We start from the raw sequence: 287,084 nt of genomic DNA, 5'->3' as shown, positions 1-287,084 counted from the left end.
GATAATAGTAATACAGCCTTACTACAAGGGTTAATATCCTTAGGATAAGGATATTTAACTGGATAAATCCAAATAGGTCACTAAACTCTTGAAACAAGAGTGGTTTTCCATGCAGCCACTACAATGTTGTATTTTGAAGGACCAACCTGGAGTGGGGAGAAGAGCCCCCAACGGTCTCTTGCCCAACAAAGCTGGCTTCGGCGAGGGCACAGCAGACTGCCCAAACACAGGAGTTCGACCAGGGGTTGGCAGAAGGGGTGGTGGCTTGCTCAGCGTCGGAGGGAGAGCGCTCCCGCTCGGCCTGGCGTTCGGATACTCGCCGTCTTCACCTGCGGCGGCTAAAGTGTTCGCTTCTGCAACAAAACCTGGATTAGGAGGACCCAAAGTTAGCAAGGAAACAAATCGCTTAGCCAGACGTGCCACTAGCCAAGAAGTCAGCCTGGCTGCTTATTTTAATGTCCTTCTTTTTTTCAGCCAGTCCATTTACGCAGGGATAATAAGGCTTAGGAAATTTTTAAGGATGTGAGGTGGGAAAAGTCATTTTTATAAGAGTCACGGAAGTGATTTGAAGTAGTAAATTGGTAGGATTATTGGCTTTTATAATAGAAAGCAGTTAGGGAGGGTGTCTTTTTTTTTCCGCGAGTGTTACACAGGTTTTTTTTCACTTGCTCTAATTATACTTTGTAACGGCCTTGTGAAATGTGACTTATCGGACAGCAGTACAGAGGCGAAGGGGGGGGGGGGCGGTTACTCTTTTATTACGACAGCCGGATATCTGGATGGGGGGGGTGACAAATTTGGGGCTCATTGGTAGGGTGCTTCGTAGTCTCCTAAAGTGGGGAAGAGGCTCTCCAACCTGAGCCACAGTAGAATGGACTATGTTTTTGCCCTTTTTATCATTAAGAGCCATATATCTCATGCACTCAGGACAAGGTGGCATTTCTCCCAACGCCCCGCGAATAGGGATGACAAGTTCCCTACTCACCTGGAGGGGACTTTTATTTGAAAACGCAAAGAAAGGACAAACGTTAAGGAATCTGGGATAAGGACGAGCTGGGGGACAGATGCAGACCACTTCGTGGAATCCATCTTAAGTAGACACCCCACTTCCTAGAGAGAGAGCTGTTACCCACAAATAACAGGTGATCAAGCTGCAGCCCCTTCTCGAGAAAGTCTCATTTTTAACCATGTTAAGAGTTCATGCACGAAGTGTGATCCTCCCACCCCTGGTTCGAGGGAGGATGGGGCGTTTTCACACTGGGTATTTGCTTATTTGAAGGCCACCCCCCCAGAGGTTATTTTGAGATTGTGGGTGGGATTTAGAGGGTATTGTCGAGGAAGAAAGGAGGGTTGGGGGATGGGGGAAGATGAATACCTTCAAGCTTATTTCTCCTGGTCTTCAGGTAGTCACTTATTGAGTTCAATTCTTCCATATATAAATGCTTTCCCTCACTTAACAGAAAGAGGAGGTGTCTAATGCCTAGAGGCACATGGTAACTCTCATAAAGCTCCCGTTCTAGAAAGCCATCCGCCAGATCAGCTGCTTTGTGGGAAATCTCTGTGCGCTGCTGTTGTTCATGCTCAGCAAAAATTTCCTCAAACTCTTTAGCTATCAGAGCCAGGGCATCTTCCATGGGCATATTACGGTGGACTACAGAGAAGAGAGACACCTTGCTTTTTAAAAAGTCACATCCAGACAAAAAAAAAAAGAAACAAAAAGACCCCAAACACAAAACTGCCGCGTCCTTCCACCATTCAGACCACGGAGCTAAAAGCTACCTTCGGACTCAAAAAACGCCAAAACGTTTTAACTGAACGTGGTTATGCCCAAGATTCAACACAAACACGCCCGTTTCTATATGAAATGTCGTGGGGGACTCAACTTGGCGCTTGCTTTGTGTGTTGAATTAATTTTCCTAAGTGGGACTCGTTTTATAAAACCACCTCTGGAAAGAGGAATGGAGTTGAGGATGTGAGTGACATTGGAACGTTCTTTTTTAAATGCAGGAAAAATGCCTACTAAAAACGGTCTGCTTTTCCGGAAGATAAATTTTGGATGAAGTACATTTTGCTAGGTGCAGTAGCGGTGTACGGCTATGAATTCTTAAATCAATTATTTTACTGCTCTTCGGCATATTCAATCATGTCTCAAAGAGGGTAGTTTTGATGTGTTTTAATATGAGGAGAAATGGATCTAGAGAGCGCGTTTTCTGAATAGGGACCAGTCCTTAAGGTAAGCTAAACTTACTTTTGATAGTCTGATGAAGCATGATTACGGTGCATGAGGAAAGTGTTACATTAGATGGTTCAACAAGAACGCAAAATGGAGAACCATCGTTTTTAACTTCCTGGAGGGCACGTGTAAGACCTGATTCAGAAGTAAGGTATATCATTTCCACCACAAGGCCATGATCCTGCAAACGATGGCCTATGGCTGTTGAATATTCCCTTGAAGGAAAAAACAAACAAACAAAAGAAAGAAAGGAAAAAAAAAACAAAGAAGCAGGTTATTTTACAAGTAATTCAGAAAATATATTATTAGTGCCAGCGTCCTAGTAAGGGTCACTTTTTGTGCGCAGCAAGAAAGTTCACTGAAAATTTTCAGTGAGATAAGATTAACGGTGTGCTTTTCTGACAAGTCACCTGAAACAGAAGGGTCCTTGCTTTATGAAATGTAGATTTCAGCAGTCATAAAACTTCCAGGTATACAGAGAAGAACCTCAAGGTGGGCCACACATTTCCCGACTGAAATGCTTACAGAAAAATTGAGGTTAAATTTGTAGCAAAAAAGGAGAGCTGATCGGGTCATACAGTGTCCTATGTTTTAGGATTTTAGACTTTGACCTCTGCAGACAGTGATGTTCATCAATAAGGTATCCTGCAGATAGGATTTTTCAGAGTTGTTCAATGTATGACTGAGAATTCTGGAGAGTGGCAGGCTGGAAAAACCAGGTCTCTACATCTACAATTATGTATTATAGGTACAGAGGTTTGGGGCTAAACTTCCTTGATGGGAAACACAAAATTTTCCCACAATATCAAACTGACAGGTGAAGCCCTTGTTTATATGAACTTCCACATAAGTTAAGCTCACTTAATTGGACTGGATTGTAGCTACCTGGGCTTAACTCTCGCAAACACTTTGCAGTGATTGAATTGCGTAAGGATGTAGAATGTTTAAGTTGCTTCCATTTCAACAATTCCAAGGGAACCTCAGGTGTGTCTCCATGAGAAACTGCTTAGTATTTGTGAATATTTAGTTAACATACACAAATGAGATTTTTGGATATAAAGTGATCTTTAAAAGTGTGCACACGTGGAAATTATTTAATAATGGCATTTAGGCCTCTCAAAGAACAGCCCAACAGAACTCTGCTTTCTTTTCTCAGATTTGAAATAGTTTTAAAGTAAACAGATGCGAAGGAGCAAAGACTACACTGCAAAGCAATTTTTTTAAAAACGAACAACTTATTTAGATTTTATAAATGCTTTACATGTACTGGCACTTTTATAGAATTGCTTAATTCAACCAGGCTTCTATCATGGGTCATTCCATGTTCTTTCTGGACAGAAACTCAACTTTTTTGAGGCTGCAATTTTACTTTATGGAAAATTCCATAGGCATGGATGCCCAAATTTTCTAATTAGATCTAATTTATCTAATTAGATGAAACAACTTCAAGTAACTGGCAATTTTACCTATGCTTCATAGCCATTTTGTGTGCCATGTTTTAATAGGGCCTTTCTGGAATAAGAAAGGGTTTTTTTACCGTATTTTGCCAAACCCAAAGATTTATTCTCAAAACTTATTCTAGGATATGAGAATATTTTAAATAGCTGCATTACCATCTCATCCGAGGAGACGAACACATGAGACTAATTATGGACAAACATTTAGTGGTGAGGTTTATAGAACCAGAAAGAAAAAGGTGACCAAAGATTTGGGACTACACGAAAAAGTTTAGCGTGAAATGAACAATCACCGTCTTCAGTTTATTTAGCACGCTTGCTGTGACAAGAGCAAACAGATGAAAAGACAGGATTTTTTAAAATTCCCACTTTGACTGGATGGGAAACTGGAAAAAGATGACGGAAATATTTTACCAGAAAAACAATGCAGGCTTCAGGTGTCATTTTGGCAATGTAGTATCAAGGAAAAATGTAAGCAGCCCTGTAAGTGGTTCTTACAACATTGCTAACGTCACAATATGACACAATCGTTGAGAGCGATTCGTCCAAATTACAGTGACAATTCATTTAGCAAAGACGTACAAGAGCGACACTCCAATAGAGATTGCTATTTACTATTGATAATGTGCTTGATGTGTGGGAGAAGTGGAGCACGGCTTTTAGGGAATGTTTGAGAATGCAAATTAAGAAATGCTGATTAAGGTAATACTGCAAGAATGAAAGTACGTGAAACTCCCAAAAGTTCGGGGTTAAGCAAAGTTGGAGGTAGCATGTTTGCTTTCAACTGAGGTGTGTTTTTATATTGGAAAGTCTTCAAGGAAAAATAAAATTTCCTCAGAGCATTTTAGAGATTCTAAGGACTGTTGTGTGAAAATCTGCAAATTATGGGGGCCTTTTTTTCCCCAGGAACTGCGTAAGAGAAATAATAATCGTTATTTTAAGTATCAAGATGAAATGTTCAATACCGAACGCTGAATTTAATGACCCTCGGTGAATTTCATGGCATTCAAAATCAACTGAAAGGAACGGAGAGGTGATGCTGTGGCTAATTATTATAAATTCCCATAGTGCCAACATCAAAATTAAGCTTTTTCAATTGGCTTCATTTACTGATAGAGCTTAACACAAATTTTCACCTTAAAGAATGCTCACATTAAACCACTACCCACACTACTTGTTGATATTCAAGTTATATCTGGGCAAAGAAGAACAAGGGACTGCATTAAAATGTTTTTTTTAAAAAACACCAAATGATAATCCATACATATGAGCAGTTAGAATATTTCATAGGCGAAAAGGAGAGGCGGATCTTGATTTAAATGGACATGGATGGGCAGGAAAATTCACAGGTGACTGTAAGTTACTATGAGAAATAATTACCATACCCCTTTTAAAGAGATCTCCCTATTAACTAAAACATACATGTAAGAATCAGTACTAACAACCATCTTACAAGAGCTACAACTACACTAATTAAGTCATAGTCCTACTATGCCCAAGTTACAAGGGACAGACGGAAATCAAAATATTTTACCATTTTAATAGTTTCCCATTCATGGGAAACAGGAAAAAATGTAATATAGAGGATCCAAAAGAGGGTGGGAATAATGGGAGGTGAGCCTATTTCACTGCTATTTGTATTATTTTTATTCAACTCTCTAGATCAGGGGTAGGTAAACTATGGCATCTTTATGACCATGGCTGGCTCAGGAATTCTGGGAGTTGAAGTCCACAGGTTGTAAAGGTACCATAACAGATCCGCCTATGCTCTAGAGACTTATTCTGGGACAGTTCTAATAACAGGCGTTTATGAGAAATATGCGGTGGGGTAGAGGAACCTTTTCTCCATGCAAATGATGTTACATTTAGAGATATATTTCGGTTGCTTGGTCATGCAGTACAGACATCCTGGCTCTTTTGTCACTTCAGAAACAAAACAGGAAAATCTCTTAAAAAGAGTTAACCATATTGCTAAAAGTGAAATTAAATGGGGAACTGTTTGCTCAAAGTTCAGTGAAGCATCAGTAACTGCATCTTTAAAAAAAAGAAAGAAAAAGACTTACGCTTGGTCTTTGCTGATGGAAACGATGACACAGTCCGAAGCTCTTTCTCTGTTGTATTCCTTCTCTATCTGCTGGTAAAACTGCATGTACAATTTATCGCGATGAGCATCCTTGGTGTGGCTGTCATCTAAACATATAAGCAGATAATCAGATTGAGAATGGAAGAGATGGAGGGAGGGAGGGAGGGAGGGAGGGAGGGAGGGAGGGAGAGAGAGAGAGAGAGAGAGAGAGAGAGAGAGAGAGAGAGAGAGAGAGAGAGAGAGAGAGAAGATGGATGGATGGATGGATGGAAAAAATAAGAGAATGTCCTTTTTGGCCAGATATGTGCATCTATCATGGCAGATGGGGAGAAAAAAATTGGTCTGGGGGAGGCAGAAACCTCCAAGACTCAGCCAACATTTTCTGTTGTCATAATTTCTCACTATTTTGAGATGGGAAACGTACAAAAACCTCTGCAGAAGCTCTAAATGGGCTGAACTGTAATTGATTAGCAATAGGGTAGGGTAGGATAGGACAGACAGACAGATTAAAGCAGCAGCGAGGTTTAATACACAGGTTCTTTCTTCAGTTAGATATGGTAAATTCAGTATCTGGGCAGGATTCGGAACTGGATTATAGGTGTTTTGGCTGTAGTAGCAAAAACTGTTTCCCACATTGATTTAAAAAAAAAATGTTCTGTAAACAGCCAGCTTTAAGTGTCTTTGTTCTCAATGAAAAGACCAATAGAAGGGACTATATGTTTTTTCCCAAACACCATCATTCTGCTAAACAAATAATTCCCTCAACACTGTCAAACTATTCACTAAGTCTGCATTACTATTACTGATCGTTCCTATCACCTATCTCCTCCCACTTATGACTGTATGACTGTAACCTTGTTGCTGGTATCAAGCTTTATATTGACTGTTTCCCTATGACTATCATTAAGTGTTGTACCTTATGATTCTTGACGAATGTATCTTTTCTTTTATGTACTCCAAGAGCGTATGCACCAAGACAAATTCCTTGTGTGTCCAATCGCACTTGGCCAATAAAGAATTCTATAAAGTTCTATAATGAACCCAATGGGACTGAAATGCAAAACTGAAACGAAAGGAATTTGGAGGAGCAAGCACATTCTTACCGCAGCTTTAATTTCAAGTAACGCTTACCTTTCTGAAGGTACTGGTGTCTCTCGTAATTATCTTCATTCTCTGTTGATGATGGATGATACTGCTGCCCAAAAAGTTCTTCAAAGCTTTAAGCCAAAAACACACAGGAACTAGTTATCTCCCTCTTAAACAAAATATCACAACCCTCAAGTTGAACAAATGCTAAGTGTCGGTTTTGGAAGCCATTTTTTTTTTTCTTTTAGCTTCCTCTGACTGCCACATATTTTAGCCTGGGAAATTGGGATGGTTTTGTTTTTGTTTTTTGGGGTTGGAGTGGTGGAAGAATAGCCATAACAACATTCCTTGCTCTGGGAGTCAAGGACATTTGCCTGCGCTTGGATGGGAGTGACTGGGGATTGTTTCCAGTTAAGCCTGAAGGATGGATTGGACCTTGTGATGGACATGTGGGTGTTGGGACAGGGACTTGAACTTTTCTTTGGGTGGGGAAAACCACCCAAAGCTTTCAGATTTGGGTTTTCCCAGATGTGCCCACATGACATTTCTAATAAAATGGAACTTTGAGGAATCTATTGCCTTGGAGTTTTATTTCGTTGGGGGTGTTTTTTGGAACCCTGAAACTAAGAACACTGGTTTACATCAAGGAAGGCGTGGGACTGCATTGTTTTCAAGAGTACGGAATAAATTAATAATTATTTGATGCCATTCGTTATTTGCTCCATGCCGTTACTTCAGGTTATAACCAAAGTGAGCATGGAAGGGAAAAAGAGCCTTCTCACCTGTTACCATCCTCATGATCCTTCGGATAACCTTCTGGAGGAGAGTAAGAACTCTTCTGAATGGATTTGTAAGGGTTGATGCTGGAAGGAGCAAGGAATGCGTGTTAAGGATTGCCAAAAGGATTTGAGCATGAATAAACCTTTGGGCTACATCATGGCAAGACAGCCATTTTGGGGGGATTTGGAATCCACATTTTAGACCCTGCAGAATAAGATCTGAAATATCTATTATCTGGTGAAACATTGATGGGAGACATCCGAAACAGCTTTTTTTTTAAATTGTTATTGTTAATTCAGAATTAACAAAGATCTCAGCAAAGAAATTAAACAACTCCCCCCCCCCCCACACACACACTCCAATTTCAGCAAATCCCTAGAGACCTGGGATGACATGACAGCATCCAACATCACTGCATGGAAGAACTCTTTTGTTATTACAGGCCATGCTAATAGAAGAAATATGACAAATGGGGGACAAGGGCATGGTGTGAAGTGGTGGATATATTACAAGGAAAATATCTGTCATTATCTATCTATCTATCCATCCATCCATCCATCTCTTCTGTGTGTCTGTCTGTATCCATCCATCCATCTCTTCTATCTGTATCCCTCCATTCATCCATTCATCTCTTCTGTCTGCCTGTATCCATCCATCCACCCACCCACCCCTACCACCCAAGAACCTTTTATCATGCTGATAATCTGGCTTTCAATCAACCGTAGAAATGTTAACGTAATTACTTACTCCAGAAGTCGAGGAATCCACCCCGGTCTCTGCCTAGACTCAAAAAGAAAAACCAATTAATTTACATTAAAGTTAAAAGTAGTCAATGCCATTGTTAAAAATACTGATTTTTTTCTGAATGTGGACTGTATCTTAAAAAGGCTGAAGACAGAATGATCTTGGGCATTGTGAGGTACACCCATAAGTTCTCACGCTGCCAGTTGATGGACCAACTACCATTTCTGAGTGGTCTTTACGGGCAGACCCAGGCAGAACACAGAGCAATGTCTCAAATGGGAGGTGACCAAGGCATCGATGACCATGAGCAAGATCTCCCGATCAAGAAACAAGCACAATTGGTGTACACGTAACTGCGCAAGGACCAATCGAGTGCTCCTTTGTTGGAGGTCAGTTGCTAGTGAGATGTTTTGGGGTTGCTGACTTTGCCATTTGTTGTTCTTTTCTTAGCCAGAGGCTAGTTATATTCTTCTTTGTTTTGGTTACACTGTTTTTTTATATTGTTTTGATTGACAGTGAACCATCCAAAGCCATTTGGAGTTTGGTGACATCAGATCAAACAAAAAATAACACGCTATACTTGCAGAGGGTTAAGAAAGGGCTTTTCTAACCGTGTTACAGCATTAAAAGAAAAACATAAATAAGCTGGAGTGATGATGAAAATTGCAGTGTGGTTTAATTCCTTTAAACCAAACACTGAGCAGCATTTTTAAAATCTCAAAGTCGTACAACAGATAATGAAGGTTTTTGTTCTGCCAAATTTTCCCTCCTTTCAGATCAGCTAAACAATCTAATTATTCTAAACATTAAGCTTAAGCTGCTGGCTTTGGACCCACCGAGATACGGAGAGAGAAACCAATTAAAACAAAACACACACAAAAAACCTTCAAACTAGCTGGCAGATGTAGAGTCTGGAAAGATCTGTCAAGGAGCAAAGGCAGCATAAGGGTAACAGCTGCCTGGTCTTGCCTCATTTACTGTTAACTATTTCTTAGGCACAGATAAAAACTGAATTCGGTTACACTGATTAACTATGAATACGAGATGCAGCACATTAAACCCTTGAGCAAAATCTGAAGTGTGTAATGCCAACAAAGATGCAAGCACGAAACCCAAGATTGGGTTTATTACAGCCAGACACTTTTGTGGACCTAAGTACAGTTAACAGTCTCAATTCTTTACCATAAAAAAAAATCATTTGTTATACAGGTAGTCTTCAACTTATGACCACAATGGAGCCCAAAATTTATGTTGCTAAGTGAGAAATAATTTTGCCCCATTTGATGATTTCTCTTGCCGCATTTGTTAAGCGAATCACTGCAGTTGTTAAATTAGTAACACGCTTGTTAAGCGAATCTGGTTTCCTCATTGACTTTGCTTGTCAGGTCGTAAAAGTGGATCGTATGTCTCTGGGATCCTGCTGCAACAGTCGTAAATGTGAGTCAACTGTCAAATATCTAAATGTAAATCATGAGACCATGGGAATGCTGCAACGGTCATAAATGTGAAAAATGTCACTTTTTTTCCAGTACCATTGTAACTTCAAATGGTCACTAAGTGAACTGTTTTAAGTTGAGGACTACCAGTAATTGGGGTAGAAACATTCTAGATCTGACATTGTAGAGAACCTGTAGATTAACTGGTAGCACCCTCAAACAACCAGAAGATAAGATGATTTGTGTTATTTATTGCATTTATATCTCACCTGTTCTATAAAAGCTCAAGGCAACTTCTAGAAAGTCTCCTCTAACTTTATCTCAAATACAATTCTTTTGAGAACTCTTGAATTGAGTGTCACTGGTTTAAAATCAACCAGTCCGTGCCGTCGTTTCTGCAGTGTTTTGTTGCTAAAGGTTTTGTTATTGGTAAGTAACAGAACAGATACTGAAGCTTAAATACTGTGGCCACCAATTGAGAAGATTCATTAGAAAAGACTTTTGATTTTAGGAAAGATTGAAGGCAAAAGGAGAAGAGGACTGCAGAGGATGAGATGGTTAGTGTCATGGACACAATGAACATGAATTTGGACAAACTCCAGGAGATACTGGAGAATGGGGGGGGGGGGTGCTGGCTGGTGTGCCATAATCCTTAAGGTCATGAAGAGTGGGACACAACTTAGGGACTGAACAACACAGCAACACAATTCTTTGATAACTCTTGATTCAGCTGAACAGGAATCCAGATTGAAAAGCAGAAGTGTAAGCCAATTGTTGGTACCAAATTAGAAATACCAGCTTGCTTGGGAACAGCAAACCCAGAATAATTTGTTGAGATTGGCAGCCATACAAATTGAATGAATAAATAAATAAGCAGGCAAGCAAACAAGCAAACTAAGAGGATAGGTTTAGATGTGATGCATAATTTCGTTTCTTGAAAAACAAAAAACAAATATGTAACACATAAGCACACAGACAGTTTATATGTTAGGCAGGATTAGCTGAGAATTTGGGCGTGCCATTAGCCACAAATGTAGCCACTAACCATACTTAAAGGAGGAAACCAGGATACAATGCAAATTTAAAATGCTAAATTTCACACAGAATTTTCAATGATTTAGTCAAATTATATCTTATATTACTAAATGCAAGGATCCAAGTATTTAGTTTGTATCCATCAAGTATAGGTTGCAATTTTCAAATGAAAAGTTAGTTAAGAGTTAAACTTCTGAACTGAAATTTATATATTGTAGTTTCTTTTGAGAGGGGGGGAGGGAGAGAGATTTTAAAAAAAAAAACCAGAGGAAAAAGGACGTGGATCATTGTGTTTTTACCTTTTTTCAGGATCAGGTGTTTGCGCTTGATCTGTGGTTACTTTGGGCCATGAAGACATTTTAGTTTCTAAATTAGAAAAAGAAAATCTTATTTAAAATAAAAACAGTTTGAAAATACTTCCAGAAGAAAATTTACATCTGAAAACATTCAGAGAAATAAGCCAGTTACGTTTCCCGCCCCAAACTACTAATGCATTATTTAAAAAATGAAAGTTAAAAAGTGGAAAACGTTTGAGTCCCTTAAAAATGTTGCTTTGCTTCATGAAATTAACATGTTCGCTGGATACAAATACTTCAAACACTTCCCCTTAATTGCCCTTACGTTGTTATGGTAGAATGCCAAACAGCAACAGAGTATGGGGTTAAATGGACTAGTCCATAATTAACATTTTTTACAAGAAAAGATTTCCCACAGGACAGATAAGAAATCTGGTGCCTTCTATATATTTTACACTACCATTTCTACAATTCTTTGTCTGGGTCATAAAGTCTAAAACAACTGGGGGACATCAGGTAGAATTCTCCATTTCTGTTCTGCCACTTTTTTGTTTTTGTACCAGGTTATTAATTTTTGAGGGCATAATTATAAGGCTGATGTGACAGGTAAATTATATTTTTGCATTTCCCTTATGGTGTATTCCTAGCTTGATATATTTGGAAAGGTTGTTTCTCTGCTCAGAAGCCATCATATCCCTTGTGCTAAATATTCTTGGCTTTACTGTAAACCCCAAAATAGATGAATGTGCAGCAAACTTAACTTTCTTCCACCTCAGTGAATCTAGAGCGCAGATAAAGGACACCCTCCACTTTCCATCAGATCAGGAACATCACAAACTGAATGTGTTTCGCTAGAGAATTTTGCCTCAACCACATATATAATTATAGACTGCCTGTTCAACATAATTATATATAGTAGTGGAAAAGATACAATGAAATGTAAATAAAGATGACATGGTGAGAACATTTTGGATGTTTTGCAAAAACACACGAGTTGTCAGACACGTAATTCTACACGTGAAGATTCCATTAAATTGATTTATTGCTAAAAGCCTTTATAGACAAGGTTTTTCTCAGCTTCTCAACACTTGACTCTTTTCAAGCTGCTTAGAGCGTTCCTTTCCCTACAATAACCATATAATACAACCCCATCAAATATAGCAAGAAAGGCAGATTACAATGAAAATGAGGATGGGAAATCGCTACTCCTCTAGCTGAGCTTCTATCAATTTATCCTTTTCCATGGAATGACAACCTATAGCAATGCAGATTGCATCTTGAGGGATCCTGGGTGCTCTCTGAACTTGATTGTCTTCTTGCAGACATCTCATTACCCAAACTAGGTAACATCATCAGTGCTAGTAAGGAGTGGGGTTTGCTTTCAATTTATATTCTGGTGGCTTGCCCTGTCAGTATTGGTAGAGATGGTTTTAGAGGTTCTTTGGTTGAGCTGTGTCCTGTTGGCTTGTTTGGCAATTCTTTGATAGGAGTATTGTTTACTTCAATTGTTGGTCTGATGTTAATCTTGGAGTTAACCTATGCTCCTATCACCCATCTCCTCCCACTTATGACTGTATGACTGTAACCTTGTTGCTGCTATCCTTAAGATTTATACTGACTGTTTCCTAATATGATTTGATTGCTTATTTGTTCCCTATGACTATCATTAAGTGTTGTACCTTATGATTCTTGATGAATGTGTCTTTTCTTTTATGTACACCGAGAGCATGTGCACCAAGACAAGTTCCTTGTGTGTCCAATCACACTTGGCCAATAAAGAATTTTGTTCTGTTCTAGTCTCATCTGGGTGCTGATTGCTTCCCCACCAGCAATTAGCACCCAGAGGAACATAAATTAACTCCAAGGTAACATCAGACCAACAATTGAAGTAAACAATATCTGATAAATTAAGAAATACAAGAAAAAAAATTAAGCAAATACATTAATTTTCTCTCATTAATGATAAACAAAGTAAAAGAATACAAAGTTACATCTTTACAATTTATACCTATCAGTGTATATCTTAAAGATTAAAATTTGAGTTCTTTGTCCAGGATGCCTCTCTGTTGTTGCATTTATATGTAGCCTAGCTAACTCTCCCTCTCCCTCCCTCCCTCTATATATGTATATATGATGTATATGCACTCTCCATACAGTTTGAATATTGTGTTTATTGAGCGTGTGTGTGTATCGAAAGTGTATACACACATAACACATATACAGATATGCTATCTACATACATATGTATATACCTACACCCTAACATGTAAATACATATAAATATTAATCACTGTCCATCTTGGAACACATAGCAGAAAGAGGAAGCTTGAGAGAGAAAGAGAGAGATGCACACATACAGACACACGTATACAGCAAATGTTATATATATACATACACACATTCAGTAACTACAGCATACAAAGTGGAGAACTCAGACACGATTGACACATAAACACACGCACACACATTTTTTTCAATATTCCTATATGTAAACACACATGGTTGTTTTATATTCCTATAAACACACACACATACATTCTTTATATCCCTATACATAAATACGTTCTCTTTTTATATATCCCTATACATAAACACACACAAACATGTTCCTTTTTATATATCCCTATATGTAAACAGACACACACTTTTTATATATTCCTATACACACATTCTCTTTTGTATATATATTCCTATACATAAACAGTCTTTTTATATATCCCTATGCATAAACACGCATGTTCTTTTTTTAAATCTCTCCATATAAATCCATACATTTTTTATATATTCCTATAAACACACACACATTCTCTTTTGTATATATATATATCCCTATACGTAAACACACACACGTTCTTTTTATATATTCGTATAAACACACACACATTCTTTTATATATTCCTATACATAAACACACACACACACATTCGGTTTTATATATCCCTATACGTAAGCACACACAGACACAAATTATTTTTATATATTGCTATAAACACACACACACACACTCTTTTGTATATATATTCCTATACGTAAACACACACACACGTTCTTTTTATATATCCCTATACATAAACAAACACATTGTTTTATATATCCCTATGCATAAACAGACACACACCGTTCTTTTTTAAAATCTCTCTCTCCATATACACACACACAAATTCTTTTTTATATATCCCTATAAACACACACACATTCTCTTTTGTGTGTGTGTGTGTGTGTGTGTGTGTGTATATATATATACATACATACATACATACATACATACCTATACGTAAAGACACACACACACATTCTTTTATATATTCCTACACATAAACACACACAAACACATTCGGTTTTATATATCCCTATACGTAGGCACACACACATACATTATTTTTATATATTGCTATCAACACACACACACACATTCTCTTTTGTATGTATATATATATATATATATATATATATATATATATATATATATATATCCCTATACATAAACACACACAAACACATTCTCTTGTTTTAAAATCTCTCTCTCCATATAAACACACACACATTCTCTTTTGTGTACATATATATATATATATCCCTATACGTAAGCACACACACATACATTATTTTTATATATTGCTATCAACACACACACACACATTCTCTTTTGTGTATATATATATATATATATATATATATATATATATATATATATATATATATATATATATAAACACACACAAACACATTCTCTTGTTTTAAAATCTCTCTCTCCATATAAACACACACACATTCTCTTTTGTGTGTGTGTATATATATATATCCCTATACGTAAACACACAAATTCGGTCACTAAGCCCTTCTTTCTATTCTAGGCCGACTCCCTTGGCGAGGCCTGTTTCCTCTTCCCCCCCCATCCGCAGCCAGCTCGCGCCCTCCAGCCAACCGCCCCCCCCCACACTCCGGCCTTCCCTCCCAGGCGCTCCTACCTGCCCAGAGCCCACCCACCCACGCACCCCTTCCTCCCTTCGGGACCCCGGCCGCCCCTTCCTCGCCGCTCACCCGCTCGGGCTGCCCAGGCGCCCCTCCGCCCCGCGAGACAGGCCGGCCTCCTCGCTCTCCTCACGGAGCGGCTGCGACCCTGAGGAAGGGGCGGGCGGAGGGCGGGCGGTAAAGGGGGCAGCCGGTCCCGCCCACTGGGGCTCCTCCTCTTCCGGGAAGCGGCAAGTCCCGCCCCCTTGCCCCCCACCACTTCCACCCCCACCACGCCCAGCGGCCTAGCGAGGCCTAGCAGGCCCGGCGCGGTTTCCAAGGCAACGGCGGCTGGCTTTTGCCGAGGCGATAGGGATGTCGGGAATTGTAGTTCGAATTTTCCAACCTAGCTTCTTCCCTGGGAGGGGAATGACGTCACGTGGAGCCGAGAGGAATTAGGCAGCCGGTGGGGTCGTGCGTTGGGGGGGGGGGCGCGGCTGCAAAATAAATAAATAAATAAATAAATAAATAAATAAATAAATAAATAAATAAATAAATAAATAAATAAATAAATAAATAGCTAGCTAGCTAGCTAGCCCTGGGAAATTCTTAAAATTGGCAAGTAAGAAAAGCATTAAAAGTATCTTAAAGCATGTTGGGGGGGCATGGGGGGGGTCAAGAGGCTGACTCTGTAAACCGCTTAGAGAGGGCTGGAAAAGCACCATGAAGCGGTATATAAGTCTTAAGGGTTTATTGCTATTGCTATTATTAACCACCCTAGGAGCCTTTGGGGATATAGAGGACGTTCATCCTTCGTTCACTCATGTTTCAACAGGGTAGTGTTAATACATTTATGGCAGCCCGATCTCTGCACATCAGAAAAAAGATGTGGAAGGAAGGAAGGAAGGAAGGGGGGAGGGAGATGGAAAGAGGGGAGGGAGGAAGGAAGGAAGGAAGGAGGAAGGAAGGAAGGAAGGGGGGAGGGAGATGGAATGAGGGGAGGGAGGAAGGATGGAGGGAGGAAGAAGGAAGGAAGGAAGGAAGGAAGGAAGGAAGGAGATGGAAAGAGGGGAGGGAGGGAGGGAGGGAGATGGAAAGAGGGGAGAAAGGAAGGAAGGAGGGAGGAAGGAGGGAGGGAGATGGAAGGAGGGAGGGAGATGGAAAGAGGGGAGAAAGGAAGGAAGGAGGGAGGGAGATGGGAAGAGGGAGGGAGGAAGGAAGGAGGGAGGGATAGGGAAAGAGGGGAGGGAAGGAGGGAGGGAGGAAGAAAGAAAGAAAGAAAGAAAGAAGAAAGAAAGAAAGAAAGAAAGAAAGAAGAAAGAAAGAAAGAAAGAAAGAAAGAAAGAAAGAAAGAAAGAAAGAAAGAAAGAAAGAAAGAAAGAAAGAAAGAAAGAAAGAAAGAAGATTGTTAAACTGTTTCAAATGTTCCTAAAATCTTGGAGGACACGTAGAACCAAGCAGGATAGGGAGTGGGGGGAAAAGAGCGTACAAGCTGCGCGTGCGCGTTCCTCTTTGCCCTTCCTTCAGCCTCCTCCAGATTCTTGCCCACAAGGGGGTGGACCCAATGAACCAAAGGCTTGTTGATCGACGGGCGGAGTCTGGGAGAAGCCTGCCCAATGGGAAGCGCCGATGATGCGAGGGCGGCGAAGGAAGTGCTCACGTCGCGGGATAGAGCGCCGGAGGAGGGAAGCTCCCGGCTTTGCGAGGCGGTGGGCGGCCAGTCTCGGAGCGGTCTCTCCCCTTTCATCCGGAGCGATGAATTCGCTGGAACAAGCGGAAGGTAAGGCAGGGGAAGATGGGTCCGAACATCCCCGCTTCGTTCCAGGACTGGTTTGTGTCGTTATCCCACATCCTTCACCCCAAGGCTCCCCCCGCCTTCCCCAACCTGGCGCCCCCCGGATCTGCTGAACTGTCATTCTCTAATGTCTGTCTGTCTGTCTATCTATCTATCTCATCTGTCTATCTATCTGTATTATCATCTATCATTTGTCTATCATCTATCAATCATCTGTCTATCATCTGTCTGTCTATCTATCATCTGTCTATCATCTATCTATCATCTATCTGTCTATCTATCATCTGTCTATCATCTATCTGTCATCTATCATCTTTCTATCTATCTCATCTGTCTATCTGTATTATCATCTATCATCTGTCTATCATCTGTCTGTCTATCTATCATCTGTCTATCATCTATCTATCATCTATCTGTCTATCTATCATCTGTCTATCATCTATGTCATCTATCATCTTTCTATCTATCTCATCTGTCTATCTGTATTATCATCTATCATCTGTCTATCATCTGTCTATCATCTATCTGTCATCTATCATCTTTCTATCTATCTCATCTGTCTATCTATCTGTATTATCATCTATCATCTGTCTATCATCTGTCTATCATCTATCTGTCATCTATCATCTTTCTATCTATCATCTATCTATCAATCTATCTATCTCATCTGTCTATCTATCTGTATTATCATCTTTCTGTCATCTATCTATCTATCTATCTATCTATCTATCTATCTCATCTGTCTATCATCTGTTTATCATCTATCTATCTATATCTGTCTATCTATCAATCTATCTATCTCATCTGTCTATCTGTATTATCATCTTTCTGTCATCTATCTATCTATCTATCTATCTATCTATCTATCTATCTCATCTGTCTATCATCTATCATCTGTCTATCATCTTTCTATCTGTCATCTATCATCTATCTATCTCATCTGTCTATCGTTTATCATTTGTCTATCATCTGTTTATCATCTATCTATCTATATCTGTCTATCTATCTATCTATCTATCTATCTATCTATCTATCTATCTATCTATCTATCTCATCTATTATCCATCCATCTATCTATCTTTGCAATAAATTAGAGAATGACAGTTCAGCAGATATATAGGCTGTGTGCTGGCTGCAGTTCACAGAATAGAATAGAATTCTTTATTGGCCAAGTGTGATTGGACACACAAGGAATTTGTCTTTGGTGCATACGCTCTCAGTGTACATAAAAAGAAAAGATACATTTGTCAAGAATCATAAGGTACAACACTTAATTATAGTGATAGGGTACAAATAAGCAATCAGGAAACAATATAAATCGTAAGGATACAAGCAACAAAATTACAGTCATGCAGTCATAGTTGGAGGAGGTCTAGTTCATTCCCACCAACTGAGCCTGTAAGGAGAGGACAGATGAATGGCAATTATTTGGACCATTGTGGTGGTTGATAGATTAATAACAGATCCCACCACAACTACCCCACTAATCCTACTCCCTCCCTCTCCACCTTTTGGTCAGGGTTGAGCACATACGCTGAATGCTTCTGTACAGGAGACAAATTTCTTGCCTGTCTAATCACACTTGGCCAATAAAGTATTCAATTTAGGATTACTGGCACTGGATGGGGTTGTATTATGTGCCTGTGTCATCCTCATCCAATTTTACAAAAAAAAGTGTTTATTGGTACGATAGACAAAACGCAGCTAGAATGAAGAAGAAAAAAACACTGCAGAGATTTATCCAGGTAGGACCAGAAGTCAGCCCTAATTTAAAAGCACACAAATGTCCTTTGTAGCCATCACGTCGTAAAGGATTTTCTATGGTTTCAAGGTACTAAATCTAAATTCTAAATCAAGCTTTGGCTAATCCGGTTATCCCTTCTCGTTTTTAGATCTCAAGGCTTTTGAAAGAAGGCTAACTGAATACATAGCTTGTTTACAGCCGGCTACTGGACGCTGGAGAAGTAAGTGACAGGCCTGCCTCCCAATTATTAAATGCTTGATCAAATTGTTGCTATCTGTGTCTTTTAAGAAACTCATTTTGAAAAGCTAGGTGATGGAAATCTGCATTATTGAGTAAAGTATATTATAGTGACCATGCTTGCAGTTTACAATAAGGGTGATTTCCTAAATGCTGGAAGTGTGACCAAATACCAGGCACATACTACCATATGTGGTGGACATGTAGAAGAGCAAAAGGATACTGGCAAAAGATTTGAATGTGGTTGGAAGAAATGACCAGGCAGAGATTGGAACTCTAAACCAGAATTATTCCTATTAGGAATTATAGAAGAAGGTCTGAGTCAGGGGTCTCCAACCTTAAACACTCAAAGAGCCATTTGGACCCATTTCTCACAGAAAAGAAAACACCGGGAGCCACAAAACCCTTCCTGTGCCTGAGTATTTCTTGAGCGGCCACAAAACTAGCATATGTAGTTGAATTAAACGTTCTGTTTTCTTCTGAAACTTTACTTTTCTTGGATTTATGGTTGGCCTACCAGGGGTTGAAAAACTCAATAAATTGCGTGCTGGCGGGTGTTGCACATTGGCGGTTGTGACGCATAATTTGAGTGACCGGAAGCCGCAGCAGAGGGGTGAAAGAGCCACATGCGGCTCCAGAGCCGCAGGTTGCTGACCCCTGATCTAAGTAAAGGGTTAACATATTTAATATTGCATATCACAACAGCGGCGAGAATAGTTTATGCCCAACAGTGGAAGAGTGAAAAATACCTAAAGAAAGAGAAATAATACAATAAGGGTGATTTTTGCTTAACAACCACTGCAAAAAAAAAAAAAAAAAGTAGTTAAAAACCTGGATCCGGTTATGGGGTGCTTTACAAATTTCACAATTTAAGACCGTAATTGGCAGGGTCCTTTTTGATTGTTAAGTCAAGTTGTTACGGTTTGTTCCCGATGTATTGAATGTAATGACCTCATTTTTGTCCTTTTGATTTTCCTCCAGTAATTCTTATAGTGGTATCAGTCTGTACAGCCACTGGTGCTTGGAACTGGTTAATAGATCCCGAAACACAGAAGGTGGGTGAACTCCTAAGCATTTTTTTTTTTAATTTGCCCTATAGATTCATGGAAGTTATTTAGGATATTTTAGCAAGTATTGTAGGACGTCTGGAAAATTGCTACGTTTCTCCTCTAACAATATCTTAGAGAGGTGTCATTACCGTCAACGTAGCACTTTCGTTTCTCAAAATAGAATCTCCATGCTGCACAGTCTAGAACCATGACAGCGAATCTATGGCACGCGTGCCAGAAGTGGCACACAGAGCCATCCCTCCAGGCACCCCAGCCATCAACCTTTGGTCTTCTGGGTTCTGGTGCACACATGCATGCCGGCCAGCTGGTCTTTGCCTCTGCGGGAACGCCAGAAACCAGAAGAGCAGCTCCCTGGCACGCATGCACGCACCTTTTGTGGCCCGGATTGTGCGGATTGTAGCTGATTCTGACAGTGAGGAGGCTGGTGTGCTGCGCCAGCAGCCTGTGCAGCTGGCACTTGAGTCAGACAATGAGGAGGCTGGAGAAGATGTGGTGCCAGAGGCGGGGATTCAGCCAGGGCCTTCAGAACCTCCAGAAGCTCCTTTAAGTGAAGAGAACGAAGAGGAGGAGTCTCTTCTCGATGCACGGGTGTGCAGAGCTGCCAAAAGGCAGGAGTGGCTCCTCAGGAGGAGGTCTCCTCAAGAGTAAGGCTTGGGGCTAATTGGCCACTCCCTTAGCCTATTTAAGGAGGAACGCCAACTGAAGCAATTTGTAGGGAACAATTTTAGTTCATTCTCCTTCGCGTCTGGATTCTCTGCAAATTGCTTCTGGGCTTTCTGCCAACCTTAGTAAGATTGTGATTACTTAATCTTTGGAAAACCAGGTGACCAGCGCACATGTGCTTGCCGGAAACCGGAAGCTCAGCTTCCTGGCACACACATGCACGCCAGGGAACTGCTCTTCCGGTGCACTCCCCCATGCCTGCGCGCTCCTGTTTCCGTACCCGGTGCCGAAAAGATTCACCAACACTGTTCTAGAAGCATGTCTAGAACAACATCGGGGAATTGTCTATTTGTGATTACATCATAATTTGGGGTCTTTTAGATTAGATTTCAGAAGCGAAGAACTAGAATCTGTCTACCTTCAAAAAAATAATAATCTCAGATTGCTAATCCCTATACTGTAGTAGCAGAGAAAATTTAGAAATTAGGGCTTACTGCTTTTTGCTAAGAATTTGCTTAGAAGGAAATCGAAAGTGCAGGAGGGATTTTCACTTCCTTGCAGTTTGTGTGGGTTCTGCTTTTCAGTTTTGTGTTCACTCATCCAATGTAAGAGTGCTTATTTTTTAAAAAATAAATAAATAAAAATAAGTCATTTGATTCTCTCCTAGGTATCTTTTTTCACATCTCTATGGAATCATCCATTCTTCACCATTAGCTGTATCACATTAATTGGTTTATTTTTTGCTGGAATACATAAAAGAGTAGTGGCGCCCTCAATGTATCCTTTTCCAAGGGTTTTATGCAGGTACCAGGTGAATGTGTGCAATACATGGCTATTTAATACAGGTAGTCCTCTATTTACAACAGTTAAACGTTAAGTAACAATTTTAATTAGCAATTTTATGATGTTTGTGTGTCTATATTTTTCTTGACTGTACACCGCCTTGAGTCCTACGGGAGAAAGGCGATATAGAAATATAATAAATAAATAAATAAATAAATAAACTGTTTCAAAGTTAACAACAGCACTGAAAAAAATTGATTTACGACCATTTTTCAGTTACAACCTTTCCAACCTCTCCATGATCATGTGATCAAAATGCAAATGCTTGGCAACCGGTTCATACTTATGACTGTTGCTGTGTCCCAAGGTCAGGGGATCCCCTTTTGCGACCTTCTGGCAAGCAAAGTCAAAGGGGAAGCTGGGTTCGCATAACAACTGGGTTACTAGCTTATCAACTGCGGTGATTCACTTAACAGCCGAGGCGAGAAAGGTCGTAAAATGGGGCAAAGTTCACTTAACAAATGGCTCAGTTAACAACAGAAATGTTGGACACAATTGTGGTCATAAGTTGAGGACTACCTGTATGCTGTTTAGCTATATTTACAGGAGAGTAATTTAAAGTGTGAGAAGCTCTTAACTCTAGCGTAGGTTTTGTCCCAGACTAAAACTTTCCCCTCTTAAAAAGCCACAGAAAAGGAGAATAGAATAGAATAGAATAGAATAGAATAGAATAGAATAGAATAGAATAGAATAGAATAGAATAGAATAGAATAGAATAGAATAGAATTCTTTATTGGCCAAGTGTGATTGGACACACAAGGAACTTGTCTTGGTGCATACGCTCTCAGTGTACATAAAAAGACAAGATACATTCGTCAAGAATCATAAGATACAACACTTAATGATAGCCATAGGGTACAAATAAGCAATCAAATCATACTAGGAAACAATACCAATATAAATCGTAATATAGAATATAGCTTTGTGCCCTTTCTGGATATAGAAAGGCAGTAGAATCTCATTTGATTTTTATATATGCATATATATATATATAATTTGTCTCTGATGAGCATTTTTTAAAGGACAATCGAGCAGTTGGAAGGAAAATTAAATATTTGGTGAGATGTTCAGAAATATTTTTTTTCAATCAGTTTGCTAAGTGGATTAGGAAAGCAGGCCCACTGACTATGCAGAAAGCATGTTTCTTTGACGCCCTCTTCAGCATAGCCGCTCGATGTCGAACTGTTTTGGCAGAATACAACATGTCGTGCGATGATGTAAGTGACTCTGTTTTTCCTTGGATAACTACGTTGAGTTTTGACATTGGAAATGAAACTTCTGGCAGGAGGGAGGTGCTGGTTTAGTTTAGCTTACATTGTTGTCATTGCACCTCATGCAACAAAATTAAACGCCATCTTCAGGGTTCATTATACATAAAAAATAAAACAAAAGCATACATCCTTCACATTCTATACAACTGAATTAAAACTCCTGATATTGCATTAATATTGCACTATACAGTAGAATTCAATATAGTTACTGCTCTGGGATAGAAACTGTTTTTCAGCCTATTTGTCCTTGTTTTTATTATCCTGTACCATCTGCCAGATGGTAATAGTTCAAAAACAAGGGTGCCCAGGATGAGATGGATTTTTAAGAATGTTTTGAACTTTCTTAAGGCAGCGAGAGCTATAAAGCTCTTCCAAAGAGGGGAGAGGGCAATCAATGATCCTCTGGGCAATGACGTTGACCCTCTGGAGCACTGTCCTATCTGCCACTATGCAATTGGCAAACCATACACAGGCGCAGGAGATTGAAATACTCTCTATGGTGCAGTGGTAGAAGGTCGCCAGCAGTTTTTCATTCAGTTGTTGTTTCCTGAGAAGTCTCAGGTAGTATAATCTCTGCTGGGCCTTATCTTACCATTTAAGGCTGGTTGTTGTTTTTCCCCCCTCACAGACTGGAAAATTAATCTTGAAACCTCGGCTCCACGTCCAATAACCCATCGCTTCTGTGTTGAGGATCGTGGAATTACACCATTTTCTTTCTTCACTACAACGAGGCCAAAAGGGACCGAGAAACAGGTTTTGTCTTCAACCTTTGATGGAAAGCGGGTGAAACATCTGGCGTCTCCCCATCTTTTCTGCCCGAACTCTGTGTTAATCCATTTCTCCTAGGACAGTATTACCGTTTCCTCATCTCTAATGGCGAGGGGGGGGGCAAGGCAGCCCCTCCAGAAACTCGTCTGCATCGACAATACGCAAGTCATTGTAAATAGAAAAAAATGGCTACAGTGTTTGTACTGCCATTCGCCACAGCGTTGTTTTTTAAACCGGTGTGTCTGTTTGTAGATCGCGAGCCCTTTACCCTCTTCCACGTCTGCGATCCCGACTTGTTGACAGATCACATCCAGAGGTCGTCCGTGGTTTATTCGACCCATGAGTGGGTTGACACATTGCCTAATGTTTCATTGCAATTGGCTCCTCCTTTCTGACGGCAGCAACCTCAGTCGCCTGGAATTTATCAGCAGAACGTTTTAGAGTAACGTCCAGGTCGTGACTTTTGAGTTAGCTGCTTCCCGCAGTTCTGCAGAGGTGCTATACGGTGTAAAAGTTGGTTTCCTTTTTGGCTCTTCTTTGGACCCAGAGCCTCGAGTCACATTTTGCATTTTCTTGCTAATGATTATAAAATGTAAGCAGAGGCAAAACGACGGAACATCGCACACAAAATACTTGGTCAGGATCAAGAAGCTAATTTTTTTAAGTCCCTAGTTTTCCGCTTTGTGCAACCTGTGATCTGCTCTGTTATCCACAGCTTGCTGTTTTTTTTGGCTCTTCCTCTCCCGAATTGTCCTTTTTTTTTCTTTTCCTTTCTGCATAAAAAACAACAACAATGTATTGGATTTGAAATTGACGGCGGGAGAATTCCACCGTGAAATTATAGTATTGCTGGACTTGATGCAATGTTCTTTATTATTACTTGACGAAAAGAAGTGCCAGAAATGTAACTGAACCATTTTGCTGTTCTTTTTGGGTTTCGTTTTCACCCGGTGCATTGCAGGACGCCCTCAACTGACCTAACAGAATTGAAGAATTTTCTGTATTTGCAGTAGCCATTTACAAAACCTTGTCTAGCGATGACTACAAATGTGACTCCACACTAGAAGTGGAAACAGCATCATGGAAACTCATACAAGATGCTCTCAAACCATAGTGCTCGGTGTTGATCATGGTTTAATTTTAGTAGAAGTACTGGAGACATGAAGCTTCCACTCTGATGTTGGAAGTGGTCTCTTCGGTTGTATTTTTCACCAAAAATACCTGCTTAAGGAAAAGGTTTTGTACCCGCAAGGTCAGATTCTAAATTGCTTAGTGACTCTAGTGTTTCTCCATATAGGAAGTTTCTTAAAATAACTCTTTTTTTTTTTTACAAACTATTTTAATTGCCCTTGTTACACGGAAGTGTTAAAATAAAATTTAAAAATGTGGCTGTTACCCACAGTGTGACTTTTAAAATACCGACCCAGGAATTTAATTTTAAATCCGTGCGCCTTTTTAAAAAAAAACGTACAAGCTATTTTAATAAGTGCATTGCTCTTTTAAGACGCAGCTGAGACTAAAAGGATCCTCAACCATGCAAGAATTTATAGGGGAAGAAATCTCTTGGATTTAGTAATGATGCACATCGAAGTCTGATTTTTCTTCTTTTGCTCTCGGAAGTGTCTATTCCTTACATCACCGTGGTTTTTAAGCAGCTGTACATTTTTTGTAGGACTTGCCTTTTAAATAAATATTTTATTGTTTGATCTTTTTTAAAAAAATGCAAGAGTGTGTTTGTTGGAAGTAAAACCTCTGAAATCATTAACTTCTGAAAAAAATTGCAAACTATTGTGGTTTTCTGCAATAAAAAATGCTTGAAACCAAGCAGTGGTTGGGTCTCCGTAATAGTTCTACAAATAGGCATGCTGCATGAATTTATAGCAAGAAATCTTAAAAGTAGAGTGTATTGATTTATACGTTTTCCTATTTGTTGTAAAATGACTTATAATCAGGAATAACATGGTAGCATTTTGTCACCAAATATACATATATATGTGTACCCCGTTACGCGGCACTAGGGATTCGAACTACTGAACTGCCGAATTTTTGATCGGCAAGCTCAGCATCTTAGCCACTGAGCCACCGCATCCATCACACATGTATGAATATATGTATGTGTGTGTGTGTGTGTGTGTGTGTATATATATGTGTGTGTTAAAAGGAATAAATTAAAAATGAATTTATTTATTAAATAAAATAAATTAAAAGGAATTAAAAGGAATAAATATTTGACGTTTACAGGGAGGAGTCACAAAATATGGGTGTGTCTGGCTGAAGAGGTTCAAAAAAACCGAAATAGTGCTATCCCAGTCTCCCATAAGTCTCAGAATAAACAACATAAAATGTCTGACAGGCCTGAAAGTGATGATTGGCGATTTCATCCCACCATGGCCATTTAACATCTTTTATCAACATAGGAAAAACCCTGATTACAAAAATATCACATATGTGTGTGTGTGTGTATATATATATATATATGTGTGTGTGTGTGTGTGTGTGTGTGTGTGTGTATACATATATATACACATACATACATACACATACATACATACATACATACATTCTGCACCTGGGAGCTCTGTCTTAAAATCTAAGGAATCGTTGTAGTTTATCGACTTAAGGCAAAATTTGATGGGAAAGAATGAAAATTAGCAATCTAGTGGTACTAAAATAATATGTATTGGATGTACATCCGGCTGTTAAAACTTCCAATAAACGTCAGCAGCGGAAGTGGTCCCTCCATCCGTCCCCTCCCCCCCCCACCGGTCTCACGGACTAGTCTGGACCTGTCCGGACCTATTTAACCTATGAGAAAAAAGGATCCTTTCCATTAAACAGATTACTTTAGACCCCACTGCAGCTTTGTACTCTGAACAAGAGCTAAAATAACCTACCGACAAGGAGGATTTTAATAGTAACTATATGGATTATATGGGAGATGAAACTCGATCGAGATGAGATACTGGATAACTTGGACGAAAATTTGGCGGGCACCCATCTCTGTAATGGAGAAACTTTTCATCTACTTTCCCATCCTCCCTATAGAGGGGCTGCTCACCACAATCCGGTATGAAAGACATTTGTTTTATCGTTTTAGGCAAGATTAACTTGCATTTATTATCCAAGGGTTAAATATTATACAATAGAAATGTATATCTGATTCTGGGCACTTTTACCGTATGTATTTTAAGTTATGGTTGAATATAGGTGGGTCTTTAATCTTTCATGATTTCAGAAAAAAAGATCGTTGAAATGTGGAGATTTCAAAATATAATAGGTTAAAAAGAAGGCCTTCCTATTAGGTAGGCAGAAGAATTTGGCGGGATTTCTACCAAACGTAGAATGATTATTAACAAAAGGTTTGTAGCTAAAACAGCTCGAAACAGAGGAGGCTTTGATTACAGCTGATTTGTGAGTAGAAAAAAAAAATCTAAGCAGGATTTATAATTTGTGTTATAAATTGTCAACAACTGGAATGTACTGTTAATTTTAATTTTTTTAAAAAATCCAACTAAATAAGTCAAGCGACTGAGCGTGCTTTTTTCAAAGCATCTTATAGTGGTCTAGCAATGAAGGGAAATCTCTTCTCAATTTACAATTCTGAAAATAGTTTGGAAGTTAGGGGTCCCTGATGTTCTCTGAGCTTGCTTATTTTCTTGCAAAAAAATACCCAAACTAGGTAATATCATCAGTGCTACTAAGAAGTGGAGATTTGCTGTTTATATTCGAGTGGTTTGCCCTGGAATGGTCTTAGAGGTTTTTCAGTTGGGCTGTTTACTATTGGCTTCTTTTAAACAAGGAAACTCTAAACACTTCTAAATCCATTCCTTAACTAGCACTGATGATGATACCTAGTTTGTAATGAAACATCTTCAAGGAAACCACCATGCTCAGAGAGCACCAAGGACACCAAAATCTTATTCGACCTCTCTGCAAACCCCTCTCCCTTCTAGCACCTCGTTTAGTAATGAAACGTCTGCAAGAAAACAAGCTCAGAGAACACCAAGGACGCCGAAGTCTTCCTTCTCCTCCTCTCTGAAAACCCCTCTCCCTTCAAACACTGGGGATGTTACCTAGTTTGGTAATGAAATGTTTGCAAGAAAACCCACCTATTCTATTCTATTCTCTATTTATTCCAGTCTCCTATTCTATTCTATATTCTATTCTACTCTACTCTATTCCCCATCCTTCTATTCTATTCTGTTCCATATTCTATTCTATTCTCTATTTATTCCAGTCTCCTATTCTATTCTCTATTCTATTTTCTCTATTCCCCATCCTTCTATTCTATTCTATATTCTATTCTATTCTATTCTATTCTATTCTATTCTATTCTATTCTATTCTATTCTATTCTGTTCTCTATTTATTCCAGTCTCCTATTCTATTCTATTCTATTCTATTCTATTCTATTCTATTCTATTCTATTCTATTCTACTCTACTCTATTCCCCATCCTTCTATTCTATTCCATATTCTACTCTATTCTATTCTGTTTATTCCAGTCTCCTATGCTATTATCTTCTCTTCTCCTCTATTCCCCATCCTTCTATTCTATTCCTTATTCTATTCTATTCTATTCTATTCTATTCTATTCTACTCTGCTCTATTCTCATTCCCTCCTCCTCTATTCTATTCTATTCTATTCTATTCTATTCTATTCTATTCTATTCCATTCCATTCCATTCCATTCCATTCCACTCCACTCCTATTCTGCCTTCTATTCTATTCTATTCTATTCTATTCTATTCTACTCTGCTCTATTCTCATTCCCTCCTCCTCTATTCTATTCTATTCTTATTCTATTCTATTCTATTCTATTCTTCTATTCTATTCTTCTATTCTATTCTATTCCATTCCATTCCATTCCATTCCATTCCATTCCATTCCACTCCACTCCTATTCTGCCTTCTATTCTATTCTATTCTATTCTTCTATTCTATTCTATTCTATTCTATTCTATTCTATTCTATTCTATTCTATTCTATTCTTCTATTCTATTCTCTATTTATTCCAGTCTCCTATTCTATTCTATTCTACTCTGCTCTATTCTCCATCCTTCTATTCTATTCCATATTCTATTCTATTCTCTATTTATTCCAGTCTCCTATTCTGTTCTATTCTATTCTATTCTATTCTATTCTATTCTATTCTATTCTATTCTATTCTATTCTATTCTATTCTGTTCTCTATTTATTCCAGTCTCCTATTCTATTCTATTCTATTCTATTCTATTCTATTCTATTCTACTCTACTCTATTCCCCATCCTTCTATTCTATTCCATATTCTACTCTATTCTATTCTCTGTTTATTCCAGTCTCCTATGCTATTATCTTCTCTTCTCCTCTATTCCCCATCCTTCTATTCTATTCCTTATTCTATTCTATTCTATTCTATTCTATTCTATTCTACTCTGCTCTATTCTCATTCCCTCCTCCTCTATTCTATTGTATTCTATTCTATTCTATTCTATTCTATTCTATTCTATTCCATTCCATTCCATTCCACTCCACTCCTATTCTGCCTTCTATTCTATTCTATTCTATTCTATTCTACTCTGCTCTATTCTCATTCCCTCCTCCTCTATTCTATTCTATTCTTATTCTATTCTATTCTATTCTATTCTTCTATTCTATTCTTCTATTCTATTCTATTCCATTCCATTCCATTCCATTCCACTCCACTCCTATTCTGCCTTCTATTCTATTCTATTCTATTCTATTCTATTCTATTCTATTCTATTCTATTCTATTCTTCTATTCTATTCTATTCTTCTATTCTATTCTATTCTATTCTATTCTATTCCTTATTCTATTCTATTCTATTCTATTCTATTCTACTCTGCTCTATTCTCATTCCCTCCTCCTCTATTCTATTCTATTCTTATTCTATTCTATTCTATTCCATTCCATTCCATTCCATTCCATTCCACTCCACTCCTATTCTGCCTTCTATTCTATTCTATTCTATTCTATCCCTATCCCTATCCCATCCCATCCCATCCCAATCTATTATTATTATTATTATTATTCCACTCTATCCTTTAGATGGCTGCGGCAACCCGGCCGCCTCTCCCAGCCCGGGGGAGAAAAACAATCATGCAATGCGGGGGGGGGGGGGGGAAGAGCTCCGTAGAGACCCCGGCCCCTCCCACCCCCTCCCTCCCACCCCTTTCCTCAAGCCACGCCCCCTTCCTTCTCCGCCTGCATCCGGGGCGGGGGCGGGTGGGGGGGGAGCGGCGCCTGCGCCCCAGCCGCGCACGTGGGGCGGTGAGGGCGGGGGGGGGGAAGGCCGGCTGGGCAGCCCTCGGCGGGTCTCTTCCGTGGAGGATCGCTCCGTTGGGCTGCCATGGGCAAGGCCAAGGCCCGTCGCTTTCGCCCGCCGCCTTTCGCTCCGGACGGCAGCCTGAGCGAGCAAGCGGCCGAAGGAGCCGAAGAAGCGGGAGGAGGAGAGGAAAACTCTCCGGCCGCCGAGCTGCTGGAGAAGGCAAGGCAGAGGGACGCGCCGTGGGGAAAGCCACGTTTTTTTGTTTTTTTTTTTACTACTACCGGTTCTGTGGCCGTGGCTTGGTGGGTGTAGCAGGGGAAAGGAGGCTGCAAAATCCCCATTCCCACCCCACCACTCCAGGGGGAGGATGCTGTAAAATCTCCATTCCCATCCCACTCCAGGGGAAGGAGGCTGCAAAATCCCCATTCCCATCCCACTCCAGGGGAAGGATACTGCAAAATCCCCATTCCCACCCCACTCCTGGGGGAAGGGTATTGTAAAATCTCCATTCCCACCCCACTCCTGGGGGAAGGGTATTGTAAAATCTCCATTTCCACTCCACTCCAGGGGAAGGTTATTGCAACATCCCCATTCCCACCCCACTCCAGGGGAAGGATACTGCAACATCCCCATCCCCCCCCCACTCCTGGGGGAAGGATATTGTAAAATCTCCATTCCCACCCCACTCTGGGGCCAGCCAGGGGTGGTATTTGCCGGTTCTCCGAACTACTCAAATTTTCTGCTACCGGTTCTCCAGAACCTGTCAGAACTTGCTGGATTTCACCCTATGGGAATGTGCCTCCCGCACAATGAATGGGGAGTAACCGTAACGGAGTTGGAAGGGACCTTGGAGGTCATCTAGTCCAACTCCCTGCTTACGCAGGAGACCTTGTACTAGGGATTCGAACCGCCGACCGTTCTGATCGACAAGCTCTCAGCATCTTAGCCACTGAGCCACCTGGGGCGGAGATGGGGGATGCCTCCAGAAATCACGGGCTGGACTAGAAGACCTCCAAGGTCCCTTTTAGCTCTGTTCTATGCTAATCTAACCTGGGGAAGGGCCTGGCATCGGGGAGAGAGGAGGAGGAGATGGGGGAAGCCGGGCTTACCTCCAGAAATCACAGCCTCTCCATCACCGGAGGTTTTTTAAAGAAGAGACTGGACAGTCGCTTGTCTGAGATGTGGAATAAGGTTCTCCTGCTGGAGAAGGGGGCTGGACTAGAAGACCTCCAGGGTCCCTTCCTTCCAGCTCCATGTGGGGGAAGGGTCAGGCATCAGGGGGAGAGAGAGAGGAGGGGGCTGCAGTAACAGAGGGGTAGAATCAAGATCAGGTGAAGTGTTAATAGCACTTTTTGTCATGCTTTGGTAAGGCCACACTTGGAATAGAACATCATCATCAGTGCTGGAAGGGAGCGTCTGTTAGGTTAACCCAATCAGGATCATCATGCTAGCGCTGGTGATGTTACCTAGTTGGGTTTTTAAATGTCTGCAAGAAAACCACCAAGTTCAGAGAGCATCAAGGATCCCAAATTACCAAGTCCATTTTGAATATTCCTGGAAAACCTTTCAGCAGGATTTAAATTGATGCACACCCCTCCTGGGCAGGTGCAGAGTGCATATTTTGTATTTGATGTTTTTTACTTCTGGCTGTTCACCGCCCTGAGTCCTTCAGGAGAAGGGCGGTATATAAATTTAAATATTAAATTAAATTAAATTAAATACCTTCCACCTCAGATCCAAACACGCGCAAGTCAAAGCTATTTTAGAGGAGCCCCAAGGACTTCTCCTTTCAACCTTGAGCTACAAATATTTTTCCTCTATCGAGACTTAATCATTCGGTTTATTAATTCTCTGTACCGGCCTCCCTTTCTCTCTGCCTTTCTAGCTGCAGCACCCCAATGCCGATGTGCGTGAATTTGCTTGCGCCAACATTTCCAAGATGTTGCAACAGCAACAAACGATCCCAGCTTTTGTGCAACGAGACGTAGTTCGCCGGCTGGGTCCGTTGCTGCTGGATCCAAGCTTAGTGGTTCGGGAGACAGCGGCAGGAGCTCTTCGGTGAGTGATGGACGATAGAGAGAAGGTCAGAGGAAATGATGGTTTAGGGCAGTGATGGCAAACCTTTTCGGCACCGAGTGCCAGAAAGGTCGCATGGAAACATCATGTGCGTCCTTGGGGCTACTCTCTGGGAAAGCCAAGCTTTTTGGAAAGCCAAAATTTCTGCCTTTTCTTTTTGTATATATTTCTCCGGATTTGAAACTTTCAGACTTACACAGATTAGCAAGATCAAATTTATGTTTCTCATCCTGGTTTCTGGGGAGTTCTTCCCAATAAGATTTTTTTTCCCCCCCATCCAATGGTAAAAAGTTTCTCAAAACTTTTAGACATGTTTTGATTGTTTTCATCATTGCTTGTGTCGTGACTTATCCTTATCTTGAAAAGATTTAGAATGGAGTTGAGTAGAGTAGAGTAGAATAGAACAGAATAGAAATGGAATGGAATGGAATGGAATGGAATGGAATAGGAATAGAATAGAATAGAATAGAATAGAATAGAATAGAATAGAATAGAATTGAATTGAATTGAATTGAATTGAATTGAATTGAATTGAATTGAATTGAATTGAATTGAATTCTTTATTGGCCAAGTGCAATTGGACACACAAGGAATTTGTCTTTGGTGCATACACTCTCAGTGTACATAAAAAGACAAGATACATTTGTCATGAATCATAAGGTACAACATTTAATGATAGTCATAGGGAAACAGTCAATATAAATCGTAAGGATACCAGCAACAAGGTTACAGTCACATAGTCATAAGTGGAAGGAGAAGGGTGAAAGGAACGATGAGAAGATTAATAGTAATGCAGACTTAGTGAATAGTTTGACAGTGTTGAGGGAATTATTTGTTTAGCAGAGTGATGGCATTCGGGGAAAAACTGTCCTTGTGTCTAGTTGTACTGGTGTGCAATGCTCTATAGCGCCGTTTTGAGGGTAGGAGTTGAAATAATTTAAGTCCAGGATGCGAGGGGTCTGTAAATATTTTATATTTTAATATTTAAAAATTGAAATATTTAAAATTTTTATATTTATTAAAAACCAATCTAGCAAACTAATGTGGAATAAATTTGGCTTCGTTGCAGAAACCTTAGTGCCTGTGGAGGATTTGAAGTTTGCAACGATATGGTTACTAAAGACATCATGACACCTCTTGTCGCTTTATTGAAGGAGGTATGTTGTGTGTGCTTTGAAAATAATTCCGCAGAGGTGAGTTGGAGTGTACGGGAGCCTGAACACAGCCTCTCTTTAAAGGAGCGTATCTTTTTTTTTTTTTTTAATATATAATTTTTATTAATATATTCTATACACTAATACACAAATAAAATATACAATCCTGCCACCATGGTGTAATATGATTACATTGTCCATAAGTATAAAATCATTCCTTTATACATACATATTTGCCACCATATATATATATACATCATCATATATCTATTTCTGGACCCAATCGTACCATACTTTCTAACTGTTATAAAATCTGAATCTTTTTTACCATTGATCAATCTAGTTAATCTATCTGATTCCGCACACTCATTAATTTTATATATTATTTTCAAATCTATCGGTAAGTATTGATTTTTCCACTCCTGCGCATCTTTTTCTGCTACGAGGAGCGCATCTTTTTCTGCTACGAAAACAAAAAAAGGCGCATCTTTTTCTGCATCTTTTTCTGCTACGAAAAAAAAAAAGTCTTATTAAAGCAGCTGCCTCTTTTTCAGGAAAAAAAAGGAAATGACTACTTTAAAGAGATGCTGTGCTCATGTACCCACTCATTACAGAATGTGTATAAATTAAAATGAACAAAAAAATGTTTCAGAAGTTTTGAGAAACATTTGAATATTACGAGTGAAATGCTTCCCTAAAGCCAACCAGTTCAGAGCAAATAGAAGATTAGAATGGGCATATTTACCATACCACAGATCTGTGCGTACATTGAAAGATGTTCTATAATGCGTAGGTACCTGAGCACAGCTTCTCTTTAAAGCATCCATCTCCTTTTTCAGACTTCAGCGCAAAAGAGGGAGCTGCTTTAATGAGCTCGGATATTGTGCTACTTTCCACTCCAGCCTCAATTTACTGTACAGGCCTTCCTGATAAGCCTACTATCCAATAACTAGGTTTGTCCAGGCTTTGCTTTTCAAGATCCTCTTAAGATTGATTAAATTATGTTACCTGACTACTAAGCTATAATAAATCGTAGCCAGAATTTGCTGCATTCACTTGACCCTAAACTGTCAACCACAGCTGACAAACCAGAATAGTTAGGTTCAATCAACAGACGGGGGCAGAAAGAAGCAACCTCTTTTAAGTTTAAGGTGATGGATGAAATAGCATATAGTAAGTGGTATCCCAAAAGAAGAAGAATGAATGAACTAGGAAGAGATCCGTGGAAGCAGAGGTAGCACTAGCACTTAGACTTTCATACCACTTCACGTGCTTTGCAGCCCTCTCTAAGTGCTTTACAGATTCAACCTATTTCCCCCAACAATCTGGGTCCTCATTTTACCAACCTCAGAAAGAGGGAAGACTGAGTCGACTTTGAGCTGGTCAGGATCGAACTCCTGGCTGTGGGCAGAGTTCGCCTGCAGTATTGCATTCTAACCACTGCGCCACCACGGCTATTCTATGAAGGACATCTTGCATTCTTCCCATCAGGGCCATTTCAGAATGCACTGACTCTAATTTTCGTTCTTTTGTTTTGGCCTTCTCTGATCCCAACAGTGCCAGGCAGGACTTATAGAAAACAACGGTTCCTTGAAGTCAGACAAGCAGACAGAGAAGAATCAGACTGAAGACATCACTAACGAAGCTGTGAATTTGCTCTGGAATGTGTGGTCAGTAGAATCGTGAAATTTCTTGTTTTTAGGGCCAGCGGGGATGTGTGTATGTGTGTGTGTATTTGTGGTAAGAGGGGAATCCATTGACCGTGTCTTCTCCAGTTGGTGGAGTTGGCCAGGATGGATGAGCTCAGCTCTCCTTTGAAAAAAAGTGGAAACACATCCCAAATAAAACGAGTTCATTAACATTTGCAGTGTGTCACTGCACAGGTATGTTAGGGAAGGATGAACGAATCCCAGTTGGGAGAAGGTCCTCTTTTTGTGTCTTGTTTGTTAACCGTGTAAAACGTTTAGTCGGTTTCGATTGGAAATTAATCAATGCCGGGGCTGTGAATATTTCAAACATTGTTTGGAAGAAGGAAGTCTGGCTTTTCCCCTCCTCCCCCACCCTCCCCCAGGCTTCTGCTCGAAGCTTGAAAAGTGATGTGGTAGCATTAAAAAGCGTGATCTCATTAAAGCAGCTGCATCATCTTCTTTCGGACTTGAATAGACGCCGGGGTGGGGGTGGGGGTGTTGAAATCCTACCATCCTTCCCTTCATGCATATCAAAGAGATCCCCTATGCGGAATGGGACTTTTCGACTCGATCCCTTCCCCTTGCCTGTTTCGTCTCGAGGTTTTCACCTCTGAGTTATTAGTCACAAATTTTTCTCCTCGGCTGGCCCTCCGCCAGTCTTTTGCCCCAGCACAACGGTCACGGCCCCTCCCTCTCAGGCCCTTCGCCCCAGCCCATACGCCTTCCTTCCTTCCTTCCTTCCTTCCTTCCTTCCTTCCTTCCTTCCTTCCTTCCTTCCTTCCTTCCTTCCACAGCCACGAGTTTGATCCTAATGGGCTCAAGGTTGACTCAGCCTTCCTTCCTTCTGAGGTAAAATGAGGACCCAGATTGTTGGGGGCAATAGGCTGACTCTGTAAACTGCTTAGAGAGAGCTGTAAAGCGGTATATAAGTCTAAGTGCTATTGCTATCCCTCCCTCCCTCCCTCCCTCCCTCCCTCCCTTCTGTGGTACAATGGTTAGAATGCAGTATGGCAGGCTCTGCCCACAGCCAGGAGTTCAATCCTGACCTGCTCAAGGTTGACTCAGCCTTCCATCCTTCTGAGGTAAAATGAGGACCCAGATTGTTGGGGACAATAGGCCGACTCTGTAAACCGCTTAGAGAGGGCTGTAAAAGCACTGTAAAGCGGTATATAAGTCTAAGTGCTATTGCTATTGCTATCATTTTGGAACTGTGCTCAGTCATGATAACATTGAAGATTGCCATCTTTGCTATTAAAGCAATAGACCAGGGGTGTGAAACTCGATGTCATTGAGGGGGCTGCATCAGGGTTGTGTTTGACCTCGCATGGTAGGTGTTAGCCCGGTCGACGTCACTCACGTCAGGGGCGGCTGTGGTGGCCCAAGCACTTGGCCAGTAATAATGGGTTCCCAAGCTCCGTTTTCGGCTGCAACAGCCTCCTGCAACCTACCGCCAGCGGAAACGGAGCTCTGTTCCTTCGCTGTTTCCAGAGCGGCCCCCGCAGGCCAGATCTAAGCACCCCGACATGGGCCTTGAGTTTAACACCCCTGAAATAGACTCTTTAGGAGATGGACCAACTAAATCTTCCTTAATGTCTCTTATCAGTGAATGCAACAGTACAGCCGTATCAATATTCAACAAAGAAGGATGCTTAGATGTTGTTCTACAATATCTGAAGAGATTTCAAACAAATGTTGACCTGGCTATCGCTGTGGGTAAGAAAGGGCAGATATTTTCCTTTTTCTTTTTTCTTGGAGGTGCTTGTTATAGCTTTTTCCTGCTGGCACGAGGCTGTCTGTATAATTTACCAAGAGAAGGTAGATTGAAGCTGTTTGTTTGTTTTTAACCATTTAGTTGTGTCTGACTCTTGGTGATTTTATAGATGCTCTCCATGCTTCCCTGTCAAACACAGCTCCTTTCCATTGTTGGATGTTCGACTTGGTTACCAGATTTGATGTGATCAAGCCAGCTTGTTCTTTGCTTGCTCCTTCTTCTTGTTCCACTAACCCAGGGGTCGGCAACCTTAAACACTCCACAAAGGTCCTAATCGGAAGCCGTCCCCCCTCCCGTTCAGATCTGGAGCGACTGGAAGTCTGGTTCCCCCACCATAGAGTCTCCTAGCGTGGCGTCCTTTTTCCTCTACCTGTCCTAACCGAAAGCCCTATCAATTGTGGAGCCGACCGGCGACGGAGAGCCACAGCGGAGAGATAAAAGAGCCACATGCGGCTCCAGAGCCGCAGGTTGCCAACCCCTGCACTAACCATTCCCAGCATCTTTGCCTTCTCCAGTGAATTTGCAAGCATGGCCAATCGGACGTAGCCTTAGGATTTTTAGCTTCTATTTTGAAGCAGGAACGGGAAAAATGTGTTGTCTTCCGATGATTTCATTGTTTTTCATTAACTCGAATCCTGCTTTTCATCTTTTTCTCTAGGAAAAAATGTAAGTGGCAGAAGGTAGAATGAGGTAGAATGATAGTAACTTAAAGGAAACGTTTTGAGATTTACAAAAAAGTTTTTATATAATACAGGTAGTCCTCAACTTACAACAGTTCATTTAATGACCAAAGTTACAATGGCAACTGAAAAAGGTGACTGTTGACCATTTATCACACTTTTGATCGTTTCAGCATCCCAAGGTCATGTGATCAAAATTCAGAGGCCTGGCAACTGACTTGTATTTATGACGGTTGCAGTGTCCCGGGGTCATGTGATCACTTTTTGCAACCTTCTGACATCAATGGGGAAGCCAGTTTCACTTAACAGCCATGTTACTCATTTAGCACCTGCAGTGATTCACTTAACAACTGTGCCAGAAAGGTAGTTAAAGAGGGCAACACACACTTAACACATTCCTCGCTTAGCAACATATAAAGTTTGGGCTCATTTGTGGTCGTACGTTGAGGACTACCTGTTTAGCGTCAGATGACGATGGACCTGGGTATTAGTGAAAGTAAACTAAAAACAGTATCAAGTAGTTGATCATACTTTCCTGAAACAGAAGGATGGAAATCCCAAAGGTGCTTTTTCAAGAGGCAACTGGACTTCCTTGTTTTTTCTTTGAAGGCATTTCGCTTCCCATCCAAGAAGCCTCTTCAACTCTAAATGGATGGATGGGGAATGGGAGGATTGATATTCTTGGCAGACAGATGGTCCTTTGCATCCTTTTAGAGGGTGGTTGAAGCTCTTGGAGGTTAATCTGTGTCCTCAGGGTCACCTGAGTGATGCTCCTGGTTCCTGTAGTCTGCAATGTTTTCCTCTGGAAATCCATTCCTACCCCCACACCATTCAAAGAGTGTTCATCCCAAATTGTATCCTGTCAGAGCTGAAGAAGCTTCTTGGATGAGAAGCGAAACATCTTAAAAGGGGGAAAAAAAAGGAAGTCCAGTTGCCTCCAGAAAAAAAGCAGAACAATGGGACAAGCATGACCTGGATGACAGAGAATCTCTACAGAGAAAGACGGATGGGTAAAGGAAAGTTGATTTATGACTTTGCGACTTGGATGTGTGGCCTAGATTTAAACGTGCCCTCTGCCCGTACAGCGTCCTGTTTACAAACCGTGACAGAAGATAACCCAGATCTACTATCGTCTTTCGATGCACCTGCGCACCAGGTGCTGGAAATGGTCATGTTATCAACGGAGAAAGATATGGAACACATCCTTTTGCGGACATTGGTGGCAGGTAAATACTCAATATGGCCGGCTGGGGAATTCTGGGAGTTGAAGTCCACAGGTTGTGAAGTTGACATAGCTGCCCGCTCTTGCGTTACGGCAACGATGCGTCAGAATGTGGGTGTGGGTGTGGGGGGAAGACACAGCTCTATAGTTAGTGGGTGGGAGTTCCTTGCATGGATCTCAATCTAACACAGGGGTGTCAAACTCGATTCACCAGGATTGTGTTTGATGATGTGGGGCCGGGGTGGGCATGGCCAACTTGACATCACTCATGTCGGGGTTGTGCCTGTGGCCTCCTGAGCTCTGTTTTTGGCTGCAATGGCCTCCTGCAACCTCTGCCAGCAAAATTTTGGACTGCACAGAGATGAATAGATTAACTTTAATGATTAAAGAGAAAGAGGATACAGAATATTTTAAGATATGGGGGAAATTTTATGATTGGATAGAAAAGATATATATATATATATATAAAGAATTTGATAAGCAAACAGGAGGAAGTGACATTAAATATATGTATTTTGGGGGAAATATTGAAATAGAGAAATGGGATTTATTAAGGAAGGAATAAGAAGAGGAGGAGTAATAAAAAGAAGAAGAAGTCACCGAAGAAACACCAAGATGACACACGGAAGGACTGATGTCTTATGTGTTTGTTTATCTTAAAAAAAAAAAACTTTTTATAAAAAAAATAATAATAATAATAAAAAGAAACGTCGTAGCGATCAGATTTGGCTAGGCTGATCTCTACCGAATCCTTTTCGTGGCTTCAGGGGTAGCATGGAACATCAAGAGCACCGTGCCTTCGGGAAGCCAGGCGGGAACCATCAATGCCATCCTGAAGATTTTCTCAGACTGTCTAGCTGTGGATGCTGGAGAGGCGGTCGTTCGGATGAAGGAAGCCGAAACGGAAAGGTTGAAGACTTCCGTTGAAGGAAACGGAGTGAACGGAGGAAGCTCCGCACACGTAGAAGGGGATAGCATGGAAGAGGAAACTGGAGGGATCGCCCGAGGAGAGAAGGACCTGTTGGATCTACTGCCAGTAAGTGGCCGATCTGTTCTTTCAAAAGGGAGCACCAGGGGCTGATTTATAAGGATAAGACAAAATGTCAGAGTTCCAAGTAATACACCCATAGCGAACAAAACTCCGAGGCAGGTAGATTCCTCAAAGAATAGTGTTATTGGATATATCATATTGGCACAGGCTGGTGAAAACCGACTCTGAATGTTCCCGCAGTTTTCTCCCCCAATCAGTCAGTCACACAGTCCAATCACGATACCGATGCAAAAAGGTTAGCCATCACTGCCTTATATCATTACAGACAAATGATTGTCCAGTCTCCTCTTAAAAATTTCTGACGTTGGAGCATTCACAACTTCTGGAGGCAAGTTGTTCCACTGATTAATTGTTCTCACTGTCAGGAAATTTCTCCTTAGTTCTAGGCTGCTTCTCTCCTTGATGAGTTTCCATCCTTTGCTTCTTATTTATTTATTTATTTTATTTTATTTCTATACCGCCCTTCTCCTGCGGGACTCAGGGCGGTGTACAGCCGAGATAAAACATAGCATATAAAATTTAAAAAACAGTTTAAAAAACAATTAAATAATTTTGGCCCAAAATTTAAAACAACCCAATTAAAACCGAATTCAATTAAAACTGAGAGGATGGGATCAAGCCAGCCTGGCTAGATGTAATAAGTGTGTTTTAAGGGCCCGACGAAAAGTCCGGAGGTCTGATATCATGCGTATCTCAGGGGGCAGGTCATTCCAGAGGGCAGATGCTGCCACAGAGAAGGCTCTCCCCTCTGGGGGTCGCCAGCCGGCACTGTCTGGCCGATGGCATCCTGAGGAGGTCCTCTCTGTGCGAGTGAACCGGTCGGTGGGAGGCTATTGGCGGCAGAAGGCGGTCTCGCAAATACCCCGGCCCTAAGCCATGGAGTGCTTTAAAGGTGGTCACCAACACCTTGAAGCGCACCCGGAAGACCACAGGAAGCCAGTGCAGCTTGCGCAGGAGAGGTGTCCTACCTGGACACCTTCTTGTCCTACCCTCAGGTGCTTTGGAGAATAGGTTGGCTCCCTCTTCTCCGCGGCAGCCCCTCAATTATTGGAACACTGCTATCATGTCTCCCCTAGTCCTTCTTTTCATTACCCAATTCCTGCAACTGTTGCTCTAGCCTCCAGTTCCCTAATCATCTTTGTTGCTCTTCTCTGCATTCTTTGCTTCCTAGCGTAGCCAGCAGGAGTTGAAGCAAGTGAATGCGTTACTTCTGGCTCAACAAACCGCCCTGGAAATCATCGTGAACATGTGCTGCAACGAAGGTATATCTGTGGCTCTTTTCTCGGGTGAAGTAAGCTGGGTGCTTAAGTGAAGCGGGCAGTAGAAGTTGGATAAATAAATAAATCAAACAAATGCAGTTTTCCCTCAACTTGATCAGCTGTTTTAATACGCGATGCTTAAGGAGGTTATTTATGCCACAGTTTTTGTCCGGCACCCCAATCCACAGACTGTGTGGCAGTGGAGTAAGTCATAAAATGAATGGAAATGCCACGGATGGCCACCAGAAACTTTTGATCTTGGTTAAAGGCCCTGTGGAATAGTTAAAGCCCTACTAAGTGTGTACACACATGTAAACTGGGCCAGTTGAATTGTCGTGAAGCTCTTGGGTCTTTGCATGTTGTGTGAGCCAATTTCTATACACACGGCATGTAAAAGTGGGTCATTTGAATTGTGTAGCTCTTGGGTCCTTTGCATGTGAGAAATTTTGTGACCCATTTTCTATACACACATGTAAAGCTGGGTCAGTTGGAGTGGTGCTGTGCGGTGGCCTAGAGGTGGAACCCTTGCCTCACAATCCGGAGGCTGTGGGTTCGATCCTAGGTAGAGGCAGATATTTCTCTCTCTGGGCACACTGAGAAAATATCTGCTGAACAAAACTCCGCATTGGCGACAGGAAGGGCATCTGGCCATTAAAACACTCTGCTAGCTCCATTCAGTTGCCCAGACTCCGCCCCGCAAGGGATTATGGGGTCATTAAATGGAGATGATGATGATGTAAAGCTGGGTCAGTTGAACTGGTGGTGCAGCTCTTGGATCTTTGCATGTTGTGTGAACCCAGTCTGTTGGGTAGCGGATCATGCATTGTGTGAATGCTACCCAAATGGTTTTGACTTACACCTTCAGGCTTATTGCAACAATCCGTGCAAAAATAATATGTTCTCATAATGGTTGCATCTATAACCTCTGTAGCATGACAACCAAAGAAACTAGTATTTGGCTGAGAGGTTGGCATTTGAAGAATTCAAGATAGTGGCATACAACTAAAGTTGTTGCACTTCCTTTGGGATGTTGTTGACACCTGGGCTTTTATTTCCAGATGCCTCTGACGAAGAATGGGAAGAGTTATCGAGCAGCGATGAAAGCGATGCCTTTCTGGATAACAGTTTTGAAGAAGAGGGGAAGCTCCTTTCTCCACTGTGCCTTTCAGCTGAAATTCACACCGCCCTGGTCAATCAGTTCATCCCAAAGAAGGTCACCAGCTCTTCTTTGACTTCAGACGACAAACCTCTTCAGTTTCCAAAAGCGGTTTCTATTTCCCAAACCTGTGATGGCATTTACTGCATTAGGGTTCATTGAAAAGCGCACCATTGGCTGAGTTCACACCATGTGCTAAGTCTTAAAACGTGGATTACAAAGGAAGGGAGGAGGTCACATAGTACAGTAGACTTCCTTTCTCTTCTCCAGCTTGGTGCCCTTCATATACGTTGGATCAGGTGGCAGTATGCTTAGGTTTAGCATGATGGGTGAATCAGGTCATAGTGTCCCAGTGCCCCACCAAAACAAAACAAAAAAAGAAAGAAATACTTTGGGATTTGGGGTGGCAGATTGGAAAGGTATTATTGGAAAAGGTTTCTCTGCCAGATTTTGCACAAAGCGTTGCATTTTTTAAAAAGGGATGTTTTTTTACTCCTCTAATTAAGAAAGCAATTGGGGGGAGGGTTTGTCAGCAATAGCACTTAGACTTATATACCGCTTCGCAGTGCTTTACAGCCCTCTCTAAGCGGTTTACAGAGTCAGCCTGTTGCAAACCCCAACAATCTGGGTCCTTATTTTACCCACCTCGGAAGGATGGAAGGCTGAGTCAACCTTGAGCCGGTGAGAATCGAACTGCCAAACAGCTGGCAGTCAGCAGAAGTAGCCTGCTGTACTGCGTTCAAATACCAGAGGTGGTATTCAGCAGGTTCTGACCAGTTCTGGAGAACCGGTAGCGGAAATTTTGAGTAGTTTGGAAAACTGGCAAATACCACCTCTGGCTGGCCCCAGAGTGGGGTGGGAATGAAGATTTTGCAGTATCCTTCCCCTGCCACGCCCGCCAAGCCACACCACGCCCACCAAGCCATGCCCACAGAACCGGTAGTAAAAAAAATTTGGACTTCACCGCTGGGTTACTTCCACATTTTGTGGGGATGTTGTGCTCTTCTAAGAATTGGGGCCTGTGGTCCTTTTTTGAATTTTCACGATGACCCACAGCTGTTCTTTCCTTCGTGCAGATCCTGGAAAAAACTGCTTTCCCTAGCGGAGTAACTCTTGATGTCTGTATGCAACATCCGTCTTGGAAGCCTCTGATTAAAAAGTAAGTGACTTGTTTTCATTCGATTCCTTGTTACCGCCTTCTTTGGAAAACACTCTCTGTTGATCAGTCCCGGCCAGTGTTTCTCAACCTTGACAGCTTTAGGAGGGATGGACTTCAACTCCCAGAATTTGGGTTCGGCTAGTCTAAAGAAAAGAAGAATTAGGGGCGACATGAGAGCAGTATTCCAGTATTTATGGGGCTGCCCCAAAGAAGACAAGGTCAAATTATTCTCCAAAGCACCAGAGAGCAGGACAAGAAACAATGGTTGGAAACGAATCAAAGAAGCAACCTGGAATTAAGGACAGTGAGAACAATTAACCAGCTTTCCTCCAGAAATTGTGGGCGCTCCATCGCTGAATGTTTTAGAGTCTAGACACTCTCTTATTTAAAATGGTATAAGTTCTCCTGCTTGAGCAGAGGGCTGGACTAGAAGACCTCCAAAGTCCCTTCCAGCTCATTCTATTCTAAGATTCTAAGAATTCCAGCATGGCTTGCTGGGGAATTCTGGAGGTTGAAGTCCACCCTTCTTAAAGTTGCCAAGGTTGAGAAACTCTGATCTCCACTAACATTGGGACTAGAAAAAGGATGCATAACCTACGCGATTCCCCGTTCTCTCAACCCTGAAAAAGCCAGCTGATGGATTTGGGCAGCTCAACTTTCTTGGATGTTTTGTTAACCAATAAGCCAAATGGGTGGGTTGACCTCAGGCTGGCCCTCAACCAGTGGTGGGTTGTCCCCGGTTCGGACCGGTTTGCAAAAACCGATAGTACAAATTTGTAATAACTACCGGTTCTTGCTCATGCTGCCCTGGGTCTTCGGAGAGGGGCGGCATATAAATTGAATAAATAAATAAATAAATAAATGCGCAGAAACAAGGCGCGCACGTGAATGAAGCGAGCGCGCACGCGTGATCCCATTGCAAACCGGTAGTAAAGGTAAGTAGAACCCACCCCTACCCTCAACCTCAACCCTTGTCTTGACTTTTCTTTCAGGTTGAACATGATCCAGTACAGAGCGCTAACCTGCCTTCACAGCATCTTACTGGTGTCGGATGTGGATAGCCTGGGGGGTCCTTCAGCGCTTCAATCCCTCTCACAGCACCTGTCTCAGTTAATTTTTTCTCAGCCAGGTTTGCTTCAGGCTTTGATTTTTAGGCTCTTTCCAGCTTGGTAGGATTCCTTCTTCCCCGCTGCCACCGTAGCTCATTCTTCCCAATCCTTCTGCTAATTGCACTGGCTACTGGATAGCTCTACCTTTTAATTATTGGGTTTCCTGCTGTTTTGTCTTTGTAGACAAAGACAAAGTCTTTGTGGAGTAGACTTATTTATTTAAGGAAGGTGTGAGAGAACATATGTTGCAGTTGGCCTCCTGGCGTGGCATGCCAGAGGCCTTTGACTCAGAGTTGACTCTTGGTGATTGCCCGGACGAGTCTCTGTGGGTTTTGGGGCCAGCGTTTTTCAGAAATGGTGACCTCTTGATACTTTCTTGGGGCTGTCAGGAGGGACTGGTCCAAGTTACCCAGCTGGTATTCCTGCCTAAGGGAAGACTAGAATTTTTATTTATTTATTTATTTATTTATTTATTTTAAATTTATATACCGCCCTTCTCCCTGAGGACTCAGGGCGGTGTACAGCCAGAATTAAAAAACATAAAATACAAATATTAAAAAACAATTAAAATATATATAAATTTGGCCCAAAATTAAAAATACAAACCAATTAAAACATTTAAAATTTCTTCTTAAGCCAGCCCGGCTTGCTGGAAAAAGTGGGTTTTAAGGGCACGGCGGAAGGCACTAAGGTCTTGGATTCTCCTTATCTCTGGGGGGAGCTAATTCCAGAGGGTAGGTGCCCCCACAGAGAAGGCCCTCCCCCTGGGGGTCACCAGCCTACATTGATTGGCTGATGGCACCCTGAGGAGGCCCTCTCTGTGGGAGCGCACGGGACGATCATGGCCCTCCGGTTTTTAATCTGGAGCCTTAAACTTCAGCAACTTGAAGATGGCTGGACTTCAACATCCAGAATTCCTTAGTCAGCCTGGAGGCTAAGGAATTCTGGGAGCTGAACTCTACATATCTTAAGAAGTTGCTGAGGATGAAAAACACTTAAATTCCTCACTTAGCAACAGCAATCTGGGCCTCAATTGTGGTTGTAAATTCAGGATTAACTGTATAACTTGTGTTTTTGAACTCAAAGAAAATGTTATTTTCTATTTTTTTTTTTTTTTTTTTTTTATTTTTGGGCAGAATTTTCAAAGGAAGTGGAGTTTCTAGAAGCCGTCACGAGTGCGTTGCGAGCTCTTTTGCAAATGTTGGCATCCAATAATATATCTCAGGTGAGTTTTCTGGACGTGTTGGCATCTAATATCACAGTTTCCACAATGTCTTTCAAAACATGTACGGAGGAAGACCCCATGTTCGGGAGAGAAAATGCTGTCAGTGTGGCCCGATACTGGGCGAATGTCATTTCGTTTTAATCTTATTTAAAATTATTTATTTAACATACTTTTTTTGCACATGCTACATTTCTAATGGCCTGTTTTATTTGCTCAGCATTGAAGGTTTTAATGTCTGTCGCTTGAAAGTGCTTTTGACACGAAGAAAGTTTCCACAATCTGATTATAGAACATGCACATCATATGAAGTGGTTATTTTTGGGCACACATCTGCAATTTCTTGAAGATCTTTTGAGTTAAATAGGAAGGTGGTCAGATCCACTCGTTCTGAAGAGATTTAGGAAAGGAGTATGGCTTCGTCACGCAGAGGTAGGATCCGTTTGCAAGAAACAATAAACCAAAATATCTCTGGTTCAAACTTAGCTTCCCTAATGATGCCTTGTTGAATAAATCATAGCTTCATGTTGTCTGAATCCAGCACATGAAGCCATAATCTGAACTATAGGTTCTTGTTTCATAGAGGTACTAATATGAACTTTTTAAACCATGGTTTGTTGCACAAACCCTAGCATCCTAATTTGACTGTAGTCTTAAACCCTGAGCTGTGGTTTCACACATTATACCGGTGTGCAATTTACCCTAGGCCTGTCTGTATAGTGCCGAACCTGAAGTAGGACTGGGAAACAATGCCTCTGAACACAGGCAGAATATTTTTATATAAATAAAATAAATTCGTTGTTGTTTAGTCGCGAAGTCGTGTCCAACCCATTGCAACCCCATGGACAACGTTCCTCCAGGCCTTCCTGTCCTCTTCCATCCCCCGGAGTCCATTTAAGCTCACGCCGACTGCTTCAGTGACTCCATCCAGCCACCTCGTTCTCTGTCATCCCCTTCTTCTTTTGCCCTCCATCGTTCCCAGCATTAGGCTCTTCTCCAGTGTGTCCTTCCTTCTCGTTAGGTGGCCAAAGTATTTGAGTTTCCTCTTCAGGATCTGGCCTTCTAAAGAGCAGTCAGGGTTGATCTCCTCTAGGACTGATCAGTTTGATCCCCTTGCAGTCCAAGGGACTCACAGGACTCTTCTCCAGCACCAGAGTTCAAAGGCCTCAATTCTTTGGCACTCAGCCTTCCTTTATGGTCCAACTTTCACAGCCAACCATAGTTTCCCAACTATGGGAAAACCATAGCCTTGACTATATGCACTTTTGTTGGCAGGGTGATGTCTCTGCTTTTTAGTATGCTGTCTAGAGTTGTGATAGCTTTCCTCCCCAGGAGCAAATAAAAAAAATAGAAATACATAAAATAAATACAAGTAAAATATAAAGATATGGGTTGGTTCAAGGAAAGAACCAAATTAGAATTAAGGAGAAATTTCCAGACAGTGAGAACAATTAACCAGTGGAACAGCTTGCCTCCAGAAGTTGTGAATGCTCCATCATTGGATGTTTTAAAAAAGAGATTGAACTTCCATTTGTCTGCAATGGTATAGGGTCTCCTGCACAAGCAGGGGATTGGATTAAAAGGCTTTAAAAGGATCCCTTCCAACTCTGTTTTTCTCTTTTCTGTAAATATATTTTATTGCTGCTCATGCTTGTGGATGGCTTCTTAAAAGCATATGAGATAGTTTGATCACAAACCTATGCCATTTTTTCACTCAAAACGAAAATATTCCTTAAAAAACAGCTTTCCAGTACATTGGGATTGTAATTCCCAAAGTGGCTGTCATCCCATCACATCTGGAGGGCTCCAGGTTAGAGTTGGCCAAAAGGATGTTTGACTCAAAAGGTTGTGATTTCTTTTCCTTCCTCTTTTGTTAAACAGTCCATGACCCCGGAGCAGCTGATGACTCTGTGTGACACCGGAATTCAGAGCACAAACATCAGCGTCCGAATCAATGTTGTTAGCATTTTGGGAATTGCCGGGAGTGTGCTTGCCAAAGTGGAAGACACCGCTGAGACGCTCAAGGTAAAATCAGTTGCCATTTTGCTCTTAATGGGGATGTCATTTGCTTGGAAGGTAATGGATGGAAACTAATCAAGGAGAGAAGCAACCTAGATCTAAGGAGACATTTCCTGACAGTTGAGAACAATAATCGAGTGGAATGTCTTGCTTTCAGAAGTTGTGGGTGCTTCATCACTGGAGCTTTTAAAGAAGAGATTGGACAGCCATTTGTCTGAAATGGTATAGGGTTTCCTGCTTGAGCAGGGGGTTGGATTAGAAGACCTCCAAAATCTCTTCTAACTCTGTTGTTCTGTTTTTTTCCTTTGGATTCTGCATTTCTTTGTCGTTCCAGAACATCGGAAAATTCCTCCTCAATGTTGCAACGAAAGACCCTTCTCTTGTGGTGGTGGGAGAAGCCTTGGATGCCCTCTTCGATGTTTTTGCCGATGGCAAAGAAGCGGACAGGGCAGCAGAGGAAATAAAATTGCTTTACGCGCTTAAGGAATTCCAGCCCGTTTTCAAGTCACGGGTAAAAACATACAGTTTCCTAGTGAATGGGGAGAAGATGGAAAGGCTAAGATGGTTTAAGGAAGCATCTGGGTTGCACATTTAAACAGCTAACTTTTCTTGCCCGGTTGCGTTCGTTCATTGATTTCCTGAAAATCCCAACATCGGCTTTATTTTAAAAATCCCTACGTTACTAGTCCTCGTAGTTTCAGCAATGCATTTTGAAATGGGATGGCTAGACTTTTTGTCACTGACAACTTTGCTTGATATGATTTTTTTTTAATAGAAAGTTGAGGGAGGGGCTATAAAGATGTTGAAACAAGAAGGTCATGGGTATTGATTCTGTTTCATTTTATTTCCTGGGATAAGGGATTTAGATTGTCTGCCTGCCTACCTCTCTCTCTCTCTCTCTCTCTCTCTCTCTCTCTCTCTCTCTCTCTCTCTCTCTCTCTCTCTCTCTCTCTCTCTCTCTCTCTCTCATCTGTGTCTCTGTCTGTCTGTCTGTCTATCTATCTATCTATCTATCTATCTATCTATCTATCTATCTATCTATCTATCTATCTATCTATCTAGTATGTCACAGAAGTGAGTACACCCCCTCAAATTTTGTAAATATTTAAATATATTTTTTCATGTGACAACACTGAAGAAATGACACTTGGCTACAATGTAAAGTAGTGAGTATACAGCTTGTATAACAGTGTAAATGTGCTGTCCCCTTAAAATAACGCAACACACAGCCATTAATGTTTAAATTGCTGGCAACGAAAGTGAGTACACCCCTAAGTGATAATGTGATAACTTAAAATATTTACAAAACTGAGGGGTGTACTCACTTCTGTGACATACTGTATCTATCTATCTCTCTACCGACCTATATCTACCTTTCTCTCTCCCTCCCTCTCTCTCTCTCTCTCTCTCTCTTTCTCTCTCTCGTTATTGAGTTCAGCTCATTTAGAGCTTCCACATTTCTTTTTTTTTTTAAACTGCAGATGCGAAAGGAAGGCAGAGGACAGTATAACACAGAACATCTATGTGTTTTAGACAACGTGAAGCTGAATTTAAGAAGATTTATTGCCTATCAAGAGACATTGGGCAGAAAGAAAAAAGTTTTGGAATAGAAATAAGGATGGAAAGCTCTATTTTTTTTAATTTAGTTTTATCGAATGTTTTAACCATTAATTCTATAGGACTTTGTAACAACCGCTATAGTAGGAGAAAAGGGTTAAAAGTCTGCTTTTCATATTATATGTCTTATATTGAGGGGGGTGGTGGTGGAAAGAGGCAGAGAAAAGTGTGAAAATGAATTCAGCACCACACAAGGGTCAAAATTTGTCCTTAATGCGGTGAAGTGTTTTGATCTGCCATTCTTAAAAAAAGAATGAGCAAAAAATCTAAAATAAAAGATTATAATGGACGTGCCCATTTTCTTAATGTGGACAAAATAATTTGATTTCCTTGATGATATATTTCAGGGTTTTCTGTTTTTTGTTTTTTGTTTTTTTTAAAGTAAAAGTACAATGTAAAAAAACAGGATAAACATTGTTCTTGGGTGATCCCAGTTTTCTCAGTGTCCAAATATGGACACTTTTCCTACTTCTTTTTAAAAATGCTTTATAGATAACAGCCAAGTTCACATATTGTATTTTGCTGATATACATAATATATACAGAAGTATATTTCTTCATATTGTATTTTGAAATCCTTTTAGCCAAAAGCTTTTAAAATGCAAAATAACTAGATTTTCTACCAAAAGGAAACTATGTGTTGTGTTTGGATTCAGTGCTGGTGAATGATAGCAATGAAATAACTGACATAATTTATGATAATTGTACTGGATAAAGTATGATCAAACAGAGTAAATTATCAATTATGGTACCCTGGGTAAATTGACACAACTTGGGGCAGTCAAATATCTTCTTGCTTTGAACAAGCATTTTACCGTATTTTGATTAAATAGCCTTCTAGCCAAATTTGTCTGCATTCAGCCAAGAGGCTGGATTGAAGGAAGGCCAGATAATAATAAAAATAAGGAAGTCTTAATGAAGTAATTCCAGCAACGAATGAGGTTCAGGATCAAGCAGTCTCTGTACAATCAATATGGATGCTTCTATACCTCGTTTGCTGTGCGTGGGCTGTCCCACCCCGTTGAGTTTCTACCTCCCTTGTTTCTGCAACTCGAATTTACTATCATTTTGCTTTCACTGACTGAGAACTCTAACGTGAGTCATAGCCTAGGGGTACAATCCATATTTGGCAGCCAGGCAGTGAACTGATCTAATCCTAGTCTTTCCAAGTGGGTTGAACAAACTCCTCCCTTAAAACCTGGAGAGCTGGGGCCAGCCAGTTGGCCTGATTCAGCGTAATGAAGCTTTCTCAGTTGACTGTCACTAGTACAATGGCTATCGGGAAGGGTTGCAACAGGAATGAGATAATACCGTGTTTCCCCGAAAATAAGACCCTGTCTTATATTTTTTTGAACCCTGAAATAACCACAGCCTTATTTTTGGGGAGGTCTTATTTTGGGACGTATGGCACAAGATGGGACTCCTCGCTGTCTTACCTGATTTCCAGCTCCGTCTCCCTAACCCTAACCAGAGGAAATGGCAGGGACCGGCAGCTCATGCAGTTAAATATTTTCAGGGAGGGCTTATTTTAGTGCATGCGCTCAAAAGCCCGATTGGGCTTATTATCACGGGATGTCTTATTTTTGGGGAAACTGTATCAGGCGCGAAGAATCAGGACCATGCATTAAGCTCCAGTCGAATTGATTTATGGCTCATATGCACAAGAATTTAGTCAACTTTCAGCACTAAATTGGCGCTAGATAAGAATGAACGGAATTCAAGAGGACTTAGACCACTTGTGAGAAGGTAATGATTCCAGGCTGAGTCCTCTCTTGACCCTGCCTCCAGGCTCTGCCTTTCCTTCTCCTACAGGTTCCCAGAGTAAGACAATATCAGAATTGAGTTACTGAATGATTGCAACGAGTGATTCACATGATAAGGTATAGCTTGAGATGAAAGTTGCAGAATAATCCTGTTTTTAACCTACTCTAGAAAATCTGGTAAATTGAACAATCATAATAAAATATTTTGTGCTGCGAAACAATGATATGGCAGTTTGGTCCGTTGGCTAAGATGCTGGACTGGGAGTGAGGAAATGGAGTCCTGTTCCTTCCATCTGGGTATCCTTGGACCAGTTCTGTCTTAGCCCTAGGAAGGACTTCTAAAATGGCTGCCAAGAGAACCATATGGACATTTCCACTTAGTCCCCAGGTGTCACTGATTCAATGGCATCCTCTGATTTTTTTTTTCAAATCATACTTTAATATTTGATCTTCCTTCTTGTACAATACAAACATGGAATAAGTAGCTGCTTCCAAATAATCTGGGACACGGATGGAGCTTTATTGTTGCAATTACGCATTTGCTTTCCAGCTATTCAAACCAATTTTAATCATATCTCAGGAAAAGGATTATGGAGAGGTTGAAATCAGAATGGGAACAAAGGAGCTAAGAAAAACCACATAATTCTCTCCCCCCTTTCCCCCGCTTAATTTAGATTTGGGACATGCATGAGCTCTCTAAAACAACTCTTTTCAAACCAACTAGGAATCAAATGCATTGCTAAAATGTTACTGCTTTCTTTATTAGACACTGTACGGAGTAATACGATCTTTAAAGTATTACCTATATAAAGATGTTGAAAGGCACAAGTGATTGCAAAATTCTTTTCGCACATGAAAACTGGCATGTGTATGTAATACCCGTGATTACGCAGATACATTTGAGCTCTTACTTGGCGAAAAGTTGGAAAAGACTAAATGTGTACTTTAATAGATGTTCCTGCAGCCTTTTTGATTTTGGAGATACTGTCCAAGAAACGATTTGTAAATGGAAATCTTCCCTCAACGTGATTAACCACAAATGCACTACAAAATGGAAAGAAAAAGCTACATTAAATAAATCCGACATCAGGTTTTGATACTCTGGATTAGGAGGCACAATTAACATGACCTTTGAATATAAGGATAGTTTACTTTATGGTGGCTTTGATCATCCCTGGAATTTTGGCAGTGGTGTGCAGCAATTATTGGGTTAGATCGGTTGAGATTCTCAATGTTTTCAGATTTGCTTTTATTTTGTGTATGCATGGATGTACGTGCAAAAGAAGGTAGGAGACTTGAGATGAAAAAATACCTTTAATTATCTTAATTTTGAACCTTAAGCTTGGAGACAATAGTTTGAGCTACTGCATTTAATGTGGAGGAGTCATGGATGTGGGATCCTATTGGGATCCACCAACATGCCTGGAGGACATCTCCTTAATGTTTAAGAAGAAGGCATTCTGTTGCACTCTTCCCAACCACAAGGATTAGTTTGAAAAAAAAATGGAGAAAGGTTGCAGGCTTCAAAGTTAAGTGGGGTCCTTGGTATTTTTCTGAGCTTGGTTATTTCTTTGCAGACATTTCATTACCCAAGTAGGTCACATTATCAGTACTAGAAGGGAGTGTCTACTAGATTATCCAATTAAGATAATTTGCTAGCGCTGATGATGTTACCTAGTTGGGTCATGAAATGTCGGCAAGAAAAGCAAGCTCAGAGAACACCAAGGACCCGCAGTTCAACCCCAAGCTGCAAATATTCTTTTTTATTGGTATTTCCAGAGTCACACTGATTTCTAAGAATGACCTTCAATTGCAGACGGCCTCCTGAAGCATCCCGAGAATATTAAAAATGGCTGGAGTCCTGGCTTTGGTTTTTGTGTGTATGCACACCTGTTCAGAGGTAAAAAGCATAAAGATTACCTACGAAGAATCAAGTAACCACCCTTCTTTCTATGAAAGTTTGGATTTCTGTCATTTTTGCTCTTCGCCCAGAGTTAGATACTGGTAATACAATAAATTATATAATGTAATATAAATTAATAAATGAACAAACACCCCCCTCCCTATGACGGTTTAGAATAATATATATTCTTCCATTTTTGTTATTTGCCCAGAGTATGTCCTACGGGAAAAATTATTCTATAATATAAATAAATAAATGAACAAAACCTCCCTTCTATGAAGGTTTAGTACTTCTGTCATTTTTCTTCTCTTGGCCCAGTTTCATTCGGAATTGAGTGGAATATAAATTAAATAAATAGATGAATGAAAAGTTCCATATTTCTCTTTTTTTCTCTCTCTTCCTAACCATTTCTAAAATAGTGCAGGGGTGTGTGTGTGGGCACGTATTTATATCTGTTTCTCATATTTGGATTAAAATGGGATTTTGTTGTACATGGTTTTTAACTTGTGTTCGCCGCCCTGAGTCCTTCTGGAGAAGGGCAGCATATAAATACATGAAATAAATAAATAAATATCTGTATCTATCTCCACCCATATCTGTATGTATGTATATCTATATAAAGGTAATATATACACATTACCTTCATATACACACAGAAATAATGTATGGAGATCAGTGTCATTAACCAGCCATCCCCTCAGGTTCAAAAGAAAACCCTTCCTATTTTCGCCCACCCACCCCCTCACACCCCGTCCCCTCAATCTACTGGGAAAGCTCGGGGCTTCCCTGCAAAGCAGGCCTCCCTCACACCTCCCGCGGCCCAGCACCCCGAAAGGCCCTTTCGGGGTGGTGGGGGGGGCGGCCTCCCTCCAGAGACTCCGCCGCGCTCTCTCTTTCGGGCCTACGTCCGCGGAGGATCCGTCTCCATCCCGTGTTGCGAGGCAGGGAAGACCCGGCCGGGCGATTCCCTTCACGGCGTGGGCGACCGTCCTTCTCCGCCGAGGCCGCCCGGCCTTCTCCTTCTCCCTCCCACGCCTTTATTACGCGCGGCCCGGGAGGCGGCGGTGGCGGCGGCAGCGGCGGCGGCCGCCTCTTCGACAGGGCCCCGCCTCGCTCGCCTCTCGCTCCGCGCTGCTGCTTGGCCGGGAGGGGCGGCGAAGCAGCAGCAGCAGCAGCAACAGCCGCCGCAGCCGCTTCTCTCTCTGTCTCTCTGCCTCTCGCTCGCTCTTCCTCCCGCCAGGTCGCCCGGCTTCCCCGGCCGCCCGCCCGCGCGCGTGTGTCCTCCTCCTCCTCCTCCGGGCTCCTCCGCTTCGCCGCTCCCCGCAGGGCGCCGCGCTCCCGAGAAGGCCGGCGGGGCTGGGCCTGCCCGGCCCGGCGGCGGCGGCAGCGGCACTAGCGGCGGCGGCAGGCAGTAGGAGGGCGAGGAGGAGGAGCCGCCGCCGCCGCCGCCGCCGCCCCGTCGTTCTTGGGCCGGCTCGCCGTTTGATGGATCCCCGGATCGCCTGGTTCCAGCCAGAGCAGCTCGGCCCTTCGAACCGCCTGTGGATGCAGATTTGGGAGACCACGCAAGGGGTCCGCAACCTCTACTTCCAGCAGCAGCAGCAGCAGCAGAGCCAGCCGGCCGCCGCCGCCCCGGCCTCGTCTTCCTCCTCCTCGTCGTCCTCCTCTTCTTCTTCGTCCGCCTCCTCGTGCAGCAGCAGCAGCAGCAGCTCCCCGTCGACCCCCGTGGCCGCCTCCGCCGCTTCGTCCCCGCCGCCGCCGCCGCCGCCCGGCATGTCCCGCGTCCCGCGTGGCGGCGACCCGCAGCCCGACTTCCTGCCGCTGGAGAGCGCCGGCCTGCCCCACCATCACCACCACCACCATCATCATCACCAGCAGCAGCAGCGCCAGGCCTCCCCGCAGCCTCCCGCCTGGGCAGCCCGGCCCGGCGTCCAAGCGACCCCCGCTGCCCCGCAGGGCGCGGCCTCCTCCTCCTCCTCTTCTTCCTCCTCCGCTACCGCCGTGTCTTCTTCGGGAGTAGCCGCCGCGGGGCCTTCTCCGGCCGCCGCGGCCTCGGCTCCCCGTGCGGCTTCGCCCGCGGCTCCGGCGGCCTCGGCTGGTGCCGCTGCCGCCGCTGCGGCTGCTGCGGCGGCGGCGGCGGCGGCGGCCAGCAACAAGAGGAAACGGGACAACAAGGCCAGCACTTTCGGCTTCAACTGCACGCTGCTGCTGGGCCCCGCCGGGGAAAGCGGCGGGCCGGCTTTGGGGAACGGGCCTTTGGGGAGGCCGCCGGGCGGGCCTGAGGAGCCGGCCTACACCGGCACCCCGTGGAAGAAGACGAATTACAGCCCCGGCGTGGTGGGGTGAGGAAGGGGAGCCTGGGGAGGGGACGGGGGTCTTTGGGGGGTGGGCAGGGGGGAGGGGCAGGAGAAGGGGGTCTTCGGAGGAAGGAGGGGGTGGGGGGAAGGGTGCAGAGGGGGTCTTTGGAGGCAGGGCTTGGGGGGAGGACTGGAGCAGAGGGGGGCAGGAGAAGGGGGTCTTTGGAGGCAGGTGGGGAAGGGTGCAGTGGGGGTCTTTGGGGGACAGGAGAGGGGGTCTTTGGAGGCAGGGCTTGGGGGGAGGACTGGAGCAGAGGGGGGCAGGAGAAGGGGGTCTTCGGAGGAAGGAGGGGGTGGGGGGAAGGGTGCAGAGGAGGTCTTTGGGGGACAGGAGAGGGGGTCTTTGGAGGCAGGACTTGTGGGGAGGACTGGAGCAGAGGGGGGCAAGAGAAGGGGGTCTTCGGAGGAAGGAGGGGGTGGGGGGAAGGGTGCAGAGGAGGTCTTTGGGGGACAGGAGAGGGGGTCTTTGGAGGCAGGACTTGTGGGGAGGACTGGAGCAGAGGGGGGCAAGAGAAGGGGGTCTTCGGAGGAAGGAGGGGGTGGGGGGAAGGGTGAAGAGGGGGTCTTTGGGGGGCAGGAGAAGGGGGTCTTTGGAGGCAGGACTTGTGGGGAGGACTGGAGCAGAGGGGGGCAGGAGAAGGGGGTCTTCAGAGGCAGGTAGGGAAGGGAGCAGAGGGAGTCTTTGGGGGACAGGACATAGGGGACAGGAGAGGGGGGTCTTTGGAGTTAGGACTTGGAGGGGGCGAAGGGAGGAGAGGGGCTCTTGGGAATAGGACTTGGGGGGAGGAAGGAAGGACTGGGGGGTCTTCGAGGTCAGGACGTAGGGTTGGAGGAGGGAACAGAGGGGAGCTCTTTGGAGTCAGGGCTTGGGGGATTAGGAGAGGGGGGTCTTTGGAGGCATGGGTGGGGGAAGGGAATAGAGGGGGTCTTTGGGAGCAGGACTTGAGGTGGGGAGGAGAGGGGGGATCGTTTGCAGGCCTCTATAACCTCCCCTCCCCAAAGGAAACATTTGCAAAATGAGATCTATGGGGAAAGGTCGCATTTTAGTCTGCAATGGGGTGTAGTAAATGGGGAGGAGATGGGGTGGCCAGCCAAGGTTATTTATTATTGCACCTTGCCCAGAAAGTTGAGTGATCAACGTCTTTGGTGAATGGCAGCACAAAGGGGGCTTTTGAAATGTGGAAGGCAGGTTGGGATTGCCTGGGATCTGCAGGTGTTCAGGCAGGGCCAGGGGCTGCATGGGTGGGCAGGGGTGTGCCCTGGATCTGGGGGGGAGGGGGGGCGGGGTAACCCCTTGTCCTTCCGTGGAGGTTTTTCTGGCTTGTTTTGTGGTTTCAAGATTGGAAAAGGTTGAGTCCCAAGGATAGACTGAAGGAGAAACTAGAACGGGGCCTTGGATGCTAGAGTAGCCCAGATTGGACATTTTCTGGGGTTGGGGGTTGGGGTTGAGATGCCCCTTTTGCATGCATGGGGATCCGGTTCAAAACAGCAGCTTTTGGGAAGTGAGAAGAGAGGCCTGTCCATCAGCAAAGGCTTGGCCAGAATTAGTTATGGATCAGGAAGGATCTGTGTTGAATTTGTGGTATAAAGTTACTGGTTGAGGGGAGGGGGGTGTTTATTGGGAATAGGCATCTAGAGATAATTTGGGGTGGCTGTAGGTTGCCTTAGGAACCTCACCCCACTGGGCTCCAGTGTGAATTGAGTGGATGAATGAGTGGGTGACACAATGGCAAAGCACGTAATAAGGGATAATCTAAGAGTGCTTGGCTACCCCAGTCCAGAAGCACATGGTCTGAGAAAAAAGGCACACATTACCTGCCATGATGGAATGCCACACCGCCTCCCCACCCCCCTTCCAATGTTGCTTGTGCAAGGATGTTCTTTGACCTTTACACAGTTTGCATTCCTGTAACAGTATTATGTAGGTATCTTCTCGCGTCACACTATTGTGGATGCTTTGGCACTCTGCACACGGAAGAAAGGAGGAGGGGTCCTTAAGAAGCTTAAGTAGGCTCAGGTTTTTCATGGGAGGGGGAGAAACCAGGGTGTATGTGTGCATTTTGAAATTAGACAGGAACTTATTCTACAGAAGGGCACAATCAGGTTGGTGTCTTCTGATCTTACGACTCTGAAGCACCTCCCAGTGCGGTCGAAACATGTGTTTCAGTGCACAGAAGTGTGTGAGCGAGCAAAGAGGCATATTGCACACCAGATTATACCTGACAAAAGACACATGGCCTGTGGATTCAGTGGAGGTGGGATTCTTGTGCCGTAATGACCTTCTTGAGTTGGCCATTGCAAAGGTGAACTATAATATGCATTTTTTGTCTTTCTCAACAAAAATCTTTGTCACTCTTAGTGTTACATTATGCAGGATTCCAGGGCAAGGGTGTCTTTCTGAATACAAATGGACCTTTTGCAGGGTGTGGAAGGAAGTCTTCTGAACACAGCTGATGCACAACTCTTCTGTGGCAGGTTGCACTTGATTTAACAAAGGTTAAGGAGATCTTACAGTGTTTTAGATGCATAGCGTCTTTTCCTTGTTGCATTCTCATTCCTTCAGCAAATTATGCGAAGGGGTTTTTATTTTGGTCAGAAAGAAATTGTGCTGCTTGTGCATTGTCAGTTGGCATCAGTTTAACAGCATCAAAATGGGATTTTATATTGTTGTAGGGAGCGGTTTCATCATGATAAATGTCAAATTCGTCAACATTCTATTCTTTGGAGATTATCGGAGAGTTTCAAGGCAGCTTATACTTTTTATTTGTATATTTCATGTATTTCGTTTTCAGTTTTTAAAAACTGCAGTGTTCATCCTGCAATTTTTTTCCCTTATTTTATGAACAACGCATTTACCCATCCAGTGCCCATCCAGAAGCCTATTTCGCTGCATTGTGGATCAGGATACGATCCAGATAATGGAACTTCATTGTCCTTAGATTTTTCACTGGTCTGTATAAACTATTCAAGCGAAAGGATAGAATTCCACATACAGCAGAAAACCATAATGTTCGTGGGGTATTTTATTATTATATGTCATTTAAATAGGCTTCAAAATACCATTTTTTTTTAGTATGTTCCACTTCTACTGTAATCGCATAATATATCAGAAATTAGTTGGATACATTAAACTAACTTGATAATGTACTTGTTTATTTAATGCAGAAGAGTAACCCAGCCATAATGCCTTCACATTTGTGAGAACCTGGCTAATGTGGTTTACCCGTCTAACAACGGTTAAATCTTTAGCTAAGCATGATTTGTGAATGCAACAGATGGCTGTGTTTGTGCGTAGCCAGTAAGGTGAAATTTGTAACTCTGCAACTTCAGAGGATGAAATGAGGGATGATAGAATTTAATCATATTATAGTTAAGCTGCATCTGAATATGATGCTGTTCAGGGAACTAACAAAGCAGCTAAGTTTTATTTGTCAGCTACATGCTTGTGAATACAGTTGTAGCTAAAACTGGCTCCTTTTAAAGATGTCAGATCATGCCATGCCATAATCCTGTTAAATGACTAGTTTTGGCTGAAAGTGGATCCATTCACATAATTTCCCTTTCTGGCAAGGCTAGTGTTGACATTTGTGTTATACAATGATCAGTTAAATTATGAGCTGAAAGCTGGAGAGTCAATTGAACCGAATCAATAGAGATTGGAAATAAAGTAAACTTTGTTGAACAATGAGTTAGCCTTCAAGTATATTGTTAAAAAAAAGAGTGAAACGTACCTTTTAAATGATTTGGGGCATAAAAAAGCAATAACTGTATGGTTAGATTTACCTACTGGATTAAGTAATTAATGAGATTGTTTCGTTTGCTGGTTTCCTTCAGTTAGTAGTAGTGTATTACGGAGTGTCCAACCTTGGCAACTTTTAAGACTTTTGGACTTCAACTCCCAGAATTCCCCAGCCAGCTTTACACTAAGTTATACTTCTCATCTGATACAACTTCTTGTATGGATCCACCGACAGTATGTCTCCCAGATTTTTAGCATAGATTTTGTGCTGTTACCTGTCATCCTGTTTTAGTAGAGCTTGGATAACGTGTACTGTATACATCATATATCAAAATGATTTCCTACTTAATCATCAGTAGTTGATAAAAAGTTCTTGTCTCATCTTGAAACTGCAATTTGTCTAGTTAACTCAAGAAAGTGTATTTTTTCCATGGTTATAGTCGAGAGGCTTGGTTTATGTAACACGTTAAGCCAGAGGTCTTCAAACTTGGCAGCTTTAAGACTTGTGGACTTCAACTCCCAGAATTCTCCAGCCAGCATACCATAGCTGGCTGGAGAATTCTGGGAGTTGAAGTCTACAAGTCTTAAAGCTGCCAAGTTTGAAGACCTCTGCATTAAGCTATGGTTTGCTTTAATTGAATAGGCCTTAAGTACCTAGGTTTGCACTACACATTCAGCCTAAATGAGGCCACATTATGGCTTAGTTTGATGTGTGATAAGAAGTTAAGCAGCCATTAAAATATATCTTCTTCAAACACTAGAGTTACAGGGTTCTGCACTATCATGTTTAATAAGAAAGATATTTACAGCTCATATCACTTTGTAACCAATATATATAGCATTTTCATGCAGTGAAACAAGTAAGCCAGTTGTAGACACAGTGATATCACTTTTTTTTTCCCCACCCAGAACTACAAAGGCTTTTCAGCAATGTTGTTCTTGGTTCTTCCATTTGATTCTTGCATAATTGTCTAATCTCAGTTTTATGTTCCAAGGTGTTACAGATTAAATGTGCAAGGGGTTGGGAGAGCAGTGTTAATTGATTTAACACATGCACAAACTTGTAAAAATCCTAAATGGAGGCCCTGCGTTTTATACAGTTCAGTGAAGAAATTAATAAAGATATCACTTTGCAATAACTCATTCTTGCGTTATTAAGAAAATCTCCATATAGAAATAATAATCTTTTTTTTTTTTTAAAGGAACCTTTTCGGGTTATTTGTCACCATTATGGTGGTCTTTATACACGTGCAGTAAACCCAGTATTAAAGTGTGTGTGTGTATATATACACGTTGCAAGCCAGGGGGCCATTTCTTGCCTTTGAACTTGTACTTTGGTTGTTGACACCAAAAGCATCAGGAGAAATAAACATCTCAGAAATGGAAGCGGCAGTTGAAGTAAGGGAAGGAACAAAGTCTGGAATTGCAGGGGTTTGAGCTCATCTGACGTAAAAAGCAATAAGTCTAGTTACAGACGTCGTTGTGTTAAATAATACTCTTGTATCACCCCGACCACAGTTTTCTTCTGAAAGAAGACAATCCTTGGCCAAAGGTTCTAGCTAGCTTGCCTGAATCACGAAATGAAAGGTTGCATTTGACTGAATGGAAGGATACTTTATTTTCTGTAGCTCAGTTTTTATGGGCTGGTATCAGTGGTGGGTTTCTAATATTCTTACCACCAGTTTGCCCCATGTGTACGCTCGCTTCACGCACATGCGGCCGGACTTCCGCGCATGCACTGTGCTTGCTCGCGTGCCTTCCGCGATTTCCACTACTGGTTCACACGAACCGGTTTACACGAACCGGCTGAATACCACCTCTGGCTGGTATCCCGTTCTGGAAAGCAAGGCCTGCATCGCACAGTTATAGATCCTTGGTTCCATTTGTAGGCTGGATTTGAAGCTGGCGTGAAGGCTTCACGTGTTCTACAGAGCCAGTCTTTGGCAGTTGGTCAAGCCATGCCTTAATATGGGGTAGTCCTCGACATACGACCACCACTGAGTTCAAAATTTCCGTGGCTAAGCGAGACGTTTGTTAAGTGAGTATTGCCCCATTTTACATCCTTTTCTTACCACAGTCGTTAAGCGAAACACTTCAGGTGTTCAATTAGTAGCTCGGTTATGAAGGGAATCTGGCTTCCCCTTTGACTTTGCTTGTCAGAAGGTCGCAAAAGAGAATCAGATGATCTTGGGACACTGCAACCGTCATAAATATGAGTCAGTTGCTTTTGATGATGTGACCACAGGGGAAGCTGCAACGGTCGTAAGCGTGAAAAATGGTCATCGGTCACATTTTTCAATGCCATTGTAACTTTGAATGGTCACTAAATGAACTGTCGTACGTCGGGGACTACCTGTAGTAGTTGTACACCTTTTCCCTACTCTTAACATTCCTTATTGTGTGGCAATTCCTCAAATAAGATGTCACAGCTTCAACACTGTATTTTTTAAAGTAGGAAGCATGCGATTAAGAAAAGAAAAGAAGGCCACTCCCACATGGATATCTCTAACAGATGGTGTGAATTATTCTTTCACATCATGTTTCAAGAGAATATTGCAATGCCAAGGAAGTCAAATTATGTACTATTAATGTTCCATTAGTGTGTTTCAGAGAACACTTAATTTATGATTGATTTAATACCCGTGCCAGTCCCCGTTTAACAATGTTGTTTTGCTGATAAGGGAATACTTATCATAACCTTGGCCCTTGTGGGCATACAGGGAAGTACAGAATTAATAATATTTGAATCTTCTTCTGGATAGTAATTGGGGAGCTTGTTTTTTAAAAAAAATTGCTTTTCATGACATTTCCATTGAACAACTGTTATCTCTCTTGTACCTGCTTAGATTCTTCCCTTCTTGCTATAAATTGGAAGGGATATTTCATTTTGTTCCCATATCCAGTTCTTTATTATCCGAATAATTCTGTATTCAGTTCTTTGCCTACTGAATGTTCTGTCTTTAGCATAATTGAGAGGTTTGGGGATTAAAACTTCCAAAAGCATTGTGAAACTTTTAGGTATTATGTTTCTTTTCCTTTTGTTTCTGGTTTGTTACTCTCTTGATTTTTAAAAATTTGATGAACATAATTTGGTGGAGAGAAATGTGACTTTTTGGCAACCTATATTTCCCACAGTGAAAGGAGCTAGGGTTGAATTGATATACAAAACTTTTAAGTGTGTGTATGTATACGTACATACATACATACATAACCATACATACCATACATACATACATATATGAATCTTTTAGGGACGCAGTGGCTAAGACACTGAGCTTGTCGATCGAAAGGATGGCAGTTCAGCAGTTCGAATCCCTAATGCCGCATAATGGGGTGAGCTCCCGGAAAGCACATAAAAAATGCAAGTAGAAAAATAGGGACCACCTTTGGTGGGAAGGTAACAGCGTTTTGTGCACTGTGCTGGCTGGGGGATTCTGGGAATTGAAGTCCACCCATCTTCAGGCTTCCAAGGTTGAGAAACACTGCTCTACAAGTAAAGCGTGCCTTGTTTCCTTTTTGCCTGGATGGCAGGCAAACCCATCTCTGGGAAAGGCAGGATTTGGTCTCAGCCCTCCCAGACTGAAGTTCACACACCCTTCCCCGTTCGGTTGTATGGACTCCTGGTCTGTACTCAGTTTTTGACCTTGTTGTGTAAGATTACATAACTGTACAGGTGTGTTTTCTTATGCTTTTGTTATGAACATGACGGTAATTATCTTTGGGAACCTAACTGTGGCAGGTTTTAATGATCCTGAAAATAATTCCCTTCTGTTTTTCCTCCTGCCTCTAAACTTTTATAAAGAATGGAGATAACTTCTTCTAGTATTCTTGCATTTAAAAGAAGGAAAGGGAGGCAGCGCATCAGAATTCTCGCCCATCCGAGCACACGACTCCGTGTAGCAATGTGCGAATGAATTCCGTCGTCATTTATTGCCTTGATGTTCCCAGCAACTCTAGGTCATTTTACATGACATTTTTTTCAGATTAAACATTTGTCTTATTTCTCTCTCTTTTCAAAAAAACTTTGCTTGGTAAAAAATGTGAAACTACCCACTTGGCTTACCAAGCAATTCTTTTTTCTTTTTTTTTTCTCAATCCCAAGTTTTTTTAATTATATTATTTGTACATATCGATGTGTGAATGGTGTGATACCTGAGTTTCATACATTTCAATAAAAATAAACATCATGTTATTACACACAATTATTACATTTCATTTTTATTGTTTCATATTATTTGCACATATCCTTTACTTCAGTTCTAAACCTTCTTCTTACTCTTACTCTTCCATATATCTTAATATTTTGGTGTGTGTATATATATATATATATATATATATATATATATATATATATATATATATATATATATATATATATATATATATGTTTTCTCAGGTTTTCGCGGGTGTTTGTATGTAGGTCTTTGGTTATTCGGGTCTTCTCCCACGTAAAATTGGAAGTGTCTTGGCGACGTTTCGACGAAGTCTCATGCTCCTGGAAGCACGAAGCCGAGAACACCAGCCTGAAGATGACGAATGAGACTTCGTCGAAACGTCGCCAAGACACTTCCAATTTTACGTGGGAGAAGACCCGAATAACCAAAGACCCATATATATATATATATATATATATATATATATATATATATATATATATATATATATATATATATATATATATATATATATATATACATACTATAATTCCCCTCTTATTTCTATCTCTATTTTAGCTTCCCCCTCTCTCACTATAATATTCAAAGATGTGATAATATTTCTTTTCTGTTCCCTGCTATTACCACACATATTTTTCTTACAATACATTCTTTCATTTTCTAATCACCCATTATTTAATTCTAGCATGTTTTTATACTTATTTGATAATACTATTATTCAAATTCTAATTTTCCAATTAAAAACTTAATAATTCTTCATACCTCTGTTCATACTTCCCATCCTTGAAATTCTACTATTAATACACATGTTTACATTAAAATATATTCTTGCATTAACTAATCACCTGTTATTTAATTCTAGCATTTCACTATTAGCCATATTTTTATACATATTTAACTTCCACACTACAGACAAAGTAATTATCCAACTAATATAGTTCTAATATTAGTGCACATTATTAAAAATTTTTCATAAAGTCTCTTTTGCTTTACTTTCCCTTTCTTTCTCCTTTAGCCATCATCTCTTGCCAGTATCCCAATTTTTAGTCTTCAATTCTTTGAGCTGTGTTGTTTTCTAATCCTTGCATCCCCAGGGATGTAAAACGCTATTCCCAAAATTAACTTGACAGGTTCTTTGAAGGAAAAAGAACTATCAATCTGAAATTCTACAGTAATATAAAGGGGCTTATTTGGGTATTTGACTATCAAAATTATGACCAGATCATTGAAGAAATTGCTTACTCTCAAATTCCAAATACTCTTCACATGGATTGCTTGAACCATTGGGTTGCATAATCTTGGCCTTTGGTAATGCAATAAAATAATGAAGTTAAAGAGCCATTAAGGTATAACGTGCAGAATTGAATTTCATAATTAAACTTTCAGATGTTTACGTTGGAATTTGTACGTTCTATTGGTCTTAAAACACATCAATATGTCATTCTTAATTATAGATACTGAAGTGGGTACCTATATTCTTGTACATTGATATTAGGGTCCGAGATTCTTAGGAATTTAACATTATTTTATATCATCATTTGGCTGGCAAATCTTGCTGTATAAATTTGAGTGAACTCATTAACACCAATGGGACATTTTTAGCACCTATACAAGAAGTAGCTTGATTTTTCTCCCAAACTTTGCAAATGTAGCACTAGTAATAATTGTTAATATATAGTACATTACTCTGTTGCTACTGTTGCACACAGCATTAGTGATGATACAATTATTTGGGTAAGGATTGTGTTGTTATACAGTGATCAGTTATCGTCCGGAACAGATTCTTGCAGATAGATTGATTGATTAAAATTAGAACCATTACTCCAGTGTAGACTAAATGGGGGATAAGTTTCTGTTTGTGCTTAAGTTTTTTTTTTTAAGTAAATACTCAGCTTGAAGGGAATCGAATGCAAGAATTTTCTGTTAACCATTAGTTTCAGTTGGAGGGAAAAACTCATCCTTTTTACCCTAGCCAGCTGAAGAATACAACAGAGAATATATCATAACCGCTAAAAACTTAAGTTTAGTACTTGGAATTAATAGATTAGGCACAATTGTAGCTTTTTTTTTTCTCGGATTCTAAGTCACAGTTCTGTGGATTCAAGTTTTCACCCATTCACGTATTTTTAATGGCGCATTTGTAAATTAAAAAAATAATAACGAAGGGAGGAGAACCCCAGGTTTGGACTTCTGTGTGACCCTCTTCCCCCTTTAGCAAAGTTCGTTGTGTTTGGAGGCTTGCAGCACATGCTACTCGACATCCCGTTGATCATATTTCCTAATTTTATTTTTAAACACGCTTGCCCCAGTATGATCTGGGTTAGAATAAGCATCCGCCCTGTCCAAGATGAGATAGAAGAATGTACTAGGAAATGACCTCCTGTGCCAAAAAGGGGGGGAAAATGTTAATGAAGATTTTGAATCTTTTGGATACGTCCCAAGTAGACACCTTGCTTTATTTCCTAATTTTTTCTCATCCTTCAGGTTGACTTTAGACCAGGGGTCTCCAGCCTTGGCAACTTTAAGCCTGGAGGACTTCAACTCCCAGAATTCCCCTTCAATCCTGGCAGTTGAAGTCCTCCAGGCTTAAAGTTGCCAAGATTGGAGACCCCTGCCTTAGACAATTGCTGGATGCTTCTCAAGGAAATGCAAGTAAAGACGGGGCTAAACAGCCTTGCTGCCATACAGTGATCAAAAGATGGATTGAGGGAGAATAACAGGTAGTCCTTGACTTACGACCACCATTTTTTGTTCCTAAGCGAGACATTTGTTAAGCGGGTTTTGTTGCCCCATTTTACGACTTCCCTTGCCACAGTTGTTAAGTGAATCGTTGCAGTTGTTAAGTTAGCAACCCGATTGTTAAGTGAATCGGGCTTCCCCATTGGACTTTGCTTGTTTAGAAGGTCGCAAAACGGGATTGCGTGACCCCTCGGGACGCTGCCACCGTCATAAAATATGAACCAGTTGCCAAGCATCTTAAATTTTGATCACGTGACCATGGGGATGTTGTAACGGTCATTAAGTGTGAAAAACAGTCATAAGTCCCTTTGTAACTTTGAAATGGTCACTGAATGAGCTGTTGTAAATTTACCTTTACTACCCCATGTAGGTCCTTCAGATGTTGCAGAATTAGTTTCCTGACAGTTAGAACAATTAATCCGTGGAATAACTTGCCTCCAGAAGTTGTAAATGCTCCAACACTGGAAATTTTTAAGAAGAGATTGGAGAACCATTGGTCTGGAATGGTATAGGGCCGTGATGGGAGGGGTGGGGCCAGCCAGGAATGAGATTTGTGGGGTCTCCGAAATGCACAGCTAGAGGTTGTCCGGAACCCCTGCGAACCCCCAGCAGCCCACCCCTGGTCCTGACCCCTATAATTCAGTGGTTTCCTCCTTGTTTCCTACCTTACCCAAATCTGCTTATCAGAAAGCCTTATCAACGTTTGAGACGGGACATAAATCCCTTCCTTCGGCACTACGATTCCATTCTGGATGTTGAAAATCCATACATCTTAAAAGTGGGATTGGGATGGAGTTTAAACAACGGGTTTAAGGCCCGCTGAACATCACAAGAAAGACCCAGAGACCCCAACTCCTCCTCTTTCTCCCCCCCCCCACCAAACCTTGTAATCCTGTCACTGTCGAACGTATCTCAAAAAACATCACCAATGTAACCGAGGGCAGGTTGGCCTCTTTGTACAGTATGTTGCCTGCATTTATCGGAGCGGTTAATATTAACTATTAATGTCAACATGGTGTGCTGTTGGTATTCCGGAGCTTGAGAGAGAGAGAGAAAGAGAGAGAGAGCAGTGTTTTGCTGATATTGAGGATGTCATCCTTAGGTGAAAATATGTGGGTTGCCCGTTTGTGACTTCAGGGGGTTGGGTCTTCCCGTCTGCAGCCTGAAATTATGATTTGCGCCCCGTTTTAACTTCCCTGTGTCATCTGCTAAACCAGTGGTCCCCAACGATTCTGGCTTTCCGGATTGGCAGGGGTGTGGGGGAGAGGAAATGGTTCTGTGTGAGCAGCAGGCATCCACATTTGCCCCTCGCAACAGTACCCACCACTTGCTTGCGCGACTCAGTTCTGAGCGGGCTGCGGCCCAGTGTTGGGCTGTGGTCCGGGGATTGGGGACCCCTGTGCTAAACTGTCATAATCGTGAGATTATGAGGGGTCCTTGGTGCTCTCCAAACTTGGTTGTTTCCTTGCAGACCAGGAGTGGGTTCTAAATTTTTTTACTACTGGTTCTGTGGGTGTGGCTTGATGGTCATGTGCATTCTTTAGGATTTAGCAGAGGTACTGGTCTACCAGGCTTTTAACTGCTTGCAGAGCTGTACCAGTCTACCCATTTATTTTTGCGGGCACTGGTCTACTCATGTATTTTTGTAGGCACTGGTCTACTCATTTATTTTTGCAGGCACCGGTCTACTCAGGTTTTTTAGCAGGCACTGGTCTACCCATTTATTTTTTGCAGGCACCGGTCTACTCATTTGTTTTCGGAGGCACCGGTCTACCACCTAACTGCCTTTTACCACTGATCAGCTGTAGGGCGGCCCTTTGAAGCCCCGCGGCAAGAGTTTAAACAGTTTTTCCTTATAGCCCATCAGCTGGGACTCAGGAGGCAGCAATAGATTGGGGGGTGGGGCCAAATAAAAGGTAAGAATAACACGGGGGGGGCAGTTGCCGGGGGGCAGAACCGGTTCGGTGACATCATATCGTCACCGCTACCGGCTCGGCGGAACCGGGAGGAACCCACCACTGTTGCAGACGTTTCCTTACCCATTTGGGTAACATCATCAGTGCTACGTCATTGTCATCATCTAGCACTGATGATGTTGCCGAGCTGAGTAATGAAACGCCAGTGAGGAATCGTTTCAACCCTGAGCTACAAATATTTTCGTTTTATCAGCAACAAGAAAGTCCTTTGCACGTTGCCTGGGTTTGAAGCGCATTCCTCCGTGTCCTTCCTCTTAACGTATTTTTCATCGTCGATCGCTTGTATCTAAATCTGTCAGCCTTCAAGGTAGATCAGGGTCAGGAAACAGGCCCGGCAAGAAATACTAGATCTCTTGTTTTATTGATCCAGCTGATAGTCCTTGACTTAGAACCATTCGTTCAGCAACCATTCGAAGTTAACTAAAGTGACATGACCGGCCTTCACACTTAACAATCATTGTGGCATCCCTGGAATCATGTGTTCAGAATTCAACAACTTGGCAAATCGGCGTGTAATTTTTTATGCTTGTACATCCCGGGGGGTCACAGGATCGCCGTTTGTGAGCTTCGCAGCTGGCTTCTGACAGCAAAGTCAAGGGGGGGGGGGAGAGCCAGATTTGCGTAATGACAGCACGATTCACTTAACAACTAAAGTGATTCCATCACTGGGGCAAAAAGGAAGTAAAATCAGACATAACAAGTTTAAGAACCGCCTTAGTTAGCCATGGAAATTGTGATTGGAAATTGAGGACTATCTATAATACCGATTAAGGGGCGTGGTGGCTCAGTGGCTAAGACACTGAGCTTGTCGATCGAAAGGTTGGCAGTTCAGTGGTTCGAATCCCTAGTGCTGCGTAACGGGGTGAGCTCCCATTACTTGTCCCAGCTTCTGCCAACCTAGCAGTTTGAAAACACATAAAAAACGCAAGTAGAAAAATAGGGGCCACCTTTGGTGGGAAGGGAACAGCGTTCTGTGCACCTTTGGCGTTTAGTCATGCCGGCCACATGACCACGGAAATGTCTTTGGACAGCGCTGGCTCTTCGGCTTTGAAACGGAGATGAGCATTGCCCCCTAGAGTCAGGAACGACTAGCACATATGTGCGAGGGGAACCTTTACCGTTATATTTATACCAATTCCGAAAGCCTCTGACATCATTTCCCCTTCCCTTCGTCTTAGACCAAAGAGCATCAAGATGGGGCCTTCTTGAGTTTCTTCCTCACCCTTTTCCTTTTTTTTTCTTGGGCAACTTATTTCCTTCGAGCCCATCTCTCCCAATACCTCCAGCCTGCCTTCCAGCTTCTTCTCACCTCAGTTCTTCTTCTCTTCCGTTTCTGTATGGCAGAACAGATGGCCAAAGAGAACCTGGGGGTGGTAGAAGTATTAAACAGCGTCTCTTCCAGCCTGTTGTTTCTCTCCTAACTAATGTATCACGAGGCTAAGGCTGGCTTAGGGATTTCCTTCCGGGCCCTCAGAGGCATTTTTTATAGGACTTAAAAAAATCCTACATGAAGCAGTCTGATTTCCCATCGAGCTTGATTAAAATGCTTTCTGACTAAACCTTCATAAAGCCACAGATAAAACTCTTTCAAGTCTCCCTCTCCCCTTTCCTCCTCTTCTTTTAAAGACCCCGTAATCCCTTGCAGGGTGGAGTCTTGGGCAACTGAACGGAGCTGTTTACTGGCCGGATGCCCTTCCTGTCGCCAATGTGGAGTTTATATTCTCATCGTGCCCAGAGAGAGAAATATCTGCCTCTACCTAGGATCGAATTCACAGCCTCCTGATTGTGAGGCGAGACCTCCACCTATAAACCACCACACCACTCTCTCCCCTTTCCTCATTATTGTATAATTTTACTAACTCAGCCCTCCTTTTTTTTTTTTTCCCCAGCCTTCATGAAGAAATCAATGACTTCTACAAGTACATGTCTCCTCGACCCGAAGAAGAAACAATGCGGATGGAGGTGGTGAACAGGATACAAAACGTAATAAAGGAACTCTGGCCCAATGCGGATGTAAGTTTAGCAAACTCTTTAACTCAGTTGCTGAAGACGCTGGTGGTTCTTTTTCCAATGGTTGTAGACTTTAGGCAGAAACTCCACCATTCTGCAGTTTAAAAAAAAAAAGGGAAATCTGGTGTTAAAATGATGCAGTCTTTATTGTACGTTTGCATAGCTTCAGTCGGGTCTGGTCGGCATTTTCAGCCATTTTGCTTCTTCATCTCGGTCACCCTGGCCAAAGGGAACAGGTGGAGCAAATACTATTGATAAAGAGACTTCCAAGTTTCCTTGTCCAATTAATCTGCAAGGTTGATGCCCTAAACCTTGGCCACTTTAAGACTTGTGGATTTCAACTCCCAGAATTCCCCAGCCAGCCATGTCAGACAATATGATCAGCAAAAGGTTTTTTGAGTTGAGTTGGCACCTTGTGCTAAACCAGGGGTCTCCAAACCTGATAACTTTAAGACTTCAACTCCCAGAATTCCCCAGGCTGCCATGTCAAATAATACAATCAGCAAAAAGTTTTTTGAGATGAGTTTGCACCTTGTGCTAAATCAGGAGTGTCCAACTGTGGCCACTTTTAAGACTTGTGGACTTCAACTCCCAGAATTGCTGCCTGGGGAATTCTGGGAGTTGAAGTCCACAAGTCTTAAAATGGCCAAGGTTGGACACCCCCTGCCCTAATAAAACTGTTGCCAGTCTCTTTGGACTTCCAGATTTCATTTCCGGCTTGTAGATAGCGGCATTCCTGACTTGTCCTTCCCCTCAACAATTCAGTGCGTGGGAAGGGAGACCAGAAAGAAGTAAAGGGAAAGGGAACTGTAAGTCTCCCAGCGTAACCTTGAAGCAAACACATTGCTGACATTTTTTGGCTCCGGTGAGCTTTGGAGTCAGATCAGTGACCGAAATAATTTGCCAAAGGGCAACGTGTAAACCGTATAAGCAAAGTTCAGAGATCACAAAGGTCTCCTCCGCATTCAGTTGGAACCCTGCATAGCTTGGACGCTTCTGAAAAAAAAAAAAAAACCTGACGAAGGGGCTAACGAACCAAATCTAGACACTGCTATGGACGTGCTTAGTTTTTTTCTTTTCCCTCCAGCTGCCTTTGTGGCATGACTGTAAAACTGGAAGCAAATAAAAAAAAATTAAAAATAAATTACGGTCATCTGTTTACGTCTGCAAAATGTTCATTGGCAGGTTCATTGTAATTCATCTGAAAAATTAAGAGTCCTTTTTTTAAAAAAAAATAAATAAAAAACCCGGATCCAGTAAGAACGTATATGAGCTTAGCGTTTTGAAGAAAACGATAAAAGAAGCCTTGGCATTCAGCATGCTTTTCTTATAGTATTTATAGAAGCCAGCAATTGTGTCATTTCTCTGTTACTCAGGGGAATGTGCTTAGACACAAACATTCCTAGCAAGTGAGAACCGTTCTTGGCATCAGCCGGGCTTCACCATTAAGGGGACGGTGAGAGGCTTTAATTATCCTGGAATCAGGATAACGCAGCTGCCAAAGGAAGGAAGTGACTTCAGATCACTTGAGAAAGAAAATCAGCCCTTGTTGAAAAGTATGACCGGCATAGAGTTCCCCATCAACTTCCTTGAATAGACTGTGATTATTGAACCGGGGTGGCATAGTGATTAGAACACAGTCCCAAAGGTGCTTTTTCAGTCAGCAACTGGACTTTCTTGCTTCTCATCCAAGAAGCTTCTTCAGCTCTAACAGGATGGTGGGGAATGGAAGGATTTATATTCCTTGCAGACAGCTGGTCTTTTGCATCCTTTGGGTCACCCGAGTAGTGCTTTTAGCTATACAATTTGGGATGAACACCCTTTGAATAGTGTGGGAGTAGGAATGGATTCCCAGAGGAAAAATTTGCAGACTATAGGAACCAGGAGCAGCACTCAGGTGACCCTGAGGACACAGATTAACCTCCAAGTCCTTCAAGGACCCTCTAAAAAGGATGCAAAGGACCATCTGTCTGCAAGGAATATAAATCCTTCTATTCCCCACCATCCAGTCAGAGCTGAAGAAGCTTCTTGGATGAGAAGCGAAACGTCTTCAAAGAGGAAAAAAACAGAAAGTCCAGTTGCTTCCTGAAAAAAGCACCTTCGGGACAACCATTACCTGGATGACAGAGAATCTCTACAGACTGTTAGAATGCACTATTGCTGGCTAAATCTGCCCACAGCCAGAAGTTCGATTTTGACCAGCTCAAGGTTGACTCAACCTTCCATCCTTCCGAGGTGGGTAACATGAAGACCCAGATTGTTGGGGGGGGGCAAGATGCTGACTCCGTAAACCACTTAGAGAGGGCTCGGAAGCACTGTGAAGCGGTAGATAAATCTTAAGTGCTATTGCTGTCGCCTGGGTGGACTATGCAAATCTGAAAATGATTCTGAAGGGTCATCTGGAGGGTGTTTGTCCCAGGGATTCTGTCCCGGGTCCATCACAAGGGAAGAGATTAAGGAGCTTCAGACAAGTAATAGCCAGAGATTTGGCTAGGATGTGTGGAAGCTCCTGCAACGATCAAAGTTGTCTGCAAATTTAGAAAGCCCACTGCTAACAAAGCCTGACTTAGTAGGAAACAAATATCCACGAGTGGACGCAGCTGAGAAGACTGCAAACTGTCTGAATTTAAATTTAGTTTGTTCCTTGCGATTTATATTTATATTGATTGTTTCCTAGTATGATTTGGTTGCTTATTGTACCATATAACTATCATTAAGTGTTGTACCTTATGATTCTTGACGAATATATCTTGTCTTTTTATGTACACCGAGAGCATATGCACCAAAGACAAATTCCTTGTGTGTCCAATCACACTTGGCCAATAAAGAATTCTATTCTATTCTATTCTATTCTATTCTATTCTATTCTATTCTATTCTATTCTATTCTATTCTATTCTATTCTATTCTATTCTATGATTCTACTCTACTCTACTCTGCTCTATTCTATTCTCCTACAGCAAGTGGTTAATTAAGTGAAGGCATGGATAAACTTAAAACAGATAATGGCTTCATTCTCTGATTTCTCCTCCTTGTCAAAAGAAAGCCAGAAACATACATTCAGACAGCCCATTAAATGCCTGCTTGCTTATGGCTTAGCTTGATCTCTAGATTAATCCTATACATGCTGGATGATCCCCTAAAATCTGTCCGTTGAGGGCAGCAAGAGTCTGCGTTGCTGCTTATTCTTTTAATGCTTACGGTGAAAGGTTTTAATTTGTCTGTTTGGATTTTCTTCTCTCCTCCCCCCTCCCCCCAGGTGCAGATATTTGGAAGTTTTAAGACGGGTTTATATTTACCTACTAGGTTAGTAAGTTTTATTTATTGCATTTGCATTTTATCTTTCCTCCGAGCAACTCTTGAGTACAGGTAGTACTTTTACCAGTTACGAAAAAGTCACTTCATTACTTGCTCACACACTTAGGTCCTTCATGGGTCTATAAAGCAAAAGAAAACTGAAGTAACTTCTAAGTTCTTAGATCTAGAATATTAGAATTAGAATATTAGAATAGAAAAGAGCTGGAAGGGACTTTGGAGGTCTTCCAAGCCAGCCCCCTCCTCAAGCAGGAGAACCTATATTACTTAAGATAAGTGGCTGTCTAGTTTCTTCTTAAAACCTCCACTGATGGAGCACTCACAACTTCTGGTGGCAAGCTGTTCCACTGGTTAATTGTCCTCACTGTTAGGTAGTTTCTCCTTAATTCCAGGTTGCTTCTCTCTTTTGTCAGTTTCCAACCATTGTAAGATCTTAACACAATTGTGATTTCATTTAGAGGCTGTTTCACTTAATCGAGTTGCCAGTCCCACTAAATGAGGACTGTATTTGTCCCCCGTCTGCCTTCCCCCTTCGCCATTTGTTCCTCAGTTTACCTCGTTGTAACAACATCTGACTGGGACTAACTGGGAATGAGTCTTTGCGGTTTGGGAAAAGGCCTTGGCCCAGGAAGGCTTGAGATCAGTCATGTGATATACGTCTAAGATGGGGTGATGTACTAACGTTTCCGTAACTCGGAGACCAGGAAATAGCCTTCATTAAGTGCCGAAGGGTATCTGAAGTAGATGTCCCTTAGCAAGAAAGCTGGGAGTCTTTTCGTAAGAGATGGCACGCTGGTCCTTCTGCAGAAATCTTACCCATTCTGATTCCCCAAAATGCACCTGAACGAAGTATTAATCTTCTGCCATCTCGTTCCAGCGATATTGACTTAGTGGTGTTCGGAAAATGGGAGACTTTGCCACTGTGGACCCTGGAAGAAGCACTTCGGAAGCACAACGTGGCCGACAAAGGTTCAGTAAAGGTTTTAGATAAAGCCACTGTAAGTTAATTTGGTGTGTGTGTGTGTACGTGCTTTTTGTGCCTGTTAGCGTGGGGGTGATTTCCCCCAAAAAGTAACTTGTGAAACATCTCTACAATATTACAGTGGAGTCTGTACTTTGTCTAGAATGATAGAGGGCAGGGGTGGGCAAATGTGGCCCTTTTGCAACCTGTGGACTTCAACTCCCAGAATTCCTGAGACAGCTTGGCTAACTCAGGAATTCTGGGAGTTAAAGTCCACAGGTTGCAAAAGGGCCACATTTGCCCACCCCTGATATAGGGCAGTGATGGCTAACCTTTTTGGTGCCAAGTGTCCAAAGTGCAAGTGTGCATGCGAATGCGAGCACGCGTGCCCAAACCTCCTAAATGCAATATGAGCACCCCTCCCCCCATGCGTGCCCACCCCCTGCGCCCCGTTTTGGCTTCCAGGTTGGTGCAGGAAGCTTTCCAGGCCCAAAACGGGGCACAGGGGAACTGTGCGAGCCCCCACCCACCCATTTTGGGCCTGGAAAGCCTCCTGCACCAACCTGCCCCCCAACCCTCAGTGCATGCGCCCTGCCCCCCATGCATACATGGCAGAGATCCGAAGACCAGCTGGCTGGTGGGAGGCGCGTGTGCATGCACGGTGGAGCTGGGCTGGGGCTATGGCTGGCGTGCCCGCAGAGAGGGCTCTATGCGCCACCTGTGGCACATGTGCCATAGGTTTACCATCACGGATATAGGGTCTCCCACTTAATCAGGAGGTTGGACTAGAAGACCTTCAAGATCCCTACCAACTCTTATCACTCTGTTAACCTCAAGTTAATAGATCCGTATTGAACAGGGCTGCCACGATTCAAATCTTCCATCTAATAATGGACAGCTCTGTTGTTTCAGAGAATTTGCCTCAAGTCACATCTTGTGTGTAATTTATATCATTGATGGCTTTTCATCTTTTGTCTCAGTTTGTCATTTGACATGAACCGATGCAAAAGATAGAGAGAAGGTGCACATTAATTTCAATTACATCAGTAAACATGGATTCGGAGGGCCCCGTTTCCCTCTGTTAAATTAAGATTTTAACTCCTAGCTTTTTTTATTTTATTTTGAAACATCACTCTCTTTTTTTTTTCCATTGGGATAAAGAATAATTTTAAGTTCTGTGATGTTTTCCCAATTATCTGTTCGTGTTTAAAAACAGATGTTTTGAGTGTGTAATTGTATCTCATTCTCTCAGCTTCATATTAACTCTCAGCTTCATGCCACAGACAGGGTATTAAGTTTAAAATTTGTAATTCAGTTCAATTGTATAGAAGTATGTATGCATGTCCATAAAAGTCAGCTCAGTTTTCAAATTGGCTCATGGTGCAAGATTCTACTCATGATTCTAAATTGAGTTGAGAGAAGAGCTGATTCGTTCAAATTGTCCTCAGATCAAAGCTTTGGATCTAGGAGTCTGTAGCAGGGGTGAAATCTACTTACCTTCCCAACTGGTTCGGAAGTGCACATACCACGTGCGTCCCCTGATGTGCACAGACCCTCTGCGTGTGCGCAAACCCTTCTGCACATGCGCAGAGGGTAAAAAAACAAGTCACTTCCTAGTTAAAACCAGGAAGTAACGGCGACTAGGCGGGTGGGCAAAGGCTCGCACCGCCATCGCTACCGGTTCTCCGAACCACTAACCGCCATCTCTACCAGTTCAGACGAACCGGTCCGAACCGGGAGCATTTCACCCCTGGTCTGTAGAGATTCTCAGTCATCCAGGTCATGGTTGTCCCAAAGGTGCTTTTTCAGGCGGCAACTGGACTTTCTTGTTTTTTTCCTTTGAAGAGGTTTCGCTTCTCATCCAAGAAGCTTCTTCAGCTCTGACATCCATTCCCCACTCTCCTGTCAGAGCTGAAGAAGCTTCTTTGGGTGAGAAGCGAAACCTCTTCAAAGGAAAAAAACAAGACAGACCAGTTGCCTCCCGAAAAAGCACCTCTGGGACTTTGGATCTAAGCTTTGCGAGCAGAGGTCAAATCCCCAAATTCTGATTGGTTTAATTTTCAAGATGTTCTGCACCGAACTAAGACTAATTCTTTTATCAGAAAAGCTTTATTTTTATTTTTAAAAGACAAAAGATGCTGTTTTTCTCTTTCTTCAGGTTCCTATCATTAAACTGACAGACTCCTTTACTGAGGTAAAAGTGGATATCAGCTTTAATGTACAGAATGGGGTAAAGGCTGCCTATCTCATCAAAGATTTTATTAAGGTCAGTTGATGATGAAGGTAAACTTCGTTTCCCCTTGCTTATGAAATGCTCACACTGTACAGGTAGTCCTCGACTTACAACAGATCATTTAGTGACCGTTCAAAGTTAACAACGGCGTCGAAAATAGTGACTTAACGATGGCTTTTCTCAGTTACAACCTCTGCAGCATCCCCAGGATCACGTGATCAAAATTCAGAGGCTTGGCAACTGGTTCATACTTACGACCGTTTATTTATTTATTATTATTTATTAGTTCAATTTATATGCTGCCTTTCTCCGAAAACCATTGCTGTGTCCCGGGGTCACGTGATTTCCCCTTTTGCGACCTGTTGACAAGCAAAGTCAATGGGGGAAGCCAGATTCACTTAACGACCGGATTCCTGACTTATCAACTGCGATGATCGCTTAACAAGCCTGGCAAGAAAGGTCGTAAAATGGGGGCAAAACTCATTTAACAGGTTTTTTTTTAGTTAGCAGCATAAATTCTGGCCTCCATTGTGGTCATAAGTCAAGGACTACCTGCATTTATACTGTATACGGCGCATTCCCAGCAAAGCCAATCTGTGGGCAGTTCCATTCCACAACTCTTCGGTGATTGTTCTAGATCAGGTTTGGGAAGTAGGATTTAACACTTAAAATCAGTTTAAAAAATAGTATTTACTTACCTTCACTACCAGTTCGCAAATGTGAGCGTGCAGGACCTTCCGCGCGTGCTCAGAGCGTCAAAAATGGGACGTGATGGGTGGGCGGAGCCTCCTGCCATTGCCGCTAGCGGTTTGCCTGAACCAGATAGAAGCAGCTGAATACCACCACTGGCATAGAGGAAAAAAAAAAAACAAGAGGGATTGTTTGCATGTGCTCCTGCAAAGGGCACTGTGAGAATTTCAGAGAAGGGAGGGAGAAAGAAATAATTCGAAGCACACGCCTCAAGCAACGCTTGTCATTTTTCATCACATCCACTAGAGAGCATCGGAACACAACAAGTTTTAAAACGAAAATTTGGGATTATTGGTTTTTTTTTTTCTCCCTTTCCTCTTCCCCAAAGGTTGTATTTCCATATCAAAACTCCATTTCAATTTGAAAGGCGAGCAAAGTTTGGCCTTGGGTGCCGCATACCCATGATTTTAATCACGGCAGCCTCTTGTGGTTCCTGGAGCTGCAGGTGAAATATCAGAGGAATTTCACGGCAGATGGGCGGGTGGCATTTTATGAGTCAACTTGTATATAGACGTTGCCAAAGGAGGGAAAAAAAAAAAAAAAGTTGCAACGAAGTTGCCTTGTCTTATCTAATCAATTTAATACGGGAAAATATTTGCTCGAGGGCTCGATAAAAAGACTCGCATTCCTCTCCTTGATACAGTAGGAAAAAGGACTTCAAATATTAATTTTGAAATATTAAGGCTGGGTCGATGATCTCAGGATACAGGCGTGTGAAGCAGAGGTGGGTTTCAGCAGGTTCTGACCAGTTCTGGAGAACCGGTAGCGGAAATTTTGAGTAGTTCAGAGAACCGGTAGTAAAAATTCTGACTGGCCCCGCCCCCATCTATTCTCTGCCTCCCAAGTCCCAGCTGATCGGGAGGAAATGGGGATTTTACAGCATCCTTCCCCTGGATTGGGGAGGGAATGGAGATTTTACAGTATCCTTGTTGGTGCCACGCCCACCAAGTCACACCCACAGAACCGGAAGTAAAAAAATTTGAAATCTGTAGTTAACCCTGCTTTAGAATTGTACAATAAGGTTGGCTGGGGAATTCTGGGAGTTGAAGTCCACCCACCTTAAAGGGGCCGAGTTCGAGAAACCCTGTTCTAACTGGACAAAGACCAAAGAAGTAAAAAAATAATAATTCCCATCTTCTTTTTCTTTTTTGCAGAAATATCCTGTATTGCCATATTTAGTTTTAGTATTGAAACAGTTCTTATTGCAAAGGGACCTCAATGAAGTATTCACAGGTGGAATCGGATCTTATAGTCTTTTTTTAATGGCTGTCAGCTTCCTCCAGGTAAGTTAAAATTCTTTCCTGACAGTTCACGAGTTTGTGTCCTAATTGTTGCATATCCCTTACTGCTCATAATGGTACAGAATTCATTTAAAAAAAAAAAAAAAAAAGGTGGCGGAGAAAGGTGCATTGGATATCTTCGCCATCTAGAGTTATTTGTAAAAGTAATAAAGCCGGGAAACAAATAATAAATAAATAAAGATGCTTCTTCTTGTGCCCTATCCATCATCGGACGTTGGCGATCCTATTTTTATCAACAAACAAAGCTTAGCATGATGTATAAAACTCCATCATAGGGTTGTAGAATTAGAATAGAATAGAATAGAATAGAATAGAATAGAATAGAATAGAATAGAATAGAATAGAATAGAATAGAATAGAATAGAATAGAATAGAATAGAATAGAATTCTTTATTGGCCAAGTGTGATTGGACACACAAGGAATTTGTCTTTGGTGCACATGCTCTCAGTGTACATAAAAGAAAAGATATATTCACCAAGAATCATAAGGTACAACACTTAATGATAGTCATAGGGAACAAATAAGCAATCAAATCATTCTAGGAAACAGTCAGTATAAATCGTAAGGATATCAGCAACAAGGTTATAGTCATAGTCATAAGTGGGAGGAGATGGGTGATAGAATGATGAGAAGATTAATAGTAGTGCAGACTTAGTGAATAGTTTGACAGTGTTGAGGAAATTATTTGTTTAACAGAGTGATGGTGTTCAGGAAAAACTGTCCTTGTGTCTAGTTGTTCTGGTGTGCAGTGCTCTATAGCGTCGCTTTGAGGGTAGGAGTTGAAACAGTTTATGTCCAGGATGCAAGGGGTCTGTAGTTTGATGGAGTTAGGTAGAACAGCTGCTACAGATGCTGCTACTACCAGTTGAGCACGAACAGATGTTCCATCAGGAATTTTGCAGAGACAAGAGTGGAAGTGTCTGTGGAGATTCTCAGTCATGGTTGTCCCAAAAGTGCTTTTTCAAGAGGCAACTGGACTTTCTGGTTTTTCTTTGAAGACGTTTCGCTTCTCATCTAAGAAGCTTCTTCAGAGCTGAAGAAGCTTCTTAGATGAGAAGCGAAACGTCTTCAAAGAAAAATCAGAAAGTCCAGTTGCCTCCTGAAAAAAAGCACTTTTGGGATAGACTGGAAGCTTTGGAAGTTATTGGCTTGCTGTATTGAAGTTTCCTGCCTAGGAGGTGGGGAAATGATTTTTATGGCGCAGGGTTTCTTGTTCTTTGCTGGTTGAGCTTTCAATTTCATAGACCTCGTTCAGTTGTTGAATGGGATGGTCCAGAAAATTGAAAATTTTTTTTTTTTTCTCAACCCTTTTTGCTTGTTTCCACAGCTACATCCCCGGGGGGACGCCTGCACCCCCAATGCCAATTACGGCGTCCTTTTAATAGAATTTTTTGAATTATACGGCCGTCATTTCAACTACCTGAAAACGGGAATCCGAATCAAGGATGGGGGTTCTTACGTAGCCAAGGATGAAGTTCAGAAGAATATGCTAGATGGTTACAGACCGTCAATGTTGTATATTGAAGACCCACTACAACCAGGTATCGAGGGTTTTGCGTTAGGCGTGGGAAGGTTTTTGATATACGGAGTAGAAGCCCCTGAAAATACTTTGCTCCTGATTCCATCTTTCCCTGATATTTTCCTTGTGAATTGATTTATTCATGACTGATTAATATAATGGCATTCATTTGTGAGCATACTGCCAGATTAATAGGTTTAAAGACTATGTTGCAAAGATATGAGGATAGCAATAGCGCTTAGACTTATATACTGCTTCACAGTGCTTTACAGCCCTCTCTAAGCGATTTACAGAGTCAGCCAATTGCCCCCCAAAATTTGGCTCCTCATTTTACCCATCTCAGAAGGAAGAAGAGCTGAATCAACGTTGAGCCGGTGAGAATCGAACTGCCAAATTGCAGGCAGCCGGCAGTCAGAAGAAGTAGCCTGCAGTACTGCATTTTAACCACTGCGCCACCGTGGCTCATTTATGCGATAGGATATTTGACGGGTGCCCAAAGGATATGAGATAGGCAGCAAATAAATTTCATAATAAAATAAATAAGAATTAATAAAAGAATTAAAAAATAAAATAAAATGGATTAGATGAGAGGGAAGAGTAAGAAATAAGCATATACATAGGATGGTTATAATAGGATTTTTGTTTTCTCCTTCTAACTATTGCTCTTTTTTTTAAAGGCAATGATGTTGGGAGAAGCTCTTACGGCGCCATGCAAGTTAAACAGGCCTTCGATTACGCATACGTGGTTCTGAGCCATGCCGTCTCTCCGATAGCTAAATGTTATCCCAACAACGAAAGCGAAAGGTAAACATTTGGGGGGGAGGGGGGGTTGTTTCAGTCAGAGGCCTCGCTGACCTCATTTTTTTTTTCCTATCCCCGCTTTCAAATCCAGTAATCTTCCTTTTTTTCTCTCTCCCCCTTCCAAAAAAATGTCACAGTATATTAGGAAGAATAATCCGAGTTACGCAAGAAGTTGTGACGTACAGAGAATGGATATCCAAACAGTGGGGGATCCAGAATAATACAGAGACGTCGTGCAATGGTAAGAGACTTAAAAAGTTCTGGCAGCAATATTTCAGGGACATAGATGGTCCTTGAGTTACGACTGTAATGCAGCTTGCCTTTGATAGCAATAGTAATAGCACTTAGACTTATATGCCGCTTCACAGTGCTTTACAGCCCTCTCTAAGCGGTTTACAGAGTCAGCCTCTTGCCCCCAACAATCTGGGTCCTCATTTTACCCACCTCGGACGGATGGAAGACTGAGTCAACCTTGAGCCAGTCAGGATTGAGCTGCTGGCAGTGGGCAGAGCCTGCAATACAAGGAAGGAAGGAAGGAAGGAAGGAAGGAAGGAAGGAAGGAAGGAAGGAAGGAAGGAAGGAAGGGCAATAACACTTAAACTTATATACTGCTTCACAGTGCTTTACAGCTCTCTCTAAGTAGTTTACAGAGTCAGCCTCTTGCCCCCAACAATCTGGGTCCTCATTTTACCCACTTCAGAAGGCTGGAAGGCTGAATAGACTTTCTGGTACCTCCCTGAGTCTGCAATTAAAAGTCTCACGGTATTTTGATTTTTAAAACAAGCTACTGAGCCACATACATTACAGAAAGAAGCATGGAATAACAATAGCTAAATCTGCTAAATAGCTAAAAAAAAAAAAAAAAAAAAAGAGTTTGTCTGGTAGTAACCTGATGCTGGCAAATAATAAAGTGATTGTGTAATAATGTAAGAGGAATTGAAAGCCATTTGGCCTATTGCCAAGTTATTCCCAAATATTCCGAATCCAGCATTAAACTGGATTGGACATGGAGAGAGAGAGCGAGCAGTAGATTGAAAAAAAAAAAAAAAACAGCTAGATCCCAAATGGCTCAAGCAATAAAGCATTAAAGTTGAATTTATGGACCTGTTTGGAAACAGCTCCATTCATCCCTGTACGAGCCACTTCTGATGCAATCCTTCGCTGCACGAAAATTAATTCCAAGAAACGATTTCTTTTATTAAGCTTTGGCATTGTTTTCCTCCAAAGGAAGCTTTTTTAAAAAAAGAAAAAGAAAAAATAGCACTCTGCTTCACTGTGTTGTGTTGGGAATATATATGTGGACGGAAGAATAGTGATGCCCAATTCCTTCGGATTCGTGGAACCAGAAGAAAAATCACCGTTCTAAATAATGTATGAGACCCATCTAAATAAGATAGGAATGACTTCTGAGTAAGCAAATGCACAAATCAACGAAAGCCAGATGTTTTCAAACAGGTTTTATAGGCTTGACTAGAAGGATAATTCCTCGTGTAAAGGGGAAAGAAGAATGCAAAGTCCAAAGATAATTCTTCATTAACCGAGATGCAGAGATATATACCTTTCCGCATAGTTGGATATTTATGGAGAAGAGTTGCTGATTTAAACAGCAGATGTCAGGACAAATAAAACTCTCAGGTCTTAGAAGAGTCTGGCCTTTCTTAGACTTTGTTACAAAACGACCTCATTAAACTGACATTGGGGAAACATCCTCTTTACATCCAGTGGGCAAATTCCTAACTGCTGTGGCCCGCCAACAGACAGCAGAGCTAGAAGCAGATTCAGACAGTGAGGAGGTTGGGGGAGGAACGTAGGCCAGTCCTGGAGTCTGGGGAAGGCTCGGATGAGGACTCTGCGGCGGAGGCAGAGAGGGGGTCTAGGCCATCTAGTAATTCTTTGCTGCCCCCGAAGTCTCCAGAGTCTGACATCAGCGAAGCAGAAGAACAGTGTGAGCCTGTTCCCAGTGTGCGCATGCACAGAGCTGCCAGGAGACAGGGGAAGGATACTGCAAAATCTCCATTCCCACCCCACTCCAGGGGAAGAATACTGCAAAATCCCCATTCCCACCCCACTCCTGGGGGACGGATACTGCAAAATCTCCATTCCCACCCCACTCTGGGACCAGCCAGAGGTGGTATTTGCCAGTTCTCCAAACTAAAAATTTCTGCTACTGGTACAACCCCGCAGGCCTCATCTGGACCCCGGGCCTTAAGTTTGACACCCCCTGCCATAGACCCTCTTTTCCCATTATTAATAACCTTATAACAAAACCTCCTTTATTGTGAAATGGTGCTTATTCTCCGTTCCTTCTTTGGCCCTAGGTAACGGAGTGACATTAATGGCGGATAATCAACAGCTGGACAAATATAACAACAACCTTTCCGAAGAGAACCAGTCGCTAGGAAAAGCGAGAAGTAAAACGTTGGAGACGCCCAGCAAACATTCATCAAACTCTTCATCAGGCCCTTTGTCGTCGTCGTCATCCACGCTCTCCAGCTCCAGCGATGTGGTAAGTATCAAATTCAAATCGGATTACCGCACAGCCGCCTCTAAATGGTTGGAACAGGGTTTCTCACAACGTTGCCCCTTTAAAGACTTACGGACCTCGACTCTCAGCACTGAGGAATTCTGGGACTTGAAGTCCACACGTCTTAAAAGTTGCCAGATGTTGAGAACGTCTATGGAGGTTCTCAGTCATCCAGGTCATGATTGTCCCAAAGGTGCAACTAGACTTTCTGGTTTTTCTTTGAAAACATTTCACTTCTCATCCGAGAAGCTTCTTCGGGTCTGACGTGTGACATTCCCCACCATCCAGTCAGAGCTGAAGAAGCTTCTCGGATAAGAAGCGAAAAAAGCACCTTTTTTTTTTTTTGCTTTAATTTATATGCCGCCCTTCTCCAGAGACTCAGGGTGGCTTACAATGCATTAAGCAATAGCCTTCATCCTTTTGTATATTTATACAAAGTCAGCTTATTGCCCCCACAATCTGGGTCCTCATTTCACCTACCTTAGAAAGGATGGAAGGCTGAGTCAACCTTGAGCCTGGGGAGATTCGAACTTGCAGTAATTGCAAGCAGCAGTTGTTAATAACAGTGTTTAGTCCACTGTACTACAGGCTCTTAGCCTGTCACCTTTGAGACAGAGGTTGAAAAACACCGCCTAAAATAACATACAAGAGTTTAGCGAATCATAAAAAATGCAGAGCAGGTGACAGAAATATAATACACAGCGCCTGCCTGTCAGAAAGCCTGACGGGGTTGCAAATTTTGGAACTACCTCCAGGAAACCCTGTCGCGTTGTTTAGCCATCCAAATCTCTGGCGTACGGAACACAACGTATGAAGTTTATAAAACAATAGTTTAGAACAGCGGCCCCCAACTTTTTGAGCACCGGGGACTGGTTCCGTGGAGAGAGATTTTTCCATGGACCGGAGGAAGCGTGGTTTCGTGTGCTGCCTGCATCCCACGGATGAGGCTTCATTTGTTTATGCGGCCTGGTTTCTGGCATGCCACGGCGTGGTATGCATAGTGCACAGACCGGAGGTTGGGAACCCCTGGCTTAGAAGCATTCCTGGCAGTGATGGGATTCATCCAGTTCGCACCACTTCGGGAGAACCGGTTGTTAACTTTCTGAACAGTTTGGTGAACTGATTGTTGGAAGAAAAATCATTAGGGCAGAGAACCAATTGTTAAATTATTTGAATCCCACCACTGATTCCTGGGCTATAAACCTGGCCTGTCAGAAGAGAAGCGAGAAAATATCGAGCCACTTATACAAATAGTCTTCACTTAATAACTGGTCCCTTCATGACCGTTTAGAGTTACGATGCCTCCCCCAATACAAACACACACACACACACAAACTCACACATGCTATAGTCATATATCCGCATTTCAGACGTGATGCGATTTACATTGATTTGCTTAATGACCATCATGGTTTCTTAAATATCCGCCACCAAAAAGGGAAAAGAAAAAAAAAAAAGTAAAATCAGGCCCATGTCACTTGAATACCTCAGCTCATTATGACCGTCATGACTTAATTCCGGGCTCCATTACAGTCGCAAGTCAAGGAACAACCTGTGTTTCGTCAGAATTCTGGTCCCCGCATGTAGTTTTGAAATGGTTCCCGTTATGTCAAAGATGGCGTCATCCTTCTGCTCCTTCCTCCACAGGAGTCGGATGGCACCCCATGCAAAACCTCAAAACAGCTGGGCTCCTGCCAGACTTCGGCAAACAGATTGGTACCTCAGGAGATCTCCCTCGGGTCCTCTCAGCTGAGCGGCAAAATGCCAAGTAGCCAAACAGTGAACGCATCCAATGTGACAAATAAGTCCCAGGTCGGTATGGGCCCAGGTTCAAACAATCTCAGTTCCCCTTCAAGACTATCTGAAGCCCGCCCGGTGCTGTGATTTCTGTCCCTACCCTGGAAATAGGTTTAAGAGCTCTAGAAACATTAGAATATTGCGCTTAAACATAGCTTGGGATAACTTAAGTCTGCAGTCTAGGAATAATGGCGATCCCCTTCCCAATAAATAGAACTGAGCATTGGTCATTTCACTATTTTAATACCGTGTTTCCCCGAAAGTAAGACCCTGTCTTATATTTTTTTGAACCCTGAAATAAGCACTTGGCCTTATTGCCATGCACTCAAAAGCCCGATTGGGCTTATTATCAGGGGAATGTCTTATTTTGGGGGAAACAGGGTATGTCACACAGTCGGATGAACACCCTTAAATTCATTTTATTAGGTTGTTTTTAAATCCCGCCTTTATTACTTTACAAGCATCTCAAGGCAGAGAACATATTCAATACTCCTTCCTCCTCCTGTTTTCCCCACAACAACTCTGTGAGACAAGAGCCACTCTGCAGCGGGAAATGGGCAGCGTATAGATTTAATACAGTAAGTAAGTAATTTGGGCTGAAAGAGAGTGATTGCCTCCAAGTCACCCAGCCAGCTTTCATGCCTAAGGCAGGACTAGAAGTCCCAGTTTCCCGGTGGTTGGTCCATAATCACCAACTGGCTTTCATGCCTAAGGCAGGACTAGAACTTACCATCTCCTGGCTGGTCATCCAGCCAGCTTTCATGCCTACAATGCATAGGTGAAATCCACTTACCTTCGCTACCGGTTTGGGAACGGAAGCGCACGGGAGTGCACATGCGCTACATGCGGGAGCGCCTGTTCTGTGCATGCACAGAAGATTAAAAATGGGATATAATGACGTCCCGGTGGGTGGGTGGAGCTACCGCCGGCGCTACCACTTCACGCGAGCCAAATAGATCCGGCCGGATTTCACTAGTGCTACAATAGGACTAGAACTCCCAGTCTCCTAGCGATTGGTCCAAAGTCACTCAGCCAGTTTTCATGCCTAAGGCAAGACTGCAACTCGCCATCTCCTGGTGATTGGCCCAAAGTCACCCAGACGGCTTTCACGACCAAAATGGGACTAGAAACTCACACTTACCTGGTGATTGGCCCAAAGTCATCAACTGGCTTTCATACCTAAAGTAGAACCAGAACTCTCACAGGCTCCTAGTAATGGCCCAAAGTCACCCGGCCAGCTTTCATGCCTAAGGACTAGAACTTCCCATCTCCCAGTTTCGAGCTCGTACCTACACCACTGAGTCCCAGCTGCTCTCTTAATGCCATTTGCTTTTGTGATGGAGCATGTTGTGGCCCGCCGGCGGCCTGCGGAACTGGCAGCAGAGTCGGACAGTGAGGAAGTTGGGGAGGAACATGGGCCAGTCCTGGGGAAAACTCGGACGAGGGCTCTGCGTCAGAGGCAGAGAGGGAGCTAGACAGCAGTGAGGCAGAGGAACAGCTGGAGCCTGTTCACAGTGTGCGCACACACAGAGCTGCCAGAAGACAAGAACAACTAAGAAAGCAGGGCCCACTTGGGAGTAAAGCCACACCTTGGAGGTGATTGGCCCCTCCCATAGGAAACAAAAGGGGAGTGAAAGGGGAGGGGGCTTTTGCAGGAAACAATTCGTTCGGTTGTTTCAAGAGTGGAAAATTCTGTTCGTGACTCTAAGAGACTCTGTGCCAAGTTTTGCCTTGTACTGTGTTTGGAAACAAGTTACCTGGCAGCTTGCCAAGCGAGATAAGGTCTGTGTTGATAAATATTCCTTTGAAAAACTGTTTGGACAAGCCTTGCTGACTGTGGATGAAAGTAATTCACAGTCGTGTAAATAAAAGAGGTTTAGCCGGGACCAATTCCTGCTTTTTAAGGGAGCCTAGGTCAGAACAGAGCAGAAGAAGTCTCGCTGGTCTTCACCCTTTCTTTCTTTCTTTCTCTCTCTCTCTCTCTCTCTCTCTCTCTCTCTCTTTCTCTCCTTTTCTACCCCACAGCACGGATCCATGAGGCTCTTCCGCACTTCTTCCAACAAAAGCATCCAAGGTCCGGGGAATTCCAGCCACGGCACCTTGGTGACGAACAAACAGTACCAGGGCGCTAAGCCACAACAATTTTACCACGGGAAAAAAAGGAAACACAAGAGGGACGCTGCGCTTTCAGAGTTATGTAGATAGTTTTCCTATCTTGACGGTTGGACTTGTTGCCCCCCTGTGTGCAATGCTCTCTCACGCTACGAGAATTAACTTGGACAAAAACGATTTCCAAGATCCCTTCTGGAGTCTCAAGACTGTTGGAACGTTGATTAGCAACGCATTTTAGTTTTTTGGGGGGGTGGGGTTGTTTTTTTTTTTTTTTTTTCCAGCTCGCCACGAAAAACCGATCATGAAGACTGAATAACTGCAAAAAATAATAATAATAATAATAAAAAAAATAAAAAATAAAAAGCGGGTGGGAGGGAGGAAGAAGAGGACAAGGCTGCTTCTCCAGTAAGTCATATGCTACAACAGGGTTGTTTAGATATATAAAAAGCTTGAATGTAAAATAAATATATCCCGTCAGCTTTCGGGGGCTGACTTCTAGGGGTAGATTACAGTGTATTTAAAGGTTTGGTAATTAACTGAAATAAAACAAAAAAGATTTAAACAAATCAAAACAAAAAAACAAAAAAAAACCTGGGGTGGGGGGGGGTGAAACGTAATTTGAGGGCAAACCCAAACTTCAAAAAAAAAAAAGAGAGAGAGAGAGAGTGAATCCTCGCATGATAATTTAAAAAAAAAAAAATATTTTTGCAAACATCCGCCATTTTATCGTGTATGTATAGATGACCCTAGGGCAAATTTGACGATTTGTAATAGTGGATTTGTTAATATTTTTTACGTAACGTTTACCCGTTTTAAATCGTAGAACAATTTTCTTTTCCTTTCCCTTCTTCCCTCCCACCCTCCCCCCCACCCCTCCCCCGCCCCACCGATTCATTTCATTGAAAAACAACTTCGACGAAAGTACCGGAAGCTGAATCGTCGCCTGAACAACGGACAAATGTAGCGAACGATAACAGTTCGGCGTTTCGTGATGCTTTTTTTCCCCTTTCAACATTGAAATCATTTAATAGCACATTGACCTGCGTGCATAACTTGATTCTCCGAAGGCAAAAAGAAAAAAAAAAAAAGAAAAAAAATTAGAAGATGGATGCCAGAGCAAATGCTTGTTTATAAAATATACAAATACCTTCTATTGTCAACTCTGATCTTGTATTCCACTCTGGGGAAAGAAAACAAAAAAAAAACAAAAACCAGACTTTAAAACTCTTTTTTTTTTTCTTTTTTTTTTGAGGGGTGGGGTAAAATGCCATCATCACTCAGGCAATGGGGACATTCCAGGTTAGCTTTCATGGGAAATCATGGTTTGTTTGCTTTCAAAATAGGAAACCCAGTTAACTTTATTAAAGGAAGGGATACGCGTTGCTGCGTTAAGGAAAAACCTGTTGATGACGTCTGTGTTTTAAGTCTTCCTTGTAAATCCGTCTGGTGTGTTTTCCACATGCGTTGGGCTGCAGTTTTCATTACTTGCTTATGCTGGCTTGAGAGGCAATGAGAGTTGTAAATCAACAGTTGTGGGGTTTTTTTTTTTGAAAAGCACCAGATTGGGGAAAGGGTGGTGTAATTACAATTCTGGTTTGTTTTTTTATTTTTTGTTTTTGTTTATTTATTATTATTATTTTTTTGCATGCTTTTATCCTGGATTTTTAAATTTTTATTTCTTTTTTTTTTTTCCCGCAAGAAAATAAATTCCCTTCTCTTGCAGCTTTATAGCTCTCCCTTTAAAAAAAAAAAAGGAGAATCGTTAATGCAAAATGGTTGAATTGTTGTTTTCTTTTCTCTTTTAAGAACAAAAAAAAAAAAACCCTGAATGTTACCTCATTCCCTTTTTCAGAGACTTTTTAATCCACCCTTAAGAGAGAATTAAAACAGTCTTCAATAACGGGGACGGCTTCGTCTAATGCTGTCTAAAGAGGCACCAAACGGTGCTTAATTCTTCCTGAAATTCTCCCGCTTCCTAAGATGGGTTCCTAGCTCAGGCAGGCCTTGAATTTTAAGACAGGAGTGAAATTTCGTGTGGTGAATGCAGAATGGAAGGGGTTGAATTGCAGTCACTTGCTTTATCTAAAGAAGAAGAAGAAAACCAGACAAAGGAGCACTTTAATGGATAGAATGTAAAAGTGACGTTTACTGTAACTTTTTATTTTATTTTTCTTTATAAAGAAGAAAGCGTGTATTCCGAATGTAAGATTATTTGGGTGTATGCGGTCTGGAGAATGAAAACAATATCCTTTTTTTTTTTTTTTTTTAACAAATACTGGCTTTTAGATGTTTTGTTTTATAAATTGCAGACCAACCTGAACTTGGTAAGGGTGCAAAAAGCTTTTTAAGTGAATAATAATTATAATAATGCAACACGACCAAAAACTGTCATGACTGAAAAATTAATAAAATAACGCTAGATGATAAAGCATTTTGACTTCAAAATGAAGAGAAAGGGGAGGGGGAAAAACAAAATACCATAATCGTCTTAAAACCCTAGGGATTTTTTTAAAAAATTTGAAAAAAAAAGTGTTAACTTGACAAAGTTCTTAGTTATGTTTTGTTCCAAACTTTTTTTTTTTTAAATCCAAATGCCTTCCGTGAACTAGAATTTGTCACAAGGATTCACATTATGCATTAAGCATTTATGCGGAGTTAAAAAATATGTTTTATAACTGTAGGCCTACCTTTACACTCTGTTTTGGGAACAAAATTTAAATTATTTCTAATCCAGTATTATTATTATTATTATTATTATTAGCTGCCATTTTAAAATGCTGTTACGAATGTAATACACCCGTCTGTATTACTGCACCACACTGAAGGTTTTTTTATTCAATTTTTCGGGAAAAATCACCCTCTTCGTTGGAAACAGGTGCCCTGTCAGGTTGCAGAGATTGGTGTTCCAATAAGCATGTGATTATTTTAATGTGGTGATAGCGGGAAGATAATCTTGATTCCATTGGGAATCTTAGGTTTGTCTCAATTTATGGTTTTCATAAATTTTAATGGAAAAATAGCTTTTCCTGGACTGCTCAAGTTTCATTTTGTAAACAGTATCTTTCTAACAAGAAGAAGAAGAAAAAGCATGAAGGAAAAATTGAGGAATTTTACTTGCCTCAAATAACCAGCATTGGTATTCATGAAACACATGTATATCTAGCAAATCTTTATTTAAACCGAACAGTTGAACTGTTCGTCTTTTTTCAATCTGAAGTTTAAAAAAAAAAAAATCACTTTCAGTACCTTTTAATTTTTGCCTGCTCATTTTATCTTGTACACTTCATCTCTGTATTCAATTCAAATCTAATTCCTTTTTTGAGTTTCAATACTTTTTTGTGAAAAATTTTGTGAAATATATATATATAAAAATAAATGTTTCAACAACGTTTCATCATTCATGGCATCTATTTTCTGTTTCAAAGGCATGTGATTTTTTTTTTCCTTCCCACCACTTTTTATTTTACCAACCAACTCGCCAAAATGACCAAGTTAACCATTGATAGACCTAAGGTTTGGATGTTGAATAGTAGAATTTCCTATCTGTTGACTAGAAACTTGATCCATTGGGCAAAGATGTCCTAAGGGGATATCAAAAGAATATGTGCCCCTTATATTGTCTTATTGGGAATTGGGGATGAAATGAGAAACATGTTTCTGCTCCAAGTTTGAAACAAGGGAGCTCCCTCAAAATGTCCTTTTAGAATCGCTGTGAGCTTTTCTTGCAGATGTTTCATTACCAAACTAGGTAACGACCTCAGTGCCAACACTGATGATGTTACCTAGTTTGGCAATGAAACGTCTGCAAGAAAACCACCAAGCTCAGAGAGCACCAAGGATCCCTAAGTTCAACCCTGAGCTACAAATATTCTTATCTATGATGGGTGGGTTGTGTCGGCATCTTACAAGTTGAAATGCTCTGTTCCAATCTTATGAGAGAATTCTCAAGTTCCTTTGAGCTCTTTTTCTTAAAATCTGAAAATCATTTGGCACGCCGGAGCCGAGCTCATGTGCCCACTGATATGGCTCCGCGTGCCACCTGTGGCACATGTGCCATAGGTTCGCCATCACGGGCATAGAGGCGTGTGGCTTCCATTCCCTTTTTGGCAATTAATCCATTTTGCAATAGTGCAACAAATTCTAATTCGGTTTTTTAAAAAGTCCTAAAGATAGAGTTGGAATCTAAATGCACTAAAATACTTGCAATGTTTGCAATAGTGGTGAATATCTGTAGCTCAGGTTTAGGATGTGGGTGGCTCTCGGAGCTTGTGGATTGGTTTCCCAAACTTTGCCAAACTAAGTGGAGTTTAGAGGACTTGCAATGTCCTTGGCTGACCAACAGATGGTGCTGGTCCATTAAAATTACAGAAAGAACTAGAGCAGGTTTTTGCTTCAAATTAGATTTCCCTACATAAGATACATACATTCCCTACATAGATTTCCCTGGCAAGGGATCTAACATGACACAAAACACCCTACCTGTGCCAAGTAATAAGAACAGGAGACTAACTGATACCTTATTGTAACTTCCCCCCCCCCTTATGTTCAATTTTGTCCGATTCTTATAAGATTGCCTGGACGAGTTGCTGCAGTTTCCTTGGCAAGGTTTTTCAGAAGTGGTTTGCCATTGCCTCTTTCCTAGGGCTGAGAGAGGAGACTGGCTCAAGGTCACCCAGCTGGCTTTGTGCCTAAGGCAGGACTAGAACTCACAGCCTCCCGGTTTCATGGCCTTCGCTATTAGACCCAAACGGGTGCTGCTTCTTTGCTCTTCTACAATCACCATGCAAATCAACAAACACCCTGGAGAGACCGAACACCAAAAATACATCAGTACTATGCTTGTAGAATGCAGTACATAGGCAAGTTCATTTTAACTTAAAAATAATAATACATAGAGGTTACTCAGCCTCGTTCCCAAGGTAACAGCTGCAGTCCAATCACCTAATAAATAGATGGCTATATAGCCATGAACCATTTCATCCAGTGGTGGGTTTCACATATTGTTACCACTGGTTCGCCCCCCGCACGCGCCATCCGCATATGCGCCCAGTCTTCCGTGCATGTGCTTTGCTCGCGTGCGCGCCTTCCGCATATGCATCCGGCTTCAAAAATGTGGCTAAATAGGACGTCATTATGCCGGGGTGGGGTAGGCAGGCCGGGCCGACCCCACCCGCAGTCACCGCTACCAATTTGCCCGAACCGGCTAAATACCACCTCTGACTTCATCTGAAGTGTGCCCTATTTAACGAAACAGAAAGGACGATTTATTTAAGGGAGAAGAGGAGTCTGCTCATTATTTAATCTCAAGCCACCTGTGCGGATGTTGCAACGGTCATAAGTGCGAGGACTGGCTGTAAGTCACTTTTTTCCAGTGCTGTTGAAACTTCAAACGGTCACTAAATGAATGGTTGTGAGTCAAGAACTAGTGTACTGCACCATTTCGGAGCTCCAACTTTGTGTATTGTGATCAGTGTAACCACGATAACTTGTCCTTTGTGATTTATGTGTCAAGCCCGCTTTCTGCGCTGCTCGAGACTCCCAGACGCAGACCAGTAGAGCCGAGATTATGGCCTGGAGTTGCAAGTAAACCAAGGAATCCCTATGGATTTTACTCTACTAGTTGTTGCCAATTCTAGGGGGAGGTACTCATCTCTGTTGGAAGACCATTGAGCCAGCGTAGTCCAAAGACATTTCTGTAGTTATGTGACCAGCATGACATCACAAAGTGCTGTTACCTTCCCACCGAAGTGGTTCCTATTCATCTACTCGCATTTGCACGCTTTCGAGCTGCTAGGTTGTCAGGAGCGGGAGCAAGGAACGGGAGCGGGAGCAAGGAACGGGAGTTCACCTCGGGAACTGGAACCCGGGCTGCCAACTTTCTAGCCAACAAGTCAAATGTCTTAGCCACAGCACTGGGGCTAAATCAAATCAAATCAAAAAGAGCCTTGGTACTACAGTGGTTTAAAGCACCCTGTTATTAACACAGCTGCCTGCAATTTACTGCTGGTTCGAATCTCTCCAAGGCTCAAGGTTGACTCAGCCTTCCATCCTTTCTAAGGTAGGTTAAATGAGGACCCAGTTTGTGGGGGCAATAAGCTGACTTTGTATAAATATACAAAAGTATGAAGGCTATTGCTTAACGCACTGTAAGCCGCCCTGAGTCTCCGGAGAAGGGCGGCATATAAATCAAATTAAAAAAAAAAAAATCTGAGTGAACGAATCCATCCTCCTGTTTTCAGGCCTTATTTCAGCCCATTTTCGAGGCTTTTTTTGGCCCATTTTTTGGGGGAAAAAACAGGCTGAGAAAACCCTCGAAAATGGGCGGAAAAAACCCTAGAAAACAGGCTGAAAAAAGCTGAAAAAACGGGCTGGAAAAAAAAACCTCAAAAACAGGCCAAAAAAAAGCCCCCAAAATGGGCTAAAAAAAACCCTCGAAAATGGGCTGAAAAAAGCCCAGAAAACGGGTCGAAAAAAGGCTGGAAAAGGCCTGGAAAAAGGCCCCCCCAAAAAGGGGAGGCCCAAAACTTTTTTTTTTTGTTCTGTTTTCCTCTTCTAAATTTAGGTGCATCTTATTGTCCGAAAAATACGGTAAATAAAACCAGCGTGCACCTCCCTGACCATTGTCCTCTCTCCAGAAAAACGGCCAGCCTTAAATAAAAGAAGCCCCTGTCAGGTGGGCTATTTTTGTTGAGGGATGACGGACGACGTAAGAATTAGCATCCTGCCGGGAGTAACAGGTGGTCAAGCAAATAAAGGAGTCTTTGTAATATAAACAAGGGAGGGGACCTGCCTGGTGGAAGAGTCAGAGAGAGACAGTAGCCAGGCGCTTCTAATTTGATGCATTTGCACAGGAAATGAAAGGATATCGCCAAGAATAGACGGTGCTTATGCAGTTAGCCGGCCTGATAAAGCTGCTTCCTCTCTACTTAAAAGAAAAGCAGATAGATATTCATATGGAGATTGCAGGCTTGGCTTGATCAGCTGATGCGATTCTTCCTTCTCCCCAATGAGATGCTTGTGGACAACATGCAGCATTGTCAGCTGGGATGAAGATCCTCTTTTTTAAAAAAAAAAAAAAATCATTTTTTTCCCCCCTCGGTAATTGCGTATCATTCGATGTCAAGAGAGCCTCTGGGAGTTTGAGAAGCAGAGCAATGTCGGCTATGAGAATATCTGCCTTCAACCTGCACTGAATGAATCCGAAGGGCTTTTAAAATATTCTTTTCGCCCCCTAAGATTGCAGCATAATTCTAATTTTGATTTAAATGGCTCCCTATTAGCCGCTAAGAGGATCCTTAGGGATTCCTTACAGCAGTGGTGAAATCCATTTTTTTTTTTATTATTGGTTCTGTGGGCGTGGCTTGGTGGGCATGGTGTGGCTTGGTGGACGTGGCTTGGTGGGCATGGCAGGGGGATACTGCAAAAATCTCCATTCCCATCCCAGTCCAGGGGGAGGATACTGCAAAATCTCCATTCCCATCCCAGTCCAGGGGGAGGATACTGTAAAATCTCCATTCCCTCCCCACTCCAGGGGAAGGGTACTGCAAAATCTCCATTCCCTCCCCACTCCAGGGGAAGGGTACTGCAAAATTCCCATTCACTCCCCACTCTGGGGCCAGCCAGAGGTGGTATTTGCCAGTTCTCCAAACTGCTCAAAATTTCCGCTACCGGTTCTCCAGAACCTGTCAGAACCTTCGGATTTCACCCCTGCCTTACAGCCTATCCAATGCGTGCTTGCCATCCACCCACCCAGTGGCGTTGGACGCCCGATTTATTTTTTAAAAAATCATTTAATAAATGATTTCTATTGGGCCAGATCAGCGAGAATCAGAGAAGTTCAACAAGGAGGCGACCATTAATCAGAAGACTAATAAAATTAGCAAAATTAATATGGATAAGATGGGAAAACGTTAGCTCTTCAAAGAGGACAGAAAGGAAAAGAAGACAAGGGGATGCGTTTTCAAGAAAGTGACCTCTTCGCCATACATAACGCTTTAATTATAGTTTTATATCATGTGTTTGTGAGTGTGTGTGTGTGTGTGTGTGTGTCTAATATTTGGAAATCAGAAGCTTCTTTTTCTATTTTTTTTCTTTCTCTTTCTTTCTGCATTTTTGCCTTCCTTCCATCCATCCATCCATCACTCTCCAAATCCATCCATCCATCCATCCATCTTCCTTCCTTCCTTTTCCTTCCTTCTTTTCCTTCCTTTCCTTCCTCCCTCCCTCCCATCCATCCATCTTCAATCTGTCCATCCATCTTCCTTCCTTTTCCTTCCTTCTTTTCCTCCCTCCCTCCCTCCCTCCCATTCATCCATCCATCTTCAATGTCTGTCCATCCATCTTCCTTCCTTCCTTCCTTCCTTCCTTCCTTCCTTCCTTCCTTCCTTCCTTCCTTCCTTCCTTCCTCCCCCTCCCTCCCTCCCATCCATCCGTCTCCAATGTCTGTCCATCCATCTTCCTTCCTTCCTTCCTTCCTTCCTTCCTTCCTCCCCCTCCCTCCCATCCATCCGTCTCCAATGTCTGTCCATCCATCTTTCTTCCTTCCTCCCTATCTTCCTCCATCCTTCTCTCTCTCTCTCTCTCTCTCTCTCCTGCTCTTTACATTAGTTGATGTTCATTTTTATCTGTTTTTGTACAACTTTAACAACAACAAAAAGCACAGCTCCGGGCGAGGGGCACCGAAAATACCTTTCCCGCGGAGTGGAGGGGGGCAAGGGAGGAAGAGAGATGGGGGCGGCTAGAGGCGGGGCTTCCCCGAGGCCCCGCCCCCGAGGCGCACCTGTTCTGCGGGCAGCTGGCTTTTGCGCGCGTTCTCCCGGCCGGCGGCTGCGCCCGCTTAGGATCCGCGCAAAGCGGAGCGCTCCCCTCGCGGAGGCAGCGCCGCTAGAGGGCAGGGCCGGCGAGCCCGGGCCGGGGTAGGGAGGGTGGGGGGAAGGCTGGTGGCAGCGCCTTTCCGCTTTTGAGTCACTCTTCCTCGGCTGGGCTTCTTTTTTCTCTCCAGCCGAAGAAGGGGAAGGAGAAAGAGAAAGAGAAGGAGTGATAAAGAAGAAGAAGAAGGACTAGAAGGAGAAAGAGAAGGAGGAAGAGTGATAAAGAAGGAGGAGGAGGAGAAGAAAGAGCAAAAGAAGGAGGCGGAGACCTAGAAGGAGAAGGAAAAGAGGAAGGAGAAGGAGGAGAGAGAGAAGGAGTGGTAAAGAAGCAGAAGGAGGAGAAGGAGGACTAGAAGGAGAAGGAGGAAAAGAAAGGAGGAAGGAAAAGGAGAAGAAAAAAGAGAAAAGGGGGGGAAAGAAGGAGAAGAGAAGAAGGAGAAAGAGAAGAAGGGGAAAAAGGAGGAGGAAGGAAAAGGAACAGCTCCAGCAGCGGCTCTCGCCCGGACCGGCGGCGGCCAAGGTGAGGCTCCGGGACGGCTGGCCGGGCATCGCAGATGCGGGGCTGGGCAGCCTGGCAAATTCTCTGCCTGGCCCAGTAAGGGAAGGGCGTGGGCGTCCTGGCCTCTCCCTCCTTCCTTCTTTGACGACCCCAGCCCGCTTTGGCGTCCCCTCCGCTGGCGGGGAGGGTCTTCTTGGCGCGCGGGGAATGGTGGTGATGGTGGGGCGGTTTTGGGGAGGGGGTTTCACTGCCTGGGCTGTAAAACAAGGGAAAAGAGCAGGGTCCCAAGGTCGCCCACCTCCTCCTTTCCCCATGCTTTCCAGATGTGGCCTTGCTGGTTGCCAGGGGCAAGAGCGCCAGTCCTTTTGGGGAGGGGTCCTGGAGAGAGAGAGAGGTGGTCCCAGAGGTGGGACCTGCCTCTACCCTGGTCCTTGCCTAGCTGGGGAATGTGGAGGGGGGGCTGAGATGGGGGGGGCTGATGAAAGGATTTAGGGGAGCTGATGAAAGGATTAAGGGGGGTATTGACCTACGGAGATGCCCTTTGCTGAAGGCAAGAAAGGTTAACAGGTGACAGAAGGATTTGGGAAGGGAAGGGTAAGTTGTGGCTTCTTGGAACACTTTCGTCTTCCTGGAGATGTTGTGTATGTGTACACAACTTGGGTACCTGCCCAAACCAAGCTGATGACTTAAAGCAGACAAAAGTGTTATTATCGCCAACACAGGAGGTGCTGAATCTGGGGGAAAGGGTCTTGCATCTTGGAGCAGTCGAGGATGTTAGGATGGGCTTTCAGTGAAAAGAACTGCTACCGTCTTCCCGTTCGGTTCCTTGAATAAGCCAGCAATCGTAGCTTAAGAAGGGCCGTTCCCAAATTGGTGTTTTTCCAGAAACGAGTGAATTGCAGATCTTCTGAAGGTTTTATGGAGGCGGAAGACCGAAGGCTGGTGAAGTGATGGTGCACCAAAGTATTTTAAGTCACCTTGGAAAGATGGTCATAGATCATCTTGGCTTGAGTGGGTGAAAAGCCTGCTCCAAAATAAGGACGCCTGCTCTACCGTATCTGTGTGAATCCTGGAATTACATTGCAAGGGTGGGACTCGCACATTGCGTTAAACCATCATTGGTTTGATGAATTCATTGTAGTTGACCAGGATCGGGTACCACCCTAAATCAAATAAGCTTTCCGGTGTGCAACTATAGGCCAGTGCAAGCTGCCAAATACAATCCAGGCAACTGAAGCTTCCCCAAATTAATACAGGCTCAGGTTGTGCAAAACGTTCAGCCGAGATCCTTGGCAAAACAAGTTGGCATGAACACAACAATATTTTTGGGGGGGAGGGGGGTGATGGTTAAGGCAGACGTGTCTTTTGCAAGTCTTGCATCTGATTCAAAAGTTCTTCCTGGTTTACTCACATAGTCATGCACAGACACTTATCTTCACTCCAAGAGGAACTGTCATCATTCTGTGTGTGTGTGTGTGTGTGTGTGTGTGTGTATTTGTCTGGGGACAGCTTCCAAGGCAGTACCATCAGCCTTGCAAAAGACACAATTGTTTTAGCAATTTGATCAGTGGCGGTTCGTTTGCGTTAAGGCATGTTTCACAACCTTCATGTGGAATATTTGTTGCGTTCAGTGAGGGTGCTCCCTTGATCTGAAGTCTTGCAAGCCATGGTGGTTGGCTTCTTCGCACAGCATGCTAAACCCCAATTAAACCGAATTCCGGCTTAATCCGTCTTGGCTCAGCTATCTCAGAAAATGCTATGAGGCCAAAGGGAGCTCAGTTTTACTTCACTGTGTACAAACTAAAACGCCATTAGCACACTTGTGGCTTTGTGTGTCATGTTCCTTTAGACCAGGGGTAACAAACTCAAGGGCGGCAGGCTGGATCTGGCCTGTGGGGCGCTTAGATCTGGCCCGTGGGGCCGCTCTTGAAACTGCGAAGGACCGGCCCATGGTGCCTCTGCCAGCGAAAACAGAGCTCAGGAAGGCTGCGTGTGGCCTGCCCGGGCTCTGTTTTCGGCCGCGACGGCCTCCTGCAGCCCTCTGCCAGGGAAAACAGAGCCAGGTGAAGCCTCCCCGAGTGATGTCGAGCTAGCCACACACACCCCGGCCACGCCACGCTCCCCCCCTCCCAGGTCAAACACAACCCTGATGTGGCCCTCAATGAAATCGAGTTTTTCACCCCTGCTCTAGACCGCAATTCATTTATGATTCATACAGGGGTGAAATTCCCTTCCCTTCCCTACCGGTTCATAAATGCGCACGCCTTCTGCACGTGCGCAGAGGCTGAAAATCGTTGCAAAAAAAAAAAAGGGACGTCATTACATCCGTGTGGGTGGGCCGGGCTTCGCGCAGTCAGCCCTACTGTATCGCGTGATCCAGTAGGAACCGGCTGAATTTCACCTCTGGATTCATAGTACGGTATAAACCTGACATTTGTGTTAATTCAGACAGCCATGGTTGAGTTTACCCTGAATTAGTCGTTGCATGGATCTCTTTCTTTCTCCTGGTTCTAATGCCCCGAGTTCTTGCCAATATTGTTCAGCAAGGCTTCGAAAATGTGACACGTGTCAACAGAAAAGCAACCCAGTCTTAACTATTTCCAACGCGAGCTCGGGACCCAGCCGTCTACACCGCAGGGGCGTTGTGTGTTTTGCAAAAGAGGGAGCTCAATTAGCCATTGAAAACCATTTTACATGGTGCCCGAATTCAGGCATTTTCTTGCCCCGCTGTTGACACACCTTTCTCTTGGAGTGCGAGGGAGCAAATATTTTACCAAGTGACATCTATTAACCAATCTGTACTCTAATCTGCTCCTTAAATCACCCAGGTTCGTTTCCCTTTTTAAAGGCCATTTCCGTTCGGTAGAGCCGCTTCTGCCTTTTTGTAAGCTTCTCTACACAGATGTAAGACGGCGCAAAACAAACAGCAGGGAAATCGTACTTCTCTGAAATGTTTTCGTGGCTGAAGAAGTTGGGGTGGGGGGGGGGAAGTTTGGCAAGTGGAAACATTGCAAATTTTTGGTTCTGGGCAAGCAGTGCATTTCGTGGAACTGCTGCGGATGGGGACATAAATTTCCAGCATTTCGTTTTGGAGGGAGGCATTTATTGTTGGAAACCAGATTCTGTTTGCCAGAAGGAGAAGTGTCATCAAAATTGCTTCCCGATAACGTAAGTTTTGAGTTGATGACCCCGTTAGCGGATTTGAATAGGTTTGTCATTTGAAAAAGCGCATCTAAAGAAAAGCGTGTGCTTTATTTTGGGCAACGGTAAGGACCGCAGAGCAGGGACAGGTTTCAAAACCCGTCGCTACCGGTTTGCTTGTGGGCGCACGCATGCTCGCGCATTCGCGGGCCACTTCTGCACCTGCGCAGATGCATCTGGGTGGGTGGAGCCTTCCGCCACCACCGCTACCAGTTCACCCGATCCGGGGTGAACTGGTAGCAACCCACCACTGCTACAGAGGGTCCTGGATTTACGACTGGTTGCTCAGCGACCGTCTGAAATTATGACGGACTTCTCCAGGGGTATTTACGACTGGGTTGAGAAGTTCTGATGGCTGTTTTCCCCCTAATCCAGGGGTGGGCAACTGTGGCCATTTGCAACCTGTGGACTTCAACTCCCAGAATTCCTGTGACAGCCAAGCTGGCTCAGGAATTCTGGGAGTTGAAGTCCATAGGTTGTAACAGGGCCACAGTTGCCCACCCCTGCCCTAATCACATGATCCCATTTCAACTGAGGATCAGCTGACCCATTTGCAGCATCTCCGGTGGTCACATGATCACCTTTTACAATGTTGTTGGTTCAAAACTGGCATTTATTTCCAGTTTGAAGGAAATGGGTCCACGATGAATAATTAATTGATCCACTTAATGACCACTGTGTTTGCTTGGTGACTGCAGCATTCACTTAACAACCACCGCAAAAAAAGTTTAATTTTTCTTATCCTTCCTCACTTTTCTTCCCCTCTTCCTCCCCCACCGTTTTCCTATTTACTTTTGCATTTTGTATCTGATAATATTTTATAACTCAACAAAAATGTTAAGCCAGAAACAACTGCCGGGAAAAAAAAGGTTGTTAAAATCAAATCGGTCACATGGATGGCCTGCTTTTACAAGCGCTAAAGGATGAACTACACTACGGTCGTAAGTTGAGGACTACTGTATGCTTTTCAGCGCGATTTTGGATGAAAACGTCTTGCGCTTCTCTTCCTTTATTGTCATGTCACAACGTAGCTATCTTTCTGCAAAGCCGGTTCCCCGTTCTGCCCATCTAAATGCCGAGTGTCGATCATAAATCACACAAGAAAGCAGTGGTGAAATCCAAATTTTTTTACTACCAGTTCTGTGGGCGTGGCTTGGTAGGCGTGGTGTGGCTTGGTGGGTGTGGCAGGGGAAGGATACTGCAAAATCTCCATTCCCATATCACTCTTGGGGAAAAGATATTGCAAAATCTCCATTTCCACCCCACTCTGGGGCTAACCAGAGGAGGTATTTGCTAGTTATCCGAGCTACTCAAAATTTCCGCTGCCGGTTCTCCAGAACCTGTCAGAACCTGCTGGATTTCACCCCTGCAAGAAAGATTTTAATCTCAGGGCTCTGTCCATAGATCCATAATGGGATATGGCCTCTCTTGGACATGGCAGGCTCAGCTTCCTGCCTGTGTATGCCTGAGATTGTTTTCACATGGTTTTTGGGTCCCTCCTTCTCTGCAGGACCTGTGTGACTTGTAAGAAAATGAAGGATTTCCTTAAAAGATTTGCTCTCGTTCTGTAAGAACCCTTAGGGTTTGCAATGCTGCCTTTTCACGCTGGACAAATGGTGAATTATCCCCACCCGGTATGAGGAATGACAAACAACAGAGCACACAAACCGTGTGGAGAGAACATCCTACTTGCCAGGACCTGTTTCCAAATGCAGGACTTGACCTCAGCTTAGCAAATCTTGTTTCTGACGAAAAACGAAATGTGGCGCAAACAGTGTGAGTTTACAGCGTTGGTAGAGCTCTGAAGGGCATGTACAATTATGTCAAAATGACAGAGGTACTTTCCCAAACTAATTTAGAACTTGGTTGGGGAGTCCTGATGGATCCGGATCAGAGGTGGGTTTCAGAAGGTTCTGACAGTTCTGGAGAACCGGTAGCGGAAATTTTGAGTAGTTTGGAGAACCGGTAGTAAAAATTCTGACTGGCCCCACCCCCATCTATTCTCTGCCCCCCCAAGTCCCAGCTGATCAGGAGGAAATGGGGATTTTGCAGTAACCTTCCCCTGGAGTGGAGAGGGAATGGAGATTTTACAGTATCCTTCCCCTGCCACACCCACAAAGCCACACCCACCAAGCCATGCCATGCCACGCCCACCAAGTCACACCCACAGAACCGGTGGTAAAAAATTTTGAATCCCACCACTGATCTGGATCCAAAATGTTTTTCTTCTCCTATAATCTGTAAAAAAAAAAAAAACTCCACATTTTTCTGTTCTGACCCAGCCTTAGCAGAAACAAGAAACAGACTCCATGTCACGAAAAAAACCCTCTTTATTTGATTTGCCTCTTGTGAATTAATGGCATTCACCCACCGAAAAGTCCAGGCAAGAGTCCTGCAAGGAGTTAACTGCAGTAACAGACCTTATCAATTCCTTGCAACTGTGAGCTCCCAGCCGAAAGGCTGCAAATTAAGTTCTGGCAAGCAGTCTTTGTGGCATGAAGCACAATGAGCAAAATCTTCAGAAATACGAACTGTTGTCTTCTACGACAACCACTCCCTTTTCCTTCTATTTATTCCCCAGCCAGGGAGAGGCCATTCAGCATCCATGGGTGCTTTGCTTCCTGAGTCGACTCCTTGTCCTCCGTTGTTCACCTCTCCTAACTGCTCTACGCATACGCGCATCTGGAACAGGCCCCAACTGTTCTTCCTCCTCACTCATCTCAGCCTCCAAAGGCAGCTGCCTCTCCGGTGGCTGGGAAATGTCGGATGGCCCTGGCTCTATCTCTGTGTTTGATGCAGAGCATCCATCAGAGCCTTCCCCAGACTCCAGAACTGGCCCAAGTTCCTCCCCAACCTCCTCATCGTCCAAGTCTGCCGCCAGCTCCACTGGCAGCTAGCAGGCCACAACATTCTCCTCCTCCTCTCTGTTATGTCATCTCTTTATATCTGAGTTAAACGGCAAGCTAGTTATGGGATATGTCTATGGAGATTTTCAGTCATCCAGATCATACTTGTCCCAAAGGTGCTTTCTCAAGAGGCAACTGGACTTTCTGGTTTTTCTTTGAAGAAGTTTCACTTCTCATCCAAGAAGCTTCTTCAGCTCTGAAGAAGAAAAATAAGAAAGTCCAGTTGCCTCTTGAAAAAGCACCTTTGGGATAGTTATGGAACAGTTCATTTGTTGATAGGTGCAACTAATCCTGCTAAGCCAAAGCTAGACAAAACATGTTGTGCAAATCCATCTGGTTGTGGTTTATTCAACAAATAAGTTGTTTTAGTGTTTGTGAACGCAAGATTTTTGTTGTGCTTTGTACTTCTCTCTACTGCCTCTCTTATCAGTTCATTATCCTACTCAGTTTACTTCCTTGGCATGTGAATATATTATATGAGTGAATATTTAGGAATTAATTGTACCAATATGCTCAGATCTGAGGTTCACTGATAACTGGAAGATAAAAATTATAAAAATTCTGACTCAACGTTTCTCAGCCTTGACAATGGTGATAGTCCACTTGTCTTAAAGATGTTGAGGAACATTCTTTTGATTGTCCCAAAGATATTTTTTTTCAAGAGGCAACTGGACTTTCTGGGGTTTTTTTGAAGTCTTCTCATCCAAGAAGCTTCTTCAGCTGATTGGACACAGCAGCTTCATAATTCCCTCATGGAGTTACGTTTTCTATTAGAATTTAGCACTTTTTGATAACTAGACAGATTTCTCTTTTTGGTTTTTCAACGTGTTTAATTTATAAGTTTCCCCCGTTTCAGAACTCTGGCAGTGTCCTCGAAAAGAACAGAAAATGAAAACCACGGCAAGATTTGTCATGAAGACACTAATTCTGAAAAGGTTTTGATGTCTAAGGGGTTGGACTTGTGAAGACAGGAGTCTAATCAGCGTAGGATGGAAAATAAAGAGATCTTAAATGGTGAACTACATATTTGTGGGATAAATTCAAGAGTTGCTTTTTTTTTTAAAAAAAAAAAAACCCAGTAGGATATCAATCAGCTCTGAAAATAAAAAACTTACTTCCCTCCACTTTACAGCTATTTCTGTTCTGAGAAGATAGCTTTTAGTCTGAGTCAAACGAGCAACTAAATATAGCATTAAATTGGCTACTGAGGCCTGATGTGTATAGGATATGAAATCAAACCTTGTTTTGCTTGAGTCTGCGTTTGGCTTTGTTAGAACCGTTGTTGCTTTTAAATTATGGTTTACAAATTAAAGGTAAAGGTAAAGGTGCCCCTCGCACATATGTGATAGTCATTCCCGACTCTAGGGGGCGGTGCTCATCGTTTCAAAGCCAGCGCTGTCCGAAGACGTCTCCATGGTCATGTGGCCGGCATGACTCAACGCCAAAGGCGCACGGAACACTGTTCCCTTCCCACCAAAGGTGGTCCCTATTTTTCTGCTTGCGTTTTTTACGTGCTTTTGAACTGCTACGTTGGCAGAAGCTGGGACAAGTAATGGGAGCTCACCCCGTTACGCGGCACTAGGGATTTGAACTGCTGAGCTGCCGACCTTTCAATCAACAAGCTCAGCGTTTTAGCCACTGAGCCACCACATCCCAGTTTACTACCACCTCCGTGGTTTACCAGATTAACCATGTTATAAAAATCCAACTGTGTTTCCTCAACAATCGTGGTTAGACGAACCATGGCATGGTGTGATGGGTAGACATATTCAACACACAGCTTCCCATCACTGTAGATGCTAAATCGTGATTCAGAAACCACACTGCTGATTCATTGCATAAGCAACAAACCCACTACGGATATTTGTATAAACTGAAAACCCATTCCCATGTTGCATACGGCATGACTGTACCCTGTATGACTACACCAGTTGAATTTTCAATCAATTGTCCTTTCCGTCTTCCACGCTCCCTCTGATTAAGGGGGGGTGGAGCAGGGGGATTTTTTTGATGGTGTCACCCCATTTGTGAAACATCTCCAGATGTTCTGATGAATTGAGAGATGACGTTCGGTGGTGATTAAGCGGACTGTACTACAAGCTGTGGATTAAACACCGCGATGAAGGACACATCTGCGTTGTTTCCAAATCAAACACGTTATACAGGGAACCAGGTCAGGAAAGAAAGTAAGGATTCAACAAACAGAGAATGTATGAGGTCTTTAATCTGGGATAAACTCTTCTGAATTAGTACCTTGCTGTCATTTTTTTTATATATATGCGTCCCTTCTCCGGAGACTCAGGGCGGCTTACAATGCGTTAAGCAATAGCCTTCATACTTTTGTATATTTATACAAAGTCAGCTTATTGCCCCCACAATCCGGGTCCTCATTTTACCTACCTTAGAAAGGATGGAAGGCTGAGTCAACCTTGAGCCTGGTGAGATTTGAACTTGCAGTAATTGCAGGCAGCTGATGTTAATAACAGTGCTTTAGTCTGCTGCGCCACCAGGGCTCTAGTTCCATTTCCTAGTTTCCTCACTTCATCTCTTTTTCTAGGGACGATTCAATTAGTTGGACCAAACAAACCAGGATTGCTAACTAAATCATGGTTATTTGAACCAAGGGCAGGTATATATATGATGCATTCTCATTCCATGTCTGCAATGTTTAGGATTGTATGTTTGTTTTCCATCCAGGATCACAATCTTGAGATTTTATTGCAGAAATATTCGCCACTATTCCACATTTTTATTTTACTTTCTCTGGCAAGACATTTTAATTGGCTTTGGTTTGGATAGGAAATCTTGAAACGTTAGACCGGTGACGTTCCCCTGTTTGCTTCTGAGTTCCCAGCTTAATCCGCTTCTTCTGTAGCTTTTTTCATAATGCATTTACCTCATTCGCTGATTCCTGGCTTTCTTGAGCAGCTAATTATGCAGAATTTCTCAAAAGCCCATTGAAAGACGGAATAAACGATTCCAGCTGCTTCTGTTTTTATCTTTCCTTTCGGGCTGGCACTGAAATACTAGCAACTCCTTTGGAATTCAATGGGGCTTACTCAGAAGTATATTCGCAGGAATTAAAGACCCAGTTTCATGGGTGGAAACAGTATTTGGGAGGACAAAAATAAATAAAGCACAAATATTTTCAAGCCATGTTTTCCTGCAAGAGAGCGTCTCGGTTCAGGCAGTGGATGATGGATAGTACCTGTTCTTCCCAGGTCCGTGAAAGGCCTTGGATGCAAGGGTGCTACTCAGCAGGTTCTGACAGGTTCTGGAGAACCAATAGCGGAAATTATGAGTAGGTTCTGGAGAACCGGCAAATACCAGCTCTGGCTGGCCCTCCTCCATAGGTAGAATGTTCCACTGTTGATCTTGTACAATAATCAAGAAGATTTTATTATATTTAGATGGAATCTAGGTTAGCCAAAACTTCTTCCTGTCGTTTATGGTTCTACTTGTGAGTTTTGGCCACCTTCTTCCTTTCAACTTCCCTTTATGAACTTTTTATACTTTCTTTCTTGCCTCCCAAAGGTGCATCTTACTATCTTAAATAACCTACAGTCCTGGTTTGAAAGGGGGGAAAATACGGCTTGGAAAGGAAAGAGGGAAAAAAAAAAAAAGATCAATCAATTTAAGGTAACAGCTCTTTCCAGCTGTCAGGCAGATGTGTTGGCTACATCGAAGCTAGGCGTGGATCCAAACGGCAACGCGAATCGTTTCAAAAATTATTGGAATGGAGATTTGTCTCGGCTTGATCGGGTGCTGTTGGATAATGTTGTGTTAGAGCCAGTTTTGCAAAAAACCAAAAAACTTTAATGCTTGGCTTCCATGTCTTCTGTTGGGGTGGTTTCTTAAAATCCCTACCCCGTGTTCATAAGGATCTCGTGGAGCCACATGCCAAAGGCTGTTTAACTGGTTAGAATCAGAATTGGCTTAGGTCATCCACAAACTCTGGTTTATAAAGCATTTACTTGGATGGGGTGGATGGATGCAAATTCTGTGCTTCTTCTAGCTTTTGCCAGAAAAATAGTCACAGCAGAATACCAGATACAGTTGGTTTGCTTTTAGGAGCAAGAGAAGCAAAGGGACTTTCTTGCTTTGCAGCTCTTTGAGCTTGGTGGTTTTCTAGCACTGATGACGTCACCTAGTTGGGTCATGAAATGTCAGATAGCACTAAGGACCCTATATCTGAACTACAAATATTCTCTTCTATTGGGAGCTAGAGCTGCACAGATCTTCCAAGTTACACTTGCATGTGTTCCGACCTAGGCTCACTTAGTCATTACAAGACACGATTAGTCCCAAACAAAACTATTTTATTATAACAGCTGAGAATTACTTCATTCCCAGCTGAGTCCAAATTAATTCCAAAACAAGTCCTTCAGAAAGAAGTCCTTTGGGCTTATCACAAACCTTTATCTTCTTTGGCACCCTGCCAAAGGCCTTTCTTGGCAAAGCCCCACGAAGTTCAGAAACGAGATGCCAACTGGAAACAGATTTAGCAACATTGCTTTCCACAAAGAGCCCAAGAGCCTTTGCTACTCTTTTAAGCCTTATGGGAGGGGCCAATCATCTCCTGGCCTTACTCCCGAGTTGTCCCTTTTGCTTCAGCTGCTCTTGCCTTTTGGCAGCTCTTCGCATGCGTGCACTAAGAACAGGCTCCTCCTGTTCCTCTACCTCTCTGCTGTCCGACTCTGAAGGCTCCAGAGTCCGTGCATCACACCCAGATGGCCCTGACCCCATCTCTGCCATCGACGCAGACCCCTCATCCGGGCCTTCCCCAGACTCCAGGACTGGCCCATGGTCCTCCCCAGCCTCCTCACTGTCTGACTCTGCTGCCAGGTCCGCAGGCTGCTGGTGGGCCACAACAGCATGCTTCCCCCAAGCTTCCATCAAAGCAAAGTGTACCTTTGATGATCTGCGCAGCTCTAGTTACTGATAAAAGAGAATATTTGTAGTTCAGGGTTGAACTGTAGGATCCTTGGTACTCTCTGAGCTTGCAGACGTTTCATGACCCAAATTGGTGACATCATCAGCGCTAGAACCCTACTCCCTTCTAGCACTGATGATGTCACCTAGTTGGGTCATGAAACGTCTGCAAGAAAACTACCAAGCTCAGAGAGCACCAAGGACCTCACAGCTCTTCTTGTTGGTGTTGGGTTTCCTCCTACAGCATGGCAGTTTTGATCCCATATGTTGCATTTACTACACCTTATGGACAGGGGTTCTTTACAATGCAAACAGTCCCAGTTTTCTGCAAAAGTAATTTTTAGCAAGGCAGGAAGGCGTCCTAGGAAGCTTCTGTACCGGTTTGATTTGATGTATTTATTGCGGAGGTCTCTTAAATGAGAGGAAACCATGCCTTGGGTGTTATATCGGGGTCTGGGAGTTTCCTTGCTTGGTGTGGCTTTCAGTGGAGAGCCGATTCTTAATTTCCTACCTTATCACAGAATCAACATCCATTTTTCAGTATCTGGCATTGCTATTGTGGATACTGGCGTTATTAACGGAGCGAGGGAGAACCTAATTCTGGGACAGAATTGTTCTTTTAAGAGCCGCAAGTCCTTGGGTGGAGGCCAAGATAGCAGAACCGAAACTTTCTGTTTGAAAAACATGTTTTTCTACTATCCCCAAAAAAAGCTCGAGAAAATACAGGTGGCTCTTAATTGTTTATTTGATGCTTTGTTTGATTAGCAGAGGCTAAACTATGCTTGGTGTGTTTGGTTTTTTTCCTCTTCTTCCTCCACCTGCTCCTTCATAACTTGTAACTTTATAAACTTACCGGTCCAACTTATTTTATGAAAGATCGTTGCGAAATACAGAAAGTACAACAAATTCTTCCACCTTTTCAAAACTTTTCAGCAGTACGGCCGGTTTTACTGGTGGCACCTAAGTCACCTTAATAGGGATGTGGTGGCTCAGTGGCTAAGATGCTGAGCTTGTCAATCGAAAGGTCGACAGTTCAGCGGTTTGAATCCCTAGTGCCGCGTAAGGGGTGAGCTCCCGTTCCTTGTCCCAGCTTCTGCCAACCTAGCAGTTTGAAAGCACATAAAAAATGCAAGTAGAAAAATAGGGACCACTTTGGTGGGAAGGTAACAGCATTCCGTGCGCCTTTGGCATTTAGTCATGCCGGCCACATGACCACGGAGACGTCTTCAGACAGCGCTGGCTCTTTGGCTTTGAAACGGAGATGAGCACCGCCCCCTAGAGTCGGGAACGACTAGCACATATGTGCCAGGGGAACCTTTACCTTTACCTAAGTTGCCTAAGGAAGCTATGCAGGGCTCAAAAAATCCCCAAACTAGTTTAGACTTAGAAACTACAAAGAAGGAAGTGGGAAACCAAGTCTTAAGTGTTGCCGGCAAGACATTAGGACCAAATCACCAAGAATAGGGTTCCGTTGAAAGGACTTCTCTTTCAGAGATGGAGTGTCATGAGCTGGAAGTATATTAAAATCTGCTCTGATGCCCTCTTGATGTATTTAGACTACTGTTTCAAGAATCTGATGGTAGTTGATGGGCAACAGGTATGCTGGTTAAGAGTTTTGGGGCTTGGACACCTGGAGAATACAAGCTTAGGTAAATTTGGATCGTGAGCCAGAGCAATATAACGGTTAAGCTGCTGGACAAATTCAAGTCCACACTCAGCTATGGAGGGTTACTAGGAATAGAATGGACTGGACTGGACTGGACTGAAACAGAACCATGATAGAAGGGATAGTTTAGGTAGGGTAGGGTACAGTGGTGAAATCCAGCAGGTTCTGACAAGTTCTGGAGAACCGGTAGTGGAAATTTTGAGTAGTTCAGAGAACCGGCAAATACCACCTTTGGCTGGCCCCAGATTGGGGTGGGAATGGAGATTTTGCAGGATCCTTCCCCCAGGAGTGGGGTGGGAATGGAGATTTTGCAGTATCCTTCCCCTGGAGTGGGGTGGGAATGGAGATTTTGCAGTATTCTTCCCCTGGAGTGGGGCAGGAATGGAGATTTTGCAGTATCCTTCCCCTGCCATGCCCACCAAGCTACGCCCACCAAGCCACACCACACCCATCAAGCCATGCCCACAGAACCGGTAGTAAAAAAAAAAAACGAATTTCATGGGTAGGGTAGGGTAGGGTAGGGTAGGGTAGGGTAGGGTAGAGTAGAGTAGAATAGAATAGAATAGAATAGAATAGAATAGAATAGAATAGAATAGAATAGAATAGAATAGAATAGAATAGAAATTTGTGCCTTTTTTAAAAAAAAAAATAGACGAGTTAAAACAGCATTCCAGCCAATCTTTCCTCTAGTCTAAAGTCATTTCCATTCAGATTTTTTTTTTCTTTTCTTCCCAGTTAAATCCTCTTTAGGATAAAGAGTTTTCGGTCTGTGGATTAATTAGCATAATCTGCCAAAGGCAAGCCGAGGAAAATAAGTTACTAGGCAGGTGATGATGCCGTTCAAATAATGAGACTGTATCTGCCAAAGTTCGACCTTTCTCACGAGCTGCAGTTCTCTGTGTTCAAATTATTGTTCAAGGTGTTGCTTTTCAAGGGCAAAACTGTACATATGAGCTGCTGGCAGCTGTTCAAGGCCACACAGGGATCGTTTTATCTTGTCTCCAGGCTGTTCTGCAATCCATTCTGTTGCACTACAGGTAATAATCCTTGACTTAACAGTCGTAAGTCAAGTCGGATCTGATTTATCACAATTTTTACAGCGATTGTTAAATGACTTGCCTGGTTAGTGTCAGAATTCAGATTCCCGACAGGCGATTTTTGCTAGAAAGCGTTTCCTGCCTAAGCATGGGGTTGGACTAGAAGACCTCCAAGGTCCCTTCCAACTCCGTTATTTTATAAATGTTGGCTGGTCGACAAGCACAGAAAAGACAATCGTGATCCTGTGGTTTGTGTGGCTTCACATTTCAAAAATGGATCATAAATACAGGTATCCCTCGATATACAACTGTTCGTTTAGTGACCAAAGTTACAATGGCACTGAAAAAACTGACTTATGACCGTTTTTCACTCCTACGACTGTTGCAGCATCTCTATGACCATGTCAACTGATGGCAACTGATTCATATTTATGACAGTTACAGTGTCCCCGGGCTCACGCAATCCCCTTCTGCAATCTTCTGATAAGCAAAATCAATAGGATAGCCAGATCCACTTAGCAGCCATGTTCCTAACTTAACAACTGGCGTGATTCACTTAACAACGGTGGAAAAGATGCTAAATTATATGGTTTCTATTTAGAAATGACAGAAGTGGATAAGATACTCACAGGAACAGATGAACAAATACTTAAAAAATATGTATATAACCATCTATTTAGTATTGAATTAGAAGAAGAACAGGTAAAAGAAACAATGATAGCATGGGCAAAAAATTTCGGATATTCAATTGAGCTAGATAAATGGCAGCAGCTATGGGAAAAGAATTATAAATTAACAATGTCCACAGCATATAAGGAGAATCAATATAAAATGTTTTATAGATGGCATATGCCACCTGAAAAATTGGCAAAAAATATTTAAAGATAAATCTGCAAAATGTCGGAAATGTCATCAGATACCAGGATCAATATTATCATATGTGGTGGACATGTCCAAAAGCAAGAAATTATTGGATGAAAATCAAAACATGGTTAGAAGAAATAATACAACAACATATAGATTTAAAACCTGAACTGTTCCTATTGGTTCTTACCAGAGAAATTTAGGAAGGAAAAAATATATTTGATTGTACGTGTTATAACTGCAGCGAGGATAGCATTTGCACAAAAAATGGAAAGCAGAGAAAATCCCTATGGAGGGAGAAATAATTAAGAAAATATTGGATAGTGCAGAAATGAATAGATTGACTTTGACACTTGAAGAAAGAGAGGAATCGGAATATTTTAAGATATGGGGGCAATTTTATTATTGATTGGAGAAGAGAGGTATATAGAGTAATAATGTAAAGAAAGGTGGGAGAAATGGCATAATAAATGAAATGATAAATATTAAAGATATGTGAAATAATTGAGGAGTAGGGAGAAGACACAAAAGATGTACTCAGATGATACACTGATTGATTGATTATGTATTGTATGTTTGTTTATAAAAATAAAAAAAACTTTTTTGGAAAAAAACAACAACGATGGCAAGGACGTAAAATGGCACAAAGCTCACTTAACAAATGTCTCGCTTGGCAACTGAAATATTGGGCTGAATTGCGGCCTACCTGCAGTTCTGGAGAAGTTTGTTGTGACTTTGAATGGCCGCTAAATGACCAACCCTTAAGTAAAGACTACCTGTATCCATCAGTTTAATAACAGCAGTGGTGAAATCAAATTTTTAAACTACCGGTTCTGTGGGCGTGGCTTGGTGGGCGTGGTGTGGCTTAGTGGGTGTGGCTTGGTGGATGTGGCTTGGTGGGCGTGGCAGGAGAAGGAAACTGCAAAATCTCCATGCCCACCCCACTCCAGGGGAAAGACATTGCAAAATCCCCATTCCCACCCCACTCTGGGACCAGCCATAGGTGGCATTTGCCAGTTCTCCGAACTACTCAAAATTTCCGCTACCAGTTCAACAGAACCTGCTGGATATCACCCCGTAACAAACCCACCTTAAGGGGGCTGGGTGAATACAACCACCTTTTTTAGAAGAACAGACATAAGGGGTGCAAATTCATATGTGAGTGCTTGACTAAGCAGAACAGAACAGAATAGAATAACAGAGTTGGAAGGGACCTTGGAGGTCTTCTAGTCCAACCCCCTGCTTAGGCAGGAAACCCTACGCCACTTCAGACAAATGGTTATCCAACATCTTCTTAAAAACTTCCAGCGTTGAGCATCCACAACTTCTGGAGGCAAGTTGTTCCACTGATGTAGGAAATTTATTCTTAGTTCTAGCTTAGTTTACTCCTTGACTAGTTTCCATCCTTTGCTACTTGTCCTGCCCTCAGGTGCTTTGGAGAATAGCTTGACCCCCTTCTTCTTTGTGGCAACCCCTGAGATATTGCAACTCTGTTCTCATGTCACCCCTGGTCCTTCTTTTCTTTAGACATATCCAGTTCCAGCAACCATTCTTCACATGTTTGAGCCTCCAACCCCCTAATTCTCTTCGCTGCTCTTCTCTGCGCTCTTATTAGGCTTAGCATTTTCTTTTAGATCTTTTTCTTTTAGGTTTAGCATCATTTCTTCTCAAGGACACCTGTGCAAGATTTCTGCGTTGACGCATCCAGAAGGTACAGGGCGCACCGGAGCTGGTAATATATACATCGACATCCTGTTGTTGCCCTTATTGAGCTGAGAAGCATGTCCTCCCCCCCCTCTTCCTTGCCAGCTCTGTCTAAATGATTGCGGTGCACATGAAAAACCTCTCCAGTTACAGTGCAGTCTTTGTTAGGTAACCATTAAATGTACTTGAGGCAGAATGAAATTGGTTCTGCAAACTGTTGCTACGGAACTGCTGCCTGCGGTTATCGCTGTGTGCGAGGGAAGAGTTTGTGTGCTTTGCGAGCTGGAAAGCTGCTTAAATAGCGGGGCTGTTGTGAGATTTATTGTTATGTTTTTGTTTTTTTTACCCCTGTGACTCTTCTGCACAAGAGCACCGACAAATTAGTTATTTGCAACACCCCAAAAACAAAGAAAAGGTTGTCTCGGCGTGCAGATTCCTACTTTCGTAGGTTTTCTGACGTTGTTTAGTGGCAGCTACTTTGCTTGGGTTGTTTTTCATTTTTTTAAAAAAAATTAATAATATAAGATAAAAAGGTAAAGGTTCCCCTCGCACATATGTGCTAGTCGTTCCCAACTCTAGGGGGTGGTACTCATCTCTGTTTCGAAGCTGAAGAGCCAGCACTGTCTGAAGACGTCTCCGTGGTCATGTGGCCGGCATGACTAAATGCCAAAGGCGCACAGAACGCTGTTCCCTTCCCACCAAAGGTGGTCCCTATTTTTCTACCTGCATTTTTTACGTGCTTTCAAACTGCTAAGTTGGCAGAAGCTGGGACAAATCACGGGAGCTCACCCCGTTACGCGGCACTAGGGATTCGAACCGCTGAACTGCCAACCTTTCGATCGACAAGCTCATTATCTTTAGCCACTGAGCCATCGCATCCCGTCTGTAAGATACAAACATGCAAAAGAAAATAATAGGAAAGATAGGGGAGGGAAAAGGGAAGGGGAAAGTGTAGGAAAAAGGGGAAAAAGAAAGAAAAGGCATTGACTTCCGACTCCCTGTGGAGCAGTTGTATCAGATAATAGCATCCAAGGCCAACTTTTTACTTTTACATAATAGTATTAGCTAGCCATTTCTATAACAACAAACCTATCTAATCGGTAAAACCCCCCTCAAAAAAACAACAACAAAGTTTCATTTTTTCCCCACCTTGAGTATAAAGTCCAGGAGCGGTTTCCCAGCACAAAGAAAAGTTTCGGCCATTTTTATACTGCAAATTCCATTTTGCTGCGTGCCGCATGTTCAACCTTTTGGTGAAGTAGATCGTTGCTTTCCTCCTTTTAAAAATAGAGAAATAAAATCATGAACGAACGAATGGGAAGCCTCCCTTAGATAGTATTAGAAATGGGATGATGGGTAGAATTGCATGCGGTTTGACCTTGTAGCTCCTGAGGAAGTGGACAAGATCCTAGAGAATGTGAGCTCCGGAAGCTAAAAGGTTGCAAGTCAAGGATTTACCTCTATAGGTGCCTGGGGAATTCTGGGAGTTGAAGTCCATATGTGCTGAGATTAAAAAGCACCAATGTAGAACAAGGATGGTCATTTCCCCAGAGACCTGGCCTGCTGGAAGATTATAGCTGATGTCATATCAAGGATGGAGCTGGAATAATAACACTTAGACTTATATACCGCTTTACAGTGTTTTACAGCCCTGTCTAAGCGGTTTTACAGAGTCAGCATATTCTCCCCAACCATCTGGGTCCTCATTTTACCCACCTCGGAAGGATGGAAGGCTGAGTTAACCTTGAGCCTGGTGAGATTTGAACTGCCAAATTGCAGGCAGCTGGCAGGCAGCAGAAGTAGCCTGCAGTACTGCACTCTAACCACTGTGCCACCAAGGCAGACACCTGTTAGGTCTGCTTTTTAGTGTTCTGTGATGGGCCAAGGAGAAGAATTGCAAGCGGGAGTTCTTCTCCCATGGCTACTATCCCTTCCCAAGTCTCTTGAATTTCAGCAGACTGCCAAATTTGGGTGATGAATTTTGGAGAAAGAGGCAGTTTCCATTCCGAACCTTATCTCAAAAATAAATAAATAAACATGCTACTGAAAAAGTAATTTTGAGGCTAATCTTGGGGTGTTTTGGGTGTGTGTATGTGCAGGCTGTGCGTTGCTGACCTGAATGTAGAATAGCAACAGAAGATCATCTGAAGTATCTCAAGCACTCATCTATTTTCAGGAAGTCACTGGGTTTTCTTAGCCTGGAATCATCCAGCTTTAGTGGATGGACTACAACTCCCAGCCAGTACAAATCAAGGGCACCAGATTAACCTCATTTCTTCAAGAGGTAGTAAGATGACCAGCATTCCTCATCTGAAGCATTCGGATTGGGAAGATCTGATAGTGTGGACAAACTCTTCTTCATTTATAGTCTTCTAGTCTCTTATCATCCCTGGCCAGCATGACCATCTACCTGGCGAAGATGGGAAATGTAGTCCCATAAGGGCACCATAATGAGGTTGGCAGATCAACTGCTGTAATGAAAAAGCTACCTTAGCCTTAAGGACACTGGATGGAGGGGCCGTTTTAAAAAGGTCACTGGGAACTTGAAAAAGAATAATTGGGATATTGATTTGTACAGTTGCCATCAGTTGCAAGGTAGCTGTGATTTGGAAGGGGGGGGGGGGAGAAAAAAAATCTATCCATGAGCTATAATGAGGAACCTGGTTATTGTGAATTAATGGTACCGTTTGAGCACAATCCCAGCCAACACCCACGCAGTGTCGTTGCACCCTGGAGCTACCTTCTTATGAAAATCAGTGTTACGAAATTTGTTCTTGTCTGGAACAAATTGTGAAGTTAACAGGCTGAACACTGGCCTTTGAAGTGTGAAAATTGTTTCAATGAAGGTCGCCATCTTAAGGGCTGGGCTTTGAGGGAGAACTTTCCAGGTCATTCCAGAAGGTCCCTGAGCATTCTAGTTGAGCTTGAGATGGGTCCTTCTTTGTTCTGTTTGGATTTCTCCTACTCATCTTTCGCCTTTTACTTCCCTACATGGAATATTAGATTCTTTGATGTCCATTTCTCTCTCTCATCTTGAGTAGTGACTGGACAATATGGCTGTGTTCACATAACACCATGGTCATTAAATGAAACCATTTTTTGTGTATTCACAACACCAACAAATCATACACTAATCAAACTGGTTTGATTGGCAAGGCATACCAGCCTATTTTTTTAAAAAAGCACAATACTAAAACTCACTAAGGACAGTAACTGCTAGTATTTTCCTCTGCTCTGGTTGAATGTGTTTAAACATGGCCAAGTTTAAATTTAATTGGCCTTCTAAAATTTCCTGAGGGGAAAGGATTGGAAATATTTAGAGTTAAGAAGTGACATACATAATTTGCAGGAAGTGTCCCTTGGACAATCTTAAGGCTCAATCAAACTCTATAGTTTGCCTGAAGTTATTTTGAATTTCTGCATCTTCAATCTTGTGATTGAATCTTGTCAACCTCGTGGTGCGACCAGAACAATCTGGAACTGAACACACTCAAAACCATAGAAATGGTGGTGGACTTTAGGAGAAACCCTCCCATACTACCACCAATACTAGAGAACACAGTATCAACAGTAGACTTTCAAATTTCTAGGTTCTACCATATCTCAAGATCAAAAATGGACACCTAACATCAAAAATGCCATCAAAAAAGCACAACAAAGAATGTTCTTTCTGCGCCAACTCAGAAACTCAAACTGCCCAAGGAGCTGCTGATCTACAGAGGAATTATTGAGTCTGTCATCTGAACCTCTATAACTGTCTGGTTTTGCAACCCAACAAGACAGACACAGACTTCAGAGGGTAATTAGAACTGCAGAAAAAACAATGGCTACCAACCTGCCTTCCATTGAGGACCTGTATACTGCACCAGTCAAAAAGACGGCTGTGAAAATATCTACAGACCCTTCGCATCCTGGACATAAATTGTTTCAACTCCTACCCTCAAAACAATGTATAGAGCACTGCACACCAGAACAACTAGACACAAGGACAGTTTTTTCCCGAATGCCATCACTCTGCTAAACAAATAATTCCCTCAACACGTCAAAGTCTGCATTACTACTACTATTAATCTTCTCATTGTTCCCATCACCCATCTCCTCCCACTTATGACTGTATGACTGTAACCTTGTTGCTGGTATCCTTACGATTTATATTAATATGATTTGATTGCTTATTTGTTCCCTATGACTATCATTAAGTGTTGTACCTTATGATTCTTGACGAATGTATCTTTTCTTTTATGTACTCCAAGAGCATATGCACCAAAGACAGATTCCTTGTGTGTCCAATCACACTTGGCCAATAAAAAATTCTATTCTATTCTATTGTTGCTTGATAAACCTTAGCTTCTGCCCATCCAAAAGTTCGGGGAGGGGGCGGGAAACATAAGATATCAATTCTCTTCTAGAGTTGCATTTCAAATAAAGCCATAAGATGAATGATTGGTGTTTGACTTTAGTCTCCTCTGCAAAGCTTGCCTATTTTTATTTACTTAGTTTTGTATTGTGTTTATTCATCCTTTACATATTAGCAATTTCATTTTCTTCTTTAGACTAGCTAGCCCATCATCATTTTTGCACATTTCCCTGTTCTGACTGTGAAAACTTGATGTTGCATGTAGAAATTTCTTAAGATCATTTGAGCTTACTTTTCTTTCCTTGTTGGGGGTATGTAAAGAGGTGCAAAAGCAAATCTTTGGCATTTCCAGGGACTCGATACCTCTGTCCAAATTTCTGACAAATGTTTCTGCATTTGACCCTTTGTCAAAATTCACTCCTGCTCTTGAAGCTGTTGGTTCTTTGAGTGGTAAATAACAGAATAACCGAGTTGGAAGGGACCTCAGAGGCCTTCTAGTCCAGCCCCCTGCTCAAGCAGGACACCCTATGCTATTGTAGACAAATGGTTGTCCAATCTCTTCTTAAAAACTTGGAATCCCCACAACTTCTAAAAGCCAGCTGTTCCATTAATTAACTGTTTTTACTATCAGGAAATTTCGCCTTTGTTCTAGGTTGGTTCTCTCTTTTTTTCCCCCCAAGTTTTTTTTATATTTTTTTACAAACATATCAATGTGTGAAGAGTGTGGCACCTGAGTGTCATACGTTTTAGTACAAATAAAATAATTTCATCATAATTACCACATTTGACAAGCTGGTTCTCTCCTTGATTAGTTTCCACCCATTGCTTCTTGTCCTGCCCTCAGGTACTTTGGAGAATAGGTTGACCCCCTCCTCTTTGTGGCAGCCCCTCAGTAATTGGAACACTGCTTTCATGTCACCCCTAGTCCTTCTTTTCACTAGATCAGGGGTCAGCAACCTGCGGCTCTGGAGCCGCATGTGGCTCTTTCACCCCTCTGCTGCGGCTCCCTGTCACTCAAAATATGCGTCACAGCTGCCAATGTGTGACACCTGCTGGCACGCGATTTATTGAGCTTTACAACCCCCAATAGGCCAACCATAGATAAATCCAAGAAAAGAAAAGTTTCAGAAGAAAACAAAACATTTAATTCAACCATATATACTAGTTTTGTGGCCGCTCAAGAAATAGTCAGGCATGGGAAGGGTTTTGTGGCTCCCGGTGTTTTCTTTTCTGTGGGAAACGGGTCCAAATGGCTCTTTGAGGGTTTAAGGTTGCAGACCCCTGCACTAGACTGGACCCCTGCAACCGTTCTTCGTATGTTTTAGCTTCAACCCCATCTGAATCGATTGATGATAGGGATCGATGCAGAGCCAGATTGGGAACCTTATGTAAGAGATCACCGTGGGTCAAAGTCAGAATTAATCATGGCAAAGCTCTCCACTTTCTCCACTGGGAGAAAGGAAATATTTGGTGTGAAAAATGGAGTGATGTGTGGAGATGAAACTCAATGCCTGTCGAGAACTTTATTCTATCTGATATCTACAAAAGCTGGACATTCCTAGTCTCGGCAAAAGCGGAGAGAAAGGTGATTATTTCCTATGACTTCATGATTTTTGAACAATTAATTCCAAGAAAATTATAGATCACAGTTATTGACTGGCTCACACCATATGATAAATTGGAGTTGGGTAGTTGGTGATTCAGTATGCCCAAATATGCTAAGGCACAGTTTGAAGCCTCCATATTATGTACTTGTTATAACATACCGTGTTATGTGATGTGAACATTATAATCATATCCTGTTAAGCCAAGATTGAGGCTATCGCATTGCGTGAACTCGCATTGAGTATTGCAAGGAAAGAAAAGTATATTTTTGTCTCTGTGTTAAGACCTCATACAGACATAACTCGGTTAGAACAATAAGTATCGAGAACTGGATTTGCTTTCTGTTTTAGAAAAGTTAAAAATAATCGCAAACAAGCTTTCTACATATCTCCCCACTGTTTGGGGGTGAAAAACAGGCCTTCTTCGTCTTCTTCTTTTTTTTTTTTTGCATTCAAAATACAACAGAGCTTGCCTTGGTTAAAAATACTTTTGAAAACACTTCCACATAAATTATGAAAGTGAGAAGTACATTTATAAAAGAGGGTTGAAAAAAAATCTGTCTGCACAAATCTTGGATTGGATAGGAAGGCAGAATTTGTGCACTGTGGTTTGTTTGATTTTGGCTTAGTATGTAGTACCCCAGCCAGGTTGGTTGGGAAGCCATAGTTGGTTTGGTGCCACAGGCGAACCCACCTATTATGGATTGTTCCACCGATAATGCAGTGGTGAAATCCAATTTTTTTTACTACCGGTTCTGTGGGCATGGCTTGGTGGGTGTGGTGTGGCTTGGTGGGCGTGGCAGGGGAAGGATATTGCAAAATCCCCATTCCCTCCTCACTCCTGGGGGAAGGATATTGCAAAACCTCCATTCCCACCCTACTCTGGGGCCAGCCAGAGGTGGTATTTGCCGGTTCTCCGAACTGCTCAAAATTTCCACTAACAGTTCTCCAGAACCTGCTGGATTTCACCCCTGGGATAATGGTTAAAAAGTAAACACTAAACGTGGGCAAGTGCAGAGATGATTAATCAGAGGCTCCAACACCAAATAATGCTCCTGAAAATGTAGGGAGATAATATTTTGAAGATGAGGTAAAATTTCACTTCAACTAAGCTCAACTTCTGATGACTGGATTGACATGTTGAGGTGTTTTTTTTGACAGCACTAAAGAAATAATTTGCCATTATCTTCTTCCAAGATGTTATTTTGACTTCCCAGTTTGTTCTACCGCATGAGCATTTTTAAATAGTCTCCTATTCAACTGCTAACCAGTTCTGACTCTGTTTAACTTTGAAGACCAATCAAAAGGAGGTAGATATATTTTTTTTATTTGATTTATATGCCACCCTTCTCCGGAGACTCAGGGCGGCTTACAATGCGTTAAGCAATAGCCTTCATACTTTTGTATATTTTATACAAAGTCAGCTTATTGCCCCCACAAACTGGGTCCTCATTTCACCTACCTTAGAAAGGATGGAAGGCTGAGTCAACCTTGAGCCTGGTGAGATTCGAACTTACAGTAATTGCAGACAGCTGGTGTTAATCACAATGCTTTTAGTCTGCTGAGCTACCAGGCCCAGGTAGCATCCAGCTACCTGTTTAATCTAACTAAAGATAAGACACATTTTACATTTTTTTTTGCTTGCCTCACCTGTCCTGTGCCTCTTTCAGAGACCATATGTGGCCTTCCGCTCCCTTCCAGACAGTGTAATGAATGATGAATGGTTAAGGGAACTAGATATGTCTAGCCTGATGAAGAATAGGCTTAGGGTTGACCTTATAGCAGTCTTCCTGTCAAGCGCCAGGAAAATCAGGAGATCCAGACAGTTCAAATGTCTATCAAGATTTATTGTAAGCTTAAGCTCTCTACAAGAATAGCGGCCAAGGGAAATTAGCAGGAGATAAGAGTAGAAGGAATTCAAGGTGGGCTGGACTGAGATCTTTTGTGGGTGTGAAAGGACTCATGACTGATGACCCGTTTGACCCCTCCCTCGGGCTCAGCCTGGTCATCTCCTACATCTTCAATACTTGAGGACGGTCACATTCTCCAAAACCCCTGAGGGTAAGACAAGAAGCAATGGGTGGAAGCTTATCATCCAATCTGGAAGAAAGGAGAAATTTCCTGACAGGGACATATGATTAATCTTTGAGACATCTTAGGTCCCAGAGTTGTGGGTGTCCCATCGATGAAGGTTTTCAAGAAATGATCGGACAACCTTTTGTCTGGGGTGATATAAGGTCTCCTGCCTTGGGCAGGGGATTGGATTTAAAAAAAAATCCAAGGTTTATCCAACCTTATGATTTAATACAGTTTATATGATGTCTAAGACCTATCCATGGATTCTTTAAAAGGTAAAGGTAAAGGTTCCCCTCGCACATATGTGCTAGTTGTTCCGGACTCTAGGGGGCGGTGCTCATCTCCGTTTCAAAGTCAAAGAGCCAGCGCTGTCTGAAGACGTCTCCGTGGTCATGTGGCCGGCATGACTCAATGCCAAAGGCGCACAGAACGCTGTTACCTTCCCACCAAAGATGGTCCCTATTTTTCTACTTGCATTTTTTACGTGCTTTCGAACTGCTAGGTTGGCAGAAGCTGGGACAAGTCACTGGAGCTCACCCAGTTACACGGCGCTAGGGATTCAAACCGCTGAACTGCCGACCTTTCGATCGACAAGCTCAGCGTCTTAGCCACCGAGCCACCGCGTCCCTTTTTCCCTATGCTATTCTTTATCCCTGTGGATTCTTCATCCCTATGGTAATATGCTGGAGCCTCCAGGGAGGAATTGAAGAAGGCTTTTTGCCTTTCATCTCCTCAATTTGTTGCTGACGGTGAGCTGTTCGTAACTACAATGAGATATTGTATGACGATCGAGGCTTTTCATGCTGAAGGTTGGAAAGATTTTGCTTTTAATCAAATGTCAGGAGGTTTCACTAACTTAGGTTACTCCCTGTATGGGATGTTGTATTATTAACAAATGGGTTATTTTTTTTTACAAAAAAAACTGAAAATATCAAATAAATGTAATACTGTTTCTATACATTCTTATGATTTATTTAGCATCAGTTTTGAGTTGGGAGGTTTATAAATTTAAATAATAAATGTCATCTAGAAACTAGGAGATGGTGAGTTCTATCCCTCCTTAGGCATGAAAAACAGCTGAGTGACTTCGGGCCAATCACCAGGAGACTGGAAGTTCTAGTTCTGCCTTAGCTGTGAAAGTCAGCTGGGTGACTTTGGGCCAATCACTGGGAGGCCGGGAGTTCTAATTCTGCCTTAGCCATGAAAGTCAGCTGGGTGACTTTAGGCCAATCACTCTCTCTCAGCCCAACCCACCTCCCAAGGTTGTTGTTGTTGTGGGGAAGGAAGAGAAAGGAGTGTTAGGTATGTTTTCTGTCTTAAGTTATTTATAAATAAAGTTAAGATAGAAATCAATCAAACGAATAAAATCTTGGAAAAAGCTGGATTGTTTCTTTCTTTGTTTTTTTCCCTGGTAGTATTGAACAATTACCTCTCTGCCAAAGAACATGTGCTTCTCTTTTAAGCAAAGCCGGACTGGCTTATTTATTTATTTAAAAGCTCTCTCTGTCTCTCTTTTTCCTTTGCAGCTTGCATCCCAGACTCATCCTGGTCGAATTGCTTGCATGTGAAAGAGGCTTTCAACGAAGATGGCAAAATCGCAAGAGCTGGCTTTTCAGTGGCACAAATGAGAGCCGCGTCTAAAAAAAAACCATGCGGAGACCTCTCGGTGGGTAGCAGCACATGGCTTTGGAGCGAGCCGAGAAGGCGAAGGAGGAGGTGGGGCCATCTTTTCCGACTGATGCTGCGATCCGAAGGGCTTCATCCTTATAAGAAGAGATGCTAATTCAGAACTCAATGTTTTTTTTTCCCCCCTTCCCCGACTGTGGCCAACGGAGAGTGATCTGATGATAGCGATTTGAATGTGAGGAGTCCCATCCTTGCTCCTCGGGGGGGAAACAAAACCACCGTTCCACTCTCTTTTGCTTTTCGGTGTGAAGAGAGACGTTGAGAAACTGCCTGGAATTAAAATGCCAGCAAAAGGCAAATACTTTTTTAACGAAAGCGAAGGTTGCAAGTTGACGGATCCCTTATACGAGAAGTATCTGTATGCAAGCCAGCAACACCCACTGCTCTTCTTCCTGCTCTTCATTGTGGTTGCCTATTGCTCAACACTTATCGTAGTGCTCGTCTCTTATGATGTGAGTATGCGTGCTGCTCTTCTTAGTTTTGCTATTCTGAATAAGACCGGACGCTCTTAATTTCAGATGTGTATAAACCCGGGTATTAATGCAAATTCATCCATCGCTTTTTAAATGCACAGTGCTTTGCATTTTTCCAAACCGATCCTCGCCAGCAAGTTAGGGAAAAGTTGATTTTAAAAAGATACGAAATCTGTTGGAGAGAATTTGAAGAAACATGTAATATTATTGAGAAAAACTGCGAATAAGGATGTTGCGTTGAGAGAAATGTAAACACATTTTAACCTAAGCTTTAAAGAACCCCCCCTATCCAGTTCAAAGAATGATTTGGAAGCTTTCTCCTACAATTCCTACCTGTACATATTCACAGCAGCTTATATTTCTGGAGAAATCAGAATGAATCTAGAATCTGTTAAACCTGTTAAATGCTTCTCCAGGTTTTCCGTAACTTAAAAGGAATCCTAGAACTTTGATTTTAAATGTAATAGGAATGTCAGATTATGATTGCTTCCAGCAAGTGTGTAGATCTAACGTGATCATTTCGTGAAATTCTACAGTTATGTTGACCTTGTTGTTGAGGTTGAATGCAATTGATTACATGCATAAAGAGCTAGACTTATAAGAACAAACTATTAAAAGTTTCTAAGATATCAGATATCAGAAGGAAGAACTAAATGTGAGAAGACCGTCTGTTTAACACTTTCTCTGATAACAGCCATGTGTCTGAAATGGAGTAGGGTTTCATGCTTGAGTAAGAGGTTGGACCAGAAGACCTCCAGGTTTCCTTCCAACTCCGTTATTCTGATAACTGTACTTTTTGGAGTATAAAACGCACCTTTTTCTCCCCAAAAAGAGGGTGAAAATCTGGGTGCGTCTTATACTCCGAATGTAGCCCCGCCCAGCCTCTCAAATGGAGGTTTCAGAGGCTGAAAAAAGCCTCAGAAATGAAGCTTCAGAAAAAAAGCCTCCAAACAGAGCTTCAGAAAAAAAGCCTCAGAAACAGAGCTTCAGAAAAAAAAGCCTCAGTAATGAAGCTTCAGAAAAAAAGCCTCCAAACAGAACTTCAGAAAAAAAGCCTCAGAAACAGAACTTTTTTTTTTTTTTAATTTGATTTATATGCCGCCCTTCTCCGGAGACTCAGGGCGGCTTACAATGTGCTCAGCAATAGCCTTCATCCTTTTGTATATTTATACAAAGTCAGCTTATTGCCCCCACAAACTGGGTCCTCAATTTACCTACCTTAGAAAGGATGGAAGGCTGAGTCAACCTTGAGCCTTGGCGAGATTCGAACCCTGCAGTAATTGGAGGCAGCTGGTCTTAATAACCAGCCTAATAACAGGGTGCCTTAGACCACTGTACTACCAAGGCTCTTCAGAAAAAAAGGCTCTGAAAGGAAGTTTCGGAGGCTTTTTTTCTGGAGCTCTGTTTCAGTGGCTTTCAGAGGCAGAAAAAAAAGTTTTTTTCTGAAACAGAGTTTCAGAAGTTTCAGAGGCAGAAAAAAAAGCAAGACACAGAGCTCACAACCAACGAACCTGTTGCTAAAATTCATCTCTGGGAACAGCTGATTGGGGGTATTCCAGGAGGCCAATCCACCCACCAATCAGCTTTTTTCTTATTTTCCTCCCCAAAAACTAAGGTGCATCTTATACTCCGGTGCATCTTATACTCTGAAAAATATGGTACTTGTATTTCTCTACTCTGTCTCTAAAAGTCGAGGACCATAGATAAGGCATGTGCCAGATTTAAAAAATACAAACTATTTCTTTTTCCAGAATATTTTTTCTAGATATTCACCAGATCCCCCTGAGAATTCCTATTCCCGGAATTCCGAAAGGCAAAATGTTATGATCTTTTCCGTAACTCCAATTAAAAGGATCTAAGGGCAGATGGTGGGAAAGACCTCTCTAAGGGATTTAGAGAGCAATTGCTAGTCTCAATGGTCCCATAAATGGTCTAAACTAAGTTTCTTATCTGCCATTAGGAACTGGCTTCTGAGTTGGTGAATTAGTTAATTGAACTGAATTAGTAATTTAAAATTATTTTAAAATGTACAGTCTGCAGCAAAACCGCATCATGGAATTAAAACGAGGAATACGCGCTAACTTAACACAAAACCTAACTCGAAACGAACTTTGTTTTGCTTACAGAAAAACGCCGGCCAACACCTGGCTTTCGTTATCACTGTGAGCATTGCTCTCATCATCTTCATCATCATGTATGTTTTAGTTTACGTCGAATATTACTTTTGGTGCCAGCTGAAGCTCTTTGCGGCCGTCATCTGGATCAGCCTGCTGGCTATCGGATACGTGTCCATTTTCGACAATCCTACGCCGGCTGGATGGGAACAGGTATTTCTGTCCCCTAATGATGATGTCATCCTTGCTCCCGAAAGAGACTGCCTGTGCACGGCCCCCTCCCTGAACATCCCTTTCATGACCCTTATTCAGTACATCCTGATAGCATCGTTCCAGGATACATCCTAACTAGACTGTGTTGTTTCTCTGTGTCATATAAAATATGTGGGCATAGGCACAATTTTGCATTTATTTATTTATTTATTTATTTTTTAATGTGATTTATATGCCGCCCTTCTCCGAAGACTCAGGGCAATGTGCTCAGCAATAGCCTTCATCTTTTTTGTATATTTTATACAAAGTCAGCTTATTGCCCCCACAAACTGGGTCCTCATTTCACCTACCTTAGAAAGGATGGAAGGCTGAGTCAACCTTGAGCCTTGGCGAGATTCGAACCCTGCAGTAATTGCAGGCAGCTGGTTTTAATAACCAGCTTAATAACAGGGTGCCTTAAACCCCTGTACTACCTTGTTTATTTATTCCGTCATGGTTATGTAGCATATATTGGAGGTGGTGACCCTTTTGACAGCTGTAAGCAATGAAATTTCATTTTAATGTATGCCGATTAGTGTACCTTCAAAGTGACAATAAAGTTATACTGTTCTTATTCATTTAGTCAAAATGGGACAGGAAAAATAATAGCAATAGCCCTTAGACTTATATACCGCTTCACAGTGCTTTACAGCTGAGTGTCCCATGTGATCTGAGGGACAAAGCGGGGTGGGGAGATCTTATTCTTTTAAACTTACGAGATCGCCTTCTGCTACTGATAGCCTCCCACTGACCAATACGCTCCCACAGAGAGGGACTCCTCAGGGTGCCGTCGGTCAAACAATGTCGACTGGTGACCCCCAAGGGGAGAGCCTTCTCTGTGGGGGCACCTGCCCTCTGGAATGAATTGCCCCCGGAGATACAGATGATCCCTGACCTACGCGCCTTTCGCCGTGCCCTCAAGACATTATTGTTCCAACAAGCTGGGCTGGCCTAAATACTAAATTTTAACGGGTTGTTTCTGTTTTTAACATGTGGCGGCCAGATTATTTAATATATTTTAAATTGTTTTTAAATTTTATGTATATGTGTGTTTTATTGCTGGCTGTGCACCGCCCTGAGTCCCTCGGGAGAAGGACGGTATAAAAATTTAATAAATAAATAAATAAATAAAAACCATCTCTAAGTGCGGCAATAATTTAGAGCTAGTTTCACCTTTCTAAGTGCCGATATGATGTACTCATTAAAGGATCTCTTGAACCTGAACAAAGCATCAGAGTCCTGACTTCTTGGAGTTCATTAATCAGAATGATGACACTTTGTTTTTCTTCCAGGTACCATTTTTTCTGTTCATCATCTTCACAACCTACACCATGTTGCCCTTGGCTATGAGAGATGCTGTCATAGTCAGCTCCCTTTCTGCCCTCTCTCATATTATCGTCCTCAGCGTTACAGCAGCTGGAGACTCACAGAATCAACACACCTTGCTCCTTCAGGTAAGGCATCTTGGGGAAACTGAAGCTCTGGACCACAACCAAGTGTCTCCTGGAACATTTGTGGGAGGATCCTCTGATCACCATTAACCAAAACCCAGGCATGATTTCCTGCCTGTTGGAGAAAGCAGAAGTGTAAATCCTTGAAGAGGTTTCAGAAAGATTTAAGAAGCAAATTAAGAAAAAGTTGGTTTCCTCCTCCCCCATAATTTCTCAAGCAATGTTCCTTTCTGGTGGGTGGAGTGGAGGGAGGAAAGGCAATGGAACAATTCTTCTATTAAAAAGGGTATTCTAAATTGTGTAAGCATTGAGATTAGAAATGTTTTCTTCTTTAAAATTAGCTAGCTTGTTGGTCCGACATGCATTCTGTTGACTACTCATTCAAATTTCAGACAATTCTTTTCATATTCAGACTTGTTTTAACTTTAATGTATGTGGGCACGCAAAGCGTGAATCTATAGGTAAAGGTAAAGGTTCCCCTCGCACATATGTGCTAGTCGTTCCCGACTCTAGGGGGCAGTGCTCATCTCCGTTTCAAAGCCGAAGAGCCAGTGTTGTCTGAAAACGTCTCCATGGTCATGTGGCTGGCATGACTCAATGCCAAAGGCACTCAAAATGCTGTTCCCTTCCCACCAAAGGTGGTCCCTATTTTTCTACTTGAATTTTTTACGTGCTTTCGAGCTGCTAGGTTGGCAGAAGCTGGGACAAGTCATGGGAGCTCACCCCATTACGTAGCACTAGGGATTTGAACCGCTGAACTGGCGACCTTTTGATCGACAAGCTCAGCTTCTTAGCCACTGAGCCACCCTGTTTCTCTATATGTAATATATGAATCTATATATGCATGTAAATGTAGATTTTCTAGTTTTTGTTGTGTTCCAAATTGGTCATTGGATGTTCTCTCTTTCTTTGGTAAACCTGGCAGGGTTTCTTTCTTCCTTTTTTCCACAAGCATCTTAGAAGAGGTTCTGAAGTAATAAAATAACCATGGACCCAAGTCAGGCTACAAAAAGTTAGTTACCATTGAGATGGAGGCATGATTTTAGCATTTAAGCACAGCCTGTAGAAAGTTTAAACATTTGCTGGTTGAGTTGGGATGCCGATTTAATTTAGAACATAGAATAATGAGGTTGGGAGGGATCTTGGAAGTCTTGTAGTCCAACCCTTGCTCAAGCAGGAGACCTTATACAATTCTGGGCAGATGGCTGTCCAAGGAGCCTTGGTAGTACAGTGGTCTAAAGCACCCTGTTATTAAGAACAGCTGCCTGCAATTACTGCAGGTTCGAATCTCGCCAGGCTCAAGGTTGACTCAGCCTTCCATCCTTTCTAAGGTAGGTAAATTGAGGACTTAGTTGTGGGGGCAATAAGCTGACTTTGTATAAATATACAAAAAAGATGAAGGCTATTGCTTAGCGCATTGTAAGCTGCCCTGAGTCTCCGGAGAAGGGCGGCATATAAATAATAATAATAATAATAAAAAAAGCCTCCAGTGATGAAGCATCTACAACTTCTAGAGGGAAGCCGATCCACTGGTTAATTATTCTATCAGGAAATTTAGTTCTTGGTTGGAACTCTCTTTAATGATCTTCCATCCATTATTTCTTGTCCTGCCTTCAAATGCTTTGGAGAATAAGTTGACCCCCTTCTTCTCTATGATAGCCTTCATCTTAAAATTTAAGAGGAAACACAGAACTTAAATTCATCTGGAGCTTTGATTCACATCAAAACAATGTATGAGTGGTGGAGTAAAAATACAGCGTTCTTCCCAGATATTTCTCACAAGGCAGTGCTAAATTCCAGAAAGAATATTTGATTTTTTTTTTAAATGAAAAAAGTGCACACTTGAAGAAGGATAAAGGGAAATAGTCCAATGTTGTAGATGTGGAAATTATGACCCACCAAAGTATTTCTGCAGTTGTTTGGCAACCCCTGCTTGTCTAGACAATCCGTTTTTAAAAAATCCGATAAACAACTCAGCAAAACCATTAAGATCCACACCACTAAGGTGTGTGTCATGCTTTGGAGAGTGAGGTAATGTATTCCCTTCCCCCAGATAAATGCTTTGGACATGATTGAAACAACTCTTTTGTTAACACTTTGCTTCTTTCTTGGCAAATTTGCTGAATTTTGAGGAGTGGCGAATTTTCAGGCCATCTTCTCGTTTCTGAAGCACTCGCTTACTTTCAGTCAAAAAATGGGCTTGGTTTAATCCCTAGCCAGAAAAGCAAAGCAAAATAAAACCCGATTTCCTTTCCTGAGTCAATCAAACAATAATTTCAGTATGAATGAAAATATTTAGAGAGTAGGCAGTATGGAATTCCAGCATGATAAAAGACACAAAATGAAAGGAATAGAATATTTGGACTGCAGAGAAGCAGATCTAACTGGAGATCTTGGACTGTCTCTCCTGAAACTTTATTTTTTTTTTAATTACATGTGGTAACCAGGTATGTTTGTTTTGGTTCCTCAAACAGAGCAGGTATTTACAATGAGAGTTTAAAATCATGGCTTATTCTGATTGTGATAACTCTGGTTTCCTAGTTTGGCAAAAGAAGAAAATACAATGACTAAATGACTTATATGTGTGCTAGAAGCAAAAAAGTGAATAGAATAGAATAGAATAGAATAGAATAGAATAGAATAGAATAGAATAGAATAGAATAGAATAGAATAGAATAGAATAGAATAGAATAGAATAGAATAGAATAGAATAGAACAGAACAGAACAGAACAGAACAGAACCTTGGGACATCTTCTAGTCCAACCTCATGTTCAAGCAGAAGACTCTATACCATTTCAGACATAATTCTCCAATCTCTTCTTTAAAACTTCCAGTGTTGGAGCAGTCACAACTTCTGGAAGCAAGTTGTCCCACTGATTAATTGTTCTGACTTTCAGGAAATTTCTCCTTAGTTCTAGGTTGCTTCTCTGCTTAGTTAGTTTCCATCCATTGCTTCTTGTCCTGCTTTCAGGTGCTTTGGAGAATAACTTAATCAGAATAGAGCTGGGAGGGACCTTGGAGGTGTTCTACTCCAACCCCCTGCTCAAGCATGATACCTTATACCATTTCAGACAAGTGGCTGTACAATCTCTTCTTAAAGGCATCCAGTGATGGAGGACCCAAACTTCTGAAGGGAAGCTGTTCCACGGGTTAATTACTCTCATTCTTAGGAAGTTTCTCCTTAATTCCAGGTTGCTTCTCTCCTTGATTAGTTTCCATCCATTGTTTCTTGTTCTGCCTTCAGGTGCTTTGGAGAATAATTTGACCCCCTCTTCTTTGTGGCAACCCCCTCAAATACTAGCACACTGCTATCATGTCACCCCTAGACCTTCTTTTCTCTAGACTAGCCATATTTGCTTTTAATGCAAGAGTGAAGAGCTAATTCTTATATCAGTGGGTTAAGCTGAGGTTTCATTTTGAAATCTGCTATATATTTTTTTCACCTCTAATGAATGTCTGGCTGTTTTAGAAGTGGTAGGAAGGATGTGTGGTTAATTTGTACCATATGTATTCCATTGCATGGGAAATTATGTGTAGGAAACCAACCCAAAATTTAGTTGCCTCAGACACGGAAGTTTGTTGACTATGATTTATGAGGTAGCCTGTTGTAGAAACCAGCAATTTCTGGCTTACTAAAATCACAATGGTGTAGCACAATGTGTGAACTTAATCACTGTGTGAAATCACCTGGATTAACAAATGAGCCAACGTATCAGTCATGGCTTTGGCAACAAACACCTCTTGAAGTTAATCTAGTTTTGGAGAGGTTTCAGAGTTTGGAGAATGTGATTCTTTTTTCTCCTAAAGCAAAGTACAGTTACACACGTATATTTGTAAAAAAAAGACCTCATGGCTATTGTACAGTCATTCAGGGATTTAGAAAAGAAGTTGAGATCAAATAAGAAGGAAAGCAAGGAATTAAATGAGTACCTCTTCCAAGCTTCCTAGGAAATCCAGATCATCTGGAAGGGCAGGTTCAAAGCAGAGAGCTTCACATTTCTGAAGGCGGTTTCAAGATGAACCAACCAATAGGTCAGAGAGAAAGGACACAAAACCTAACAGTGACAACTCTAAAATTCCTGGAACTGCAAACTAATCTGGGGATATATGAATTCCTCAACTTAAAATAGGCTAGTTAAGTGCTGGCAAATTAACTAGTTGGTAAAAGTTTTCAGGGATGTGGTGGCTCAGTGTCTAAGATGCTGAGCTTTTTTTTTTTTTTTTTAAATTTGATTTATATGCCGCCCTTCTCCGGAGACTCAGGGCGGCTTACAATGCGTTAAGCAATAGCCTTCATCCTTTTGTATATTTTATACAAAGTCAGCTTATTGCCCCCACAAACTGGGTCCTGATTTAACCTACCTTAGAAAGGATGGAAGGCTGAGTCAACCTTGAGCCTGGTAAGATTCAAACCTGCAGAAATTGCAGGCAGCTGTGTTAATAACAGGGTGCATTAAACCACTGTACTACCAAGCTTGTCGATCGAAAGGTCGGCAGTTCAACAGTTCGAATCCCTAGTGCTGCGTAAGGGGGTGAGCTCCCGTTACTTGTCCCAGCTTCTACCAACCTAGCCGTTTGAAAGCACGTAAAAAATCCAAGTAGAAAAGTAAGGATCACCTTTGGTGGGAAGGTAACAGTGTTCCGTGCGCTTTTAGTGTTAAGTCATGCTGGCCACATGACCATGGAGACATCTTCAGACAGCGCTGGCTCTTCGGCTTAGAAACAGAGATGAGCACCACCCCCTAGAGTTGGGAATGACTAGCACATATGTGCAAGGGGAATCTTTACCTTTAGGAGTTTTCTGAAGTCCATTGGCTGGTAGGGACTCCCAAAATCTGAACATGGTCAATCTACTCAAGGATGGCCAACACTGACAGGCAGTGAAACAGCTTGAACTGAGCCCAGGTGGCCCAGTTGTTAGAATGCAGTATTGCAGGTAAACTCTGCCGACTGCCAGCAGTTCGATTCTCACCGCTTCAAGGTTGATTCAGCTTTCCATCCAAAACAAGGAACGTTCTTCTTAAAATGAGCTAGCGACTAGTCCATGTGTGACTATTATTCCCTTACATAGTTGCAGCTGTATTTTATTTCCTAAATGATAGTGAAACAGCCCAAGGCTTCAGATGGTTGTGCTGAAGGCTCTGCACCAGGGGTGTCAAACTTGATTTCATTGAGGGCCGCATCAGGGTTGTGTTTGACCTCGGGGGCCAGGTGGGTGTGACCAGCTCGATGTCACTCATGTCAGGGGCATCCCTCCCGAGCTCCGTTTTTGCTGGAGCAAATTTCTGTCGCAGTCAGAAATGGAACTCCGTTTTTGTTGGAAGAGGCACCGCAGTCCGGTCCTTTGCTGTTTCCAGGGCGAAGCATGCCATGGGCCAGATTTGGCCCACAGGCCTTGAGTTTGACACCACTGGTCTACACATACACTCTGTCTGTCTTTTGCCTTTATTTATAGTATTTTGGCCTTCACTTTCATTTGAATTTTTTTCACTGTAGACTACTGACGGGTCTTGGTGGTTGGTGGGATGAGTTTAACAAATGCATGGGATGAGTTCAGGGGTGAAATGCTCCCAGTTCGGACCGGATCGGGCGATCCGGTAGTAATTGTGGCAGGTGGTTCGGAGAACCGCTAGCGATGGTGGTGCGAGGCTCCGCCCACCCACCCACCTGGATGTCGTTACTTCCTGCTTTTAAAAGGTAAAAAAAGACTCTGATGATCACGCACCACAGCTGTCATCATCAGAGCCTTTTTAAAAACTTTTTAAAAGTATTTTTTTGCAACCTATTTGGGCGAATAGGTTGTAAAAAAACTCTTTTAAAAGGTTAAAAAAGGCTCTGGCGATCGCGCGCCACAGTTGTGATCGTCAGAGCCTTTTTTTAACCTTTTAAAAGAGTTTTTTTACAACCCATTCGAATAGATTGTAAAAAAAATGCTTTAAAAAAGTAAAAAAAAAACAAAGTTGGCCACGTCCACCCAGTCACATTACCCTCCCACACACACACACCAAGCCACGCCCACAGAACCGGTAATAACGAATTTTACATTTCACCACTGGATGAGTTTAATAAATGAATGAAGCATTTGTGGATAATTGGTTATAAAAGCAATTGAAGAAGAGATGGTAGGAGGCTTTCTCTGGAAAAATGTCTTGGGGAAGGACAAAGAAGCTTTCCTACTGCAAAATTGGAACAAGAAAGGACTCTTTGTTGAGCTGCGTTCAATTATTATCATTATTTATGGTGCAGCTTGCTTTTAGCCCAGCATTCTGTGCAGATGGGCCATTATGGCTTGTTCAGTAAGATGTGGTTAGGAAGAATCTTGCGAGCGTCGCCTGCTGCAAAAGGAGCAGATCGTAACTGTATGGGTCTCTTTCATTTACTCAGCTTGTGGCGAATGCTTTCATTTTCCTTTGTGGCAATTTGCTGGGGGCGTATCACAAGCATCAGATGCAAGACGCCTCCTGGGATCTGTATCGCTACACCTTAAAATGCATCCAAGTCCAAATGAAATTGAAAATTGAAAAAAGGCAACAGGTAAGTGGGATAGCAAACCATAAAATAAAACATGTTTTTTTCCTTGCATGGTTAATTATTAAGATGCAATTATTAACGTGCAGATAATTATTTAGTGCAGCACATCACTCGTTCCAGGTTCACTTGGTGCTCTCAGAGTTTGGTTGCTTTCTTGCAGTTGTTTCATTACCCAAAATGGGTAACCTCATCAATAGTGAATAGTCCCCTGTAGCACTGATGATATTACCTAGTTAGGTCATGAAATGCCTGCAAGAAAACAAACTCAGAGAGGAACAAGGACCTCACAGTCGTTCTCCTCCTCCTCCTCCTCCTCCTCCTCCTCCTCCTCCTCCTCCTCCTCCTCCTCCTCCTCCTCCTCCTCCTCCTCCTCCTCCCCCCCACAAACCCCAATTCCCTTCTAGCACTGATGATATTACCTAGCTGGGTAAGGAAACATCCACAAGAAAATAACCAAGCTCAGTGAGCACCAAGGAGCCCACATTTCAGCCCTGAGCTACAAAGATTCTCCTTTGTTCCAGGAGCCATTCTTGGCAGCCATTAAAATGAAAACTCAGAAATAATTGTCAGTATTATTCTAGAATAATTCCTGAATAGCCCAGGAACCTCTCTGGAAAACATGATTAGAAGCGGAGCATTTGCAAACAAATGTGTGTTTTTGCACAGATTTACAAAGCGTTCAAGTTGAATTTCTAACATACGACGGAAGCACTAAGAGAATGAAGGAACTCTGCACGGCCTAATTAATGAGCTTAATGAAGGAAGGAGCTTTGCTCTTATTAGGTTAGGTTTATTAGATGTTTTAGGTTGCTCTTGCAACCGTCTTTTCTTCCTCCTCCTTTGATGAGATCTCTTCTTGCTTTGAACAATTCAAACCTTCCTTCTTTTCTCCAAGGAAAGCTTGCTTCTGTCAATCCTGCCAGCTCACATATCCATGGGAATGAAACTTGCCATCATTGAGCGTCTAAAAGAAACCAACGATATGAAAAAGCATGATAATAATTTCCACAGCCTGTATGTGAAACGGCACCAGAACGTCAGGTAAATTTTTGGATTTCCGAGACCCGCATTTCTCTCTGGGGTCAGTATCTTAAAGAGGCCATCAAGTTCTTGAGATTTTCTTGAGGGATCACAGCTTCTTCAAGTCGGACTCGGCGTAGAGCAATCCCAGACCATAATATTTTTCTCTCTCCTTTCTTTAGCATCCTGTATGCAGACATCGTAGGATTCACCCGCTTGGCCAGTGACTGTTCTCCGAAAGAGCTAGTGGTGATGCTGAATGAACTCTTTGGAAAATTTGACCAAATTGCAAAGGTAGGTCAGTTGTGGGAATTGAAATCCCCACATCTTCAAGTTGTCGAGGTTGAGAAAACAACTGGCCTATTGTGTGAATTCTGGTTGGTAAACCAGGAACCACAAGTATAAATTATTTATTATTTTGCAGTATCACAACAAGCTTGTCCATCGTTTAATACAGGGGTCTCCAACCTTGGCAACTTTAAGACTTGTGGACTTCAACTCCCAGAATGGGAGCTGAAGTCCACAAGTCTTAAAGTTGCCAAGGTTGGAGACCCCTGGTTTAATAAGCTATCCTTTTAAAAATCACGGTGTCGCATAGTTTGGCAGTACAGGTGCCCCTCCACTTATGACCACAAAGGAGCCCAACATTGCTAAGCGAGACATCCTGGGGTATTTATGAGCTATCATAAATAGGAACCAGTTCCAAGCGCCCGAATTTTGAACACATGATCGCAGGGATGCTTCAACGGTTGTAAGTGTGAAAAACGATCATGGGTGACTTTTTTTCAGTGCCGTTGGACCTTGGAACAGTCACTAAACGAACTGTTGTAACTTGGGGACTACCTGTATAACAGTCATTGGCTACACGTGGATAGTTTTTAATTTGCCTGAGGCAGCCAGCAAGATTTTTCCACTGCTGTTGTAACTTCTCAACGAATGGCTGTAAGTGAAGGACTGCCTTGCATTCTCCGTGCTTGAACCTGTGGTGGGATTCAGCCGGTTCGCACCGGTTCAGTCGAACTGGTTGTTAAATTCCACCCCCACCCTGCTATCAAAGTGGATCCTGGGCCCTGCGCTCAGTGGTGAAATCTCAGCTGGTTTACTACCAGTTCGCTGGCCGTGGATGCACAGTGGGCGCCAAATGCACGCAGTCCATGCTCTTGCGCAGTGCGCACCAAATGCAAGCTTCATGCACACGTGCAGTGCGCACCAAAAGGAGGCTTGGGCAGGTAAGTAGAACAGCGTGCGGGGGGGGTGTGATCAGCTGTGGCGCGTGTGGGAACCTTTTAAAAAACTTTTTTAAAGCATTTTTTTACAATCCATTCGGCTGAATAGGTTGTAAAAAAATGCTTTTAAAAGTAAAAAACAAGGCTCTGACGATCGCGTGCCACAGCTGTGATCGTCGGAGCCTTTTATTTTACTTTTTAAAAGCATTTTGTTTACAATCTATTCGCCCGAATAGGTTGTAAAAAAATGCTTTTAAAAGGTTAAAAAAAAAGGCTCCGACGATCACAGCTGTGCGGAGAACCGGTAGTAAAAAAAATGCTTAAAAAGTTTTTTAAAAAAGTTCCGACAATCGCACATCGCTCACCTGATCGTTGGAACTTTTTTTTTTTTTTTTACATTTTTTACTACCAGTTCGGCGAACCGGTAGCCTTTTTACAACTGGTTCGGGCGAACTGGACCAAACCGGAAGCATTTCACCCCTGCCTGCATTGCAATGGAGAAATGGGCAATGGAGCAGCCAACATGAGGGAAGGAAAAGGCCACTTTCCTCCTTCCCTTGTGCCAGCCGCTTTGTTTCCCGTTTCTGCATTGCAGCACAGCGCCCAGGATCCACTTTCATAGCGGGGCGGGGGTGGAATTTAACAACCGGTTCGCCGAAGGTCAGGTTGGCCATTGCAGGAAGCTCATCCCACATGTGCAGCAGAGCTGGAGAACAGGGATGAGTCATGCCTCCCACGACAGTCAACCTGACCCCTGGGCGAACCGGTTGTTAAATTATTTGAATCCCACCACTGGCTTGAGACCCCAGATAAATTGCAAACAAACCCACTCTGCCCTTCCCCCTGTTATTTTTTGGAATACAGAAAAGTCTTACTTCAGATGAAGAGATGACAGCTGATCTGTTTTCTCCCTGCAGAAAAGCCTATAATTTGCACTGCTTTAGACAAATGCCGGTTAATTCATATTTGCCGTGATTGGTGACTCACGGGCTATTTTCTTTTTTGCAGGAAAATGAATGCATGAGGATAAAAATTTTGGGAGACTGTTATTACTGCGTCTCAGGCTTACCTGTGTCCTTGCCAATACATGCCAAGAATTGCGTAAAAATGGGCCTCGACATGTGTGAAGAAATAAAGTAGGTACTTTAAAAAAGTTGGTAAGTCAGGAGTGGTGATGCAGGAACAGATAATGTAGCAGTACGATAGATAATAATAGGGCCTCGTAATCCTGTGAAAGGAGGAAAATTTCTTCCTCCTATGATTGTACCAGTGCAGTTTCTATATTTATTGCTCTGTTAAATATTCACATGTAAAAACGAGGAGCTGTGCAGTTAGTTTACTCTGATTTAAACGTTCATGGATTAGAGCAGAGGTCTCTCCAACCTTGGCAACTTTAAGACTTGTGGACTTCAACTCCTAGAATTCCTCAGCCAGCACCCCTGTTCTACTCCATGGCTGGCCGAGGAATTCTGGGAATTGAAGTCCACAAGTTTTAAAGTTGCCAAGGTTGGAGACCCCTGGATTAGAGCATACGTGGGTCTCATTTTCAATGAGCTACTAGATCCAGTAGATTCATTTTTCGATCCAGCAAGTTGGCATAGCCAGCTCCCTGGAATCTGTATAGGGCTTTGCTTGCATTTCCATAGAACAGTGATGGCGAACCTATGGCACGCGTGCTGGAAGTGCCACACAGAGCCATCTCTCTGGGCATGTGAACCGTCGCCTGTTGCTCTTCCGGGTTCCAGTGCGCCAGTCAGCTGGTTTTCACGCATGCGGGAGTGCCAAAAACTGGAAGATCATCTTCCCGGCGCATGTGCGCACCGGAAACTGGAAGATCATCTTCCCGGCGCACTCATGTGCACCGGGCGGCTGCTGTTCCTGTTTCCAGCACGCACACACACACACACACACACACACATGCATGCATGTGCACACTCCCATTTTGGCACTCAGTGCCGAAAAGGTTCGCCAACACTGCCATAGAATGTGTTCAACTTTTTCTGCTACAATCCCAAGCCATCGGCAGGGTGGGTGGAGAACATGGTTTAATTGTCACCAGTAATATTTGGCAAACCATCTCCCTTCAGATGCAGACTCATTCAATTGGCTGCTGTAGTCAAACAGAATTCCTTCAGGGTCTAATGGTGTGTGGAAGTGACCTTGGGAGACGGAGTGGAGGGTAGGGAAGAGATGCTGCCTAGGGAACCATCAGATAAGAGAGGGTCGGGCCTGCAGCTGCATAACAGGCAGGGAAAGAGACTCAGAAAGAAACTTCCTTTGTTTCGCAGGTTGTAAAAGAGAAGGTGGGAGATGATTGTTTGCAAGATTTTGTTTGTGTAGCCTTATAATATAAAGTAAAAAGAGCTCATCTAGTCGTGTTTCCTGTCTGGTCTACTTGGGAAGGCTGACCACTCTCTGGTCTCCAGAACATGTATTCCTGGGTGTGATATCATAGTCAACAGCTCAGATGGGGATGTTCCACTAACTGTTGAAGTCCTGGACTGTGTTTTCTTTGACTTTGCTGTCTTTGCCTATGATTTATAGGATTAGCAAGCCAATTTGGTCTAGTGGTTAAAGCACCAGGCTAGAAAATGAGAGACCATGAGTTTTTAATCCTGCTGTAGCCATGAAGTCATTTGGTTAATCACCAGGAGACACTGGATTCTAGTCCCACCTTAGGCATGAAAGCCAACTAGGTAACTTTGCCCCAATCACTTGGAGTTGGTGAGTTCTAGTCCCTCCTTAGGCATGAAAACTGGCTGAGTGACTTTGGGCCAATCACCAGGAGATGTTGAGTTTTAGTCTCACTTTCGGCTTGAAAGCCAGCTGAGTGACTTTGGGCCAGATCCTCTTTCTCAACCCAACCCACCTCATGGAGTTATTATTGTGGGTAAAATCGGAGGAGGAATATGTGTTGGATACATTTGCTGCCTTGAGTTATTTGTAAAAAATTATAAAGGTAGGATGTAAACAAATAAACAAAATCCCAAACTTACCTCATCCTCAGCCCCACAACATTATTTCACAACAATGAGAAAATAGTCAAAAATCAGTATGATTGTTAAGTTCTAGAGATGGGACAATCAAATGACTTTCCATCTCGTCTTCCACACTGGAGTCCTTATAAATTTTTTTATTATTATTTTTGCAGGCAAGTTAAGGAAGCCACAGGGGTGGACATCAACATGCGAGTTGGCATTCATTCCGGAAACGTACTTTGTGGGGTGATCGGACTTCGGAAATGGCAGTATGATGTCTGGTCTCACGATGTCTCCTTGGCCAACCGCATGGAATCTGCAGGCATCCCTGGGTAAGCCCGTGAAATCATTCCAGTGAGTGTCATCGTGATGGCAGATAGTGGAAATGTAGAACGGTTTCAGTGGTGGGTTGCTACCGGTTCGCCCCGGATCGGGCGAATTGGTAGCGGTGGCAGGAGGCTCCGCCCATCCGCCCGGACGCTTCTGCACATGCTCAGAAGTGTCGTGTGCCCACGAGCGAACCGGTAGCAACAGGTTTTGAAACCCACGGCTGAGCGGTTGCCTAGATGAGGTTGATTTAGTTGGGTTTAGTACAAGGATGCAGAACGTTTGGGGGATAATCTGATCCTTCAGTTGGCTGGAAGATTTTACAGTGACATTAGAGCAGGAGTCAAGATGACACATTCTGAGTTCTTGGTCATGTTTGGGAAGCAAAGCACCCTTTAACTTTTTCTTCTAGTGCCAAAAATAGCCTAAATTTTGCCATCAATTTTCAGTGCCGAATTTGAGAATGGGATGTTTGGCCTCTTTCCCCTGGTTTCTGTGTGTGAGAGTGAAAGCAGGAAGCTTCTAGGAAGTCGGCTGCTTTTATTCTAATTCTTTTGTATGAAAAGTATGCAGAAAAGAACGATACTGCCCGAGTTGAGCAGCGCGGTCATGATGCGTTGGGGTCTCTAGCAGGCCGTATATTATTCGCTCTGGGGATTCTGTTGGGTGAACCTTGATGTGATTTCTAAAACAGGTTTTAATGTATGACTGTATGTTGGAGGATGCACAACTTGGTAAACAATTTAGAAAGAGCTACGTTCAATTTCCTTCCTCCCTCCTCCCTCCCTCGCTATCAAGCCCTTTCTTCCTTCCCTCCTTCCTTCTTCCTTCCTTCCTCCCTCCCTCCCTCGCTATCAAGCCCTTCCTCTCTCCTTCCCTCCCTCCCTCATTCACTCACTCACTATCAAGCCCTTCCTTCCTTCCTTCCTTCCTCCCTCCCTCTCAAGCCCTTCCTTCCTCCCTCCCTCCCTCCCTCACTATCAAGCCTTTCCTTCCTTCCTTCCTTCCTTCCTTCCTTCCTTCCTTCCTTCCTTCCTTCCTTTTTTCCTTTTTTCCTTTTCCCCTTTTTCCCTTCCTTCCTTCCTCCCTCCCTCCCTCCTTCTTCTGTTTAGTAAATTCTTAGCTTAGGTCGCCATTCACCACCTAATAAAAATCACAATTGTCTCCAAAATGTACTCAGAGTTGCTAGATTCTGGATAGTAAGATGTGTGCATTTGCTACGGAGGGCGTGGAAAGCTGCAAAAGAGATCTCGGGGATATCTTGCAACTGATGGAACTGCTTTGTAAATATTTCCCCGGATCTGCAGAATCATTTTCCAGCCTCGTTCACAGTATTTTCGCCTCTCCAAGTGGCAACAGAGGAGTTTATTTTTAGTCACTTTTATGGCACCAGATGGATTGATTATTCTTTCCGGTACATGAGCTTACCTGTTGGCTGGATACTCCTGGAAGTGCAACATCATCCTCTTTGTGTACCTGGACACCTGCTTTATAGTTGCTGTAACTCAGTGTGTGGGCTATCAGAAAGAAATGCACTTTACCTTTAGGACATAATAGCAGAATAAAGTATTTCACCCCGAGTCTTTTTCCTGGAGTTATGATTGCATATCTGCCAACATCTTGCTTGTTCAGGATGAAACCAGAGTACTGTGAAGCCAGGACACGGCCATTTAAGCGAACAAACTCTTGCCTTTAAAAACACTTCCCTGCTTACGAAAGGCGGAGAATATTTTGAAAAGACAAATGTTTGCCTACAAAAGAAATAGAAAGAACAAAATTCTGCGTCTAAGATTTTATATATACAGTATCCTAACCGGAGGGATAATTCAAAGCTATTTGTATCATCCTACATCCATTTTTATTAGGGACACGGTGGCTCAGTGGCTAAGATGCTGAGCTTGTCGATCAGAAAGGTTGGCAGTTCAGCGGTTCAAATCCCTAGTGCCGCGTAATGGGGTGAGCTCCCGTTCCTTGTCCCAGCTTCTGCCAACCAGCAGTTCGAAAGCACGTAAAAAATGCAAGTAGAAAAATAGGGACCACCTTTGGTGAGAAGGTAATAGCGTTCCGTGCGCCTTTGGCGTCGAGTCATGCCGGCCACATGACCATGGAGACTTCTTCGGACAGCGCTGCTGGCTCTTCTAGCTTTGAAAGGGAGATGAGCACCGCCCCCTAGAGTCGGGAACGACTAGCACATATGTGCGAGGGGAACCTTTACCTTTACTTTGTAACCGGAGAGATAATTCAAAGCTATTTGTATCATCCTCCTACATCCTTTTTTGCATTTCAGGGTTGGTTTTAGGAGTGAGAGAACACTAAACAGTTTTCCCTGCTACTCCGTGTTTTATTCTTGAGACTAAGTGAATGAGTGAATAAACGAATGAAGTGAATGAGTGAAGTTGACTGAATGATAGAATAACAAAATAACAGAGTTAGAAGGGACCTTGTAGGACTTCTAGGAACTATGGATTCACCTAGTTAGCGGATAAAATCTCAAATAAATGATAGCGTGATACATTGTTAGGTGTTGGAGCGAAATAAAAAAAAATATTGGCACTCTGTTTCCACCATTATCTCGATTGAGGCTGAGATCTCTTGTTAGTCTTCATTGGTTCCTCTCATCTTAACAATATATTGGGCAGTTATTGTTTTACAGAAAGGCACAAACAATCCCATAATGGCATATGCTATTTTCTTTTTGTAACATTGGAAAGTATTTTGGTGTGCGTGCGTGTGTGTATATTACTAAGTAAGCTGTACGTTGTGGTCCTTCCTGAGAACCCTCAATGCAAGCCAGCTGAGTAAACTCTTGGAGAATGGCGTAGTAGAGTGTGATACACCCAGACGTTATTTAAGCAGGGAGGAGAGGACTGAAAAGAGTGCTTTCAGCTTAAAATGGAATTAAAATTGAATGAAGCCTTCTTCCAATTGAAAATACAATGGGCCATTTGCTACCCCATCTTGCCTCTGGCACTAAGCACGTAGTAATAATCACTTTGATTGGCACCACATTCATCTCCTTCGTTGAAAGGGACCGTACTCATCAGAGCAATATTGCCAAGCGCTTTGTAGACAAACATAATGGGGGAAAGAAGCAAGAAGGGGTGTCTTTTAGCAGGTCTGAAATCCAGACTGTATTGGGGAATCGAGGGAAGGAGGAAGAAAAACAGGGACAAAAACGGATTGTTCAAAAATAAACAAGAAGAGCAAGCAAAGGCGGAATTAAGCAGGTCATCAGTTTGGAGTCATTGCGTTGCCGCAAGTCCAGCCCAGCCATGAATTCCGTTGACCTTTATCTAGCACCAATTCAACACCAAGTGTTAGTTGACTAGATTCTAGTTAAGCAACAATAAACTCTTCTGCACTTTGACTCCAATGAATGCTACTAGTTATTTGCACCTGACACTGATTCTGCTAGAGACAATGTGAGTTGGTTGCTTTTGGCAGTAGATGCTGAGGGTGGCAAAGAACAGCGGTGAGATGCTGGAGGATATTGGATGTGTATGTGTGTCCATCTGTATCAGTGGTGGGTTTCAAATTTTTTTACTACTGGTTCTGTGGGTGTGGCTTGGTGGGCGTGGCATGGCTTGGTGGGTATGGCAGGGGAAAGATACTGTAAAATCTCCATTCCCACCCCACTCCAGGGGAAGGATCCTGCAAAATCCCCATTTCCTCCCAATCAGTTGGGACTCTGGAGGCAGAGAATCAGTGGTAGGTTGCCCCCGGTTCGGACTGGTTCTATAAAACCGGTAGTAAAACCGGAGGGAGGCTCCGCCCATCAACCCCGATGTCATCAAAATGCTTCTGCGCATGCGCAGAAGAGCGCACACATGCACAAGTGAAGCAAGCGCGCGCGAGAGGCCCCGTTCCGAACCGGTAGTAAAGGTAAGTAGAATCTACCCCTGCAGAGACTAGATGGGGGCGGGGCCAGCCAGAGGTGGTATTTACCAGTTCTCCGAACTACTCAAAATTTCCGCTACGGGTTCTCCAGAACTGGTCAGAACCTGCTGAAACCCACCTCTGATCTTTTTCTGCCCTCTTTGCCCCAGAATATTTAAGAAGAATTTAGTTGTTGGCCATAGCTACTGTGAGATCCTTAGATTTGTCAATCATGCTGTGGAGACTGCTATTTTATTTAGTTTAATTGTCTAGTCATTAAACATGTTGAAGGAACTTCTCAGAAATACAGTCTTTTCCCAAACTGGCCTGATCTTTTCTTCAGATAAAAGACGCTTTCTAACGACTGTATTTTATTCAATCCTTGGTGCTGGTAATTGTGGCGTCTTTTATGTGTATTCTCGTCTCCCACGAGGGGACTCATAACGTTTCTATAGTCTTTTCTTCCCTCCTTCTAATTTCACTTTCCCAAGAAGAAGACATGAAGAGAGAGTGGCTGTCACGAGGGTGAGCAAAATTATGACACACTCCTCAGTCCTTGTTCCATTGTTATTCAGTGCCTTCCTTTGCTTCCCCCCCCCCACACACCTCTCCTCTCTTTTTGGGTTTGCATCAGGGGTGAAATCCAGCAGGTTCTAACAGGTTCTGGGGAACCGGTAGTGGAAATTTTGAGTAGTTCAGAGAACCGGCAAATACCACCTCTGGTTGGCCCCAGAGTGGGGTGGGAATAGAGATTTTGCAGGATCCTTCCCCTGCCACACCCACCAAGCCACGCCCACCAAACCAGTAGGGAAAATTTTTGGATTTCACCCCTAGTTTGCGTGAGATGCTGAAGTGTGGCTTGTTAAATAAACCAGAATTGTGCACGGTTAGAAAACAAAGCGGATCCAAATTAATAAAGCAAATTATGGTTTGTGATGTGTGTGAACCAAGCTCCCAATAAAGGAGAATATTTGTAGCTCGGAGGAGGCGGTGTTGAAATAAGATATTTAGAGGTAAATAGAGGACTCGTGGTGTCACCCAGTTTGGGTAATGAAATGCCTGCAAGAAAACAATCAGGCTCAGAGAGCACCAAGGACTTCTCGAAACCAAGCTACGTTGAGATTGAATTTACAAGAAGATTATCTTTGGGGTCTCCTTCTCCCTCCCTCCCTCCCTCCTTCCCTCCCTCCTTCGCTCTCCCTCCTTCTCTCTCCCTCCCTCCCTCTCTCTCTCTCCCTCCCTCCCTTCTTCCATCTGTCCTTCCCTCTCTCTCTCCCTCCCTCTATCTCCCTCCCTCCCTATCTTCCTCCTTCTCTCCCTCCTTCTCTCCCTCCCTCCATCCCTCTCTCTGTTTCCTTCACGCCCTCTCTCTCCCTCCCTCCCTCTCCCTCCCTCTGTCCATCCCACCATCCATCCCCCCTCTCTCTCCCTCCTTCCTTCCCTCCCTCCTTCGCTCTCCATCCTTCTCTCTCCCTCCCTCCCTCTCTGTCTCCCTCCCTTCTTCCCCCTCTCTCTCCCTCCCTTCTTCCATCTGTCCTCTCTCCCTCCCTCCCTCTCTCTCTCCCTCCCTCCCTCTCTCTGTTTCCTTCACGCCCTCTCTCTCCCTCCCTCCCTCTCCCTCCCTCTGTCCATCCCACCATCCATCCCCCTCTCTCTCTCCCTCCTTCCTTCCCTCCCTCCCTCCCTCTCTCTCTCCCTCCTTCCCTCCCTCCTTCTCTCTCTCCCTCTATCCCTCTCTCTGTTTCCTTCCCTCCCTCTCTCTCCTTCCCTCCGTCTCTCTCTCTCTCTCTCTCTCTCTCTCTCTCTCTCTCTCTCTCTCTCTCTCTCTCTCTCTCTCCAAAACAGTCGCAAACACTGCACAAAGTTCTGAGAATTGGCACGACTGGATGTTCTATCACGCTATCCAGCTGAGCTGCTCAAGAGCAAGATCCTGCCAGGGATCTTGATCTTGGCTGCCAAATGTGTAGCAGCAGAGAGCTTTCAGCCGCCACCGCCATTGTAATGGTAATCGATTCCCGGGAATGACGTTTCTGCAAACATTTCAGCCCTTTGTACACTTCTCTCTCTCTCTCTCTTTCTCCCTCTCTCTCCCCTCCCCCCCGTCCTCTTTGCAGCCGCGTGCACATCACAGAAGCAACCCTAAATCATCTTGGCAAAGCTTATGAGGTGGAAGAAGGCAATGGGCACCTCCGGGATCCCTATCTTGAAGCCATGAATATCAAGACTTATTTGGTGATTGACCCCAGGGTAAGTATTCTTTGATGCAAAACAAACAAACAAACAAGTATGAGCGCCCAGACATTTCTGGCTCTCTCATTTTGCACGTGCGGTGCTGAATCGTGGTTTAACATGATGTCCACGGTTGGTTGAGTTTGCACACATGGAAAACTAAGAACATGCAACCTGGTACAATAGCGTGGAGCGGTCTTTCTCAATATTAGCAACTCTTAAGATGTGTGGACTTCAGCTCTCAGAATTCCTCAGCCAACAGGGGTGAAATCCAGCAGGTTCTGACAGGTTCTGGAGAACCGGTAGCGGAAATTTTGAGTAGTTCAGAGAACCGGCAAATAACCACCTCTGGCTGGTCCCAGAGTGGGGAGGGAATGGAGATTTTGCAGTATCCTTCCCCTGCCACACCCACCAAGCCACGCCCACAGAACCAGTAGTAAAAAGAATTGGATTTCACCACTGAGTTGAAGTCCACACACCTTAGAGTTGCGAAAGTTGAGAAACACTGGTGTATAGGTATAGGTATAGGGAGTTAGACTAGAAGACTTTCAAGGTCCCTTCCGGCTCTATTCCGATTGACAGGGTCAAGAGTGTTGTTGCGTTACGAATTGCTGAGGAAAAACCCTAATGACACTGAGAAATCTCCAAGTGGCCTCAACAACTCTCTAAAAGGATGCAAATGACCAGTTTTCTGTAAGGAGTATAAATCCTTCTATTCCCCACCATCCAGTCAGAGCTGAAGAAGCTTCTTTCTTTCTTTCTTTCTTTCTTTCTTTCTTTCTTTCTTTCTTTCTTTCTTTCTTTCTTATTTATTTATTTATCGTATTTCTGGGCAGCTTACAACAATCGACAGTATACTAAATAGCACATTGCCCCCAACAATCTGGGTCCTCATTTTACCCATCTCAGAAGGATGGAAGGCTGAGTCAATCTTGAGCCGGTGAGATTTGATCCGCTGATCTGCTGAACTAGCAGTCAGCTGAAGTAGCTGCAGTGCTGCACTCTCACCACTGCGCCACCTCAGCTCTTCTTGGATGAGAAGCGAAACGTCTTCAAAGAAAAACCAGACAGCCTCTTGAAAAAAAGCACCTTTGGGACAACCATGGCCTGGATGACTGAGAATTCTCCATAGACGCGCAGGAGTTAATAGCACGGATAGGAGAATCTGTCCGATCTAACTCTAAGCATTTCGTACAGGAGCTGTGAAGGCAAGCTGCAAAGTTGTTGGGCAGACAACGAAGATCCTTGCTGGGAAAATAGAAAGGAAGAAAATCTAAGCCTGACCTACAGGCTGGTTGAAGAAATGATTATTGTTATCTGAAGAAGCCCACGTGGAAAGCTGAGGGACAAAAGGATCTGAAGTATCTAAAGAGAATAGAAGAAGGGCGTTGGACCTGAAGATCTCCAAGGTCCCTTCCAACACTGTTATTTTATATTCTAAGAAGACCATGTACAGTTTTGCCATGTTGATCAGTGATACAATCAAGAAATGAACTGACCAGTGAGAGTTACAGAATTATGCAACTACAGAAGGAACCTTGGAGGTCTTCTAGTCCAATCCCCCACTCAAGCAGGAGACCCTATACCAGTGATGGCTAACCTTTTTGCCATCGCGTGCCAGGAAGTGGGGGGGGGAGCCAGGACAGGAAGTGATGTTTTTTTGCTGTCCCCAGCCTCCAGAGCCTCTCTAGGAGTCTCTGGAGGCTGTGGACAGCAAAAAAGTCACTTCCTGTCCAACTGGGAGTTGGGAAATGGGCTGTTTCAAGCCTCCGGAGGGCCTCTGAGGAGGTGGGGAAGGCTGTTTTCGCCCTCCCCAGATGCATAGAGAGGATCTGGAGCCAGATGAGAAAGAAAAACGGGCCTTTCCCCCTCTCAGGCCCTCCGGAGGCAGGAAACAGCCTGTTTCCCTACTTCTGGTGGGCCCAGAACTGGCCGGCGCGCACATGCACGCCAGAGCTGAGCTGACGTGCCCACTGATATGGCTACAATTGCCACCTGTGGCACGCGTGCCATAGGTTCGCCATCACGGCCCTATACCATTTCGCACAAACGGCTTGTCCAATCTCTTCTTAAAAACCTCCAGTGTTGCAGCACCCACAACTTCTGGAGGCAAGTCGAAGTTGATGGTTGCAAACTAGGGATGAAAAAGACCAGGCTGCATTTCATTTTAGGTTTTACTAAGCAACCTAAACCTCTCTCTCTCTCTTTTTTTTTTAAACTCAGCCACATCTGAGTCTCCGTAGCATATCCATGCAAAATATAAAGCTAGGGGGGAAAATTATCAGAAACAGAAGTAGGCAGAGAGGAGTTAGATGATTCTAATCTAAAAATACCGTTGAGTTCTGTTGTCTAAATATATATATTCTTCAGCTGACACCAAGCTTGCCTTTGATCAGGTGGCCCACAATATTATTTTGCAAACCCACATCTCTCTGTTTGCTTCCTCCTTTTGTGTGTGTGTGTGTTTTGTTTTAGATCTGTATCATGTGTTGTGATTGTACCAGGCTTGGAACAGAAATGGGGAATAATGAGAGTCAGGTCAGGTAACCAAAGCCGAACTAAAGTGAAGCCTGCAACCTGGAAAGTTTTTTGTTTTTTTTAAAAAAATTTTGGTTGTGTGCCCTTGGAAAAGGAGGGGGAGAGAGAGAAAGTATTAAACATTCAGTTGCCATGAACCACCGATCCCGGGGAAACAATGGCTTTTAAATTTCGATCTCCAAGGAGCCCTTCAGGAATCCAGAACAGTTGTTCTTTAAATGTGTGTAATTAAACAGAATAGGCACTCAGACTCCCACGCTCGCTTTAAGTGCAGCTCTCTCAGCAGTTTGAGAAGAACTGATTTCAAAAAGAAAAAAAAGAAAATAAAAGCCATTGCACAGTGAATACTTCTCCTAGTTTGCTTTCCTCGGCTTACAAAAGAGGTTCGGGGGTTTCTTTTCCCCCCCCTCCCTCCTTTTCTGTTTTTTCAACCATTTCTACAGCTCTGAAAGGATTCCAAGGTCAACGGCCATCTGTTTGCCTTCGATATTCTCATTAATAAAGGATATTAGTTCTGCTTTGCAGAACATAGCGGGCCACAGGCAGTCACAGTTCCGAATGAATAACCCTTCGAAGACTACATTCTTGTAGAACAGTGCTTCCCAACCCAGGGTAAATTACCCAGAATTGGATAAAAGTGGTTTTTCTTTTGGTAACGACTACATGTATCCATTACCAATCACCATTTGTGGAGGTTAATGCTTGCTATTAACTGGTTTCTGAGGGTTTTTTTTTTTTAAGCTCTTTTAATCCTGTTTACCCATAGTAGGACTCAAAGGTGCTCCCAAGTCAGCATTTGGAGCAGCGACTAAGCCTACAGAATGTAAAATAAGACATAGAAGAGAATATCTATAGCTCAGGGTTGAACTCTGGAGCCTTTGGTGCCTTCTGAGTTTGGTTGTTGGCTTGCAGACGTTTCCCTATCCAAGTAGGTAACCTCATCAGCGCGAGAGCTCAAGCATATTTTCAACTGGGAAACTGAGCATCCTAGAGACCAAGCAAAATCCAAAAACGGTAGGGAATTCCTGGATGTTTGGCTTCCTGACAAATCAGCCAACAAGAGACGCAGAGATAAGCTGTATTTATACGCCATTCAAAAGAGACAAATTTTAAAAAGCTAAGCACGAAACCAAGAGACCAGAACACATCTTCCCCAGCAACCAATAATACCCAGATAAGCAAGGATTAATCCCAGACAAACAGTCTAGCAGAAAACAATACCTAATTAAGGAACTACGGAGGAAAAAAAACACATCCCCACCAATACCGGCTGGGCAATTTATGGCATATAAACAGAGAGTAAACCCCACACTCAACAACACTGATCATGTAACCGAGTTGGATCTTGAAATGTCTGCAAGCAAACAATCAAGTTCAGAGAGCATTATCTTCTTTTAACAACCCCATAATCCCTTGCAGAGTGGAGTAATAGAATGAATTACTCTGGGCAATTGAATGAAGCTAGCAGAATGTTTACTGGCCAGATGCCCTTCCTGTCGCCAATGTGGAGTTTTGTTCAGCAGATATATTCTCATTGTGCCCAGGGAGAGGAATATCTGCCTCTACCTAGGATTGAACTCATAGCCTCCTGATTGTGAGGTGAGAGCTCCACCTCTAGGCCACCACACCACTCCAGAGAGCACTAAAGACTCCAGAAGGTAAAATAAATAATGTGGCCAATGTAATCATTAATTTATATTCTCTCCCTTCCTCCCTCCCTCTTTCTCTAGTCAAAACAGCGTGCCACCAACAATCATTTTCCTCAATCCAGAGTGCAGGATGGCTTGAAGATGAGGGCCTCTGTCCGGATGTCACGATACTTGGAATCGTGGGGAGCAACTCGTCCCTTTTCCCACCTGAACCACCGAGAGAGTGTGAGCAGTGACACTTCTGCGCCCAGCCGCAGACGCAGGAAGGTGAATCTTTGCTGCACATTCTTCAAAATTGTCTTCCAAGCACAAGTCCTTTGATGAGATACGGAGGCATGCATGAGGTTTCTCACGGACAGGAAAACAAGGAGTTGAAAAACATCTACACAGAGACACATTCCTGTTTCGTGTCTGTGATTATGAAAGAACAAGTCCAGGTGTGAAGTGCCCAATCAAAGTGATTTATTGCTACTTATGCCTAGGCCACAGGAACCTTCTCGACTAAAGTTAGCAGCTGCTTGGAGTTAGAAAAGGGTCTGCAGAATTCAAGGGTAGCTGGATTTAGTTTGCTTATGGCTATGTTGGGTGATCCCTCCTACAGTGGCCATGTTTCCCATTTATAATGGAGATAAGATATAAATACATCATTTAATAGCAAAGAGGAAAAGAGCTGTGAAGACTGAGGATGGAGAACATCTGTTTACCCTATTTTCCCGAAAATAAGACCCAACTAGAAAATAAGGCCTAGCATGATTTTTCAAGATGCTTGTAATATAAGCCCTGCCCCCAAAATAAGCCCCAGTTAAGATAGTCAGCCAGACGGACACAATTAGTATCACATTTTCCCCAAAATAAGACCTAACCAGAAAATAAGCCCTAATGCGTCTTTTGGAGCAAAAAATAATATAAAAACCAGTCTTATTTTCAGGGAAAGATGGTAGTAGTTTTGTAGAGATTCTCCATCTCTTCTTATTTCAACTTCTGCCATATTATTTTCTTTCCATCATTTTTTATCCTTTTCAATTTTATTTTTAAATAACATCACTTTAGGCTTTATGCTTCTTCTCTGTTGCAATCACTCCAGTTGTTTGCATTCTTCTTTCATTTCCGGAAATGTGTCCCTAATTCCCTTCCCTATCATGAACAATAAAATATTCATCTTAACTTGCATTATTATCAGCATTAATAATATTCTTATATTACTTATTTTCACCTTTCCATCTGCTGTGATTTGTCACAAACAAGTTCTATTCCTTCTTTTTTGCATAAATAGTCACTTTCATGATTTCGGCCTTTCTTTTCTTTACAATTAACATTTTTTATGTTGATATCGCAATTAATAATATTGTCAAATTACTTACTATCACATTTCTATCTATTAAAATTTAATGTAGACAAACTGTATTCATTCATCTTCATATATTCACTTATAGTCCCTTTCTACCATGTCTTATTTTTTTTCCACTTCTACCGTATTATTCTTACATATTTCTTTATTATTTCATTTTCAAAGCTGTCATCTAGTTAATATCACAGTATATCCTAAAATAATTCTCTCTTACTTCCTCCTACTTCTGACGGGGACAATTATAGCAACTCCCAACCATTTATGATGCTTTTTATCTTCTGGAGAAATGAGCCTAGATCCCCTTTATTTATAGGTGCCTATAATATTTAGATTACTAAATCTATATGCATTGTTTACTTCTTCAACAAGTAAAACATTCTTCTTTATGCTTTCCCCTTGCTTAGGAGATAGCCCTGCAGCTCGCGAGTCGTCAGAGGACTTCAGAGAGGCAAGTTGCATATCTTTCTTTACTGCCTGGTCAAGACCTCGCTTTTCTTAATCCTAAAGATAAAGGTTCCCCTCGCATATGTGTTAGTCGTTCCCGACTCTAGGGGGCGGTGCTTATCTCTGTTTCAAAGCCAAAGAGTCAGCGCTTTCCGAAGACATCTCCGTGGTCATGCGGCCGGCATGACTCAACGCCAAAGGCGCACGGAACGCTGTTGCCTTCCCACCAAAGGTGGTCCCTATTTTTCTACTTGCATTTTTTACCTGCTTTCAAACTGCTAGGTTGGCAGAAGCTGGGACAAGTAATGGGAACTCACCCCGTTATGTGGCACTAGGGATTCGAACTGCTGAACTGCCGACCTTTCGATCGACAAGCTCAGCATCTTAGCCCCTGAGCCACGGCGTCTCTATTGACTTGATGAAAGGAGAGGCTTAATTTGCAGTTAGAGCTTCGGAATTCTGTGTTGGTTGGATATGTACCCCTCCCGCCTTCCCCAGGACTTAAACCAATGTTTCATCCCAACTCTGCTCCAACTGCCACCAATGAGCATAATGTCCTGATTGCCAAGAGGAAGTTGAAAAATAGAGAAAGACAATGTCACACATTTTCTCCCTTGTCTTCTCAAATTTTCCTCTATTCTTCTTTCTTGTGCTGTGCCTAGAAACCGCAGTTCTGCTGTTCTCAAAGGTGCTTTTTTTAAAAAAAAAAGAATCCGTAAAAAGAATATTAAAAAAAATTAAAAATGTGAAAATCTACGTAGGCATTCAGTTCTGCTGATGCCGAACCTAGTGTTTTTTAACTACTGCGTGTTGCCAACGTAAAAGAAAAAAAACAGCCACGTAACAGAACCATTTCGCAGGTTGCCTGATTATTGCTTTGTATGCTTTTGAGCAGCAGAAATGAGTTATATTTTAATGGGTCTTTACACTTTTCAATTGGTTCTTCCAGACTTTTAAAAGAAGGGATGCAAAACTTATTTTTCAAAATTATTTAAGGTTTCCCCGCATGGGAGGATGCAGATATCCCAGGAGAAGATGCTGTAATTTTGAGGGAAATGTTTTAATTGTTTTGCTAATTATTGGCCTGGATCTATGCGTTCCATCCAACTTTTCTTTCTCTTTCTCTATGTATCTTGTTAGTTTCGATGGAGCTAGACAACAGCACTTCTGTCCTCCTTCTGTTCTAACTTATAAGTGAGTTTTTCTTCCTCTTTTAACTTTCAGTGATTTTTCTTTTTTCTTTTCTCTGTGCTATAGCCCTGCTGATAATTCTCTTGGTAATTTTTTTCATTTCACCTCTCTCTAAAGCAGGGATGTAGAACAGTGGCAGGTTTCAATTTTTTTTCCTACTGTTCTGTGGGTGTGGCTTGGTGGGCGTGGCATGGCTTGGTGGGTGTGGCTTGGTGGGCGGCAGGGGACGGATACTGTAAAATCTCCATTCCCTCCCCAATCCAGGGGAAGGTTACTGCAAAATCTCCATTTCCTCCCAATCAGCTGGGACTTGTGAGGCAGAGAATAGATGGGGGCTGGGCCAGTCAGAATTTTTACTACCGGTTCTCCGAACTACTCAAAATTTCCACTAAAATTTCCACAAAATTTCTGAAGAACTGGTCAGAACCTGCCGAAACCCACCTCTGATGTCCAACCTTGGCAACTTTAAGTCTTGTGGACCGATGCTTGTGAAGGAAAAAAACATAATGAAAATTTGATCTTGGTTTTTTTGATTAGAAAGATTTGGTGTTATAGAAATGGCTAGTTATATATTAAGCAAAAAGTAGAGATTGGAGTGTGTTTATCTTGTACTGTGCTAGGAAGAGTTGGAAGTCAATGCCCCCCCTTTTTTTTCTCTTTCCCCTTGTATTTCACATCCCCCTTTCCCATTCAATTTCCTTCCCTTAATTTCCTATTTTCTTTTCTTTTTTTGTATTTTATACAATAAAAAATATTAAAGACTCAAGTCTTGTGGACCGACATGGCTGGCTGGGGAATTCTGGGAGTTGAAGTCCACAGATCTTAAAGTTGCCAACTGCTCTTAAAGCAGTTGACATCCCTCAAAAAGATAACAGTCACTGGATTCACAGGCAGCAAGCTAAACCATAAATCATGGTTTGTGAGCTTCTTTCCTGAGCTCCCATGTCATGCTTAGCTATTGCCAAACAAGGCAAATTATGAATTAGGATGCAAATTCAGCCCAAGAACTTTCTTTCTCAAGTATAAAGCCACAAAAATCACACAAATCCATGCAGTAATTATTCTATGTACAATTTATGGATGATCACTACAGTTTAATACAGGCTAAACTTCTGTCTCCTCACAAACTCTTTCATTTCTCATTCTCGATATCCTAGTGATCAAAATTGGATTTAAAAAAATATATATATTTCTCAAGCTTGGGAAGTTGCTTTCCAGTTAATGTCGTTTCTCTGAATGTTTGAAAGGAATCCCTATTCACGGGGTCATTTTTCCTCTGTTTGTTTTTTTAGAAATACGTCTCAGAAAGGAAGAATGGAGGAAGAAATCAACGATAAGATGATGTCGACCATCGAGGGCCTGAGTTCAGCCAAGTAAGAAAGCAGAAGTGGTCCTTTTGCAGATCGGAGAAGGAGAAGAGATTCCTTCTCCATTTTCAGTCAAAAGAAAGGGCGTGACAGAAATGTCACCTCGTCATCTCGTGGGCTTGCGTGGGCTGTCTGTAGCCGGCTCCTCTGGTACAACTTCAGTTCCTGTGATCTGTCCCCGTCCACACACACACACAAACACAGCCAGCCGAGGGTTAAGGAAACACTTTGGCACACACCCAGGTCTTTATCTCCAACTTGGCAGCGATTTACACACCGTCTGCCAAGTGCATTTATTTCCACAAAACAGAAAGATAAGATACTTAGCGTACAAAAGTCCAATCAGAATAATATTCCTCTCAGCAGTTTCCGGACGAGGCTTTATGACTATCCAAGGTTTACTTTTGTTCGTCACAAGGATCACTGGCCACCACCCTCTATTATATAGTCTCTGGGGTGTGGTCCAGTGACTCAGTTCTAATCCCTAGCACGCCTCCTGAGCTGCTGCAATCGTTTATCACGCCTTCGGAGGCGTGCGTCCAGGAATGATGTCTCTCCCTCGCTCTCATCCGAGCCACCTGTCTCCCTGCTAATCTCCTCTCCCTCGGCCGGCACCTGAGACAGTGCCAGAGGGGAGGGGCCTGGAGAGGGAGGCCTGGCTGACTCCTCTTCCTCATGCTCTGAGCTTTCTTCCTCCGATGGGACAGGCTCAGAGGGCGGGGCCACAACATCCTGCTAAAGGAAATGTTACAAAAAAACACCCTTCTTAATTCATTCTCGGGCACCCCGCAGATTAGCCTAATCCAGTCTTGGCGAACCTTTTCGGCAATTTCCGGCACATGCACGCCGGAAACAGGAACAGCAGCTGCCTGGTGCGCATACACACGCTGGGAAGATGATCTTCTGGTTTCCAGCACGCGCATGCCTACCGGCCACCGGATCTTCTGGTTTCAGGTGTGCATGCGCACGCGAAGACCAGCTAGCTGGTGCACATACATGCGCCGGAAACCAGAACAGCAGCTCATGTACGCCCCGGAAAGATGATCTTCCAGTTTCCAGCGTGTGCATGCGTACCAGCCAGCTGGTCTTCCAATTTCTGGCGCTGGCCAGGGCGCATGCATGCAGTGGAAACTGGAACAGCAGCCGCCCGGTGCACATGTGCATGACAGGAAGATGATCTTCCAGTTTCCAACACTCCTGCATGCATGGACCAGCTGGCCAGCACACCACAACCCGCAAAAGTGAGTCCACACTCAGTTTTATGACCTTTTTCTGCCACGGTTGTTAAGGTGAATCGCTGTCAGTCATTAATTGGATCATAAGGCCATGAAGCACGTCCAGTTTCCCTCATTGACATTTGCCAGCCGGGAAGGTTGAAAATACAGGTGGTCCACGACCACAATTGAGCCCAAAATTTCTGTTGCAACAAATCAGACATTTGTTAAGGGAGTTTTGCCCCATTCTGTGACCTCTCTCACCACTGTCGTTAAGTGAATCACTGCAGTGGATAAGTTAGTACCTCGGTTGTTCCGTGAATCTGGCTTCCCCATTGACTTGGCTTTTTTCGGACGTTGTGTTGTAACTTCAGACGGTCACTATGTGAATAGTCGTAAGTCAAGGACTGTGTGTGTTATTTGGGAGTCATCCCTACAAAACAACCATGATGTGACCCAGTCTAGGTTTAAAGACATCCAGTTAATCTTTAACATTGCAATTCTAAACTGGCGTCAAGTTTTCATCTAAAATTCTCTCTGTGCTAGATGCTGATTAGAAGGTTTACTGTTACAGGCTTTTAAAAGCACTTAAAGCAAAATTAAGTCTTCATTTCTCACACGATGCAGCAACTACAAAGACGCCCTAGAGGCTGGATAGTTGTAAGAAATGCATTTTGGTTCTGTAATGCAGGAACCGGTGAAAACTTCATTCAGAGTTGCTTAATCATTTAGTACCATATTCTACCTTTTATAGAATAGAATAGAATAGAATAGAATAGAATAGAATAGAATAGAATAGAATAGAATAGAATAGAATAGAATAGAATCAGAGGTGGGTTGCAGCAGGTTCTGACCAGTTCTGGAGAACCAGTTGCGGAAATTTTGAGTAGTTCGAAGAACTGGTAGTAAAAATTCTGACTGGCCTCACCCCCATCTATTCCCTGCCTCCCAAGTCCCAGCTGATGGGGAGGAAATGGGGATTTTGCAGTATCCTTCCCCCGGAGTGGGGTGGGAATGGAGATTTTACTGTATCCTTCCCATGCCACACCCACCAAGCTATGCCACACCCACCAAGCCACACCCACAGAACCGGTAGTAAAAAAATTTGAAACCCACCATAGAATAGAATAGAATAGAATAGAATAGAATAGAATAGAATAGAATAGAATAGAATAGAATAGAATTCTTTATTGGCCAAGTGTGATTGGACACACAAGGAATTTGTCTTTGGTACATATACAATATTATCTGGTTTTGACTGAAGGTCGTAAAACACAAAATATAAAGTTTTATATCCTTCCCCCTTTTTTGTTGCTCTGTGTTGTGTTTTCCTTTATTTGGTCTGAATTCTAATACTTCCGTGTCTTTTTAGTAGTCTGGTCTTCTGACAAACAAATCCTTTACTTAAAATAATGATAATTTCACACTTGAAAACAATCTCTGTTTCCTTTTCCTTCGTTCAGGCCGTGGTGCGGTCAAAAAGATGACTTTCGTGGACTGTGTGGGTTTTTGCTGTGCTTTGTCGAAACAGGACTGGAAAAAGAGGTTTGTAAGACATTGGAGGAATTTTTACGAGAGTAAAATCTTTCAGAGCTCAAAAACGGTTGAAAAGGAAGCTAACCTTAACAAATCAAAATGTAATCTTATGGTTTCCTGTTTACAGAATTTTTGGGCTGAGACAAAATCTTCCATTCCTTTAGCTTCAAGTAGGGTCCCAGAAAAGGTTATTTTCAGATTTCTTTTGAATATTACTTATGTTTTTTGAAGGAATCTGATGCCTCTTTAGTTGGTGGGATTGTATAGAGGTAATATCTCAGGGGCTGCCACAAAGAAGAGGGAGTCAAGCTATTCTCCAGAGCACCTGAAGGCAGGACAAGAAACAATGGATGGAAACTAATCAAGGAGAGAAGCAACTTAGAACTAAGGAGAAATTTCCTAACAGTGGGGACAATTAACCAGCGGAACAGCTTGCCACCAGAAGTTGTGGGTGCTCCAAAGTTGTGGAGGTTTTTAAGAAAAGACTGGACAACATTTGTCTGAAATGGTATAAGGCTTCCTGCCTGAGCAGGGGACTAAAATACCTCCAAGGTCCCTTACAATTCTGTTAATCTGTTAATCCTCGATTTACAACCACAATGGGGGCCAGAATTTCTGTTGCTGCCTAAATACATATCAGTTGCCAAGTGCCTGAATTTTAACCGTGGGGATTCTGCAATGGTCATAAGTATGAGGACATTTTTTGAATGCCATTGTAACACCCACTAAACAATTGGTTATAAATTGCGGATTACCTGTAATCCTATATGTATATATGAAAGAAGTTATATGCTAGGGCTCATTCTGTTTATTTTATTTTATTTTTCTCTGTGACAAAGTCACCCTAATAGCTGGTCTTTTATGAATGTATCGAAGTCTGTTCTGTTTCTTGTTTTACAGTATCGCACGATTCCTATTCCCAAACTGAGGGGTTATTTCGTGTGTGCTGGCATTGTTCTTCTATGCATGTTTACCGTACAGATATGCATTAAGCCACAGTAAGTGTTGTCTTTATTTTTCTTATGCCATCAATCCAGTTTGTGTCTTCTTTGAATCCAAACGATTGCATCCCATTAAATCAATTAAATTGGCAGTACTTTCTTTCCTGCAGAGATATAGAGGGTCTCTGGCTTGAGCTGGGGGTTGGACTAGAAGACCTCCAAGGTCCCTTCCAACTTTGTTATGTTATAACTCTATTATTTACACATGTTCAGAGGCTTCTCTGCAAGGAGTAGAGTAACAAGGAAATAAAAAAGCAATCCAGGCTAAGCTTTTCTTCTTAATGTGCCGGCTTTCCACATATCTTTATTATCTTAAGTACCAATAAATTTTATTGGTTTTATTTTATTAAATTTATATGCCGCCCATAGCAATAGCACTTAGACTTATATACCGCTTTACAGTGCTTTTACAGCCCTCTCTAAGGGGTTTACTGAGTCAGCCTATTGCCCCCAATAATCTGGGCCCTCATTTTACCTCAGAAGGAAGGAAGGCTGAGTCAACCTTCAGCCTGGTGAGATTTGAACTACCAAATTGCAGGCAGCCGGTGATCAGCAGAAGTAAACTTGCAGTACTGCACTCTAGCCACTGTGCCACCACGGCTCATCTCACCATCGAGCAATGCTGGGTGACTTACAATGCCATAAATAACTGTCTAAAACCGTTAAAAGGTTAAGAACATTAAAAGATTGAAAGTAAAACATTAAAATTAACTACAAAACGGATAAAAGAGAGGGTGGAGGTGATATCTTCTCCTAATCTACTAGCCTCCTTCAGCTCAAGAAGAAGGATTTAAAGGAGGAGGAGAAGGAGAAGAAAGAAAAGGAAGGAAGGAAAGAAGGAAGGAAGGAAGGAAGAAGAAAGAAAAAGAAAGAAAGAAAGAAAGAAGGAAGGAAGGAAGGAAGGAAGGAAGGAAGAGAAAGAAAGAAAGAAAGAGAAAGAAAGAAAAGGAATTTCCCACAGATCTCTTTTTTCCTCAAAGCTATGATTATATCTAATATTTCCTGCATAGTGAAAAGCTATTTAGGAGAAAAACAGCACTTGGATTGTGTGATCCTAATTAAGATTGAACATCAAACTCCGAATCTCCAGTCTCCAGCTTTGTAGTAGAGAAGAGGTTCAGACCTTTCTGGAGAATTTACAATTCCCGAATTCTTTAATCTGCTTTTGCTTCCTCGTTCTCTTACTCATCCAGTTGAAACGTCAATTTACATTGCTAATCCATGCGCGATAACCCATACGCTGAATATCAGTCAATCAATCCTCATTCTCTCTTTCAGGTCACAAAACATAGGGATCTCATTTGGGATTGTGGCAGTCATCATGGGGCTGATTTTGTGTGTCTGCTTTGCGGATGACTGTTGGGTAAGTAAAAAAAGAAAAAAGAAGGGAAGCAGTTAGAACAATTAATCAGTGGAACCACTTGCCTCCAGAAGTTGTAAGTGCTCCAACACTGGAAGTTTTTAAGAAGAGATTGGATAGCCATTTGTCTGAAGTGGTGTAGGGTTTCCTGCCTGGGCAGGGGGTTGGACTAGAAGACCTCCAAGGTCCCTTCCAACTCTGCTATTCTATTCTATTCTATTCTATTCTATTCTATTCTATTCTATTCTATTCTATTCTATTCTATTCTATTCTATTCTATTCTATTCTATTCTATTCCTTCAGAAGTGTCCAAACAAAGCTGTGGGAATTATACCTGGTTCCTTCGGCCATCTAATGGAATGGCTGTTTCCTAGGTGACCACTGATATATGTCGGATGCCTTTTGCATTTCTTGCTTACATTCAGAATAGATGACAATGCATCTGTAATTCACACCTACCCTAAGTGGTCCCTGCTACAACCTTCCTTTCCAGTAAACGAAGCGTGGGAGGTTTGCAGCTTGCAAATTAGATCCTTGGTCTTCCTAGCTTAGTGCGGCCAGAGGAATAGCAGTAACTCTTCAAGGTTGGGAGCAGAAAGATTCCTTCCCAGCTGTGGGACAATAAGACATTTTTAACTGGAGATGCTAAGGACCGATGAAGACAACTGGACTTTCTTTGGGTTTTTTTCCTTGAAGACGTCTCGCTTCTCATCCATCTTCTGACTGAATCGAAGAAGCTTCTCGGATGAGAAGCAAAACGTCTTCCAGGAAAAAAACAAAGTTTTGAAAAAGCACCTTTGGGACTCGCATAAGTCCCTTCATATAAACCGTGTGGTGCCAGCGGTCCTCATTGTCCTCAGAACCGCAAACATGTATGATGCTACGATGTAACTGCATGAAGGTCTATGAAGGTATAGGTGGTGGATTTGCCATCTTGAAACCTTTCTTCTCTGTTGGCAGAGATGCTGCGCCAAGAGATGGCCGCTAGCACGCTACTTCTGCATGCTTTCTGAGAAAGTGGAGACGATGCCATCCGTCAGGCTTCCTCTGGCCATCCTTGCCCTCGGCTCGCTGCTGATCCTTGCTGTGTTCAACCTGGTAATGCCTTCTGTTGGGAAGCATGCAGTGGCCCTGCTTATCTCCATCTGCAATCGTGGCTGATGGGAAAGCCTTATACAATAAGATGGGATGGGGATGGGATAGGATAACCTTTATTGTCACTTATATATATATATAATATTTGCTGATAAAGAAATAAAGGCTCATGTTGTAAGACTTGATTTAAATGTATAGTTCGTTTAGGTTGTGTTTTGTATGTATGTATGTTTTTGTTTCTCTATTTTTAATTAAATAAAAACATATTTAAAAAAAAGAAAAGAAAAAGAAATAAAGGGAGACTAGTATAGAACTATTTCAAGCTATTTAGCTCTATTCAGCCAGCCATACCCTTACTCGAATTTGAACTTGGGTTCGAGTAAGGTTATGGCTAGCCGATGACAGCTAAAAAGCTTGAAATAGATCTATACTAGTCTCCCTTTATTTCTTTATCAGCAAATATAAATTTGGTATAAAATGGTTTGTCGTGAATGCGACTGCTTGAGGGCTCCTGGATTGGAGCTGAAAGGCGAAAGGGATGCTCCCTCCCATGTTGGGATAGACCAGGTGCTTTGATAGAAAAACACTTAAGATATATATATGTGTGTGTGTGTATGTATGTATATGTATATGTATATGTATGTATGTATGTATGTATGTATGGGGACGCAGTGGCTCAGTGGCTAAGATGCTGAGCTTGTCGATCAGAAGGCCGCCAGTTCAGTGGTTCGAATCCCTTGTGCCGCATAATGGGGTGAGCTCCCGTTCCTTGTCCCAGCTTCTGCCAATCTAGCAGTTCGAAAGCACATAAAAAGTGCAAGTAGAAAAATAGGGACCACCTTTGGTGGGAAGGTAACTGCGTTCCGTGTGCCTTTGGCATTTAGTCATGCCAGCCACATGACCACGGAGACGTCTTTAGACAGTGCTGGCTCTTCGGCTTTGAAACAGAGATGAGCACCGCCCCCTAGAGTCAGGAATGACTAGCAAATATGTATGAGGGGAACCTTTACCTTTAACAGTAAATGAGGTTGTTGTTATGGTGTGTTTTTCTACTTTAAATGTATTGTCAGTGTTTCAACCATTTATTAGCTGGATTGCCAGTATTCAAAAGTTGCAAAATATACCCCAACAGTGCTTTTGGCAACTGGACTTTCTTGGATTATTCTTTGAAAATGGTTTTTGCCTCTCATCCAAGAAGCCAATTCATCTGTCCCTCCAACCACCCTCTTTTCCTTTTCAAAAAACTCTTGCTGTTTTGGCAATAAATGTAATGTGTTTTGAATTGCCACCAGATACCCTCTAACCAGCTTTTCATGTTTTCATTAGCCAGTGAGCCAGCCTGGTGGAGATAACGCTTCCTCACATGCCAATCCAGTGAGTAAAAAGCTGATTTTATTGGCTAGAGTAATTGTTTGGGCTTAATAGCAGCTGTGGGCTGACTTTCAGTAGGTTCTTACCTCAAGGTGAAAATACTCTATATAATGTCTTGATCGTAGGCTGCACTGACTTTACCTGAACTATCTCACTTTTCCATCGCTTTGTGGTTGCTGCTCACAAATTGCCCCCCTTTTTTAAACAAATGCTTGTTGCAGGGTGGAGATTTCCAAATGAACCTTGTTCTGTTTGGATCTGACCTTTATTTTTATGCTGCCTTTATATTCTGTTAACGCTCTTGGCTAAAAGCTGGGTTAAAAATTAGAAGGCAAATGATTAAAGTGACTTTGGAAATGTTTATTTTGAAAAAAAATAATAATAATAATCCCGTGCATAACTTTTGGTTAGGGGTGGGGGGGTAATCTTTCCAGGCAGTCCTCGAATTACAACCATTCATTTAGTGACAGTTTGACTACAGCACTGAAAAAAGGGACATATGTCTATTTTTCGCATTTACAACCATTGCAGCATCTCTCCCCCCCCCCGGTCACATGATCAAAACTTGGGCGCTTGGCAACTGCCATGGACTTATGACAGTTGTATTGTCCTGGCTCAGGGGTCTGCAACCTTAAATACTCAAAGAGCCATTTGGACCCGTTTCCCACAGAAAAGAAAACACTGGGAGCCACAAAACCTGGATGGGCGTGGCCAACTCGATGTCACTCACTTCCACCAGTCACATGACACCCCCCCCCCCAGCCATGCCTACCCAGCCGGTCATTAGGGCAGAAAATCAGTTGTTAAAAAACACCGGGAACCACAAAATCCCTTTGACATATCTGCTTGTGTGAAGCCCAATTTATGACCTCAATAATTATTTATGTTTTCCCTCCCTGCCTCCCACCCCCCCAAAAAACAGGTGTCAAATACTGAAGATGGATCGCCTAATACGATCTACCCGGTGAGTGAAGATGGATATAATAGTTTAAAAAATATAGATTTGGCTCCCGCCCTGGGAAAAAGTCAGTCGCAAATGTATCAAGTCTATACAGGTAGACTTCGCTTAGTGACTGCCTTGTGCAGCGACCATTTGAAGTTATGACCCTGCTGGAAAAAAATATGTTGCTTTTACAACCCTCATAGTATCTCTCAGTCCTGTGATTGCCATTACAATCAGGTGTAGGATCTGAGCTGTTCGCATTTGAAGCCATGCTCTTGGATTGCCATCTTAACAGCACCATGGATTCTGTAAAGTTATGTCTGCTAAATCCTTTCTTTGCAAGTGTGCAGGGGAAATGTGTCTTTTGCTTTGCCCAATTTGCTTAATTTCAATATGCAGTGCTAAATAATTGCTCGTATGTCAGGAGGCAGCCAAGCATTTATATCAGGGCTGGCTGGGGAATTCTGGGGAGTTGAAGTCCACAGGTCTTAAAAGTTGCCAAGGTTGGACGCTCCTGTAATATATCTATTGACATCAGGGGTGCTAGTCAGCAGGTTCTGACAGGTTCTGGAGAACCGGTAGCGGAAATTTTGAGTAGTTCAGAGAACCGGCCAATACCACCTCTGGCTGGCCCCAGAGTGGGGTGGGAATGGGGATTTTGCAGTATCCTTCCCCTGCCACGCCCACCAAGCCACAGCAAGCCCACTAAGCCACACCCACAGAACCAGTAGTAAAAAAAAATTGAATTCCACCACTGATCGACATGCACAATATTTTAAAGCAATAGTAATAATAAACCCTCTGCTAGTAGTCTTGACTTGAAAACATTTGCTAATTCTTGCTTAAATCCTTCTTTTATGCCAGTATTATGCCTACTGCTGCATCCTGGGCTTCATTGCGTGCTCCGTGTTCCTTCGAATGAGTTTTGAACTCAAGCTAATGTTGCTCTCGGGAGCCATCGTGGGGTATTTCGTCATATTTAACAGCAATCCGAATGTCACCTGTGAGCAGGAGTGTGTCAAGAGGTAGGAAGAGCTCGTTATCTCGAAAGTTACTTTGCCCGGGTGTGGGGTGAGGTGGGGTGTGGAAGCCATAATGAAGGAATATTGGAAGAGATCAAGTTAAAATAGTCCGTGGGGACTATTTTAAGATGCCTTTTTCCCACCTGAAGACTTCGTGGTGGTGCCTATTGCTTGGACTGGGTGCTACAAAATGTGATAAGGGCCCACTTGATTGTTTCTTTGATGTCGCTTTTGTAAATAGCATCTGCCTAGTTGCGTTCTTGGTTTTGAGCACTGAAATGGAAGTTCTAACACGGTTGAAGTGACCTCACATTTTTCCTCCCTCCCTCCACACTTTCTCTCTCTTTCTCTCCTTCCGTCCCTTTGTTCCTTCCTTTCCTTCCTTCTTACCTTCCTTCCTTTCACATACTTTCTCTCTCTCTCCTTCTGTCCTTTCCTTCCTTCCTTCCTCCCTCCCTCCACACGTTCTCTCTTTTTCTCTCCTTCCATCCCTTCGTTTCTTCCTTTCCTTCCTTCCTACCTTCCTTCCTCCCACATACTTTCTTTCTCTCTCCTTCTGTCCTTTCCTTCCTTCCTTCCTTCTTTCCTCCCTCCCTCCCTCCACTTTCTCTTTCTCTCCTTCCTTCCCTTCCTTCCTATCTTCCTTCCTCTCACATACTTTCTCTCTTTCTCCTTCTGTCCCTTCCTTTCTTTCCTTCCTTACTTCTTCCCTCCCTCCTGCCACAAACATCCTTCCTTCCTTCCTTCCTTCCTTCCTTCCTTCCTTCCTTCCTTCCTCCCTTCCTCCCTCCCTCCCTCCCTCCCTCCCTCTGCCTGCCTGCCTGCCACTTCACTGTTTCTCTTGAGGAAGATATACTTTTAACAAATATTAGTGCAAGTTTTCTTTCTTATGCATGGTGTAGTTCAGACTTTTGGACCTTTTCAATCATAAACATGTGTATGTCATGGTAATGGTTCTAATTTGTTCTTTTATTTTCTACTTCAGGCTTTTTATAAAAAATCCCAAAGTGATGATCAATTTGTACCTGGCACTCTTTTATATCACTCTGGTTCTGTTGTCCAAGCAGGTATGGATTTCTTTGTGGCTTATGTTCTATATCTCCTCAAATTATCAGCCCAGTACAGGGGAGGGTTCTACTTACCTCTACTACTGGTTCGCATAGGGAGCACACGTGTATGTGCAGATCAGAGGTGGGTTTTACTTACCTTTACTACCGGTTTGCAATGGGATTGCACATGCGCAGATCGCTGATGACGACATCTGGGGCGGTGGGCGAGGCCTCCTGCTGGTTTTACTACCAGTTCTTGCAAACCAGTCTGAACTGGGGGCAACCCACCCCTGGCGCAGATCACCTATGATGATGTCCAGGTCGGTGGGTGGAGCCTCCCAAAAGTTTTACTACCGGTTCTTGTGAACCGGTCCAAACCGGGGGCAACCCACCACTGGCCCAATAACTGGGAATGTTGACCCCAACACCGAAAAGTGTCCTTCTGTCAATCATTGTTGTTCTTTACATCATTGTTTGTTCACAGAACAAATGTATCGAATGACAATGTTCACAATAGAAACTGAACTGTGAAAAACTAAAACATAGACCTCCTTTATAACGTGGAAAATAATCCAACCATACTGCAAAATTTTCCCACAGTTCCCCGTGGTAGAACAGTATTTGGTGACCTTTTCTGGGAATTCTGAAATTCTCAGAAAACTGCCAGGAGAAATGCCATTTTCTTCCATAGAACAACCAAAGTAGTGAGAAAAGAGTGATGATATTAATTCAGAGTGGCACGGACCGTGTGATGAACAACTCAACAAAATATGAGGTTGATTCAACCTCATATTCCTCCCATGGAGGAGCAGGACTTCTCCTGCAAGCAAAAGCCATTGTTGGTAGAAAATAAAGCTTGATGTTGATTCTCAATGGACTTACGTCATTTTCTTAATGCACAACTTTAATGCTCAAAAATTACATTGAAAGAAGACACGAGCAAATGGCTTTTGAGCCATGGGGGTGTGTGTGACAATTTTTCACCACAATGTTGTTTTCTGACGGAACTCCATCTAGTGCATTTGGTACATCTGCTTCCTAATAGTGGAAATATATTATCCCTGTGTAGCGACGCACACAAAACCAAAAAGAACAAATCCCAGCCCTCCGGTACACACATAAAGCATTCATTATAGTCTAATTTTTCCCTTGAAAGGCACGTTTCTATTTTAAAACTGCATTTAATTGTTTATCCCAAGGCATTACTCTGGGATGTCCATATTGAATTAGCAATCATTTGATATTCTTCTCCTTAATAATTTTACTTGTTTGAGCTGTACGCCTGTGAAGCGGCTATGATTGCGCGGATCTGAGCATAAATCCCCATAGGCAAGATGCGTGTCTGTACAAATTTGGGGCTTTGATATTAAAATATAATAAGGCAAATTATCCATCTACAACCAGTACAGTTCAGAAAAAAGAATGAACAGTGATTTAGATAGGGAGGCTTAAGTGTCAGAAAGTGGAAATGGACCATGTTGTGTTTTTGTTGTCGTGTTGTTAAGAAAATACACTGCCTTACCCACTTTAGAAGTACAATTTATTGTTTATATTTGTTGTACTTGCCCAGAGTTACTTGCACATGAGATGAGTGGCTCCGTAAATTAGATAGATAGATAAATAAATAGGTAGATGACAGATAGATAGATAGATAGATAGATAGATAGATAGATAGATAGATAGATAGATAGATGAGAGAGAGAGAGAGAGAGAGAGAGAGAGAGAGAGAGAGAGAGAGAGAGAGATGGAGAGATGGATATAGGTAGGTAGATAGACAGCCAGACAGATATAGATAAGAGAGAGAGAGAGATGATAGACAAGTAGAGAGATAGTGATGATAGATGTTTGAGGGATAGATAGATAGATAAATAGACAGACAGACAGACAGACAGACATAGATAATAGAGAGAGAGAGAGAGAAAGAGAAAGAGATGATAGATAAGTATAGAGAGATAGTGATGATAGGTGTAGAGATAGAGATAGATAGATAGATAGATAGATAGATAGATAGATAGATAGATAGATAGATAGATAGGGATGGAGAGAGAGAGAGAGAAAGATGATAGATGTTTGAGGGATAGACAGACAGACAGACAGACAGAGATGATAAACAGAACCTATGCATATCTACTTAAAAGTAAAATTGGTAGGGATAATTGAAACATGCAAATCAGTTTTTATTTCATTTTTATTTATTTATTTATTTTGTCAAGCATATATTAGATAACAGACATAAGTATAGACATGGTTATTAATACATGAAATGGATACAAATAAAAGGGGACAGGGATGGTAGGCCTGTTGGTGCGCTTATGCACGCCCCTTATAGACCTCTTAGGAATGGGGTGAGGTCATCCCATTCCTAAGGTTAATTAAGGTTATCTAAGATCAGATTAAGGGCATCGTATTTGACTTGTCATAAATCAATTGTTTCCTAGTCTTCGGGCAACATCAATATGGGATAAGCTTTGTACTTGTTGCTGATAGTTTCGGTAACTCTCTGTTTGTTTGCAGATAGACTATTATTGTCGTCTGGACTGCCTGCAGAAAAACAAATTCAAAAAGGAACATGAGTCATTTGAAACCATGGAGAATGTAAACAGGCTACTGCTTGAAAACGTCCTCCCAGCTCATGTGGCGGCCCATTTTATTGGGGACAAATTAAATGAGGTACGGAAAAATTCACTGTAATGTTACACAGCAGATGTTCGGTTGAAGATGCTGGTAGCACTTCAGTTGATCTTGAAGAGCTCATTCGCTGAAGTTGCCCTCAAGTTAAGAAGAAAGCAGTAGAATCCTAGGTACTGGGAGAAGCCTAGCTCCCGGACAAAGAGAACCGGTTCGGTGACGTCACATCGTTACCGCTACCAGCTCAGCCGAACCGGGAGGAACCCACCACTGCCCTGAGCTCCGTTTTTGCTGGCAGAGGGTTGCAGGAGGCCGTGGCAGCCAAAAATGGAGCTCGGAAGTCCGTTTTCACTGACGGAGTGCTCAGGCCACCACAGGCGTCCACAACACGAGTGATGTCGAGCTGGCCACGCCCACTCTGGCCACTCCCCCCCATCCTGATTCGGCCCTCCATGAAATCGACTTTGACACAATCTGATATAACACCTTAATTCTGGCGCCTTGATTAAGTCACCATGACAATGTTTAGGCACAATAGTAAGTCATAAACCATGATTCGCACAGAGCCTAGATTCCCACAACAGAGTTAGCCAAAACGAAGCAAATCACTATTATTGAAATTCATCCCACCCACAACGGTGGATCCTAAAGCTGTGTGGTGCTTCTTTTTGAGGAAGACGCTACATAAGTAAAATCCATCGTCAATCCTTGTTGAACGTCAAGTTTTGCAAGAATGATATGCATCGTAGGGAGTTCCTTCTCAAGCGCTCATTGTGCGCTCTAGATCCTCAGGGGTGATGAAAGAGGCATCACAAAAGAAAACAGCAAATGAATGAAAGATTGGAAGAAATACAGGTTGACACAAAAGAAGAGGAACACACCCCTTAGTGCAAGTTGGTGTGACAAGCTCCTTTGTGTAGCACCTAGTTTTTGACTTGCGTGCAATTTCAGTGGAGTAACTAGAGAGGAACTTTGTGTGTCCTTGTTGCCTTGGTTAACGGGGTGGTGGGGGTGGTTGGAGGGGGTGGGAGTGGAGCATTAAGTGGAAAGCAATTGTTCATGAACCTATCACTGCTTGTCCCTCAGGATTGGTATCATCAATCTTACGACTGCGTCTGTGTCATGTTTGCCTCGGTCCCTGACTTCAAGGTATTTTACACGGAGTGCGATGTCAACAAGGAAGGACTGGAATGCCTTCGTCTCCTGAATGAGATCATCGCCGATTTCGATGAGGTAAGTCCTTGTTGACTTGGGCTTCTGCAGTCTTCTGGGATCAATGTTTCTCAACCTTGGCATCTTGACGATGTGTGGACTTCAACGCCCTGGCTGGGGAAATTCTTGAAGCCCACACGTCTTCCAAGTTGTCAAGAGTAGTTGCGAAATACTACTCTACGAAGGTAGATTTACTACTTGAGAATGCGGATGAATCTTCTCCTGAAATATTTAGCAGCGTTTGTTCATCTTGTGTGATTTATCCATGCCTGGGGCTTTAGCAGACTCCATCTGAAACAGATGTGCATGAAAGATCATAGACCCAACTCCCACACGAGGTTTTGGAGGTTGGTGAACGATGGGTGTGTCTCGGCAAGTGACAGTCCCACGCTAACCTTGCCTCAACTGGAAACCCTAGAAAGATCAGGCCTGGTTAGTACAGATAGTCCTCGACTTACAACCACAACTGAGCCCAAAATTTATGTTGCTAAGCGAGACACTTGTTAAGTGAGTTTCCCCACCCCATTTTACGACCTTTCTTGCCATAGTTGTTAAGTGAATCACTGCATAAACTTTGTTGTTGTTTTTTTTTAATTTGATTTATATGCCGCCCTTCTCCGGAGACTCAGGGTGGCTTACAATGCATTAAGCAATTGTAATCCAACCCCCCGCCCAAGCAGACCCTACAACAACATTGGTAGCCCTCCGTAGCTGAAAAGTGACAAATTTAAAAAGTGTGGCTTGTTCACCAGCATTTTGAGAGTTGAAAGCATACGCAAATCCTCAATATGTGCAGATTAATCGCATAAATTCTATCCTTAAGATATGTGCAAAAAAATCGAAAATATTACACTGAATTCAGTGTCTGCAGAAGCTCTTAACCTGAGTTGGCTAATTTGTCCAGAAAATGTAGCCTTTCGTACCACTATAAAGTGAGAGAATTGAGAACTCCTAAATACTATACTTCTTTTCCCCTCTCAACAGCTGCTGCTGAAGCCTAAATTTAGTGGGGTTGAAAAAATCAAAACTATTGGGAGCACGTACATGGCAGCATCTGGACTCTGTGTGGTACCTGGTCAAGAGAATAATGTGGTAGGTGTTTCTCAACCTGAAGATGTCTAGACTTCACCTCCCAGAATTCTGGGAGCTGAAGTCCATACATCTTCAAGTTCACTTCCTGTCGTAATTTTGAAATAACTTACAGTTCTGCTATTGAGTGCCATGATGTCTCTCTTCCCACCACCTGTTTAGGATCAAGAAAAGCAGTGTGCTCAAATTGGCATCATGGTGGAATTCGCCATGGCCTTGATGACTAAACTAGATGGCATCAACCGCCATTCGTTCAACAACTTCCGTCTACGTGTCGGTAAGTTTGGGAAGAGGTGGGCATCTCCCAAGATCTCAGGAGTGGTACGCTATTTTATTAAGGTTATACTGATAGTTTTCTTCCAAGTTTGGATCCAACCTGTGTGTACTTTACATCATACGTTTATTTTTCTCCTTCGCCGTCCTGTTTATGCAGGCATCAATCATGGACCGGTAGTAGCTGGTGTGATCGGTGCTCGCAAACCCCAGTATGATATTTGGGGAAACACTGTCAATGTTGCCAGCAGAATGGAAACTACTGGAGAACTTGGGAAAATCCAGGTAAAGGAAGACGGGAAATTTTGGATTTTGATAGAAGGAAACCTCAACAATGACTATATGTACAACATGGGGATAGCAATAACACTAAGACTTATATGCCCCTTTACAGTGCTTTCCAGCCCTCTCTAAGCGGTTTACAGAGTCAGCCTATTGCCCCCAACAATTTGGGTCCTCATCTTACCCATCTCGGAAGGATGGAAGGCTGAGTCAACCTTGAGCCACTCAGGATTGAACTGCTGGCAGTCGGCCGAGTTAGCCAAGGGAAGGGAAGGGAAGGGAAGGGAAGGGAAGGGAAGGAAAGGAAAGGAAAGGAAAGGAAAGGAAAGGAAAGGAAAGGAAAGGAAAGGAAAGGAAAGGAAAGGAAAGGAAAGGAAAGCATAGCAGTAGCAATAGCACTTAGAGTTAATATACTGCTTCACAGTGAGATTTGAATTGCCAAATTGCAGGCAGCTGGCAGGCAGCAGAAGTAGCCTGCAGAACTGCACTCTAACCACTGCGCCACCATGGCTCATAAGATAACTTCAGTAGCTCTTAACTACTGAAAAATATAGAGGGGTTTTTTTTGCCACAACTGTTGGGATTTGTTTCTCTGATCCATATTTAGCTTTGAACGTGCAAGTCCACTTAACTGATTTTATAAATTCTTCTGGAAGTGCCAGCAAAAAAAAAAAATCAGGGTCCAAAATCAATCAAATATTCATTGAGGGTTTTGAATGGCCTCTCAATTTTTGTTTCCCGCACAGGTTACAGAAGAGACCTGCAAAATATTGGAGAGCTTGGGATACGCTTGCGAATGCCGAGGTCTGGTTAACGTGAAAGGAAAGGGAGAACTGATCACGTACTTCGTCTGCACCGATACAGCCAAATCTCAAGTTTTTTGACCCCGAACGAGAAAATGCTGAGAAATTACGGTCGAAATATCTTGAGGGACTTTGTTTTTTCTTTTTAGCAACTATTAAAAATGTTGTCTCCTTCTGTAAAGGAGTTCGTGCCGAATGACTTATCTGCGCTGGCATTTTGCATCTCAAGAGAAGAAGGCAAGAGGTTCTTGAAAGATGTTTACAGTTGAGTCTAGTTGAGCCTACAGTTGACTCTACAGTTGACTCTACCTGATGCCGATTTGGTTTCCTGCCACAAAGGAACTCAGAAATGTCTGTGGACTGGCAGCCAAGCCAGAGGATGGCTCGGTTCAAGGTGTCTTTTTTTGCTTCCTCCTTGCCTTTTTGTGTGGATAGATTTGACGATTGCGATAGCGCTGCCTTGAGCAAAAATCACATGACAAAGGGACCAGAATTGGAGCCTGGACCTTGAAGGCCCTTTTAGGTGGAACTGTCATCTGCTCTGCCATTGATTAGTGATTCCTCCTCTCGTTGTCCATTAGAGCCACCCTCAGACCTGCTGCGGATCTCCCAAAACTTGCACTCCCACATTTCTCTTCGACTAACATTTCAAGACTAAAAAAAACCCATCATTTTTCTTGCACTCCTTCTATACCAGTGGTCGGCAACCTGCGGCTCTGGAGCCGCATGTGGCTCTTTAGGCCCTCTGCTGTGGCTCCGTCAGGTGATCCCACCACTGGCTGGCCCCGCCCTTCACCCTCCCCTCCCAGTCGCTCCTCGCCTGACCTGAGAAGGTAAGGGCGATGGCGGGGGATGGAGAGGCGGCCGGGGCAGAGACAGAGAGAAACAGAGAGAGAGCGGGAGGGGGGTGGAGAGAGGGAAAGAGGGGAGAGAGAGAGATAGGTCAAAAGGATTTTGTGGTTCCCGGTGTTTTTTAACAACTGGTTCTCTACCCTAATGACCGGCTGGGTAGGCGTGGCTAGGGGGAGGTCATGTGACTGGTGGAAGTGAGTGACATTGACTTGGCCACACCCACCCAGGTTTTGTGGCTCCCGGTGTTTTCTTTTCTGTGGGAAACGGGTCCAAATGGCTCTTTTTGAGTATTTTAAGGTTGCAGATCCCTGTTCTATACTGTCACAAAATAAATTAGACCTGTTTTTTTAATCGCTTACTTACCTCGTTTCTGTTCCAGAAGGAACAGCCTAAGGGAGAACCACCCCAAGCTAATGCAGATTTGATATTCTGGAATTCACTTCTTGGGCTTGGTATCACACACTTGAGGATTTGAGTCTTAAATGTGCTTGTTTTTGGGGGTGGGTGGGGGGGAGGGTTGAAGGATTCTGGGAAGCCTTTTTCCTTCCTTCCTCTCTCGTTTGCCTTTGCAAGATGCTATTTGAGTTCAACAGCCTGTATAGTAATGTGGAAATTCCTGCATTGTCAGTGTAAAAATTCAGGTTCGTTCTTAAATAGCAAACCCGCTTATATAAATTATGGGCAGCTCCTACTACAACTGCACCACTAATCTTAAAACAGAATGATGGATAATTCCCGGAATGGGTTGCGGTGTAGAGAAGCTATCATGCCATTTTTTTTCCCTTGGGGGTCAGTAACACCCTTATAATTTTGAGTGATGTAGAGCATTATGGATGATGTCTGCATGTCCATGGCAGCTTCTGTACCAACACCGCACAAAGTAAAACTGTCCGTATCCTACTGCTAAATTTTATCTTTTGTAGATTCACGAACCAGAATGAACGAGAAGCAGGCCAACTACATACAGGTAGTCCTTGACTTATGACCTCCAATTGGGATTAGAACTTCCATTGCTAAGCCAGGTGGTTTTTAAGTGAGCCGTGCCTGATTTTACAACCGTATTGCCACGGTTGTTAATCAAGTCGATTGTTGTTAAATGAGTCACAGGGTTGTTAAGCCAACCCAAGCTTACCATATTAATTTTGCTTGTTGGAAGCCACTTGGGAAAGTGGCCAATACCCCTGACCTTGAGATGCTTACAACCACACGGGTTGCCAAGTGCCGAAATTTAGATCATATGTTCCATGGAGATGCTGCATTGGTTGCGAGAACAAGGACCAAGTTACTTTATTTCAGGGTCGTCGTAAATCTGAACGGTCACTAAATGAATGGTGGTAACTTGAGGTCTATCTGTACTGTGTCCGTGCCAACGTTGTCAATGTTACTTCCGATTATTCATCTCATGTCTGAAGTGTGTGTAGGGTTTCCTGCCTAAGCAGGGGGTTGGACTAGAAGACCTCCAAAGTCCCTTCCAACTCTGTTATTCTATACTATCGCTATTCTTATTTCAAAGTGGGATTCTGCTTTTCGGATCAGGAATTCCGAAGAAGCTGTTTTTTAAAGTGTTACTAATCTTTACCATCCACTGAAGAGAGGTTTTGACTTGGTGCGAAGCCGCACAACAAAATATGACAAAGCTGTGGTGCCTTTCAGGAATCAGGAAAAAAGCCTTGGTAGTACAGTGGTCTAAAGCACCCTGTTATTAAGACCAGCTGCCTGCAATTACTGCAGGTTCGAATCTCGCCAGGCTCAAGGTTGACTCAGCCTTCCATCCTTTCTAAGGTAGGTTAAATGAGGACCCAGTTTGTGGGGGCAATAAGATGACTTTGTATAAATATACAAAAGGATGAAGGCTATTGCTTAGCACATTGTAAGCCGCCCTGAGTCTCCGGAGAAGGGCGGCATATAAATTAAATAATAATTAAAAAAAATCGGTTGGGGAAAAAAAAAAACTATGTTTTTAAAGCACAAGAAGAATTGCCACTCATGAAATAAAATTATTGTCTGAAAGATTCCACAGCAATGCTACTTAGAACCCTACAAATTACAGAGTTTTTTTTTTAGGCGGGACTATGGAATCAGACACACAACTGCAAACAAAAAATGTGTTTGTTTTTTAGACAGCACTGATATTGAGCAAAATTAGGGCAAACGATTGGAAGAATGATCTGTTTGTGCATAAAATCGAGGACAAGCAGGAACAAAGGAAAGGGTTTATTTAAGAGGATCTCTAACGTACTAGTGACTTACATTGACTAGTTATTGTTAAGAACTACCTATATTTTGCTGTGGTTTTTATTTCTGCTCCATCCATTTGTGTAAAGGCTTTTTAGAATGCATTTTCGATACAAAGCTATATAAATCTGAAGAAATTGGAATATCCTCTACAGCTGTGATGGCGAATCTATGGCACGCGTGCCACACGGAGCCATATCAGTGGGCACGCGAGTCTTGCCCTAGCTCAGCCTTCTGGGCCCACCAGAAGTCAGGAAACAGGCTGTTTCCAGCCTCCGGAGGGCCTCCGGGGGTGGGAGGCTCGTTTTTCACTCTCCCCAGGCTCCAGAGTCTTTCTAGGAGCCTGGGGAGGGCGAAAACAGCCTTCCCCACCCTCCCCAGAAGCCCTCTGGAGGCCGGAAATGGCCCCACGGTGTGTGTGTGTGTGTGTGTGTTCACGTGCGCATGCACATTATGGGTGTGGGCACGCGCACATGTGATACCTCCGCACTCCCATTTTTGGCCCGCGACGGCAAAAAGGTTAGCCATCACTGGTCTTAGAGTGAATCTACTAATGAGGTCTGATCGCCTTCATTTTTTAAAAAAAGTTTAACAGGGCAGCTCAATTGACCGCAAATCCTCTTATGCTAAACCCCCTTGTGCACCCTTATTGTGTTCATTATAATTACTGTGTAATTAATACGTGGAGGATGAATTTCCTATGTTTCATGATGGGAACAAACTTCTAGTGAGGTCTTACTATAGATAAAGGACTTTTAGAAAGTCTTAGGGAGATTAAAGTAGATTATATACGAGAGTATTAAGATAAAGATAGTCCTGGGTAATGTTAAAAAGATTGCGCAGCTGTCTTTTTGTAATAACTGCACGTTTATGCGAATGATTACTTTTCCTTCCTTTTTTTTTTTATTGTACATTTATTACAGGTTTGGTTTTTAAAATAAAACGCAGAAGTTAGAAGGTTTTGGTTCAGAAATTCTCTACCGTCTAATATTTCAGATCATTAGGTGTGACAACTGCTCTCAAATGTATAAACCGACAGAAACGTTTGCGAAATCTTAAATTTTCTCTTTTGCAATTTTATTGCGGTCCAGGCAACTGGTCTAAACTGTATTAAACATTTCATGTTATTTGATGTTATTTCTTCTGTAATTTATATACAAATATACTTAAGAATCAGGCAGTACAAATAGACCCCCGGTCTCTGCAATACAGGTTGTCCTTGTCTTACAACGGTTCACTTAGGGACCGTTCAAAGATACGACGGCACTGAAAAAAGTTACTCGCGACCCTTTTTTGCACTTACAACCGTTGCACATCGCCATGGTCACGTGTCGAAAATTCAGATGCTCAGGTTTGTTGTTGTGGGGCAAATTGGAGAAGGAAGGTTTGTTGGATATGTTTGTCACATATTGCCAAAGCATTATATGTAAAGTGATGTGGAATCCTGGCCTGTGCTGAAATGCATGTTGAGGTCTATTTGAATATTTTCTCCCCAGTTCCTTTTTCAGCCTTAAATAGCCTAGCAAGATCTGGATAACAGGAATGAGATTTATGTGAAAATCAGCAGGAAATCTTTAGCTGTGGGTGTCCTTATTCGCACCCTAACAAAAAGCAGTATCAACCATATTCAGAAACCTTCCAAACCGCTATCCCCTTCTGGGCTCCCACAAACCATTTATTTATTTTTATTTTTTATTTTATTTGATTTGTAGACCGCCCTACTCCCGAAGGACTCAGGGCGGTGAACAGCCAAGCAATAAAATACATAAATACACAAAATTTAAAAAACCAGATAAAATCAAATTAAATCATTTTGGCCCAGACAGATTAAAACACCCCAATAATTTAAAAACAGATTAAAATTTACATATTAAAAGAGGGAGGAGATTAGGCCAAGCCCGCTTGATGGAATAAAAAAGTCTTCACAGCGCGGCGGAAGGTGCGCAGATCCGGAATCCTCCGTATCTCTGGGGGGAGCTCATTCCAGACGGTAGGTGCCCCCACAGAGAAGGCTCTCCCCCTAGGGGTCGCCAGCCGACACTGTTTGGCTGACGGCACCCGGAGGAGTCCCTCTCTATGAGAGCGTACAGGCCGGTGGGAGGCTATTGGTGGTAGTAGGCGGTCCCGTAGATAACCAGGTCCTAAGCCATGGAGCGCTTTGAAGGTGGTAACCAAAACCTTGAAGCGTACCCGGAAGACCACCGGGAGCCAGTGCAGCTCGCGCAGGAGAGGTGTCACATGGGAGCGCCATGACGCTCCCATTACCACCCGCGCGGCCGCACTCTGCGCCAGTTGGAGCCTCCGGGTGCTCCTCAAGGGGAGCCCCATGTAGAGAGCATTACAATAGTCCAGGCGGGAGGTGATGAAACCATGATCTAACGCCTGCGTATTATTTAAAGCGTATCTCTTACACCTGCAATCAGAACAGGACCAGCATGGTTTTAAAGAGTTTTATTAGGAATTCAAATATTTAACAGACAAAAGTATACAAACGGCTTGTGGATACAATGGGGCAAATTTTACCTCTCTGCCACCGAAGAGGGACTGTTTCATAAGGGTGCTTCATACAGCAACTGGTTCACATTCATTTTCAAGCAGAACTACAGCCTTGGGAGAGTCTTGTATATCTGGGGGGGAGAGAAAAAATCCGAAAAGCCACTGATGATCTTACTAGCTTGGTTTGCGAAGCCGGTAAAATTATTTTCAAAGTACCGTATTTTTCAGATTATAAAACGCACCTAAATTTAGAAGAGGAAAACAACAACAAAAAGTTTTTGGCCTCCCTTTTTGGGGGCTTTTTTTTTTTTTTGGCCCTTTTCCTGCCTTTTTTTGGCCCGTTTTTTCAGAAAAACACAGGCCAAGAAAAAGCCTCAAAAACGAGCCGAAAAAAGCCTTGAAAACAGGCCAAAAAAAGCCTCAAAAACAGGCCAAAAAAAGCCCCGAAAACGGACTGAAAAAAGCCCTAAAAACAGGCCGAAAAAAGCCCTAAAAACAGGCCGAAAAGCCCTGAAAATGGGCTGAAAAAGCCTTGAAAACAGGCTGAAAAAAGCCCTGAAAATGGGCCGAAAAAAGCCTCGAAAACAGGCCAAAAAAGCCTTGAAAACGGGCCCAAAAAAAGCCTGGAAAAGGCTGAAAAAAGGCCCAAAAATGGGGCATGCAGAGACCAAAAAATGGCCAGAGGTGGGCTGGGCTTCGGAAATATTCGGTCTAAAAGTCGCACAGACATTTTCATAGTCTGAAAAATACGGTAGTTGCTAGCCCATCCTAAGTGCGGGCCAGATTAACCCTGTTTAGCTTGTAACCTTGTTTGCGTTCGGATACGAAAAATGGTTGGGCAGGGTTAATGCTTCATTCGGACAGCTTGGGAGGTCGCTAGACATCTTGAAAGGAAACACAGAAGCAGTGGACTCTTCTGGATTGTTGCTAAGAAAACGGCTCAGCCGTGTGCCCAGAATCACCAAGAGTCTTAACTCTCTTGATGGATATTGCTACTTCTGCATATATCTAACTTTCTATTTAAAAGAAAGTCCTGAGAAAGTCAGTGAGATTTGGAGCAAGAAGGCAGAGGGGTTTAATGCTCCATATCTTTATACAGATAGTCCTCGACTTACGGATAGTTTATTTAGTGACCGCTCGAAGTTACAACGGCACTGGACCATTATGACCATTTTTCACACTTAAGACCGTTGGCAGCATCCCCGTGGCCACGGGAACAAAATTTGGATGCTTAGCAGCCGACTCATATTTATGACCGTCGCAATGTCCCGGGATGACGTGATCCGCTTTTGCGACCTTCCGACAAGCAAAGTCAATGGGGGAAACCAGATTCGTTTAACAACCGGGTTACTAATTTAACAGCTGCAGTGATTCACTTAACAGTGGCAAAAAAAAGTCGTAAAATGGGGCAAAAACTCATTTTAACAAATTTCTCACTTAGCGACATAAATTTTGGGCTCAGTTGTGATCGGAAGTTGAGGACTACCGCAGTACATCTCTTACTTTCAGAACTGCTAAGGAAAGCCAAGCCACCAAATTCAGATTTAAGAATATCGTTCTAATCCGATCCCCATTGAAACAAAGATATGTACAGGTAGTCCTCCACTTACGAACAGTTCATTTATGTGACCGTTCAAAGTTACAACGGCACTGAGAAAAGGACTGTTTTTCACACTTATGACCATTGCGGCTTCCCTGTGGCCAAGTGATCAAAATTCAGCCGCTTGGCAAACTGGTTTGTACTGATGACCTTTGCGGTGTCCCAGGATCACACGATCCCTTTTTGCAACCTTCTGATAAGCAAAATCAAGGATGAAGCCAGATTCACTAAACAACCCGTGTGACTAATGTAACAGTTGCAATGATTTACTTAACAACAGCGGCAATGGAAGTCGTAGAACAGGGCAAAACTCACTTCACAAATGTTTCATTTAGCAACATAAACGTTGGGCTCAATTATAGTCGTTAAGTCGAGGACTACCTGTAGTCTAAAACCTATGTGACTGGTTTCCAAGTAAACTCTACGTGCTACTTTGCAAGATAGGGCTCCTAAGCAGACAGTGATTGCTGACAGCCTGATCGTACTCACCCTCTGTGAAATCCCCAAGGCTGCCCGTTTTTTCTGAAGCTGGGAGCGAAATCCCCATCGCTTTACGGATTCCATACGTGCTGACAATGTCACCTGGAGCTACCTGTTGTGCCAGCTGTTTCAGGTTATTAGTCACCTTTTCCGCTGAAAAAAAGTAGAGAAATGGATTGATGTAACATTTTAGAAGGCTACTTAAAATTTTTATCTTCAACAACAACAACGATGTATGTTTTTCAACAAAGCGGTCATTCCCATTCAGAATGTGTGTGAATATTATTATTACCGTGTTTCCCCAAAAATAAGACCCTGTATTATATTTTTTTGAAATAAGCGCTTGGCCTTATTGCCATGTGCTCAAAAGCCCAATTGGGCTCATTATCAGGGATGTCTTATTTTGGGGGAAACAGGGTACTTAAAAAAATCATAAAGGCGAGATATAAATAAATAAACATTCTTAATTCTTACCCAAATGCATTTCCTTGTAAGATGGGCCCAAGAGACAAATCATGTTAGGTGGTGGTTTTGTACTCAGCCGTTCGTTTTGAGCATCCTGAAGGTCACAAATTAATTTTGTGGTTTCATCCAGCTTTCTCTGAAATACTTCAGCTTCTAGGAAATCAAAGACGAAGCTGTGAGGCACCATAAATTGAGTTGGATTTTGCCACAAGGCCTTGCAAAGACACGTTGACTCACCTTCAGAATCAAATTCCTCAGCAGGCACCCCAAAATTTGTTACCGCTCTCAGCGCTGTAAGCCTCTCTTTATTAAGGCCAGAATCAATCTTGGCTGGATCTGTTTCTATTATCTAGAAACGCGAACAAAGATACGGTCTTAAATTCCAGGAAAAAAATAAACATGTACATCATGCTTCGCGCATTATCATGCGCTATAGCACTACGGTGAGTATATTTTCTTGGGAAAAACATGAAGGACCAACTGAAAAAAAAGAGCAAATCTGAAAGAGGATCATAAGGATAATTTTTTTGAAAACTGCTTATGTTTACAACTGTGCATTACAAAGTAAAATTCTACAGCAAGCCCAAGAGAACTTTACAAAAACGCACAAACTAATAAAAGCATCTAAAATGAAAGTGTATATCCATTTATTTTAAAAAGACAATTCAACTTCCATATTTTCAAGATGAATGTGAAAGACTGAGCTGTAAAGTCGTAACACTGGTATGTTAAATTAAGTGTTAAGTTAAAGCTAAGTTAAATGTCCAAAATAAAGGTCCAGAATAAGGTTTTGAAAAATAAATAAATCTAAAGGACATTTCTAAAATAAAAGGCCTTTCCTTTATAATTAAGTACAGTATGTAAGGCAGCAGTGAAATCCACTTACCTTCGCTACCGGTTCGGGAATGGGAGTGCACGCGTGCTATGCACATGCCTCTCCTGCACATGCGCAGAGGGTAAAAAATGGGACGTAATGATGTCCTGGCGGGTGAGCGGAGCCTCCCGCCGCTGGCGCTACCGGTTCGGCGAGCCGGATAGAACCGGGTGAATTTCACCACTGATGTAAGGTCATTGTATCTATGAGTCACTGTGTATATAAGCCAACTGAAGTTCCAAAGATGCTTTTTTCAAAAGGCAACTAGATTTCAGTTCTGAAGAAGCTTCTTGCACAAGAAGTGAAACATTTTGAAAAGGGGGGGGGGAACCCCTCAAGAAAAAAAGCACCTTTGGGACAACCATGACCTGGATGATTGAGAATCTCCACAGAGAACCTTCTGGTTAAAAACCCCACCAGAATGTCCACCACATTTATAACTATCTCACCTCAATGTCTTTCGCTGTGTCCGTCTTTTCATGTAAGCGTTCTGTTCCCTCTGTGGTCTGCAACTAGAAAAGAACCGGATAAAGCGATGAGAAATGAGAAAATAAAAATTAAACCTTGGGTCCAATCCAATAATACTTGGTCAGTCAGTAATATTTATTTGGCCAATAACCAGCAACGTTTTAAAAAGACAAAAATGAAAACAGTGAAGCAAATAAATGCAATACAAAACTTACAGCTTGCAAAATAAATGGCAGAACAAAATGTCCAGGCCTCTTCCTGTATTAATACAGTTATTTGTCCAGGTGATAAATCTAAAACATCAATAGCTATAAAATAAAGACTACATATCCTCTACAGTTAATAATTAAGATGTATCAAACCAAATAGTATTTTAAAATAAAGGTAAAATGGGGTTCTATTCTATTCTATTCTATTCTATTCTATTCTATTCTATTCTATTCTATTCTATTCTATTCTATTCTATTCTATTCATTCTTATTCCATTCATTCATTATTCTATTTTATTCTATTCATTCTATTCTTATTCCATTCATTTATTATTCTATTCTATTCTATTTTGTTCATTATTCTATTCTATTCTATTCATTCTATTCTATTCTTATTCCATTCATTTATTCTTCTATTCTATTCTATTCTGTTCTGTTCTGTTCCATTCCGTTCCATTCCCAACTCCTATTTCTATTTCTATTTCTATTATTTCTATTTCTATTTCTATTCCTATTCCTATTCTATTCTTTGAGAACCAAGAAATGATAAGCAAGGAAAGGTTTCATCTGCTCCCTGGGCACGAATCTCCTTAATGCTACAACGTTTAAGCTGCCCTTAATATGCACCCACATGTGAATGTTCTTACCGTCTCGAGTTCTCGGAGAGTGCGAGAATGTTCGCCTTGCGTCAAGACATCCAGCAAGCTGTCAGTCATCAGACCAGAGTGATCGTGGGACTTTGCCAAAAACTCGTTGATGCTAAAAGCAAGGAACGCCATTATTTTACAATTAATTACAACTTGCCTAGTAAAAATTAACTTCCAGCCTACGAGGTAGCAATAAAAAAAATAATAATTACACTTGAATAATCTCTCTTTTCACCAAGTCATTGTTCTGGTGATTAAAAATAACCAGTTTTTTTTTTTTTTAGCAGAGATCTTATCGGTGTATCCTGTTAATGCTAAACAGAAACATAGTCAAGGAAAATTAAAAACTCAAAAAGAACCAATGAACAGCGCCTACAGGACGTTCATTATTTGTCCTTAAGCTAATATTAAATCATGAGCCATGGTGGTGCAGTGGTTAGAATGCAGTATTGCAGGCCAATTCTGCCGACTGCCAGGAGTTTGATCCTGACCGCCTCAGGGTTGACTCAGCCTTCCGTCCTTTTGAGGTGGGGAAAATGAGGACCCAGATTGTTGGGGGTAAGAAGCTCACTCTGTAAACCGCTTAGAGAGGGGCTGTAAAGTATTGTGAAGCGGTATATAAGTTCAAGTGCTATTGCTATTAAATAACGGAGAAACCTATAGATGAGTTACATGAAGCAACTATGACTTTCCAAGAAAGTGCTTATGAACTAAGTAACTTTATAGTTGCATGGTACATTAAAAGGCATTCTCCTGATGCATTTAAAAAAATATTTCATGCATTTTGGCCTAGTAAATCTGAGCACAAATTAACACGAAGGGCAGAAAATTTTTTGCAACTGGTGCAAAGTCTTGTATTCATATCCCTGTATGGACTACCATCATTCCTGGTATATTTCATCCACAGGGACTAGCATCCCAAAATAACTAGCAATGAAAGACTTTTCTGCAGCCATGATAATTATGTTTTCCCCTTTTACCAGTTAAATTGAAACGACAAACACCTAAATATTTCCCCTCCTTCACAGTTTTAATACTTCGTATTGTTAATAGCAAGCTGGATTGTTTTGAAGATTTTCTCGTGGCACAGCTTTTAAACGCACTATATGGTATTTCAGAAAAACAAATAAACAACTAAGGTAGAACATTTTGGTAGAAAATGAGGGATGACGTGAGATTCTCTCATTCTTGGTGTCAAGTGTCCAGTGCCTGTTCTTAGAAAAAGGGAAAACCAGAGCATTTGATGGGGAAGCTTTCACTCTTAGCAAACAAAATCTAATAACCAAGGGAAATCCCGCTTGCTGAAAGACTCACTTGAAAATTCCTGGATTGGAATCTTCTCCGTAAGTAGAGTAGATTAAATCGGAATCGTCCTTGCTGATGTTTGCAAATGTGGAGTCATACGCTGGAGCATACGAGCTAAAAGGTCCATAGTTCAAGTACATCACTAATGGGAAATGGGTTAGAATTTGCAGTAGAAAATTAAATCCAGAAAAGCACACACGGGTAAACTGATTCAGCAGGATTCGTTAACTTCTTTATATACATATAATGCATGAAGGTAAATGTACAAGACCAATATAGATTTTTCTTCAACATAGTAGCGGTTACAAGCAAAACGCAAGGCAGAAGAGAACAGTTAGTTTCATTTCAGCAGAGCAGACTGGTTTCCTTTTAGATCTGAGCTTAGCCACGCCCAGACTTCTAGCTTAAGTTTTTGTTTCCAAAACAAGCCCCATTAGCTGACCTGTTACCATGCCTATTCATCTATTCCAGTCCATGAATATTCATACTCTTGACAGAAATGAAGCAGAATGAAGTATCTTGCACATAAGGGTATTTTTTTTTTCTGAACACTTGATAGTGTCCTTTTTATTCGTATCATGTTTCTTCAAAAGCACCATTAGTCGTAGGAAGAGAGAGTCCAATATTGTAAATTAAGCTAGGAATGTTGAGAGTGTATTTTGTTTAAATTCTGGCCATGATAACACTGTTTTTGGCCTCTAATGCCAGTTCAAACTAGTGCCCTGATAGTGTAAAAGAGGCAGCAGACGCTGGCTCTTAATTGAGAGATATGACAGAAAAGAATATTTGTAGCTCAGAGTTGAAATGAGGGATCCTTAGTGTTCCCCGAGTTTTCTTGAAGACGTTTCATTACCCAGGTTACTAACATCATCAGTACTAGAAAGGAGGGGGGGTTGCTCTTGTTTATACACAAACCCCATCTAACACTGATAATGTTATCTAGCTGGGTAATGAAATGTCTGCAAGAAAACAATCGTTCAGAGAGCACTGAGGATCCTGTAGTCCTCTTCCTCCTCCTTCTCAACTCTACAAACCCCACTCTCGTCTAGCACTGATGAAGTTACCTAGTTGGGTAATGAAATGTCTGCAAGAAAACAACCAAGCTCAGGGAGCAGGGAGGATCCCACTGATAATACGAAGAATCCAGTGAGGAAAAGTGGTACTTTTAATTTATATTCCTGAAAGGACTGGAGCTTGGTTCATTTAACCAAATTCATTCTTTATGGGAAATTGGGTCGCTTTAATATAGGCATAGCCGTTACCTGGGGTTACTTTGTTCCTTTTGTCTTCCTTAAACCCCTGTAAAGTATTGACACCTGACTGAAGTCTTCCAGCCGTCGCTCCAAGCCTCACAGAGTTGTAACCCATCTCTAAAATCCAAAAGAAAAAAACAGGTGAACAAGGATCCGGGAGGTGACTTTAAATTATTTACATGAAGTGGAAACAAATCCTTTAGAATAATGCTCTGTGCGCAGCACATCTTAAGATTTTTCTCACGCTTTTGCGACAATAAATGATGGAAAAAATAATTCCTTAGGAACACTTTTGCCTCCGACTTGAACCTTATAGTAAGTGCATCTCAAAGAGGGCATTTCCCACCCCTCCTGGGATCCAGAGTTTTGATGCTGCCTGGGAAGGAGGTGCCTATGGAGATTCTCAGTCATCTAGGTCATGTTTGTCCCAAAGGTGCTTTTTTCAAGAGGCAACAGGACTTTCTGGTTTTTCTTTGAAGACGTTTCGCTTCTCATCCAAGAAGCTTCTTCAGAGAAGATAAAGGAAGGAAGGTAGGAAGGTAGGAAGGAAGAAGAAGGAGAAGAAGAAGGAGAAGAAGAAGGAGGAGGGAAGGAGGAGGGAAGGAGGAGGAGGAAGAAAAAGAGGAAGGAGGAGGAGGAGAAGAAAAAGAAGGAGGAGGAGGAGGAGGAGGAGGGGGAGGAGGAGGAAGAAAAAGGAAGAAGGAGGAGAAGAAGAAGGAGAAGACAAAGAAGCAGCAGCAGCTGCTTCTTGGATGAGAAGCGAAACATCTTCAAAGAAAAAACAGAAAGTCCAGTTGCCTCTTGAAAAAGCACCTTTGAGACTACCTGGGAAGGAGAGTTAAAACAGCCTCATTCTCTTTTTCATGGGAGAGTTTATCCCAATTTCAGATCTCTTAAGGAAAAGAAATCAAGTGGTGAAAAAGGACTCAAAGAGTCCTTGAGACAGCAACGAAGTGGGAGGAGGAAAAACAGACAGCAACAAAAGATGAAATAAGATAGAAATAGCTCTAAACCTATTGCAATAAGAAGGCTGTAGATGTAAGAAAATAGAGAGAAGCGTAGAATCACTATGAAGCTTAGAATGAAGGAACGGGAGTTTAAATTTTGTATAATGAGAAGTTTTTTTGTGATCTGTATTAGATGAAGGGAAAAACCCCGCTAAAAGGGGATTATAACACATTCAAATTAAGCAATGGAAAGGGTTATGTTTTCCCTGTGTCATTCAATTGAAAAGTTGGCCTTTGGAATGGAAGCATGTCCAAATTTACATTTTAGCAAGGGGTTTTCCTAAAAGCTCAGCGTTTTCCTATAGCTCAGCGTTTCTCCGATTAAATGCTGTCAACTCGCAAAGTATCCCCGGCCTGCTCTCATAGGCCAGGGGGGATGGGAAACTGGTGAAACGGCAAGGCAGCCTAAGACAGAGGCACATTCCATGCTTATCCCTCTTAAGGCTGTATCCCAGGGTTACCTACAGCAGCCAGACTGGGAAATTGTTCCATTGGTGAATGTGATTGATGACACACCCTGGGGGGAGGGGGGGGAAACAGGGCCATAATCGGAGTGTAAATTACATATGGTCAGAGCTGGCTTCACTTGAGAACCTGCGGACATGACGCTCCTAATAAATAACTGGATTTCTTTTGAAGCTTGGCTCGAGGTTCATGATTTAATTAGGGCATCAGTTGAAACTCTGACATGCTACTCATTTGAAAGACAAACCGATTGAGGCATATTTAATATTAAAGATGGGATATCTGCTCCTCAGGCTTTGTAAGACAGCAGTAGGAATTGTCCTTGGCACCAGTTTTAAATGAATCATCCCCATCATTTGCAAACGCAATCCCCAGGAGGAATATTAAAATCGCTCTAGCAGGCATTACCTCCTGCCATATTCTCGGCTGGAGTAAGAAGTCCCAGGGTGGTTGTGCCATCAGGTTTTCTTCTCTCAAACTCACACTGGAAAAGAACAAGCTATTGAAGCGAATCAAGAGATTAAAAGGCTAGTACAAGAAGGAGCCATTTTTTTTACTGAGTTAAAAAAAAAAAAACCTACCGTATTTTTCAGACTATAAGACCCACTGAAGAGATAAACAAGGAAAAGTTTTTGCCCTCCCCAGGCCCCAGGAGCACTCTGCAGGCCTCCTAAACCCTCTGTGCATTCTGTTTTTGCAAAAAACGGGCCTGTTTTTCGCTAAAACAGGATGTGCAGAGGGTTTGGAGGCCTGTAGAGTGCTCCTGGGGGCTGGGGAGGGCAAAAACACGACACATGGGGGGTTTGGGAGGCCAAAAACGGGGCCTGCAGAGGGTTTGGGAGGCCTGCACAGTGCTCCTGGGCCCGTTTTTGGCCTCCCAAACCCCCCACGTATCGCGTTTGTGCCCTCTCCAGCCCCCAAGAGCACTCTGCAGGCCTCCCACATCTTCTGCAGGCCCCGTTTTTGCAAAAAACAGGATCGTTTTTGCCCTCCCAAACCCCCGTGTCACGTTTTTGCCCTCCCTAGCCCCCAGGAGCACTCTGCAGGCCCCGTTTTTTGGGAAACGGGATGTGCGGGGCAGGGTTTCGGGAGGCCAAAAATGGCTGTATTCGGTGTATAAGACGCACCAACATTTCCACCCTCTTTGGGGGAGGGGGGAGTGCGTCTTATACGCCGAAAAGTAGAGTAACTGTTTTGCTAACTGTTTCAATTAATGGAGATGTGGAGGGATGCTAACATTTAAAGCATTATGTTGAGACTCGGAGACTTAGAGTGGAAACTGAAGTTTTCTAAACATTTTGTAACTTTTGTCTGCTTACCTGAGTGTTTGCAGAACGTTTGGTCAACTTCCCTCCTGAATCTTTAATTATACGTTCAATCAGTTCTTGTTCCTTCTCTAAATTACTGTTCCTAATTTTTTCTTCCAGTAGTTCTTTCTCTCTTCTGGGGCCAAAATAATAATAATAATAATAAAAAAGGCATTAAAACACACATAAAAAACCAATATACATTATTTTGTTCCCTTTTAGAACGTAACAGTTTTTAAAATCAGTATGATAAGAAAAAATGCACAGTCCTTTGGATTTTGAACATTAGAAATGGTAAATGCTAATAATTGGTAACAGCAACTAGCAATTGTCATGTTCTTCATCAGAGTTTTTTGTTTGTTTGTTTTTCACTAAGTGCTTCCGGGTCAAAGGATTGGCCAGTGATATCACTGTTGCCTGGGGGAACGTCAGCTGGGGGCTCCTTTCATGTCCCCGGCAGGAGCTGGCGCGAAGGACGGGAGCTCACCCCACTCCATGGCAGCACCCGGGTTTCGAACGCCAGCTTGTTGCTTGTTAAGCCAGCGTCCTAACCACACAAGCCATCGTGCTCCTCTTCATCAGAGTGAAACCGACAGTTAGTCAGTGAGGTGGATGCATATCAGGAATTGGCTTCATTACATGAACTTCTCATTGGATTTGCTAACCTAATTAAAAAAAGAGTTTTAATATTTTTAAACAATACTGCCTTCTTCCTGGGAGTGGTGCAGTGGCCAAGAGGTGGAGCTCTTGCCTCACAATCAGGAGGCTGTGAGTTTGATCCTAGGTAGAGGCAGATATTTCTCTCTCTGGGCATAATGAGTGTATATGCTGAACAGAACTCCACATTGGCAACAGGGAGGGCATCCGGCCAGTAAACACTCTGCTAGCTTCATTCAGTTGCCCAGATTCCACCCCGCAAGAGGTCGTTAAAAGAAGAAGACAACTGCCTTCTTCCTGGGGCTGAGAGAGAGTGACTGGCCAAGTTTATCCAGCTGGTTTTGTGTCCAAGGCAGGAATAGAACTCACTTATCTTCTGCTTTCTAGCCTGGTACCTTAACCACAACACCAAACAGTCTTGCACAGTTTCCCGCTCCTGATTCTATTGAAATGGGGGGAGGGAAATATCAGCTTCTGGGGGAATATAATCACTTTTTGAAATCTTTGATGGGACTTTTAAAAGCTCTGAGGTCTATGTCTGTGGGGTCTCCATCTTTTCCGAGACCATCCTCTTCTTCTCCCCCAGACTGCAAGCCGGTTTTGTCCGCCTGCTTCCTGCTTTTCTGAAGATCTGCCATGAAGTCAATGCTTTGTTTCAAACTCTGAATTCGTTCCTAAGAAAACAACACAAGTAACATGAATTTGCTGCTTTACTCCGACCAGATGAAAAACCTGTGCAACTTAATGAATTAGGTACCTAATTTTCCAGACATTAAAAAGGATGTATTCGACCAGAGACATTTACAAGAGTCCATAATGATTTGCCTTCAAATAGATGATCCCAAGAATTAAATACTATAAAGAAGTGTCTCTCAACTTTAAGATGTGTGGATTTCAACCCTCAGAATTCCCTCCATCAATTACCTGACTGAGTATTTTCATTCCGGAATGTAGGAGCTTTTTCGCTGCTTTATAATAAATGGTCTCTGGTTTATTATAGACCATCGCATTTGTACACATCAGTCTGAAATTGTCCTGTATAAATAGAAAAATGAAGGCACATGAGCGCAGGATTTTGGGATTATTGCCTATAAAGATGCATGTCAAGCTATGGATTCTGAGCTGCTTATGGAAGGGAACCACAAAAGGTTGGCAGAAGCTGGGACAAGTAATGGGAGCTCACCCCGTAACGCAGCACTAGGGATTCGAACGGCTGAACTGCCAACCTTTTGATCGACAAGCTCAGTGTCTTAGCCATTGAGCCACCACGCCCCTAAGGAAACATGTATATATTAAGAAAGGATGATTTATCCAGAGGATGTTCTAAGGATGCTCCCTCGATGTTGCCTTCAAGTTGGAGTGACAGGCCGAACCTGGAGGTGGGATTTGAGACTTCTTCTCTTTCAACATCAACTTGCACAATGTTGGGCCAACAGCTGATGAGCTTCCCGGATGACAGATCCCGTGTGAGGCCAGAAGTGCTGGTGACAGACCTCTGATTTTTTACACTTTGCTATTAATGCACCGATAAAGGCGGCGTTCGTCACCGACAGTTCTCCCGAGAGATCAGAGCGTTGTTTTGTCAGGTTGGACGCATTAATGCACCACTACTACTGCCTTGTGTTTCTCTTTAATGTGTACAAATAGAAGGGTTGTGCGGAGACAAGATATTTTAACCAGCAGTGCTCAGAAAGAGGAAAGAGGCAAGTTTAACGTATAATACGTGTTTTGCCGTTTGTTCCAATAAAGCTATTATTTATTCTAAAAGCGATAATGGCGATGCAAAAGGGAAAAAAAAAAAGACATTTAGTTCTGATTATGTGCAAACGTTTCTCAATCTTTCTTCTCCTCTTAAGGAAAAGATGAAATTCAAATGTATTTTTTTCTCGTCCTATCATGCTGGTTGAATAAGTTCCTTTTGAATTTCAATGGCTTCATCCTTTAGTATATTGCAGAAGAGTGGCTGGGGACAGTCAATGAACTTTTGTGATTATATAGAATAGAATAACAGAGTTGGAAGGGACCTTGGAGGTCTTCTAGTCCAACCCCCTGCTTAGGCAGGAAACCCTACATCACTTCAGACAAATGCTTATCCAACCTCTTCTTAAAAACTTCCAGTGTTTATATATAATAATATGATTATTATTGATCTATAAATCTGACAAATATACAGACAAGTTCTCCTTAAGCTAACATAAAACCTTAGCCCACCTTGTTTTACATTGTCTCAAGCTCTAATACAGGTAGTCCTCAGCTTACGACAATTGAGCACAAAATTTCTGTTGCTAAGCGAGACAATTGCTAAGTGAGTTTTGACCCATTTTATGACCTTTCTTGCCAGTTAAGTGAGTAACCACAGTTGCTTGTCTCAAAGGGGAATCACATGGATAGCGATCATGTGACCATGGGGATGCTGCAAACGGTCGTAAGAGCCTTGGTACTACAGTGGTTTAAAGCACCCTGTTATTAACACAGCTGCCTGCAATTTACTGCTGGTTCGAATCTCTCCAAGGCTCAAGGTTGACTCAGCCTTCCATCCTTTCTAAGGTAGGTTAAATGAGGACCCAGTTTGTGGGGGCAATAAGCTGACTTTGTATAAATATGCAAAAGTATGAAGGCTATTGCTTAACGCACTGTAAGCTGCCCTGAGTCTCCGGAGAAGGGCGGCATATAAATCAAATTTAAAAAAAAAAAAAAAGTATGAAAAATAGACATCAGTTGCTTTTTTTCCTTAGTGCCATTGTAACTTCGGTCACTAAACGAACTGTTGTTAAGTAATAAGGACTACCTGTAAAAATGTATTTTGGCTTTTCAATTTTCTCTTTTTCTGCAACTGTCCATTCCATCCTATAACCGCTTGCAAATTATTCTTTGAAGCACTACTGAAGAAATCCACAAAGCCTTTTCAAAGCAAAGGGAATTCTTAAAACGATTCTTTGCTCATAAAACTAGGAAAGTTCAGTCTCCAAGTGAAAGGTATGTTTTGACAAATTCTGCCCATCACAATTGCGACTGCCGGCAAGTGTTGACATTTAATCCCCTCTCTGCGGTTAGGATATAAATTATAAGCACCTTTAGCTCTTCTATGGATTGGTAACCATTATTCTTTATCTTCTCTTTCATAGTACTAAAATCCATTGGGCGTTTAATGATCATGGAGTAACCAGGAGCGATGAAGTCCGTCACAGGAAATGAAAAGAAAGCGTTTGGATCTTTTCTGTTAAGAAATGAAAAGAACAACGTTTCATGTTCCGTTTCTATAACAAAGAACAGAGTTTTACTATTAAAAAAGAAGACATGACTCCAACTTAAAAGAAAGTAGAAAACTAAGATGAAACTAGAAGCAGATCTGGCCTTATGCCAACCCCTTTTTATTTTTTTAAAAAAGTTTTTTTAAAAAAAATGTAGAAATCTCTCTGTCCCCATCCCTCTCATACCTACTTTTTATACTGAGATTATATGACTAAAATGTGGTTGAGATTTCTAAACTAAACTATAGAGGATTTTGAGAGCTTCATGTTCAAGCACTACAGATGTCCAAAATAATTTCCTCTCCTTTAAATGTGATCTGTTCTGCAAAATGGAGAGTACTCTAAAGGCTAATAATAATAATAATAATAATAATAATAATAATAATAATAATAATAATAATAATAATAATAATAATAATAATAATAATAATAATAATAATAATACAAACTTTGAATGATTATATGAACCAAAGTAAAGAAAAATTGCTGCAGGCTGTGAAAATGGAGAACATTATAAAAACAACAGAAACAAAGGCAGGATATAAGGAAAAACAGCTGGATGACGGATTAAATAGATGGAAAACCAAAGCTCTGCATGGACAGCACTTGAAAAACATTGAAGGAAAATGTGATGACAACTTTACATGGGTATGGTTTAAGATGGGAACCATCAAGAAAGAAACGGAAGGTTTAATACTCGCTGCTCAAGAACAAGCACTACAAACTAATGCCATGAAAGCAAAGATACAAAAATCCATCATCAATCCAAACTGCCGACTTTGCAACAATAAAGTCGAAACTGTTTCACATTTAATATGTGAATGCAGCAAAATCGCACAAACTGATTACAAAGCTAGACATGACCAAGTTGCTAAATTAATCCACTGGTCACTATGTAAAAAATATGACTTTCCTGTATCCAAAAAGTCATGGGGACATAAAGTGGAAAAAGTTATAGAAAATGAGAAGGTGAAGATCTTGTGGGACTTTCGAATACAGACGGATCGTCACTTGGAACACAACATGCCAGATATCACAGTTGTCGAAAACCGAAACGTACAATTTATTGACATCGCAGTACCAGGAGATGCCGGAGTTGAAGAAAAAGAACTGGAAAAAATCATGAACTATCACGACCTGACCATCGAAACTACACGGCTATGGATGAAACATGTAACAGTGATACCCGTTGTCATCGGAGCACTTGGTACCATGTCCAAGTATTTTATAAGATACATCAACAAATTGCAGCTTCCTGCAATAACACCAGCGGAACTGCAAAAAACTGCGCTACTTGGAACATCGTATATCTTAAGAAGGTACTTGGTTGATACCTAGGACGCTGGCAGCAACCCCTATCAACCATTAGCACCAGTCAATGGTATTTGTGATGCATTTTTGAATGTTCAGTTGACTGAGTTTCATGTTTAATGAATAAAGTAAATAATAATATATAATAGTTATTTGTGACACATTTTTAAATGTTCAGTTGACTGAGTTTCATGTTTAATGAATAAAAGATATATAATAATCTATAATAATAATAATAATAATATAGCTGGACTAAATAGCTAAATCTATAATAAGAGTATAATACCTGGATTATTTCGAAGTTATTTCAATTTGTAAACACGGCAAAATTACCAGTCAAAGCACTGCAATAATCTTTTTGTTTTTTTAAGAGAGAAAGCAAATATTAAATTCAGGTGTTATAAGAATTATGCCCCAAGATGCGACTTTGATTATTGAGGCATTAACCTCTTTACTAATTCCTATAAACAACAGCATTTATGCACAAAATGCAGCGACCGCTCACCTCTGTAGTTGTCTTACAAGCTGGTTCAAAGCTTCTTGAAGGGGTGTCTGTTCTACTTCTAGGATAAAAAAAAGAGGAAAAGGAAACAAAACAGAAAAGAGATCTCTATATTTGGATGGAAACAAAGTATTAAATCGTGACAAACAAAGGATTAAAGAGTGATACAAAGACAATGAGATACATTTAAGAAGTCTGTTTATCCTTCATTACTGTATTTTAACAAAGTTTCCACATCAGTGAAGATAGTCTTGAGTTCAGTCTTTGCAAACTAGCAAAAGTCTGGGTCTTTCTCCAGGAGAATAACATTTATTTAATTTTAGAGGAATTTGCCAATGGGTTTTAGGCAGAAAAAAACGACACAGAAACATCCTGGAGAAAACGACAAAGTGTAGTTGGTGCAATGCTTATTTAGGATTTATCTTGTTACCGTTTGCATCAGTAGTTATGGTTTAGTACCATTATTTTATTAATAGATTAACATTAATATAGAGCAAACCAGAACAACTAGACGCAAGAACAGTTTTTTCCCCCCGAACACCATCACTCTGCTAAACAAATAATTTCCTCAACACTGTCAAACTATTTACTAAATCTGCATTACTATTAATCTTCTCATTGTTCCCACCACCCATCTCCTTCCACTTATGACTGTATGACTGTAATTTGTTACTTGTATCCTTACGATTTATATTGATATTGTTTCCTGATTGCTTATTTGTACCCTATGACTATCATTAAGTGTTGTACCTTATGATTCTTGACGAAGGTATCTTTTCTTTTATGTACACTGAGAGCGTATGCATCAAGACAAATTCCTTGTGTGTCCAATCACACTTGGCCAATAAAGAATTGTATTGTATTGTATTGTATTCTATTAATGATTTTTTTTTACTACAAAACCAGAAAAAACTGCATAGGGATTTGAAAGAAAAATAGCATTTCCTTTACCTTCCTGTTTTGCTAAACTGCTTGCTAGCGATTTTACAAGCGGCACTTCCAGTCTTAAAGGAGACTGACATTTAAGTTCTCTTTCTCCTTCGCTCTCACCAACGTCTCGATCTCGCTTCTTTTTATCTTCCTGAAGGAACAATGAAAAATGCTTATGAAACATCAGTGCAACCGGTTGCAAAATATGAAGCGCAGCTTCTTTGTGCAAGGCTTAAGTCAAAGTTATTCTGCAATATTTGGCATAAATCAACGTAGTTGCATTAATTAGGATATTCATTAACGTTAAAAGCATCTCCGTTCACAGGAATGCAGGAAGTGGGAGTTGTATCAGGTTAGACAATTGGCTCATGGAAATTATTTCTACTAGGATATATTTTTGCTGCTTCCTATTTAAAAAGTTTTCGAGTATCTGGAAAATGGGGAATCTGCAGATACTGGATCCCAAACCAGCATGAGCAATAAGGCCAGAATTGATGGGAGCCGCAGCCTAGCGTATCTAAGAGTCAGAAATTATTCACGAGAGTCTTCTCTGAAATAAAAGGAATTTATTTCATACAGAGTACCATATCTATTTTCCCCCAATTTAAATTTAACCAATATTTGAAAGGGAGACTTTCTATCTTTTTAAACTTGTTCTGGATTATTTTCATGCCCCATTTAATAATCTCAAACACAATCCGGCATAAATAAACATTTTTTTAAACATTTTAATAGCACTTAGTAACAGGATTTAGACTTATATACCACTTCGAAGTGCTTACAGCCCTCTCTAAGCGGGTTACAGAGTCAGCATATTGCCCTCAACAATCCGGGTCCTCATTTTACCGACCTTGGAAGGTTGTAAGGCTGAGTCAACCTTGAGCACGTCAGGATTGAACTCCTGGCTGTGGGCAGAGCTTGCCATACTGCATTCTAACCATTGTACCACAGAAGGAAGGAAGGAAGGGAGGGATGGATGGATAGCAATAGCACTTAAGACTTATATACCGCTTTACAGTGCTTTATAGCCCTCTCTAAGCAGTTTACAGAGTCAGCATATTGGCCCCAACAATCTGGGTCCTCATTTTACTGACCTCGGAAAGATAGAAGATAGATAGAATCCACCTTGAGCCAGTGAGAATCGAACTGCTGGCAGATGGCAAAGTCAGTCTGCAATACTTCATTCTAACCACTGCGCCACCCCAGCTCTTAAAGTAAACCAAGTAAATGTTCTAATAATTACCTTTACTTTTCTCTTCCTTTTTTCCTTTTCCTCACCGGGGACTTGTTTTTCCATTTTTTTCCTTTTCTTTCTTTTCTTGTCTTTGTGTTTTTCATGTTCGCTTTTGTCTTCATACAGGGATGAATCGTGAACCGAGCTCTGAGTAGATAGTTCTGCGACTTCGTTTCCTCCCACTTTCAAGACAAGTTTTAATGGTTTTTCTACATATTCTTGAAGAAACATATAAAGGGGAACTCCCGGTTAAACTTTCTAAATATTGGCAATGTTAACGCCTAACCAATTCAATTGTGAATTTAAAAAAATGATTAAGATTACAGATAGTTCTTGACTTACAACCATTCATTTAGTGACAAGTTTGAAGTTACAACGGCACTGAAAAAAGTGACTTATGACCATTTTTCATACTTATGACTGTTGTTTTTTTTAAAATTTGATTTATATGCCGCCCTTCTCCGGAGACTCAGGGTGGCTTACAATGCGTTAAGCAATAGCCTTCATACTTTTGTATATTTATACAAAGTCATCTTATTGCCCCCACAACTGGGTCCTCAATTTACCTACCTTAGAAAGGATGGAAGGCTGAGTCAACCTTGAGCCTGGCGAGATTCGAACCTGCAGTAATTGCTGGCAGCTGGTCTTAATAACAGGGTGCTTTAGACCACTGTACTACCAAGGCTCTGTTGTAGCATTCCCTGTAGTCATGTGATCAAAATTCAAATGCCTGGCAACTGACTCATATTTGTGAAGTGTTCTGGGGTCACATGATCCCTTTTTGAGACCTTCGTACAAGCAAAGTCAATGGGGAAGCCAGATTCACATAACAACCGGGTTACTCACTTAACATCCACAGTGATTCACTTAACAATGGCTGCAAGAAAGGTCATCAAATACAGCAAAACTCACTTAACAAATGTCTCACTTAGCAACAGAAATGTTGGGCTCAATTGTGGTTGTAAGTCAAAGACTATCTATAGTTAAGATATTTAAAGATAGCAGATTAAGACTTCATAAGACAGATCTTAGACTTGCTTTGAATATTTTGAATTACTACTGGAAATTAGCAGTAATTCTGCCAATCATACCAGAATACACTTATCCACTGACCTTGACCCCAATTTTAATTATATCACCTGAATGCTCAAGAAGCAATGCTTAACCCTTAGCAACATCACTAGCCAACGTTATCGTTATTAAATACAGAGAGGCAAATTTTCACATTGCTCTGAACCGCAGTACATTTGCTTAGTGTGATGTTCCCTTCCGAGTTCAGGGATGCGCTATAAATATTTATGTACCTTTTTTCCAAACAGCTTGAGAAAAATGAACAATTCGACATACAAAGCCATAAATAAACTGCTTTCATAAAGAAAGAGGCTAAGAAAAGTTTGGGATTCGTTCCAAAATTAGATTTCACTTCATAGTGAAATAAAATGAAGTTTTCTAGGTAACCCTGCCAATGAAGAGGGAAAAACTGCGCGAAAAAGATTTGTATAATAATACAGATGGGACACACACTTAAGTTAACAAGGACATGGATAGATATGCATGGAGATACAAAGACCTGAAACAATGTGCATGTATATTTTGTTAGAAATGCCACTCTTCTGGCTGGGGCTGCTGGGAACTGTAGTCAAGCCACAATTGCAGAATTGCAGTGCCTTCTGACGGGGGGTTCTGGGAGTTGCTGATTTCCCTTTGGCAGGGGATTCTGGGAATTGCAATTCCTTCTGACAGGAGATACTGGGAATTGCAGTTCCTTCTCACAGGGGATTTTGGGGGCTGCAGTTGCCCCTAGTAGAGGATTCTGGGAATTGATGATTCCCTCTGGCAGGGGTTTCTGGGAATTGCTAATTTCCCTTTGGCAGGGGATACTGGGAATTGCAGTTCCTTCTGACAGGGGATACTGGGAATTTCAGTTCCCTCTGGTAGGGGATTCTGGGAGTTGCTGATTTCCCTTTGGCAGAGGTTTCTGGGAGTTGCAGTTCCTTCTGACAGGGGATGCTGGGAGCTGCAGTCCCCCCCCCAATTGGGGATTTGGGGGGCTGCACTTACCCCCCCAGTGGAGGATTCTGGGAATTGCTGATTCCCTCTGGCAGGGGATTATGGGAATTGCAGTTCCCTCTGGCAGGGGATTATGGGAATTGCAGTTCCCTCTGGCAGGGGATTATGGGAGCTGCAGTTCACCCCCAGGTGGGGATTTGTGGGGGCTGCAGTTCCCCCCCCATAGGGGATTCTGGGAGCTGCTGATTCCCTCTGGCAGGGGATTCTGGGAATTGCAGTTCCTTCTGAGAGGGGATGCTGGGAGCTGCAGTCCCCCCACCCCAAATTGGGGATTTTGGGGGGCTGCACATTCCCTCTGGCAGGGGATTCTGGGAGGTGCAGATCCCCACTCCCTCCCTCCCTCCCAGCAGGGGATTATGGGAGCTGCAGTTCACCCCCAGTTGGGGATTTTGGGGGCTGCAGTTCCCCCCCATAGGGGATACTGGGACCTGCTGATTTCCTTTTGGCAGGGGATTCTGGGAATTGCAGTTCCTTCTGACAGGGGATTTGGGGGGCTGCACATTCCCTCTGGCAGGGGATTATGGGAGCCCTGGTTTCCCCCGAAGGCTGACAGATCGAGACCCCCGGCCGGCCCCCGCTCCTCCCTCTCCCCCTTCCCTCCCCCAGGAAGACAGCGGGGGTCTCGGGCGGACGGGAGGCGCCCCCGGCCCACCTCTCCCTCCCTCCCTCTCTCTCCCCCTCCCTCCCCGCCCCCACCCACTCCCCCCCCTCCCCACGGGCGCCGCCGGTACCTTCATACGGGTATTTCTCCCCCTTGTGCCTCTTGTGCTTCTTGCCCATGGCCCGCATCGGGCGGCGGTGACGTCACCCTCGCGCCACCCGGCTCTCGCGAGAGCAGCGACGGGGGCGGGGCCAGGAGGGACGTTCGCGAGGTGGCGCTGTTGGGTTCCGCGCGCTCTTTCTCCTCAGAAACGGGGGAGGGGGCGAGGGTCCTCGGAGCCCCCGCCCCCACAATTGGGGGCGTCCGACCGGCCACGGCTGCCCTCTGAGGAAGCCGGCGGTCCTCGAGGCGGCAGTAAAGAGGCGCCGGGGGCGATCCTCCCCTCTTAGCGCCCCCTGGCGTCTGCCTGAGATTTTGCAATATATAGGAAAAGCAGCCCCCCCCAAAAAAAGCAACCTGTGTGGAAATTCGTGCCACTCTAGGCTTCTAGCTCTATGGGCCCGCAGAGGAGGGAGGAGGGGGAGGCGAGCGGCCGGAGCCTGCGAAAGAGAGGCAGCGCCCTCTAGTGTTGCCGCCCTGTCATTGCGGCGACCCGTTGCTTGGCATCCACCCTCTGCTGCCCTCGAGGGGCGCTCGGGGTTTCTGCAGCGGGAGCGAGCTGCTCGTATCCTAACGGGGGAGTCGGGATAAGAGAGTCAGCCTTAATTTGAGGGGCGCTCTCTGAGCTTAGCAGCTCCCTTTGCAGGGGTTTCATTACCTGAATTAGGTGACGTCATCGGCGCTTGAACCCTACTCCCTTCTCGCACTGATGATGTTACCTAGTTGGGTGATGAAACGTCTGCAAGAAAACATCCAAGTCAGAGAGCACCAAGGACCCCCACAGTCCTCCTCTTCCTCCTTCCTCCTCTCCCTCTCCCTCTTCTTCCTCCTCCTCTTCCTCCTCCTCCTTCTGCTCCTCCTCTCCACAAACCTCATTCCCTTCTAACGGATGATGTTACCTAGTTGGGTGATGAAACGTCTGCAAGAAAACATCTGTCAGAGAGCACCAAGGACCCCACAGTTCTCATTCTTCCTCTTCCTCCTCCTTCCTCTTCTTCCTCCTCCTTCTCCTGCTCCTCTTCCTCTCCACAAATGTCATTCCCTTCTAACACGGATGATATTACCTGGTTGGGTGATGAAACGTCTGCAAGAAAACATCCAAGTCAGAGAGCACCAAGGACTCCACAGTTCTCCTCTTCCTCCTTCCTCCTCTTCCTTCCTCTTCCTCTTCTTCCTCCTCCTCCTTCTGCTCTTCCTCTCCACAAACCTCATTCCCTTTTAACATGGATGATATTACCTAGTTGGGTGATGAAACGTCTGCAAGAAAACATCCAAGTCAGAGAGCACCAAGGACCCTCACAGTTCTCCTTCCTCCTCCTCCTCCTCCTTCCTCTTCCTCTTCCTCCTCCTCCTGCTCCTCCTCTCCACAAACCTCATTCCCTTCTTACACTGATGATTTTACCTAGTTGGGTAATGAAACATCTGCAAGAAATCATCTGTCAGAGAGCACCAAGGACCCCCACAGTCCTCCTCTTCCTCCTTCCTCCTCCTTCTCCTCCTCCTCTCACAAACCTCATTCCCTTCTAACACGGATGATATTACCTGGTTGGGTAATGAAACGTCTGCAGGAAAACCACCAAGCTCAGACACCACCAAGGACCCCACATTTCAATCCCGAGCTAGAAATATTCTCTTTTTGTTCAGCCTCCATTTCTTCGGATTTCCATTTCCTGTCCCAGGATTTGAGGGATGCTAAGCATCCGAATGTAAATCACCTGACCATGGGGATACAGCAATAGGATCCTGAGTGGCGTAGGAGGCTAATGCCTCCTACTAAGGCAGCATTTAACATCCAGCTGCCTGCAATTACTGTGAGTTCAATTCTCACCAGGCTCAAGGTCGACTCAGCCTTCCATCCTTTCTAAGGTGGATAAAATGAGGACCCGGTTGTGGGGGCAATAAGCTGACTTTGTATAAAAAATATACAAAAGTATGACGGCTATTGCTTAACGCAGTGGGTCTCAACCTTCCTAATGTCACGACCCTTTAATACAGTTCCTCATATTGTGGTGACCCCCAACCATAAAGTTATTCCATTGACCATTGAAAATATGTGTTTTCCGATGGTCTTAGGCGACCCCTGTGAAAGGGTTGTTCGACCCCCAAAGGGGTCCCGACCCACAGGTTGAGAACCACTGGCTTAACGCATTGTAAGCTGCCCTGAGTCTCTGAAGAAGGGCGGCATATAAAAATAAAAAATAAAGTACAAAAAATGGTCATGTCACTTTTTTCAGTGCCATTGTGACTTTGAGCGGTCACTAAATGAACTGTTGTAAGTCGACGATTGCCAGTTTAAGGTAAAGGTAAAGGTTCCCCTCGCACATATGTGCTAGTTGTTCCCCACTCTAGGGGGGCGATGTTCATCTCCGTTTCAAAGCCGAAGAGCCAGCGCTGTCCGAGGACGTCTCCGTGGTCATGTGGACGGCATGACTAAACGCCAAAGGCGCACGGAACGCTGTTCCCTTCCCACCAAAGGTCCCTATTTTTCTACTTGCGTTTTTTTACGCGCTTTTGAATTGCTAGGTTGGCAGAAGCTGGGACAAGGAACGGGAGCTCACCCCTTACGCGGCACTAGGGATTCGAACCGCTGAACTGCTGACCTTTCGATTGACAAGCTCAGTGTCTTAGCTACTGAGTCACCGCATCCCTTTTTATTACCAATGTCCAAATATTTGCTTCAAGGACACCTGCTTGACTCTCTACATTATCTTAAGTTTGGTGAACCTGCTGAAAAATGTTCTCTATTCCTACCTTCTTTGCAAAATTTTGTTCCCGTTGGAAAGAGGAATTTTGCTCTTAACCATTTCTTCTACCACAACTTCCAATCCATACTCAGCAGGGTGACCTGACCACTCTCCCAAATTCCCAGCTAGCCAGTGGATTGGGGAATTCTGGGAATGTGCACACAAGGGTAGACATTCTCATGTCTTCTGGATGTTTATTTTTTAATTTTTTTTAATTTTTAATCCTGGTTAGTTAAAATTGTGTTTTTAATTGTGCACAGTCCAGGGTCGCCCTGTGAGTGAGATGAGATAAACAAAACTACCTTTCCCACAAACCCTTGCTTTCGCTATGGCAATTGGGATCATGGGAGATGTAGTTCAAAAGACATGGGAAGCATCTTCCCTCCCAGTTGTCTCTTTCTCCCTGGTGGGCGCCTCCTTGGAGAAGGAAGTTCTACAGATTGGGAGTGTTTCCTTCCACTTGGGGGTGTGATACGCCAAGGAAAATGGGTTCAGCATTTTTTTCCCCTTCATGAAATATGGATTTCTAGTTCAGGTAAGGCAAACTTGCTTGATTATTTAGTAACTTTGGAGGTTGTTAAGAGATCAGTTTGGCTGCTGGATTATTGAATAACATGAAAGAAATATTTCCAACAATTGCTCGTAGGGGCATCTTCAGTTAGCAACTTTTTGAGTTAGTGCAATTGAGAAAGGGCTAACATTGTTATCAAAGCAGCAACCCTAATTTTTTAAGTGTTTTTAAGTGTTTTGTTTATTGTTTTTAATTAATGGGGCCAAATTTATATATATATATTTTAACTGTATTTTAATATTTGTACTTGATGTTTTTACTTGGCTGTTGACCGCCCTGAGTCCTCAGGGAGAAGGGCGGTATACAAATTCAAAATAAAAAAATAAATAAATAAAAAAGGTGTTTTTAATGGAAAACGCTGAGAAAAACACACACACGCAACAGAGTAAAAGTTTGGTGTGATATTGGCTCTGCTTATTTAGGAACGAAGCTCAGAGATTTTGCAGTAAATGCAATCCACAATACTTCTATCCAAGTAATTATTCCTCCCTAATCCATAAACCGGAATTAAATCAACATAAACAGAACTCACGTCGTAGGCACGCAGGTGTTGCGACTTGTAAAAAAACCCATATTTTTGCAGCATAGCAGAGATCATGGGCCCAGCTCCTGGAGACTTATTCAATGAATGTTTTTAAATATACCAAACTCAATTTTTTTAAAAAAAGTGCTATTTTAAGAAATCAAACCATCCCTGGTTACGGTGTGGCTGGGTGTCCCAACGAAACCAAGTCTTTGGGTTTGCATAACGCCCTAACCTAAGATTAACTGAACCACCGTTTATTGAATGAAAGCAAGCCACGGGGAGTTTGTCGAAAACCCAAAACCATAAATTAAGGACTTTTTTTTTTTTTTTTCCCTGGTTTGCTCCACACACTGATTCACGAAGTTCGCCAACCACATTTTGGCTGCCAAATCCAGAGCAGGCTCAGAAAATGTTTTTGGGTGGGATGTGGGCATCCCTGGGCTAAATAAACCCTAAACCCTTTTTCCTAAGAAGGGGTGTGTGTTATTTTGCCTGCCCCGAAAGACCAAATCGGCCACCCCCTGGATGAAGATTACATTTTAGAAACCGGTAAGAGAGAAGCCAAGCTTTGGAAATACGTAGCTGACACTGTAACAGATGTAAAAGGTTCCCCACCGTGTGAATTCCTTTGAACGCCAGTTGCTTTTTGAAAGGATTAATCAGAGCAGATGCTACAGGTGCTGGAAATAGCACTCACCGCACACGCGGCCGCGCACTTCCAACGCTTTGCCTGTTAGCCTGCAGACCTGCCAGTGTGTCTGTGCAAGCGGAGGCTTCCCTACGTTCATGAAAAACGCTGTTTTGCGTGGGAGTTCCGGCTTTGTTGTGTTATTATTTGTGTAACATTTCATTAGCAGGTCTGTGCTTTTCTGTTTCTTAAAAGGCGAGAGAGCCACGAGGCGTGCAGTTTTATTTATTGTATTTATTGGTTCGATTTATATGCCGCCCTTTCTCCGGAGACTCAGGGCGGCTTACAATAAGTTAAGCAATAGCCTTCATACTTTTGTATATAATAATAATAATAATAATAATAATAATAATAATAATAATAATAATAATAATAATAATAATAAATAATTAGAAATTCTAAATCTGCCGGACTTGAACATTTTGACTCTACAAAAAACCACCTTACTCGGAACAGCTTACATCCTCCGACGATACCTTAACAGTTCCTAGGTCCTTGGTTAGGACTCGAGCTGCTGAGCTATTAACCAGCCTCAAAGGCTGTGAATCTCACTAAAGATTTAATAATAATAATAATAATAATAATAATAATAATAATAATAATATTTTGACTCTACAAAAAACCACCTTACTCGGAACAGCTTACATCCTCCGACGATACCTTAACAGTTCCTAGGTCCTTGGTTAGGACTCGAGCTGCTGAGCTATTAACCAGCCTCAAAGGCTGTGAATCTCACTAAAGATTAACCAATAAATAATAATAATAATAATAATAATAATAATAATAATAATAATAATAATAATAATTTTATTTCTATATCGCCCTTCTCCCGAAGGACTCAGGGCGGTGTACAGCCTAATTAAAAACAGAATAAACATCAATTTAAAATAATTTAAAAATATTAAATAAATTTGGCTTAATTTAAAACCCCAAAAATTTAAAACATCCAATTTAAAATTATGTTGCTAACCCAGCCTGGCGGAACAACAGGGTCTTGAGTGCGCAGCGAAATACCCGGAGGTCAGAAATCTTACGAATTTGCGGGGGGCAGTTCATTCCACAGGGCTGGGGCTCCCACAGAGAAGGCCCTCCCCCTGGGTGTCGCCAGCCGACATGACTTGGCCGATGGCACCCTGAGGAGACCCTCTCTGTGGGAGCGAACTGGCCTGTGGGAGGCTATTGGTGGCAGAAGACGGTCTCGAAGGTACCCGGGTCCTATGCCATGGAGCGCTTTAAATTTATATACCTGCTTAGTAGGGCTTTTGGCCCCCCCTAAGCAGTGTTCTTTTTTATACAAAGTCAGCTTATTGCCCCCACAATCTGGGTCCTCATTTTACCTACCTCGAAAGGATGGAAGGCTGAGTCAACCTTGAGCCTGGTGAGATTCGAACTTGCAGTAATTGCAGGCAGCTGGCAGCCAAGTGCTAATTAACAGCACTTTAGTCCGCTGCGCCAACAAGGCTCAGTTTGAAATGGGAAGAACAAAGAAGGCTTAACAGGAAGATGGGTCAACACAGTGCCTTCCACACAGTCCTCGACTTACGACCGTAATACAGGCAGTCCTCGATTTACGACCACAGTTGAGCTCCAGATTTACGTTGCTAAGTGAGAAATCTGCCAAGCACCTTTTAACCCCATGCTACGACCTTTCTTGCCACCGTTGTTCAGTGAATCATTGCAGTTGTTAAGTTAGTAACACGATCGTTAAATGAATTCCCCATTGGCTTTGCTTGTCGGAAGGTCGCAAAAGGGGATCACATGACCCCGGGGGAGGGGGGGAGGGGACACTGCAACTGTCATAAATGTGAGTCAATTATCAAACATCGTAATGTAAACCGCCTAACTCTGGAGATGCTGCCACGGTCGTAAGTGTGAAAAAAAATGGTCATAAGTCGCTGTTTTTGGTTCCGTTGTAACTTCAAACGGTCACTAAGTGAACGGTTGTAAACTGAGGACTACCCATAGAGCCTGCCTATTGCAATCATAAGTTGTGATGGTTGTAAAATGGATTGGTCAGATGACAAACCTGATTTTATCATCATTTTTTTTTTTGCAGCGGTCATTAAGCAAACAAGTTGGTTGTAAAGTGGTTGCCACGCTTGTAAAACAGTGGTTTGCTATGGGCGTAGTTTTGCTGAAAACTGGAAGTGCCAATCTTCAACCAAACTGTTGCAAAAACCCATCTGGTTCATCCATCCTTGCCCACCTCTTATTAGTTGAGTAAGTTGCTGTTGGCTTGGTTTATTCATTGTGTTGAAACCCAACCAGGGGTGAAATCCAGCAGGTTCCGACAGGTTCTAGAGAACCGGTAGCGGAAATTTTGAGTAGTTTGGAGAACCAGCAAATACGACCTCTGGCTGGCCCCAGAGTGGGGTGGGAATGGAGATTTTGCACTATCTTTCTCCCAGGAGTGGGGAGGGAATGGGGATTTTGCAGTATCCTTCCCCTGGAGTGGGATGGGAATGGAGATTTTGCAGTATCCTTCCCCTGCCACGCCCACCAAGCCACACCACGCCCACCAAGCCACGCCCACAGAAACGGTAGTAAAAAAAAAATTTGGACTTCACCACTGAACCCAACACACCTTAACGTGGTTTGTTGGATTTTGGCTCCCCCTGTCATGCGAAACCAGCCAGCGGAGTTCGCAAACCATGGTTTATATACCTTGGGATGTTGTGTGAACTCGGCAACAGCTTCCTGCAATGTGTAAACACAGCCAAGGTATCTCCTTCCCCCTGAGCCAAATCTGGTTTGCTTTCCCCGAGGCTTAATTCATAGTGTACACTCAATAAATCTTGCTTCAGAGAACCGTGATTTTGTCCGTGGCTCACACATCCTTCGTGCTGCGGCTATTTTGAAAAATAAGAGAGACAAAGGTGTAGGTTTAGAAGGTCTGTTCCATGTCTACTTCGCTTCTCCGTTAACCCTTCCCAACTATGTTTAGCTCCCGGTCTCGGGGCACATAAACAGAGAGTTAGAGCTTTCGGCAAAGGACTGTCTAACCTTTCCAAGTTGGCTTGTATTGATTTATTGGACGAAGAGGCCACGGGGTGCAGAAGGAGAGAAGGAGTAGCTTCATAGTAACCAAGATGAGAAGAATGCAAGAAATGAAAGACGCCAAGCAGGGAAAATAAGCCAGGAAATCTCTCCAGCATTTTGTCCTGTTGACCGAATCTGGCAGTCAGTCGCCTTTTTCCATCATTAAAGAAAAAAGGATTCAAATTATAAATCCGCAGATAAGTAATTTATGGTCCGCGTTATACGAGGAGAGCCTTGATTGTATTTTTGCTAAAGGACTCTCTGTAGGCTGGATGCAAGCCAGTTGTGGTTTAATCAACAAACCATGATTTAGGGTGATGTACAAACCTAGTCACTGCAGTAGCAGCTTTTGCGCAACCCAAAAGTCGTCAGAGTTACCTAGTAACAACATGGGGGGGGGGGGGAAAGGGGGTAGTTAGTCACTTGTTTTTGGATGCTGGATTTTGATAACTTTAAAAGAGCCTTGGTAGTACAGGGGTTTAAGGCACCCTGTTATTAAGCTGCTTAAGACCAGCTGCCTGCAATTACTGCAGGGTTCGAATCTCGCCAAGGCTCAAGGTTGACTCAGCCTTCCATCCTTTCTAAGGTAGGTGAAATGAGGACCCAGTTTGTGGGGGCAATAAGCTGACTTTGTATAAATATATAAAAGGATGAAGGCTATTGCTTAACGCATTATAAGCCGCCCTGAGTCTCCGGAGAAGGGTGGCATATAAATCAAATTAAAAAAAAAAAAATGTAGAGTAGCTTCAAGTCCCACCCTGTGAATCAAAGTATTTCCTCCAATGTAAGTTTCCGCCATGTTCAACTATGCGCCCGTTGTTCAGCCTTTGGTGGCGCTTCCTTAGTTCATGACTTCCTTTATGGGACTTACTTTTCACTTGCTAGTCCAAAAGTCGGCAGTGAAAACTGACAGCATCTGTAATATGTAAATCCGTCTTTCTAATATCTCCCTTCTCCTGGAAATATTCAAGATCACCCAGGGAAATGTAACAAACACATTTGATGTAGTCGGAGATCACAGCATCCTTTTCTTCTGTGATTTCTTTCTTCTTCTGTTTCCTTTTAACGCTTCCAACTTTGAATGTTGGGAGGCACAGTTCCAGTTCAGAAGATGCGTATGGCTAGGGTTTTTTTTTTTTTTTGGTTTTTTTTTTTTTTACAAACGACACCATTGCAATTAGGCAGATAGTTATGGGTTCTCTTCAAGCGTTGTTTTGCTCCTTGGGATGAAATCACGTTCCTTTCTGATGTTATTTGTCCCCTAGGCATGTTGCTTGACTGTCTGTCTGTCTGTCTGTCATCTCTCTATCATCAATTATCCATTTCTATCATCTTTTATCTATCATCTCTCTATCCATCTTTGTCATCTCTTTCTCTCTCATCTATCTAATCATTTTTCTCTCATCTATCTATATCTTTATCATTCATCTGTCATCTCTCACTATCATCTATATATCTCTATCATCTATCATCTCTATCTGTCTGTCTATCCATCTACCCATCATCTACCCATTTATCATCCATCTATATCTTTATCATTTATCTGTCCTATCTATCTATCTATCTATCTATCTATCTATCTATCTATCTATCTATCTATCATCTATCTATCTATCTATCTATCTATCTATCTATCTATCTATCATCTATCTATCTATCTATCATCTATCTATCTATCATCTCTATCTATCTATCTATCTATCTATCTATCTATCTATCTATCTATCTATCTATCTATCTATCCTCTGAAGAGCTCTTCCTCTTTGCAAAGATTTTTTTAGCAATATCAAATCAAGTGTTTTAATTATACAATTACCAAAAGAAATCCACCTTGGACTAAAAAAGCCTCCTCCTCCTCCTCTTCTTCTTTTCCTTCTTTTCCTTCTCCTCCTCTCCCCTTTCCTCCTCCTCCTCCTCCTCTCCTTCTGCCCCTTCTTTTCCTTCTCCTCCTCCCCTTCCTCCTCCTCCTCCTCTTCTTGCTCTCCTTCTCCCCCTCCCCCTTCCTCCTCCTCCTCCTCCTCTTCTTCTTCTCCTCCTCCTCCTCTTCTTCTAACCCTTCTTCTCCTTCTCCTACTCCCCTTCCTCCTCCTACTCCTCTTCTTGCTCTCCTTCTCCCCTCCCCCTTCCTCCTCCTCCTCCTCCTCCTCCTCCTCCTCTTCTTCTCCTCCTCCTCTTCTCCTTCTACCCCTTCTTCTCCTTCTCCTCCTCCCGTTCCTCCTCCTCCTCTTCTTGCTCTCCTTCTTCCCCTCCCCCTTCCTCGTCCTCCTCCTCCTCTTCTTCTCCTCCTCCTCCTCCTCTTCTTCTAACCCTTCTTCTCCTTCTCCTACTCCCCTTCCTCCTCCTCCTCCTCTTCTTGCTCTCCTTCTCCCCCTCCCCCTTCCTCCTCCTCCTCCTCCTCTTCTTCTTCTCCTCCTCCTCTTCTCCTTCTACCCCTTCTTCTCCTTCTCCTCCTCCCCTTCCTCCTCCTCCTCTTCTTGCTCTCCTTCTTCCCCTCCCCCTTCCTCGTCCTCCTCCTCCTCTTCTTCTTCTCCTCCTCCTCCTCCTCTTCTTCTAACCCTTCTTCTCCTTCTCCTACTCCCCTTCCTCCTCCTCCTCCTCTTCTTGCTCTCCTTCTCCCCCTCCCCCTTCCTCCTCCTCCTCCTCCTCCTCTTCTTCTTCTCCTCCTCCTCTTCTCCTTCTACCCCTTCTTCTCCTTCTCCTACTCCCCTTCCTCCTCCTCCTCCTCTTCTTGCTCTCCTTCTCCCCCTCCCCCTTCCTCCTCCTCCTCCTCTTCTTCTACTCTTTCTTCTCCTTCTCCCACTCCCCTTCCTCCTCCTCCTCCCCTCCTCCTCCTCCTCCTCTTCTCCTTCTTCTCCTTCTCCTCCTCCTCCTCCTCCTCCCTTCCTCCTCCTCCTCCTCCTCTTCTCCTCCTCCTCCTCCACCTCCACCTCCTCCTCCTCCTCCTCCTCCTGGGAACTCGTGGGAGCAGCTTGCTCCCATCAGTGGTCCTTGGCTTCCTTCTTCCCCTCCCTGCGATTGCCTAGGTGTTCTTGTGACTTTTGGGAGGGTGACACATGAAAGGCAAAAGCTCCAACTCTACAAACCTGCCAGCCAGCTATTGTTGCTTTGAAGAAACTGTTTCAATCACTTTGCCGTTGTCTTTATGTCAGTTTGCCAGATGGTTTTGGTCTGTCTGAGGTCCTGTACCAACGGGGTTTACAGAGCACTGTTAAAGCTTCAAAGCTGTTTTTTAATCTTCCCGAACATCACAAGGGCTGCAAAAGTGACTTCGGCTCCCTGAAGTCTTTGCTACAAAAGAGGCCAAGCAGGGCTGGAAATGAAAGCCAGATAAAGGGATTGCTGGAATAAGAAACAGAGGGAAAAGAGCAGTAGTTAGGCTTTCTTGTAGCGTTTCAAAAGAAATTCTAAGACAAATTATGGCTCTGGGTGATTCTCCCCCTTCCTCTCCTCCTCTCTAGAGATACCGAGGCAAAATATTTTGACCTGGAGAACCTTTAACCTTGAATAAAGCAAGTTGAGTTAAAAAACAATAACCTCTTTCATTCTTTTTTTTTTTTAAAGAAATGCATATCTTAAGAAAGTAATTTTTCCATAATTATCAATATAGGAAGGAAGGAAGAAGGAAGAAAAAAGAAAAGGAAAGAGGGGAAGGAAAGAAGGAAGGATGGAGGATGAAAGGAAGGAAGGAAAGAAGGAAGGAAGAAAAGAAAAGAGGGAAGGGAAGGAGGAAGGGAGAAAGGAAGGAAGGAAGGAAAAAAGATGGAAGGAGGATTGAAGGAAGGAAGGAAGGGAGGAAAGAAAAGAGGGAGGGAGGGAAGGATGGATGAATGGAGGATGAAAGGAAGGAAGGCAAGAAGGAAGGAAGAAAAGAAAAGAGGGAAGGGAAGGAGGAAGGAGGAAGGGAGGAAGGAAGGAAGGAAGGAAGGAAAAAAGATGGAAGGAGGATTGAAGGAAGGAAGGGAGGGAGGAAAGAAAAGAGGGAGGGAGGGAAGGATGGATGAATGGAGGATGAAAGGAAGGAAGGCAAGAAGGAAGGAAGAAAAGAAAGGGAAGAAAAGAAAAGGGAAGGGAGGGAGGGAGGAAGGAAGGAAGGAAAAAGGATGGAAGGAGGATTGAAGAAAGGAAGGGAGGGAGGGAGGAAAGAAAAGAGGGAGGAAGGGAAGGATGGATGAATGGAGGATGAAAGGAAGGAAGGAAGGAAGGAAGGAAGGAAGGAAGGAAGGAAGGAAGGAAGGAAGGAAGTGAGTTTCCCACTTTTCTTACCCGTAGCAGTGTTGTTGAGGTCTCCATTTTATTCTTATGAGGTTTTCAATAATTTTTTAAAGAGTCGGTCCATGAATTTTCTAATCGGTCTGCATTGCTACCCCAATCAGTGTTGTCTCTAGATTTTCTTCAGGGGGACCTATCACCACCCAGCCCTTCAGATCTTCCATGGTGCCTCCATTGTACCTGGACTCAAGACCACCCAGCTTGCTTTTCCATATTTACAAAGTCATTTATCTAGGGCAGGGGTCTCCAACCTTAACAACTTTAAGACTTGTGGGCTTCAACTCCCAGAGTTCTTCAGCCTCAGGAGTTGAACTCCTCAGGAGTTGAAGTCCACAAGTCTTAAAGTTGCCAAGGTTGGAGACCCTTGATCTATGGAGAATCCATTGTCCCCATCCTAAGCTTTTCTTCAAGATGGCTGCAGCATTGGCCAAATGGAATCATGGAGTCAGAAAATCGAGGAATTCAGTTAGAGATCAGATTCCTCAAAAATGCACACGGACGCATTAAATCCATGGAAATGTTGCATCATAGGCAGCCTTTGTGAAGACCCAACCCATCCATCCGACCAGAGGAAATCATTTATAGTACTTTATAGATGCAGACTAGACTTAATGATTAGTTGTGTAGACAAGACCAGTCTCAAACCGCAAAATATTTAGCTACATTGGAAGCTAAATTAGGAAGCTTCCAATGTAGGAACAACATTGTTGTTTCAACATTAGGAAGTTGAAACAACATCTTGTAAAAGTGCAATGAGAAACAGTGTCCATATTGTTGCCAAGAGAACAACATATAGGTGTGTTTGGAATTCAGTTCATCTCAAAGAAAAATACCTACAGCCAAAAGTCTGGGTTAGTAATAGTCTAACTTTATTTGATGAATAAAGTTTACAATGGAAATCAGAGTCCAGTTTGGATGTAATGATTGCATCATGATTTGTCCATTACAGCCAAATTAAGATAAGACAAGTTAAGATAACTTTTATTGTCATGTCTTTCTTTGAACACACTGGCACACATTAAAAAATGAAATTTTGATGCCTGCTCTCAAAAGAAAATAACTATATATCTATAAATATACATGCACATACATATACATACACATACAATATATATACATAATGTAATATATACAAATGCGGTATATAAAAATCATCATCTTTTAATGACTCCATAATCCTTGCAGGGTGGAGTCTGGGCAAGTGAATGGAACTACCGGAGTATTTTAATGGCCGATTGCCCTTCCTGTCGCCAATGCGGAATTTTGTTCAACAGATATAGTCTCATTGTACCCAGAGAGAGAAATATCTGCCTCTACCTCTATTTAACTTATTTATTCTTTTTGTCAAGCATGTATTTTATGACAGATACAAGTGTAAACATAATTATAAATACATGAATAGGATACAAATAAAAGAAAACATTCAGACAGGGACAGTAGGCACGCTGGTGCATTTATGCACGCCCCTTATTGATTCACAACAAACTGCAGGCAGTCCTTGAGCTATGGCTGTAATAGAGCCTATCCACCATGGTCGTCACTCGTCATAACCCGACGGACCCAATTTTTACCTTTTTTGCAGAGGTCGTTAAGCAATAAGCCGCGATCGTTGAGCGAGATTGTTTCTTGCAACAGCTCCAGGCGAAGTTCAACTGGCTGTAGAACAGAACGGGCAAACCACATTCAAACCACGATCCTGCATCCTGGTTTCCGTACTTTCGCCTTGCTCGTCTTTTTGACTAAACCCTTCTTTTCATACCACAGGTGCATTTTCTAGCCGGCGGTGTGAGTAATTTATATTTCCTCCATTTCACTCCCAGGTTTTATTACCTATAAAAGAAACAGAATTATTTGCCTTCTCGCATAGAACCCAAATGTAGGTCAGCTGCAATAATTTTCACCGGCAAAAAAAAAATAAAATAAATTAAGCGAAAGGAAGGGGAGGCCGAAGACACACACACAAAACTTGGCCTTGACCTTGCAGTCCTCAAAAAAAAAAAAAAAAAGGGAAATCACTTCTGAGCCACAGACATCAAAAAGAATAAATAATTGTTTTTTTTCTTTATTGTTGTTATGATATGGATCATCCGAGCAGTTAGTGGTAAGCAAGTTCCCTTTGATATGGTTTAGATGCCCTGGTGCTTGCTCCTCTATTTATGTCAGCGTGTTCCTCTTCCCACACCGGGAAAGTAGAATCCCTTGATTAAATTCATATTTGTTTTAATCTTTCCCGGTGTCTGATCTCAGCCTCAAAGATCCTAATAATAAAAAAAGCCAACACATCCTGCTGAGTTTTGGGTGGTTTATGCGGGGCGGGAGGGGGGGAATGGGATGGGGACGGATGGATATGGATGGGGCTTTGTGCTAATTTTGGAAACCCAAATAGCTGAGGCTCCCCCCCCCAATTCGAAAGAGAAAGCGCTTTCAAAAGATGCGCGTGGGGCGTTCCCACAGACCTTGGGAGAAAAGAGAAGGGGGAAAAATAAGTTTATTTATAGAACTGGAAACAAAAGGGGGAAAAGGGAACGTAGATAAACAGCCGTTTATAAAATATCAACTCGAACCTATGGGGAGTTTAATTAATCCGATCCCAATCTAACTGTGCAGACAGAGAGCATTTGTAAGGCATTTATGGGTGTCAACAAGAACAAACAGGGCCTCCCTCCCTCCCTGAAAAAGAAAGAAGCAACAATAAGACCAAAAAAAAAGTCTGTTTGGTTTTTTTGGATCAGGGGTCTCCGACCTTGGCAACTTTGGACTTCAACTCCCAGAAATCTTCAGCCAGCTTTGCTTTTATTAGGATCTTTGAGGCTGAGCTTTGCTAACTGAGGAATTCTGGGAGTGGAGAGCCGAGGTGGCGCAGTGGTTAGAGTGCAGTACTGCAGCTACTTCAGCTGACTGCTAGTTCAGCAGATCAGCGGATCAAATCTCACCGGCTCAAGGTTGACTCAGCCTTCCATCCTTCCGAGGTGGGTAAAATGAGGACCCAGATTGTTGGGGGCAATATGCTATTTAGTATACTGTCAATTGGTGTAAGCCGCCCAGAGTCCTCGGAGAGTGGGCGGTATAGAAATATGATTAATAAAAATAATAAATAATAAAAGTTGCCAAGGTTGGAGACCCCTCTTTTGAATCATTTAGCATTGCCCATGACTTAAGAAGGACCAAAAGGACTTGGAGCTTTTTTTGGTGGTTTCGACTTGAAGGAACGTGGAAATCGAGTGGGCTTCCTCTCTTTTAGAGCCGAAGGGATCTTAATTTTTGCTTGCCCTCATTGTTTGATTTTATGTGGTAAAACCAATGTAGCAGTGAAACTGGAATGGCTTCCATTTGCCTTGTGGCCCCAGATCCAACAAGGCAAGGCGCCATTGTCAATGAAATGTTGAAGGAGGACCACATTGGCCCTTTAGAAGAATTTGTAGAACAAAGGAAATGAGACTTATCACGTATAAATGATGATTCTCTCTCTCTCTCTCTCTCTCTCTCTCTCTCTCTCTCTCTCTCTCTCTCTCTCTCTCTCTCTCTCTCTCTCCCTCCCTCCCTCCCTCCCTCCCTCCCTCCCCCTCCCCCTCCTTTATGTTTGCATCTCTCAGTCTGTAGGAGACAACCTCCTACAGTTTAAACCAGTATAAAGATTTATCGCATGTTTAAGCTCTCTACAAGAACCTGAACTACTAACCGTCAAAGGAAATTCGTGGGCATTAAGGATAGAAAGGAATTCAAGGTGGGCTGGATTTAGATCTCTTGTAGGCACTCGGGGACTCATGACTGATGATGCGTTTGACCCCTCCCTTGGGCTCAGCCTGGACACTTCCTACACAGTGTTTCCTAATGTTTGATGCGTTTGCTGCAGAGAAGTGGCTTATGATACCATGAGTGAGTTGTCTTTTTGGGCCTTCCAATCCTGCATTGCTTCTTTGAGTTTTTCTATGTTCTGACTAGTGTCAGCTTTGATGGTGTCCAGACATCATGTTCTTTGGCAGCCTGGTTTCCTTTTACACATTTGTGCATGCTTTTCCACATATCATCATTCCGAATTCAACCTCAACCTACTTTATCCCTTATATGAACCTCAGAGGACATCTTGACTAGGGTTCCTGAAGTCATGTAGCACACTGTCTCCTTGGGGAATAACACCCAAGTTCTAAAACACAAAATTGAGGAGTGAAGGAACGACTTCTCCTTAACTGGTTTTCCATGATATCCCATTCCTAATTCATGGTTATGTCTTCCCTCCAAGAACTTGGCTTGTGGGCTTATGATTTAATCAGCTCCATCTGCATGAAGGTATCTGCTATTTTGTCCCAAAGGTGTTTTTTCCCCCCCTCAAAACTGGACTTTCTTGTTTTTCTTTCCATGAAAACGTTTCACTTCTCATCCAAGAAGCTTCTTCGGTGCTTCTTGGATGAGAAGAGCCATAGCACTTAGTGTTACATACCACTTCATGGTGCTTTACCGCCCTCTCTAAGTGGTTTACAGAGTCAGCCTTTTGTCCCCAATCATCTGGGTTCTCATTTTACTCACCTTGGAAGGATGGAAGGCTGTGTCAACCTTGAGCCGGTGAGAATCGAACTGCTGTCAGTTGGCAGAATTAGCCTGCGATACTGCATTCTAACCACTGCGCCGCCACAAAATGTTTTCAAGGGGAAAAAAACCCGAGGAAGTCCAGCTGCCTGTCCAACCATGACCTGGATCAGGGGTGAAATCTAGAAGGTTCTGGCAGTTTCTGAAGAACCGGTAGCGGAAATTTTGAGCAGTTCGGAGAACCAGCAAATACCACCTCTGGCTGACCCCAGAGTGGGGTGGGAATGGAGATTTTGCAAAATCCTTCTCCCAGGAGTGGGGACGGAATGGGGATTTTGCAGTATCCTTCTCCTGCCACACCCACCAAGCCATGCCCACACCACGCCCACCAAGCCACGCCCACAGAACCATTTGGATTTCACCACTGACCTGGATGATTGATAATCTCCATTTAGCCATCTGATATTTTGATACTTCAAGTAAACAGTTCTTGGTTTCAGAGGATTTGGTATGCTATCACACACTTCTGGACATTGGACCAGGCAAAAATAGAGTTTCAGTTGTTCAATAAATCTGTCTCTATCGGTTGGTCTTAAGCCCCAAGAGCAGATGTCACACATAAAAGATCCAGCTGCAAGCAGACAATTGGATAGATTTATGATGCCTTGCACAGAGCTTTCCTTTTCTTTTTCTTCACTCAAAGACTCCGAGAGAGCTTCTTCACCAGCCCACAATTCTACACAAAAGTTTTGCTCTTAAAAAAATAAAAAGAGAGGAAGAGGGGGAGAGAGAGAGAGAGAGGGACCCTGTCTTCAAAATCTTTTCAAAGTTTGTGCGCATGTAACACAAGAAATCAGACAGCAATCTTGAAAGTTGATTTCTGAAACCAGATCAAAACATTTCTGACATTTGCTATCTAGCCTTTAAAAGTTGTACTGGCAGTAATTTATTTCCCGGTTGATCTGTTGTAGATAAAGAGCTAAACTGCACACCTGTCATTATAAATACGTAGAGACCAGATTGTGGAGATCGAAATCCTGCCGAGAAACACATTTCTTTAAATGTTAATCCATTGGCTTAACTTTTTACACTTCTTTATTTCTTCTTTTAAGAAATCGGGGCTGGGCATAAATTGAATTCCCCTGCTACAATTTTTTTTTTTTGAGAAGAAAAATGCTTTTGGTCTCATCCAGCTGGACATTGGTCATCAAATTCTAGGTGGACAAAGGTTTGATTCTTTGAAATGGATGTACCAATTTCAGTCGGCTTCACGAGGTCCAGGGACCCCACACGAAGCTAGCTCATTATGGCTTGTTCGGTTTATGGTCCAGCACAACCTGAGATGTTGCTGACCTGCATGTCATGGTCCATAAGACTGCTGGGAGACACAGTTCAGCAATATCTAGAAGGCTTCTAAAAGACAAAAAGAGCCCTATCCCTCATTTAACATTTTCTGGGAATCTAAGCATTGTCGTTTTTCAACAAATCATGGTTAAAGCCAAAGGATCATCTAGATCAGCATTTCTCAACCCTAGCAAACTTTAAGATAAAGGGGGTACACTTCCCCCAGAATTCTGGCTCGTTCTGGCAAGATTGAGAAATGTGGATTTAGATGGAAGTCCTTCTCATTCAGAAAATCCCAAGACTTGACTTATAAAAAAAATCAGCTAATGAGTGTAGACTATTCCATTGGGCCTGGCTGGAACCTCAAAAAGGCATGTTTCTTGGACTGAAGAGTGATCCAAATTCTGCTTTATATTCTGAGGAATCTTGAATTCTGCAACGCCCCACCCCCCAAAAAATGGTCTAGATCCAAAAAGTTGTATAATAAATACTTTGGACAGTAAGATGGGCAGTAGAAATGGTATTTAGCAAGTTTTGACAGGTTCTGGAAAACTGGTAGGGGAAATTTTGAGTAGTTTGGAGAACCGGTAAATACCACCTTTGGCTGGTCCCAGAGTGGGGTGGGAATGGAGATTTTGCAATATCTTTCTCCCAGGAGTGGGGAGGGAATGGGGATTTTGCAGTATCCTTCCCCTGGAGTGGGGTGGGAAAGGAGATCTTACAGTATCCTTCCCCTGCCACGCCCACCAAGCTATACCATGCCACGCCCACCAAGCCACACCCACAGAACCTTTTTTTGAATCCCACCACTGACAGACAGCATATAAATTTAATAAATCAATAATTAACCTGCAGTTTAAAGCTCCGGTGGAGTCCTTTTCTGTAGAAGCTTTGAAGCCAGAAAGCTCATCTTCAAACCATGATGTGGATTCACTGAGGGACACCTAAGCCCAATTCTATCAGGGCCAAACCTCCATTAGATTCTTGTTCTCTCCCATCACGAAGAAAGGCATACGATCTCTGTAGGCCATGCTCATGTTCCTCTTCCACTCCTTCTTCCTTTTAATTGAACCTCAGTGAAGGTTCCAAAAAGGAAACCAGATGTGAGACAGGGATCACTTGAAAGCCCAGGTATAATTAACAACATCTGTTTGTGCCTTCTTATCATGAGGGGCTCAGGTTTGCCACTTTGACCCGTTGGTCAGCAGGAGATCTGACCCCCCCATACATCTATAAAGAGAGACCAATGACTTTTGAGCTTGATGGATAGCTACTCTCTGCCTGTGGGGCCCAAACAATTTGATTTCTGGGCCAGCAATAAGGGAAATTATGATTTTTTTTTTTAAATCAATTCTCTTCTAATACCCTGGCTTAAGTTTCTTCATGGTCAGGGCTGTTGAGGGAAATCAAATTCTAAACCACAAATTTCCTAGGTTCTCTTTCTTCTATGCCTTCTTTTCTTAAAAATATTAATGCACTTATGGATATACAGGTAGTCCCTCGACTTACAACGGTTCATTTAGGGACCGTTCGACGTTCCAACGGCACTGAAAAAAGTGACTTAAGACCATTTTTCACAGTGACAACCTTTGCAGCCTCCTCATGATCACGTGGTCAAAATTTGAATGCTTTAATTAGGTGAAAAACCGCGGGAGTCTTCAGAGTCGGTTTTCACCAGATCTGTGCCAATATGATATTTCCAATGAAGCTCTTCTTTGAGGAATTCTCCTGCCTCGGAGTTTTGCTTGCTACGGGACTATTACTTGGAACCCTGACAGTGGTCGAAATTTGGATGCTTGGCAAAATGGTTCATATTTATGAATGTGGCTGTGTCTCAAGTCATGTGATCTCCTTTTGTGACCTTCTAACAAGTCAACGGGGGAACAAGATTCACTTAACAGCCAGTTTATTGTTCTGCCCCAGCTACAGACCCCAAAGAATGCAGCACACACAAAGTCTGTACAAAGCTTAATTTACTAAAATAACTCGGTCTTTTTCAAACAAAGGCTGTTAATAAACTTTCTTAACAGCCTACAAGAATCCTAAGATATGATAATCACAGTCTTACTAGGGTTGGCAGAAAACCCAGAAGCAATTTTGCAGAGAATCCAGACGCGAAGGAGAGTGAACTAAAGTTGTTCCCTACAGCTTGCTTCAATCGGCATTCCTCCTTAAATAGGCTAAGGGAGTGGCCAATTAGCCTCAAGCCTTACTCTCAAGGAGACCTCCTCCTGAGGAGCCACTCCTACACGAAACATCCAAGAAGCCCTGTATTTCTAATGGTTTCCCCCCCTCTCTCTTTCTCTCTCTTTTAATCTACTATATATATATATATTTGTACTTAATTACTCCTGACATTTTACCCATCAGGTTGTAATGAGCTTCTTCAGAAGAAATGAAAACAGCTTGTCCCTTTGAACGCGGAGAAGGAGCTATTTCTCTCTCTCTCTCCCTCTCTCTCTCTCTCCCTCTCTCTCTCCCTCCCTCTCTCTCTCTCTCTCTCTCTCTCTCTGTCTGTCTTCGTTATCACAAGACATTTTCTTTCCTTTTCTCTCCCCCCCCCTCAAACGACACCTAGCTGAACAATAGAATCAGAAGAAACAACAAGTCAGACACCATTGGGTTCTGTAAAAAAAAAAAAAAATCCCTGTGTTTCCTTAAACACAGCCCTTCATCCGTGGGCTTTACAATTTTAGACTTTTTTGAGGTCTCACCAATGTCAGTATATTATGAATGTATGTAGATGGGCCATAGCGTTAACCTCTGTCATGACTAGTGAATTTTCATCCATTGTGGGCCCAACAAGCAGGTGAATTCTAGTGGATCTCTCTCAATCCATCTGCCTTTCCTGATTCTTTGATATAAGTTCCAGGCAGTTTACAGCTCCAACTTATACATTTTAGAGTGCTCCTGAGTACTCTTAGTGTGTGCGTGTGTGTGTAGCTCCAAATCAAAATGATGATGTCTTTTTTAGAAACTTAACAATGCAGATTTCTCAGAGCGATGCTATCTTGATACCACGCAACAGCTTCAACCTTCCACTGCTCCATCGGATGTCGTAAAAGAGAGAACATATCTAACCTAGGAAGATCCCTCCAAAAAGCATTCTTTGGACCTAACCCTAGGATCCGGAATTGGTCCCCAGATCTAGAAATGCATACAGATGTATCTCAGGAACTTCTCTACAGGCACTTCAATAAACAGACACGGGTCAGGAGTGGGCAGAATTTACCTCACGCCAGAAGCCCACCCTGAAGTCATATTCTAATCAACCGAGAAGAATTCCTGATCCAGAAGTTGGTAAAACTGTGTGATGAGGAAACAAAATCTTGAAGAATGTGCGCTGTTGTCGATGGTCATGAAAGCCTGTATTATTTTAGCGTACAACGGCGTACAACGAGCCAATTAAAATTCTTGCTCAGTGATCCTTCATCTGTGAGGGCTATTGTCCTCTTCCAGAAGCGCCTCAGACATTCTAACTGAATAATGAAGTACTGTTTGAGCTACGGATGCCTGCCACTTCCTCGTTCCCTAAGCCACACAGCTTTCCTTTAACTTAAAGTGACCAAAATGTTGACAAGGGAGCTTATATATCTCATGGTGACCTAGATAATTGGAGGGTTTGCTGAGTCAGGAAGGGAATTCCACCTTCACTTTATTTGCAATGAATGGCTGTGAAAGTTGGACCATAAGAAAGGCTGAGCGCCTGCCTTATTTATTTATTTTTTATTTGATTTATATGCTGCCCTTCTCCGGAGACTCCGGGCGGCTTACAATGCGTTAAGCAATAGCCTTCATACTTTTGTATATTTTATACAAAGACAGCTTATTGCCCCCATAAACTGGGTCCTCAATTTACCTACCTTAGAAAGGATGGAAGGCTGAGTCAACCTTGAGCCTGGCGAGATTCGAACTTACAGTAATTGCAGACAGCTGATGTTAATCACAATGCTATCAGTCTGCTGAGTCACCAGGCCCCATATTTGCGGTTCCTGGTAAAATGCATGGGAAAATCCCATTGGAGGAGAATTCAACTTAGGGTTAGGGTAAGTTTTCCATGAATTCGGACAGCAAAATGGACATTGCCAATGGATTTGGAGCATGTGGGAATGTTTAGGAAGGTGCAGACTTTTTGAGTCTGTCTTAGCGGTTCATGGGAAAATACATGGGAAAATCCCACTGGGGGAAAATTCCACTTAGGTTTAGGGTTAGGTCTCCATGAACTGGTAGCGAGAAGCAAGTTTGAGGCCTTGAGTAGACTTTTGGGACAACTGAAGGAGCTTGTGAGTTTGGTAGCAACTCACCAAGGATTTTAAGATCTCAAAGGCAATGCAATAGATTCCTATCACTTAAGAGTCTGGGCTTTTTTTCCTTCAGATTGCAAATATCACTGCTTTCCCGTTGCTAAAATCCCCTTTTGTGAAGGTGGCTGATTAAATTTTGCACAGAAAATAGGTAACGGGAAGCCGTCATCCGTCTTGAAACAAAACAGGTCTGTTTTGAAAAATAAAATAAAAATCATTTTCTAATTGTTTGAGCTCATTTGATTAGGAGAGACAAGCGGGGCTGTAAGAGCTCTAAAAGAACTCCCATTTTCCATCTATTGAACCAAATCCACCTTTGATCTCTTAATCCCAAATTTATAAGGTTAGGCGATAAGCAAGCATAACCAAATTCCTTTTTCTTTTTTCCCCCCTCTTTCTTTTCTTTCTTTTCGTCTTTGCCTAATGGTCTAAGAAGCAAAGCAAACACAATAAGCTCCTTCTCTCCCTCCCCCACCTCTCTCTCTCTGCTTAAATCCCCCCACTTTTTGCTAACAGTTCAAAGACCACATTACAAACATTTTTAACATCCGAGTCTATACTTTAGCAATGTTCCTCGTTTCTTTTTTTCTTACTTTCCCTACTTTTTTTTTTTCCTGCTTTGCATTCATGAGATTTTGATTTTGCATTTTTGGCACCGTAGCTGACTCTCCCATCATTTTTTTTGGGGGGTGGGGGGAAGGGTTATGTTGAGGTGGGAGGGGAAGAAACGACATTCATAGACTTTTTTTTTTTTAAAAAAATTGAAGCTTGGTGCACCAGAGAAGGCGTCCTGTGTTCGAAAAGCCTTAAGGTGCAACTAGGTTAACTTGGAAGCCTCGGGTTTGAGCCTTGTTAAATGTCACCCAAATGGTTTTCTTTATTTATTGAAATAATCACCCTTCTCTTCTAGGAAAATGGTTTGCATTAACCAGGCGGGGGAAACAAAGTCTTTATTGGAGGAGACACAAAGTCTACCATTGAACAAGATGCTTTTAATTCCCATCGGGAAGCTTCTTCTGACGTGCCCCGAACTGTGGCACAAATATTTATTTATTTATTTATTTATTTATTTATTTATTTATTTATTTATTTATTTATTTATTTATTTATTTATTTATTTATTTATTTATTGAATTTGTATACCGCCCTACTCCCGAAGGACTCAGGGCGGTGAACAGCCAAATAAAATACATATAATACAAATGTTAAAAAAACCATTAAAATACAATTAAATAATTGGCCCGGAAAACAAAATTTAAAACACCCCAAATTCATGAGACAAATTTAAAATTTAAAACTTTTAAAACTTTTAAAAAAGTTTAAAAGAGTGGTTAGGTCAGGCCGGCCTGCTGGAAAAGAAATGTTTTGATGGCACGGTGGAAGCGCGCAGGTCCGGGATCCTCCGTATCTCCGGGGAGAGCTCATTCCAGATGGCGGGTGCCCCCACAGAGAAGGCTCTCCCCCAGGGGGCCTCCAGTCGACATTGTTTGGCCGACGGCACCCTGAGGAGCCCCTCTCTATGGGAGCATACTGGTCGGTGAGAGGTACTGGTGGCAGAAGACGGTCTCGTAGATATCCCGGTCCTAAGCCATTAAGGTAAGGATACAAATAAATGGGGACAATAGGACAGGGACGCAAGGTGCACTGGTGCGCTTATGCATGGCCCCTTACAGACTCTTAGGAATGAGGTGAGGTCAACAGTAGACAGTCGAAGGTTAAAGTTATGGAGGTTTGGAGATGAAATCACAGAGTCAGGGAGTGCATTCCAGGCATTGACCACTCTGTTGCTGAAGTCGTATTTTCTGCAATTGAGTTTGGAGCGGTTTACCTTAAGTTTGTATCTATTGTGTGCTCATGTATTATTGCGGTTGAAGCTGAAGTAGTCATTGACAGGTAGGATGTTAGAGCAGATAATTTTATGTACTATGCTTAGGTCAGACTGAAGGCAGCGTCGTTCTAAGTTGTCCAAGCCCAAAATTTCAGGCCTTGAAATTTTGGTCCTAATTGGAGGTCCTAGAAGTGTCTTTTTTCTGCAGTGTCCCCCTGGTGTTGCCTTCATTACTTCACTAATTGTCTTGTCTAATTGTCTACCCAAGAGGCCTTGGAAATCAGATCTTCTAATAAACCAGTGGAGAACAAGACAACCAACTGCTCACCCAACTTCCTTTTCTACCCTGTGCTATCTGACTGGCATGCGCTCCGTTTCTTAACAGCTTAATAATCAATGCAAGAATAATTTCTTGTATTTGTTCAAAAGAAGGGAAGCATTCCAGTGAAAAGGAGAAAAATCAAATTTCCACAGGATATTAGACGTTCCAGAATAGGAGCCCTGCTGTGCAGCACAGATATTTTTAATGGCTTATTGTTCAGCTCTTTTATTCCATATACAAATGGCATGGAAAAGACAGGATTAAAAGATTAGATTTATCAAGTCCTTCTTTTAACAACGTCTGTCCTACTATTCAATTTTCTGTGTTATTGAACCAAGCCCCCCGATCAGATTGATGGGCGTCTTTTCCTGGAAAAGAAAAGCAGTTTTCTTCATGCCCAACAATTGATTTCCACAGTTTACATCAAAGATAATTCTGTTTTTGCTAGACGTCTGTTGTATCCTTCACAGGTTTTGCAAAACAATGCCCTTAAAGTCTATAGACATCGTCGCAATCTTGAATAACACGAAAACCTTTTGGACCTCTGGAGGCTGAGACACAGGCTATAAAACGCTGGGTGAAAAAAAGTAATGGTTCTCAATTAGATTTTGGCAGGTAGGAGAATACGGCATATATTACATTATATACCCAAGAGACATACACACCCACCAGTGGTGGGTTTCAAATTTTTCTACTACCGGTTCTGTGGGTGTGGCTTGGTGGGCGTGTCATGGCTTGTTGGGCGTGGCAGGGAATGATACTGTAAAATCTCCATTCCCACCTCGATCCAGGGGAAGGTTACTGCAAAATCCCCATTTCCTCCCGATCAGCTGGGACTTGGGAGGCAGAGAATAGATGGGGGGCGGGGCAAGTCAGAATTTTTACTACCGGTTCTCCGAACTACTCAAAATTTCCGCTACCAGTTCTCCAGAACTGGTCAGAACCTGCTGAAACCCACTTCTGACACTCACCCTGAGGAAAGGATAGAGGCAAAGAAATACTCCTATTTTAAAAATGGTTGGTAAGTTTGAGGAAAGAGAACAGAATTTTGGGGTATGTTTCCCAGGTTGCATGGTGGTACATTAAGATGGTTACCAAGTGGGCAGGAAATGTCTGTGAATTTAATTATTGTCTGTATTTTCTTCCCTCCGGAGGTCTACAGCCTTCTAGACTTCCCAGACTTTCGCAAAACTTAAATTATTTCCTCTAATAATCATGCAGAATTTTGAAAAGTATTTGTGGCCAATAGCTCATTCTCTGCGGCTTTCAATATTACAGTAGGACAATAGGACACGCTGGTCCGTAAAACCTCCCAAATCTCCATAGCACTGTATGAAAATGCAACTCACTCTTTAAAAAAATAAAAAATATCCTGGATGATCTGAAATTCTTAACCTGTCCGGAGGTTGCAAGAAAGACTGAAGAAAAACTCGGTAGCTCAGGTGGACCTTTGGAGTTCTTGGTGCTCTCTTAGTTTGGTGGTTAGCTTTCAAATGTTTCATGACCCAACTAGGGAAGATAATCAAACCCCCACACTCACACCTACTTGCGATGTTATCTAATCTAGTGAGATAATGAAACATCTGTAAATTAAGCTGCTCCGAATGATTGCTTGAAGGTTTGATCAGGTTAAGTGAGTTGTTTTGGAGGGGAGGGAGTTCTAATATTTTTGTTCTTGTTGTTAGTTGTGAAGTCGTGTCCGACATATCACGACCCCATGGACAACGTTCCTCCAGGCCTTCCTGTCCTCTACCATCCTCTGGAGTCCATTTAAGCTCACGCCGACTGCTTCAGTGACTCCATCCAGTCACCTCGTTCTCTGCTGTCCCCTTCTTCTTTTGCCCTCCATCGTTCCCAGCATTAGGCTCTTCTCCAGGGAGTCCTTCCTTCTCATTAGGTGGCCAAAGTATTTGAGTTTCCTCTTCAGGATCTGGCCTTCTAAAGAGCAGTCAGGGTTGATCTCCTCTAGGACTGACTGGTTGGATCGCCTTGCAGTCCAAGGGACTCGCAGGAGTCTTCTCCAGCACCAGAGTTCAAAGGCCTCCATTCTTTGGCGCTCAGCCTTTCTTATGGTTCAACTTTCACAGCCATCCATTGCAACTGGGAACACCATAGCCTTGACTATATGCACTTTGTTCTAATATTAATTTAATCCAACTTACATCTATGCTGATCAACCCATTGGGTCCACTTTCTCTGTGTCTTGTGTCAGAGGAGAAGATAGCAAGAAAAAAAAAATGAAAGAGAGGATCACAATAATTGTTTGGAACAAGAGAGTTGTTACCGTTGCGGTGTATTAAATGTTGAGTTTGTGACTGGCAAGAATCGGCAACTGCCTAGCTACGAACACGTAACAACTGTACAATTTTCTTATATCTAGATTTTAGTGTCCTGAATCTGTGGATACCTGTGCAAATAAATACAAATACAGAAGCTTCCATACCCAGGATTCAAATCTTCTTTGCTGCTGATTGCAAGCTTTCCTGTTCCATCCCCATCTCTGAATTTTTGGTTAGCTTTAATCATCCAGGGCCCCCGCTTTCTACATTCTTTCATGGAGGCATCTCTGCTCTTCTGCTTCTTTTTCAAAAAGTTTTGTCTCAGCTGGAAAGAGTTGAAAGGGGAGAGCTCAAAACAAATCACTTGAATTCTGTTCTAAAAACATGCGAGAAGTTGACGTGCATATGGCATCAAGGACAATCGGAGGAAAAACCCGAATGCCACAGTGTGGTGTCTGCCGTCTGCTTACCTGGAAGCATATTTGAACAGGCATAGCAAGTCCATTTGGTTCTCCCACCTCTGAGGCTCTGGATGACTTTGCCAAGTTTTGATAATTAAGCCCGGCAGCGCCCTTGTGACATGAAGGAGGGATATCTGAGTACAACCTTATGCGCAGCTCAAACTGCAACGACCAGTGAGTTAGAACATGACAGTTCCCTTATGAGGAAGCCTACATGGCTAGGGTACTAATTAAGCAATTAGGAGGAACTTTTCATCAAAGCCTGCGTAATGACAGGGAACTCAACCTGGGAAATGATCAGTTTGATTTTTTTTTTGCCTACGCCTAGTTCAAGCCAGATACCTTTGCTGGATTGCAATGTGGATTTAACCTCCTAAATAGTGTGGTTGGTAGGATGCAGAGAGTAATATCTGAACAGAACAGAGTTAGAAGGGACCTTGGAGGTCTTCTAGTCCAGTCCTTTTCTCAGGCAGGAAACCAGAGGTCTTCAAACTTGGCAGCTTTAAGACTTGTGGACTTCAACTCCCAGAATTGATAGTAGTTGAAGTCCACAAGTCTTAAAGCTGCCAAGTTTGAGGACCCCTGCCTTATACCATTCCAGACAAAGGATTGTCCAATCTCTTCTTAAAAACCACCAGTTTTGGAGCATCCACAACTTCTGGACACAATACATTCCACTCATTAATTGTTCCCACTGTCAGGAAATTTCTCCTTAGTTCCAGGTTGCTTCTCTCCTTGATTAGTTTCCATCCATTGCTTCTTGTCCTGCCCTCAGGTACTTTGGAAATAGGTTAACCCCCTCTTCTATTTTTTTTTTTAAAAATTGCAATGGCTCACGTTGAGTTGTATAATTCTATGTTGACGTGTAAATAGCTTATTCCTTCTGAGGATCTGCTCAGAACCACCGGCCTTTTGGACCCTTGTAGAATGAAGCACACAACTCGCATCCAACATGTTTCAATCAGCTCTTATCAGCAATGTGAGTTATTTGGCCTTCTGCAATGAATAGGAATGCAACTCTGCCACATTCCCTGTTGTGCTGTTGTGTGTTCCCTATTGTGTTGGAACGCGTGTAATGGGACCATCTTCGTAGGAGGAGAGATACTGAAGTTGGAGAGAAGTGGGAACATTGTTTTCAAGCATCCTTGCTGGATTTACTATTAATATACAGGTAGTCCTCAGTTTACGTCCGTGATTGAGTCTGGCAATTAGGGTCTTAAGCCATGATGGTTGTAAATTGAGTTGCCATGTAACTGAGCTTCATTTTCGTAGGGGCTTCACCATAAGTCTAGAACCGAGGCTATAACTTCTCATGCTCTTGGACATAGCTTATGTGGCTGCCGATACAGCACCTTTCGCGCCTAAGTGTTTGGTGCATCACCTCGCCTTCCCTCCAGATAGAAAAAGGAATATTGCTGCTAGACAATATTTTTTTAAAATATTTTTTTAAAAATGGCCAGATGAAGATTTAAAGAGCTATAAGACATGTTCAGGAAAACCTGGAGGAATGGCATGCTTAGTAGAGATGATTTGTGGTCATTTTCTGCCATCAAATTGCAAGTTTGTATGTAGGTACCACCCCTGGCTGGTTACCTTATCAGGGAATCTAGCAATGCTTCCTTTACGAACCTTTCTTTCTTTCTTTCTTTCTTTCTTTCCTTTCTTCCTTCCTTCCTTCCTTCCTTCCTTCCTTCCTTCCTCACTCAACCTATCTTCCTCCCTCCCTCCCTCCCTCTCTTATCTCTTCCTTCCTTCTTCCTCCCTTCCTTCCTTCCTCCCTCCCTCATCTCAACCTATCTTCCTCCCTCCCTCTCTTATCTCTTCCTTCCTTCTTCCTCCCTTCCTTCCTTCCTCCCTCCCTCATCTCAACCTATCTTCCTCCCTCCCTCTCTTATCTCTTCTTCCTTCCTTCCTTCCTTCCTTCCTTCCTTCCTTCCTTCCTTCCTTCCTTCCTTCCTTCCTTCCTTCCTTCCTTCTGGCAGAAAGTCATGCTAGCTTGAAATCCACCATGTTCCTTCCTCCTATGCAGCCTCCCTTCCTTAGTAAGTTTGTAAATTTTCATCCAGATAGCCTGGATTGGAAACAGTCAATCCAAAAATAAGAAGCTAATTAGTACCATTCCTGGATGACTACCTTATTGAGCAACTCTGGCAATGGTTCCTTTATCCTTCCTTCCTTCCTTCCTTCCTTCCTTCCTTCCTTCCTTCCTTCCTTCCTTCCTTCCTTCCTTCCTTCCTCCCTCCCTCCCTCCCTCCCTCCCTCCCTCCCTCCCTCCCTCTTTCCCATTTCTACACAATGCTCATGTTCAACTTCCAAGAGAACCAGACAGCCCTAGACATTTTCTCATGCCACATTCCTTGCATGTTAATGCTTTCGTATTATAAAATATTCCTCAGATGTTCTCTTATTAAATCAGATCTGGCCCAACCATCTGAGCAGTATCATAAAAGGAATTAAAACAATAATTTTGACTATAGATATTCCGGTGTTTTCTTTCTTTCTTTCTTTTTTTTAAAGTAAGAAAATTATATCTAAGGGCGAATTTTTTAGATATTCTTTTTTTTTTTTTTTTTTGGAGCCAAAGATTTAGCCATATATTGTGATTCTTGAACATTACCCTGAAGGTTTAATTCAAGTAAAAGGCAAAAGAATACTTTTGTAGTCCTTCATTTACATGTATGCCAACAAGCTTAAATGTACTGCAACCTTGGAAGACTTTCAAAGGAAGTAATAATTCCTCTGAAATAGGCCTTTTGAAAGCTTTATCTTGTTCATTCTCTTTTTGTTAATCTTGGAAAGCCCTTAGCATGTCAAAGCAATTTTTCTAATGTCACATCTTCTCAACATTTGCATGAAAGCGCCTTAAAACGATGATTTGAGAAAGAATGGATGTTGAATGAGCATTTATTAAAGTGCCATTTACGCCCTATTTGCATTTTGACTACATTTTTTTTTCAAACAAGAAATGTTTGAAAAGCAAGCTAATTTGAAAGGCAGCCTCATCGCCAAACAAACTCTACCGTAAGCGTGTTTATTCCGATCGCTGCTTGTTTGCGCCTTCATTAAGAAAGAGGAAGACAGAGACCCAGATTGCGCTACTTTATAGCTGAGTCTTTTGAAAAGAGCTTCTTAAGATTTTTTATTTCTTCTTCTTCTTCTTCTTCTTCTTCTTCTTCTTCTTCTTCTTCTTCTTCTTCTTCTTCTTCTTCTTCTTCCTCTTCCTCTTCCTCTTCCTCTTCCTCTTCCTCTTCCTCTTCCTCTTCCTCTTCCTCTTCTTCTTCTTCTTCTTCTTCTTCTTCTTCTTCTTCTTCTTCTTCTTCTTCTTCTTCTTCTTCTTCTTCTTCTTCCTGCTTTGGAGAATGAGAAGCTGTGCCAACTCAGCCACCACGGTTGGAGAATAGGACACAATTCATTTAGAATAGAATAAAGTGAAGTTCTTTATTGGCCAAGGGTGATTGGATACACCCGGAATTTATCTCCGGTACATAAGCTCTCAGTGTACATACAAGCAAGAAGTGATAAATCATCATCATCAAATATCATCATCATAAATCATAAGATATAACACTGAGTGATAGTCATGTTGTTAGTTGCGAAGTCGTGTCTGACCTCCCCGGCTCTATGCCGTTCTATTTAGGCAAGTTTTTGAGGCTGGGCACATGCATAGAAGGTGCATGCATGAGCAAAGTGCGTGCATGGAAGGCCATGCGCATGCGGGGAAGTGGCGTGTGTGAGCGAAGTGTGCACTCGTGCACACTCAAATTTGCGAACCGGTAGGGAAAATAAGTGAATCCCAGCCCTGGTTGGAATGCCTATGTCAGCACTTCAAACTACATTCGTTCCAGTGCTGACATAGGGAGGAGAAGAGGGGGGGGCAGCTGGCAAGAGGACGCTTGACTTTTCACCTACTTATTTTCTCTGAAGATAATATCGCCTAGGAGATGGGTTGGGAGGGGGGACATTCCTGGGAGCTGAAGTAGTAGATATGAGGAGAGTGATTTGGAAGATGGCCAATGAGACGCAGAGAATTGGGGAACGGAAAGGGAAGGTTTGGGGTCAGGAAGTCAGTGTTGGCTTCGACATAATCGGGGACAGATTGTCGTGCTTAATAAATGAAAGATTTCATCAAAGATTATTTTGTTTGGAAATGCAATTTATTTGAGGCGACATCGAAACCTGACAGCCTAAGTGTAAAACCAGTATATTCAAATGGAGGTTTTTAGCGGATAGCAACACAGTGTGTGAATGTGGAGAGAGAGGCCATTTTCTGGTATGTCGGCTGCTACCAGAAACAGGTAGTGATAATGGCTTGCTTTTGGCCAATGACGAAGCCAAGAACGTGGCTTCATTCTGGCAGTTTAAAGTTTGATGTAGAAACAGGAGGAGGAGGAGGAGGGAAGAAGGAAGAAGGCAGGAGCTGATCTTCAAGCGGCCAACGTTGAGAAACACTGATTTAATTTATATCTACAGTTAGTTCTTCTTTGCTGGCTGGGGAATTCTGGGAGTTGAAGTCCACACATCTTCAAGCGGCCAAGGTTGAGAAAGACCGGTTTAATTTATATCTAGAGTTCAGTGGTGGGTTGCTCCCGGTTCTGTCCGGTTCTTTAGAACCGGTAGTAAAAGTGGCAGGAGGCTCCGCCCATTCACCCGGATGTCATAATTGATGATCTGTGCATGTGCAGAAGCGCGTGCGCGTCCAGTGGTGGGTTGCCCCCGGTTCACACAATTCTACAGAACCAGTTGTAAAACCGGTGGGAAGCTCCACCCACTGACTCTGACGTCATCAAAATGCTTCTGTGCGTGCGCAGAAGAGCGCGCGCGCGTGTGGCCACCAGTAGTAAAAGTAAGTGGAACTCAACCCTGCTACAGTTGGTTCCTCCACCAAAATAAGGTGGGTGAGATCCAGAGGCCACCATTAAAACACAGGACACAAAGTAAAGAAAAGGAATCATTTATTTATTTATTTATTTATTTATTAGTTAGACTTCTATACCGCTTCAAAGGGCTTTACAGCCCTCTCTAAGCGGTTTACAAAGTCAGCATAGAGCATATTGCATATTAACATATTGCATTAGCATATTGCCCCCAACAATCTGGGTCCTCATTGTTGGCTGTATTATAGCTAGTAAGCCAGTTTGCAACAACAAAAGGAAACAACCGATCGAGGTTAAAAGAAATCATATATCAGGGGTTATCCACTTACATTTGGTGAGGGAATTGCCCCCCAAATCCTCCATTAGCTCTGGATCTTTATGACCTTTCCAACATTATGATAGAACCCAACTTCTTAAACTGTAAGAGCTGGAAGAATCTAAATAAAAAGGAGGTTTTTTTTCCCCCGCTTTCCTTTTCTTTCTTTCTCGCTTTCTTTCTTTCTTTCTTTTTTTGCAGAGGAATGTTGGATCATAAAAAGATAACTGTGTTTCAGATCATTTTTTTTTTAAAAAAAAAGCACTTCTGACACGATTGGCCAGCCACTGCAGCGCTTCAAGAATGAGTGGAAGCTTTTAGTCATAGATATTCCCTTTGTTTGTGGACTTTTGGAATTAAATCAGAGGACAGTGATGAAAGAGGATTCTGAAAACTCTACGGTTGAAAATGCCCCAAGAATAAAACTTTTGTACAGCTTTGCTCTCCGCACACGTATATTTTATTCATTTTTATTTATAGCCTTTAATCTTGACAGGTCCATTCTTCTGAATGGATTTATATGCCAGATTTTTCTCTTCTTTCTTTCTTCTCGTTTTTCCCCCCCCTCCCCACTTTTCAAATATGGATTGATGGATTCTGGAGAGTTCTTTGATCAGGAGATCTCTAGAAGAGGCGCTAAAAGTTTGATGTAGAACTACTTGATTAAAATTGGGATCACCTGGTGGCCTACTTTCTGCCTCTATTCTGATACTGTTAGGTAGATAAGAGGGTTAAAGCTGGAATAAGTGAAGACCATGTCCCCTGATGTGGCTGTCTTTTTGCCTCTTTTGTCCATGTTTCTGATACTGGCCAGCATAATAAATATTTACATATAGAGCAGGGGCGTCAAACTCAAAGCTTATATCTGCTTATATCTGGCCCGCGAGGCTGCCCTGGAAACAGCAAAGGATCGGTCCCCGGTCCTTCTGACAGTGAAAATGGAGCTCAGGAGGGCCACACGAAGCCCCCTGGAGCTCCATTTTCACCGACAGAGGGCTAGCAAAACAACCTAAAAACAAAACAAAAGGAGAAATGTTCCCCCTTTTGCATTTGAGCATCCAAGAAGGGACAAGAAAGGAGAGAGGGAAAGAGGAAAGACAAAGAAGGGAAGATGGGAAGACAGCATGGAAGGAAAAAGAAGGAAAGAGGGGAAGGAAGAAGAAGGAAGGAAGGAAGGAAGGAAGGAAGGAAGGAAGGAAGGAAGGAAGGAAGGAAGGAAGGAAGATTATAGTGAGAGGGAGGGAGGGTCTGAGGGAAGTCCTGCCTTAAAACTTGGCCACCAAGATGCCCGTGACGCAAAGGACGCAGGGGTGAAATGCTACCAGTTCACTCCGGTTCGGGCGAATCGGTAGTGATAAAAATTACAGGTTCGCCTGAACCGGTAGTAAAAAAAAAGCTGGATCGGTAGTAAAAAAAAGCCCACCCTGGCCCCCTGAGGTCCAACACAACCCTGATGTGACCCTCGATGAAATCGAGTTTGAGACCCCTGCATACAGAGAGATAACAGCTGGACCGAGTGGTGTGTTTCATATTCTGATTGGGATAGATAGATTTGACTAGGAGCGTTCTGGGTGCAACACTGCACCTACTAACTTTGTAACTGACCTGGTCAGTGGATCATGCAAAACCAGTTATGGTGGTTTTGGCTGCAGAAGCTTTACCCCCTCCTGGTTCTGTGGTGCAATTCCAGAGCAGGAGTCATTCCTGGATTCCTTCCAGTTGGAGAAGATGGTTGAGCGACCTCCATACAAGTAGTCTTCCACTTACCACCATAATTGAGCCCCAAATTTCTGTTGCTAAGCAAGACATTTGTTAAGTGAATCTTTCCCCATTTTTACCGCCTTTCTTGCCAAGTTGTTAAGTCAATTGCTACGGTTGTTAAGTTAGTAACATGGTTGTTAAGTGAATCGGACCTCTCCCTTGACTGTGCTTGTCAGAAAGGCTGCCAAAGCTGGTCCCATGACCCCAGAACACTGCAATCGTCATAAGTATGAGTCGGTTTCCAAACATCTGATTTTTTTAAAAAAACAGTGTGAAGTTTCCGAAAGATGCCCTAATTAATTCATGAACCATGAGCCGAACTTCAAAAGAAATACAGTCATTTATTAGGAGCACCATTTCGGCAATATTCGGATGCAGTTAGAACTAATCCCACGTAGATTTACGTTTCCCTATGACCCTGTCTCTCCCCTCCTCTCTGGCCATGTCATAAATCACCTTCTCCAATTAACCACTTTGGCTGGCTGTGAAATCCAACACCCTCCTTCTGATTGCGGTCAGGAAGAATGTATGGAATGCACTTCAGTTAGGGAAATCAATCAGCTCTATCAGTTCTCCCTCCCTCCTGCTCATGGCAACTTGAAAGCTTTGCAAGTTGACAAACAGTTTATTTATTCATTTTTCATTTTACATACAGGGGAGGGGTGTACACACAAGGGAGGTGGAGCACAATATAAGGGGTCGGTGAACTAACTATAGTAGCACAAACTTTAATTCCTTTTGGATGGCCGCTTCGTGCCAGGTCCGCGTTTCCAAATAAACAGTTCTAACATCAACCTGTGTTGCTGGCTTTTCTTACACAGGACCCCGGAACGTGACACATAAGTCACCTTTTTGAGTGCGATTGTAACTTCGAATGGTCACTAAATGAACTGTTGTAAGACAAGGACTATCGGTATTTGTTCCTCAAAGCTGGGTGGGGAATACTTGATCACGGGGGTTTCATTTTTTTTTTTTGTCTTGCCCAGATGTACAACTTATGGTATATCTTAGTTTTACAGTGTCTCTCCTATAGGAGAGCCACATTCCACAGATCTCAGCGTGTTGGCAATCTTCATAGCTTATTATGAGCTCCTTGGGGCACCATCTCCTGTTTAAATTCTCACCGGAGACTGTGTTCACTTAAGGAATTAGGGGACAAGATAATTAATGGAAAAAAATCATTATTTATAGAATAGCATAAATAGGCAGCACAATGAGAGCAACATTCCTGCTTTGAAGAAAATAGCAGCGTAAAATCTTTCAGTCGACAAAAATGCCACATGGAAACGGCACAACTGCTCCAGATGTGCTTGTGGCTTTTAGACAGTGGGAACCAGGCCAACAACAAAAGTCCTATTTGGAGTTTCTTTCCATGGCAGATCTCAAAAGAAAGATTTATTTATTTATTTATTTATTGCATTCAGATGACTTATTCATTTATTGATCATTTATTGCATTCAGATCTCAAAAGAAAGATATTTATTTATTTATTTATTTATTGCGTTCAGATCACTGCCGCAATCGCAGGAAGCCGTTAGCTTAAACCGTGCTTGGCTGGCGTCTCGTTCGGCGAGGTTGAGCAGAGGAAGTTCAGCACCTGGAGTGATCCCCAAACCACAACTAACAGAAGCCACACACACCCCCAACCCCCCCCCCCCCAATTCTCAAGCATCTCGCGGATCAGGTTAGAAAACTTGAAAACTTCACCGGAGATGGAAATTTTGAAGAACAGAATAACAGTGTTGGAAGGAACCTTGGGGGTCTTCCAGTCAAATGGTTATCCAACATCTTCTTAAAAGCTTCCAGTGTTGGAGCATCCACAACTTCTGGAGGCAAGTTGTTCCACTGATGTAGAACAAATGTTTCGCTTAGCAACACAGATGTTGGACTCAATTGTGATCGTAATTGGAATAACACAGGATTATCTGTTTTAATATTTTTGGACATGCTGTTGGATGACTGTTAAATGATCTTACAAACATGAATTGGTAAGGGGACAACTTCCATCTGGGAAAAGTGTAGTTGGACACACAATTAGACAACGCTTGCTGCCTGCTAAGAGCCTTCCCATTGTTTCTTGATAGTTTCTTTCTGCTTCTCTGAGTTTGCAGGATTGAATTCCTTTCCCCTGAATGGCGCCCTTTAAATGCATTAGCATTTGCAATAATGAAGTTGGTCGCCTTGGCATGTTTAATAATTCACTTCCTTTTCCGCCCTCGGTGAAGTGTTCTTATTGTGGTGTGGCCTCCAAAACATTTTTTTTCCACACCCACACAGAGAAAGGCATAATCTATAAAATATGAAGTCGTAACAATGAGCTCTGACATTTTAATGCTTGACAAAAGTGGGGGGGAGGGGAGGGATAACAATAGAATGCCGCTGTTGTTGATAACAATAAATGGGATTTGCATCCCTCTGAAAGGGCCGTTTGGTATTTTGAGCATAATGTCACTAACAATAAGCAACACTGAATGGGTTTTGCAGGTTTTAAGCATAGCTTTATTCTGTCTGTGTGTCGTCCCCCACCCCAGTACTTTTGCTAGCACCTCATTGGGATGGTTTTCTTCTAGCAAATACATGGAATAGCTGGTAATAAGATAAGTGTGCCCAGAACTAGGATGATTAATGAATAAACAAAGCGCAGCTTTGAAATGTAATTCCTATAAGATTATTAAAAAAAAGAAAAAAAGAAATGGTGTGACTTTAAAAAGCCAAGCCAAGCAATACACTTGAGATACGGGGAATTATTAATGCATAAGAACGTATTGTGTAGTGGGGGCAAATGCCTTTATTTTTGCTTTTACTTGATATGTTCTTTTAATTGGTACGGATCTCTTTTGTAGCTCTTTTTCCCTCCCCCCTCTAACTGAAAAAAATAATAATAGAGACTTGCTTAAAATAGGTTACAGAATCCGGAAAAACTTCTTCTTTGCATCCCGCATTGGTGCCCTTGTCATTTCTCTCAATTCCAGAAGCTCTGGAGCTACGGGCATCGGCTGACTACATTGCTGTCTTCTTGAAACCTTTGGCAGTAGATCATGGCCAATGGATTTTTCCATTGAAGTTGAAGTTGAGTCATGGCCAATGGATTTTTCTTCTTTTTTGGGTTTGAAACATTTCACTGCTTATCCAAGTAGCTTCTTTGCAGGAGTTGTTGGCAGAAGTGGAAAGGGTTTTTCATGCTAATATGGGACTAGAACTCTCCATCTCCTGGTCCAAAGTCACCCAGCCAGCTTTCCTGCCTAAGGTGGGTCTAGAGCTCATGGTCTTTTGGTGATTGACCCAAAGTCATCCAGCCTGCTTTCCTCCCTAAGGCAAGACTAGAACTCACAGTCTCCTGGTGATTGACCCAGCCAGTTTTGATGCTTAAGGCGGGACTGGAATTCACAGTCTCCTAGTTTCTAGAGCAGCACCTTAAACAAACTAGCTCTCTATTTCACAGCCACCTGCCTCCCAAAAATAATTAAGTTTGGGTGATGTGCAACAAACCCTTTGCTCAACAAGCACAACATTTATCAGGACCCATGATATGTATTAGATCATAGATACTAAACATTTAAGGTCAAATATTTCAATGCATCTGGAAGATACTAGTTTGGGGAAAGTAAGAGCAGATCTTCAGCCAATCAACCTAAATCTATCTGTCTGTCTGTCTGTCTGTCTGTCTATCTATCTATCTATCTATCTATCTATCTATCTATCTATCTATCTATCTATCTACCTACCTACCTACCTACCTACCTACCTACCTACCTACTGTGTTTTCCCAAAAATAAGACCCTGTTTTATAGTTTTTTGAACCCTGAAATAAGTGTTTGGCCTTATTGCCATGCATTCAAAAGCCCGATTAGGCTTATTATCAGGAGATGTCTTATTTTGGGGGAAACCTATTCCAGGGTACCTATTTATCTGTCTGTCTGTCTGTCTGTCTGTCTGTCTGCCTGCCTGCCTGCCTGCCTGCCTGCCTGCCTGCCTGTCCGTCCATCCATCCATCCATCCATCCATCCATCCATCCATCCATCCCTCAAACATCTATCATCACTATCTCTCACTCACTCACTCACTCACTCACTCACTCACTCACTCACTCTATCTATCTATCTATCTATCTATCTATCTATCTATCTATCTATCTATCTATCTATCATCTATCTATCTATCTATCTATCTATCTATCTATCTATCTATCTATCTATTAATCACAGAGCTGTCAAACTTGCAGCCCGCACGTGCTGGCCACGCCCACACCCGGTTTAGCAAAGGGGGGGAAAGTCCTGATAGGTCAGGTGACACCGCCATGACGACGCGAGTTTGACACCCCTGACCTCCATTTCACACATGCACAAAAATCATTCCTGGGATCCTGAATTAGCCACAGTTGACTGGAAACTAACATTGAGTCAAGGCAAAGCCAGATGAGCTTATCCCATCGGGTGAGCGTGCAACTTATCACAACCGTTTGGCCAACGGCACTTGACCAGCGTAATTAATGGCTCTGCTTGATATAGGTACCACTGGCTTCTCAAGCATTAACGAACAGTTCACCTAACAAAGAGTTGGCCAACTAGCGATATAATAATATGGGAGTCACTCTTTTTTATGCAGGCTAATGTTTATGGGCTTTTTTTTTTTTTTTAAATATTGGTTAACAATTGTCAGGTTATTGAAGTCAAAACTCATGCGGTCAACTTTACCTTGCCAGGTTCACGCGGCGCCTTGGAAGTCTTCCGTGGGAAAGAAATGGTGGAAGAAGTGGCTCAAACTCTCTTTCCAATTAAGTAATTAGACAAGGTGCTAAAGAAGAAGAAGAAGAAGGGGGGGGGAGAGAAAAGGGTGTGTATGTGTGTGGAATTACAGTATTTTCCCGGGCTAAGATCATTAAAGAAGCTTTTGCTGGCAATCTGAAATTAGGATTCCATTTTTTAAAAGCCCCTTCAAAAAGAAAGGGAGAGTGAGAGAAAGGGAGAGAAAGCCGTACTTCAAAGTGGCTTTTTTCTTCTTCTTCCCCTTGGAAACCTGCCTGTGTTAGGATGAAATGAATAAAGGGGGAGAGAAAAAGAGCAACGTTTGCCTTCTAATAAAGCATCTGTTGCCCACTTTGAACATTGCTTTACTTCTTTGTAAGCATGCCTCTCTGGTTTTGGCGACTGCTGACAATGAGGAACAGGGGCCTAGGGGGGAGAGAAAAAAAGAGGAGAAGACGAAGAGGACACAATAGCTGTTATATAGCCAATATTTCTGATTTCATGTCCCTTTGAACTGGATCTCCGTTTGACCACACGCTGCGTCTAAAAAAAAAGAACGTCTTTGTCAGCTGATCCAAAGAGGCGAGTGGACACTATAAAAAAAAAAGAAAAGAAAAGAAAGAGAGAAAGAGAGAGAGAGAAAGAGAAAGTAAACTGCAGGAATTTTCTCAATAGAAGGGGAGATGAAATGAGCTTTGGGCCATTCGTTTCATGTACCAAGCCGCACTTTCAAAAAAATTGGCCTCTTGTGCGGTGGCACAATAAAATAAAAGCAAAAATGACGTGGCCTTGGGGTATTGGTGGATAGGTGGGCAAGTGTATGTGAAAGTCCACCCTGGGTAACTTATATGTTTGTGCATTTTTTTTTTCCACAAGGGCAACAAAACAAAACAAAGCAAAAACCATTTATAAGGGGCCAAAGGTGTCGTGGGAACCAGCTTAGAGAAGACTTCTGCTTTGGGGAAGATGCCCCAGAAGATTTAGCAACGTCTAAGCAGGGGGTTGGACTAGAAGACCTCCAAGGTCCCTTCCAACTCTGTTATTCTATTCTATTCTATTCTATTCTATTCTATTCTATTCTATTCTATTCTATTCTATTCTATTCTATTCTATTCTATTCTATTCTATTCCTCTAGGACAAACACGAAGAGACCACATCCAGGGAAACCACCAAGAGAGCACCAAAGGCCCCACAACACAAGGTATAATTTTTAGAATGATAAGACTCCCAGAGCCACTTGGTGGAGTTGCGCCGCTGTACAAATTGAATAAATAACTAACTTATGATTAATGACTATAGCTATGATTTATGATTTTACCTACTGTATTACTTGCTGTTTATAGGTACGCTATGAGCTAGTGCACCAGAGATAAATTCCTTGTGTGTCCGATCACACTTGGCTAATAAAGAAATTCCTAATCTGTTCTGTTCTGTTCTGTTCTGTTCTGTTCTGTTCTGTTCTGTTCTGTTCCGTTCCGTTCCGTTCCGTTCCGTTCCACTCCACTCCACTCCTATTCCTATTCCACTCTGCTCCGCTCCGCTCCGCTCCGCTCCGCTCCATTTCATTTCTATTTCACTCCACTCCATTCCATTCCATTCCATTCCATTTCTATTCTATTCCATTCCAATTCCAATTCCAATTCCAATTCCACTCCACTCCACTCCACTCCATTCCTATTCCATCCCACTCCATTTCATTTCTACTCCACTCCACTCCACTCCATTTCATTTCTATTCCATCCCATCCCATCCCATCCCATCCCATCCCATCCCATCCCATCCCATCCCATCCCATCCCATCCCATCCCATCCTATTCCTATTCCTATTCCTATTCCTATTCCTATTCCTATTCCACTCCACTCCACTCCACTCCATTCCATTCCCATTCCCATTCCCATTCCCATTCCATTCAATTTCATTTCTATTCCACTCTACTCCACTCCGTTCCATTGCATTCTATTCCATTCCTATTCCTATTCCACTCCACTCCACCCCACTCCATTTCAGTTCTATTCCATCCCATCCCATCCCATCCCATCCCATCCCATCCCATCCCATCCCATCCCATCCCATCCCATCCCTATTCCACTCCACTCCACTCCATTTCATTTCTACTCCACTACTCCACTCCACTCCACTCCACTCCATTCCATTTAATTTCTATTCCACTCCCCTCTCCTCCATTCCATTCATTGTATTGTATTGTATTGTATTGTATTGTATTGTATTGTATTGTATTGTATTGTATTGTATTGTATTGTATTGTATTGTACTATACTATATTATATTCTCCCTACCCTACCCTTTACAGGAGCTTATTGCACTCCCTTACTGGAACGCCGCCCTTCCTGCTTGCACACAGCCCTTTGTTCAGGTAGCACACCTGTAAAATCCCCCGAGATTCGATCTGACGCAGATCATACTCTCTCGCCCCGCTAAACACATCAGGACATATTTCTTGCCTCGGACAGGGAATCACCAGGCCCTTTTTAGTACGCGACATTCAGTTCCACTCGTATGGTAATTCCCACTTTCTCAGTCGGCCCAGCTAGCCACCTGCTGATTTTCCCTCCGGACCTACATTTTGTAATAGTCATTCATTCCTCAGAGTCTTTAGCGATGTCAGTTGGAGCAGATGTCTGTTCTGTAATTGATTAGGTATCTTTCCATGCTAAAATCGTTCCTGAGTTCGGATCAAATGAACAGTTGGTAACCGTCCCTCCTCCCCCCCTCCTCGCCCGCCCGCTCCTGCATCAGAATCTGATTACGTCTTCTGAAACTGAGCCTTTGAAGTGAGCCAGCTAACTGTCGGGTAATTCCAGCTTATCTGTCTTCTGCAAAATTCATCTGGAAAGGAAAGATTTGCCCAGGTGTGGAGTCAAGAGAGAGGAAGATTGTTTCTTATTAGGCCCCCCATCTGTTGGCTTCAAAAGTTCAGATGTCAGGGAGAGATTGATTTACCAAGCTGGTCAAGTTAGGTATGATGGTTCCGCTTTTGGGGGGCACCTGGTGGAATCAAACGCGTACCAGGCACGTCCCGAAACCAGGAAAAGCCTGATAGCACCTTTTCAGATGAATATGTTTCATTAGAAAGCATCAGCTATCATGAGTGACAGTTAACAGATACATGCAGCGGTTGAAGGGAGTCGTAGCTCATCAAAAACGAATGCCTTGTATTCGTTGAAATGCTCCCGGTTTGGACCGGGTGAAATGCTCCCGGTTTGGACCGGTTCGGCCAAAGCGGTAGCGATGGCGGCAGGTAGTTCGGAGAACTGGTAGCGATGGCAGCACGAAGCTCCGCCCACCCGCCCAGTCATCATTACTTTGTGGTTTTAACCAGGAAGTAACCTGTTTTTTACTCTCTGCACATGTGCAGAAGGGTTTGCGCATGTGCAGAGGGTCCACATGCGCATGTGACACGTGTGCGCACTTCCGAACCAGTTGGGAAGGTAAGTAGATTTCACCCCTGCCTTGTACCCAGTGGTGAAATTCAGCCAGTTCTATCCGGGCGAACTGGTAGTACCGGCAGCGGAAGGCTCCGCCCACCTGCCTGGAAGTCATCACGTCCCATTTTTGACCCTCTGCGCATGTGCTTAGGGCTCTGCGCATGCATGGAGGAGGCGTGCGCGGTCACATTTGCGAATCGGTAGCGAAGGTAAGTGGATTTCACCCCTGCTTGTGCCTCATATACACATGGATAAGCTGAGAACTTGGAGGTTCTAAAGTCCAACCCCCACAGACAAGCTCTATGTCAACCAGGTCTGCTGACAAGAACCGTGTCTTCAGGCCCTTCTGGAAAAAAAATATCAAAAGGAGTCAATCTTATCCCTGGGGGAATGAAATTCCAGAGGGAGGGAGCCACCACAGAGAAGGCCCTTCTTCTGGATCCCACTAGATGCACTTCCTTGATGGATGTGATCCAGAATATACATTGCCTTCCTGGTCTGGAGGACCAGGTAGATCAAGGATGGGATTCACATAATTTACTTACTGGTCGCCCATCATCGAAAATGTGAGGCCCACCCACAGGTCGCTATCCAAACCGGCTGAATACCACCTCTGAGGTAGATGTAACCAGGGGGAATCAGTCCTTCAAATACACTAGCCAGAAGTCATGAAGGACTTTAAAGGTAATAACCCCGCACCATGAAAAACTCATTTAGTAGATATCTCATAGTCAGTGGTGGGTTGCCCCCGGTTCGCACCGGTTCTATAGAACCGGTAGTAAAACCGGTGGGAGGTTCTGCCCACTGACCGTGACATCATGAAAACGCTTCTGCGCATGTGCAGAAGAGCGCGCGCACAGCCCTGTTGCAAACTGGTAGTAAAAGTAAGTAGAACCCACCCCTGCTCATAGTAGATTTTTTTTTTCTAAAAAAAAAGAGGCAGATTTCGACACTCATTTTATTGCTTTCCATTATGATTTGTTATGGGATTGAATTTTAGGTTGGCTATTATCCAGGTCCTAGATAATAGTGGTGGGTTTTGTGCCTTGTAACAGTGTTAAGAGCAGGCGGTGGTTTGCAATGTTTGGCATCCCTCATTATTTCACACAAAAATGGATTGTGTGTGTGTGTGTTAGAATAGCTGACTCAAGATTCAGGATAGGCAGCCAATGAATTCCGTGTAACGGCTTCAAGATTGAATATATCTTGGCATCAGTTTCCTTCGGTGTGTGTTTCCTTATTATCGGGACCACCCAGAATTTAATACGTCAATTTTTATTGACAGCTGGAAAGTCTAATGAATTCTGCTAACGGGGGAAAAAAAGAGCGTCGAGGCCATGACACAGACACAGACCTCAAATCTCACACAAACGCAAGAGAAGGAACTATTTATCCTAGATAAGACAGAGCAAACCATGTTCACGTGGTCTTGGATATCTCCACTTGCCGAATGAGGTAGCTGGGGGATCTCTGTTGTCCCGCCGTTAGGACCGATGCCCATGTCGTCATAGAGGTGACGTGATCACAAGGACATTGCCAAGGAAGTGATCTCGTGGGAAGGCTAAACCAGGAGTGGATGGGCCAGAGGTTTCCAGAAGGAGATGGCAATGAGCCACAGGGGTTAGCAGCGTGAAGGGAATAATTGAGCAGTATCAAGTTACGAAGAACCCCAGACATTGGCAGAGGTTTTGGGGCTTGGCTGGATGATATCCCTGGCCCTGGTGTGCTGTTAGCAAAGGATAGATATTTCTAATTGGATGTAGATTCAGGAGCTCCTATCCATATTTTATTAATGTGTGCCCAAGGCTAATATTGATTTTTGCCCGATATGGGACACTTTGGGATATATAGAAATGCTAGGATAGTTTAGATCAGGTTCAGAATGGGTGAATTTATCCATTTTTTTCTTCTCCTCCTAACTGTATTACACCTTCTCTCTTTTTCTCTCTCTTTTCCTGTCCTCTCTTTCCTGCCCTTCTCTTCTCCAAAGGGAGAGGATGTCTACCCTATCCCAAGGCCTGAATGTCTCACATCGTTTACAAGATCACTTGAGCCCAGTTCAGTTCTTAATGACTACCGGTACTTGGACTCATCCATGCAGTTTTCATGATAACAAAAGCAATAGCATTTAGACTTATACACTACTTCATAGTGTTTTACAGCCCTCTCTAAGCGGTTTACAGAGTCAGCATCTTGCTCCCCAGCAACCTGGGTCCTCATTTTACTGATCTTAGAAAGATGGAAGGCTGAGTCCATCTTAAGCCTGGTGAGATTTGATCTGCCAAACTGCTGGCAGCTGGTGTTCAGCAGAAGTAGCCTGCAGTACTGCACTCTAACCACTGCGCCACCGCGGCTCATGATGGTGACATGGAGATGGTTTATCGCTTCTTTCTGCTGAAATCTTTTCCTACAGGCTAGCCATTAGCACCAATGGTGAAATCCTCTGCTGCTCACCACTGGTTGGCCGCCTGTGCATGTACGGTGTGCACCAAACACGCGCCAGATGTGTGTGCATGCGCAGTGCATGCTGGACGCAAAAAAGTTCCAAAGATCAGCTGAGTGATGCATGATCGTCGGAACTTTTTTTTTTTACTTTTTAAAGCATTTTTTACTACCGGTTCTCACGAACCGGCCCGAACCGGTAGCATTTCACCCCTGATCAGCACCGATCTTTCAAAAGGATCTCCCATCCAATTAATACAGCCTTTATTGTCATTGTACATCATGTATACAACGAAATTGGTTACTAACCAATTTACTTAAATTACTAACCAGGTCTGACCAGGTTTGGCTTTCTAGATCTATCAATGCTTCAGCCTGCTGAATTATTCATGTCTGTCTGTATACCGCTAAAACTCTTGTTGTAATGACTTTTCCCTGGGCGAAACAGCACATCATAGGGCAACAATGTTGAACCAAGGTACCTCAAATGGACTAATTTACAAAACGTGTCCACAATCTGGAACTCACAACACATGAGGGAAATGAAACTTGGGAAAGTTGGGGCTGCTTCAATGCTCACTGCTTGTTATAGTCACGTGAGCTTCATTTTCAACATTCTGTGACAGTTTCCCAGCCAGTCTCACAATCCCTCACACTCTCTCCCGCCCAGCAGCAGCCACTCACCTGCTTACCAGCAAGGGAAGGGAAGCGGAGATTTCCAATGCTCCTTGCCAGATTCCCACAAGGAAAGCCAATGGGGAAGCCAGCAGGAAATTGGAAGTCACTCCTATATAATATATATTTCGCTCTCTCTCTCCTCCTCTCCCTCTCCCTCCCCCTTCCCCCTCTCAGACGATGACACAATAGGGCACAGATAATCTAGTTTATCTAATAGAAGGTAAAAGTTTCCCTTTGTCCAGTTGTATCTAATTCTAGGTGCTAGATGATGCTCATCTCTGTTTTTTTGGCCAAGGAAGTCAGTGTTCTCCAAAGACATTTTCCCTGGTCATGTGAGGTGCATGGAACGCTGTTACTTTCCCACTGAAGTGATACTTATTTATCTACTTGCATTTGCATACTTTCAAACTACTAGGTGGGCAGGCTGTCAGCTTTCCAGCTGACAAGCTCAGTGTCTTTAACCACTGAGCCATTGTGCCCCCATTTATTTATTCCACTTGTATCTAACTGCATGAATAGATCTATACCTGTATCCATCCCTGAGAGTCAATCCTAGGTGGAGTCTGGGGCCAAGGTTTGCATTTTCCTGTCAAGTTGCAAAGAGTGCCGTGTGACCCGTTGTCCCCTCCTTTTACCACAACTCTTGTCAAAGCCAAAGGGACTGCTGTGAAATTCTGCCACCAGATGGCATTTGGGGAAAAAATGTAACAGCTGCATTGAATTGATGGACTTTTGGTATTCCAACTCAGAGAGAGGAACAAAATAATAACAGAATGTCCCACACCCTTGGACTGAAGAGATCCTTTCTATAGAAAAGAAACACAAATCACTTTAAATTTGTGAAAGTATTTGGTTAAAAACACTTAAGGTCAAAAGTATGAAGCTTCCTAGAGATTCCTCTAACTTGGTTTTGACCAAACCAATTGGGTGACTTTGGGCCAATCACCAGGAGACAGTGAGTTCTAGTCCTGTCTTAGCCATGAAAGCCAATTGGGTGACTTTGGGTGAATCACCAGGCGACAGTAAGTTCTAGCCAGTGGTGGGATCTTCCCAGTTTAACAACCGGTTTGGTGATTGCAAGCTTCGTGCGTGTGCACAGTTTAAAGAAATCTTCACTTCCACGTTTCTTCGGAGGAGAAACACAGATGAGGTGCAGCAATCTGCTTTGCCGCACGAATCAGCTGAGAAGATAAAGGTAGATAAATAGCGTGGGCGGGTGGGGGGCCCATCTGATCGTCAGGACGAACTGGTTCGCTCCCAGCTGATCATCGGAGCTACCGGTTCGTCTGAACTGGTCCGAACTGGTAGAATCCCACCCTGGTTCTAGTCCCGCTTTAGGCATGAAAGCCAGTTGGGTGACTTCAGCCAAATCATTAGGAAACAGAGAGTTCTAGTTTTGCCTTAGGCATGAAAGCCAGCTGGATGATTTTGGGCCAGACCCTCTCTCTCTGCCCAACTTAGCTCATGGGCTTGATCTTATGGGGAAAATAGGAGGAGAAAGGTGTGTTGGATATGTTTGCTGCTTTGGGTTATTTGTCAAAATAATAAAGATTATAATAAATAAATAATCCTAGAATAGTTCAGTGCTTTCCCTCCAAAAAAATAGAACAGATGAGAATTCTGCTGCTATTTAATTAGGGCGATGCAATCCTTGCATTTTGCATCTTCATGTCCCCTTAGGAATCCTTAACCCCCAATAAAATATGTCAAGGCTATGGTTTTCCCAGTTGCAATGTAAGGCTGGGAAAGTTGGACCATAAGGAAGGCTGAGCGCCAAAGAATTGAGGCCTTTGAACTCTGGTGCCGGAGAAGACTCCTGCGAGTCCCTTGGACTGCAAGGCGATCCAACCGGTCAGTCCTAGAGGAGATCAACCCTGACTGCTCTTCAGAAGGCCAGATCCTGAAGATGAAACTCAAATACTTTGGCCACCTAAGGAGAAGGAAGGACTCCCTGGAGAAGAGCCTAATGCTGGGAACGATGGAGGGCAAAAGAAGAAGGGGACGGCAGAGAACGAGGTGGCTGAATGGAGTCACTGAAGCAGTCGGCGTGAGATTAAATGGACTCCGGAGGATGGTAGAGGACAGGAAGGCTTGGAGGAATGGGGTCGCAATGGGTCGGACCCGACTTTGCAACTAATAACAAAGTATGTCCATTTCCCTCCCCCAAGAGTGGCCTCTGCAAGTTTTATGGCTTAGAGCGATGTGTGAACCCAATCCCTGTGACAAAAGGCCTGCTTTAAGAAAATTGAGCCTGCTGGTTCATTTGTTTGCGTTCTGGACAGATGGCATCCAGAAACATCTTGATAGATGAAAGCACTTCAACATCCTGACCCACTTTGCCACCAAACCCTTCAGAAGGGGCTCTCGTAATGGGAAACACTGAAGAGCTGGCCAGAGTGATTCATGCTTTCTCAAACACACTTAATTGTCCACATGTGTTTTAAGCTTTCTTGAAGCTCCAAAGCTGGCGGCAGGCAGAGAGTGAGAGAAACTCAGCTGGATGGGTTTAAAAGGGCCAGGTCCCGTTTAAAAAAAAAACAAAAAAACAACCACAGAAATATTCATCCAAATTAAAAGCCCTTTTAAAGAATGTATTTCCCTCCCCCTCCTTTTTTTTTTTTTTTGCAAAACTGGATGGAAAAAATAATCTCTGGATATGCAATTATGTGTGCATGCAATTATTTGCCATTGCCACTTCTGAGATACTTCACTGGATGTTGATTAGAGGGTTTGATGATGTCACTGGCTCAGAAATGAACCCTACTTTTAGCACCTGTCATGTGCGAGGAGAAAAAAAAAAGAATAGCTTGGCAAGATACAAAGATATCTGCCCGGATCACCGTGTAAAACCATGTTTTCCTTAACATAGGTTGTATTGATTAAAACACAATCATGAGCCCAATCATGGCCATAAATCAAAGCTTAAGAACTTTAGTATGGATAGAGGAGAATATTTGCAGCTCGGGGATCAGTGGTGGGTTCTTCCTGGTTCGGCCCGGTTCGGCCGAGCCGGTAGAGGTGATGATATGACATCACCGAATTGGTTCTTTTTGTTCGGGAGCTGCTTGCACCCCATTTTGGGCCTAGTAGGCCTCCCTGCACTTACCTGGGAGCCAAAACAGGGTATGGGGGGACTTCTGGAAGGGACGGGGAGGAGAGGAGCTAGCCAGCAATTTAACATCTGGTTCGGCCAAAGTGGTGCGAACTGGTTGAATCCCACCACTGCCCTTCTTTCTATCACCCTTATGAGTTTTGCCAAATTTATTCTATTTTCTTCTACCTACAGTAAGGGAACTTCGGTGTCAGCTACATTTTGGAAGATTCTTTCATAAACCTGTTTTGCTGGCCTACATCACCCTTCATTCGCCACCCAGCGTCTTTCCTTGTGACTTCTTCCAACGAAAAGAAGATGTGTTCTGACTGTAGTAGGGGGTTTGTGTGTGTGTGTGTGTGTGTAAAATTCTTCTGTAAAGGGCACCGGGTTTCAGCCTTTGGGGAAGGGTGGGGGTGGATCAAAGCACAGCCTCCCTGAGAGCATCTTCAAGCTTTCTCCAAGTTCTGTGACACAAGCTGTACCTGTCCACCTGGAAACAATGATTACAAAGCATTGTCATCAGTCATTCTCTTTCTCCTCCTGCTCTCCATGCACAAAACACAAGAGGTGGAGAAGATCAAGGAACGGGGAAGGAATTGGTAGCTGGTGTCTTTGGAAGGAAACAGGAGGCAAGACAAAATCTATCCCTTTTTCAGTCGAGGAAGAACTTGATGTTCCTATGAATATTCTGCCATTTTATTCTGCTCAAAGGGAGGCCAACTTCATGCAGCTGAGGACCTCTCCCATCTCATCTTTGCATATTTCTCCTGTTTCTGTTTCAAGACTTCCATAGATCCCATGACAGATTGTGACTGCCTTTCTTGTTTCCCGGTGGTTCACTGAACCATCATTTATTGAATTCACCCAAATGTTCTGGGTTCCCATGACCCAGTGAACTATGAAATAACCGTAAGGGCTAGTCATAGAGGCTGACATCCAGGCTCTTCTTCTGCTGGTGAAGTTGTCGTTGGAGGGTGAATCAGAGCCTTCAGATCTGGATGTCCCGGAAGAGCCACTGCATCAAGGAATCCTAGTCGGGAGCAAGGGAATTGAGGACTCTAAAAATGTTAATCTGGATTCTGAGTCCCCATATGATTCCAAATCCTACAGCTATGTTGGAAGGGAAACTCTAATCCCAGGGAGTACAAGTGGCTGAAGGCTGACACCAGGGATGGGCTGCTGGGGGTTCGCAGGGGTTCGGGAGAACCTCTAGCTAAGATTCTGTATAGTTCAGAGAACCCCCAAATCCCACTCCTGGCTGGCCCCACCCACTCTTCCCCTCCCCTCCCAGGAGTCCCCACACAGCCCGTTTTGGATGCAGGTAAGTGCAGGGTGTGTGCGGAGGCTCAGGGAGGGTGAAAAACAGGCCTACCAGAAGTTCAGGAAGGCTGGGAACAGGCCCATTTCCAGTCTCCAGAGGGCCTCCGGAGCCTGGGAAGGCCATTTTCACTCTCCCGGAGGCTTGAAAAAAGCCTCCAGAGCCTGGGGAGGGCAAAAATGCCTCCCTGCCATGGTGTAGGAAGCCAACTAGGCCACGCCCACCATAGTCACGCCCACTCAGCAACCAGGCAGAGAACCCCTTGCTAAAATTTTTGAAGCCCACCCCTGGCTGACACCCAGTTGAGAAGCTTTAGATGGGGGAGCAGGCCTTCTCAAGAATAAATAGACTTCAGCAGAGAACTACTTGCAGATAACATAATCTTAGAACCGTTTTCTTGAAAATTCTCAGATTAGCTACTGAATGACCGAAGTACGTACCCCAGTTCTCTGAAAGTTGATTTCTGGATCTCCCCACCCCCACCCCCGGATTATCAGTTCGTAGGTTTGTTATGTTTTAAAAGTGACCGATCCTGGCTTCCTGACTATACATAAATGTGTTTACAAGGTTTATAATCATTGGTTTGCCTATCCTGTTGCAAGACAAGTTTTAGGGTACATTAGCACGTGAAATTTCAACACTGTGTACTAATATTAGGGCTTTATTGCACTAAGACGTGTAAAATACAATTAAATATATATCGATGTTAATTAAGATAATAGAACTCACCCCCCTCACGTGGTGCTGCTTTCCAAACTTGTTTGAATCGCAAATTCTTGCATTGTTGTAAGCTGGGAACTTTTGGGGACTAATCCTTTCAATATATCTTGATGTCACCAGTCTGGGAAAGGCAAGCGTGGATATATGTGTAGTCCCACCCTTGTCACATGCTCACAGTTGCTCTGATCATCTCGCAAGTGATTTATTCAGCCTGCTAGATTCCCACGGTGTTCATTTATGGAAAGAAGAAGCAGGCAGAAAAACAAGAACGAAACCGGGATATGGATGTTCAGATAAGGATTATTAAGCCATCAGGCCAAGTCAATCCTCCCCCATCCCAAATACACCATCCTGGTTGGTTGCACAGTCAGCCAGATGTTGTCACGATGAGGATGAGGATCTACCCAACAATGTGAAATCACAGCTGCCAGTTCTTTAGCTGGTGCTGGCTTCCTATTTACCGAGTGCTTTCCAAGGATGTCATCATGTATCAGCATAGCACGGATCCAAGAAGTGCGGTCTTTTGGTAATTGACAGATGGAAATGTTGTCAATGCGCAGATTTTCCAAGCGCTGGCCAAGATTTTTTGGGGTATGGCCGATAACCAAGGCTGATGATGATGCCATAATCTTTCAACTTCAATTTTCATTCAGTTTATTCAAAGTTTACAATTTATTCAATTTTATTCAATTAGTATTACGTGCGGGTAGTCTGCTGTTAGATTGGTGGAATCTAAAACTGGTGGAAACTTAGCAATTCAAGCCCTAACCAAGGATTATTAAAGTAGCATCTAATAAAACAGGCAGCTGCGAGCAGGGTGCTTTTTAAAAAAATTAAGGTGTTCAGGTCTGATCAATATTTCCAAATAGTAATGTAGTCCTTTAGATCAAGGATCCTGAACTTCTGAGCTATAGACCAGTATCGGTCCTCAATTCGTTGGGAACCAGTCCGCACAAGCAGCGGGCAAACGCACAAAGTTTTTATTTATTTATTTATTTATTTATTTATTTATTTATTTATTTATTTATTTATTTATTTATTTATTTATTTATTTATTGTAATTTGATTTATATGCCGCCCTTCTCCGGAGACTCAGGGAGGCTTACAATGCGTTAAGCAATAGCCTTCATACTTTTGTATATTTATACAAAGTCAGCTTATTGCCCCCACAATCTGGGTCCTCATTTCACCTACCTTAGAAAGGATGGAAGGCTGAGTCGACCTTGAGCCTGGTAAGAATTGAACTCATGGTAATTGCAGGCAGCTGGATGTTAAACGCTGCCTTAGGAGGCATTAGCCTCCTACGCCACTCAGGCTCTCCTGAGAAAAATTTATTTTTTATTCAACATTTACAGCTTTAAAATCTTAGTTACACTTTTGCAGCTATCCAATACTGGCATCTTTAGTAATATCCATTTTATCTTTCAGCCAACTATATACATACACATTTTGTTTGTTACATACTTATTCATATAATCAATACATTATATATATACATACCTACTGCACATTAAATATTACATTCCATTATAATACCTTCTTTTATATTGTACACTATCCATTAATTTTAGATTTCTTTTTCAGCCAATCATAAGCTGCACACACGAAATCATCCCTGCTCTGCCACTGGTCACCATCATGCTACTCAGAACATCGTACATTTTAAGAAGATACTTGGTTGATACCTAGGATGCTGCCAGCAACCCGTATCAACCATCAGCACCAGTCAATGATATTTGCGATACATTATTAAATGTTCAGTTGACTGAGTTTCATGTTTAATGAATAAAAGAGATAATAATAATAATAAAATACAAAGACCTACAAATAGAAATAGAATGACCGTGGCAAAGGCAAGCGAGGGTAGTACCAATAGTCATAGGCACCTTGGGTGCAATCCCAAAACAACTGGAGTGCGCTACTTTTGTCATCGGCATTGACAAAATTGCAATCAGTCAATTGCAGAAGGCAGCTTTACTTGGAACAGCTTCCATCCTGCCACGATATCTGTAACACCAAATCTGTAACATCCAAATCTGCCTATCCTAGGTCCTTGGTAAGGATTCGATACGTACACAAAAATGCCAAACCCAATCTGAACATCTGGCTGACTATGCGATGATCATGCGATAATAATAATAATAATAATAATAATAATAATAATAATAATAATAATAATAATAATCATAATATTTTGACTCTACAAAAAACCACCTTACTTGGAACAGCTTACATCCTCCGACAATACCTTAACAGTTCCTAGGTCCTTGGTTAGGACTCGAGCTGCTGAGCTATTAACCAGCCTCAAAGGCTGTGAATCTCACTAAAGATTAACATAATAATAATAATAATAATAATAATAATAATAATAATAATAATAATATTTTGACTCTACAAAAAACCACCTTACTCGGAACAGCTTACATCCTCCGACGATACCTTAACAGTTCCTAGGTCCTTGGTTAGGACTCGAGCTGCTGAGCTATTAACCAGCCTCAAAGGCTGTGAATCTCACTAAAGATTAAATAATAATAATAATAATAATAATAATAATAATAATAATAATAATAATAATTGGCATGCTTGTAAGTTGAAATGACCTCTAAAAGTCTTATTCCTTTGTGGACACAGCAGCTTGTTTATTCTCCGCTAACCCATTCAGTGTCTGAGAATCCCCGCCGCTCTTCCCAGCATGCATTGTTGGGTGACCCTTACTCTATGGCAGTGATTAATTGTCTTAATGTCATCACAATCACCTTGTTTTTTCAGATGCTTACTGGCTTCAACCTCCCCGAAGTGACAACAGCCCTAACTGCAAGCAATTGGGCTTGCTGAGTTTTGCTTCCCCTTGTGAAAAATTCCACCCGGTATCCTGGATACTGCAAAGAGCCAGCTAGAAATGCATGTAGTCAATAACCTGATTTAGGAAGATGTGTGAATTCACTCAGAAGCATTTCGTGATGATTTTTGGCCCTGGCCATCTCTTTTCTTCCAATATCATTTGTATCTACTTATCACTCTTATCACTCTTATCTTTCTTGGTGACCTCAATCTACTTCTTATTAATTGGACCCTAAACAAATGTACAACAGAACCAATACATACAACCATGTACAATGCCGTTACTAATCTGGGATTGGATCAACCTGTAACAACCAACACTAGACTACCAACGTGTCTACCATCCCTGTCCTAATGTCCCCTTTTTATTCGTATCCATTTCATGTATTCATAATCATGTTTATACTTTTATCTGTTACCTAATACATGCTTGACGAAATAAATAAATAAACAAATAAAATACTACATTGAAGTTTGCATGTTTGATTTTAAACCAGATTGTGATTGGCTTGGTTTTAGCTGAATATTCTCCGGATCGAGTCATTAGTCAAGCATGTTTAGAACCTAAACTTCGTGCAAACCCTGTGATGGCTTAGTCAATAAACTAGGGTTGAAATTGAATATAGTTTGTTGAACAAACATAAGATATATATGGTTAATCTCAGCGTGCAAGCTCAACTCATGTGAAAGCAACATGATTATGGATGTAGTAAGAGCGGGGAGGCATTCATCTCAACTTGTACTCAAATGTTACATCAAGTTTGACCTTAGAATCATAGAGCTGGAAGCAACCTTGGAGATCTTCTAATTCAACTCCCTGCCCAAGACAGGAGACTTCATATTATCCCGGACAAATGGTAGCCCAATATTTTCTTGAATACCTCCAGGAATGGAGCACCCAGAAGTCCGGGAGGCAAGCTATTCCCTTAATTAATCGTTCTCACTATCAGGAAATTCTTCCTTATTTCCAGGTTGGATCTCCCTCTGACCAGCCTCATCAGTTGCCTCTTGTCCTGCCTTTAACTGCTTTGGAGAACAAATCAACCTCCTCTTCCCCCTTCAACTATTGGTTGATTGATATGAGATCTTCTAATAAGATCTATCTCCTAAGAATCAGGTCTTCTCCCAAGCCTTCTCTTTGTTAAGCTACAGTACATCTACCTAGCTCCTTTGGCCATTCTTAGGATTTAGCCTCCAGATCCTTTATCATCATTGCGGCTCTTCTCTGCACTCTTTCTAGGGCCTCAGTGTGTGTGTATGTGTGTGTGTGTGTGTGTGTGTGTGTGTGTGTGTGTGTGTGTGTGTGGAGAGAGAGAGACAGAGACAGAGATAGAGAGGTAGAGACTGACAGAGATAGATAGATAGATAGATAGATAGATAGATAGATAGATAGATAGATAGATAGACAGATAGATAGACAGACAGATAGAAAACCAGAGGTGGAGAGATGGAGATATAGATAGATAGATAGATAGATAGATAGATAGATAGATAGATAGATAGACAGATGATAAATAGATAGATAGATAGATAGATAGATAGATAGATAGATAGAGACAGAGAGAGAGAGAGATGATATAGATATAGATAATAGATAATAGATAATAGATAATAGATAATAGATAACGATATAGATAATAGATAATAGATATAGATAAAGATATAGATATAGATAATAGATAATAGATATAGATAATAGATAATAGATAATAGATAATAGATAATAGATATAGATAAACATATAGATATAGATATAGATATAGATATAGATATAGATATAGATATAGATATAGATAGTATTGTGGTGACCAGAACTGGACACAGTATTTCAAATACGGCCTCACCAGTGGAGTATAGAGTGGTGCCATCCTTTCCCTTGATCTTGGCCTTCTTCAACAGAATCTTCAAATCAACGAGGACTAGACTCTCCAGGATTCTTAGCCAATTCTAAAAATCTTCTCTACGTTGCATACTCATGCATGAAAGGAACGTACGTATTTCCCCTGTATCCTTCTGAAACCGACTTAAGCCAAGGCCCACTTCATTACAAACCACAACCCAAGACTCCCAACACTTTGCGCTCTCGCAGTCTCCCTACTGCAGGGGGCTTGGTTGGATGCGTTCCCCGCACAGCATCTTGGTGACACTTGTTTAAGCCCAGCGTGCTTGTTAATTAGTTCCCCTCGATGCTTTCATGTTGATTTGACAACTTGTCAAGCTGTTCCTTTCCTCCCCTCCCTTGAGTGGGGCCTTGTGCATTTTGCAAACGTGCGCATGGCTGCAGAGAAAGAGGTCTGTATTTGCCGAAGCCGTGCAGGGAAATTAAATGGTGTGTGACGACACTCTTCACTAACAAAATGCGTGCATTTCTAAGTACGCGAACCTTTGGGGTGTTGTTCAGGAAAGTGGCCCTCTATTTAAGATAGCAGGGATTTTATATTTCTCTTATGTTGATTTTCTAAAAATGCTTTTCTAACTTGGGTTGAAGATGTGCAGGTTGTCCGTGAGAGTAATCAAGATCGGTTTTAGTGCCTACTGAGTGTTCCATTTGGAGGTTGAAAAGTTGTTGTTGTTGTTGTTGTTGTTGTTGTTGTTGTTGTTGTTGTTGTTGTTGTTGTTGTTCTTCTTCTTCTTCTTCTTCTTCTTCTTCTTCTTCTTCTTCTTCTTCTTCTTCTTCTTCTTCTAGTTCTGCTTCCTCCTCTCCTCCTCCTCCTCCTCCTCCTCCTCCTCCTCCTCCTCCTCCTCCTCCTCCTCCTCCTCCTCCTCCTCCCCAATCCCAATTCTCTTCTAGCACTGAAGATGTTACCTAGCTGGGTCACGTAACCTCTTCAAGAAAACAACCAAGCTCAGAGAGCGCCCAGGGCCGTGTAGTTCAAAACCCTGAGCTACAAATACCCTCTTCTATTTTGAATCTGAAGATTTGGTAGAATGGATTTTGGGAAATTAGAATGATTAACGTTGCCCCTGGGCAACACTCACAATGATTCTGCTTAATATTAATTAGATCTAAACGCAGTTGGATTTAGAGTTGTTTCAGCAAACTTACAGTTTTCTAAACGTGCTTCTGTCTTCAAAGCCCAAAAGAATTCCCGGGGAAATTGTTAAGCCCGTGTTTTTAAACAAGGGGACGCTGCTATCACGCACGCTTACTTCCCCTTCACTTCCTCCTTACGTGGGAATTCCTCCAGCTGAGCTCCCCCAGGAGTGCAAGGAAGAAGATTGATCTCAAAAAGGCTCTTCCCAGCCAAAATGCTTTTCCAATCAGAGCAGGAACCAAAAAAATAAATAAATAAAAATCCAAGTAGTGATGGTGCTTTTTGCCAACTTTCCTAAGACTGTTATTCTTTGGATGTGGAACATGTCTACTTTAAACTTGAAACTGCAGTTTGATCTAAATTGGCTGTACAAACAAAATGGGACCTTCAAGGTTTCCTAGGCATGATTTAAAAAAAAAAAAGAATCCAATCTGCAACATTTTTGCGGTTGTTTTCCATTCCAAATTAGGACATTTGTATAGAAGGAAACTGGAAATGTTATTCCGAAGAAGAGCGCAAAATCCTTCCGAGGCCAACCGTATCTTTTACGCACTTCTCTTTTAAACTGTTAATTCTTCTGCAGAGGCACAAAGCAATAGCCCAAAGGAATGCTTCATGTGGAATTATTTAATTTTGATGAACAAAGCACTACTTTTAGCTGGGAAAATGTTCCCTTTGAGTCCTAGGGAAAAAAAAAAAAAAAGAAGAGAAAAGCAGTTCTGAAGGAGGATGACATCACCACTTTCACACAGCAAGAATTGCACTTCCATTGCAAATCCAGTGAAAATCAGCAGCACATTTGAACCCAGGGCAATATTCTTGGAAAGCAAGGGATTGGGTGGGTTTCCTCAGGGAATCAGCATTGATTCCGCAAAGCCCATCTGCCATCTTGTTTTGGATCTTCGGTCCATTTTCCAGGGTGGCGCAGTGGTTAGAATGCAGTACTGCAGGCTACTTCTGCTGACTGCCGGCTCCCAGAAGTTTGATCCTGAACGGCTCAAGGTTGATTCAGCCTTCCATTCTTCCGAGGTGGGTAAAATGAGAACCCAGATTGTTGGGGGCAATAGGCTGACTTTGTAAACCGCTTAGAGAGGGCAGTAAAGCACTGTGAAGCGGTATATAAGTCTAAGTGCTATTGCATCCGGCCAGTAAACACTCAGCCCCATTCCGTTGCCCGGTGAGAGAAATATGAATTATTCCTGTAAAAAGCATAACCTGAGTAACGCCATTTTAAATGCCATGTTTTACCTGATATAACCTGATTATATAACCTGATTATATAACACCCGGGCTCCACCCCGCAAGGGATTATGGGGTCGTTAAAAGAGGATGATGAGTGATTCATTTAACAACTGCAGCAAGAAAGGTTGTAAAATGGGACAAAATTCCCTGAACAAATGTCTCGTTTAGGGATGGAAACTTGGAGCTCATTTGTTTTATTTATTTATTTTATTTTATTTATTTGTTGAGTACGTATTAGATAACATATATAAGTATAAACATGATTATAAATACGTGAAAAGGATACGAAGAAAAGAAAACATTAGGACAGGGACAGTAGGCACGTTGGTGCTCTTATGCACGCCCCTTACTGACCTCTTAGGAATGGGGTGAGGTCAACAGTAGCCAATCTAAGGTTAAAATTTTGGGGGTTTGGGGAAGAAACTACAGAGTCAGGTTATGCATTCCAGGCATTGACCACTCTGTTGCTGAAGTCATATTTTCTGCAATCGAATTTGGAGCGGTTTACCTTAAGTTTGTATCTATTGTGTGCTCGTGTATTATTGTGGTTGAAGCTGAAGAAGTCGTTGACAGGTAGGACATTGTAGCAGACGATTTTACGAGCTATGCTTAGGTCAGGCTGAAGATGGCGTAGTTCTAAATTGTCTAAGCCCAAAATTTCAAGTCTGGTGGCATAAGGTATTTTGTTGCAGGTAGAGGAGTGGAGAACTCTTCTTGTGAAATATTTCTGGACACGTTAAATTGTATTAAAGTCCGATATGCACTGCGGGTTCCAGACAGATGAGCTGTATTCGAGAATTGGTCTAGCAAATGTTTTGTAAGGTCTGGTTAGTAGTGTAATATTACTGGAGAAGAAGCTACGCAAGATTAGGTTTACAACCCTTAATGCCTTTTTGGCGGTGTTGTTACAGTGGGCTCTGGCACTTAGATCATTAGATATGAATACTCCAAGGTCCTTGACAGAGTGAGGGTCATCTTCAAGGTCGTGTCTGCTCAGCTTGTGTTTTGTGTTCTAATTCCTTTTGACAATGTGTAAGACAGAGCATTTGTTAGTTGAGATTTGGAATTGCCAATTTTTTGACCATTCCGACACAAAGTCAAGGTCTCTTTGAAGGGTAGCAGCATCGTTGGCGGTATTAAATAGTTTTACATCATCGGCGAAGAGAACGCAGTTACTTATAATATGATCACAAAGGTCATTTATGTATAGCATGAAGAGTGTTGGTCCTAGAACACTGCCTTGGGGGACACCGCTATTAAATGGATGAAAAGTTCTCCTGCCTTCTCTATTACGTATTCTCGTTTATTCTAAATCGGCACTGGATTCGTTTTTCCAAGGACAAAAGAAGAATTTGGGGGAAAGAGTGTCATGTAGGCCCTCGAAGCATTTTGGAGATAAGAGGGGTTTGGCGAGTGGCATTATGCTTTGTAACAGATCAGCTTTCTGTTTTAATTTTGTATCATTTAAAAAAGAAACGTTTTAAAAGGTGCCAAGCTAGATATCTGTAGGCACACTGGTGCTCGTGGATATAATTTTCAGCTTCGGAGATCTAGAGGAAAAGGCTGTTCAAAAGAAGTGTCTAATCACGAACAGAAGCCTTTGCATAACCCTATTTGAAATACAACCTCACACCATATGTTCAGATGCTGCTTTCATCCTCCTACCGTCCTAGATAAAATATTCCTCTTTCCAGGCTATGAGTGTGAACTTTTGAGTTTTGCAATACAATTCTCACAATAAACGGTGCTTAAAACATCAACGCAGAGAAAACTCATAAACTTTCTTTTTCTGCAATGGTCTTTTCCTAGATAGTGAGGTTCACTGTGTTGTGACCTAGGCCTACTGAGTCATTACAAGACACAATTAGTCCCAAACAAACCTATTTTATTGTAACAGCTGAGAACTACATTCATTCCCAGCTGAGTCCCAATTAGTTGCAAAACAAGTCCTTCGGAAGAAGTCCTTCGGGATAATCACCAACCTTTATCTTCTTTGACACCCTGCCAAAGGCCTTTCTTGGCAAAGCCCCACAGAGTTCAGAAACAAACAAGAGATGCTGACTGGAAACAGAGTTAGCAACGTTGCTTTCCTGCAAAAAGGCCCAAATGCCTCTGTTTTTCTTTTAAGTCTTATGGGAGGGGCCAATCATCTCCTGGCCTTATTCCCGAGTCGTCCCTTTTGCTTTCGCTGCTCATGCCTTCTGGCAGCTCTGCACATACGTACACTAGGGACAGGCTCCTCCTGTTCCTCTGCCTCTCTGCTGTCTAACACTGGGGGCTCCGGAGTCCGCACATCACTCCCAGATGGCCCTGGCTCCCTCTCTGCCTCCGACGTAGAGCCCTCATCCGGGCCTTTCCCAGGCTCCAGGACTGGCCCATGTTCCTCCCCAGCCTCCTCACTGTCTGACTCCGCTGCCAGCTCTGCAACACACTATAGATTTAAAGTTTATTAGTACAATCAGCACAGAAATTGCTAATTTAAACATCAAAATGAAGAAGACTCATATTTTTCTGAAATGGTTTCCTCAGAGATATTAAGCCCACATTCGAAATTCTGCATCCAGTTTTGGTCACCACAATGTAAAAAAAAAAAGACGTCGAGACTCTAGAAAGAATACAGAGAAGAGCAACAAAAATGATTAGGGGGCTGAAGGATAAATCATATAAAGAACGGTAGCTGGAATTGAGTATGGCTAGTTTAATGAAAAGAAGGGCCAGGGTTGACATGATAGCAGTGTTCCTATATCTGAGGGGTCAGATACAAAGAAGAGGAAGTCAAAGCACAGGAAGGAGGGACAAGAAGCAATGAATGGAAATTAATCAAGGAGCCTTGATAGTACAGGGGTTTAAGGCACCCTGTTATTAAGCTTATTAAGACCAGCTGCCTGCAATTACTGCAGGGTTCGAATCTCGCCAAGGCTCAAGGTTGACTCAGCCTTCCATCCTTTCTAAGGTAGGTGAAATGAGGACCCAGTTTGTGGGGGCAATAAGCTGACTTTGTATAAATATACAAAAGAATGAAGGCTATTGCTGAGCACATTGTAAGCCGCCCTGAGTCTTTGGAGAAGGGCGGCATATAAATCAAATTAAAAAAAAAAAAAAGGAGAGAAGCAACCTAGAACAAAGGAGAAATTTCCTGACAGAACAATTAGTGGAACAGCTTGCCTCTAGACGTTGTGAATTCTCCAACACTGGAAATTTTAAAGAAGAGATTGGACAGCCATTTGTCTGAAATTTTATAGGCTTTCCTGCCTGAGCAGGGGGTTGGACTAGAAGACCTCCAAGGTCCCTTCCAACTCTGTTACTTTGTTATTCATCAGATATCTAAACATTATATCTGCAACATATAGGCAACTGTGTCATGAATACATTCCTCTGGGGATTTTCAGGAGGCAGCTGATAATCGGGATATGCTTTTTCTCACAAAACTAGGGCTCCAGATTCTCTCAGTATCTTGGACAGATTAATCCAGGGGTGGGCAACTGTGGCCCTTTTACAACCTGCGGACTTCAACTCCCAGAATTCCTGAGATAGCTTGGCTGTCTCAGGAATTCTGGGAGTTGAAGTCCACAGGTTGTAAAAGGGCCACAGTTGCCCACCCCTGGATTAATAGGACAAGAGACTCATAATCTGGAAAGTGCATTGAAAGGACCTCAACCATGGCTGATGCTACAAAACGGTTGATGAATGGGATGACATCATATTTCTATGTCTGGAGGATCCTGTTTAACAAGAGCTGTGAGAATTATGTCACTTTAGTCGTAAGCCTTGCTGGAAAATAATATAAGGGCTGTCCAAGGATCAGGTCAGCAAGTCCCAACTAATTTTTGTCCTTCGCTGGTCCTACAAGGTGCCACCATAAACGGTTCTTTATTTCCAAAAAGAAAAAGGAGAAACGGGAAAGGAGAAACGGACGCCTGCTGCCAAACAATTTTGCAAACTAAATAAAATTGGTCCGACAACTGACCCAGTTATCATGTTGTGGGGTAGAGGGATTTCTGAATCAGCCATGTTCCTCCAACTTAATGAAAAGCAGTTTCATAATTCACAACACGCTGACATTCAGCCCACCCACCACAATTCCCACCTCGTCCCATCAGCCTTGAGTCAAACTGATCTGCCTCGTTTCCATTCATTGCTTCTCCAAAACATTTTTTGGGAACGTTTAACTAGAAACACCCCCCCAAAAAAAGTAAAAAAAAGAGGCTTTTTATTGTCTCAGAAAGCAATCAATAACCTCATGCCTCCAAGAAATAGTTCCTTGGATTGCTGCTGCAGGAGAATACTTGTGGGAGGAAGGAACGGGAAAGCTCCTACCTACACCAGAGTTTTAAAGAGTTGGGAAAAGTATTTTCTTTACCTCTGGGGGCCCAGGAAACTGTAGCTGTGTGGTGTAGAAGGTAGAAGTTGGAAGATTTCCTCCGAATTATTTATATATCACCCAATGAGATCATTTCCGAGAGCCACTGGAGAACTGTGTGTGGAAGGAAATATTATTATTAAAAGAACATAAAACTGATACATGTTTATCTGAAACAATGAACAAACCCCATACCTATTTTTAAGAGGACGAAAGAGAGATCCTTCTCTTCCTTCCATAGTTCCCAATCCTGCTGTTTCTTCTTCCCTTCACCCACTACAAAAAGTGGTTGGTTGCTCCCAGTTTGGTCCAGTTCTTGCGAACCAGTAGTAATGGCAATGCGAGGCTCCGCCCACCCACCCGGACATCATCATGGATGATCTGCGCATGCACAGAAACGTGCGTGCGTGTGTGAGCAAATAACACAACTCTAACTAAAAGATAAGTTACAAAAGTTACACCACTAAGGGACGCAGTGTCTCAGTGGCTAAAACACTGAGCTTGTCAATTGAAAGGCCAGCAGTTCAGCAGTTTGAATCCCTAGTGCCGTGTAACAGGGTCAGCTCCTGTTACTTGTCCCAGCTTCTGTGAACCTAGCAGTTCGAAAGCACGTAAAAAACAATGCAAGTAGAGAAATAGGGACCACCTTTGGTGGGAAGGGAACAGTGTTCCATGCGCCTTTGGCATTGAGTCATGCCAGCCATATGACCACGGAGACTTCTTCGGACAGCGCTGGCTCTTCGGCTTTGAAACGGAGATGAGCACCGCCCATAGAGTCGGGAATGACTAGCACATATGTGCAAGGGGAACCTTTACTTTACTAAAAGATGGGAAGGGGAGAAGTCAGATGAGTGGGGGGAGGGGTTTGATTTTTTTATTGGGAAAACTCTGGTCCCCGTACACCTGTGAGTCACAGAAATCTTGTGAGCGTCTTTGCCAGAGGTCCTACATCTCTCAGGAATGCCTCTGATGCAAAGTATGTGAAACAGCTGCAGCCCTTAATAGCTCAAATCTCTCTTTTTTCCCCTGCGAGTTGAATAAACATCCCTTTCCTTAAACAAAAGTCTCCATCAGGCCCTTTCCTTGCCTCCCAGAGCTTCCTAATGCTTTTTTTTTTTTTTTTTGGCTCCGTAATCAGTTAATTTGTGAGCCAACGCACGGAAGAGGAGAAAAAAAAATGCCCGCTGAAGGGGAATGAAACAAAGGAAGCCCCCCTGAATTTCCTACTCATCAATACAAAATCTGGGCACTCAGCGAATTGCTCTCACCTTCTCAGCTGTCATCCTCATTTTGTGGGAGTCTGGTACCTGGAGTTGTGGTATAGTGGTGCCTGGCAAAGAAAATGTCCTGTGTTTTTTTTTCCCCCCTTCACATCCTAAATGGATGAGAAAAGAATTCTGTATTTTGAGAAAGGCCATTTAAGAAATCTTCGAAAGGGGAAGAAGAACGTTTTGGAGATATAATCAGAGATGGAGGGTTGGCTCTGGATATCAAGAAGTGTGAATGCTCTACCTTTCATTATGCTTTTTAAAACACACGTTGTTGTTTTTTTTTTTTACTTTTTAAAGCATTTTTAACTACCGGTTCTGGCGAACCGGTCTGAACCTGTAACATTTTACCCCTGGTGCACCTGGCTGATTTTGGTTAATTTATAATGCAGCATATTATGCCCATCCAGAAAATGGATCCTGCCTGTAACCAGGTGGTGTGTTTGATTGATTGATTGATTGATTGATTGATTGATTGACCTATTTATTTATTGAATTTATCTGCTCCTCATCTTGTAACAAAACAACTCTGAGCGGCTTACAGCATTAAGTATATCTTCCTCTTCAGAATAATGAATCAGTCTTCAACTACCTGAAGGATTGTCACACACCTAAGAGGAAGTGGTTATATTGCTGCAGATGGCAGGACAAAAATCAATGGACTAAGTTTATTCGGGTGATCCTTTTATTTATTTATTTATTATTTGATTTGTAGACCGCCCTACTCCCGAAGGACTCAGGGCGGTGAACAGCCAAGCAATAAAATACATAAATACACAAAATTTAAAACCAGATAAAATCAAATTAAATCATTTTGGCCCAGACAGATTAAAACACCCCAATAATTTAAAAACAGATTAAAATTTACATATTAAAAGAGGGAGGAGATTAGGCCAAGCCCACTTGATGGAATAAAAAAGTCTTCACAGCGCGGCGGAAGGTGCGCAGATCCGGAATCCTCCGTATCTCTGGGGGGAGCTCATTCCAGACGGTAGGTGCCCCCACAGAGAAGGCTCTCCCCCTAGGGGTCGCCAGCCGACACTGTTTGGCTGACGGCACCCGGAGGAGTCCCTCTCTATGAGAGCGTACTGGCCGGTGGGAGGCTATTGGTGGTAGTAGGCGGTCCTGTAGATAACCAGGTCCTAAGCCATGGAGCGCTTTGAAGGTGGTAACCAAAACCTTGAAGCGCACCCGGAAGACCACCGGGAGCCAGTGCAGCTCGCGCAGGAGAGGTGTCACATGGGAGCGCCATGACGCTCCCATTACCACCCGCGCGGCCGCACTCTGCGCCAGTTGGAGCCTCCGGGTGCTCCTCAAGGGGAGCCCCATGTAGAGAGCATGTTGACTTAACAACTGCAATAGAGCCTGCCAGTTGTGGCCACAAGACATGAAGGTTGTAAAATGGTTCACCCACAGCTCCGAGCCAATCTTACGGCCTTTTTCTGGCAATTGTTAAGCAAACACCAAGCACATTAAGCGAACCGATTGTTCTCTATTTTGTCGAATACTGGAAATGAAATGCCTGTTTTTTTGGGGGAAAAAATGGTATAAAATGTGGTCACATTGTTTGATGCTTCAAATGACTGTAAATGTGGACCGGTTGCCGAGTGTTTGAAATGCAATCCTTCGTTGGAACTTTGGAATCAGTTTGTAAATATCTCCCCAGGGAGGTTTGTTATAACTTGGAATGTTTGCTAAGTGACCGGCCATAAGTCGAGAACTACTGGCAGAGGTGGAAGTTCACTCTAGATATCAGCAGGAACCTTTTGGGTGCACAAACTGTCTGCCACTGAAAAAGATTGCTAGTTGATGTGATGAGTTCTCCTTTGTCCAGGTCCTCAAATCTGGTCATCCGTTAGAGATGCTACGGTGGCTCCTGTAGTAAGCAGGGCATTTTACAAAATGACTTCTCTGATTCCTTCTAACTCAGGGGCATCAAACTGGCGGCCCATGGGCCCAATGCGTCACGTGTAGGCCACGCCCACCCCAGCTCCACAAATGGGAAAAACATCATGAAATTTCACTTGGCGGCAACGTAACGCAGTGAGTTTGACACCCGTGTTCTAACTCAACAATCCACGGGAAAGTTGTCGGGAAGTCCTCTGATTTGACCTTCCGTGCTTTTTTCATTCCCACCCTCAAAGTGACAATTTTCCGGGGCTCACGCTGTCCTCTTCAAGGAAGAAGAGCAATTTATATCAGGTTTTTGTTTTCGGCTCCAGAGCGCGATAGAATTCAAGATTTGGAAGGAGAAGATTTCTTTCTCTTTGTTTTGTTTTATGTTAACATATAATGAGAACTTTGTGTGCGCTGCTAGCAGCAGTTCTATTAGAATGTGATTAATGTCAGTGTATAATTTTGACAAGCCAAGCATTCCTGTGGCATGCCTTGATCTTTTGAATTCTCCCCCCCTCTCTCTTTCTCTCTCTGGATCTTATTTATTTATTGAACAACAAGTAATCGTGGCTTATCTTTCATTTTAAAATATAGATTTTTGTCTAAAAGGACCCGTATTTCAACACTGGGACATTATACTACATGTCTTTTTGGCAACCTTGAGGTCATTTAGACAATTGGGATTTGTATTTGCCTACTGGGGGAAAAAAACCCTTCATTAGTAAAGATGTTTTATCTGCCTAACAATCATCTGAAAAGGGAGAACTCTTGATATTTGAATGTTCTGCTTCAAGGTACAGACAATTGTGAACTAAGAAATCTGTACAAACATCGTCGGATTATTGTGGAAAGAAGTTCAGAATTGTTTTGTCAGCCATCTTGGGCTGGACCGGAAGTTCTGGGACATGCCTATGATTAGTGAACCCATCATTTCTTAAAACTTCAGGCAAATAAAAGAACAATGAAAGAGCAAACTGGTGCCTAAAAACTAGATAAATGCCAAGCGCTGGGGAAATCAGGATATCCAGGCAGTTTATTTATTTATTTGATTTGATTTTTATACCGCCCTTCTCCAGCAGGATTCAGGGTGGTGAACAACCAAGATAAAACAGAGCATACAAAATTTAAAAACAGTTTAAAAGGTAATTAAATAATTTTGGCCCACAATTTAAAACAACCCAGTTAAAACCAATTTCAAATTAAAACCGAACGGATGGGATCAAGCCAGCCCAGCTAGGTGAAATAAATGAGTTTTCAGGGCCCGACGAAAAGTCCGGAGGTCTGGTATCGTGCATATCTCTGGGGGTAGGTTGTTCCAGAGGGCAGGTGCCGCCACAGAGAAGGCTCTCCCCCTGGGGGTCGCCAGCCGACATTGTCTGGCGAACGGCACCCTGAGTTCAAATGAGTATAAAGATTTAGTGCAAGCTTAAACTCTCTATAAAAATCTGACCTACTAACGGTCAAAGGAAATGAACAGGAGATAAGAGAGGCATTCAAGGTGGGCTGGATTTAGATCTCTTGTGGGCACACAGGGTCTTGTGATTTATGATGTGTTTGACTCCTCCTTCGGCCTCATCCTGGTCATCTCCTACAGATAGTATCTTTATGGAAGGCATTTTGTGGTGGACATTCACTACAGAGAAAGTGTTCATTGGGATTCCAGCTTGGATTATATGGATTTTATGGAGAACTAATGAGTGGAACTCCAAACTCAATGTTGTAGCACATGCACGTGCAGAGTGCATGTGGAGGCCATATGTTGTCCCCAAGGCATTTTTGTGAGCCCCCCCCCACAACCCCTTTTCCCAGCTTTCATGAATTTTCAGAAGTTAAAATTAAAGGGAGGGTTTTTAAGAGTGGAAAAGACGGAAGATGGAACATGGGAGGAGAAGGTAAAATTTAATGGTGGGTGGGGGCTAAGAAAAATGTGCTTTTGATCTGAATATGCCCACTTCCTCTTTGTCCCACTCTCATGTTTATTCCAGTGCTTTCCACAAGACTCATGTGTGGTCTCCACAAAAGGCCACGCATTCTTATTGTTGCATTTTCCCAGAAAGCTTAGCAACCTTTCACCCTGGACTTATTCCATCCCATTCAGTCCTTTCTGGATAAGAAGGAAGAAAAAAAAAATCCTGGTTAAATTGGTTGTTATTTGAGCAATTATAAATTTGGGAAACTGGTTTATTTCAGCTTCTTTGGTAGATCTTCAGTTATGGCTTTGGGCTTGCTCCTTGCTGTAACTTATGCTTTGCCTTCCTAAAAGACATCTAAATACTAATATTAAACACTGCATATAAATATTAAAGATTATAATTAAATGGGTACTAATACCAAACCTGCAGCCAAGAAATTAAAAGACGCTTGCTCCTGGGGAGGAAAGCTATGGCAAATCTAGACAGCATACTAAAAAGCAGAGACATCACCCTGCCAACAAAAGTGCGTATAGTCAAAGCTATGGTTTTCCCAGTTGCAATGGATGGCTGTGAAAGTTGGACCATAAGAAAGGCTGAGCGCAAAGAATTGAGGCCTTTGAACTCTGGTGCTGGAGAAGACTCTTGCGAGTCCCTTGGGCTGCAAGGCGATCAAACCAGTCAGTCCTAGAGGAGATTCCATTTAATCAAGAATGTAATGCAATAACTTTTATGAAGTATAAAGAAGAAAAGTGAAACACGTAGAAAAAATGAGATATACAAAAATTATCACCATAGAAAAAACAAGATATACAAAAATTATCCCCATGTCAGTTAATACTTAGTTAGGTAACCTTTAGCATGAATTATGGCCTTACATCTTCCCATGGAGTCTTTTAGTTCTGCAGCTTATAATGTGAAACCAAGATTGAATGATTGCTTCTATTAACTGGGTTTTATTGCTGGGTCGCTTCTGATTACCATGTTTCCCCAAAAATAAGACCCTGTCTTATATTTTTTTGAACCCTGAAATAAGCACTTGACCTTATTGCCATGCGCTCAAAAGCCCGATTGGGCTTATTATCAGGGGATGTCTTATTTTGGGGGAAACAGGGTAACAAGTTTCTTTAGTCGGCTCCATAGATTTTCAATAGGGTAAAGGTCTGGGCTATTCCCAGGCCATTCCAGCAGTGGAATAGGATTATCTTGAAACTCAAAAAAAAAAAAAAAGTGGTGTTATTAGCCATCAAACCTCAAAAATACACTTTTCCCAAAAGGTCTCCACAATTTTGGCCATGCCTGAAGCCTGTTTTACTCACGGACTGGGGAGAAGATGAAAGTAACATGGCAGAACAGGGTGCCAGGGAGAGATAGTATACTGATTAGGTGCAAGTGAAGAGAAGGCTTAAGAACTGAAATCTATAACTCATTCCGAGCAAGCAACTTATATACTTATAACACCAGAAAGGCTGGGCTAGGAGGAACACTCCGTTTTATAAAATAGTAGCTGGGTAGTGCGTGATAGAGAAGTCCCATCAAAACTAGATTAAAATAACATCAAAGAATGAAAATAAGTGAATTCTGAGTTTAACTATGAACCTGTCTTTCCTGCTGTGTATCTGGATACTGCAGGAGCCTCAAAACCTTGATTAGCTTAGACACCAAAGGCCTGAACGATACTGTGGATCGGCTCACGCAGTTGTAGATGGCATCAAAGCAATTGCAGACGGAAGACAAGAGTAGGCTGTAACCAATGCTACCATGCCTCATCAGTATCGGTGGGGTGTCCTAAAAACTTTTTAAAAAATATATACTCTATATCTCCGCCATTCCCACAATTTACTAATATCCATCTTCTACAGTCTGCTAACGTTGAAATATATTGGGGCTTAAGCTCACAACATTTCCAGCCAGTGTACTCCTGTTGTGGCCCACCAGCGGCCTGCGCGGATCGTGGCTGATCCCGACGACGAGGAGGCTGGTGTGGGGTCGCGCCAGCAGCCTGCGCAGCCGGCACTCACGTTGGACAGCGAGGAGGCTGAAGAGGATGTGGTCCCAGAGGCAGAGACTCAGCCTGGGCCTTCAGACCCTCCAGAGGCTCCTTCAGGTGGAGAGACCGAAGTGGAGGAGCCTCTCCTCAATGCTCAAGCATGCAGGGCTGCCAAAAGGCAGGAGTGGCTACTCAGGAGGAGGAGGTCTCCTCGAGAGTAAGGTTTGAGGATAATTGGCCACTCCCTTAGTCTATTTAAATCGCATGCAGTTAGTAATTTCTTGCTGGAAACAACGTGTAATTATTAAAGAGCATTTTTGAAGAGTGAGTGTCTTAGCGTATCTTGTCTTCTGGGCTGGTTGCCAACCTTTGCCGGGCTTTGTTTATTCTTGGTACGTTATAACTTTGATAAGGACCGTTGGTGTGTGTCACAATCCTTGGGAATCTGGAGCTGGGGCAGAACAACTCCTAACATCTGGAGAACAATGTAGGCAAAACCCAGCTGATATTATGATAGTGTTTTCATGGCTCAGGGGGATGGGCACATGAAGAGGATGATTCAGGATATTATAGATATAAGTTAGAGAATAGAATTCTTTATTGGCCAAGTGTGCTTGGACACACAAGGAATTCGTCTTTGGTGCATATGCTCTCAGGGTACATAAGGAGAATAAAATACATTCATCAAGAATAGAAAGATACAACACAGTGATAGTCAAGGTTACTAATAAGCTATCAAATCGTACTTGGAAACAATAAAAACAATATAAATTGAAAGATACAAGCGACATGGTTATGGTAATAGGTGGGAAGAGATACAGTAGATACTAGTAAGGAACAGAATAATAATAATAATACAGTCTTAGTACATTATTTGACAGTGTTGTGGGAATTAGTTGTTTAGCAGAGTGATGGCATTGGGGAAAAAACTGTCCTTGTGTCTAGTTGTTCTGGTGTGCAGTGCTCTATAGCGTCGTTTTGAGGATAGAAGTTGAAACAATTTATGTCCAGGATGTGAGGGGTCTGTAGATATTTTCACAGCCCTCTTTTTGACTTGCGCAGTATACAGGTCTTCAGTGGAAGGCAAGTTGGTAGCCATTGTTTTTTCTGCGGTTCTAATTATCCTCTGAAGTCTGTGTCTGTCTTGTTGGGTTGCAGAGCCAAACCTGGTCAATGGGCCAGGCGTTATCCTGTGCTGGAAACTGATTTTTCCTTTTTTCCCCCTCCACAAATCTTTAGACTTGACATGTGTAGAAATGATGTGCGTTTGATTCAAAGACTAGAAGGGGCTTCTGAATACCCCAGAGATCATATTCTTGCTCAGGAGAAGACACAGCAAAGACCAAAGGTATGAAAGCAAAACTTGACTCTTGCAACATTAAGCCGTAATGTCTTTCGGCTTAGCATGTCCTGTGAATCACGGTTAATTTAAAACGATGGAGCGTTGTCTGGATTCCCAGGAGGGAGGGGCTGATTTCCGGAGGAGCAAGAGACAACACCGTTTAGATGGTTTGTGTGAGAGAAAGAGAGTGAAGGCAGCTCCTCCTTAAAAGTCCCCAGAGTATATGCTTTATGATGCATGTATTCTGCTTTTCTTTTGAAGGATTTCTATTTATAGTGAAGAACAATAGAGAAATTTGCTTAGAAGAATGTAAACCTGTCTTCCTTGGGTTTTGGAGCCTGATAGTTAAGAAGATCATAACTTTTTGCAAGGATGTGCAACCCAGCCACCAGACTTACCCAGTGGTGAAATGCTCTGAAGTCTGCTACCGCTTCACTTTGCTACTGGTTTGCTGTGTGCACGCATGCACAGTGCGTACCAAATGCATACTGCATGTGCTACCGCGCAGCACTGAAAAAGGACGATTAAGAAACCTTTTCTAAGGTAAGTAGAACAGCGGGGGGGGAAACAGCTGTGCCCTGTGATTTATATTCCCTAGAAAGTAGGATTTCCTGCTTTCTAGTGAATATAAATCGTGCAGCACAGCTGATCATCGGAAATACCGGTTTGTCTGAACTGGTATCTTTTATTACTACCGGTTCAGTCGAACCGGTCCGAACTGGGAGCATTTCACCCCTGGACCTACCTAGCAATTTCTTTTAAAAAAAAACACCCAGAAAATTGCTATAAATGCCCTTCCCCCAAATAGGGGCGGGCAATTATTATCCTTTACATCCTGTGGACTTCAACTCCCAGGATTCCTGAGCCAGTATGTCGGGCTCAGGAATTCTGGGAGTTGAAGTCCACAAGTTATAAAAGGGGTCATAATTATCCCTGCTCTGGAATGATCAAATATGGTCTAAAACAGTACAACAGAACAGCTTGATATATTTCTCTCCAAAGCAGGGGTGAAATGCTCCTGGATCAGACCGGATCGCCCGATCCGGTAGCGATTTTTCCCTCTGGTTCAGCGATCCGGTAGCAATCGCCGCCTGGGTGTCATTACTTCCTGGTTTTAATCACGAAGTAATGTTTTTTTACCTTCTGCGCATGTGCAGGTGTGTGTGCACATGTGACACACGCAAGCGAAGCGAGCACATGTGCATGTGACGCAAGCAAGCAAAGAGAGCGCGTGTGCACGGCGCATGTGCTTCCAAACCAGTAAGGAAGGTAAGTAGATTTCACCCCTGCTCCAAAGATTTTTTTTTAAAAAAAAAACATAGCCAATGTTCGGGTCTCATTTTGGATTACATCCTTCTGTAAATGCACGGGGAAACATGCCTTTGAAGTCAACAAGATGGGAGGGTCAGTGTATGGGATCCACGTCTCCTCCATGTTCAAAACGCCAGTGTGCTTTGTATTCTTCCCTTCCTATGGACTTTAACGCTCGGCGTAGAATATTTTTCTAGGAACAGCCAGCCAAGCCATTTCCTTCCCAGAACATGTTTCTGGCATCATCTATGGCTGGCTGTTTGCTGGACTTGACAACGTGCCAGACATTAGCATCTTTATGTATTCCTGATTCAGGCAGAGCTCCAAAAGTAAGCGATGGAAGTCCTGCCCAGACAAACACTTACAGAATTACTCCCAACCTTGGAGATCAGACTATATAAAGCTACACAAAGAGCACACTGGTGTTCTGAGCTTTTGCAGAGAAGGGCCCCTTCATGGATCTCCACCACCATGGCTATTTCTTCACTTTTGTTGTTGTTGTTGCTGTTGTTTTTCCACTATGCTCTACTTCAAAAAGAAACACAGCAGCATGGATGTTCACCACCCCACTGTTACTTTTCCTGGATCAAGGGGGCATGGATCAGGTGGCATGGAAGAGTGGCACAATTGTCTTCTATTCAACTGCCTAGCTCTGGTGGTCTCTGAATGTGATAGGAATCTTAAAAGTCCTCTCAGTGGTTGCCTCAAACAAGATGTACTGAGAGATCAATCCAAGAATCGAACCTAAGACGTCAAGTCAGGGAGCTATAAAAAACTCAGAACCAAGGGAAATAATTGTCCCAGACAAAAGAACCGAGGTCTTTGAATGATGGTGCTGGAGAAGACTCCTGCGAGTCCCTTGGACTGCAAGGCGATCCAACCAGTCAGTCCTAGAGGAGATCAACCCTGACTGCTCTTTAGAAGGCCAGATCCTGAAGATGAAACTCAAATACTTTGGCCACCTAATGAGAAGGAAGGACTCACTGGAGAAGAGCCTAATGCTGGGAACGATTGAGGGCCAAAGAAGAAGGGAATGGCAGAGAACGAGGTGGCTGGATGGAGTCACTGAAGCAGTCGGCATGAGCTTAAATGGACTCTGGGGGATGGAAGAGGACAGGAAGGCCTGGAGGAACGTTGTCCATGGAGTCGGGATGGGTCGGACATGACTTCACAACTAACAAAAACAACAAATGTCTTCTTAGGAAGTCCTTCCTTTTGAACATAACAAGTGGTCAGTTTGAGTGGATGGAGCTGTCCGAAACAAGGAAAAGTTTGATTGCCCTAAGAGATAACAGAATAACAGAGCAAGAAGGAACTTTGGAAGCCTTCTAGCTTAGCCATCTGTTCAAGCAGGAGGTCCTATAGCATTTCAGACAAATGGCTGTCCAATCTCTTCTGAAAAATCTCCAGTGATGGAGCACCTACCGCTTCTGGAGGCAAGTCGTTCCACTAATTAATTGTTCTCCCTGCCAGGAAATCTCTCCTTAGTCCTAGATTCACATCTAGATATACTAAATATTGTAACCTTTTCTTGCCTAGGAAGCTATAAATGAGAATCTGGCCTATTCTGGACATCTGAAATGAGATGAGAGTATCAGGTTCAATCCTGTTGGTGGTCTAGTGGGCAAAATCTCCTGAAGAACTCTGACACAGCCTATGTCAATCCAATATGAGGCCAGCTAGTAGTCCAACCTGTTGTTGTTGTTGTTGTTGTTGTTGTTGTTGTTAGTCGCGAAGTCATGTCCGACTCATCACAACCCCATGGATAATGTTCCTCCAGGCCTTCCTGTCCTCTACCTTCCCCCGGAGTCCATTTAAGCTTTTTGGATGAGAAGTGAAATGACTTCAAAGAAAAGAAACAGGTAAGTCCAGTTGCCTCTTGCAAAAGTACCTTTGGAACATCTGATGGAATTAGTAAGATACACCAAAAAAGCCACATGAACAATATTTCCTCCAGGATTTGAGGGAGATTTAGCAAAGTTACCTTCAAGTTCCATCTGAAGTTGGAGCAGAAGAGGCATTCAAACTTGGTTCTTTTCACCCTGCATCAGATGGGTTGGGATTCCCTGTGCTGTAGGTGTCTTTGTTATTGATCAGGAGCTTCTTTTGGACATCTCCTTCATCTTCCCCATCTAAGTTTCTTACTTTCCAGGCCAGTACCGGTGTCTAATGAAAACCAGGAGAAGTCTTGACAAAGGTCAAGTGCCAATGTAAAATCAGGGTACAGCAAATTCCAAATAGACCTTTTCTGTCTCCATGTGTGTTTGGCCTGGCACACAGAATATCCCTCATGCTCAAAACAATAATGCGAAACATTCTTGTTCCCTTCTGAATCTCTGCCAGAGAGAAATCACATCCAGGCAAACGAGGAAAATGAAACGGAATCGTGTGCCATAATGGGAATCGAGAGAAAACAGAACGATAGGATGTCTTTAAAAAGAGAGGGGGAGGAGAAGACAGATGAAAATGAGAAAAACAGAGAAGAAAACTGTTTGTGAATGGAATGTGGTCAATGAAAGTTGGGAAAAGGAGACATTACCATTTGTGGGCCAAGTTGACCATTAGCCTCGCGAAGTAGCAATCCTGTGTGGCTCAGGAGCTGCCATTCAAATTGAGTCGATAGGACTGGGAGAGTGGTTTCTCCCCACAGCATTGAAAAATATTGTTGAATTTGTTTGGGTGGGAAAATTGGACAAGCTGGCATTTTTCAGACAATAGGATGGTGGCCTTCAATGGTCCCATGACTAGTCCAAGCCTAGGAAAACGAGATGAGGAGATATCTTGAGAACCCGCTAACCGAGATGCTCGTACATGGATCCTTCCTAACAAAATGAGACAGGCTTTTCTCTTAGGGATCATATCACAATTGGAAAAACCCTTCCACATCTCTGAATAGAATAGCGTAGAGTAGAGTAGGGTAGGGTAGGGTAGGGTAGGGTAGGGCAGGGCAGGACAGGACAGGACAGGACAGGACAGGACAGGACAGGACAGGACAGAATAGAATAGAATAACAGAGTTGGAAGGGACCTTGGAGGTCTTCTAGTCCAACCCCCTGCTTAGGCAGGAAACCCTACACCACTTCAGACAAATGGTTATCCAACCTCTTCTTAAAAGCTTCCAGTGTTGGAGCATTCACAACTTCGAGAGGCAAGTTGTTCCACTGGTTAATTGTTCTGACTGTCAGGAAATTTCTCCTTAGTTCTAGGTTGCTTCTCTCCTTGATTAGTTTCCACCCATTGCTTCTTGTCCTACCCTCAGGTGCTTTGGAGAATAGCTTGGCTCCCTCTTCTTTGTGGCAGCCCCTGAGATATTGGAAGACTGCTATCATGTCTCCCCTAGTCCTTCTTTTCATCAAACTAGACATACCCAGTTCCTGCAACCGTTCTTCATATGTTTTAGCCTCCAGTCCCCTAATGAAGATATTATGATTCATCCAAGTGAAAATCTCTAGGATTTTCTGGGGCAGAAGGAAAAGGGGAACTTCAATGGGTTCCTGTTGGAAAAACAAAGATGCTATCCTGGTGCCATTCATAATATGAATCACAGGAGGAGCAGTGGTGGTTGACACAGAGAGATGGTTCCCCACCACCACCACCACTACCGTCGTTCTCATCATCCAGCTGAATTCAAGAATCTCAGGGAGGGTTCCTGCTTTAATTGCTTCTCTTCTGTAGGGTCTGGCCTTACTTCTGCCAACAGAGTTGTGAGGATTTAATTTGGGATTTAAAAAAATTGCTTATAGGGAGCTGGAGTGAAGCAGAAAGAAGCTAAGCGTAATTGGTGGGGGGATGGAGTTTCCTGGATGATTTCCCCCCCCCCCATTATAAAGGTTCCTGGATGGTTTTACACAATCTGTTCCAATCACTGTGGCCGTTCGTGTTGGGGGGGGGGAATAAAAGCTATAAGGTATTCCCTTATATGGCTAAACAAGAGAACCTATGCAGAGCCTGGTTGCAACAATTAAGCAACGATGTAAAGAATGCTCCCCTGAGTTAAACCCTGAAGGTCATTTAAGCTGGGGCTGATGTTCAATTTCCTTCCCCCGGGGTTGGGAAAAATATATTGACCATGAAGGGGGAATGTTAGAAAAACTCTTCTAAGGTTACTCTTTAGCCTGAGAAGTGGCTGGTTTTGAGATCAGAAAGCTGGAATGCTGCTGATGCTGTTGAGTCATGTCTTTGCTTCCAAATCTTTTTGACCTGCTGGACATCAAAGAAAGTCCTTCTTTGAATTGCTGCAAGCTCAGGCCCTCTTGGATTATCTTCCCTTCCCTTCCCTTCCTTCCTCTCTCTTCTCTTCCCTTCCTTTTTCTTCCCTTCCCTTCCTCCTTCCCTTCCTTTCTCTTCCCTTCCCTTCCCTTATCTTCCTTTCCCTTCCTTTCCTTTCCCTTCTCTTCCCTTCCTTTCTCTTCCCTTCTCTTCTCTTCCCTTCCTTTCTCTTCCCTTCCCTTCCTCCTTCCCTTCCTCCTTCCCTTCCTTTCTCTTCCCTTCCTTTCTCTTCCTTTCCCTTCCTTTCCTTTCCTTTCCTTTCCCTTCCCTTCCCTTCCCTTCCTTTCTCTTCTCTTCTCTTCTCTTCTCTTCTCTTCTCTTCTCTTCTCTTCTCTTCTCTTCTCTTCTCTTCTCTTCTCTTCTCTTCCCTTCCTTTCTCTTCCCTTCCCTTCTCTTCCTTTCCCTTCCTTTCCTTTCCCTTCCCTTCTCTTCCCTTCCTTTCTCTTCTCTTCTCTTCTCTTCCCTTCCTTTCTCTTCCCTTCCCTTCTCTTCCTTTCCCTTCCTTTCCTTTCCTTTCCCTTCCCTTCTCTTCCCTTCCTTTCTTTTCTCTTCTCTTCTCTTCTCTTCTCTTCTCTTCTCTTCTCTTCTCTTCTCCTCTTCTCTTCTCTTCTCTTCTCTTCTCTTCTCTTCTCTTCCCTTCCCTTCCCTTCCCTTCCCTTCCCTTATCTTCCTTTCCCTTCTCTTCCCTTCCTTTCCCTTTCTTCCCTTCCTGCTTCCTTGCTACCTCTCTGTACTCCTTCTCTCTTTCCTTCCCTCCTTCCCTCCTCCCCTTCCCTCCCCCTCTTTCTTTCTTTTTTCTTTCTTTCCTTTCTTTCTTTCTTTCTTTCTTTCTTTCTTTCTTTCTTTCTTTCCTTTCTTTCTTTCTTTCTTTCTTTCTTTCTTTCTTTCTTTCTTTCTTTCTTTTTCTCTGTCGTCTCTCTGTCTCTCTGTCTCTCTGTCTCTCTCTCTGTCTCTCTCTCTCTCCAACTTTCGATAAACCTTTGTGCGGGTTGCTCTTTTTCCAAGCAGCTCCAGGGTAACATTGGCAAAAAAAGAAAAAGGAAAAAAAAAGAAAAAAAAAGAACCACGCTGTAAAAGTTTTCCTTCTCCTTTTTTTCTGATCTCGTTGCCAGAGAAGTCTAGAATTTCTACCTTTCCCCCCTTTTTCCATTTTCTTTTCTTTTGAAACCTGAGGCAAGAGAATTCAGTCTCGCTTGCTAACGAAAGGAACAGAGTTTGACCACTGGGTAATATTATATCTCCACCGTGTTCAGGTCATAGTGGTCACTCTTAGTAGGCATCTAAAGGCTGTGTTCTCGGGCCTAAATTTGCTGTGATGAAAATGCATGTGTGGTTTTGGGGGCACATCCTTTTTATCATGTGTGGCACGACCCCCCCCAAGACTACTGAGCCAATTCATGCCCCAAAACTGGTCTAGAACTGCCTTTGTTTCCATTTGAGAAAGATGAATGTCTGGAGAAACCGTTTGTAGCAAACACAGCTCCTTTGATTTGGTTTAAAAAGAGTTTCCCCTTTTTAACTTCCCTGCCTGCCTTGTTTTTGATCAAAATGGCTACATTCAAACTAAGTGGAAAAAAAAAATATTTTCTAAGTGTAGGAAGTTAAAAAAATCTCATGAGCAGCCTATTGGGTATACAAAAGCATTCCAATGAATCCTCGCTTACCGACTGTTCTGCCCCAGCTACGGACCCCAAAGAACGCAGCACACACAAAATCTATACAAAGCTTATTTTACTCAAATAACTCAGTCTTTTTCAACCAAAGGCTGTTAATGAACTGTCTTAACAGCCTACCAGAATTCTAAGATAAGGTAATCACAGTCTTACTAGGGTTGGCAGAGAGCCCAGAAGCAATTTTGCAGAGAAGGAGAGCGAACTAAAGTTGTTCCCTACAGCTTGCTGCAATCGGCGTTCCTCCTTAAATAGGCTAAGGAAGTGGCCAATTAGCCCCAAGCCTTACTCTGGAGGAGACCTCCTCCTGAGGAGCCACTCCTGCCTTTTGGCAGCTCTGCGCGCCCGTGCATCAAGAACAGGCTCCTCCTCTTCATCCTCTTCACTTAAAGGAGCTTCTGGAGGTTCTGAAGGCCCTGGCTGAATCCCCGCCTCTGGCACCACATCTTCTCCAGCCTCCTCACTGTCCGACTCGAGCGCCAGCTGCATAGGCTGCTGGCGCAGCACCACACCAGCCTCCTCGCTGTCAGAATCAGCTACAATCGGCACAGGCCGCTGACGGGCCACAACACCGACTGGCCTCGTTTAGTGAACATGCTTTAAGTGAGGACGGCATTAAAAACACAGGGAGTCCTCAATGTACGACTGCAATTGAGCCCAACATTTACGTTGCTGAGCGAGACATGTGTTCAGGGAGGTCTGACCCATTTTACGACTTTCCTTGCCACATGGGTCAAGTGAACCATTGCAGGTCTTGAAATTAGTGACACGGTTATTAAGTGAATCTGGCTTCCCTGCTGACTTTGCACTTTCGCAAAAGGGGATCACATGACCCTGGGACACTGCAACCGTCATAAATATGAGTCAGTTGTCAAGCATCCAAATGTAAATCGCGTATTCTATTCTATTCTATTCTATTCTATTCTATTCTATTCTATTCTATTCTATTCTATTCTATTCTATTCTATTCTATTCTATTCTATTCTATTCTCTATTTATTCCAGTCTCCTATCCTATCCTATCCTATCCTATCCTATCCTATCCTATCCTATCCTATCCTATCCTATCCTATCCTATCCTATCCTATCCTATCCTATTCTATTCTCTATTTATTCCAGTCTCCTATCCTATCCTATCCTATCCTATCCTATCCTATCCTATCCTATCCTATCCTATCCTATCCTATCCTATCCTATCCTATCCTATTCTATTCTATTCCAGTCTCCTATGCTATTATCTTCTCTTCTCCTCTATTCCCCATCCTTCTATTCTATTCCATATCCTATCCTATCCTATCCTATCCTATCCTATCCTATCCTATCCTATCCTATCCTATCCTATCCTATCCTATTCTCTATTCTATTCTATTCTATTCTATTCTATTCTATTCTATTCTATTCTATTCTATTCTATTCTATTCTATTCTATTCTACTCTATTCGTCTCCATCTGCTGACGATCTTAACTGGGGCTTATTTTTGGGGTAAGGCTTATATTTCGAACATCCTGGAGAAAAAAATCATGCTAGGGCTTATTTTCCGGTTGGGTCCTATTTTCGGAGAAACAGAGATAGGAGCCGACAGCCTATTTCTAAGTTCCTTCCACCCTTGTCAGTTTCTGAAATCCTTCCAAATTCTGGAGAAGGATCCAGGTGACCCATAGCATGTGATCTCTGCGACTTACAGAATAAAAGAGGGCCTGAAGATCATTTCATACGAGCATCTTTTGATTTCCTGGGAGATTTGGTGCGCTGCCCATCTATCCTTCTCCCTGTGTTAATATTATCTTTATAGTCCTAAGAAGAGATTAGCTGTTTCGCCCCTCAAGCCAATCATTAGAAAGATAGATCTTCTTAACAGCTATTATGCTGATTTGTTTTGAAAAGATGAAGGAACTCCACTTTGCATCTTATGTTAATATTGGGATTATTTCTGGTGTACAAACACCCTTGATGTCTCAAAACGTACAGCAGTTAAGAGGGGAAGAAGGGGGCGAAAAGTCAAAAGGAAACCTTGCAAGAGTTTACATCACGGAAAAAACATTCCCATGGCCCTGAAAAAAACCGATTTATGTCCATTTTTCACACTTATGACCTTTGCAGCATCCCCATGGGCATGTGATTTACATTTGGATGCTAGGCAACTGGTTCATACTTATGACGGTCGCAGAGTCCCTGGGTCAGGTGGCCCCCTTTTGTGACCACCTTGGCAAGCAATGGGAAAGCCAGATCCGCTTAACAACAATGTTACTAATTTCACCACAAGTGCAGGGATTCACTCAACCAATGTGGCGAGAAAAGTCGTTAAGAGGGAGCGACATAAATTCTGGGCTCAGTTGTGGTCATAAATCGAGAACTACCTGTATCAGGTAGAGAGTTACATCCTTAACAGAGCATGGTGCAGGTATTTTGGCTACGTTCTCATGGCTTTAAATTTTTATACAGGTAGTCCTCGACTTACAACCACAACTGAGCCCAACATTTCAGTCACCAAGTGAGACAGTTGTTAAATGAGTTTTGCTCCATTTTCAACCTTTCTTGCCACAGTTGTAAAGTTGTATTCTGCAAAGTGTGTTGAGAATAACAAAAAAACATTCCATATACATTCCATTTAAGGATATTGTGTAACACCTTCTTGTTTTCTGGATATCCTTCCTTCCTTTCTCCCTCCCTCCCTCCCTCCCTCTCCTTCCTTCCTTCCCTCCTTCCCTCCCTCTCCTTCCTTCCTCCCTTCCTCACCTTCCTCCCTCCCTCCCTTTCTTCCCTTCCTCTCCTTCCTTTCTCCCTCCTTCTCCTCTTTCCACTTCCTCCCTCCCCTCCCTCCCTTCCTTTCTTCCCTCCCTCTCCTTCCTTTCTCCCTCCTTCCCCTCTTTCCACTTCCTCCCTCCCTCCCTCCCTCCCTCCCTCCCTCCCTCCCTCCCTCCCTTCCTTCCTTCCTTCCTTCCTTCCTTCCTTCCTTCCTTCCTTCCTTCCTTCCTTCCCCCCATTGACTTTGTCAGAAGGTCACAGAAAAGGACGGAGGGCTGCCTGTACCACAAGGATGAGAACAATCTCCGCGCACCATCCAAACGTTGGAAGTTAACCAAGCGGTTGAGTGGGATCACCGCTCCATCACCCTCCCCCCCCACCCTTTTCATCGCTACCATCCAAATCTGCAAGACGGAGACGGAAGCCCTCTTCTCTCGTGGGTCGCCTCTGCCAGAGCCCCTTGTAAAATCCAGGATGTATTTTGGGAACATCTTGGGACGCCTCTCCCCAAACCTTGTGCCCCCTCCTCCCCCCCACCCATACCAACCCACGCACGTTTGTTAACCGGCTGTGGCCTCCATCCCTCCGCTGCCTGTTGAAATATGCGGCTGGGGTAGCAGGAAGTGTTTGTCAAGCATTTCCCTGCTTTTCATTACGCAAGGCAGTTCTCAGGGGAGAGGAATCTTAAGTTCTTTGAAGTCCTTTGTGATGGCTGTCTAATCTGTGGAAGAGGATTACTTTTTCTGCCAGGAGCACATGACAGCTCGGTAATTAATGAGCATCATAAAATTATATTTTACCATTGGATACCCATTAGAAAACCCGGGACGGTTGTCATCTCAGACAAAACCATGCTGATTCTCAATTTATCCCAACATCAAAGGGAATCTCCTACTGGCTTCCTCCTGAATGCTCTAATTGTGTTTGCCTTTGGTGCGGATGGTGCTGAGACAAGACTTGGTGTGGGGGGGGGGGTGGTGGAGAGAGAAAGGCACAAGGTCCTCTGATTTGCTACACAGCCCCAGACTTCTTTGGAGACCTGGGCAAGAGGGGGAAGGGTATGACAAACAAACAAACAAACAAAAAAAGCAGCAGCATCCTGAATGTGCGATAGTGGTGCCTCTTTTATTGGGGACGCCCTGCTTCTCTTTTCCTGACCTTCATTCTGGATAGACCTTTTTTTGTTTGTTTTTAGTTTTGTTTTGGAGAGCCTGGGAATGGATTTTGGGTTCTGCACAGGGTTGAGAATAAAAGAAAAATATTCCTTATACAGTCCACTTAAGGACATTGCGTAATAACCATTTTGTTTTCTGGGTTTTCTCCCTCTTTCCCTCCCTCCCCTTCCTTCCTTCCTTCCTCCCCTTCCCTCCTACCTTCCTGTCTTCCTCTCTCCCTTTCTCCCCTTTCCGTCCTTCCTTCCTTCCTTCCTTCCCTCTCCCTCCCTCCCTCCTTCCCTCCCCCTTCCTTCCTTCCTCCCCTTCCCTCCTACCTTCCTGTCTTTCTCTCTCCCTTTCTCCTCTTTCCTTCCTTCCTTCCTTCCTTCCTTCCTTCCTTCCTTCCTTCCTTCCTTCCTTCCTTCCTCTCCCTCCCTCCCTCCCTCCTTCCCTCCCCCCTTCCTTCCTTCCTCCCCTTCCCTCCTACCTTTCTTTCTTCCTCTCTCCCTTTCTCCGGTCAAGAAGCACAAAATGCGTCCTCTGGTTTCCGGACCCATCAGTTAAAAAAACGAGAAGAATTCAATTAAAAATAAAATCGAAAAATTAACGCTCGCCCCGTTAGGAAAACCGCTTCCCGCTGAGCCAAGGCACCAGGAAACAGTTTGTGAGAGAAAGAGGAAGAAAACACCCTCGGAGCATTGTTTTTCTGGACGCAAACATACACAAGTTATTAGAACAGGAGATCAAAGGTGGAGTCCCACTGTTTTCTGTTCAATGCCTCTATTGTGCTTGTATATTGAAGCCTGGTAGAAAGTTAGAATGGGGGAGGCGAGGGATGGGGGGGGAGCAGGAAAGGAAGCCCTTTGTACAAAGATACTTGTCACAAAGAGAAACTCATAAAAGGTAATGTAAGGAAAGGCACCAGGTGGAGTATAAACCACCCTTCTTGTTAAGAAATGCAAATAACACCCCCCACCTACATTAAAAAAAAAAACACGTCTCCCTTGTCATTTCTCTGGATGCTGGAGGATTTATTGAAGTCCAGAAAACTGCTGATTTCCACCCCGCCTCTCCTCCTTTCACCCTCTTATCCTTCTTTTATTTATCAGAATAAACACCGTTCGTTCGTGATTACTGGTGGAAAAAAAAAGTTTTTCTACCTTCTCAGCAAAATACCTGTTAAGTTTAAGGGGGATGAAACTTCGCTTCAGCAAAATGTTTGCTGCAAGACAAAAGAACTGACGCTTGGAGAAAAAAAAAAACACTTTTTGGGAAAAAAATAATAATAATTCTCCAAGCCTTGTGGTGGGTGGGTGGGTGGGGGTCATCCTGGTTTAGAAAGGACAATCCAGCAGGTTGTGTGAGTAGGAGAAGTTCTCCTTTGTCCTTCTTACATACACTGAAGATCAAAAAACTAATAAATGCAAACAAATATATATGTATATCTATATTTTAGGCATTTTCAGCAATGCTGATAAGTGACACTCTCTTTTTCTCTTTAATGATATTTTAAGACCAGTGGTTCATACCACGATTCCCCTTTAAATACCTTTTGTGGCCACGGACCATGGCCACGGACCATCAAGACTTAATATTTAAATGGGTGGAAACTAATCAAGGAGAGAAGCAACTTAGAACTAAGGAGAAATTTCCTGACAGTTAGAACAATTAATAAGTGGAACAACTTGCCTGCAGAAGTTGTGAATGCTCCAACACTGGAAGTTTTTAAGAAGAAGTTGGATAACCATTTGTCTGAAGTGATGTAGAGTTTCCTGCCTAAGCAGGGGGATGGACTAGAAGACCTCCAAAGGCCCTTCCAACTCTGCTATTCTATTTTCCTAGCATCAGGGTCTTTTCCAATGAGTCCTTTCTTCTCCTTTGGTGGTGGCACAATCTAGTGGTGGGTTGCTACCAGTTCGCCCCGGATCAGGCAAACTGGTAGCGGCGGCGGGAGGCTCCACCGACCCACCCAGACGCTTCTGGGCATGTGCAAAAGCTTCTGCGCATGGGCAGATGCGTCATGCGCACGAGCGAGCCCTTGCACATCCACAAATGAACCGGTAGCAATGGATTTTGAAACCCACCCCTGGCACAATCCTCTGTACCAGAAGAGGTGGATAATGCTACTAGAACTCATTTAGCAATGTTGAATGAATACCTTTGAAACTCTTCCCTGGGATATGGCCAATCATGTAAAACTGATAAAAGCTAAATCATAATATTTCTCCCAGCCTTCGCAATACAAGAAAAAGAGGAAACAGAATATTACTTAGTGTGGGGAAAATGGTATGAATGGCTGGAGGAGGGAGATATAAGGAAGGGAAAAATTAAATAATGGTTGAAATAGGAGTTGAAGTATTATTGCTAATATGAGGAAACAAAAACTGTAGAAATAGAAGTGGGTACATGGTATTGTTATGTATATATGTAAATAAATAAATAAATATTAGAAGTATATGTCTAAAAGATATAGTAGAAATAAGGGAGGAAAAATGTGTAAGTATGAAATTTTTGACCGACGCGAAACTGTTGAAACAGAAAAAGTGCCAAAGCTTTCTTTTTGTTCTTAAAAAACCTTTAATAAAAAAAATCTATTAAAGAAAAAAAAATGAACGTCTTTCCCTAGAATGATGGTTTTGTTTTGAAATAATGCTTGTTTGGACAACCGATGCACCATTTATAGAGTGAAGGATGAATATATCTGAGGTTGTTTGGCGAGTGGGGAAAAAACCCGCAAGTTAAATATAAGGTGTTGCAAGAGGCAAAGGGAAGAACAGGGTTGGGTTCTTCTGACTTGAGGTGGTTTTGCAGCTGGTGTGGATTGAAGTTCTACCTGCTTTTGATTTACATGGCTTATAATTTTTGTCTTCATCCTACTGTGGTTGACTTCGCTCGGTGTCTGTGTTTAATGAAAAGAAGGATTAGAGGGGGACATGATAGCAGTGTCCCAATATCAAAAGGGCTGCCACCAAGAAGAGAGAGGTCAACCTATTGTCCAAAACACCTGAAGGCAGGACAAGAAGCAACAGATGGAAACTAATCAAGGAGAGAAGCAACCTAGAACTAAGGAGAAATTTCCTGACAGTGAGAACAATAAACCAGTAGAACAGCTTGTCTCCAGAAGTTGTGGGTGCTCCAAGAACTGGAGGATTTTAAGAAGAGATTGGACAAGCATTTGTCTGAAATGGTTTAGGGTTTCCTTTTTCAGCAGCAGGTTGGACTAGAAGACCTCCAAAGTCCCTTCCAACTCTGTTATTCTATTCTATTCTAGCCTTCAAGGCCACCCCTCCGCTTGGTGCAGGAATCCAGATTATTGTGGAATTTATTCATGCATCTCCCATCTATTTATCTCTTGGACCCAAAGGAAACATCTTTCTGTAAACAACACGGGAGGGTACCAGCTTTTTTTTTTTTTTTAAAGAACATCTGAACATTTGTTCCATAGTATTGCTTTATTTATGTGCCGGCTTGTGCAACTTTTGACGGATCGGTTCAGCAATTAGCAAGCTGTTCCTGACACAGCTGATCTACGAAGATTTTCTTAACAGCTCCAAATAACCCAATCAAGGAGCCGGCGTTTCCTAAACATGGGGATATAATCGAGTTCAGCCTGCTATTTTTATTTATTAAGTTGGTGTGGGGCCCTCTCCTTCCTTTCTTTTTCGCCTCCCTTTACAGGAAGAAGGAAATCGTTCCTTGCCTCTTTCAATTTAGCGGGTTTTTTTTTTCCAGCCACAAGTAACGACTCCCATCTTAAATGGGTGTGTAAAAAACGTTTGAAGTGCACTATTTGGAATGGGGAAATGCATTGTTCGAATGTTGGTTTTCATTGTTATTTTCAGAGCACGGGCTGAGAATGGGTTTAGTTTAGTTTAGTTTAGTTTAGTTTAGTTTAGTTTAGTTTAGTTTAGTTTATTGTCACTGCACATGGTACAACGAAATGAAATGCACATTCGTTCAGTGTACATTATAACTATAAAAATAAAAACACAAATATGCATCCTATACATATTCCTTATACATTCTATATAATTGAAATTGAAACTGAAAATTTCTATCCCCTCTGAGGCTCAAAAGTTTCTTTTTCCGCGTCAGCTCTCTGCACAAGTTTTCGCCTGTTTGGTTCGAATGAAAGGCAAATGGGGGAGAAAATTCACAGCCACTCCACTGTCTGCATCGGGAGATCCCAAACCCTTCCAAAAAAGAAAAAGAAAAAAGAAAATTCCACTGCGGTCACCGGGTTAAACGAGAGGCCCTCTTCATCATTATTACAGTTTTATGAATGGTGTCCCTTACTCTAATATTTCACTTCTTAACATGCTCCTTTGAGGGGGGGAGGTGTGGTGAAAAGGGGGGGGGAGAGGGAGAGAGACAAAAGACTTTGTATCTGAAAGTGGTTAAAACCTCATTGTAATTATATTGCGCATTCCTCTGCCACCCCCTCCTCAAATCCTCACAATCGTTTTTTTTTTTTAAGAACAACAACAACTTGTGGTCCAGATTTCATCAGCGCCTGAAAAATCGCTTGATAAAATGGAGCAAAGATCTTGGGGCACCTCAAGGGTTCTTGATCAAGGAGGCTTCTGAAGATGTTCAACTCCCAGAATTCCCCAGCCAGCATGAGAAACCCTGCTTTTTATTCCGCCTCCTCCAGCAACCGTTGACCTACAACAGTGATGGCCAACTTATGGCATGCGTAGTGGCACGCAGAGCTGTGTTGCCCGGCATGCGTGGCATCGCCTGTTCCTCTTCCGGGTTCTTGGCGCGCATGCGCGCACGATGATCAGCTGCCCTTTGTGTGTGCAGCAGTGCCAGAAACTGGAAGAGCTGGTCTTCCTGTTTCTGGCATACACATGCACGCCGACCAGCTGATCGTCACACGTACATGCATGCCAGTAACCGGAAGACTAGCTAGCTGGTGTGCAGGCGTGCACCGAAAACCGGAAGTTCATTTCCCAGCGCGCACATGCCCCCTGGACAGCTCTTCTGGGTTGCGGCCCCAATGAGTTTGCACGCAGTCCCTTTTCAGCATTCAAGCCGAAAACATTTGCCATCGCTGACCTATAACCTGTTCTGAACTATGACTCCCAGCATCCTTCAGCACCAGCTATTTTGGCTAGGTTCTGCAGGTTTTGAGTTGCCCCTCCCCCCCGCCATCCAAATATTTCTTTTGCTGCTCCCTCCCCCATACCCCCAAGAGACAAGACATCTAGCTTTGTTCACCGGGAAGGAAAAGGAAGGGAGGAAGATTGAGAGGAGGCTAAAAATCCCAGGCACCAAGGAGAGAATGGCAGGATTTCTTGGGGTGGAAAGCAAACTCTTGTTGTGTTTCTTGGCTTGGCAGGCTGCAAAGAGGCTCTTAAAAATGGGAGCACTTGATTGCCTATGATGTCATGATTTCGCCTCTGGCTCCAGGGGTGTTCCAGATCTCAAACATTTCAAAATTTACATAGCGCTGGCTGGAAAATTGGCACATTCAACCTGAACCTGCCTTTGTCCATTCATGGAAGATGGGAGGCTTGGTAAGATACTAAATTTAAAATATTGCAGAGTTATTTCCCTTTTTAAGAGACCCTCCGAAGGCACCGGGCTAGAAACCAGGATGTGGTGAGTTCTAGTCCTGCCTTAGTGAACCGTGGTGGTGCAGTGGTTAGAATGCGGTATTGCAGGCTAATTCTGCCGACTGCCAGCAGTTCGATTCTCAATGGTTCAAGGTTGATTCAGACTTCCATTCTTCCGAGGTGGGTAAAATGAGGACCCAGTTTGTTGGGGGGGTAAAAGGCTGACTCTGTAAACCGCTTAGAGAGGGCTGTAAAGCACTGTGAAGCGGCATATAAGTCTAAGAATAGAATAGAATTTTATTGGCCAAGTGTGATTGGACACACAAGGAATTTGTCTTTGGTGCATACGCTCTCGGTGTACATAAAAGAAAAGATACATTCGTCAAGAATCATAAGGTGCAATGCTTAATGATAGTCATAGGGTACAAATAAGCAATCAAATCATATTAGGAAACAGTCAATATAAATCGTAAGGATACAAGCAACAAGGTTACAATCATACAGTCATAAGTGGGAGGAGATGGGTGATAGGAACGATGACAAGATTAATAGTAGTGCAGTCTTAGTAAATAGTTTGACAGTGTTAAGTGCTATTGCTATTGTACCCACTGCAATACGTACGTTTACTTGTAATTGTTTGTGTTGTGTCAATCCTACCCGAGACAGACCAAATCCCTGACCCTAAAACCAGGAATAAATGGGGACTTGGAGCTGAATTTCCCTTGCTCCATCATCATACTAACCATGATAGAACCCTGGCTGTAGCTGTCCTCAGAGTAGGGACAAGTAACTTGACCTATTATGGCTTGTCCTGATCCTGGCTGGCTGGGTTTGCACAATCTGCTTACTTAAAATGTGAATAAACTAGCTATCGACCCAAGTTGCAAGTACCAAAGCAACTGGATTCATTCAGTAAATCATGGTTAGCATGGCATGTAAAGGCAGCCACTGGTTGAAAGGGGAAACGGGGTTGTGTGAATACAGCATTTGAAAGGGCAGTTAAAAGTAGCTCAGGGGTTTGCGCTTTGAGGTTTGAAAAATGATCTAAGACTTAATTTCTGCAACAGGATGGGGAACTGTATTTCTTCTGATACGTTTCGGCAGGCCCTAGCGTCTCCTCCCCAGATACGTTCCTCGGCAGAACTACTGTGCATTTATTCAATATATGTTGACAGAGAGAGCATTTAACTCCTGCTCGGTTTGAGCCAAAATTGCCAGTTTGTGCTCAGGTTGAACTCGAGTTATTTTTATGCGTCGCTCTTTTAAGCCACTGTGATGATGATGAAAGAGAGGGTGATGTATATTTACACACATACCACTACATGGTTGTGTCCGAGTTGCTTATATTTTGGTTTAGGTTTATCTCTTAATAAATATGCAATTTGCACACGCACTCACTATTTCCAGAAAAAGGCACCTACGTTAAGTGAGGGGTTTTTTTGGGGGGGGGGGAATGGGACAGAATTTTGTGGCACTAGAAAAATTAGCGAGGTTGATTATCAATGGATTATATCCTCATCGTGATCAATGAAAATTATTTTTTTTCTTCCTAATGTTTTCCAGAAAGTGAAGGATCTGGGTTTTTTTTTTGGATCAATCAAATGTTGATAATATTGGTTATGATAGGAATTGTCCAATTGGCTTGTCACCATATTGTGGGCCTGATGTTTGTGGACTGACAGGGAGTAACTGATACAAAATCACCCTTTTATTTTATGTCTAAAGTGTGACTAGAACTCACAGTCTCCTGGTAATTGGCTCAAAGTCACCCAGTAGCTTTCATGACTAAGACAGGACTAGAATTTACCGTCTCCTAGTGATAGATTCAGAGTCACCCAGCTAGCTTTCATGCCTAAGAACTAGAGTTCACAGTCTCCTAGTGACTGGTCCAGAGTCACGCAGCTAGCTTTCATTACTAAAGCAGGACTAGAATTCACAGTCTCCTAGTGATTGGTCCAGAGTCACCCAGCTAGCTTTCATTACTAAAGCGGGACTAGAATTCGCTGTCTCCTAGTGTTTAGTCCAGATTCACTCAGCTAGCTTTCATGCCTAAGAACTAGAATTCACTGACTCCTAGTGATTGATCCAGTCACCCAGCTAGCTTTCATGCCTAAAAACTAGAATTCACAGTCTCCTAGTGTTTGGTCCAGATTCACTCAGCTAGCTTTCATGCCTAAGAACTAGAATTCACAATCTCCTAGTGATTGGTCCAGAGTCACCCAGCTAGCTTTCATGCCTAAGAACTAGAATTCACAGTCTCCTAGCGTTTGGTCCAGATTCATCCAGCTAGCTTTCATGCCTAAGAACTAGAATTCACAATCTCCTAGTGATTGGTCCAGAGTCACCCAGCTAGCTTTCATGCCTAAGAACTAGAATTCACAATCTCCTAGTGATTGGTCCAAAGCCACCCAACTGGCTTTCACGCTTAAGGCAAGACTAGAACTCGCAGTCTCCTGGTTTCTAGCCTGCTGCCTTTTCCACCAGACCAAACTGGCACTCTTATCGATGAAGACATAACATGAATGTAAAATTGATCGCTCTTTTTAAGGTGCCACAAAAGCGTTAGGCGCACGTGGAGATTGACAGATGAACTAAACCCGGTTGGATTCAGGTGAGCTGCCGAACTGTATTCATGGAATAAACCACGATTCGCAGGGTTGATGGAATATACTCAGCCAAGGTGCCTTCCAGATAGGTGGCCACTGAGGAGGTTTTTTGACTTTGGAACAGAGGTGGTATTCAGCCGGTTCAGACATCGTAGGGGCTCCCACCCACCTGCCCTGGCTCTATGCCATTAAGGCATGTTTTTGAGGCTGGATGCATGCATGCAGGTGACGCGTGCGAATGAAGCGATCCCCCGCGCGCGTGCGCTCACATTTGCAGTTGCTGGATGAACTGGTAAGTAAATTTATATGAATCCTACTTTTGCTTCGGAAGTCCTGCCTGCCTGGAGGATGCTGAAATTGGTGAAAGCCACACAATCACAGTCCTTGATTTTTTTCCCCAAAGCACAATAGATTCGCACAAACCCCATTGTGGCTTAGCAGGAAATATGTACGCGTACACCCCCCCCTTAGCAAGGAATGATGCCTTTTTTTGGGGCGCCGTTATATTTCAACTCCGCTCGGTTGTTTGTACTCTCTTTGTACAAAAAAAAAAAAAAAAAAGGAGAGATCCAGAACTACGACAAAGGATTGATACAATTCTAACTAGGTCATTCAACTGGAGCTTGTGACAGCAGGGAAGGTGTGCGTTGCACCAAGATTTGTGTAAATCTGTGTATTTTTTTGCTCCTGTGACAAAAGCTTTTGAAACGGTCTGGGGCAACCTGTCAGGCCAACGGAAGAGGAATTTGAACGGAAGGGCCCTTAAGTAAGAACCTATGAACTTGCCATGAGTTCAAGTTCCGCCTTAGGCATGAAAGCCAGCTGGGAGACTTTGAGCCAGTCTCTCTCTCTCTCCTCTCTCTCTCTCTCTCAGCCCAGCCTACCTCACAGGGTTGTTGTTATGGGGAAAATAGGAGATGTTCGCTGCCTCGAGTCACTTGAAAAATAGAAGAAAGGATGAATACGAATGTATTGTAGGCTGGAGAAGGCCCGGATGAGGGC

General features: G+C 42.8%; 6 protein-coding genes and 3 long non-coding RNA genes across 18 annotated transcripts in view; 4 read left to right on the top strand and 5 right to left on the bottom strand.

Annotated features, from left to right (window-relative positions):
- The window catches only part of LOC117670932 (nuclear receptor coactivator 5-like), a 19,204-nt gene extending 3,757 nt beyond the window's left edge, over positions 1–15,447 (bottom strand). For 2 of the 4 annotated variants that reach the window (XM_034426469.3, XM_034426470.3), the window contains exons 1-9: positions 15,192–15,447; positions 11,154–11,220; positions 8,387–8,419; positions 7,642–7,722; positions 6,905–6,990; positions 5,754–5,880; positions 2,249–2,448; positions 1,376–1,651; positions 147–365 (exon numbers count right to left, since the gene is read on the bottom strand). In XM_034426469.3, coding sequence (XP_034282360.2) covers positions 147–365; positions 1,376–1,651; positions 2,249–2,448; positions 5,754–5,880; positions 6,905–6,990; positions 7,642–7,722; positions 8,387–8,419; positions 11,154–11,212 — 1,081 coding nt within the window. In that variant the 5' untranslated portion in view covers positions 11,213–11,220; positions 15,192–15,447. The remainder of the gene's footprint in view (positions 1–146; positions 366–1,375; positions 1,652–2,248; positions 2,449–5,753; positions 5,881–6,904; positions 6,991–7,641; positions 7,723–8,386; positions 8,420–11,153; positions 11,221–15,191) is intronic. The other 2 variants (XM_034426471.3, XM_087876973.1) reach the window with 1 other exon arrangement.
- A 1,197-nt stretch (positions 15,448–16,644) lies between these two features.
- On the top strand, positions 16,645–25,316 carry CNEP1R1 (CTD nuclear envelope phosphatase 1 regulatory subunit 1). Of its 2 annotated transcripts, XM_060682515.2 has the most exons (6): positions 16,661–16,881; positions 18,789–18,860; positions 19,859–19,932; positions 21,278–21,387; positions 22,616–22,670; positions 23,353–25,316. In XM_060682515.2, the coding sequence occupies exons 1-6, from the start codon at positions 16,731–16,733 to the stop codon at positions 23,392–23,394; spliced, it is 504 nt and encodes a 167-aa protein (XP_060538498.1). In that variant the 5' UTR covers positions 16,661–16,730; the 3' UTR covers positions 23,395–25,316. The 2 variants fall into 2 exon arrangements, with proteins under 2 accessions (XP_060538499.1, XP_060538498.1); XM_060682516.2 differs by lacking the exon at positions 21,278–21,387 and having other exon boundaries at positions 16,645–16,881; positions 22,545–22,670.
- Positions 25,317–26,540: 1,224 nt separating this feature from the next.
- Positions 26,541–49,230, top strand: HEATR3 (HEAT repeat containing 3). Of its 2 annotated transcripts, none has more exons than XM_034426473.3 (15): positions 26,541–26,559; positions 31,644–31,816; positions 32,904–32,991; positions 34,546–34,658; positions 36,280–36,389; positions 38,213–38,353; positions 39,117–39,385; positions 40,572–40,662; positions 41,718–41,872; positions 42,892–42,974; positions 43,967–44,103; positions 45,220–45,308; positions 47,187–47,330; positions 47,659–47,835; positions 48,806–49,230. In XM_034426473.3, the coding sequence occupies exons 2-15, from the start codon at positions 31,698–31,700 to the stop codon at positions 48,932–48,934; spliced, it is 1,845 nt and encodes a 614-aa protein (XP_034282364.2). In that variant the 5' UTR covers positions 26,541–26,559; positions 31,644–31,697; the 3' UTR covers positions 48,935–49,230. The 2 variants fall into 2 exon arrangements, with proteins under 2 accessions (XP_034282364.2, XP_034282363.2); XM_034426472.3 differs by lacking the exon at positions 26,541–26,559 and adding an exon at positions 29,704–29,977.
- Positions 49,231–53,757: 4,527 nt separating this feature from the next.
- Positions 53,758–87,413, top strand: TENT4B (terminal nucleotidyltransferase 4B). Of its 2 annotated transcripts, XM_060682514.2 has the most exons (12): positions 53,765–54,948; positions 69,482–69,605; positions 72,861–72,907; positions 73,794–73,914; positions 76,036–76,143; positions 78,015–78,143; positions 79,490–79,703; positions 80,359–80,485; positions 80,620–80,723; positions 82,801–82,988; positions 84,654–84,818; positions 86,829–87,413. In XM_060682514.2, the coding sequence occupies exons 1-12, from the start codon at positions 54,092–54,094 to the stop codon at positions 87,006–87,008; spliced, it is 2,364 nt and encodes a 787-aa protein (XP_060538497.2). In that variant the 5' UTR covers positions 53,765–54,091; the 3' UTR covers positions 87,009–87,413. The 2 variants fall into 2 exon arrangements, with proteins under 2 accessions (XP_060538496.2, XP_060538497.2); XM_060682513.2 differs by lacking the exon at positions 84,654–84,818 and having other exon boundaries at positions 53,758–54,948.
- An 8,314-nt stretch (positions 87,414–95,727) lies between these two features.
- Positions 95,728–171,413, top strand: ADCY7 (adenylate cyclase 7). Of its 2 annotated transcripts, XM_034426476.3 has the most exons (28): positions 96,075–96,305; positions 122,158–122,769; positions 124,917–125,117; positions 126,449–126,610; positions 132,993–133,142; positions 134,035–134,180; positions 134,342–134,453; positions 136,394–136,521; positions 138,537–138,695; positions 144,681–144,813; positions 149,064–149,249; positions 150,735–150,778; positions 151,915–151,968; positions 153,258–153,338; positions 156,010–156,091; positions 156,983–157,080; positions 158,362–158,446; positions 159,404–159,541; positions 160,865–160,912; positions 161,832–161,873; positions 162,717–162,877; positions 163,860–163,941; positions 166,438–166,593; positions 167,638–167,784; positions 168,748–168,855; positions 169,015–169,129; positions 169,286–169,410; positions 170,154–171,413. In XM_034426476.3, the coding sequence occupies exons 2-28, from the start codon at positions 122,599–122,601 to the stop codon at positions 170,289–170,291; spliced, it is 3,252 nt and encodes a 1,083-aa protein (XP_034282367.1). In that variant the 5' UTR covers positions 96,075–96,305; positions 122,158–122,598; the 3' UTR covers positions 170,292–171,413. The 2 variants fall into 2 exon arrangements, with proteins under 2 accessions (XP_034282368.1, XP_034282367.1); XM_034426477.3 differs by lacking the exon at positions 151,915–151,968 and having other exon boundaries at positions 95,728–96,305.
- Positions 171,414–175,733: 4,320 nt separating this feature from the next.
- Positions 175,734–196,893, bottom strand: BRD7 (bromodomain containing 7). 2 transcript variants are annotated; one of them, XM_034426480.3, is made up of 17 exons: positions 196,560–196,893; positions 193,768–193,976; positions 192,546–192,675; positions 191,598–191,655; positions 189,603–189,747; positions 187,455–187,565; positions 187,023–187,204; positions 185,886–186,009; positions 184,975–185,050; positions 183,104–183,211; positions 181,851–181,983; positions 180,537–180,648; positions 179,662–179,724; positions 178,576–178,687; positions 178,348–178,491; positions 177,883–178,026; positions 175,734–175,924 (listed from the first exon to the last, which is right to left on the bottom strand). In XM_034426480.3, the coding sequence occupies exons 1-17, from the start codon at positions 196,615–196,617 to the stop codon at positions 175,860–175,862; spliced, it is 1,974 nt and encodes a 657-aa protein (XP_034282371.2). In that variant the 5' UTR covers positions 196,618–196,893; the 3' UTR covers positions 175,734–175,859. The 2 variants fall into 2 exon arrangements, with proteins under 2 accessions (XP_034282371.2, XP_034282370.2); XM_034426479.3 differs by having other exon boundaries at positions 184,975–185,065; positions 196,560–196,885.
- Positions 196,894–201,957: 5,064 nt separating this feature from the next.
- On the bottom strand, positions 201,958–210,673 carry LOC148112266 (uncharacterized). Its single transcript, XR_015729555.1, has 3 exons — positions 209,997–210,673; positions 207,240–207,495; positions 201,958–203,966 (listed from the first exon to the last, which is right to left on the bottom strand). It is a non-coding gene; the product is annotated as an uncharacterized LOC148112266 (long non-coding RNA).
- Positions 210,674–255,496: 44,823 nt separating this feature from the next.
- On the bottom strand, positions 255,497–260,870 carry LOC148112265 (uncharacterized). The gene is made up of 3 exons (XR_015729653.1): positions 259,630–260,870; positions 258,362–258,475; positions 255,497–256,432 (listed from the first exon to the last, which is right to left on the bottom strand). It is a non-coding gene; the product is annotated as an uncharacterized LOC148112265 (long non-coding RNA).
- Positions 260,871–266,001: 5,131 nt separating this feature from the next.
- On the bottom strand, positions 266,002–278,626 carry LOC132709268 (uncharacterized). 2 transcript variants are annotated; one of them, XR_015729651.1, is made up of 2 exons: positions 278,403–278,626; positions 266,002–270,833 (listed from the first exon to the last, which is right to left on the bottom strand). It is a non-coding gene; the product is annotated as an uncharacterized LOC132709268 (long non-coding RNA). The 2 variants fall into 2 exon arrangements; XR_015729652.1 differs by lacking the exon at positions 278,403–278,626 and adding an exon at positions 277,317–278,030.
- Positions 278,627–287,084: the final 8,458 nt, after the last annotated feature.

The sequence above is a fragment of the Pantherophis guttatus genome, chromosome 11 (genome assembly GCF_059756535.1).
Source record: "Pantherophis guttatus breed Tessera chromosome 11, ASM5975653v1, whole genome shotgun sequence".
Taxonomy (NCBI): domain Eukaryota; kingdom Metazoa; phylum Chordata; class Lepidosauria; order Squamata; family Colubridae; genus Pantherophis; species Pantherophis guttatus.
The sequence above is the reverse complement of the archived record's forward strand: the minus strand, read 5'-3'. Positions and strand labels throughout refer to the sequence as shown.

What these genes read in the sequence shown, in the direction of transcription:
- BRD7 (XM_034426479.3), bottom strand. Translation starts at nt 196,617, where the DNA reads ATGCGGGCCATGGGCAAGAAGCACAAGAGGCACAAGGGGGAGAAATAC. An exon ending in AATCCATAGAAGAGCTAAAG is followed by an intron (nt 187,566 to 189,602) that starts GTGCTTATAATT and finishes CTATTTATACAG; the next exon opens with GACAATTTCAGACTGATGTG. An exon ending in CTCTCCGAGAACTCGAGACG is followed by an intron (nt 179,725 to 180,536) that starts GTAAGAACATTC and finishes GTTCTTTTCTAG; the next exon opens with TTGCAGACCACAGAGGGAAC.
- HEATR3 (XM_034426472.3), top strand. Translation starts at nt 29,840, where the DNA reads ATGGGCAAGGCCAAGGCCCGTCGCTTTCGCCCGCCGCCTTTCGCTCCG. An exon ending in GAACATGTGCTGCAACGAAG is followed by an intron (nt 40,663 to 41,717) that starts GTATATCTGTGG and finishes TTTTATTTCCAG; the next exon opens with ATGCCTCTGACGAAGAATGG. An exon ending in GTTAATTTTTTCTCAGCCAG is followed by an intron (nt 44,104 to 45,219) that starts GTTTGCTTCAGG and finishes ATTTTTGGGCAG; the next exon opens with AATTTTCAAAGGAAGTGGAG.
- ADCY7 (XM_034426476.3), top strand. Translation starts at nt 122,599, where the DNA reads ATGCCAGCAAAAGGCAAATACTTTTTTAACGAAAGCGAAGGTTGCAAG. An exon ending in AAATTGAAAAAAGGCAACAG is followed by an intron (nt 133,143 to 134,034) that starts GTAAGTGGGATA and finishes CTTTTCTCCAAG; the next exon opens with GAAAGCTTGCTTCTGTCAAT. An exon ending in GAGCAGGAGTGTGTCAAGAG is followed by an intron (nt 162,878 to 163,859) that starts GTAGGAAGAGCT and finishes TTTCTACTTCAG; the next exon opens with GCTTTTTATAAAAAATCCCA.
- TENT4B (XM_060682514.2), top strand. Translation starts at nt 54,092, where the DNA reads ATGGATCCCCGGATCGCCTGGTTCCAGCCAGAGCAGCTCGGCCCTTCG. An exon ending in TACAGCCCCGGCGTGGTGGG is followed by an intron (nt 54,949 to 69,481) that starts GTGAGGAAGGGG and finishes TTTTTTCCCCAG; the next exon opens with CCTTCATGAAGAAATCAATG. An exon ending in AACTCTGGCCCAATGCGGAT is followed by an intron (nt 69,606 to 72,860) that starts GTAAGTTTAGCA and finishes CCCTCCCCCCAG; the next exon opens with GTGCAGATATTTGGAAGTTT.
- CNEP1R1 (XM_060682515.2), top strand. Translation starts at nt 16,731, where the DNA reads ATGATGCGAGGGCGGCGAAGGAAGTGCTCACGTCGCGGGATAGAGCGC. An exon ending in TTCGCTGGAACAAGCGGAAG is followed by an intron (nt 16,882 to 18,788) that starts GTAAGGCAGGGG and finishes TCTCGTTTTTAG; the next exon opens with ATCTCAAGGCTTTTGAAAGA. An exon ending in GGCTACTGGACGCTGGAGAA is followed by an intron (nt 18,861 to 19,858) that starts GTAAGTGACAGG and finishes ATTTTCCTCCAG; the next exon opens with TAATTCTTATAGTGGTATCA.